Source organism: Lissotriton vulgaris, chromosome 10 (genome assembly GCF_964263255.1).
Source record: "Lissotriton vulgaris chromosome 10, aLisVul1.2, whole genome shotgun sequence".
NCBI lineage: Eukaryota > Metazoa > Chordata > Amphibia > Caudata > Salamandridae > Lissotriton > Lissotriton vulgaris.
In genome coordinates this window covers 414,192,107-414,480,464 of record NC_141698.1, presented here as the reverse complement: position 1 = coordinate 414,480,464, position 288,358 = coordinate 414,192,107, and the positions used below count along the sequence as shown (strand labels likewise).

Genomic DNA, 288,358 nt, shown 5'->3' with positions numbered 1-288,358 from the left:
GTGAAGCAAAGGTCCACAACCTCTCCGAATCACCCAATGGCACTTGAGACTAAACAAGGTGGCAAATGGTAATCTGGGGAAGAAGGGAAATGAAACAAGGAAAAAAGGGGAAATTTCCATGCAGTGACTCAGATAACCTCCGGACTTGTCAGGATAAGGAAAGAAACTGTAAACAGGAAAGAGTCAATACATAAGTACAAGAATAGAAACATATGTTAACTTGCTTTATCTTATTTTCCCTACCTTGGGATATCCCTTCTCCAGTACACTGGTTAGTAATACAATGGTGTTTGGGGCTTGTGTCTGGAGCTAGAAAAGACAATAAAGTGAGGTAAGTAAAGGACCTTATGTGTATGGGAAGGTACTATATGTAAGGGTCTGGATACGTGCCTACCTGCTCACCCCGTATAGTTCAAGAAAAGTAAATATTCCTTAAGCTCAGGTAAAATAAACTGGTATCGCTTTCTCACCTAGATCCTAAAGGGCGGAGCGGATCCCCACAGCGCCGAGAGCACAGGATCAGGTATGTGACAAACATGTACTTGGAAATAAAATGTTAGAGCAATGCGCTGGAATTACTTGGAACAATATTGCTTCTTTTTCTTTGTCTCCTTGTCGCACTCCGATATGCATATAGTCTCACTGCGTCTTTCAAATATTAGAGGGTGGCAAAAGTTCCTATAGAGGTGAGGGCACGAGATCAGGTAACAGAAAAATAGATTAAATAAAGAAATCCGTGCAGAGCGCTGTTACCGCTTAATTCAATACTGTGTTTGTCTTCTTTTATCTTCACTTTATGAATGCAGGCAACTGATGACCAGAACAAGATGCAAGGGACACCAGGGAAAGAAAACCCGCCACGAGAAACGCTGGACAAATGCAGAGTCCGACGCGAGGAGCGTGACGACCGAAAGAGCTTCAGGTAAGACGTCAGGAATCCAACAACTAGAACGCACAGCGCAGCTGATCGGGGAAGGCGGGGCTTTAGATTGCCTGACCTGTCCCTGCACATGCGTGTTCTAGAGCGGCGGCCATTTTAGTAGTTCTTGGTCGCCGCGCAATCCTGACCAACACACCTAGGCTAACGTAACAGACGTGTTGCAGGAAACAATGCTTAGTTGCAGACCAGCAAAGTCTGCAAGACTCACCCAGCCAGGGTAAGTCCGGGCCATCTCTCAGCAAACAAGAGAGCTAGGAGGAATAGATGGAGACCCCAGGAGGACCCTCTGGCATAGAGACACAGGACGGCCTCAGCAGCACACCGAAGATGGATGCCCACGTCGCTGAGGAAGCAGGGAGTACGTCACTCTTGGGGCTGTGTGATGCAAGAGGCTGGGGCTTCTTTGAGCTTGAAGATCTTTGGTGAGGAGAACCAAAAATCCTTGGTAACGGCAAATAAACGCAGTGCACAGGGATGTTGTTCCACTTGCTTGGAGAGGGATTGCAGTCTCCCAAGGCGCAGAGAAGACTAGGCAGGCCTCTGGAGAGACAACATACCACTACCTGTTTTGCAGAGCAGGAAGGTGTCCATGGGACATCTGCATGCCGGTCGGCCTCCTGGAGATGCTTGAGGATGCAGGGGAGTGACTCCTTCACTCCAAGGGAGATTCCTTCTTGCTATCTTGATGCAGGCAGAGTTGGGGGAAACTCAGGAGGATGCACAGCCACAGAAGTTGCAGAACCTGGAATAGCACAGAGACAAAGTTGCAGTAGGAGTCTTCCTACTAGAAGCAGTCTTTGTCATGGTTCCTGGCTCGGTCCAGCAGTAGAGTACAGTGCTGAATAGCAGAAGAGTCTTTAGATAAATCTTCTCAGTAAGTCAATTGGTTCTTGAATAAGAAGTCCAGATGAATCTAAGGATTCACCCTCAGGGGAGCCCTTAAGTAACCCAGAAAAGAGTTAGGACTACTTCTGCTGTAACCCATCTATCAGGAGGTGTAAGGGACGCTAATCTGTTGGCCCAACCAGTCAGATGCTTCCAGGGGCCTCTGCCCATCTAAGATTCAAAATGACAGAATCAAGTGGCCACCTTGGCGAGCTCTTGGCACCTCCCAGGGTAGGAGCTGGACAGGGGGGTTGTCACTACCCCTGTCCTTTGTGGTATTTTGTTCCAGAGCGGGAGCCAATGGACTCCTGATCAGGTCAAACTGGTTTATGGAAGGAGGGCACCAAATGTACCCTTCAAAGCAGTCTGGGGGCTTCACTGCACTTACAAAGCCAGAGAACGGACTCCAGTGATTGTAGGGGGTGTCTTTCGTGCAGGGGCATCCTCACACTTAGAACAGTGCACCCTCCCTGTGGGCTGTAAAGCCTTCCTAAGGGGTGACGTATATGTTTTAAGTGCAGTCACTGGGACTTAAGGGAAACCCTAGAGCTCAAATCTAAGGTGCACGCACAATTACTTGCATGCTGTAATGGCAGGCCTGCAGAAACAGTTTGCGTGGGCTCCCATGGCCGGCACAATAAATGCTGCAGCCCATGGGAGACCCCTGGTGTACCAGTGCCCTAAGTACTTTTTTGCAATGTACTAGGGAATTACAGGGTACACCAGTATGCCAATTGTGGGGTGTACAAAGTACTTACTAGTAAATTGAGGAGAGCCAGCACAGATACTTTCCCCCAGTCGGTGATTAAATTGTTTCAAGGAGTTATGCTCATGACATTTCTCACTGTTTTTCTGGCATTTGAAGATTGAAACAGCTACATTACACAGCCTGAATCCTATTCAGGCGTGGAACTCCAGAGGGGGCTAAATGTCACTGTTTAAACCTGCAATTCTTGTGGCCTCAAAGTCCTGTGCAGTTGACCTGCGTCTAGACTGCATTTACTGCTTACACCACCAGCTTGTGCCCCAGAATTGCAATACATTTTATGCCCTTCAGGAGGCAGATTAATCTGGAAAAGTGTTTTAGTGCTGCTCCGCCTGCCTGGCACATATTGGGCGAAGGTTTCCCCTCTGACTGGCCCACCTTTTGGAAATGATGCTTCTTTTTTGTTCCTAATTGACCACAAGGCCGCTGAATTCTCCTGTGCCACCTAAGTCTGCCCCTTGACACCTGGGAAACCTTAGCAATCCGCCATAACTCTGTGAATGGCCTTTCCATTAGTAGCTAACTTGTCACTACTCCTTTATTCGACCACATAATTTTCAACACTCGTATCTTTAACAAAGTTCTCTTCAAGGTCAGTGTACTCTGAATAAATACCTAGGTATCCGCCTCTTCTTTGATTAGAAGGTTATAGTGAACAAGATCTTCGTTCATAACAAAAAGCATTGACAAAGCCAATAAGTCCTGCCTATGCAAGAGCTGTTGGCTTTGCTAATGTGTGTGTCATGTTGTACACCAGTGTGGCTGCTGTTTAGCATGGCTAAAAGTTAGTGGCATAGAGTAGAGTGACGTGGAGTGTTGTGTAGTAGTGTGGCTTGTATTATTGTAGAGTAGAGTGGATGGGTGTAACTGGGCAGAGAGTCATGGAGTAGAGAATCATGAAGTGTAGTGGAGTAGAGTGGTTTGGCATAGAGTGTTGTGTAGTAGAGTGGAGTAGCAATGACAGGAGTGTAACACAGGCCCCTGCAGCCCCCGCGGTGCGGGGGGCCACGCGCTCCACCAGGGGCCCCCTCCACATCTGGCATGTGAGTTAGGTAACTGACGTTACCCTCGCCGTAGTTCCACCTCGCCGCAGCCTCATAGTAAATGGCGCACGGCCGCGTCTGCGAAGTCTTCACTGTTGGGGTGGGGCTGCTCATTCTCCTGCGCATGCCACTTTGCGCACTTAAAAGTGCGCATGAGCAGGCTGAGCGGGACCGTGCAGCCTTAATTTAATTATTGTCAGCCCCTGGCTAAGCTTGCCCGATCTTTTACCGCTCGCTGGAGCCTGCCACTGAAGCTGCAGGCCAGGCCTTGCCGACCCCCTCCTACAGCCAGGAAGCCACCGCCTACATTGGTGCTGATGTCTCCATGGCAGATAGTTCACACCATTTCTTCAACTTTGTGATCAACTTTGCAGCACCCTCTCCTGTATTCAATCTTCCTCATTAAAGTTCCCTTTCTCCGACATTGCATTCGTTATTCGGAACTCTTTTCTATTTTCTTCATTTGATCTCATGTCGTCCCCCCCCCCCCCACCCCTCGCTCCCTCTCCTGTCACGTTTCTTTCCCCTTTCCTTTATATCTGCCTCTCCTGGGCTTTTCTCCGACTTTTCTGTAACTCTCTCGCTGGACTACTTCCAACTCTCTCCTGCAGTTCTCGCCTGATTCCCCCAGTTTTTTAATGCATTTCTGCTTCCCTTCAATATCCGGCCTTCTCTCATCCATTCATTCCATGCCCAATCCTGCAATCCGGACCTTTCTTCCATTCCTTTATCTTTCGCACATTCCCATATAATTTCCGCATTTTTCGCTGTTCCCTGCGTCCCCAGTCTCTTGTCTTCACCCATCTTTCTTACATTCCTCCCTGCCTCGTGCAGCCCTTTCTTTCTCTCCCCTGCAGCCCCCTGTTCTCCTGCATTTCTGTCTCGTGTCTGCCCCGGCTTCCCCCAGGTCCAGGTGGCAAGACTCACATGTTTAAGACTGCACAGCTCTAGTTTGGCTTTAGCATCTCTGTTTGGATGTTGCTAATCCTGCCGCTTTATTTACACCTCTCAAAGTTCACAGACTTGAATGTGTATTTTCTTCATATATAGCTGCACAGACCTGATCTCACACAAGTTGATGCTCAGGGTCGGCTATAGTGCTGGTGGCAACCAGTGGGCCAATTATTTTTGATGCCCCCCCACAATGACCACCTTCTCCATGGATTCCTCACCCCCCAACCGTGCCCCCATCTCTCCATAGCCCCTCTCCCACATGCATTTTACTTGTTTTAAAGCTCTGCTTGGGGTTGGCTTTAGTAATAAGAATGTATATCCACCCAAACAAACCCTTTTTAACAACATTAGGAATAGAGAAGGAAAGACGAGGATAAAAAGAACATATAACATCCTAACATATACCATGCACTTTATTTGCAGCCTCTTTGATGACCGTTCATAAGTCGCTGTTCTATATTAGGATTGTTACTCATGAACATCTATGACATTAGGTTCTCTGTGACAAAAACAGTAAACCACCGAGCTATCTACATAAAATGCAGTTATGTGATCTTCTTTCTATCAGTGGCCTAAAATTAGCCCCAGAATGTGGGGCCCTGAACTCCAGGGACACTGTGCATGGGTGGCAGCCCCAGGCCTGAGAGCTCTTGACTAGTTTAGAGGCAAGGGGGCCTCTACATGTACTTTTGCAGGAGGGCCTCCTCGAGTTTCGTTACGCCACTGAGCAAAGAGTGTCTGAGTGGAGTGTCAGAGAGTGAAGTAAAGTGTCATGGAGTGTCAGTGAGTGGAGTTTCCTAGATTGTACTAGTGTAGAAAGAAGTAGAGTGGTCTAGAGTGAAGTGGCATGGAGTGTTGTGTTGTAGATTGGAGCATGGTTGGTGTGTTAGTGACTATTATTTCAGACAACACATTTTAAATTGAAATGACCATTACATTTGAACATATAGTTTTACTGATAAAACTATACAGTGCACAAATGATATGTGAAAATGGCATCACACAGTGTACTGATTTGTTTTGATCGTATTAAAATATTTGTTTACACCACACTTAAGAGTTATAGAAATATGTGCTTCATTCGTGCTTTCCTAATACTGATATATTCTGAAATACATTGTACAGTTCATTTACAGACATTTAAATTATTCCAGTATTGGAACTTTCAAAGATTCACATGCTTGAATCATTCCTTATCATCGAGATGCGAGTCCCCGGTACTTTATAATAGTAATGTGACAATAGACATTAAACATAGAGTTCTTAGGCCCTTTTGTTTAGTAACATATTTGAGTTATTATTTAAAAAAGGACTAAACTCAAGAAACAACCAATCAAGTGACAGCACCTAGTAAAACCTTCCTGAGTGAAGCTGCAGTTCTTCAGATTTTAAAAGCACCAGTGCGCACATGTAATACTGAACTGATAGGAAATAAGGGTACGCTTCACTGGGGAGGTGGGTGGGTCACATGTGAATCTATGAAAGATTCCAATACTGGAGAACTACAGTTATAGGTAAGTAACATATTTACTTACTCCAGTAGTGGAACTTGCATAGGTTCACATGCTTGAATCAGAGTAGATAGCAGTTAGAAGCACATTTTATATATGTACAATAGAACGTTAAGTGCAAATGATAAGATGTGTGTATATATATATATCGAATGGTATTTTTATTTGAATTTTGTGGGTTGATTTACTATTTGTGTATTCTTTATAGATTCTAAAGGAGAGTAGGAGAAGAAGAGGAAAATGAGATTTTGGGAGCCTTCATTATGAATCAGGTTGAATGAATAAGAAGGTGACAAAAAATGGACTAACGTTGAGAATCACTTTGGCATGAAGCCTTGGAGTTGAATTTACTGAAGTCTGAAATAACACGTTTGCATATTTAGCGCACTAGGGCGAGATACCTTTGAGTGAATAGCAAAGATAAATAGAGATTGGCATAAGAGAGAGATCGGCCGAATTTTATGTTATATAATTGCAAAATTGAAATCAATGGCAGCGGATGGCTGTTAAAGTTTTTGTTGTTGAAAAACACGAACGCTGTTAAAAAACGCTTAAGAATTTTACAAGCAGACGTTGAAATGCACCAATTTAATCGACCTAATAGCGCATTTACTATTATGATGTTTATGAAGCAAAACAAAGTCTTTAATTTATAAAATTCTCTGTCTTCCATTGAAGTCAATCACGTTATATTTTAGCAGTTTCAGTCTGCTTTTTATTTCTGTTGGTTTAGCAAATGTCACGTTTATTTAAAACCTATCAGTAATGACTCACCATTACTCATGAGCAAGGGAGGAGAGTTCCCGAAACGCGTCGAGTTTGGTTGCCTTTGAATTAAAATAAAGGTTTTTTTTCCATCAAGAAGTGTCCGTGTCTTTCTGGAAAGTGAAAGCGGCAGAAATTGGAGTTGATTTACGGGCTCGCAACCCACACATGGACCGCCTCCGTAAGTGGCTGTGAGCATAGCGGAGCTCGGCGGCTGCCGGGTCATTTTGGAATTGATATATATATGAATCTTTAACCCATCAGATGGCACTGCAACCCCTTCAGCTCCCTCCTGCGCGTTCTTTGCCCTCTAACTTCCTCCCTTTGCCACTGATTTCTGTCTTTCTTTGCCTCCTTCTCTCTCTCTCCCCCCCCCCTTTTGAGATTTCTCTTTTGTTTTGGATCCAAGTGTGATGAGGAAAGATTTGAGCAGAAGTGCTCCACCTGCAACTACTAGCTGAAATTAAGTCCAGAGAGAGAACGATCAGGACCACCTGCACCTATGTAGACCATTATTCATGGTAATTATTAAGCAGTCCAGGAACTAGGCTTACTGCTTCTTGATTTTTCAACTCGTTCCTTCAAACCTATCCTGGCTATGTAACTTTGTATATTTAACAGGTAAGTTCTAACTTCAATAGACCACATTTGGATTCAGAAGTTTAAAAATGTTGGAGACGTACTCCAAACAGTAAGCCCTTCATTGGTGATGGGCAATTGTACTGCTTAGTCAACTGCTATTACAGCAACATTTGGTAGTAAAACCAGCAGCTGTAACTACCACATTTGGCTGAGGTAAATGTTCTGAAATGTTATCTTCCTTGGAATAAATATGTAAAGGAATGGTAAAGTCAAGCTAAGAGCAACTATCAAAATTACTTCATTTGCATAAGACAAAATTGACCGTTTTGTGGAACCTGGACCTCTGTAACCAATGAAGATGCTTTACTGCAGATCAACAAAAACCTGGTGTACACCAATACTCCGGTTCAGTAGCTCTGTCTACTTATATGCTCAGGCACACCCAGCTTAAGATTTGTCTCTTCCCCAGGACTCTGAAGACAGACACATAGATTTCTTTGTGATATTAAAATCTTTGGGTAGTGATTGTTTTAACCTCAAATTTGCTCAGGCCATCAAAGAGGCATTCAACACCCTTCACTCACCTGCACTGGCATGAAGGACAGCAAGACTTTTAGAGCACTGCATATTTTGTCTTGAATGATTTTTCCAGAAAACACAGATTTTATCCCAGGCACAGGTCTGCTGCTCACTCCAGCAGCTTAAAAACATATCCACAAAATTTGACCATCATCCGTCTGAAAGTTTGTCTCTTTTCTATGTATACTTCATACCACAGTTACCTCAACATGTGAATACCCACAGGTGCCAGACTGGATCTCGAAGATTTACACAGCAACTCCCTCAGTTGTTGTAGGTGGTTTGTGCAGCTCGGTGCCAAGTCCATTCTGCCCCGAAAGTGTTGGGGACCTACATAGCTGCCACCTCTGCACACTGACATAAGTTCCTTTCGTTCGATGCCTTCAATGTGGGTCCGGAGCTCACTTCCTCTTCTGTTCGGTTTTTACACGTACTTTTCAAAATAATTTTTCCGGTGTGCAAGGAAAAAAGCCTCTAACGAAAACCCCAGAATTCAAACCGTGTGAGGATTGCAAAAACATAATGTCGGTGGCTGACTCCCATCAGGCCTGTCTCCGGTATTTTGGCTCCAAACACGATTCAACGTCCTGCAACAACTGCACATAGATGAATCCAATAGCCATTTGTGCCTGATCTTGAAATAGTGACAGAAGAAGACCTGGTCCTTAGTCAAGGGCACAGATGTGCTCTTGCTCCTGAGGCTGTTCTCACAAATGATTATCAGGTAAGTCAAAGAAATCAAATGAACACAGGAAGCTGAAGCACAGCTCCCCATCGCTCCCATTGTACAGTTGCGCGATGCACTGGGTACCTCCAGGCTGTGAACTCGGTCTCCCTCCTCGTAACCAAATCAGGCCCTTGTTCCTATGTGTCCTTCAGGCCCCAAATTTCGAGGTGGTCTCCAGTCAGTCTGGCAGAGAACCTGTTGTTGACGATTGTACCACTTAACCTTGCACTGAGGTCATCCCAGGCTTCATGTTTGGCTCCAACACCTCTTGTGGAGCCACAACCCTCCGCCCATCCCCAAGCATTGCAGTTGGCACTGACACCACTTACTCCAATGGGGAGCCGATTTATCCTTTCGGACTCCAAAGCGAATTCCGGAGCAACTTCCACCAATGTCGCGTCAAACTCATTTACACACATGTTCCGATACAGAGTTGCTTCCACAACAAAATGAAGATGCCGATGATGAGGATGACACCAACAATATCTATGATGATGAAGACTATTCCCAGACTTGCAAGACACAAGGGGATTGGACACATCACCCAACACTGGCATTAACTCACCCCTTCCACATGTGGCTACTGAAGAGTCTTCCCCTCTTGCAACTGTCATTAGGAAAACTACAGAAGCCTTGTACCTCACTTTACCCACCACTGAGTTGAAAACTAAAATGCTCAGGGCTCCTGTGCTGTTTAACGTCATCCAGGACAAAGAGCACAGGAGTCTCTTCTCTCATTTAATGAGGCCCTCGCAGACAAACTGTTGGCCTCCTGGAAAAAAACAGAACCTAGCCAGTAAATAGGCAGATTTCAAGGTTGCACAGGTCAGCTCGGGGGGACCCTGGGGCATATTACCAAGGGGGGCGATAGGCAATTATCGCCGATTTTGCGGCCGTTTTCGACCGCTAAGCGGCGATAATTCTATCGCCCTATTGGCAAGCTGTTGCTAACTGATGTTAGCGACAGCTTTTAGGCGATAGCGAGCGGTTTGGGGCCCGCTTTGCATGTCAGCGATGTTTATCGCTAATGACATGCAAAGTGGGCGTACCCAACCAGTTAGCGACTGAAAGCAGTCGCTAACGTCGCTATCGCCTATTAGCAAGGCAGGCGTAGCGTTGGAAATATTTGCGCTAAGCATGAATATCTCCAAGTACTAACACTTACCCAGACCAGTCCTTAGCCATGTTATCCACCTCCCATTGGATAACATGGCTAAGAGCATTTCGTCGCTAATGCGTAAATATGGCTGTATTCTCAGCGATATTCACGCATTTTGCCGCCATCGCTGGATATTTTAGCACAATGGAGAAAAACGTTGCTAATAGCATGTTTTCTCCGCTAACATATCCAGCGATAAAAAAAAATCGTCGCTAAGCCTATTTAGCGATAAATATCGCTACTTGTTGGTAATATGCCCCTCTGTCTTTCTACTACAGCATCCCTCCCCAGAAAGTCTGGTGGAACAGGCCTCTGCTAGTCATTTGAATCCCAAAGTTTTTCCTACCACCCCACCAGACAGAGAATCAAAATGCAAGCAGGCCTTTGCTAAGCTGCTAGCCTAACTCTTTGGTCAGTGAACACCAGCTGCCTCCTAGGGAGATGCTACCACACACTGTGGGTCACGGTGGCAGAGACCTTGCCAGCCTTCATAGGTGACATTCTGCCCAGCACCTTATCCAAGATTGCAAAGACTCAGCAAACTATTCCATTAGATCAGGTCTGGACACTACTGACTGGTTGGGTGGAGCAGCTAGGACAAATGTGGTGGTCCGGCATCATGCTCTGATTCATTCCACCAGATTTTCAAGTGACATCCAACAGTCGCTCATGGACATGTCACTTGATGGTACTCGTCTCTTCGGAGACAAGGCAGGCTCAGTCCTGGAACACTTGAAAGATAGTAAGGTGTAAGTGCTCTCTCTGTTTGGCTTAATCAGCACAGCAGTTCCACCCAGCCTTTTTGCCCATTTTAAGGCTTCGTAAGTGGTTACCAGCAGAGGCAGCACTAAACGTTTCTTCAGCAACAGGCCTTCCACGCCTTTCATGGCCATCAGCATCCAGGCCTCCTGAGGCAATGTACTATACAATCCCCAGCCACCGCACTGCAGCCGCAAAACTGGTTTAAGTTGCTCGATGTGCCACACAATCGCCCGGTAGGAGTCACATCACCTTTTATCTCTTTGGGTGGAGGAGCATCACAACCGATCCTTGAGTGCTCCAGACTGTGCAGAATGGTTCCTCCCTCCTCATTCTGTCACCCTATTAGAAAAACCTCTGTTTGCATGATCATCCCAAAGTTTTGGATTGAAGCTCTTGGTTTTTCGACTCTGAAGGTGCACAGAGGCCTGCTAACCAGACAGATATGCCAGTGCTTTGACCCTTAAAAGGAACATGTCTGATTGGGTCACCCATAATTGGCCTAAGTTAACTTACTTATAAGTCCCTAGAATATGGTACCAGTGGGACACAGGCCTGTAGGTTAAAGTGTCTCTCATGGACTGCAGCACTTATTGTGCCACCACAAGTGTGACAAAGTAAGACTCCCAACCTGCCATTGCGTGGCCGCAAGCTGTTATCCAACTGCTAATTCGCCCACTAAATCTGATGACAAAGTCCAGCTCTTCATTTTTGATATGTCACACCTAAGGCAGGTCTATAGAGTCCTGAGGCAGAGTGCTATTTATTAAAAAGGTGGAACGTGTGTTTTACATGTTCTTGCACTTGAAAACCCCATAACTGTACTCTATTAGCAAGTATCAGGTTACACGCTGACAGCTCAGCTATGCTCACTTCTGAATGGGACAACTAAAGTTGGTACTTAAAGGTATCAAAAGAATCCTTGAATTAAACTCGACTTGATGCCAACATCGAATTTAATACCACTTCTGGGTAAATTGCAACTTTAAAAAGTTGCCACTCGGATGCCTAAAAGTTTTCCAGTGACTGTTTATGGTTGCTGGCCACAAGTCAGCGTTTTGCCCTCCAGGGGTGTGGTGTGAGCTACTCTTAGGAAGGAACACAAAGAGCCTGCAGTTGGAAGAGGTGTTATATTTTCCTGGCAGGAAGGCACAACAGGTTTTGAGCCCAAAAGGCAAGCATCAAAGCAGAACCTGCCTTTGAAGAGCAAATTGTTTACGGACACGAGAGATGCTGCTGTTTTGTTCTGGTAAACAGGTTGGTGTCGGCAAACAGAGGGGGGAAACAGTTGGCAAATCAGTTTTCCTATGGGTGTGTAACCCTCAGGTAGCCACATTTCTAGGGTGGGCTACCAAGCTCCACACAAGAGAGGGGTTGTGTCATCTTGGGAGTGGGCAAAATATTGCATTCCGGGATAGCTAGGTGCCATACTTTGCAGGAAGTCATCATCAAGCGGGAGGGGACCTGGTAGCACATTGGTAGCACATAGTCAACGTATCCCCAGAGGGCAAACTCTGGGCATAAAATGTACACCCCTATCCCCCATACCTCATAAAATGTCTTACTGAATAGTGGACCGAAGAAGGACTAGCCTTGAACCAAACAAAGAGAGGCTCGACTGTACTGATTCCTCCTTGGGCTAGCAAGGAAAGACTGTGTTTGTGGTGCCCTGTGTGAGGAAAAATCATGCCGAGCCTCAGACAGAACAAGTGACTCCAGGAGTCAGGTGGCAAACTTCCTGTTAGAGCTACAGGGCCACAAAAGCTGAAGAAGCATCCCTTGGTGAGTTGGTAGCTAAGACTGTCTGACTGCGGCCGACTGCCAAAGCACAGCCTGGGAGATCAAGTCTCAATGCTCAAAAGTTGCACTTAGAGTGCTGGACCCAGGAGAGTAATCGCAGTGCAGTTTGGTGACACTAGTCTCAGTTTGATGGGTACCTCTGGTTTCACTGAAACCGAAGACTAGTGGCAACTGGTTTGTGAAAGGACTTCAACTGGACTTTGAGGGACATCAACCCTGTGGCTAAAGTCCCCCCACCATGTTCGTGAACCGAGGGGTGACCTAGGAAGGCCCTCATCACTGGATCAGCATCCTGTATCAATTGCATCAGGACCACTCCATTGATGTATATGGCAGTTCTTCCAAAACACCTGGAATTGGACTGGAGATTGCCTTGACTGCAAGGTAATTGTACTGTCAAGCCTTATTGGCCCATTGTGACTCACTCCATGCCGGAGTTGGTCACCCAGACCAGCCAGAGTAGTCGTCTTCAACTTGACAACCGTTTCACATTTTTCCAAATAACCGCTAACTGAGTAGTTGCCAATGCTTATTTGCAATATGAATGAACAACAGTGATTTATTATTTGCTTAATAATTTATATCTACGGAACCCTCCAGTGAATTTTATTCATTTTGGGGTCTAAATATTCATACAAATAAGAGCTATATTTTATAAATTGGTGTTGAATTTCTTTTGTGTTGTGTGTCTATCTTATTAAACTGCTTTGGCACTTCTAAATGCTTTGCACTTGTTCCTGTGACAACGCCTGACTGCTTAAAGCCACAGCTACCCAGGATTGAGCTAAGGTTTTGCAGGCAAGTCTGAATAGACCTAAGAGGGGTTTGCGAGTTTATTACCACACCATATAATAATCCCTTTTTTCTCACACTACCCCCTCAACATGTCTCCGACAAATCTATGCCTACTTGTCCATACTCCGAAGAGAAGTTCCAGCTATCTTTGCCAACAAGGCAATATAGAGCATGTCGGCATCGGAGATCAGTACTGGTTGTTACTCTCGGTACTTTCTGGTGCCGAATAAGAACGGAGGTTTCCAGTCTTGCCTCAATCTTCAGTCTCTGAACTTCTTTGGCAGGGCAAGTTCAAAACACTCACCCTGGCCCAAGTCCTGTCTGCCCTGGATCAATCAGACTGGATGGTTGTGTTGGATCTGAAAGATGCCAATTTCCACCCCTCCCCCCCCCCCCCGTCCTGCAGTCCCACAGATGCCACCTGCAGTCTCAGGTAGGCCAAGGGCACTTTCAGTTCTCTGTGCTTCCCTTTAGCCTTACAGGTGCCCCTTAGTGTTCACAAAAGTGATAGTGGCGGTCACTGCCCATCTGTGGAGGTTGGGAGTACCAGTCTTCCCATACCTAGTCAACTGGCTACTGAAGGCGGGCTTGCGGTGGTAAACCACAAGACTATGGCCGACCCATTGACATCGTTGGAGTCTTCCATCAAAGTACCAAAGAACCACAACGATTTTGTTAATTAGAGCAATACCAGACACAGTGCTTTTACGTGCCTTCCCTCCGACTCAACTTCTCCTGGACATTTGGGCTGTGATCCTGATGTGTCAACGTTTGTTAGGTGTCAGTGACAGCGGATCATAGCTTTTTGACCTCCTGTATTCTGCTTATGCGCCACGCCAGGTGCTACACGTGGGCTTTGCCGTGGGATTTGAACGCTCAAGGGGCTTACAGGCACATGCATCAAAGGATTTTGCGATCGCAAACGGTGCGAATCGCAGAAATCGGCTGTTTGCGATCGCAAAATCTGCTTTTGGAATGCATGAAGGCCCTCGCAATTTGAGAATTTGCAAATATTTGCGAATTCTCAAATTGCGATTGCATTTAAAGAATCGCATTTTGCGATTCCTTAAATACAATGCATGAAACTTTGCGATTTCGCTATTAGGGGGAGCAAATTACCATGAGGTTGAACCTCATGGTAATTTGCGAAAACTTTGAAAAATGCACTTTTGTGCATTTTTCAAAGTTTCATGTTGTGCACACACATGCCCTAAGGGCATGTGTGTGCACAACATATGTGCACAGATGGATTTCAGGGGTGCAACAGGGTATCCTTTGGACACCCCTGCACCCTTAAAATCGCATTCTCAATTTGCGATTCGCTAATTGCTAATCGCAAATTGAGAATGTCTTCCCATTCATTCCTATGGGCCTCTAGGCCCATAGGAATGAATGGGGAGGTATTCCTTAATTGCGATTCGCAATTTGCGAGTCGCAATTAAGGAATATTAAGAAATCGCAATTTATTTAGCGATTTCTTCATGCATTGCATTTTGCAATTCCTTAATTGCGATAACTTATTTTTCGCAAATAAGGAATCGCAAAAAGCAATATTGATGCATGTGCCTGTTAGCTCCAAAGGAACCTTAATGATTCAATCCAGGTGTTGGAGGAGACTGCGAAAGATCTGCAGTGGTGGCTGCAGTTGGACCGTTGCCAGACCCTCCTTCCTACCCCACCCTGAATTAATGGTTGTGACAGATGCATTGTTGTTGGGTTGGGGAGGCTATCTGGGAGAGTTGGAGATCAGAAGACTTTGATCTCTATCGCAAACTTGTCTCCACATCAACTTGTTGGAGTTGCAGGCAATTCGCTTGGCACTAAACATATTCCTCCCATCCATCAAGGAGGGGATGTGCGTGTGCTCGTACACAATACTACAAACATAGTTTCATATCAAACATGGCAGACCGGATTCATATGCCCAGTGCCAAGAGGCTCTGCGCCTCTGGAAGTGATTAATGAGGGCATCTCCCTGATTGTGCAACAACTTGCATGATCTTAAAACGTTAAGGCAAACTAACTCCGCTGATGTTTTCTAGCAGATCATAAATAGCGGCTGCACCCAGCAGTAGGAAGGACCCAGGCAAGATCTTTTTGTCCCCAAAGTGAAATCCCAGTTTCCACGTTTTGTGAGTAGGAGTCCTCAAGGTGGTTCTCACTCTGAGACTTCTTTTGCTTGGATAGGAGCTTGGGACTCCAAAATGCCTTCCCACCTCTTACTCTCCTGCCTTAGGTTCTGAAGAGGATCAGAAATGAGAGAGCCCAGGTCAAGTTGCTCCAGACTTTGCAAAAAAAAATTGGTGTAACCGGATTTCTTGCCCGAGCATCTGTCCTATGATTGGCTGCCACTTCGGGAGGACAGGCCCATGAGCCTGCACAACCTACATCTTCATGCGTGAAGATTGAGAGATCTACCTTGCGAAGTGGCTGGTCACATTGGCAACAAGGCATCCCTCCACCAAACCTGTTTATTCAAGACACTGGGAAAAAATTTTGTGTGGTGTTTCTTACACAACATCCAGCCTCTATAGACACAATTAGCTGACCTACTTTTATTTTCTCTTTCTTTATCCCAGCAAAGCCTTCCTGGTGAAACAGTTAAATGTTACTAATTAGCCCTCTCTGTCTTTTACCCTTGTTAATCAGCTGTCTTTGTTCAAATTACCACTTGTGATAGGTTTCTTGAAAAGGCTGATTCATATGTTCTCGCCAACACCTGTTGTGGGTCCTTAACTTAGTTATCACTTATCTCATGTGTGCCCCGTTTGAATCAACACACACCTGTTCTCTACGCTTTCTCATGCACTGTCTATCTAGTTGCTGTATACCACCTTTATCCGTGACAAGTACACAAAACAAAAGCAGCAGTCAGGCCAAGCTAAAGGGGCCTAGTTACTTTCATATCTGTTTCTTTGACTGATTGCATAGTATATGAGAAGGCCATTAGACCTTTTTACTATATCCTTCTGATCATCTCGCAGAAGCCATTTCATTTAGTCCTTGTAAATTTTTATTACAATATATTTGATCATGTGGAAACTAAAGTTGTGGACAGTATAAAGGATACCCTGTAAACAGTTTTAAAATCCACATAAAGGAGATGTCAATTATTTGGAATATCGTAATGTGTACTTTTGGAGTATCTACAATATGCAAAGTCAGTGATGAATTTAATTAGCCCCTCACACATTTGAAACACAACCATTATGGTGACTCACTTAACCGTGTGATCTTTGCAAATAATGTAATCTCTGCATCAGAATACTGTACATAGATCTTAACAAAGCTCCCGATATATATAGGGACGTGCACAGGCCACATCCGGGCCAACGGCTGGCCCGTCCACACTTGTCGGAGACCAACGGAGTCTAGGCTGGGCCTACTCTCTTGGCTTTGTGACAGGATTTGCCTCAGGAGGACTCTGAAATACAAACTGCATCAATCTGTTAAGAAACTCTTTCACGTCAGGCTCATTCTAGGGAAGGCTTGAATTCTCCTAATAGTCTTTCTCAAGATCTCAGGGAATTCAGAGTGGCTGCTGCTTCTGAGGATGGGAACAACGCTGTGACACTGATAGGATCTGGAGGCTTGATCAAGGGAATTCAGTTGCTGGACGCACGATTAAAACCTCTCAGGGGGACTAGTGGTATCCGCCGCCAACGTTACGCTGACCACGCCCGGAGGCGCGTTTTTCTCGGCACAGGGCTCCTGCTTAGCGGGACACCCTTTTCTTCTTTCCCTGCAGTTTCTGGAGGCAACACTACACCTCCCAGGGGGACTAGTGGCATCGCCACCAATGTTACGCTGACCGTGCCCGGGGCGTGTATTTCTTGGTACAGGGCTCCTGCTTCGCAGGACGTGCCCTTATGAAGAGTGGGCCTGTCTGCAGCTGACCATGGCTGGGCTGGGCCACCTCCCTTGGCTTTCCTGTCCTTTGACCACACAACCCGGTAAGTCTATCCTCATTATAAGTTTTTGGTTCAAGTTTTCTACCCTGTAGGACTGTGATTTTCAAAATGGCCAAACTGAAGATAATGGGAGATAAGGAGGGTAAATCCAAGAGCTTTCAGAACTCCACCCATGACTGTTTTTTGATATGGGCAGCTAGAGTAATAGACAAGGAAATCTCAGTAGTAGAACAACGCCTATCCTTGGATGGTGGAGCACCTATGGTTTTGAACTCTGACTCACCACCTGTAGGGTGTCTGGGGTCACTTAACTAGACAATCCCCTCAGGGCTAAAACAATAACGGAAATCCCATCTGCCACGCAATATGGCCCTCCCAACCGGCATCACCATCGAAGAAAAAAATGAAACATTTGGTGTCTTCGTTAGGAGCTAGTACTAGATAAAAAAAAAAAGCCCAGGATATACTGCAAGGTGGGATTTACAGCAGTTTACCGGCACCTACCACTGCATCCAGGACTACAACTATGCCATCTGACTGCACAGTATTATCTAATCGAGATTTAGAGACTATAATGGGCCGTATTGATAGTGTATTATTAAAAAATCTATCATCGATATTAGACAAACTCGATAAGCTTGAGGCAACTGTGGGAACCATCCAAAAGTCTATTTGCTTAATGGCTGGGGTAGGCAAGGATAGGCAAATAGCATTTGAAAGTTTCGATGGGGAGGGGTACAAGACCCTCTTAGGCCTAATACGTGGACAGGGAGACAATGCAGTACAGCCACACAACCTTCATTGGCAGCTTTCTCTCAAAAGAAGGATCATGATCCTGGGAAAGGTCTGACCAAAGATAGAATCTTGCAGCAAGTTGGCCATCCAATAGTGGGTAGGTGCACCAGCGGAAGCTTGAGGACAAGAGTGCACAGCCTCTCAAAGAGTGCAAATGATATTCTAACTACCGCGCAGTCACATACACCAACCGATGATACACACAATATGCACTATCCTTCAAACCAGGTGAATCTGGATCTTCCACCAGAGTGCTGTCCATATGTTGTAATTTTAACAAATGTCCCCTTGCTTTTGGGAAACAATGAAGAAACCACAAATCAATTGGAAAACAAACTGTGTCACTGGTTAACTCGCAATTCTGATTTCACAAACTCCAGCTATCATGACATTCTATTCATCAGAACAGTGAGTTTGGTTGGTCCCCTACGCAAATCTATTTGGGGGGACTGAATAGTGATTAACTGTAGATCCCCAGCCGAAAAACTGATATAAAGTGGGGGGTAATCATGTGGTTGGGGCCATGATTAGAGGATTGGCATTATGTCCCTGTTTTTTTTAGACACCTTACGTCCCCAGATCTAGCTACTATATGCCCGTGTAGCTCAGAATTTTCAAAGGAATAAGGAGCAATTCGCTTTAGTAACTAGCAATGGATATCAAGCACTTTGTGCTGGATAACCCAGACTGGCTAAAGTTTGGTAATGCTAAATCTACGATGGCTCAAGCTGTGGATCTAACCAGTCAATTCTGGGGGAGTATCACAAATAATAATATTGTGATAGATGATAAGCACCCAACATCAATCTCCCTATATGACCACCACGCACTTGCCCAGAGCTTAACAAGAAAAAACACAATAGCAGGCTATCCGCTCCAGGGAAGTATAAATGATGACCTGCAACTGAAAATTATTTAGTGGAATATTGCGGAGATAAGGTCCAAACTAAATGACCCTGAGTGGGATAAGTTGGTGGTCAGCAGTCATATATGTCTGTTCCAGGAAACCTGGGCAACCGAACAAATACATAGGGTGGGGTACACTAGGGGCCATATTATCAAGAAAGGGCGATACATTATCGCCGCTTTTATCGGCAGGAAACTGCAGCTGAAGCGGCGGATACTGGGCTTGATAATATGCCTTTGTGAATTCCCATAGAAGCCCAGGTTCTGGTGTTAACCTTAGCTTCTATAGGAATTTACAAGGGCAGATTATCAAGCCCATTATCGCCGCTTTAGCGGCGTTTTCCTGCCGATAAAAGCAGCAATAATGTTTCGCCCTTTCTTGATATTATGGCCCTACATTTAGTATTGAAGCCAGACCTTCACCATCAGGTAGACTTGCTGAAGGTTTGCTAATCTAGATTAATACCTCTTTAGTATGTAAAATGAAGAGACTAGAAATAGGCTCACTGGAGATCCTTAGATTAGATTTGCCATCCCTTAAAAGGAACTTTAATTTTAGGCTAATACATTTATACAATCGTTTTAGTAGCCAACACAAGGACTCGGACACTATAACAACGCTCCCAAATTTCCTTGACAGTTCAAGAAAAGAGCACTATTTTATAGTGTCTGGGGATTTTAAAACAACATACAAACATAGATTTTGTTCAGGAAATAGTGCAGGAGGAAGAGCTAGCTAGAGGAATCAAAAGGCTACAGTTACCTCCATTAAAGATGCACCAAGGTTGGTCAACAAGTCCTGTCCTTCACTTTCAATTATGGGGTAATGCACGTGTAATGGGTGGATACCATCAGATGCAGAAGGAAATATTACATTTCAAAGGGGGAATGTTAAGAGCAGAATTGCTTTTATTATGGTAGACTTTGACCTGTGGCCAAAAGTTAATGATATGTTTGTCTTAAATCGTTAGGAAAGTGACCATAAAGCACTGATCCTGAGCCTGTACAGTATTCCAATCCTGCACTCCCAGACTAACTTAGTGACGGCCCTGTTGTCACTACTAGTAATAATAAGAGAATTAAATAGCCCCAAGTAGTTGCTGATGAGACGTTGCTCCCTAACATTTATGTAGAGGTAGCCCAGACTGTATTAGAAAATCTTAACCTAAATGATGAAAGCATTATGCTTAGCTTCCGCCATTTATCAAATAGATTGAAGCCCTATTTTAGCAGACAGTGTAAAACTAATAGGATTAACCGAAATGCTGCTCCATGGCATGATGAGGAATGCAGGCAAGCCAGAATAGAGCTAACTGAGGCCGTAAAGAAGGTAATTAGGAGCGACATAATGAAAAGAAGAAGAGTCTAGAAGAAGACACAGGACAAAGCAAAAAGAAATTGGGAGGTAGAGAATTGGCACATTCTAGTAGAGGCATCCACACTGAAGAATTGCGAATTATTTTGGCACTTACTCTCAAAAGGGGTAACCCAGCTGGTTAAAGAAGATGATTTTCATATACGTCCACATGTCTGGGAAGACTATTTTCAGAAATGATACTCCGGAGAGGTCCAAGAGTCCGAATGTGAGACATTATTAACAGGGATGGACTGTACTAAAGAGCCAGTAGTGGGTGATATAGTCAGCTTCTCCCTGGAGGAAACTGTGACTGCAATTATTACACTTCAGTCTGGGAAAGCACCAGGGCTAGATAGATTACCTGGAGATCTCTATCGCTCCAATCCCTAAATATAGGGCCCATCGCTCCACGTAGTGTTTAATACCATTACATGAGGGGGGGGACATCCTCGAGGCCTGGATGGGTGCCGAAATAATCCCCATATTTAAAAAAGGGGATCCCTCTAATTACAGGCCCATTAGCCTTTGATGTTTCTCAGAAAGTTTTTAATAAAATGATTCTGTCACACCTTCAATGTTGGCTAGAGGAAAATAGAATACTCTCCCGTCTGCAGGGTGGTTTTAGGGCCTCTACAAGCACTTTAGATCAGGTATTCTGCTTCCTCATTGCTTATATGGAAGAAAGTAACGATTAAGAGGGGACACCTAGGCAATGTGTTGTGTTTGTTGATCTCAAAATGCATTTGACGTTATAGATCGGACCAAGTTATGGGTTGCCCTTAGGGATCTTGGGCTTCCTTTTGGCCTGCTTCAACTTCTGGCCCAATTACACAAAGGCAATTATGCCAAAGTTAGGTGGAACCCCAATGGCGGTCTAACTAATAACAATTTTTTCTCAAAGGGGGTGCAGCAGGGTTGCGTTTTGGCCCCAACTCTATTCACCCTGTATCAGTGGCGGCTGGTGCCTGGAAAAAATGGTGAGGCGGAAAGTAACAACCCAAGTAGAACATGCGAACGAGCAGGAACTGAAAGAAGAGGGTGTGGTGTGCAGAGTGGGGAAAGGTGCATTTCACAGCATACATTTCTAGAAAGCTTAATAGGAAATTAAACATAAGGAGTTCAAATCTGTTAAAATCATGAATTGTGAAGCCGGTGTTTTCACCCTAGTTATCTCCCCGAAACACCCAATAAATGGTTACCTGATCTATCGCCCTCCGGGCCCGGCGGCCACCTTTAGTGAAAGCCTGATAGACGTGGTCACCCAACCGGCAGTACGATACAAACATCTTCTCCTTTTGGGTGATTTAAACCTACACGTTGAGAATGCCAAATGTACAGAGGCGCAAGCTCTTATGGGTTCCTTGATGCTGGAACTGCAATCTAGAATACCCACACATCATCAGGGTCACCTGCTCGATCCTATATTCGCCAACTGGGAGGCTCTAACAGTGGCCCCCCCCATAAGAATCCCATGGTCTGACCATAAACTTATCTCCTTTGAAATAGCTCGCGACCCTAACACAGCGAAAATGACCAAATCCCTCTCCTATAAACGCAGGAACTGGAAGAAATTTTCACAAGAAGCATACAGACTGGCCCTATTGGACAAACCGCCCCTTCGGAGCGATAATCTGATAGACTGGGCTGCTTATGAGGAGTGGATGTCTAAGGCACTTGATAAGGTGGCACCTTGGACCACTAAAGCCCCAGTGAGACATATCAAAACAGCTCCCTGGTTTACTGAGGAACTTAAAATAGCCAAAGCTACTTGTGAAAAGTTGGAGCGCTGCTGGCGTAAAAATTATGACACAAGGAGTAAACAACTCTATAAAGTGGAGTTAAGCAAATATTCTAAAATGATTAGAGTAGCGAAGGGAAAGTTCTTTAGGGACAGAATCGCAAATGCGGAAAATCCAGCTAAAGAATTATTTGCTATTTATAAAGAAATCACTGTCCCGAATAGACTAACTGCCCAAGACACTTTCTCTGATGAACTGTGTAACTCCATCGCTGACCACTTCGTAAATAAAGTGGAATTAATACACGCCTCATTTACAAAAAAGATAGATGGGCCCTTGAGTCAGAATGAGAGAGATAGGAGCCTGGCTACATCTCTTTGCCTGAATTGTTTTAAAATCCCGGATAGGCATTTAATGCTTAGTATTATTAAAAGCGTTCAGTCAGGTTCTCCTAACGATGCCACCCCCCCAAAATGCTTTAGTGACATTCTTGACGAGGTGATAGATCACATCAGTCACCTGATTACTTTATCTTTTCGAGAATTTCTGGTACCAGAACCATGGAAAAGAGCGCAGGTCATCCCCCTGAAAAAGAAACCAAACTTGCATGTGTCTCAACTCCAGAATCTCCGCCCCATTTCTCTGCTGCCTTTTTGCATGAAGGTAGCAGAAAAAATTGTTAACCTGCAGCTTATGGACTACCTGAGCAAGGTCAGTTCCTACACTCGACTCAATCGGGCTTGAGAGCTCAATATTCGACAGAAACGACTATCCTCTATGCCACTGAACTATTGAGACAAATAGCAGACAAAGGTCAGACAGCAGCTTTGGTATTGTTAGATCTAAGTACGGCGTTTGACACCGTGTCGCACTCCACGCTGCTGTCACGGCTATCAGAGATAGGAGTGGAAGGAGCAGCTTTTAAGTGGCTAAAGTCATTTCTGGAGAATAGAAGCGTCCAAATCCACTGTCCACCATTTAAATCATCATCCAGACAGCTGAAGCATGGGGTTCCACAGGGCTCCAGCTTGAGCCCTACCTTATTCAACCTCTATATGGAACCCCTTGCCCGTATAGTGGAATCATTCGGTGTTGAAATCATCACTTACGCCGATGATACGCAACTGATGATCACACTTACCCAGGGACAGACATGTTCTCAGTGCCCCGCATCTTTAAAGCAAGAATGGGAGGCCGTTCATTTTGCTATCTGGCGGCCACTCACTGGAACAAACTCCTCTTAGAATTGCGTATGGAACCCTCCGAAAGGAGGTTTCGCCTAAGGCTAAAAACACCTCTCTTCCCCAGAAGTTAGGAGACAGCGCTTGGCTGTCCAGTTTAATTGTTCTTGTGGTGGGCTTGTTTTTAGAATGGAATGCATCCACAGCGCGGGGACACACGGTCTTGAGTGTAACCATGCGCTCTATAAATGGTTTTATTATTATTATTATTATTGTTATTCAAATGGTGCATTTTACAGCCAAAACATGCATTCGCCATAATCCCCAATCTCCGAAATGCCCTCCAAACCCAAAGTCAAGTTCAAACCTAGACATACAAGCACACGGTGTTTCCTACATGTAATGCCTGCCTTGCACATTCAGATTAGGTTGATCTACATTCAGTCACAGATTGTCACAGTGATCTTCTTTGAGGAACACAGTGTTCTAATGTCACACCAAAAGCTTTAGCTGCACCTTGACGCTAGACCACTTATTTTAGGAGGAGTACACAGCTACGCTATCAAACACTGCTGGCCTATTCGGACACAGGCGGCCAATATAATTCCTGGAGTTTAATTCCGCCCGCCATACTGTTGATAAATCACCTCAGAGCTTTATGTAATGCGCCCATGGGATCCCCCTTCTGTGGTGTGCTACTTGAAGGCTCCCACATTACACTATGAAGAATGCCATGGCAGAGTGCTGCTTTTGTTTTATATAGCAGGACGTGGCAGCATGCAGAAGTAAAACATAAAATTTTTCAGGACGTGATTGTCATCGGCACACGATCTGCTCTTTCCGGTGGGATATTCTTACCTGCTTCAGTGATTGTATTCCCTCTATTCTGCTACTTACCTTTCCAGATGATGCGCCCTGCTGCTACCTCCGGTTCAAAATATGGAGAACAGCGGTTGCACAGTGCTACAAGGTATGAGGCATGTAAGAGTCCCTAGTCATGTGCAAAAGAACAGAAATATGCATTTGGCCAAATCAGCATCCTGGTCTCCGAGCTTGCCAGAGCCGCACTGAGACCCCCTGCCACATATAAGGGTCCGAGGGAAGCAGATCTGATGGAATTATCTCGGGACTTTAACTGCGTATCTGAAAAGTTTTTTCCTTGCCCTCTTAGCTCTATTTTGAAAACTAGAGGTATTTGAGGTTAGAACCGCTATGCATGGAGCACTCCAACTCACAATGTCTCCGAACTCCTAACGCAGCCTCCCTCATTAAAGTGAATCTCTGTGCCCCCGTTTATGTTTATTAAAATTAAGTTGTGGATTTTGGCATCCAAAGTTATTTGAAGTATAAAGGTTTTCTTTTTGTTTGAGCAGTATAGTTCAGAAGCAAGAAATGACAATATCCTAATCCCATTGTAGGGGAGTGAGGGGTTACAGCACGCAAGGGCACACACGGGGATAAGATATTACAAACACACTCTTTGGTTAGTAACTTGGACCGGAAGCCCCGAGCGACCTCTGTCCTTTTATTTATAGCCTTCTGGCCACGCCTGGCCAGAAGGTGCAACAATGTGTGTGTGTGTTTCCGGGTCTCCCCAAGACCCGTGAAACACTAGAGCGTTACATCCCTTCCCAACTTGGTATTTTGTCCTGAACCTTTGACACAGTCAACACGCAAGTCTTTGGCTTGGCCTGGGATTCGGCCGGAGGTTGTGATAACCTTGACCCCGGGTTGTTGGGGGAGTCTGCGGTCCCATCCCTGGAGATTGTGGGGTGGTGACAGCGCCTCCAGGTGTATTGTGAACATCGGCATCCTCCGGCTGGCTAACTACTTCAGGGCTTAACCTCTCCTCAGGCACCACGGTTTCAGGAATAGATGGCATGCGTTTGAACCACAACAGATTTCTGGTTACCTCTTCCCCGTCTCTTTGTGCCGTCACTGCAGTGCCTTTCGTTGCTTTGATGGTCCACGGTTCTGCCTCATACGGGGTACGGAATTTCCCCCCAGGCATCTGCGTTCGTATTAACACAGCGTCTCCCGGGACTAGTTCTCTTTCTCTTGCCCGCCTTCTTCGGCTGGCTCGTTCATTGGGTTTCCTCCGCCGCTCTTGAGTGGCCGCCGGCACATACGGTTCGGGCAACCAGTCGTCAGCCATAGGCAGTAAGTCTCGCCTAGGTCCTGCGAACATTAGCGACCACGGGGACCCTTGTGTGGTGCTATGTGGGGTGCTCCGGTCTTCCCTCAGGAAGTGCTGGAGTGCTGTCTCCGGGTCTGTCCCTTCGACAACGGCTATTCTCAATGTCTTGTAAACAGTTCTCATAAATCTTTTGGCTTCGCCATTAGCCTGAGGCCATTGAGGCGTAACTCGATGGTATTTTACCCCAAGGTTCTGCAGAAAGTCCTTGAATTCACTACCTTGAAAAGGCGGCCCATTATCTGTTTTGACCACTTGGGGAATTCCAAACAATGCAAATATCTTGCTGAGTATCGGCTGTACGTTGGCAAAACTGGTAGACTGTGCCACCTCGACCACTGGGTACTTCGTGTAACTGTCTATCACTACTACTGTTACTCTGCCATCTGGAAAACTGCCGAAATCCATACTAATGCCATAAAAGGGGGGATTTACCTATGCCTCTGTGTACACAATTGTAACGACATTTAATGTTGAACAAAGAGAAAACCACATGAATTAGTTAACTCAGACAATTGATTTATGTCATTTACTTTTAAGGTTTGTCTGTTTTGATTTTTTAAGACAAGGAAAAATACATTATCAACTTCACATTGAGCAAACCATAATTTTTGCAAGGGAAAAGCAAGAAAAAATATGTACAATAAATATGTAGAAACAAATTAACATATCATAACAATGTGCATACAAAATATTATCAATAGTAAACAGTTATCTCAAAAACAGTAAAGAACACCACTGTCAACAAGTCATTTGAAGAGTTTCAGGGGTGAGTCTTATTCACTACCAACCCGACTTCCTGTCACAATGTTGTTACAAGATTTAATTTGATATAAACACAGGAGTTGAAACCCAAAAGTCAATTATGGACAAACAGAATGACTTAATGCTGACGCGTTTCGAATCACAATGTCCTAATTATCGGATTCTCATCAGGGCGTGGAATTTTATCCGCAATACTGTTTAGAGAAAAAAGAAGGGAATTAATTTTGGGGGATGAACCTCTCAAAGAGAGTAAAAATAGCTTTTTCCCAATTAATGCATCGAGAGATGCAGCCTACCTTGTGCGACCAATGGTTTATGGTCACCGGGTCTTTTTATGGAAAAGTCATCATACACCGTGGATGTCAACCTGCAGAGGAGCGACATGGCTGTGATCAGAAATTACACCCTACTTATGTGTTGGCACGAACTGTGTAGGTGTGGTTTAAGCTGTGAAATTTACCTTCGAATCTGATGCATCTGCTCAGAACTCGAGGACACTGGGTAGTGCGATTTCAATCCCAGTGTTCTGTCCCTTTAAGTAATCTACAAACAGAAATTGTTAAATAGTCTTAGCGCGAAAGTTTTTGGTGATTGTGAAAAGCCCATGGGAGAAAAAATAAAAAGCTTACTTTGTTCGTTAATTTGATGTAGGAGGAGGAATTGTTTCCATAAGGTGTCCGTAGGCTTGGACCCTCGGTGCGGTGTAATGAACGTCTAATCTGTGGGGGGGCTATTCTCATGTGCCGGATTGTATCCTGAAACAGACCAACATGTGAATTAATTACTTTTTGGTCCATCGTGCCGGTGGAGAGCACGTCTATGTGCACAATAGGGAGGGAGTCTTACCGTTAGTAACCCATTTTGCGCGGTATCTTCCAACAGTGAAGCAAAAAGCGGCAGACAGTTGCCGCGCGTGGAGTTCAACAAGTTACACCCAGCAACCACGTGGGACCAAGCGCCAATCAGAGTGTGTGTGGGCTAGTGACCCTATCGCTATGAATTGTGGGAATTGTAGTGTACATCAAGGGAACAATTTACTGGATAGAAATGGGATATTGAAGAGCTTTAACTGAACAGCTTATATTCTGTTTACTTCGCTTAACACATTTAGCCCATTATTCACGCTGTTGAATCTCATGATAAGGTACGCCTCTTTGCGTAAAAGTGCAGCCTCAATGTCTTGTAAATGATGTTTAGGATCCACCCATGTGAGGACTGTCCACTTGAAGTCATTTTCCCCATGGTTTTTACTCATAAAATGTTCAACCATGGGTGCAGAGATTACCTTTTTCTTTATTCTAGAGCGGTGTTGCGTGATTCGCACATTTACTGATTGACTGGTTTTGCCAATGTACACTCTGTCGCAGGGACATACCACGGCATAGATGACATTCTTGGTCCTGCAATTTGTGAACATCTCATGCTTCCATTTGACCCCGTCATGGTCAAATATGATGCCTTCCAACGTAGTAGAACACATTACACAATTGCAACACCTGTGGTGCCCGCTTATAGGTTTAAGGTTCCACTGTGATATCAAATCGCTCTTTTGTTTTGGAATGTGGCTGTCTGCTCTAATCAAATGTTGACCAATGCTCTTATTTTTGCGCATGGCGAAAATGGGTTTTCTTAAAGGATGTTCTAAATCTTCCAATAAATGCCAATTCTTCAGAATAATGCGTTTGAACTGATTTGTGTGTGATCCATAAGTAGTAACACACACCAATTCATTCAATTCATCTTTTTCTTTTTTCTGAAGGAGATTCTCCCTCGGGGTGAATCTGGCACTTTTTTTGAATGTTTGAGGAGTTTTTTCGGATAACCCCTTTTCGCCATCTCAGCGCAAAAATTTGTCGCATGTTGTTCAAAATCTGCCACCTCCGTGCAATTTCTCCTTATTCTTAACATTTGCCCGAAAGGAAGATTTTCTTTCAAGCACTGTGGGTGCGAGCTTTTAAAATGGAGGATGGTATTCCTATCCGTGGCTTTTTTGTGTAAGGTTGTTGTCAGGATATCGTCGCGGATGCCTACTGAGATGTCCAGGAAAGTCCTTTTACTTTTGCTGGACTCTATAGAGAAACTGATGTAGCTGTGCCTTGAGTTTAACCAATTGTAGAACTGGTCAAGTTCAGTCTGGCTCCCCTGCCACAGGAGCCAGACGTCGTCAATATATCTTAGCCATTGACTTATATGGCCAGCAAATGGATTATTGTTGTATATGAATCTCTGTTCATATTGTGCCATATAGAGTACCGCCTTCTCAGGTGCATATGGACAGCCCATAGCAATGCCTTTTATTTGGACAAAGAACGCATTTTCAAACTTGAAATAGTTACTGCGTAACGTGATCTCAGCTAGTGATAGGATGAATGAAGTGGGAACCCTGTGCGGTCTTTCCCGTTGGTCAAGATAAATTTCTAGGACCTGCAGTGCCTCATCTTGAGGGATTTGAGTGTAAAGTGAAGTGACGTCAAGGGTCACCATCATGTGGGTAGCTTCATTGAATGATTGTCCCTCTATCCTAGTAATGAAATCAGTTGTGTCCCTGAGATACGACTTAACTTGCGGTAAAAAAAGGTTTTAAGAAAAAATCAATGTATTTAGAGACCGGTTCAAGTGCAGAATCGCACCCCAACACAATTGGTCGGCCTGGTGGTGTTTTCTCGTTCTTATGAATTTTTGGTAAAAAATAAAGAACTGGCGTCCTTGGTGATTTTTTTATTCAAAAATTGGAATTCCTTAGGGCCTAAGAACCCTTCCTCAAGTCCTGCCTTTGTGATACTTGCGATTTTGTCTTGTATGGCATTGACAGGGTCTTCTTTTACTGGTCTGTACCAGTCCTGATTGCTGGGTGTAACTTGTTGAACTCCACGCGCGGCAACTGTCTGCCGCTTTTTGCTTCACTGTTGGAAGATACCGCGCAAAATGGGTTACTAACAGTAAGACTCCCTCCCTATTGTGCACATAGACGTGCTCTCCACCGGCACGATGGACCAAAAGGTAATTAATTCACATGTTGGTCTGTTTCAGGATACAATCCGGCACATGAGAATAGCCCCCCCACAGATTAGACGTTCATTACACCGCACCGAGGGTCCAAGCCTACGGACACCTTATGGAAACAATCCCTCCTCCTACATCAAATTAACGAACAAAGTAAGCTTTTTATTTTTTCTCCCATGGGCTTTTCACAATCACCAAAAACTTTCGCGCTAAGACTATTCAACAATTTCTGTTTGTAGATTACTTAAAGGGACAGAACACTGGGATTGAAATCGCACTACCCATTGTCCTCGAGTTCTAAGCGGATGCATCAGATTCGAAGGTAAATTTCACAGCTTAAACCACACCTACACAGTTCGTGTCAACACATAAGTAGGGTGTAATTTCTGATCACAGCCATACCGCTCCTCTGCAGGTTGACATCCACGGTGTATGATGACTTTTCCATAAAAAGACCCGGTGACCATAAACCATTGGTCGCACAAGGTAGGCTGCATCTCTCGATGCATTAATTGGGAAAAAGCTATTTTTACTCTCTTTGAGAGGTTCATCCCCCTAAATTAATTCCCTTCTTTTTTCTCTAAACAGTATTTGCGGATAAAATTCCACGCCCTGATGAGAATCCGATGATTAGGACATTGTGATTCGAAACGTGTCAGCATTAAGTCATTCTGTTTGTCCATAATTGACTTTTGGGTTTCCACTCCTGTGTTTATATAAAATGAAATCTTGTAATAACATTGTGACAGGAAGTCGGGTTGGTAGTGAATAAGACTCACCCCCTGACACTCTTCATATGACTTGTTGACAGTGGTGTTCTTTACTGTTTTTGAGATAACTGTTTACTATTGATAATATTTTGTATGCACATTGTTATATGTTCATTTGTTTTTACACATTTATTGTACATATTTTTTCTTGCTTTTCCCTTGCAAAAATTATGGTTTGCTCAATGTGAAGTTGATAATGTATTTTTCCTTGTCTTAAAAAATCAAAACAGACAAACCTTAAAAGTAAATGACATAAATCAATTGTCTGAGTTAACTAATTCATGTGGTTTTCTCTTTGTTCAACATTAAATGTTGTTACAATTGTGTACACAGAGGCATAGGTAAATCCCCCCTTTTTTGGCATTACAATAGGCCCTACCTACCCTCTTCCCCACAGGGCCAAACCCCTCCTTTCTCTTCAATTGAAATCCATACTAAGTCAGGCCCATGGTGCCGGAGCTGGTTCCTCCGTGACAACGGGTGCCGACGCATCCGGGGAGCTGGTGAGCTGGCATGCCCGGCAATTTCGTACGACACTTTCAACTTTTTCCTCCATGTTGGGAAACCACACTTTCTCCCTCATTCGGGCCTTCATCCTTCGTGTCCCTTGATGGCCTTCATGGGCTAGCACAGTCGCCTGGTCTTGTACGGTGGTGGGGATCACTACTCACGATCCTCGAAGTATGAGGCCATTACTTGCTCCACTGAGTTCATTGTGCACTTTCCAAAATTGTGATAGATGTGTGCGATCTGTCTCATTCCAACCACTAACATTGCGCAAAAAGTTCTCCCATGAGCTTGCTTCTATGGCTTCCTTGACTCTTGTACTGCGTCGCTGTCATACTGGGCCACGATTACCTCGGCCTCTAGCGCCTGAGGGCACGATAGTTGAGACACCATGTCCACAAATTCTTCAGTCAGCATTTCCTGGTCTATTGCCACTTTGGTATCCATGGGGGGTGTCTCGACAGGAAATCTGCAGGGTTCTTTGCCCCTGGTCTGTAGACTAAGTCCATTTGATAGTGTTGGACCTGAATGGCCCATCTCTCAATCCGAGGCGGTGGATGTGGGGCTGTCCTTTTGAACAACGGTACCAGCGGTTGATGATCGGTGATCATCCGAAATGGATGTCCTGTTATGTACAAGTGGAAATGATTGCAGGCCCATTTCACTGCCAGCGCCTCTCTCTCAGTTTGTGAATATCTGGCCTCCGTTGCTGTCAAAGCTTTGCTTGCGAATGCTAGTGGAACCCACACTCCTGGTTCTGCTTCCTGTGTCGGGAGCGTGCCCAAACCCACCGGGCTGGCATCCACTAGTATCTCTGTCTGTCTAGCTGTATCAAAATACGCCATTGTTGGTGACACCCATGGCGTTGGTACTGTTACCTTCTCTATTACGCCTTGCTCCTCCAACTTCCTCTGCTCCTGCTCAACTGCCGAGCAAAGATGGAACGGGATTCTCTGATGCCTCTACGCTATGGGCTGTATCGCCTTGTCGATGTGCAATTTGACTGGTGGCCTCTTGATAGTTCCTAGCCCTTGAAACAACGATGGAAACATCTGAAGGATTTCTTCTGTGTGTAGTGCTTTAACTGCATTAGCGAACGCAATTAGCTTGAGATCTTCCGCTGTGTGACTTCCTACCAACAAGTCCGCCTCCTTGTCAATCACGTGAAACGTGGTTGTCAGCTCTTGTTCCTCTGCTCTTACTCGCACAGTCATTTTTCCTCGCACCGGTAGCGGTGTCTTACTGCCATATGTTAGAATCCTAGCCTTTGACGGTACCAGCTATGGTCTCGGTTTCAGCGCCTCATAGTGCTGGGTACCAATCACATTAATCGTGGCTCCCGTGTCTATGACTACAGTGACTGTCGATCCGTCGATTTGAATCTGGCACTTCGGCTGTGGCCTTCTCCTTCTCTTGAGCTCATTCACAAACAAGACGTAGTAGCACTCCTCTTCGTCCTCTGTAGATGAGTCATCCAGCCGCTGCGGGTATCGGGGTTGTGTTCTGGTTCCTTTCGAGTGTTGTGCCTCCTCCAGGGCAAGTTGTCTGATAGCTTTGGTTGGTGTCTTCTTTCCTGTGTTTCCGTGTCCTCGGAAACTCCCTCTCGCACTACCCCTGCAGACACTGGCAAAATGGTTTAGTCCTCCGCACTTGGCGCACGCCTTGCCACGTGCTGGGCAGCCATCTTGGTTGTGTTCCTCATATCCGCAGGAACCACATGGCGTGCGTGCTGCGTCCTGGTCGGCCATCTTCCTCGTCCTCCTCGGCCGCTGTTCCTCACGGCATCCATCCTCTCTGTTTTTACAGTTACCTCTGTGCTCGCTGTGGGGTTTATTGCAGCCTCCATCGCTGTGGCTCGTGCATCGGAAAGTTCGTGAGACCTGGCCAACATCAATATTTCATCCAGTGTTATTCGGGGTTGTCTCAGTATCAGTGTCCTGAGATGCTTGTTCTTGCACCCTTGAATTAACTGCGCTGTCACCTCCTTAGTTTGGTCATCATCTGGACATGTGCTTATTAGTTCTCTCAATCGTGCATGGAAAGCATCCATTGTTTCTCCTTCGCGCTGCCTTGACTGTCTGAACTTGAAGCGCTCATAATGGGAATTCAATTGTGGGTCAAAGTGAGCGTTTAGTGATTGTACTGCGGCATCGTATTCCATCGCTACTCCAGTGTTTGGCAGATGTGTGAACAATTTATACAACTCATCCCCTCCAAAATGTAGAAGCAGAGATCTTTTCACCTCATTGTCCTTCTCCCTAGTTGCCGTGAAATAGTTGTTCAATCGACTCAGCCACACCGTCCATCTTGGTGCTGCTGTTCCAGGGTCAATCAACGCACTAAACGGCGGTATAGGGTGAATTTGTGAGTGTGGTGACTGCTGGACTACTGGTCCCACTGCCTGCTGTCCCCTCCTCTGCTGCCGGGGCTACTACCTGCTGTGCCCCTCCTTGTGCTGCATTGTCCACCATCATGTGTCTCGATGCTGGCGCTTCTTATTGATCACATGTGTCACTGTTTATTATTTTCTTCTTTCCTTTGCTTATGATAGAGGTAACTACAAATTATTCGTTTGCTGGTGCCAATGCTTGTTTATTACTGTGCCTCTTTTTTTCTCACGGCTTGCTGCCTGCTCTCCGTCCGGTGGGCACCTCCTTACTCCTTCGCGGGAGCTGTCAATGCACGCGGAGGCCTCTGCACGCGTCTCCGACGCTGGGGCTGGCCTCGCGCTCACTGCGCATGCGCCTACCACGTGGCTTTCCGGCCGGGTCTCTGCTACACTCGGTCCGCTCCTCGCCACGTCTCCCTCCGTCCTGGGCTCCGCTCACCGGTCCCTCATGCAGCTCTTCACACGCTGCTTACCGGGATGGCTGGCCCCGCGACGTCCTCGGGTGACGATCTCCTTCCGTTCCTGGCCCACGTGCAGACCGGTGGCCGCGCTTCACAGCGGCACCGGTAGGGCTCCTTTCCTCTTACTCTTCGGGTTCGTACGACAAACGAATCCCACCCTCGTCACCAGTGTAGGGGAGTGAGGGGTTACAGCACGCAAGGGCACGCACAGGGATAAGATATTACAAACGGACTCTTTGGTTAGTAACTTGGACCGGAAGCCCCGAGCGACCTACGTCCTTTTATTTATAGCCTTCTGGCCACGCCTGGCCAGAAGGTGCAACAATGTGTGTTTGTGTTTCCGGGTCTCCCCCAAGACCCGTGAAACACTAGAGCATTACACCCATCCTGTGGTCAAACGAAATCTGGCTATTCATTTTGTGCTCTTGAAAAGCAGACTGGGCCCGGGGCTTCTTTAGAATTCTCTGTTTCAAGAGCCCTGCCCCTTTAATAATCGGTCCCTTGGTGACGATGACTCGTGACTCTCTCTGACTCGGTGTGTGTTGTGTGGCACTGCCAGCACTGGCGTGGTGACGTGCCCACAACCTTTAACAAAAAAAAGTGCGGATGTAACTATCAAAAAAATTAATTTGAAATAATGAATGACAGAAAGTGTGCGTTTAATAGTAGTACGACAGCTGTACACAAACTAACACAAAGCGGGCACAGTCTTTTCAGTTGTGGTAGGCCGGCCTTGCCTTTATGTTATTATCTCTCTAAAACGTTCTCAATATGTAATCGATAACAGATGTGACAAGTGTACATTTGTAATAGCCGCATGTAGAACTGCGAATGCCCTAAGAAAACGAGAAGAGGCCCTGCTCGTCAGGAGGACATGATTTACGGTCGGTGACGGTGTGTGAAAAAACTAAACACCAGGAAATGACTTAAGACAAGTATGATCTTCATTAAACCAAAGCTATGAACTTTCTCCGCCACTCCGGTAATTACTCACTTCTTTCTTCTTGTAAATGGGCTCTCGGGGTCCGACGACTACTTGTGACTCTCTCTGACTCGTGTGTGTCGTGACTCGTGTGGCACTGCTGCCAGCACTGGCGCGGTGACGTGCCCACAGCGTAGCAAATGGCCACTCACTGCTGCATGGCTTCACAAAAGCCAGAGTGTGATTGGCCAATCATAATGCCATACAACTGGGCAGTTGCCACCAGCCACGCGCGGCACCATACTACAGGCTCAGGTTGGGTGTCTCAGCCAATCCTGGGGCTGCATTAGCAGCGCCACTGCACCAGGATTGGCTAAGAGCAGGGTTACTCCCTGCCCATCATGAGACCCGGGGGCTGCGAGGGACCCCCGGGTCCCTTGCCACTGTCTACGTCACTAGAGGAGGGAAGGTAACTAGTGCGTGTGCGCATGTTCAGGCCAGTCTTAAAAAGGACTAGCCCAAAAATTGATATGAGCACACTGCTGCTGCCTGCTGCGCTATTTCCGCGCTCAAGTCACTCAATGCCGCAGCCCTGCCCCCACACCCTTCAGCACCTTCCAGATTGAGTCTGGATTGTCCCGGTAGAGCGCTGCTGTGAGATTTGTTTTTCAAAGTCATTGAGAATGTTAGCATGACTGGGTCGTCCATGTGCTTAGTGGGGCATCGCCCCAACGGACGCACCGCCGTGAACGGGCTTATTAACGATTTATATGATTGTGGATGTGACTCACCTAAATTGGCAGGCAAATTAATTCCCTCTCTTTTATTTGCAGATGACACGCTGCTCATTTGAAAAACCCCAATGGGCATTCAGAAAGTCTTAACTAAGTTCACATCAGCGTGTGAGGAGCAGGGCCTTGAAATCAACTCTTTAAAAATAATGTTCATGGTTTTTAATCCCTATAAATCTTTAAAGGGTAAACTGTGCATATTTTCTAGACCATGTCAAGGTTTTTGATTACCTGGGTGTTAGAAGTACTGATAATATGGCATGGATCACACAAACCTAGATGAGCACACTCACTGTGCAATAGTAAGAAGAATCAAACGATCAGCCATCCGCCCAATTTCACCAGTAATAGAAATACATCGGGCCAGAGGGTTGGGCGCGGCCCTTCATGGTGCAGAATTAGGGGGGGGGGGGGGTGGAGCAACTGAATCAGTTAAAGGTCCCAGAAAATACATTTTTAGGATCCATTTTAAACCTACCAACGAACACTCCACTATTATCAGTACGCATTGATCTTGGCCTAAAGTCTAAAAAAGGTCAGACAGTGGTTTTTTTCATTGGGGTTGGATATTATGTGGGATGATGCACAGTCCATCACTAAAAAAAATCTTCCCCAGCTCAAAAAAAGGTACTGGGACTACATTAAGTGGTTATGCACTCATATCAAGGCACAAGGCACATTACCTATCAGATTTTAAAATTGTAAAAGTTATTTTAAGTTTGACAATTTTCTGGATGATGTTGAACCCCTCAGACACGAGCACTTTATATACAATTTAGGACTGGGGTTCTTCCATTGAATACTATGAAATGAAACTGGGCGAATGCCACTGTAACTTCATTGTGCCCGTCGTGTGGCTCTAGCCCTGAAACCATAGAACGCTTTATTTTCTTTTGTCTCCACTATGTTCGCATAAGAAAAACATGGATTATCCCAGTTTGTCAATTGTTATTGTTCACACGTCCTGCAGACGCACTACGTGTGTTCAGATCTGATACAACAAGGTGGTCTGTGTTTACATTATCTAGATACTTGCTTTATGCTTGGTGGCAAGATGTGAAATCAATATCTTTTTGCATGAGTTTGAAACATGTAGGAAAGGTGTGATCCTATGCTTAGACAGTGGGACTTTTTTTATGTAGTGATGTTTGTGTACCGTCTTGTTGATTGTTGGTGTATTTTAAATGACTATTTTAGACATTTTTAAAGGTCTCAAAGAATTTTACCTAAGCAAATAAATTCATAATACTACTTTTTAATGATGTTTAGAATCATGAAGTTATGATTTAATTCTTATTTTTTAATTTAATGATTAATGTATTTTGTGAGATATTTTCTGAATTTAAATGATCATGTTGTTGGTCAAAACAATTTTTATCTATCTATCAATATGGGCCCCAGTTCAAACTCCACAATTGATCATGTTCTAATTTCCAAAGAGCTGACATCAGTGCTCATGACATGTTAAGTTGTGGCCTCATGTATCAGTGATCACAACCCACTTATCCTGGAGCTTAAGATATCCCTAGATAAGGTCACATTGAAAATCCCTCAACCCCAAATAAAGCACAGCCAAAATACGCACTACGTAGGTAGTGCTCGCAACGGCCGTTGGCCGACGCGCGGAGCAATCGGGTTAAATGGGAGAAAATAGATAATGAAACATTCCGTAGAGATCTCCTTATGAACAACCAAGCAGTAATAGACAAGATCCTCCAAACAGATGGACACCTAACAGAAGTAATAACTGCATATACCAGGCTTAACAATTATATGGCAGACAGATTAACCAAAGGTGCGTCAAAATTTAGTCACAATCCAAAGTGGTTTGATGGAACCTGCTCTAAAGATCATGGACTCTTAAAGCTTGTAATAGACAAGATCCTCCAAAAAGATGCAACCCCAACAGAAATAATAACTGCTTATAACAGGCTGAACAATTATATGGCAGACAGATTAACCAAAGGCGCGTCAAAATTTAGTCACAATCCAAAGTAATTTGCTGGAATCTGCTCTAAAGCTCATGGACTCTGAAAGCTTGCTTTGAGTAAACATCAGCGAGACCAACAGTTGTATGGCGTTTTAGATTCCGAATGAATTTTTCCCCATTCATGCCCTTATATAGGTACAATCCACGTTGCCCTTATATAGGCATAGGAATCCAGCCCTTATTTAGGTATAGCCCATGCTACCCAAATACAGGCATGGCTACTTCCATCCGTTCATCAAACGTCACAACGATTTCTTGGAAAACCAGACTCTTAAGCAGAAGGGACTTCCCCTAGCCTGGGTATTGATTTCTCCAAGAAACTCATTATTATGCATGAACAACTATTCCTTAGGGTTCATCCATGATATTAATATGCCCGACTCTACGTCAAAGCTGGCATTCCTAAAAAACTTCAAGGTATAAATATACCTTCACTTGCTATAGCAAAGCACAGTGTTGTTCGGTGCAGTTCGGCGACCTACTTGCCCGACGCAGCTCACTACAGCAAGTGCCAAAGGAAGCAGACTCTCCAGCTGACACACTGACAAGAAGCTGTCGTCCTCTGCCGAGAATCCAGTACCAGTGTTTCTGACTCCCCTTGCGGGGTGTTGGAAAATAGAGTCCCGAGACAAAGATACCAACCTCCTTCATTCTAAGGTATGGAGCTGATTAGAACCTAGAGAAACCTTTGGCAGTTCTTGGCAAAAACTAAGGTATGGAGCTGAATAGAACCTAGAGAAACCTTTGGCAGTTCTTGGCAAAAACTAAACCTATGCTAAAGACCATACTTACTTCTTCCCTCGTACTAGACTTAGGCTAGTTACATTGGGGTAGGCGTATTTTAGAAGCATCAGTTGAGTATTTTAGCCTGTGTTATTTATGTATGTATTTTTATATGGCTTAGAAACCATACAATGCTATTACAGTATAATTTAATAATACTATTCTCACTGTACGCATTATACTTTGCATTCTGTCTAACGATTGTAGCAGTTCACCTCTCTTGCATGAGAAAGAAGACTGTTCAATAAACCTTTTATTGAAAACGCCTGTCTCACTATTTCTCCGCAACTCTGTAGAAACGAAGCATGCACGATTGACTGAGTAAAATAGTTATCTATTGTTTTTATGACTCTGAAGATATTTTCCAGTCCTAGGGAAACAAAGTTGTCATGTTTATGCGGTTGTCAGAAACTAATCCCTTCTTGTGTATTCGAGAAAGTTTCTAGTGACCTCTGAGCTAGCTGGCACTCACAATTAAGTTTAGTATATTCGATAGAGACCTACTGTCCTAAGTCCTACGTCATATCTATAGGATATATTATTCCAATGCGCAGAGCCTATTGGGAATATAGGAACTACACTACATGGCACCCAACGTTTGGTAAGGCACTATTTTAACGCTAGATACTAAAGTAACTCAGTCGTGCTTTTCTCAGAGACCCGTTTTTCCGTAATACTCCAAAAGACGTCTGGAGTGGGTAAAGAGATAATATGTGCCATAGCTGAGTAGGATGAAAAATCCTATGTATTAGCTTTTTGGTTTGTTCAACGTTGAAGGATACAGTGTTCCAAAATGTTGCGCACCTTATCTTTGTTTCCTTGAAACTTGCTCTGCAAACTTTCAGTCAACAAAAATGTCGAATAACGGCAACAACACCGAGAACAGTGGAGCTGCGGCTGATCCAGCAGCTTTCAACATCACAGGTTTTAATAAAACCGAAGAGGATGCAAGAAGCATTCCTATAAATTTAAGGGAAGCCATCACTATAAAACTGGTCTAACACCGAGAAGTGGTAGGGTAGTTTTTGTGATAGAGGCACATGAATATCACTAGACCGATGAATTCCATTCATGGATTGTCTTCCCTGAAGCAAATCCAGTAACACAGATGTTTCACTTCTACAAAGAAGATGAACCACCGGATGAGTATATTCCTTTCGAGGATATAGAAATTCCACTCACATACCAAGAGCATGAGCTCTAGTTTAAAGGCACCCTAAAACATTTAAATTACAATACCAGGCTCGCTCCACTAGGTAGACCAGGAGCAACATAGCTAGCTTTAGCCAACTACAGACCTGACCCTGACATTGAAGCAATGTTGGATGATGAATTGCTTAGTAATATGCAAAGATTAGTAGAATTATACAGTTAAACCCCAACAGTCTGAAAGTCCTGAAAAGGTCTTTTCTAAAAATACTCCTACTCCTTCTAAAAAGAAGTGGGAAAATAGCAAACAAACTTCTAAAGAGAAGCGTTCTCAATCCCGAGGTTGGTCTCCTCAAAAGGAGCCCTCTGAAAGGAGGTATAACCTCAGGAATAGGGATAATTTGAGAAAAATTGACAGATCCGAAAGAAGAGGACGGTCAGAAAATAAAGAAGAACGCATAAAGTCCAAAGACGATCAACACGTTCAGAAAAATTCACCAAAAAGAAAGTACCAGGTCTAAAAATCAGACATGCAGAGGATCTTGAGGTTACAACTCGAGAACAGGGAATGGGCAGCGCAGCAGAAGTCACCATAGCTTGCAAGAACTTGAAGGATCAATGGAGATAGTGGACTTGAATGAATTCATTCAAGTTGAAACTGCAGAGACCAGGGTTAGTTTTCCACATAAGTTATGTGAAGTAACACTCCGGATGGAGGGAGACATACCAAGAAAAGTGAGAGCACTCTTTTGGGAGCGACTCTCTAAAGGTTATGACATTCTTCCAGCTGAAAAAGACTGGCCACCAGAATTTGTCAGGGAGTGCCCACATGGCGAAGACATTATTATACCAGCCTTCTCCAACCACATTCCAATTCATTTAAAATATACCTATGCCAGGAAATGGGGAGTAGTCCAGGCTCCTGCATATATAAAAATCATGTAGGATGGGATGAGGATTCTCCTCACTATAAGATCCAGTTAATAAATCAACCACTGCACAAAGGCAGTACCCAGTTAAGCAAGAAGCTAATAAACAGGTCAGGGAGATATTAGATCAATTTGAATACCAGGGGGTGATTGAAACATGCACCTAGTCCATGAACAATCCTTTGTTTCCTGTCTCCAAACCAGACAATACATATAGTCTAGTAATGGATTACAGACATCTAATCTCTTGTTGTAAAACATTTGCAGCACAAAATGCACACAGTGCAGCATTAATGAATAACATTGTGCGTAAAAAATATAAAACCACATTAGATATTTCGAACGGTTTCTTCTGTCAAAACATTGCACCAGAAAGTAGGAATTTGGCCGCTTTCTCAATTATGTGGACACAGCGTCACTTCTGTCGTCTCCCACAGGGATTCAAGAATAGTCCTGGGTTATTCTCAGCGAGGGTAACAGAGTTACTACAAACTTATGATGAAGAAGCATTGTCATATGTCAATGACATCTATGTGACAGACAATGACTTGGTTAGGCACTTGAATAGGGTGAATATAATTATATTGGGATTCGCCTCTGAAGGGTACAAATTAAATTTAAAAAAATCTAGAATTGCCCATTTAAAAATCCTCTTTCTAAGATATGAACTTTCAAGTGAAGGCAAAAGCCTGGCAGCAAACTTTCTAGAGAAATGTGCGCTGCTCCAACCTCCAAAAATGCTGAAAAACTTAGTCGATTCTAGGTTTCCTAAATTTCGGAAGAACATACATTCTAAATTACGCAGAAAGGGTTAAACCTCTCTACGAACTAGTCAAACCTGATTTCAAAACAGATAATTGGACACAAAAACACACAAAAATTTTGCGTTCATTGCAAACAGATGTTAACAACTAAACATTTACAAACACGCGAAAACGTACGCAACTTAGTGATCCGAATCATTCCAGGACAATGCGGATTCATGTACTTAACTTTTAACGAAGGTGAAAAAGTACCAATAGCTTACAAATCACACTTGTACACACAAGCAGAAATGAAATTCACTTCAACAGAAAAAACTCTGACAGCGGTTCAAACTGCAGTAGCAAAAGAGAGAGCCCTCACACAGGGTAAGCACATTATGGTCATTACACCTGTACCTGCCTTAGAGGCAGTGATGAAAGCAAGCATTCCAAATGCTAAAGCTTTACATCCAAGATGCATACAATGGGTTAATTCTCTTGCTGCAACAGACGTTAAATACGTTTCTGACCCATATTTGAAGACACAAGCTTTTCTACAATACGAACAAGAATGTCCTCGGCCTACTGAAATTCTGCCTCTAGTACAGTATGAATGTATAATATACTGACAGATCGTCTCAACCCGCTACGGGGGGTAAACAAGCCTTTAGTGCGGCATGCACGATCGTTAAAGGTCATTGGCGCGATGGCAATTCCGACCAATGGTCACTAAAACTCAATCTCTGAGATTGTACAGCTCAGCGAGCTGAACTACAAGCCTTATTATTGTGTTCAATCTTACAATGAATACTTGCAAAACTGGATTCAAAACGGTTACAAAGATTTAAAAGGTGGCACAATCAAGCATAAAATGCTTTGGGAACAAGTAGTTTAGTTACGACAAGGACTACAAAACACGCACGTGATACATACGCTGAGTCATCAACGTGATGGCGTTCACATTGCAGGGAATTCATTGGCTAATGAAGCAACAAAGGCAGCTGTGCAAACGGCTTCCGTAGCTGCAATCACTCGTTCAAAAACTAAAATAGACGGCGAAATAATGCTAGCTGTCAATGCCACAAGCAAAAGCAGCGGTGCAGCGTTACCTAATAAGTTTCCACTCAAATACTCATATATAATTGATGCAAACTCCGTTCCTTTTGCTTGAGTCCCTGGAGTGGGGGACAGGGTAATTCCAAACAGGAAACGTAGAGTAGCTTTGATACACAAAGCACATTTGGGAGAGGGTCTGATACATCAGGGGCTCTCTAAGACTATACTAGAATTAAAAGAGATGTACTGGTGGCCAGGAATGAATACACACATTCACACATTTGTAATTAACTGCAATAGAGATCGCAGCACAGAACGCCACCAGATTCCTGACTATAGCATAGGCAGCCCAGTACAGACACCATTGTTAGACAACATTAGACTTTCTACAAGCAGACGACTCTGTGGACAAATGCAGTCCCACAAATATTAAGACACGGTTCATTTGGATGTTGCCTGAGCGCGGCTGACGCTCTAACTGTTCTAAAAGATTTGCTAGTCTTTATAGGCACATACGCAGTCGGCACACTACATTCTGACCAGGGTCCTGCGTTTAGCTCTCGAGCTTACAAGGAGGCCATGGCCAAATTGGGCGCTTCATTACGGTACTCTAGTCCATTCCATCCTGAGGGAAAATTGGTTGTGGAGAGAAAAAAACGTAACATAAAACCATCTATAACAGCTAGGGTATTAAGCTCGGGTGGGTCAAACATCTAATAAGTGTCCAACGTAGTCTTAACAATCTGCCAAGAAGTTCTCTAGGGGGTATCACTCCATATAAAGTCCTTTTTGGGACCAGAATGTTAGTATCGGAACTCGATTGTCAGACTTCAGTGGTAGACCAAAAACCCTTTGATATCAAAGACCGTTTGGCTGTTTTACAGGACTTAAATGAAATAAGAATGAAACAAAGTAACATGTTTGTGAAGCCAACCACCACTGAAGAAAAAATGACCGTCCCAGCAAGGCCTGTCTGGATTCGTACGCTTGGGGATCTAGTCATCGTGGACAAGAAGGAATTTGGGCCTTCCTACAGACAACCAGTACCTGTCCTAGCAATCCACGGATCAAGAACAGTATTACTGCCGCCCCTTGCTGGTAAAAAGGAGAACAGGTTTGTGTCAATCGACCTGGTCAAATCACATCATGTGGCCGATCATAAGCAGTAGGCCAATTGGACTCTGACCAAGTAGCAGACGCCCTAATCTGGCTACTATCCAAGAGGTTCAAACTGAGAGACTCATCACCTTTGAAGAATCTGCAGTGCGAAATGAAGGACTATGCAACAAAGCTATGGAACTTGTACCTCTTGAAACCCAAATAACAGTTCATCAAGAAACACCTGTCTACAATGAAGTAACAAGTGATCCTGTGGTTTCAGCGATTTCAACAGATCCGGATGCAATCCCTACCATTGACAGAACTGCCTCTGGCTATTTAATTAACTTTGATACGTTTTCCGAGGATCCAGGCGAACCTGAAACGACGGCAGCTAAAAGAACTTTAAAAGAACAAACAGACCTTTTTCATCACCTGGAAAAGACTTATCTGGTTTCACCATGGATTGAACTTTGGATTGTGTTGGGTGTGCTTTTTCTTCTACTTTGGTTGACTCTGGTAATAACTTTGGGAATGCTGATAAATGGGAGATATGTAAAAATGGACACAGCAAGTAAAATCATTAATTTACTACTCAAGCCACACAAATCATTCCATCGTGAACAAAGAGACTTGTCAACAGTGAACATCACAGCCGTTCCTATCCATGGTGGTATAGCTTGGGACAGAACTGACTATGACATTTTTGGCCCGTCAGAGCTGTTGAAGATTCCACACCAGTTCAAGATTTCCTTGAATGACTTTGTTTCATCAAGTACCTTTTCTGATGATTGGAACTTCGCGACTGTTAACAATATGATGTCAGACTTAAAAAGGTCTGCAAAATTTACAAATCATGAATACTTAGAAGGTTCATCAGATTATGAACAAATGTATTGTTATAATCATTATGGTCACCATTTCTTGCACAAATCTGCAAATCCTAGAAATGTATTAATGTATAACCAATGGGAACATTGTCCAACGTCACCAAAGGGTAGCTCAAAAAGATTTGCAAGAAGATTTACGTACTTTTCAGGGTTCAATGTATCCAATGCTGAATCATTTTACTCTAGAAATGTAAACAAAACTGGCATGAAAAGTATGTTGACAAATACCAAACAAATTTATTCTGCAGACTTTTATGCTCAATTGTCTAAACTAGGTTTTGACTTTTGGAAAGACAACATTGACACAAAAACTGTCTGGGGCACAAAAGATTGGCAAGTGCAGGGTGTAGAAGCTTTGTTTTGAGCCTATATCATCCCTGAGCAAATTATGTTTTTGAATGACACTGTCCAACAGACGTCTTGTCTTGGGTTAGCCCAGATAAAAAACCTGAACAATCCGTCCATACCTACACCTACATCTGATAGTAACACTTCAGAGGAGGATGTTGACGTACATACTATTTTGCATCACAACAGAACAAATCCAGATTGGAATAAATGGTTGATCTGGCCCACAGACACAAACACCTGTCAAGATAGATTCCTGAACAAAACAAAAGGTTTCACATTCACTAGGCTAGACCCAAGATATGTTCAAAGACAGCCTCCTGGAATAGTAACAACATACAGTGTGGGGAAACTATGCCTTGATTGGCTACAAAGATCTACACTTAAGGATGTAAAGCAACACTTATCTTTACTTAAAGATGGCGCTGATGTTAGGGAATTCTTGCTAGGACCAAGAACACCGCTTCATAAACGTTTCATATATGCCTGTATCTATGCTGCTTATAATGAAGCATGGAAGATTACGCAAGCAGAGACTGCAGAAACAATACGAGAAATTGATCGTATTCATTTATAGAAAACTCTCAGTGGTTGACAATGGGTTAATGACTCTGTCGTCCAGGATATATTCTTTAGACAGCATTGTATCTTCTGCCATAGACATCATGGAACAGGACTTGGTCATGTTGCAACGTGGTCAGTCGCAATTACTGACCATTGCTATTAGGCTGGACGTTACAAAACCTACGTTCAAGCTATGCGCCTTGGCATTTAATTAATACTACGTCACTGTTTTCCGAATTCAATCTCACTGATAAACATATCAAACTGGCACAGAGGGGAGAAGACTATACGGTGCTGAGCATTGAAAAACTGGAAAGATTGCGATTTACATTCACTGAAAAGCCAGCCACTGAATGGATTATACATGGAACAATCCCTGCCTGTTACAATTTTCCATTTTCAATATGGCCTAAAACATATACCATCAGGCACATATGAAATGTTGGGTAAAGAACACATCAATACATCCTGGGAATTACCATACACACACACAGATGTTGGAGTGGGGGACGGGAAGTGTATCTTAGTGGTAATAATTGTGAAAACGCACTAAGCGATTCTCTCCTTTGTCAGGGTATTAACTTACACGGGGCCTGCGATGGTTCTTCTACCAACTTATCCTGCCACCTGCAAGGTTCACCAGCTGCGGTGATTGATCCAATTTTTGGACAATTTTCCAATGGAAGTTGCCTCATGTTGAACGATCACAGCTGCTGTGGCATGTTGCCAGGTTTATCCTATCTAGTAACTGTCAGCCAGGGTCACTTGCTGTATGCAAGTATTGTTTCCAAAGACCAAGTCAGACAGGGAGTCGCCGTTATGGCCTTCACTGAACATCTCTTCTATACGAATTGATACTTTAAGCAGAATGAAAGCCATTATTTTGCAAAAAACTATGCCACTGACCTCAGCCAAAGAGACCTATGATCTGCAAGTCGCAAGGACTTCTGCAGAGATACATGACCTATTAACTGCCCTGTACATTTCTCAGAAATGTTAAGTCGTATCTTAAAGATGTCTGATACGAGCGGTATTGTACATGTATTTAAGACCGTATTTTCTGGACTGTTGGCACCTTTTGAAGCAGTCCTAGGAATATTTCCAAACTTCATGCACTCAGTGTTTGGCAGACTGCCTCTCATTTTGGGACTCGCTGCAGGGATACTTTTTTTGCTCCTCCTGCTAGGATATGGCAAGCCAATTCACCAGCGACACCCAGTTCTCCATGGAGACAACTCTACTGGCGTTGAAGTGTCATGAGCGCATCGTCCAAATTTTGGGATTAACTTGTTTCCGAGAATTAAATACCACATGGTTTCTGTCATTCAGACCAATCCCGAAAGATTGCATCTTACCTGTTCTACGCTGCCTGCTATGCGCAGAAGAATGCGTGTTAGACTCATGTCTCACACTCCCATCAGTCATGCCTCACACTCCCATCAGTCATGCCAACGGATGTTGATACTTTGCTTGAACCAGTAATGGCCCATGCACTGTGTTGTCCCCAGTGGCTACCAATTCTGATGACGGCATTCATTGAGATCTCACAGACGCAAAATTGCTGACGGTGAGGTACGAGAGGAAACAAGCGCACAGGTATCATCCACTGCGAACATTGCTAATGCGACCAATGCTGACGGCGATGCTTCACATCTATGTGCGATTAATCTTCTAAACGAGGTAATCCCACTTTCACCTACAATGGTAGACAACTTTTTTACAGACTTAGAAGATTTGATGTTTTCTCTAAACAATAACACTGACTTCTGATTTGGCACACAGAGTTCTGTGAGGCTTTGAATTCAACCTTCATTTTTTCAAAACAGAGTTTTAACTTTGGGACTCTCTTTCCTATGATTAACTTTTTTTCCAAATTTGTATTTTTACAGTTTTTGGCACAAGGTAATTTGCTTAAAGTAGAACTATTCATAGAGAACAAGAATTCTTTGAAAAAGTTCCCGAGACAATATTTGACCTTGTCCACATACACAAACAGTTTTATGTAATCTGACATGAAATGGTTTCGTCCTTTTTTTTAGGTGTTGCCTGGCGTCCGCTGCGCAGCAGCGTTCGCGCAGGCGAAATCTAATGTTAGAACAGTAATGGCTTTGGTCCCGCCTTCTCTTCCATTGGCTAGCTCCATAAATAGAGGCTAGCCATTGGAAGAGAGATCTGTCCGTCATTGCCGGAGCAGATTCGTGGGCATTCCGGCCATTTTTACTCATCCTGCCCTCTTACGATCGTCATGAGGCGGTGGTTATTATTATTTTTTTTTAACGCTTTGTTTTCGCCATTATTATTTTTTTTAACGCTTTGTTTTCGCCATTGTGGAAGTGTTGTTTGCAGGGGTAGGTTGCGCGATGTCCCGCTGTCCGTTCCCACCCCCCCTCACGCTGTCCATTTGCCTGTTCCCGCCCCCCTCCCGCTGTCCATGTGCTTGCTTCCCTGCCCCCTCGCTGTGCTTGCTCACCTGCCCCCTCGCTGTGCTTGCTTCCCTGCCCCCTCGCTGTGCTTGATTTCCTGCCCCCTCACTGTGCTTGCTCTCCTGAGTGTGTGCGTGGCTTTGGGTGGGTGTGTGTGGCTCTGGGTGGGTGTGTGTGGCTCTGGGTGGGTGTGTGTGGCTCTGGGTGGGTGTGTGTGGCTCTGGGTGTGTGTGTGGCTCTGGGTGGGTGTGTGTGGCTCTGGGTGGGTGTGTGTGGCTCTGGGTGGGTGTGTGTGGCTCTGGGTGGGTGTGTGTGGGTGTGTGTGTGGCTCTGGGGGGTGTGTGTGTGTGTGGCTCTGGGTGTGTGTGGGTCTGCGTGTGGCTCTCTCTGTGTGTGGGTTTGTGTGTGTGTGGGTCTGTGTGTGTGTGTGTGGCTCTGTGTGTGGGGCTCGGTGTGTGTGTGTGGCTCTCTGTGTGTGTGTGGCTCTCTGTGTGTGTGGCTCTGTGCGTGTGTGTGTGTGTGTGGGGGGGGGGGCTCTGTTGGTGTGTGTGGGTCTGTGTGTGTGGGTCTGTGTGTTTTTGTGTGGCATTTGCCAGAGATTAAACTATTGGCATTGTAAATGACAATGCCATTTATTTATCTGTTTTCAAAACCAACACATAAATACAAATTTTGTCATTTACAATGCCAATAGCTCAAACTTTTCAAAAGGCGAAACCATTGCATTGTAAATGCTTGTTTCTTCTGTATTAACGAGCCATTTCATAAATGTATATTTTCATGATTCATTCAGACAGCATTTACAAATGTCAACATATATGCTTAGAATGAAACACTGCTTTAAATGCGTACAGCATCAATGCGCTTTTGTGTACAACCAGTACCATTGCATTTTTATGTGTTTAGGGTGGGTTGTAACACATCATATTAAGATATGTTTAACGTGTTTAGAACTTACTAATGTCGTACATAAGAAAGTGGAGTGGATGTTGTATGGCGTTTTAGATTCCAAGTGAATTTTCCCCGATTCATGCCCTTCTATAGGTACAATCCACGTTGCCCTTATATAGGCATAGAAATCCAGCCCTTATTTAGGCATAGCCCATGCTACCCAAATACAGACATGGCTACTTCCATCCGTTCATCAAACTTCACAACGATTTCTTGGAAAATCAGACTCTTAAACAGACGGGACTTCCCATAGCCTGGATATTGATTTCTCCAAGAAACTCATTATTATGCATGAACAACTATTTCTTAGGGGTTTATCCATGACGTTCATATGCCTGACTTTACGTCAAAGCTGGCATTCCTAAACACCTTCAAGGTATACATATGCCTTCACTTGCTGTAGCAAAGGACGGTGTTGTTCGGTGCAGTTCGACGACCTACTTGCCCGACGCAGCTCGCTACAAGTGCCGAAGGAAGCAGACTCTCCAGCTGACGCACTGACTAGAAGGTGTCCTCCTCTGCTGAGAATCCAGCTCCAGTGTTTCTGACTCCGCTTGCGGGGTGTTGGGAAATCGAGTCCCGAGACAGAGATACCAACCTCCTTCATTCTAAGGTATGGAGCTGAATAGAACCTAGAGAAACCTTTGGCAGTTCTTGGCAAAAACTAAACCTATGCTAAAGACCATACTTACTTCTTCCCTCGTACTAGACTTAGGTTAGGTACATTGGGGTAGGCGTATTTTAGAAGCACCAGTTGAGTATTTTAGCCTGTGTTAATTATGTATGTATTTTTATATGGCTCAGAAACCATACAATGCTATTACAGTATTATTTTATAATACTAGTCTCGCTGTACGCTTTATACTTTGCATTCTGTCTAACGATTGTAGCAGTTCACCTCTCTTGCATGAGAAAGAAGACTGTTCAATAAACCTTTTATTGAAAACGCCCGTCTCACTATTTCTCTGCAACTCTGTATAAACGAGGCATGCATGATTGACTGAGTAAAATAGTTATCTATTGTTTCTACGACACTGAAGCTATTTTCCAGTCCGAGGGAAACAAAGTAGTCATGTTTATGCGGTTGTTAGAAACGAATCCCTTCTTGTGTATTCAAGAAAGTTTCTAGTGACCTCTGGGCTAGCTGGCACTCACAATTAAGTTTAGTATATTCAATAGAGACTTACTGACCTAAGTCCTACGTCATATCTATAGGATATATTATTTCAATGTGCAGAGCCTATTGGGAATATAGGAACTACACTACACAACCAAGAATGACCAAGAATAATCCTGACTATGAAAATCTACAAAGAAGCAACCCAAAAAAGAAAGAATGAGATAAAGGAAAACACCTGGGAGGATCTTATGATGGCAAGTGAGACGGAAGACTCCCAAGCTTCCTGACAGATAGTAAACTCCATGAACCCCTAGGTGGGGGCCCTCAAACAATGGATTGTCAACCACTGGGGTTAGACAAGGCTGTATATTGGCACCTTTACTATTTGTAAGTTATATTAATTCCCTGGGAGAGCACCTGATAACGGCCGGGAAGGACCTGCCAAAGATACATGATAGAAAAATCCTGTGCCGCTTTACACAGATGATGCTGTCCTAATCACACAAACTGCTAATGGTCTCCAGGTCTTACTAGATGCTTTTAATAGTTTTATGAGTAGTTTAGGACTAAAAACAAATCAAACAAAGTCCTTTGTAATGAAATGTGGCGCCCAAACTAGCCAAGACTAAAAGGTTTTTACTATTTGGGAAAGAAATTATGAAAACTTCACATTTTACATATCTGTGAATTCCGATAGACATAGATTTTAACTGGAAATTTATCTTGAAAGTAAGAGCCATGCAATTCCAAAGAGCAGTTGCTGCAGTTTTTAGGTTCTCTAAAAGACTGGGCCACAAACCACCTAGAGAAATTATTGGTATCTTTAAAAGTAAATGTGTGTCTGTGGTAACATTTGGCACAGGTTTATGGGGGTATATTAGTGGCAAATCTCTACAAATTGTGGAGAACAGGTTTATAAGAAGACTACAGGCAGTTCCATATTCATCATTGAAGGCCTTTTCCCACAAAGAGGTTGGGCTTGATTATTTAGAAGGTTATATCAAGTTGCAACCGTTTCTGTTATGGCACAGAATCTGGAAAAACTCAGAAGCCCATCTATGTAGGTCAATCTTACAAGACTGTCTGAAGCTGGACAACTGTCTGGATATCCCATGGCTTAAGTACATTACTAAGAGTTTTAAAAGACTTGGTGTCCCAAATTTTTATCTTAACCCATATAGTCTGTTGACCATTCCTCTAACCCAGACTAAAGTACTTTTTAATCAAAAATCACATGGGCAGAGACTGGAGCAGGATGGCTAGGAAACGGCTTAGGGTCTTACCTGCACTTCCAGAACTTTACTTACAGATGATTATAAATGAGGCACAAGTTTTCTCTGACAGTTTCAGTTAGCTTTCCCAGTTAAAGGTATGTGGTTTTGGTCGCTTCCTCGCTGTCACTGCGAATTCCCAGCGGAACAAAGCACTATGCACTTTTTGCTTTGCTTTTTTGCACATTTTACACTGCACAAAGAGTGCGCTTTCTTTTTTTTTTTTTTTGAAAACCTTTATTGTGCATCGAATCAGAACAAGTACGGGCCTACAACCTACCGGCCGGCCACGGAAACAGATAAGCACCAATGCAGCGTTACGGCGACACAGTAATACCCCTCATTTTGAGCAAGCATTAAAAAGTTACACTTTAATTACCATATTACCATGTCCCAGAATCAGTGAAGGTTAATTTTAAAAGGTTTTGTTGCAGCCATTAAGATCAGGTCATATTACTCCGTACTTATACAAATGAGAAAGAAGAAACGAGGTCCATGTAGGTGGGACACGACAAGATTCACCCTTACCGATCAGTACAATTCACAACATGCAGGTCCCAACCAGAGGATGGCCACAAATTATTCACACCACGGGAAAATAGGCGCAACATCCCATCTACAACCGCGCACCCACCCATCCCCCAGTATGCCTAACACGGGCCAAAAGAGGAAGAAGAAATTATAAAAGAGCAAAAAAAGGCGCCATAGAAAAAAACACAAACTAAAATTTACCCCCCCACCCTACACACATGCAGAGGCTACGGCCTACCCCCCCCCCCCCTAGCAGAGTGTTTGTCTCCCCATAAACCCGAAATACAGCAAGAGAAGAGAAAAAATGAGAAAGAGAACAAGAAAAGGAAAAGGAAGAAAGAATACAGTTCACATAAGACCGGAGGAGGGTCAGACAAGTATATCCAACACTATTAGCATATATTACTCTGGCCGCCCTTACCCCGACCCCAAAGACCAGTACAATACCAATATTCAATATCCCCGGCAGTCCGTCAGCAGCCCAGCAATACAAGAGAGACAGTCCTGATTCGGGAGGGGACACCCTCAACCCTGGCCCCTACAGTGCGGTGTAACGACACAGTCCAGCTGTACGATAGACATCTTGGAAGGAGGGATTGAACAAAAAGACCGCAGCTGAATGAGAGGACGGCCACCAAAGTCCTGCCAAGACGTAACCATGTGGCCTACAATCATAGAAGACGATCCATAGCACAACAGAGGTCCACTAAAGGCAGCTAGTCCACACGGTAATGGCCGCTTCAGGATGAGAAACGGAGGTCCGCCAGTAGTCCACGAAGAAGTCACCAGGCGTGGTGTCCCGCGGCGTCTCCCAAGCCAGATCGTCACCCCAGAAAGTCTGTGTCCCTTTGAGGGTGCTTCTGCCAGTACCTCAGCAATGACGGGGTCTCGCGACCTCAACGGTTCAATGGCGACCAGGGCGAATGAACCATAGGAATCAGCTACAGGGTGTGGCGCAGTGTCCCGCTCGCGGTCAGACTGGGGGGTAGCAAGCAGAGTAGCCTCCAGCCGAGCCCCCAATTCACCAGCAGCAGTACACATGGCAGACCTGAGGTCAGCTAGGGCGCTCAATATGTCACCAAGTTGCAATGGCGCCTCAGAGGACAAGACAGCTCCTTCCTGCACTTGGGTATGGCCGACGAGGGGCTGTCCCGGTATCCGATCGTTATCACCCTCAGCAATCCTTCGAGCACCCTGCCGAGTCGAGGCACGATGGAAACAGGCTGGGAGCACAAGGGCAGTGTTTTCCATCCCAGCGCAGTTGTGAAGTGGCTTGGGCAGATGCCCGCGTCCGCACCGGCAGCCCTGGGTCCACGCTGGTAGGAGCCGATGGCAGGCAAGAAGATGGCGCTCGCAGCGGCGCTAGAGGAAACAATGTTGCGTAGGAGCCGTCCCGGGGCTGGAGAGTGGATACAATGTGTCTCCGGTAGCGGCGGTGCCCAGAATCCAGAAGCTGCGGAGCCAAATGCTGCGATTTAATTGCAGCCGACGGAGTACAGCAGCCGGCTCTGTCCAACCTGTAATGGCCGCCGTCTTTGTATGCAGGGCCGGTCTCTTCCGCGGAACAAAGACTCGGGCTGAGCTGATCGGCGCCTGGAGAAGGTGAGGGCGTTCCGGGGCTTCCACTGCCGGGATCGAGGAAAGAAACACATCGGCATGACCGGGTTCGCCTCCCGGTTCCGCTGGTGTAGCGCAGTGCTAGGATAGAAAGCAGGATGATGCGGAAACCGGGAGAGTGGCAAAAGGGTCAGCGGAGCCGAGGAGTCAGGCGGCCATCGTGGTTGCGAGCCAGGCTCCTCCCCCAGAGTGCGCTTTCTTCACCTTATATTAAGAGCATTAAAAATAAAATCACATGTTGCGGCCTTTACTTATTTGCACTGTCTGGGAAACAAAACTGTTATACATGCTGTCTTAAATTACATGCTAAGTGCCATAAAGGTACGATCTTATTACTGAATGACTCCTTTATGGTATAGATGTCTTTTAATATCTGTTTTTAGTATATTTAACAAGAGTTTCCCTCATTCCTATGAATTTTAATACTGTATATGGTTTTCTTTTATTTGCTATGACTTTTATGGCTCAATGGAGCAGAATAAAGTATTTTGGCTGACTAGTTACAAGGTGAGGAATCTGCGGTAAGAAGTATCATTCCGAAGAAAAAGTTACTTATCTTTGGTAACACTATTTCTGGTGGATACGCTATCTAACAGCAGATTCCTCACTGATCCACCCATGTTCTGTGGAATGGACTCATTTGTCCATTTTAATAAAATTTCAATTCGAAACTCTGCACACTGGCACAATCTGATTTCTAAAAACCCAGCATCCTACAATGCGGACACAGTTCAGAAAAAAACTTACATCAGTGCACAGAGATGGCCGCCATGTAGGGGCCCCTGATGTCCTTTCTGGGGTGGGACAGTCTTGCCATGGAAGTGCACAATGCCACCTACAGATGCACAAGGAAGTTGGTATGAAAATATTCCAGATCCAGCCTGGCACTTGGGGGTATCCACAATGTGAGGAATCTGCAGTTAGAAGGACTATCCACCAGAATGAGTGTTACCGGAGGTAACTTTTTTAGGCAATGCAAGTAATCAAGGAACATGTCACTCTAGTAGTAGAGCACTGGTCTGGAGAGTGATGAACGCAATGGTGTGACAAATCATGAAGAGCTGTACTGAAAATGCATGACATTTCATTTGTGCTTCTATTTGTCTCTGGCGACAGAATCAGTCCAATAGATATTATAGAACAGCTGTTGTGCACCATGTCTATGTCTATGTAGGGATATTTGTAGAGCGCACTGTTACTCCCAAGAGTGTCCATGGGATGCGAAGTTGAATGCCATCTTGATACTACTAAATTTTTCAGCCCTTGACATTTTGAAATAACAGTTTGCCTCTTGAATGCCTGAAAGAAGGGACAGGAATTTTAATGAGGGGGTTCGGGGGGGGGACAACAAAAGTAGCCCATTTTCTGAAGAAAAGGCAGTGATTACGCCAGTGCTTCTACCAAATTCTACTTCAGTGTAGAGTCTGTTATAGTTATATGTCTTACCTCCTCTATTGGACTTTTATGAGCAACCACTGCTTATCAATATAGAGCATTTCTGAAATTGGAGGAAATCAACCATTCTGAGCTTAATTTGGACTAAAATGGGTATCCTGGTGTTCAAAGTAATATCCTCTTCTTCTCTACAGTTAAAGTAGCCTGTTATGCTTAGCCCACGCAAACATTCTTCATCAAGTATTATTAAAGTGGCCACTGGAAGTGATACTAAAAAAGGCTGGAAACATTGCTTTCTGCATGCTAAAAGCATATCCTTCCTTAACTGCCATCAACAATCTCACTCCTAAGACCCATAATTTTATGAAGGATCAAAAATCAAAAAGCATTTGCAAAGTGCACCACTGTCATCCCTAGGGGTATCTGGGCGCTGTGTCTCTGTAAAGTTCCAGTTGAAATAAAGGAGAAAATCCAAAATGTCAAGTAGGATTTTAATAGAGAAAGGCACAGTACTTCTACATCAAATTCTCCAGGCAGAATGCCAAGAGAACAGCAAGAGAAACAGATCTAAACAGAATGCACTAATTGAGCAGCATGGGTACAAGAAGAATAAATAAATGACAAGGGAAATGGTAAAAGGAGAATCTATTGAAATGACAATGCAACACATTTTCCCCCTAAGGAGAATTAAGTACAATTATTAACACATTGTATAACACGTCTGACGTTCCATACTTTACCATCCTGCGTAACAACACTATTGCGATTGACCTTAACGATTTTGATAGGTTTACCAAATTTATGTTCCCCTTTGAAAATATAACCAGGTTTCCGTATTCTTACCCATTCACCAACTGTAAATTAAGGCACTTTGTCTTTCGTACGAAGGTCATAATTGCACTTACTCTTGTTTTGTTTAACCTCCACTTTTTGGGCTACGTCATCAACAGAAACGTCCGACTGACAATATTTCATAGCTTTCTTGAACCACCATAGGCGTAATTTGGAAATGGGATTTCTACCTCTCAATTAACAAAAAGGTGAAACTTCAGTAGTGGCATGGGGTGATATACGATAAAACCAGAGTTTCTCTCTTAACTTCTCCTTCCATTGGACATTAAAATTACGCGCCCACAAAATGTCTTCTTTGAGCACTCTATTATATCTCTCCACATGACCATTCCCTTGAGTTTCATACAATGCTGTGGTCATGTGCCTAATATTGTAAAACTTAAGAAACTCTAACATTTCATGGGACCTAAATTATACCCCGTTGTCAGAAATAAGAACTTCTGGATAACCTTCTCGGGCAAAGACCTCTTTAAGAAACAGAATTACACTTTCAGTAGTAGGATGAGGTACCAACTTGACCTCTGGCCATTTGGAATGATAATCAACTGCCACTAAAGCAAACCTACAATCCTGCGGTTAAAAATTGAACAGACCTGCAATGTCTAGACCTAATTTTTGCCATGGTTGATTCGGCCATTTCACTGGAATTAGGGGAGCAGGATTGCATTTACACGTTTTATCACCTCTGATACAATCAGGACATTCTCTAACAACTTTGTCTACAAACCTATCTATCCCAGGCCACCAAAAAATGGACCTAATCAATCTCTTCATGGAAGACATCCCTAAGTGGCTTTTATGGCTCATAGACAAAATGTGATTACGAAGAGATGAAGGAGGAATACACTTTCCTTGCCTGAAGATCAAATCAGCTTCCGTGACAAGCTCACTCGAGACATTCCAGAAAGGAACAATATCAGCTGGAATATCACTCTTAGAAGGCCAACCTGTCCTGATGTAGTCAATAACTTTACCCAAAACTTCATCTTCACTCATGCCCTTCTTCCACATTTCCTCAGAAATGAAACCACACTTTTCAGAAACTATTTCAGGGATGTCAGCAACTATTTCCTCATCTTCACACTTATTATTAGTAGAACATGGAAGTCTCGACAGACAGTCTGCTGTCACATTAATTTTCCCTGGAACATATCAATATCAAAACTGTATTCTTGCAATCGTGACATGAGCCTGGCAATGCGTGCTGTAGCTCTAAGACCACCGCCAGGAGACAAAATAGATACCAACGGTTTATGATCCGTCCTCAAAACGAATCTGGCACCCCAAATATAATTTGGAAAATGTTAGACTCCCCAAACACATGCCAACAACTCCCTTTAAATGACTGCATTACGCCTCTCAGTGACACTAAGTGTACGGGAAGCAAATGCAACATTCCACTCTTCTTTTCCTGCATGTTGAGACAACACACAACCCAATCCATAAAGACTTGCATCAACAGTGAGTACACATAATTTGTTCATACAATGTGGCTTAAGTGTTGGTGCAGCTACCATTTCAGCTTTTATGTTGTCAAAAGCTTCTTGTTGCTTATTTCCCCAAGTACACTCCACATTTTTTCTAGAGAGTTCCCTCAACGGTTCCATTTTTGTAGCAAAATCTTTGATACATTTGCTGTAGTACTCACATAGTCCTGCTAAAGAAAGTAGTTTGTCCTTACTATCTGGAGCAGGTGCCTTTAACATAGCATCAACAAGCGATTTTTTAGGAAACACATCATCCTTGGACACAGTCCCAAATATTCCACAGAGTCCTGGTATAATTTGCATTTTTTACTTTTGAGAGTAAAGCCATATTCATTTAAAACACTACACACACTCTTGAGATGTTCTGTGGGGATCTCTTTGTTTTGGGAGAAAATTAGAATATCATCCTGAAAACACTTGACATAATGTTGCATGTCCTTAAAAATGTGGCACATGGACCTCTGAAAGACAGATGCCGCCGATGCTAGTCCAAACGGCATCCTCTTAAATTGGAAAAGACCTTGGAGTATAATGAATGCTGTCAAATGTCTTGACTCTTCTGCCAATTCTACTTGGTGATACGCTGATCTGAGATCGAGCGTAGAGAACACAGTAGCTCCTCCCAACATACTCACTACCTCATTTATATTCGGCAGTGGATGACAATCAATAAGGATATTGACATTTAGAGCCCTCAGGTCAATGCATAATCTCAAATATTTATCCGGTTTTTGTGCAAGAACCACCAGAGAAACCCATTCTGAGGATTCTATTTCCTCAATAACACCACTACTTAACATTTCCTTCAACACATCACCCAACTCTTCTCTGACGTTAATAGGAACATTCCTATATATCTGTTTGACCGGTGATGCGCCTTGTTTAACTTTGCTAGCATGAGTGAACCCTTTAAGTTTTCCTAGTTTTTCAGAAAAAACATTAAGAAATTAATTTCCTAAATCTTTGTTCTCCACATTTTCTTCAACTACCATTACTGGTTCTTTGTTGCGAGGATTTAAGATAATCCCCAACTTCCACTGGTCTTTCCAACCTAGTACAATAACTCCTTTTTTAGCAAAATATAATTTAATAAGAGCAGACCCTCCTTTAAACTGAACTAAAGAAGCAATACACCCAGTAAAATCCATGGCAGAACCATCAAACCCTTGAGCAACAATATCAGGAGAACACAAGTTTTGAATAGATTTCTTACCACAAAATTTTTCATTGAAATAGCTCTCTGTTACAATTGTCCAAGGAGAACCAGAATCTGCCATGAGGTCAAGATCTTCGTCCAAAAATCTAACTACACACTTAGGAGAACTTAAGGTCTCCCCCTCAACTACACTTATAATCACTAACGAAACAACAATTCCTCTGTCCTTTTGTGAATCATTACAAGATGAATGCTCACATTTGGTGCATGTACCCTTGCTAGCTTGATCATACCTTACACATGACACTTCACTGTTCTTATTATTATAATTCCCATTCTTATCAAACATTTTCCTCTTATCCTCCCTACAAGCTTTTGAGAAATGTCCTATCCTCCCACATTTGTTACATTCTTTTCCTATTGCAGGACATAATTTGAATGAAGCTACATGGTTATTCCTCCCGCACCTATAGCATATTACACTCCTGCTAGTAACTCTTGCTGACTGAGGATTTTTTACAGTTATTCATAGCACATACTTCATCACAAGCCTTATCACTTTTCTCACCTTTTGTACTGACATCGTGTATAGTTTTCATCCACTTGTCCGACTGCTCAAATGCTTTGGCAGTGGAAATAGTGTCATGCAAACTGGGATTACCTAATATCCATGACTGTTCTTGTGTCTTTTTACTCCTAACATGATTTTATCTCTAATCATCTCATCTGTTATGGCCCCAAAATTGCATGAAACAACGAGTGACCTTAGTGCAGTTAAGAAATCATCAAAGTATTCAGACTCTCTCTGCGCCCTAGTGTAAAACCTATATCTGTTAAGGGCTATACTGGTCGTAGGTTTAAACCTAGTCTCTATACGTAACATTGCCTCATCAAATACTCCCAAATCTTCTGGGATAATAGGATTCTAAACACTGCTTGTCCCTCTGACCCCAAACAGTGAAGAAATTCTTTTTTTCCTTTCGTTACCCATTCTTTCTCCATCAATGGCTTTTAAGTAAGTCAAAAACTCTTCTATATAGGTATAGGAGGGTCACCCTTACACTGAAGAAATTTAGTTGGTGGATCAAATTGCATATTGTTAACAGTAGTACTAAGCTAACCACAAATAAATAATAAAAAGATTTAAAATGTAGAATTAACACAAGTTGAACAACAGTATCACACAGGTGTGAAAAATAAAAGTATGCAAACAGTGCAAAAAATATAGTACTTCTTAGTATGCAAATAAATTCATTTCCAATGAGCTGTGCACATCAGCGTGATGTGCAAAATGAATATTAATTAAGGACATTGTGATCCAAAATGAGTTACTCTTAATGATGATAAAACACAAATACCTTGTCTTCATCGGATTTATGCTTTTAAATGGCAATGGCTTGGTGAAAATCCGATATGCAAAAGCAAACAACTGGACTTTTAAACTCTTTAAAATAATGCTGGTACACAAAAGCGAACAAACTCCTCTTTTACTGAGTCCAAAATGGCGGCAGATGACGTAATGACGTTACGCTCTGTTCTGATGTCTGTGCGATGACGTAGACGCGATGGAATGAAGAGCATGTACGTCCATCAAGTGGTGAGGCGAAGACGTGGAACACTTCACTGGACGAACGATGACGAGACACATTAGGTTGCTATGGAAGCAGCGTGGAATATCACGCGTTGGTCATGTGACGAAGACGTTTCAGGTTTCCGAGAATGCTGATCAAGTAGGCGATCGTGTCGAAGCCTGCACGTGTAGTTGAAAGGTAGCACAAAGTCAGAAACTGCAAAAAATGCACAAAAATCTGCAGAAAGTTCACCAAACTGCGTAGGTAATCCAAATTTTTTGTGGTTAACTCAGGCAATGTATTTCAAAGTAAAACGAAGTTTAAAACACTCCACAGATGAAGATAGATAAATACAAAATCATCCAAAAAGTGCATGTACCGCTCCTGTGCCCCAAAGAGTAGCAGGTACTTTGATCCTCGTCGCCAAAATTGTCAAGTTCCAGTTGAAATAAAGGAGAAAATCCAACATGTCAAGTAGAATTTTAATAAAGGCACAGTACTTCTACACCAAATTCTCCAAGCAGAATGCCAAGAGAACAGTCAGAGAAACAGTTCTAAACAGAATGCACTACCTGAGCAGCATGTGCCATAATTAAAAGTATACAGACTGTTAAAGGGGATAGGTACAAGAAGAATAAATACATTAAAAGGGAAATGGTAAAAGCAGAATATATTGAAATGACAATGCAACATTCTCCATTGAAGAACCAAGTCTTGAGTCTCTTTCTAAAGTCTGACAGCCAGGGGGCTGTACAGAGTTGGAGCGGAAGATCGTTCCAAGTTTTGGCAGCAATGTAAGAGAAGGAATGGCCACCTCTGTTTTGGATGTGGGGTGTAAGGGAGGGCAAGAGAAGAGGAGTGCAGGTGGCAAGAGGGTTGGTGGAAGTTCAGTTGATGAGTGATGTGGGCAGGTCCTAGGTCCTGGACAGCTTTGTAGGCGTTTGTGAGGACCTTGAACTGGCACCTCTTCTGGATGGGGAGCCAGTGGAGGTCTCTCAGGTAAGGTGTGATGTGGGTTAGTTTGGAATAGTCCAGGATGAGTCTGGCTGCGGCGTGCTTTATGGTCTGGAGTCTTCTGAGGAGCTGAGTGGAGATGCCGGTGTATAGTGCGTTGCCATAGTCGGGGCGGCTGGTGACAAGGGCCTGAGTGACGGTCTTTCTTGTGTTGGCTAGGATCCATCTGAAGATTCTGCGGAGCATGCAAAGTGTGTGGAAGCACAAGGAGGCGACTACATTAAGTTGTTGTTTCATGGTCAGTTGGCTGTCAAGAACGATGCAGAGGTTGCATGCATGGTTGGTCGTGTGGGTGTCGGTGCCCAGTTCTGCAGGCCACCAGCTGTGGTCCCATGCAGAGGTGTTCTTCCTGAAGATCAGTACTTCAGTTTTGTTGGAGTTGAGTTGGAAGCAGTTGTCTCTCATCCATTAAGGTATATTGATGCCGTTGCAGAAGTTGGTTTTAGCGTTGGAGGAGTCCTCGGTGAGCGAGAGGATCAGTTGAGTATTATCTGCGTCGAAGATTATGTTGAGTCTGTGGAATCTGACGACATCTGCGAGAGGGGTCATGTAGATGTTAAACAGGGTGGCGCTTAGGATGATCCTTGTGGTACGCCACATATGATGTCTTTAGGGGCGGAGATGAAGAGAGGCAGTAGGATGCTCTGTGTCTGTCCTGTAAGGAAGGAGGTGATCCACTTGAGGGCGTCTTGCTGTATGCCTAGTCAAGGAGTGTTCTGATGTCATCTGTGGCGGCAATCAGCGCGGTCTCAGTGATGTGTTTGGCAAGGAATCATGATTGTGAGGATTTACTAAGCTAATCTGTCATATGTTCTACCTATAGTTTATGCTATTACAAGATTTCACTGTGTTTTAAAGAGAGCATTCACTGTCCCACTTCTACATCTCCCCAGCTCTATTTTAGCTACACTAGCTCCCAGTGCAAAAGAGTATACATTTCAAGGTTTTCCCAAGACATTGGCCAGATTGTTCTCCCTAATTCACGAGTTCCCCCTTGATAGCAACCAAATTAAAACTGACTAAGTCAAGTAGCTCAATTTAGGCAACAGCAGGAAACAGGTTGCTGAATAGCCTCCAAGTGTCCTTTAAAAAATGAAAAACCCCAGACCTTATTGAAATCTTTAAAGATTGATACTGTTTAGCAGAGCCGGTTATAAAGTACTTACATTTTAGGAACTGCTTAAAACTATCCCGAAGACTTGGACGAAGCCCATCCCAGTGTTAAGGGCTCAGTGTGCTTAGAGATGCGCTCTATGTCTAAACATTCCAGAAATATACCTTGGAAGAGAGCCACTAAATGCCCTTGTACAATTGTCTTTAAAATCTAGCCAATGTTCATACCTCAGTGTCTTTAAAATGCACTATTCCCAAAAGTAGGTTGCTTTACCCATGAAGAATAATATGATGAATACAGTATCAATGTATTAAAGTGGAAGATTCCTGACTGCTAAAAAGTAGTTACAAAACTGAATAGTGGTTGTGAGAAATTGGCTGTTGGTTGACTGGGGTTTGAGCCCTGGTCAAGCAACAGCCACAATCTCTAGCAGAGTGAACCACAAAAAGTCACTAAATTAACCTGTGCTTAACCCTGGGTAGCTTGACACAAAAAGCAGTCAGGCTTAACTTAATATGTAAAGTATTATGCAACACACAAACAGTAATACAGTGAAAACACAATACGAGTAAAATATAATCAATTATTTGACACCAAAAAAACAAAAACCCAATCAATAGAACCAGAGAAATGCATTTTTAGAGTTTTTTGTAAAAACAAACATCTAAAAGATCAAAGCGCCAACCTCGGATATCCAGTCGCAAGAGAACAGGTCAAAGTGAAAAAATGTGGCCTACAGCAATGGAGAGTGGGTGGGATACAAACAGTGGATCGGGCCTTGTCTGCGCTTACCTTCGGACTTATAAGAAGTTGAAAAGAAAAATGTTGGAGGGAGCACCACCTCTGAGAATCTTGGGTTGAGGACGTGGTGAAGATTTCTACATTCAGACTTAGTCTCTTTTGTGGAAGTCCAAAGTCTCCAGAAGAATGAAGCAGTAGGCAGTAGCCTTAGACAGTTCCAGGAGCTCAGATACCCCTTTGACTAACGATTTCTGAACGGGATTTGCCGCTGCTGGAAAGAACGGAGCGGGAGTATCCATGAATTCAGGCCAATTGGCGATGCACCTTGGGCGGATCGACGAGCAGGTTGGTCCAAGTCTTCCCTTGGTTCTCAGAACAGTTGTAAGGCAAAAAGTTTCTAAGTCCCATGTTTTAGACTTTGACTATCTGGACACCTGTAGCACCACAATGAAGGGCCCATGAGTGGTAGGACACCACTTGGAGATTCAGGACTCACTCGTGCTGGGTCTAGGTACAGGTTCTAGGTGGTGGGAGCCTTTTGTATCCCCGGGGCTCTGAACAGGTGGCCAGCAAACTAGCTCTTGGAGTCCCTCTGGTGGTCTTGGGTTCAGGTGAAGATGCACGGCTCAAACAGTGAGGTTGGCCTCTGCAGGTTCAAGTCAGACTGCAGGCAGCAAAGCAGTCCTTCCAGTAAAAGCAAACAGTCTTGCAGAGTGCACAGCAGCAGGCAGTTGTCCGAGAGTCCTTCCGCAGGTCCAGGAGTGAACTGAAGAGTGGATCTGAGGGTCTTATTTATATACCTAGTGCCTCCCTTGAAGTTAGGGGACGTTTCTAGAGGTTTCTCTTTAAAAGTTTTGGAATTTCCAGTCTTCCCTGTCCTGGCTTCAAGCTGGCTGCAGTGAAAATGTGAAGATGGTAAGCCCTGTGTGTGAAGACAGAGCAAAGCCTATTAAGGTGCAAGTGGGGCTGTGCCCAGCTCCATCCTCACCATCCGGCCAGCAAATGAACCATTCAGGCACACCTTATCCCTCTATTGTGTGAGATCGAGGAGGAATTCAATAAGTCGAACTGTCGGCTATACCCAGTGATGTGATCCAGGTGGGGCTGCAGGCACCAAATGGCTATGGGCAGGATAATGGCAACTTTCTAAAAGTGGCATTCTTAAAATTGTAATTTAAAATCTGACTTTACCATTAAAGAGGATTTCTCATTATAATTTCACAGATGCCAAACATAAACTGTTTACTGTAACATCCTTCCCAGCCCGTAGCATGCAAATGAATTATGCTCCACACGGAGCTCAGATTTACGTGTCTTTATTTCTCTGAGTGTAACCGTTAACTGACTTGTACTGTGTCATGAATTTTTTCATCCACACCCAATCACTTACGTCACTAAACTACAGAGTTTGTTAGGAATCACAGGGGTCCCGCGCTCTATAATGCACAAGAAACTGTAGTCTCCCCGTTTGTTAAACAAAAAGTACAAACAAAAAACATATGTACATCATAGTTCCTCAATGAGTCATCGAGGGGCTCGAACCACTCTTCCAGATCTCGTGATATGAGGCGGAGTAGACAAAGGAGAAACAACTGCAGAAGGCACTGGTGAGCTAGACACTGATGCAGTCCCCGGGCTCTCCTGGCCCTCGGATGACAAAGTCTCACTCTGGATGTCTAGAGTCGACAGATTCTGAGGCAGGTGCTTGAAATGTGAGGAATCCTTTGCAATGGACTTTCCAGGGCAGTGAGCAAAAACCATGTGTCTCTTACTAGTCAAATCTTGCAATGGATCGCATCAAATTAAGCATCAGATTTGTGTTTTCGCCTCTGCGTGACAAGGACACAATCCCCTTTCTGAAACATAATGTCCCAAGCACATTAATGCTTGTCTGCATAAGTCTTCATTCTGGACTTATGAGTAGAATCAGTGAGTTTAATTTACTTGGCATCAATTGTTCTTTCCGTGGTCCATTGGAGCAGATAGGTATGGCTCTCCCAAACATCAGGGTGGTTGGGCTTTTGCTGGTTGAAGAATGGGGTAGATCTGTAGGCACGAAGAGTAGAATGAAGAACTGACGAGCTTAATTCCCTCTAGCGCAGCGAGCTAAATAGGCATTTTGAGAGTGCTCATAAAACGTTCAACGCCATTTGCCTGTGGCCATAGAGGTGTGCTTTTCTGATGCTTGAGATTCAAATGAGTAAGAAAGTCTTTGAATCCCTTCTTGTGTCACTGACAGTTCATCACTCACATTCTCGAATATCTTTTATTCTTTGTCATTATCAAGAGGTCGAGCATGTGTTCTCCAGAATTGATGCATAATAATGTTTTGAAGGACAAAAATATTTCTATCTGTATTGGTAGCAGCACTTATTTGCTCCACGGACCCAGCTGAAGGAGTGCTGAATACCACAATGAACTTATCTTGGTCCTCTGTTGTTTTAGAAAGGGTACCCTGGCACTGTATGGGCACTTGAGAAAAGCAGTCGGCAGGGGTTTGATCTTTCCCTGGCCGGTGTAGTCATACTCTTGTAGTTGCACCCCGCACCTCTCAATGTGAGAGGACATCTTGTCCTTTGGATTGCCAAAAATAGTGAGCAGTACTTGGAGATCGGTGACCAGCGTAAAATGTTTCCCACACAGAAACACATGAAGGTGTTTGCAAGCCCACACAGCAGACAGATCTGCAACAATCTTGCCATTCCAAACCCAAATTGGGTGAATTATTTTTTAAGTTTCACATAGATTTATCAAATGACGACAAAGTTACAAAGAAAACAAAAATGCTTTTCAATGCAAATTATGAAGTAACCATAACCACACAGGCTATCGTCAGTGTATAATATATATTTTGCATATATCTACTTCCTTTATGTCAAGGACTCAAGTGCAGTCAACTTTAAATGTCATACTATATTAAAATCTATATTGCATCAAAAATAAAAGTGTGGTTTATTGCTGAAAGAGGAAGGACGCAAATAATGTAATGCTCTTTAGACATTAGTTCCAAAAACATTAAAAAGGAAGGAAAAAGAAACAGTGTGCATCTCACAGGCTCATAGACATTCATCTTTTTCACATTAATCTACAATTTAATTATTTATTTTCACTTTGACCTGCACCAAAGGTCTTAAGCACTTATGGAATACGTTAGTCACATAGATGGAACAAAAAGATCTGAATATACCTGGTATGTATACAAAAGAACCGTGGATTGAGGTAATTGTAAACGGAACACAAATCCTCATCCAGTTCAAATCTGAATGAGGCCACCAGCTAAGTAGTCTTATCCTAGGTTACTTATGTTTCCCCAATATATGGTGATACTAATGGCATTAACAAGAAAAACAGTGCCCAAGAATGTTATACATTCAGTACATCAGTAAACCTTCCTAGCTCTTTGAAATCTCTTTGCTAGCATGAATACACCACCCGTCAGAAACACCTAAGTTGTTGTTAACTATGAAATATATATGTACTTTGTTCTTTACTGAATGCTATGGTCCTTAATGTTTTCTTATTATTTTCGACAGGCCCCTGATGAAGGGTTAGACTTTATTAACCCGAAATGCATTGGGCATAATATGAACATTTGAATATTCATGAATACAATGAATTTGTGACAATGATGTTGAACTAACGAACTCACTAATCGCAGTTTCATGATTCAATGGAATGTAAAGTAACTACAAATAATATATGAATAAGTGAGTTGAGAAACTCTTTTGTTTCATATAAAAGGAGCGCATTCTTCGTGGTTTGTTAACCACACTTTGCATCAATCTATCAAAAGGCACTGCAGACACAGTGCGACAAAAACAGCGCCAATAAGAACTAGTTTCAAACTATAATTTAAATCAGGTGTGCACGAACATAACATTGTTTTCAACATTAGTCAAAATGGCAGAGATGTTGATACTTAAGGGATGAAACTAGTCATCCTAGATGGAAGAGCTAATGCCCCAATCTACTCTTCAGAAAATACTCTAGAAATGTTCTAAATAATGTATGGATGTCTGCATTGTAGATAAAAAGGATATTCACACCACATTACAAAGAGTTGTATATCACTGATTCAGACACTGATAAGAGCGGCTTCATATGGCTGGTCACTATTTCAGGGAATATCATTTCAAATGTGAATAGTCTTGGTGTTTACTCATAAATACATACAGGAGTGCAAAAATTAATTATGATACATTTATGTGCCTAAATTTATTGACATACATGAACACATCTTACTGAAGAAGGAGAGCATGAAACTCAAGAAAGTTATACTACTGTGTGTTTTGGTCAAAAAGCATTTCAGATGTAAACATAAATATGGCTGCTTGTAAACTGAAAAGGACAAAGAACTTTCTGAGCGTTATACAATGCTGCGCTCTTCTCCAGGTGCAAAGCCCTAAGAACCAAGGTCCAGCACAAGGTCAGGATTAGTAGCAAACATGAAAATATAAATACGACGTGACAAGTCTGGTCCAAGACGGCGTGCTCGACCAATGTCTTCGGGAGTTGAAAGAGGGTCAAGTCCTTTGCAATCTGCAGACGTAAGTGACTCTGTTGTTATATTTTTGGTGCTCAGGGCATCCTTTCCCGGGAGTTCTGGGCATAGACTAGTCTCCCTCATCAGGTTGTTTGTGTCTTGTTTCTTGAGCTTCTCCATGCTTTTTGCACTCTGACCCTCTTCTTTCTTCACAGTGTCTGAGTTTTGACTTCCTTGCTTCTGTGGGGTGTCTGTGTCTTGACTCTCCTGATTGTCTAGGCTGCCTAAGGCTTCACTGTCCCCCATCCCCAAACTGACAGGGGCTTGGCTCTCCTGACCCACTCTGTCTGTAGCTTGGCTTTCCTCCTTCCCTAGGCTGTCAGAGAACTGACTCATTTCTTTCTCCAACCTGTTTGGATCCTGAGTCTCCTCATTCTTTTGGCTATTTTCCTCCCGTAGACTGTGTGCACCTGGGCCAGCCAGCTTCACCAGGCTGTCGTGGTCTTCCATCGCCTTGTTGCCTGCACTTTGGCTCTCCTTTACTTGGCTATTCAAGTCTTGATTGCACTCTTGGTGAGAGTTTTTTTCCTTCCTGACTGTAAGACCAGCTAACAAGTTGAGCTTCTCTTTCTCTGTACTGCAACCTTCATAACCCTGAAAGAAAACACAACATTGCTATCAATCACATATTTGTGGTAATGATCAGATTAGTGAATGGGAACTTCAAAGGTGATTTGTTTGTGGAACACTGGTATTGATAGCCTAACAATTACATGGGCTGGTCCAAAAACGGAGTGGTCACTTATAGCATGTGATTATAGAGCAAGACTACTTCCAGTTTCTGACAAATCCAGGGGCAAACCTGGTCATAAGGCCTACCATTAGATTAGGCAGTGTTTAACTATCCTTTGACTGTACACAAAACATGATAGTTTGAGGGAGCTAAGGATATCTGTCACCTTGCTTGTGTTATAATTGCACTGCAAGAATCTCTTTTTCTTCATCTTGGTATTGTTCCATAATCAAGTGAGTAGGGGTATACAAACGTGCCCTGGGACCTTCCCTTTACCACGTCAACCTCTACAGAACAAATAACAAGCAACAACAATAGCCTGTCTCGGGTCCACTTATGATAGCGAGGGTCACTCTCCTGAACATGATCACAGCTCTTCTATCTGTGAAAGATACTCCCTTGCATGAAATTGCTTCCAGGAAAACAGAGTCCTTCTGCGGGCCCACAATACCACTTGACAACTCATTCTTTGCAGGGTGTAATTACATCCAGGGGCATGATCACCCAACTTCTGCAGACTTCAAATTACACAAAATAGTATCAGCTCTATCCAGCACCATTCTTCAAGCAGTGTGTAAAAAGGCTGGCTAGGAGGAAGAGCTGCGCCAGCGACCAAGATGGCCGCTTAAGGACCGGCTCCGCCGACCCTTCGCTCCTGACTCACCATCCTGCCAGTTATCCTGTGCCTAAACCCCACTCTCGGGTGGGGGAACCGCTGCGGTGCCGGTAGGCGAAGTTTCGGAACTCCGCCAAGGTCGACAGCCCCCCGAGAGCCGCCCGCAAGACTGCGGCCTACCTGCCAGGTAAGCCGGGACCTCGAGTGACGACCTGCCCGCCCCGGAGTGCAACAACATCGGGCACTGGGGCCGGGAGGGGTCGGTCCGGTCTGAGGTCTGCCCGGAATTTAGCCGCGAGTTCCCTGGGGAGCTCGGCTGCTGCTGTGCGCTTCCGCTGCCTTGGGACACCAGCATACAGACGACCTGTGGGGAGGAGCGCCCTGCTGTCGCCCGGGGCTACAGTACGTCACGGCACTGAGACATCTGAGGAGCCCCATGAGAGGACTGTGCCCACAAGGTTGGCAGTGTGGCTGGGGCCCTTATATCAGTGCAGGCTCCAGGATAATATTGACACAGGGCAGCTGTGGGAAGCGGCGATACCAGGACTCATTGACTCTGCGCCCGGGTCTGCCGAGTGGAGGTGGAGTGGTGCCGCTGTTGCCTGGGGGCGAGCAGGCCCTGCAGCGCAGTTATTGGCAAGATTGTGGAGATGCGACGCTAGTGGCCCATGGCTCATCGGGACTGACTGGGAGCCACTTGCTGTGATACCTTGCACGCCCTATTGTCCATAGCATTGCTCCATGGGTGCATGAGTTGGGGATAGAAGCAAGGTGCCGCCATTCCAGTGGAGCGGACAGAGATGGTGGCTGCGTCACTGTGTTAAACACCTAATCAGGCACCTGGGGAGGTAGCGGCGGGGGTGTCGGCCCCTGGGCGTGGATGGAGCTTCTCTTTCCCGGAGGGAGCACGAGTGGAGGCCTGGAGTGATCTCCTGGTGTAGACCGAACAGAGCAGAGAGAGGTTAAAATGGGCGCATTCTGTTGCCGGCCACCGGGGTCGGCGGGGACACCGTAATTTCAGCGGCGGAAAAGGGACGGCCCACTGGTCATCGAGGGGCGAGATGGCGGCAAGAGCGAACTCGGATAAGCCAGTGACCAAATCCACGAGAGGGGCCAGACAAGTCCTATCTAATAAACTAGATCGCTATACCTTGCCTAAGGGGTCTCCGATCGAGATAAAAAGGGGGCCAACCGGGGGTTCGGATGACTATCCTGCGAGTGAAGAGCCCACAATGGCGGATCTCATGGCCGCAATCAAGGGAGTCCAGACGTCCCTGGGTCAGAAAATGGAGACTATGGACGGCAAACTGGACACCGTCAAAATTTAAATGGGGCTGCTACGGGCAGACCTTACGAAGACCAGCGAGAAAGTCAAATCGCTGGAGGTCAAGACAACAAGCCTCATTGATGATGTTAATTTGCTGCAGCAGGAGATGCGGGATCTTAAGAAGTCCAGGGATCTTACCGACCGGAAGCTTGATGATTATGAAGGGCGGGCACGGCGCTACAACATTCGCATTTTGGGAGTGCCAGTGAAATCGGAGGGTCCAACGCCGGATCTGTTTGTGGAAAATCTCATTCTCAAACATCTCAAACCCAAAGGCCTGAGTAACTTCTTTACGGTTGAGCGGGCACATAGGGTCCCGGGTGGTAGACCTAGGCCAGGGGCAAACCCCCGTCTTATGATAGCCAGAGTACTTAACTTCCGAAACAGGGATGTTATCCTTCAGGCGGCTCAAGCCTCTGCCCCGTTGGCATTTGAGAATGCTTCCCTCCTATTCTTTCCGGATTTAACCCAGCTGGTGCAGAAGCAACGGCAGGGGTTTTTGGCGGTCAAAAGGAGACTGAGGGACAAGGGTGTCAAATATGCAATGATGTTTCCGGCCCGCCTGCGTGTTGAGCTTGATGGCAAAGCCTGGTTTTTTGACAATCCTGAAGTAGCTGCGGACTGGCTGGACGGTGCCCAGGGGCCGGATTCTGGGGCATGTGACTAGGCGGAGGCAGATGAACATTAACTTCGTAAATATGAGACCGTAGGGGAACTATTATGAGTCCTGTGTTGCTGTAGGTTCGAATGGAGCAAGTATTTGATTCCCCTGCTTAGTAGAGTTTAATTAGTCCTTTCTTTTTGAGTTGAAATATAGGGGTGGCTGTGATGAGTCGGGAGGGGGAGGCGGACCTGTTAGTAGGTCTGTTTACTACTTTTAGTTATCTTTAGATTAGATTGGGGCGACAGGCACACTGCTAGTTGGGGATGGAGCGTAAGCTACGTGCAGGGGTGCAGGGGGGGGGAGGGGGGTTTCTCATTTCGAATTGTTTTCAGTTTCAGGTTTGGGGGGGTTGTTTGGGTTAATTTTGGCATTGGGTGTTGAGGCAATGATGTACCATTTACATGTCTTCTAATGTGTTAGGGGTGGCGATTGCCACGCTCAGCTGGAATGTTAATGGACTAGGGGACAAGGTTAAGAGGGGAATGGTCTCTCAATTGATTAGGAGGCACTCCCCAGATGATGTGTTGCTGCAGGAGACCCACCTGGTAGGTAACCGTTGTATGGCGCTGCATAAGGGTGGATACAAATTAGTTGCTCATTCGGGATTCACTGCGGGATCTAGAGGAGTAGGAATATTGGTCAGGAATTCTTCCCGTTGACTATACAGGCCACTTGGGAAGATACTAGGGGCAGATACATTGGTGTTTCGGGGACGTGGGAGGGGAGAACGGTCATCTTCGTGTCAATATATGTCCCCCAGGCCCTTCAGGCTGACACCTTTCGGGATTTGTGCAGAATCTTTTTGACGTTACCCATGGGGTTGTTGATAGTGGGAGGGGACTTTAATTCAGTGGTAGATGGCGAATTGGATAGGCATCCTGCTGGGACCCTCCCGTTTCTCGACGGTGGTTGTCTGATCTCATGGACACCACGGGGCTCGCGGACGGATGGCACCAGCGTCACCCGGGGGAAAGATACTACACTCACGCCTCAGCTGCCCATCATTCCTTATTAAGGTTAGATTATATCCTGGTGCCGATGTCGCAGCTAGCGAACATTCGGGAGGTGAGACACCTGGGCAGGGGGATATCGGATCATTCACCGCTTTGGCTTAGAATAGAGGTGGGGCGGAGAGACGTAGGTCGGATAGCTCCCATAGTGCCATGGCATTTGAGAGACCCCGCCACAAAAAAATAAATAGTGCAGATCACGGAACAGTATTTTCAAAACAATGTAGGAACGGTGGAGTCCGGTAGTTCCCTGTGGGAGGCGTATAAAACTGTGATCCGGGGAGAGATGCTATCATTAGTTGCCGAAAAGAGGAGGAGGGGCCGCGCGGAGGTGGACAGAATTGAGACAGAGTTGGCAACACTGGAAGGGGAGGAGTCGGGAGATAGTACCCCGGAGGAGAGGCACCGACTGAGTCTCCTGAAAGATGAGCACAGGAGACTGGCGCGTGGGAGGGCCCGGGAGCAGCATGCGGACACCCAAAGTAAGGTGCATGAACACGGAGATAGGGCAGGGAAGTTGATCGCGTGGTTGGAGAGGAGAGAGTGGGGGTCCAGATTGGTGCCAGAGTTGCAGACAGAGAGTTCAGGAAGTATTACGGAACCGCAGCAGATAGCGGAGGAGTTCGCGACATATTACGGTTCGGTGTACACGGCCATGGGTAACTACACTGAGGCGGATAACGAGGCTATGTTGTGAGACATACAGATGCCCGCACTCTCGGAGGACGACAGGAAGTACCTGGACTCTTCTCTTACTAATGATGAGGTAACCCAGGCTATTAGAGCGGTGCGTTCCGGGAAGGCCACGGGCCCTAACGGGATCCCTATAGAACTTTATAAACTAAATGCCAACAGACTGGCGCCGTTTCTCCGAGAGATGTTTGAAGAAAGTCGTGGGAAAGGCTGCCTCCCGTATGATCAACGAGTCGCCAATATAGTTGTCATACATAAGGATGGTAAGCCTCGGACTCTGTGCTCTTCCTATCGGCCGATCTCCTGTTGAATGCCGAGCCGAAGATACTGGCCAAATTGTTGGCTAAGCGGCTGGTCAAGATGATCACAACCTTTGTGCATCTGGCTCAATCGGGCTTTAAGCCTCGCCGCAATTAAGCCCTTAACATTCGGAGGTTACATGGAATTATTGCCGGAGCGGCCCAGATACATGAACAGGCAGTCTTGCTCTCGTTAGACGCCACCATGGCGTTTGACAGAGTGGAATGGCCCTATCTGTACGCGGTCTTGGGCATGATGGGTATAGGGCTGGAATTCATCGATTGGGTCCGCCTTCTGTACTCGGGCCCTCTTGCCAGAGTGGTGGTGAACAATCATAGATCGGAGGATTTCCCTTTGGGAAGAGGCACGCGTCAGGGATGTCCCCTCTCCCCGCTTCTGTTCGCATTGGCTCTTGAGCCTCTCGCGGCGTGGGTTCACTGGGATAGGACGATTCGTGGATTGAGATGGACCCCCAATTGGGAGGATAACATCTCTCTCTATGCAGATGATGTTTTACTCTACCTTACTTCTCCCAGGGAGTCCTTGATCAGTTTTCTTGATATACTGGCTATCTTTGGCAGGCATTCAGGCTTTGCCATTAATTGGGGGAAATCAGTTTTGTTTGTTCTTAGCGGAGAACCTCCAGTTGTCCCTGAATCCTGCCCATTGCAGATGAAGTTGGTGGGATTTCGGTATCGAGGCATTTATGTAACTAAGGACTTAAGGTTGCGATTTGACAACAACCGTGGGCCGCCGCTAGACAGGAACCGTAGAGATGTAGCAAGGTGGAGGGCGTTGCCGCTTTCCCTGCTCGGTCGTGCTGTATTGTTCAAGATGATGGCGCTTCCCCGCTTTCTATATGTTCTCCAGAATGCACTGGACCCCGTACTTCCTTCGTATTTTAGAGAAATAGAGTCCCTCCAGAGGCAGCTCCTTTGGGAAGGCAGACCGCGGATCGCATTCAACAAACTTACCCTGCCCTGGTATGACGGAGGGATTGGACTTCCGGACCTCAGGAAGTATTATTGGGCCTCCCAGCTAGAGGCGGTTAATCATGTGATTTACGGATCTCCGGGGGATCCTGGGTATGCTATGGACAGGGGCCAGTTACCCGGTGGAGATTATACAAGGGCCCTGTATGCTAGAAAGAAACGGCCCGCTTGGTGGGACCGGTAGCACATGCGGTTCAAGTGTGGCACTCAGCTAATCGACACCTCAAGTGGGATAATAAGATCAAGCTTGCCACCCCGCTATGGAGTTCGGAGGACCTCGGGAGTCTGTGGAAATCAAAGAGTTTTGATAGATGGGATCTTATCGGGATCTCTCAGGTGAAAGATATGTGGGGAAAGGATGGAATTCTCACGTTTGAAGTGTTGCAAGACAGGCACCAGTTAAGGGAGAGTGAAAGATTCTGTTATTTGCAGATTAGACATGTTTTAGTGGCGAAGATTTCCCTGGGGTACGAGCTTCCTGAGGCCTCCCCGTTGGAGGATCGAGTGTTGGACGGTCACCTCCCTATTAAGACTATCTCATTGATCTACAAAAAGCTGATTAACCACACGGAGGACCCATTGGTTCAACTTAGAGGTCAATGGAGGGAGGATGGAATGGTGTTGGAGGATGAGGATTGGAGAGAGGCTGTGTCTTCCCCCAGGGTGGTCGCGGCCCCAATGAGGCTAAGGCTAGTTCAATTGAAGATCCTATACCGCTCATATGTAACGGGTCCCCCGGCTTGTAAGGATGGGTTTGGCAACTGATGGGGGGTGTTGTAGAGGTTGTGGGGAGACGGGTACCTTTATACATATCCAATGGCATTGCACAAAAATACAGGATTATTAGGTCCAAATACATGGCAAGATACGTGAGGTGATGGGGGTGGACGTGCAGATAGAGGCCCGACGGTGTATCCTTAATGTATGGGAGCCGACCGACCTAACCACACATGGGAAACAATGGGTGACACTGGCATGCATGATAGCCAAGCGTAATATTGCACAATTATGGGGGGCTAACCAGGTCCCACAGATAGGGAAATGGATGGAAGATCTTGATTGGTGCATGTTTAGAGATAGGTCTGTATTTGTGGCTAAGGGTCGACCCCAAAAGTGGGGAAAAATCTGGGGTGCGTGGAATTCATACTGGGGGATATCTGTACGCCGCCGCATACTGTGGAAGAAGCTGTGCCGTTGGAGTCTCCCGACCCAGTGTAAATCCTTGATATTATGTTGGACATGGAACAGAATGTATTAATGTTATGCTTGAATGACCATCACCCAGTGCATTTTATGTTGTGTTAAATGTTAATAAAAGATTACAAAAAAAAAAAAAAGGCTGGCTAACTGGGACTTGGACTTGTCCTCAAGGCACCAGCTGCCTTTTTCGTCCAATAAAACATGTACAAATCAGCCCATAGCTTATCACCACCAATCATTCAGCCAAAAACGTTATTTCTTTTAAGTCGTTATAGCTTCTATAGTGGGCAAACATGTGGATTTCCATTCTTACTTTTGCATTAAGACTTATCCTTATAATTTAAGGTTTCATGTTTTGCTGGGACTTTCCCATCTATATTCCAGTCTTTGTCCTAAGGGCCAAAGGGAAGGATACTTTAAGAGTAGGGCACAACACTGCTGTACACTGTCCCTCGACCACCACCAGTCTAGACTGCATGGTGGAAACCAAATATCACAGAGCAGGCTGCAAACTGGTGAAGGGATATATTTCAACAAACAACACATGCATTACTATTTAACATACAAATACTTCAAAGGGTTCTCTCATTCAGGTCCCTAGCACTCTTGTTTTTTGACTACTAATGTAAAAAGAAGATTCACAACCCAACATGTGACTAACTGTCTGAGCCCAGCAACCTTTTCAGAGGCACAGGTCTTTCAAGAAGCCTCAATTTTTTCATATTATCCAGTCAATCCCTTTTGGGCCTTTCCAGTGCTCAATCACCCTCAATGATCTTATTGGCTCCAAGTCTTCCTAGAGGTGTATGTTTATTTGATATAGGTAATCCATTGTTGGAAAAGGTTCACTTGCCCTTTGTGCATATATTACTGGTTTTTCTTTAGCCCATTACTTAACCCTCATAACACTCTGGTTTCTTAGCCTTTTCACACTGTATCAGGGTTCTCATGAGTTCTCCCAATAAAAAGGATGTTTTGACCTTTGTTAATGACAGTCCTTTATGGTAATCTTTGAAGGTTTGCTAGTGCTTCCCTTCTGTACAGTATCCCTGCCATACCCCTTCATATAACAATGTCTACTCAATCACACACTCCTTTTGTCATCATGCATTTTCAAATTACCTGCTTGCCTGATTTGTCCTTACTCAGATGTCCCACTTTGGGACTCATTACCCAGTTCTTCAGTAAATTTAGAGCCAGCAGCCAATGCCCACTGAATGACCAGGCCCTATACCGATGGGCCAGCATTTCTCAATCAACACGTGAATTCAAACTCTCACTTGTTGAAACAGATTGCATCTCTGCCTCAGCCTGGTCCAGAAGCCTCTATGAGCCTACTAGAGAGTCTTAAAAGGGCTGGATCCTATCCTCTCCTCGTAGTCCAAAGAAACACATATGTGAGTAATTCCTAGGTGAATCCAGGTTCCTGTATCTAAAAGGTGCCTTCATTGTGACTAAGTACACAAAAAAACTACAGGTACAAACATTCTGTGTGTTTATAAGATGCTCAATCCGCTAGAACATGCTTTTCTGCAAGACTGGTACAGGCAACAGGATTACCTCAGCTGTAGTGGTAACATAAAGCCACTTCTTTGGATAGCAGTAAGGGCACACTTACTGGGGAGTAAGGATACATGAGACATATAATTCACAACCCTTCAACCTAGTGTCCAGCTGCAAAGCTCACCTGAAGTAGGAGATTTGGTGAGGGATATGCTCCTGTCACAGTTGCTGCCATTGAAGGGCTGACTCGATTGAACTGCTGGATCTGCCTCTTCCAGGCCTGCTGTAGCCCCTTCCCATCTTTCTCAACTCGCACACCACTGGTCCAACGGCCTTCTGTTGTGCAAAAGGAGAAGGCCTGGTTTTCAAAGCGCTTCCTAGTAGGATCCATAAAGAGATATCTTCTATCAGGTCACTGCTTTCTATGTTACATCAAAGTGTGGTCTTTTTGTTCAGGTAATGGCCTTCACAAGGAGGACTCTGGATTGCTATAGATTCACACAAAACAAATTTTCTTGAGTGACACTAACAGATGAGAAATAAATATAGATACATCACCACAGCAACCATAGCCAAATCGTCAATTCTAAACAACATTGTTTTTCCTTCATCATATTGCACCATAACTGCCATTATGAAGACACCCACTGTGTTTAATCCTCATTATCACCTCCAAACACACTACTGACCACCTATAACAGATTGACACTATCGCTGCATTCTCTAAATTTTCTTCATAGTCAACTTCCTCAAGGCTACAACATAATCCAAGCCGAACACCACCATAAAAAAATAAGATAGGCCCCTCCTCCTCTACAAAAGCATAGTAAGATGCACATACCTCGAGTTCTTATTGAAATTCATGATCAAACTCCTATCCATCGCCCTTCAACAACTGCTAATACCAATCCCTAAAACTGCATGTTATCTGCCTCTTTGTAGGCCATGACCTCTAATGACAATTCTACCTACTTATGGGCCACTAAAAGTATGTACTCAATCTATATCCTACTACTTGGAAAATTGAACGTGCATTGGCATAGCCAATATGTATCGCATTTGGGACCTTATAAGTGTTCAGCCATGCAACAGTTGGTATTGTTGCACCAAGGATATTCTGCTGCATAACTAAATACTTATAGGGTCCAAAAAGCGAGACCTATTGGCTATGCCATTGCTTGTTTGATTTTTGTTGCTGTTTTGTTTAAGTTGCTAGATCTACAATAGCTGGACATGGTTTTTGTTATCAGTTCTTTGCATCAAATGAACGTGTTTTCATTGCTCTGAATGTTGTTTCCATTCTGGTTGTCGGAAGCAGTCATTCCTGGGGGTGTGGGGGTTGCCTAGCTGTGTGCATGCACCAAATTTTGTAAATGAGAAAAAGCCTGGTGCAGGCGCAATTTACAAGTGTGGAGTGAGTGAGCCCCAGGCAGCATGACTCACTCACACAGGAGTTCCTGCACTGCACCTTCATACTCAGCATGGTTTAAGGAAACTCGACCCACTCCCTCCCAGGCATCGAACACATATTTACCAAGAAAATCGGAGAAGAGCCTGCCTGCTGCATTGACAGCTGGTGGTGTGTGTGTCTGGTGAAAGCCATGCACTGACGGCTGGGGGTTTTTGTGCCTGGTGAAAGCATGCACTAATAGCTGGTGGTGTGTGTGCCCTGTGAAAGTGTGCACTGACGGCTGGTGATGTGTGTGCCTGGTGGAAGTGTGCACTGACGGCTGGTGGTGTGTGTGCCCGGTGAAAGCGTGCACCGATGGCTGGTGGTGTGTGTGTGCCTGGTGAAAGAGTGCACTGACGGCTGGTGGTGTGTGCCTGGTGGAAGCATGCACCGACGGCTGGTGGTGTGTGTGCCCGGTGGAAGCACGCACTGACGGCTTGTTTTGCTTGTGCCCAGTTAAAGCGTCCACCGACGGCTGGTGGTGTGTGTGTGTGCCTTGTGAGAGAGTGCACCGACGGCTGGTGGGTGTGTCTGGTGGAAGCGTGCACCGACGGCTGGTAGTGTGTGTGCCTGGTGAAAGAGTGCACCGATGGCTGGTGGGTGTGTCTGGTGGAAGCGTGCACCGACGGCTGGTAGTGTGTGTGCCTGGTGAAAGTGTGCACTGACGGCTGGTGGTGTGTGTGCCTGGTGAAAATGAGCACTGACGGCTGGTGCTGTGTGTGCCTGGTGGAAGCGTGCACTGACGGCTGGTGGTGTATGTGCCTGGTGGAAGCGTGCACTGACGGCTGGTGGTGTGTGTGCCTGGTGGAAGCGTGCACTGACGGCTGGTGGTGTGTGTGCCCGGTGAAAGTGTGCACTGATGGCTGGTGGTGTGTGTGTCTGGTGGAAGCGTGCACTGACGGCTGGTGGTGTGTGTGCCCGGTGAAAGCGTGCACCGACGGCTGGTGGTGTGTGTGCCTGGTGAAAATGTGCACTGACGGCTGGTGGTGTGTGTGCCTGGTGGAAGTGTGCACTGACGGCTGGTGGTGTATGTGCCTGGTGGAAGCGTGCACTGACGGCTGGTGGTGTGTGTGCCTGGTGGAAGCGTGCACTGACGGCTGGTGGTGTGTGTGCCCGGTGAAGGTGTGCACTGACGGCTGGTGGTGTGTGTGCCTGGTGGAAGCGTGCACCGACGGCTGGTGGTGTGTGTGTGCCTGGTGAAAGAGTGCACTGACAGCTGGTGGTGTGTTGCTGGTGGAAGCATGCACCGACGGCTGGTAGTGTGTGACGGCTGGTAGTGTATGTGCCTGGTGAAAGTGTGCACTGACGGCTGGTGGTGTGTGCCTGGTGGAAGCGTGCACTGACGGCTGGTGGTGTGTGTGCCCGGTGGAAGCGCGCACTGACGGCTTGTTTTGCTTGTGCCCAGTGAAAGCGTCCACCGACGGCTGGTGGTGTGTGTGTGTGTGCCTTGTGAAAGAGTGCACCGACGGCTGGTGGGTGTGTCTGGTGGAAGCGTGCACCGACGGCTGGTAGTGTGTGTGCCTGGTGAGAGTGTGCACTGACGGCTGGTGCTGTAGGTGCCTGGTGGAAGCGTGCACTGACGGCTGGTGGTGTATGTGCCTGGTGGCAGCGTGCACTGACGGATGGTGGTGTGTGTGCCTGGTGGAAGAGTGCACTGACGGCTGGTGGTGTGTGTGCCTGGTGGAAGCAGGAGCATTCACAGTGACAGAAGACACAAATGAAACCGACGAGGGGGAGAAGGGAGGAGGAGTTCGAGCAGAAGAGCATGATTCACAGCTAGAAGACACAAATGAAGCTGACCAGGAGGGAGGGGTGTTAGGAATGGGATTTCTGGTTGGCTAAGGCTTACGCCAAAGCCAGGCAGAAACCACCATTCTAGTCAGGGCAAGGGAATTACAAGCCAAAGATAACCCCTACTCACCCCCTTGGTAGCTTGGCACGAGCAGACAGGCTTATCTCTGAGGCAATGTGTAAAGCATTTGCGCACGCACACAACAGCAACAACATCCTAGGCCCACCACAAAAGGAACTCCACACAAGGTTATGTAAAAATAACTTTTATATTGTCAAAACACATCAGATAGTAATCACACACAATATACATTGTGCCAACTGGCACGGCAATATTCACAAGGGATTATTTACACCAGGTCAGGGCCACATGGGCCACAGTTAGAATCAACTCTTAGCAGAAATAGCACTTCTAGAACATAGAATAAGTGTAGCACAAAATAACAATTATAGACCACAACCAGTAACCACTGGTAACAGGTAGGTACACACTACGCAATACTAATAACCATAGGCATAGATCATGCATGGACACATAGCCTCTCTAGTATAAACTATACTAGGCAAAACAACCTCCTAAAAATGAAAACACAGTTAGAGGTATCACAGGCATAATGGCATTGCACATTACCCATAAATCACATTTAGGCCTAACCAGTAAAAATACAGTAGGCAATCTCCTCACTAGTCTAAACACATTAGACCCTCCGCCTAAGCATGACTCACATTTAGGGGCGTAACTCACAGAGTGAAAACATCTCACTAGCATAAACCTACATAGGTAAACTTACCCCATAATCATAACCCACAGTTTAGAGGTCTAAAACACAGGGTGTGTAAAACATACTAAATACATTACATTTCCTAGCACCACATTTAAAGCACATATCACCTTCAGCACATAAATCACATTAGGCAATTATCCTCACAAACACAGTAAGTAATCACATTGTGCAAAAATCACATTAGGGCCTTGCGCCCCATCCACATACCAGCCCCCCGGCCAACTGGCCATCTCAAGAAGGGGCTCAAATGCCCTGTGTCCAGAATGTCAGGGTGCGCTGCCAACGCAGCGCCAGTCAGGGGTGCGCCATAGGCGCAAACCTAAACATTGCAGCTGTTCACTACTTGCTGGGCAGCTGAGGAAAACAACAGAGCCTAAACGTTGCAGCTGGCACTAAGTGCTGCGCAGCTGTACAAGGCCTGGCACCTCTGTGCCACTTCTGTCCCTCTCAGGGACTCTCTCTCAACTGTGCAAAAACAGTGCACCTGCCCACTACTTGCTGGGCAGCTGTAGATCAAATCTGTGGCATGGGCTCTCACTGGCCCCCAAGAATAAAACTGCGCCACATGCTAGAGCCATCTGGCTCTAGAGACAAATAGTGCATCCATTGGAGCCCTATAGGCTCTAATACAAATGTGCCCAGCACTGGGGCCACACAGGGCTCTTAAAATACACATGCCAATAACGAACTTGCCAAGAGCACTAAAGCAGGGGCCTCTCACTGGCCCTCTGGACCAAACCGCGCCACAAGTTGGAACAAAAACGGGCTTCACATTAAATGTGCCCCACAGAGCCATCTGACTTTAGAAAAGAAATGGGGGGGGGGCCCTCTAAAGCCCATCTTGCCACGTTGGGGCAGCCCACTGTGCAACAGGGGCCGCCCTAACCCATCGTTGGAGCCACGTAGGCTCGGAACCAGCGTTGGAGCCCTCTAGGCTTTCGAGGTCATGGGGCCACACGTTGGAGCGGCCCACTATCACGTGGGGCCGCTCGGCTCTGCCTCCCCCCTCGTGCACCACACTCACCACGCACTCGTCTCCATGTCCTCTCAACGCGGGGCTCTCTCCTCCTGACGAGAGCCCCGCCTGTAATCTGGGTCGGCGCGGGGGGCTCCCTTCTCACACTGGCCGCATCCTGTTCACCTCCATGGTGGGGGCCAGGCACCGGCAATGTGCCTCGGGCCCCCCGTCAGTGTCACCATAATTGCGGGCTCTCCTAGCTCACGGGAGCCCCACAATCCCCTCCGGCTGGCCGCACGTCACTTCCCGCCGGATAGGAGACCCCGCCCCTGTCCCGGGCAAAGGCGCCTGACTTGCGGTTGTTCGGCCCGGCCGCGGCTGGGATTTTCTTTGTGCAAAAGGAGGGGTGGGCACCCTCGAGGTTCAATAATAACAGCAGAACTGGGGTTGGCACCCATTAAGACATATATAAAATGGGGTGGCACCCTTCATATTTTATATCAATAAACAAAGCCGCAGGGTGGGCACCTGCGCACTCGGGGGGCATACCAAGGGCAGGAGCGCTTCCCTCTGAGGGAAAACGACAGCGCTCTGCCCAGGAGACCAAATAAAAACAGGTCATAAATCCCGGTCTCAGCTTCGTGCTGTCGAATAGCCAAGCTACTCTCTTGGGCCACAAGGAATAGCGCCTCCTGCAGCGCTAGAGGCAAGGAGCAAAGCTTAAAGTCCCCCAAGGTCCTTTAAATCAGGACAGACAGCAACCAGGGTTCTCCCAGATGAAGGGGGCAGCAGGGCCCCCAAAGAAACAAGGTCTCCCAGAAGTCTTTCAGCACCCAGGGCATCCAGGGCATCCAGGGGCTGAGCAGGGCCCAGGGAGGCAAGCCTTCCCATGGGCCCCAGCAGCAGCACGCCCCTGGCAGATTCAAGTAGCAAAACAAGAACATGTTTAGGGTGTCACAGCACCCTTTTTATACAGAAAAGTCCTTTGTCTACAAGGTGAAGGCAATGTGAGAACCAGCTACAACTGGTTATGGGGAACTCCCTTTCACTGGCCAGGCTAGGGACATCAGACGCACCACAGGGGGTGGAGCTAGCATTGTGGGGGGAAGGACCAGCCCTATTCAGGTCCCAGGTGTACCCCTCCCTGCCATCAACATGCGAATCTCAACACTCACCACCAGAGCAGACCCATTCTGACTCCTGGAGCCAGGCTCCCCAGCCCGCTCCAGCCAATCACACGCCAGACACAAATTACACAAACATGCCAACTTCTAGAAGTTGCACTTCCACACTAGACACAATCACGCCGCATACATCATTGCGCAGCATTTAATCACACGAGTTCGCACTCCCCACACATCAGGAACTACCATGGTCACACATATTCCCCATGCAAAAAGCAAAAAGTTTTGGGGTGAACCTGCAGAAAGGGCAAGTTCCAACAAGGGGGAAAAGGGGGGGGGGGGAGGGGGTAGTGCAAGCTGTGGAGCCTGATTACAGCAATAAAACACAGATGGCAGCTGTGCACGTAAGCTGTAGGTCAGCAAAAGCCTCTGATGGCACTTTTAAAAGCCACTTACTAAATGTCTCGAAGAGACAGCGCATGCGCTGTCTCGGGCGAGACCTAAAAATGACTATAAAACCCCTCACTCTCAAGCTGACTGTTAAACCTGCCAACTACAGTCAATGTGAAGGGAAAAGTAAACCTGCCAACTACAGTCAATGTGAAGGGAAAAGCAAAGCTGCCGACACCCCTACCAACAGCTGTTTCCATATTTTGATATTAACCTGATAAAAGTGTGAATAACTCAAAACGTGGCAAACACAAGGAGAGGATGGATGGAATGTTGAAACTTTTCAGACACTCACCCTCAGTCACAGATCTGGGTTGAATCCACCATCGTTCTTTAGCTCACTTCGCCACTCCATTTCAGACACAGCTATATGCAAAGCAGTGGGTAGAAAGGCTGGCTAACTGGGACTTGCCTCATGGGAAAAGTCCAACCCGAACTGCCAAGCCATGTCTTCCCTGGACCAGAAACAAGCATCCTGGGACCGGTTTGGGGCTAACAGCTAGCTTGAATCCAGTAGCAAAGTGAGCTAGGGACCCACATCTGGGCATACCCTGCCAACTTAGGAATCCATCATCATTCTTTAGCTCACTTCGACACCTCAGTTCAGACCCAGCAATATGCAAATCAGTCTTGACCCTGTGCCTCATGGGAACAGTCCAGCCCGATCTGCCAAGCCATATCTTCCCTGAACCGGAAACAAGCATCATGGGACCAGTGTCTGGGTAACACCCTTCATCAGCCAACATGGTTTTACCCAACACTTGTGACAGCAAAACTCTGTGGGAGAAATCACTGATATTACTGGAAGATGAGCAGTATTAGTGGGTGTTCTCCCAGTTTACCACTGTATCTTAGTAATGGCAGAGGTGTTTCTCAATGGTTTTTTCACTAACACGATTACAACTCACATCTAAATGATTTGATAAGAGTTTCTCTCCCTTCCTCCTCTAGGACCATCCACTCTATATCCGTTTCTCTACCTCTCCTTGAGAAAGGAAATGTACTGTAGCTGCTCATATACCAGACAGATTTCTAGACTTTGTATTCTTAACTATCTTGACCTAAAAGTGATAACCTATCCACAATTTACTAGCTCAATCACCTTCTGATTTCTCCACTTTCCGTCAACACTTAACCTCAAAAGCAAATAAAACACCCTTGTATCCGCCACTACAACTTATAAAGACTTACACCTCAAGGGTCTCTAAAACAAGTAATATCTGTAGAAATAATCTTCACTACAATTCACAAACTTCCTAAGCAAACATTACAATAAAACTCTTTTGTTAATGATAATTTGGCTCTGTTACCTTGAAGGAATTCAACATCAACAGAGATGTTCGGTCAAAAGTGTCATGTGACAACATTCTCTTTATTTTATAGTTCAAGCAGACCTCATATGTTTCCTTGTACAGGAGTTCCATGTCACAAGTTTCCAGCAAGTGCTCTATGTGATTATAGTGTTCTGCTCACCAACAAATTCCTAGACATTGTTGCCTGATATCTATGGTTCCAAGTAAAGTGAGGATCCAGTTTAAAATGGGTGGCTACCAACCCAGTGACCATGTTAAGACAATGCTAAATATTAGTGATATCAAACTATAGCAGCAGTCTACACGTGTGGAGGCTTTGTACTGGCTCTCCCTGATAAACCTATGTATTAAAGCAGAGTATCCAAATTGTGCACAAGAGCTTTTGGGTACATGTATGATAGAGATACCCAGAGGGGGTTGGCTTAATAGCAGAAGATGGCGGACACATGAGTCTGCAGCTTCGCGCCAGCCCTAAACTAATCCTGTGTAATCAAGCCTATGCCTTGGGTATTGCAATCCCGAGACGACCGGCATGAAGCAGTGGGCGCCGCCACACGGATAAATGGCCATCATGACTCCGGTTATACCACAGCAGGGAGTGGAGCTGAAAGGGGCCCGGCGGCAGCCATGATGGTGCAGTAAACTTGTAGGCCTGCAACCTCCCTAAATGGAAGGCAGCACAGAGTAAATTGCACAACGGACACGCATACTGCAAGATACGAAGGCGAGGGAGCCGGTGGACCCCACTCAGACGTCGGGAATGCGTCATGTTGGAAGAGCAGGGAGCCATATAAACTCACGTAAGCCCTGGGAGAAGAGGAAGCTGGGTATACACTGGCAGAAGCCTAGGATGTAAGACATAGGATGGAGCAGAGAGTGTCGTGGCAGAGCCCAGGCAAGGAGAAGACTCGAAACAGAGCTGAGAATGGAATCCAGCGCAAGATGGAGGTGAGGCCCAGCAGGTTACAACAAGCTGTAGGGCTGTAGGCCCGCAGCAGTCAGACCAAAAGAAACCTGGGTCGGCTCCCATGTACAAGAGCCAGGTAGAACATTGACTTTCCCAGGGCAGAGTAGGTGAGGTACCCCGTGGAATCATGAGGCAGCAGCCCCTGGAGATGAAAGTGACTCAAGATTCTGGGAAAGCCTAGCGCTCCAGCGGCGAGCTGCAACCACGGGGAGGGGAGTGAGTAGTTCTCCTAAAAATATTTTCAACTACAGGAACTACAGGGATTGCCGGCTTGGCCCTGGCAATCCCATGACACTGGATTTGATTTTTGGTTTTGTATAGCGCTCAAATGCCCGGAGGTGTCTTGGCGCTGCTGCTGTCTTGAGCAATGCTGAAGGGTACCTTGTTGCTGCCGAAAAAACACTAGTGTGAGAACATCCAGGTTGGAGACTGGGGATGAGAGACTGCACTGGGGGATAACAGCCACATCCGGAGCTATATTACATAAAAGAAGAGGGACAACAAGGGGGTACGTCACAGCCTCACCACAGGTAGGAGGGAGTGGCTTGTCAGTGGTGCACACATATAATTTGAGGGACACCACCCCAGGAGGGTAAAACCATTAGAACAAGCATCACAGCCGCTATGAGGTGGCCTTTGCGACCTATTGGGGTTCGGGCCAGGAACCCCTCAACCTGCCAGATGAACATCAGAGCTTCATCCCCTGGAAACTCACTGATTGACCACAATATATACCCTTACTGCCCACATAAGGATTTCGAGACAGAAGACATCCCATGACTCAGTCGGACAGTACTCATAGTGAGAACGTGCAAAACTAGAGCCAGGCCCACAGAAAACCTGATAGATACAGGAGAGACCTTGGCAGGGCACCGCTACGGGTCAGAAACCTAAGGAGACCCAGTGCAACAGCATTTAACTAAAATACTGGAAGCCATTGAAGATACCAAAGCCACACTACAACAGATATCAGCACAGTGTGGGGCTTGGGCTACTCAGGACGGAGCACCATAAATTTGCAGAGACGGTCCAGGTTGCAGAGGCGACTCTCGCAGACCTCGGCCCTGTACAAGCAACAACCTCTCGCCAGGAGGGTGCGCTGGGACTTAGTACGGAGAATGCTGAAGGATGAAACAGGCGCAATAACAATCGTGTAGTTGGGCTGCCGGAGGGAGTGGAGAACACAGACATGGTAGCCTATCTGGAAAACTGGCTTAAGACGGCTGTTGCAGCAAAGGGTCTCACTCCCTTCTAAACGCTTGAACGGGCACACAGAGTACCGGCCAGGTCACTAGCTCCTGGGCGCCCTTCACGCCCTATGGTGTTGGAAGAGCTCCTATATTACAAAGACAGGTACATTTTACTCCACGAATCCAGAACCACGGGTCCCTTCACAGTCAATAACAGCAGGGTTAGTATTCTCACACTACATGGTGGAGGTAAAGAAAAAGAGATCGTCCTTCCTTGAAGCCAAGAGAGCTCTAAGAGAAGAAGGCCTGCAATACTCCCTGATGTATCCCTCTAGGCTCCGTATTATGCTAGATGGCAAGACTAATTTTTGTGCAGATCCAGCATCAGCTTGGGACTGGATCGAAGCCTATAAGGCAAGGGTTCATTCACTAGGAGACACAACATGACCCAAGACTGGGGGGAAAGAAGAGGAGAAGACCCAGAAAACAAGATAGAAGAAGCCCTGCGAAAACCCCAGCCCCTCACAAATCGAGCAGGAAAGGGCGGCTGCCCTCGAAGCAGTGCAAGCAGTGGCAACAATCATGAAGGGGTCTGAGTACATCACAGAGCCCGGCTCCCCATCAGTAAGAGAAACCAAAACATCCAAGTCTGAGTCCTCTCCTAGTATCCAGATGCCGAACTTTACTCCTGGTATTTATCAAAGTGACAAGTGGTCCTTAGCATATATGAATAAGAGAAAACAAAGATATTGTATAGACCACAATGGGCTACTATATAGTTCACAATCCCTTGTCCAGCCGGGCAGGGAATTTGTATTGATTTGATAGGTTGTTTGATCTAAAGATACAACACATAACCCAAAACAATAGGGTTACAGTAGGGCACAGCCCTGTGCCGTACGTGGGGAGGAAGTGAAAGGAACAGTAGGTGAAAGAAATATCAGGCAAACAGGGTGAGCTTGCAGGTCACTGATATGGATTTACATTGGCAGTGTATCCTGGAGTTACTCATACATACAATAATACAGTAGGGTCACATGTATGAATTACTCAAAAACGAGTCGACGTTTCGATCCCAAGCTCGGTTATAAAGGGATCATCTTCAGGACTTGAAAATAATTTTGCCTGAATAAAGCTTTTTAAACGCCAAGTTTGCGTCCGTGATAGAGGTCTCTTCAATTGGAGTGGCCTCAACTGTTGGAACTGCAGAGCAATGCCCATCTCTGAGGTATCCCTCTGATATGGGGCAATATTTAAGACAATGCTTGTGAGTTCTGTGCAGGTACCGGGGTTTGGTATTCAGTCCTCGCGTCACCTTTGATTTGCTTTAAAATTTGTAAATGGTACACCAGAGTCGATGCTTGCGTGCACTGTGCCGGTGCCGCGATTTACTGCACGCGTTAATTGCGTCGCGTATGGTTAAAAAATGGTAACTTGGTAAGTTTGCGTCCTCGACAGAAGCACTAATTAAGAGGGATGACTGGTACCTTATAGTTGTGGGCTCTTGGGCTCCAAGATGCCAGATGGGATCGCGTGAGGTTTTGGATTCCGATTACAGCCGTGGTTAAAGGCGCCGTCTAGGTCGCGGTCTGCGAGGTGAATAATCTCGGATTGATTTCTTTTTTCTCAGGGGAAATCCAGTAGTCCGGCTTAATTAATGGCGCCGTGTAGGCGAGGCGGCCAGAATGGTGACTGGTCCGCGGGGAGTTTGAGGATACTCTGGATACGCTGGTCACACACTGTATCTGGCAGAATCCGCCGGTCACACGCTGTATCTGGCAGAATCGCGATTCTGCCAGATACAGCGTGGTGTATCCTGCTTGCCTTGTAAGATATCCTTGTGACATTCAAGGCATAGGAGCCTGCAGATAGAAATGGGTTTGGCGAGACACGTTCTAGAAGAGTTAGTCCACTTGAGGAGAAGCACGCGCCCTTATTGGAGGACTGACTTAAAACTGGGTCGGGTCTTCCAATTCGTTGAGATGGTTAATTTGTAGTTTGGGTGGTTGGCAGCTGCCAAACTTTTCTGGAGACTGGGAGTTACACTTGGGGGTAGTTATACATTTTATGTTCCATTTACTTGTTTTACATGCATGAGAGTCTGTGTTTTGGGTGTTTTGGAGGTGTGGGTGGGGTGGGGAGGCAACTCTTAATACCCGATTGGTAATGGCAGCACCGCATACCACCTTAAGGTTTATGACATGGAACATCCGGGGGCAGGTATCGGCGAACAAACAAAACAATGTCCATAGATATCTACGCAGGCGCGGAGTGCAGATAGCCATGCTGCAAGAAACACATCCAATACGCAGCAAAAGTTTGTAGACACCAGGGATCACACAAATCGAGTAACGTCATATTATTAGAGATTGATCTCCAAGATTTAGGTTTAAGCTGTTTTTTTGAGGACGTAGTAGAATCTAATTTAGTATTCATAAGAATATTAAAATCCCCACCGATGACGATATCCCCTCCCACAATTAACAAAGATTGAAACAAATCCTCATAAGGCTGGGGGTTATCGTCCACTGGAGCATAGAAACAAACAAAGGTAATCGGCCTATGTCTATTCTTCACTAGACATGTAGCCCAGCACCACCTGCCTTAGCCACCTTCTTCTGATTGTATAATTTCAGCCTCCAAATTCTTATTTATGAAGAGTGCAACCCCCTGTTGGGACAATGCAGAAGACGAAAGCCCCCGGAATGAGGCCCATATCTTAAACATTGAGAACTCATACATTTTAGATACAGAAATATGGGTTTCTTGTAACATACTTACCGCAGGATTTTCAGTTTTAATCCATGACTCAATTGCTCGCATTTCTTTCCTATTATTTAGGCCGTTAACATTGAAATAAATTATTTTAAGGCCCTTACTAAAAGACATTTAAATTATAATCATTAAAGACACACATTTCAACAATTATAGACAGATTCTGTCGGAACGGTTTTTCTCTTATTACTAACATATAATAACGAAAACCTTCAATTCCACAAGGAAAAACACCGCCTACAATGACTTCAATATTTTTTTCTTTTTTCACCCCAACCACCCGTGTTGCCCACCCCACCCTCCTACTCCTTACCCCATGGCCCTTCTCTACTCCTTTACCCCCCCCCCCCCCACACTGACCACAAGGTACTAACCCCTTTCATAGAGGTGCCTTGTTATTGCACCCCTTAACCCTCTGGGTCCCCCCCCCCCTTAACCCGGCCCCATCTCTTCCCACAACACCTGTAAAATCCATTAGTAGTTTCCTAGTAAGAAAAAAATATATAAGCCCAGGTTAGCCAAAAAGAAAAGGCAAAGAAAACGAAAATAAGATAGTTGCCAAATAAGACTTTCCGAACAGATATATAGTAGCCAGACAAAAATAGGTCAAATCATTAGGGTCTTCCCAGTCTTCCTAATTTTGTGAAATCCGATTAAGTAGATCCTGTGCTTCATTCACGTCTGACAGCATACAGAATTTGCCCTTGACCAAAACTTTAAGTTTAGATTGTTGGGCAATCATAGCTTGGGCCCCTTTAGCCTTGAATAGGTGCAAGATTTTGACGAACTCCTTTCTCCTCCGGGCTGCTGCAGCAGACATATCTGAAAAGATTCAACACTTCGTAGTGGCATTGGCAGGGAATTGTCTTTGTTTAAAGGCTTTAGACAAAATTGTCTCTTTAACTCGAACATCGGAAAAGTTAAGTAAAATAGTACGCGGACGTGTGGAGTTAGGGAACGGTTGAGCTGGAACCCTATGAGCTCAGGTGATCGTTAAGTCCCCTTTAAACTCAGGTATTACTTCATGCCGTAGAAAAGAAGTTACCCATTGATCATGTCAGACCCCTCAATTTTTTCCGGGACTCCTACAATTCTAAGATTCGATCTTCGATTATAGTTTTCCAAATCGGCCAGTTTAGTCTCTAGTTCTTTTGAAGATTTGGAAATGATTTGGACCTCTTTCTTGACTTCAACCATTTGGTCTTCCAGACCCGAAATTCTAGTCCACAGCTTTCCATACTTTTCATGTTGGTGACACGCCATTCTGGAAAATAAAATTTCGGGACACGGTAACACGAGCGAGCGAGCCCGAACCACCCAAGGCGCTTGCCAAGACCGAGCCTACTGAGTTTGTCAATGCTTGTTTCAATGGCATTCAATCAAGATAGATTGCTGTTGTTTGGCACAAAACCATTTATTTTTCAGCACATGAGTAGGAAGAAACTGAAAATACCCCCACTTCGCACCAAAACTTTTATGGCACCAAGCAAATGAAGCAAATCATCATGACCCTCCTTAGAATATATCTCTTGTCTCTTCCACAGATCTATCCATCCTATCATTTACCTGCTGATGTCCACCATTTAATCTTTACATTCTGTCGTCTATTCTGTCTTTCATCCATCATTCCGTTTTTCACCATTCCGTCTGTCTACTCTTTATATACAAACCAATCCATCCAACTCAAAACCTATCCATTTATCCTTTCACTCATCCATCTCTTTATCCACCCTTTCGCTCATTCATCAATCCTTTCGCTCATCTGTTCATCAACCCTTTCACTCCTTTATTCCATCCTCCCTTTCATTACATCACCCTTTCACTCAATCCCTCCTTTCACTCATTCATCCTCCATCCCTTTCATTCATCCTCCCTCCCTCCCTCTCATCCATCCATCCATCCAATCTTTCACTTATCTACCCATCATCCGCACTTTTATCCAATCATCCATCCTCTTTCACCCAGCAATCCATGCTTTCACCCATCCATCCATCTATACATCCACCCTTGCTCACTCATCCATCCACACACTCACCCACTGAAAATACCCCCACTTCGACCCAAAGCTCTTATGGCACAATGTAAATTAAGCAAATCATCATGACCCTACCCAGAAGATAGCTTGTCTCTTCCATAAATCTACCCATTCATTCTTTCATCCTACCATTTACCTGCTGATGGCCGCCATTTAACCTTTACATTGTGTCGTTTGCTCAGTCTTTCATCCATCATTCAGTTTTCACCATTCCGTCTGTCCACTCTTCATATCCAAACCTATCCATCCATCTCCAAACCAATCCATTCATCCTTTCACTCATCCATCTCTTTATCCACTCTTTCGCTCATCTATCCATCAACCCTTTCACTCCTTTATTCCATCCACCCTTTCATTCCATCCACCCTTTCACTCATCCATCATCCACCCTTTCATCCACCCTCCCTCCCTTTCATTCATCCATCCAATGTTTCACTTATCCACCCATCATCTGCCCTTTTATCCAATCATACACCCCCTTTCACCCAGCCATCCATGCTTTCACTCATCCATCCATCTATTCATTCATCCACCCATCCATACACCCTTGTTCACTCATCCATCCATAACATTTACACTATCAATACAACGTTTACTGCCTCATCAGGTTCTACATGAAAGTTGTGACTCGTATCATGCACTTTTTTGACTACTCCCTCGGAAACCTCCGTCATCTGACACTTGTTGGCACAAATGCGCAGGATAGTGTGACTGTGATTGACACCACAGGGCCTGGCTGGACCCTGCTCTGTCAAGCACAGCGTGGTTGTGAGCACCCGGCAATTATTCCAATGAGCCCGGCTGAATAGCTCAGCTGGGGCTCAGATCAGGGCTGCAGAAGCGGCGCCTTGTCTGCCAGACACACATTCCACTCCAGCTCACCAGCACAGCCAATGGGCTTGAGTTGCGATTAGGTCTGTGCAATCTCTTCTCGGGAGGTGAGCAATGCTTCCCTTATCTGTCAAATAAATCTTATTACGAATGCAACGGGGAGGGGGCAGAGGTGTCTGTTGGTGACTAGGAATGTGGGAGGCTGTCTGCAGTGCAAATATCACTCATTCTCCTCATAAATCTGCCCTCATAAATCTGATAGCGCGACACACTTACGCATGGGGCGCGACACAGTAACGTGTCGCGCCACACAGTTTGGAAAGCTGTGTTCTAGTCTCTGCCTCTCGTAAGCGAGCAGGAAAAGAGGACACAGAATCCTCAATTTTATCCAAACGTTGATGAATAGCTGCTGGCTCAGCTTTTTGAAATTGCTTCATTTCTCTTACCTCACCCAAAATCAGATTTAACATATCTTTAACAGATATCTGAAATTCCCCAGTCGTCTCAGTATCCATTGCTAAAATTGGACTATTTAGATCGATGATAGCTGAAGATCTGAGATCAACTTGTGAATCTTGAGGATTTACAGAAAGGTCTATTTCTTTCACAGCAGATATTGAGCTTTTTTCATGAGAAGGTAAAGGATTAGCTACAGTAATATCCATATCAACAGATTTTACGGCAGGGTCCAAATTTTCCAAAAGGGGCATAGCAGTAGCTGGTTTATCTGACATAGCATTAGATATTAATACCATGGCAGGCTCGGTTGGACTATTAAGCGCTGACATACCAGATTTCTTCTCAAATAGGGGAAATTGTTTAGGAGCTTTAAGGACCACCGCCGGGATCTTCTGGTCTTTAAGTGCCTTAGAATTGTCAATAGTCCCCTCAGATGCCACTTGCTCTTGCACAAAATTATTTTCCAAATTGGGGTGAATATTTCCTAAATTAGGCTGTATAAGCACAACAGGCAAGTCCCCGAGAGACTCTTCATCCTCCTCCACAGAGCTCCCAGAGATATTGTCGGGTGTCTCCTCCTTGCCCATCTCCATGCCTGCCCGTTTAGCTGCGTGTGCCTCCTCTTTAGCCTGCTGATGACGTATTCTCGACTTAGAACGCGCAGTTAGTAGTTTCCCCATCGCATAACTGTTGGAAACTAAGGACTTAAAGAGGCCCCAAAATAAACAATCCAAAAACTAATTATGGCAGTACTCGGCAGTTTCTAGCGGACGAAAAGAGAGGAAAAAAATAATGTATCCAATGCGAAACTCACCAAGGAGTATGATTTCGGACTTTTGAAGACAGACAATTGAGACCCCCAGCCGGGAAAGAAGTCCTCCGGCTGCAAAGCGCAAAACCCTCAGACGGTATCAACACCTGCAGAGGTTGCCGCAAGGAATCCTGGAGCTTGGAGTGCCTCCCGCACTGCGACCGCTGCCAGATGTCCAAAAGGCTGCGGCGGCGGGGAGGGACTCACACCAAAGCAGTACGCAGTAAGGACCCAGACCAACGATAAAGCGAAGCATGAAGCAACCAATTCAGATTTTAATCCAGGCCAGTCTCCAGTTCTCCGAATCGCACCTCCACCTGCAGCTGATCTGGCCGTGAGTCAGCTCCTCGCTCCGCTCCGACCGCTACACAGTCAATTCCATCCTCAAGATCCTAAGCCCTCGTGGTCCCCTGCAGCTCCCTACGCCGATGTATATGTCGCTTCAAACCGCACCAAAAAACTCAGCAACTTAGCGGCTACTCAGCAAAACGCCGACATCTCGATGCCGCCGCCATCTGCCTCGTGGGAGGGGAGGAGCAAGGGAGGGGGAAGCCCAGGTGCTACGTTGAGGCGTGGAACTCCACCGTAGTCGGGTAGGTTTAAGTCCTCCTCCTGAATTGATTTTTTTTAGCTTCAAGGCAGTTAGATTTTTCTTATCAGCAGGTTTTCCATAATGGTTTTTCGGATCATGATATGTTAGCCATTGAGTTCAAATTGGGAGGGGAGGTGAGAGTCCCTAAGAGATGGATATTTAATAAGATGCACTTGCAGAATGAAAACTGGGTCACTTTACTTAAACTTGATAGTTAAAGACCTTCCAACTGGCAAGGCTTGTGGCCCGGATGGGCTCCCAGCTGAATTTTTAAAGGTTTTTTTCAGTTCTTTTTCTGATTTATTTTTGCAATTGTTAAATTCTATGCTCGAAGGAGGGCAAGCTTCAGACTCTTTTCGTGATGGTACGGTGGTTAGCTTTCTGAAGAAGGGGAAAGAATCAAAAGACCCCAATTCATACAGACCCATAAGATTATTAAATTTGGATTATAAAATTACTACAAAATTACTATCAATTCGTTTTAATACTATTGCTGCTGATTTGATTCATCCGGATCAAAATGGTTTTATTGCGGGTCGTCAATTAATTACAAACACACATTATTTGACTGAGACGTTAGATTATTTTGCTACACGAGGTGTTTCTGCTTTAATTTTATTATTAGATGCAGAAAAAGCTTTTGATTTGGTGATTTGGGCAACACTTTTTACTATTTTAGCGCACTTTAAAATACAGCGAGAAATCATTAAATTAATTCAGAATTTATTCACCGGCGCTAAAGCCAATGTGATTATTTATTCTGTTGGGGTGGGATCAGTTCTATTTAAACGAGGCACACGGCAGGGATGCCCCCTGTCTCCTATTCTTGTTGCTTTTTTTATTGAGCCACTAGCCATTGCTATTCGGAATTGTGCGAATGTGGCTCCTCCGATTATTTCTATGGCTAAAATGAAATTATACGCGGACGGCATCATGTTATTAATTAAACCAGATCTACAATCTCAAACTAATGTTTTACAGATTTTTGAAGAATATGAGGCTTTAGGGGGATATCGCATTAATAAAAAAAAGACTGAAATTTTGGTCTGCAGGGCGGAGAGCCAGAATTACATCCAGATTTAAGCGGCTGTATTAATTCAAGGCCCAAACGAAACTTGGGGGTCCTGTTCTCTTCCTCAGTATTAGATTTATACACACTTAACTTTGTCCCTCTTCTTCAGAAACTTTGTTCTATGTTTGCTAGGTGGAACCATTTGCCATTATCCATCTTAGGCCGGGTCGCACAGATTAAAATGTCTGTACTTCCGCTTTTTAATTTTTAATTTTCCACCATTCCGTTTTTTGCCCTGCACCTTTTTCTCAAAAGTAGAATCGTTGTTTTCAGGTTTTGAGTGGCGTAATAAAACTCCTCGTATCTCAATAGGTACACTTTGTGCAGATACAGATCAGGGCGGTCTCTCGTTACCAAATCTTAAAGATTACTACAATGCATATTTTGCACAATATCTAGAAAGATTTAAAATTGGATCTAATAGGCAGGATATATATTTATTAATTTTTTTTGAACGAATCAGTCTTGAATTCCTTCCCCCCTCCAGGTACCTAAATCACCTAAACTTGTTCGATATAAGATTATGAACTGGTTGTTTAAAAGACGGGAAGCCAAAGCTCAAAAGATATTCTCTCCCCCAGATTAATTTAGCAACCCCTTTAATGAATGTTTTTTTCCTAACGAGGATTAAAATGAGATCAGAAATTATTCGAAATTGGGAACGTGCTGGGTTCAATATATTACTAGATTTTTTAAGGGATGGAACGTGGATATCTCAGGGTGAGATGGGACGATTAATCCCGGAAATATTTTTGTTAACAAGTTCTTACAGTTTGATCTATAAAACTTTGGCGCAATTGGGCCCAAGATACATGAGCCCTCCTACTCAGTTATGGAACGATCTCTTTCTGACTATAAGAGCTAGAAAACCCGGGGAATGGAAACGGTGCTTAGCACAGAGTAGGGAGAAAGATTTGAGCATAAAAGTAATAAAAAAATGGCAGGAACAAGAGAACCATCTATTATCTATCTAGACCTGGAAGACTATTAATAAATTCAACTTTAGTGTATTGAGAGGCGCAAATTGGCGTAGAATGTTATTTTTTAGCAAATGGTTATTATATCGTACTCCGGCTGTTATCACCAAAATGTATTTTAATACTTCAGCTAACTGCTTCAGATGTTTGCAAGCCGCTCCCGCCAATTGGTCCCATATAATTGTACATTGTTCTAAAATCAAGCCATTTTGGAATGAAGTTTTTTTCTTTCTTCAAAATTATTTCAGGATCACGATCGAATCCAATGTTAAATTAATTTTGTATGGCATTGACCCTGATCTTGGATTAGTAGACCATTTGGTAAAATTGATATATATAGCAATGGCAGTGGCAAGATCATTGATATTACAGAATTGGCGCTCAACACAGGTCCCCTTGTTCCAGGAATGGCTGCTAAAGATGAAGCGAGTTAGGAAGAGTGAATTACTATATGCACAACGAATTGGAGGGGTGAGAAAGTTTGATAAAACTTGGAGATTTTATTTTGATTAATTTAGGACAATACTTGTAATCTTACAAAGAATTTGTAAATCCTGTTATGTGTCTATATCCTGCAGTACATGTTGGTATGTTTTGCTTTAATGACCCCAAGAACTTCAATAAAAAAATATTTTAAAAATTAAAAAAAATAAAATAATACGCAGCGAAATAGAGGCATTGCGCAGGCAATGGAGAGGGCAGGAGCCCCAACGTACACATTGACAAAGAGGGCCGCTATGTTCTGGTAATAGGACAGCTAAGGGGACAAGAGTTAACACTTGGCAGTGTATATGCCCCTAATGAAAACCAGGTACCCTTCCTACACAAACTCGCGGCCTCTTTTGCGGACTTCTACTTGGAAGAGATTTCAATTGTGTATCAGATGCACTGTTGGATTGGTCGACCCCTCCCTTACAGGGAACCCAGGCTCAACGTAATGCTACTGGGTTAAGAGATTAGATGACGCACTAGGGACTGGAGGAAATATGGAGGACACAACATCCCTCTAGGAGAGACTACTCCTTTTACTTACGCTTATATGCTTTTGTGTGCTCCAATTGTTTGTGGAGTGCAGTCTCCTACACTGAATACCTAGGGCGCACAATATCAGACCATTGCTCCTTGTTATTGGAGTTTAACCACTGGGAACCAGCCCTCCAGTCCCCCTATGGCGACTCAACCCAAAGGCTTTTTTAAAATGTTTTTTTTTTACTGATTTTAACAGTATTACGCATAACAACAGAGTCATAACATTTTACACAATGCATTTCTTAGCAGTGTCACATAAAAAGGAAGGTTTACATGGGAGCAGGTCAGTGCAACGACAAATACAACATTTATAAGGAGTCATTCTTTGTTTGGTCCGTCTCCGGGGATAAAATGTCAGTATGTTCCAGAAGAAATGCTGTGAAGGGTGCCCAGAAATCCTTTGGGTGGGACCTGGTAGGCAGTTCCTCCTCAGAAGTCTTTAGGGTATCTCTGCATTACACTAGATCAGTTGCCCATTTTTTAGTTGTCGGACGCAACCCAAAGGCTTTAAAGGATGTATGTTACAGTGAAACGCTTCGCACAGCCATTGCCAATTATTTTGCAGATAATGCACAATCAGCGTCCACTAGGCCGGTAGAATGGCATGAATTTAAAACTGTAGTGCAAGGACACTGCATGGGTCAGTCGATAGAGGAGCAAAGGGAAATATATGCAGAACTATGGACACTAGAGGACAGACTGAACTTGCTGGAAAACTTGAGGGATATGGAGGCAAAGGACATGGAGGGCCTGAGAGAGGCGCAATCACAATATAATACAGCCCTAGAGCGGCTACGGTGCCATGCCCTCCGTGAATACGACACAGGAGTGCAGGAGGAGGAAGGGAGGACGGGTAGACTGCTAGCGTAGTTGATAAGGAAGAAATCCAATGAGTCAGCAATCACATGAGTGATGAGAGAAGAGGGGGGCATAGTCCATGAACCTGATGGAATAAAAGTTCTATTTTATTACAGAAACCTGTATGGGACGCTGCCATGATCCCTCAGACCGCACAGAGAGACTTCCTGAAGGACTTACAGATCCTGAGGCTGGACGCCCAAACCATTGAGGTGCTGGGAGGATGAGTAATGGAACACGAAATCAGAGCGGCTATTAAAAGAATGGCTACAGGGACGACCCCAGGGTCAGATGCCCTCCCAATAGTATTTCACTCCACATATGCCTCGGTGTTGGTCCCCTGATTAGTGGCATTGTATGAGGAAGCCTTAGAACTCTGGAGGCTTCCATACTCCTTACGAAATGCAATGGTGGTTCCCCTCCCTAAAACCAATTCCCCAGAAGCCTCCTCACCGGATTTTCCCCCTCTCTCCATGATCATCTAAAAATCCTTAGTAAAATGATGGTGCTCCGCCTGCTTCCGCATATGTCGGCATATGTCAGACCAGAACTGGATTATCCCCGCCTAGAATACATCCCTTAACCTGTGGAGATTGTACTCTGTATTATATCACCCAGATATACAGACATTCCCCCAGGCGGCGCTCTTAAGACGGCTGTTGCAGCAAAGGGTCTCACTCCCTTCTAAACGCTTGAACGGGCACACAGAGTACCGGCCAGGTCACTAGCTCCTGGGCGCCCTTCACGCCCTATGGTGTTGGAAGAGCTCCTATATTACAAAGACAGGTACATTTTACTCCACGAATCCTGAACCACGGGTCCCTTCACAGTCAATAACAGCAGGGTTAGTATTCTCACACTACATGGTGGAGGTAAAGAAAAAGAGATCGTCCTTCCTTGAAGCCAAGAGAGCTCTAAGAGAAGAAGGCCTGCAATACTCCCTGATGTATCCCTCTAGGCTCCGTATTATGCTAGATGGCAAGACTAATTTTTGTGCAGATCCAGCATCAGCTTGGGACTGGATCGAAGCCTATAAGGCAAGGGTTCATTCACTAGGAGACACAACATGACCCAAGACTGGGGGGAAAGAAGAGGAGAAGACCCAGAAAACAAGATAGAAGAAGCCCTGCGAAAACCCCAGCCCCTCACAAATCGAGCAGGAAAGGGCGGCTGCCCTCGAAGCAGTGCAAGCAGTGGCAACAATCATGAAGGGGTCTGAGTACATCACAGAGCCCGGCTCCCCATCAGTAAGAGAAACCAAAACATCCAAGTCTGAGTCCTCTCCTAGTATCCAGATGCCGAACTTTACTCCTGGTATTTATCAAAGTGACAAGTGGTCCTTAGCATATATGAATAAGAGAAAACAAAGATATTGTATAGACCACAATGGGCTACTATATAGTTCACAATCCCTTGTCCAGCCGGGCAGGGAATTTGTATTGATTTGATAGGTTGTTTGATCTAAAGATACAACACATAACCCAAAACAATAGGGTTACAGTAGGGCACAGCCCTGTGCCGTACGTGGGGAGGAAGTGAAAGGAACAGTAGGTGAAAGAAATATCAGGCAAACAGAGTGAGCTTGCAGGTCACTGATATGGATTTACATTGGCAGTGTATCCTGGAGTTACTCATACATACAATAATACAGTAGGGTCACATGTATGAATTACTCAAAAAGGAGTCGACGTTTCGATCCCAAGCTCGGTTATAAAGGGATCATCTTCAGGACTTGAAAATAATTTTGCCTGAATAAAGCTTTTTAAACGCCAAGTTTGCGTCCGTGATAGAGGTCTCTTCAATTGGAGTGGCCTCAACTGTTGGAACTGCAGAGCAATGCCCATCTCTGAGGTATCCCTCTGATATGGGGCAATATTTAAGACAATGCTTGTGAGTTCTGTGCAGGTACCGGGGTTTGGTATTCAGTCCTCGCGTCACCTTTGATTTGCTTTAAAATTTGTAAATGGTACACCAGAGTCGATGCTTGCGTGCACTGTGCCGGTGCCGCGATTTACTGCACGCGTTAATTGCGTCGCGTATGGTTAAAAAATGGTAACTTGGTAAGTTTGCGTCCTCGACAGAAGCACTAATTAAGAGGGATGACTGGTACCTTATAGTTGTGGGCTCTTGGGCTCCAAGATGCCAGATGGGATCGCGTGAGGTTTTGGATTCAGATTACAGCCGTGGTTAAAGGCGCCGTCTAGGTCGCGGTCTGCGAGGTGAATAATCTCGGATTGATTTCTTTTTTCTCAGGGGAAATCCAGTAGTCCGGCTTAATTAATGGCGCCGTGTAGGCGAGGCGGCCAGAATGGTGACTGGTCCGCGGGGAGTTTGAGGATACTCTGGATACGCTGGTCACACACTGTATCTGGCAGAATCCGCCGGTCACACGCTGTATCTGGCAGAATCGCGATTCTGCCAGATACAGCGTGGTGTATCCTGCTTGCCTTGTAAGATATCCTTGTGGCATTCAAGGCATAGGAGCCTGCAGATAGAAATGGGTTTGGCGAGACACGTTCTAGAAGAGTTAGTCCACTTGAGGAGAAGCACGCGCCCTTATTGGAGGACTGACTTAAAACTGGGTCGGGTCTTCCAATTCGTTGAGATGGTTAATTTGTAGTTTGGGTGGTTGGCAGCTGCCAAACTTTTCTGGAGACTGGGAGTTACACTTGGGGGTAGTTATACATTTTATGTTCCATTTACTTGTTTTACATGCATGAGAGTCTGTGTTTTGGGTGTTTTGGAGGTGTGGGTGGGGTGGGGAGGCAACTCTTAATACCCGATTGGTAATGGCAGCACCGCATACCACCTTAAGGTTTATGACATGGAACATCCGGGGGCAGGTATCGGCGAACAAACAACACAATGTCCATAGATATCTACGCAGGCGCGGAGTGCAGATAGCCATGCTGCAAGAAACACATCCAATACGCAGCAAAATTTTGTAGACGCCAGGGATCACACAAATCGAGTAACGTCATATTATTAGAGATTGATCTCCAAGATTTAGGTTTAAGCTGTTTTTTTGAGGACGTAGTAGAATCTAATTTAGTATTCATAAGAATATTAAAATCCCCACCGATGACGATATCCCCTCCCACAATTAACAAAGATTGAAACAAATCCTCATAAGGCTGGGGGTTATCGTCCACTGGAGCATAGAAACAAACAAAGGTAATCGGCCTATGTCTATTCTTCACTAGACATGTAGCCCAGCACCACCTGCCTAAGCCACCTTCTTCTGATTGTATAATTTCAGCCTCCAAATTCTTATTTATGAAGAGTGCAACCCCCTGTTGGGACAATGCAGAAGACGAAAGGCCCCGGAATGAGGCCCATATCTTAAACATTGAGAACTCATACATTTTAGATACAGAAATATGGGTTTCTTGTAACATACTTACCGCAGGATTTTCAGTTTTAATCCATGACTCAATTACTCGCATTTCTTTCCTATTATTTAGGCCGTTAACATTGAAATAAATTATTTTAAGGCCCTTACTAAAAGACATTTAAATTATAATCATTAAAGACACACATTTCAACAATTATAGACAAATTCTGTCGGAACGGTTTTTCTCTTATTACTAACATATAATAACGAAAACCTTCAATTCCACAAGGAAAAACACCGCCTACAATGACTTCAATATTTTTTTCTTTTTTCACCCCAACCACCCGTGTCGCCCACCCCACCCTCCTACTCCTTACCCCATGGCCCTTCTCTACTCCTTTACCCCCCCCCACACTGACCACAAGGTACTAACCCCTTTCATAGAGGTGCCTTGTTATTGCACCCCTTAACCCTCTGGGTCCCCCCCCCCCTTAACCCGGCCCCATCTCTTCCCACAACACCTGTAAAATCCATTAGTAGTTTCCTAGTAAGAAAAAAATATATAAGCCCAGGTTAGCCAAAAAGAAAAGGCAAAGACAAAGAAAACGAAAATAAGATAGTTGCCAAATAAGACTTTCCGAACAGAAATATAGTAGCCAGACAAAAATAGGTCAAATCATTAGGGTCTTCCCAGTCTTCCTAATTTTGTGAAATCCGATTAAGTAGATCCTGTGCTTCATTCACGTCTGACAGCATACAGAATTTGCCCTTGACCAAAACTTTAAGTTTAGATTGTTGGGCAATCATAGCTTGGGCCCCTTTAGCCTTGAATAGGTGCAAGATTTTAACGAACTCCTTTCTCCTCCGGGCTGCTGCAGCAGACATATCTGAAAAGATTCAGCACTTCGTAGTGGCATTGGCAGCGAATTGTCTTTGTTTAAAGGCTTTAGACAAAATTGTCTCTTTAACTCGAACATCGGAAAAGTTAAGTAAAATAGTACGCGGACGTGTGGAGTTAGGGAACGGTTGAGCTGGAACCCTATGAGCTCAGGTGATCGTTAAGTCCCCTTTAAACTCAGGTATTACTTCATGCCGTAGAAAAGAAGTTACCCACTGATCATGTCAGACCCCTCAATTTTTTCCAGGACTCCTACAATTCTAAGATTCGATCTTCGATTATAGTTTTCCAAATCGGCCAGTTTAGTCTCTAGTTCTTTTGAAGATTTGGAAATGATTTGGACCTCTTTCTTGACTTCAACCATTTGGTCTTCCAGACCCGAAATTCTAGTCCACAGCTTTCCATACTTTTCATGTTGGTGACACGCCATTCTGGAAAATAAAATTTCGGGACACGGTAACGCGAGCGAGCGAGCCCGAACCACCCAAGGCGCTTGCCAAGACCGAGCCTACTGAGTTTGTCAATGCTTGTTTCAATGGCATTCAATCAAGATAGATTGCTGTTGTTTGGCACAAAACCATTTATTTTTCAGCACATGAGTAGGAAGAAACTGAAAATACCCCCACGTCGCACCAAAACTTTTATGGCACCAAGCAAATGAAGCAAATCATCATGACCCTCCTTAGAATATATCTCTTGTCTCTTCCACAGATCTATCCATCCTATCATTTACCTGCTGATGTCCACCACTTAATCTTTACATTCTGTCGTCTATTCTGTCTTTCATCCATCATTCCGTTTTTCACCATTCCGTCTGTCTACTCTTTATATACAAACCTATCCATCCAACTCAAAACCTATCCATTTATCCTTTCACTCGTCCATCTCTTTATCCACCCTTTCGCTCATTCATCAATCCTTTCGCTCATCTGTTCATCAACCCTTTCACTCCTTTATTCCATCCTCCCTTTCATTACATCACCCTTTCACTCAATCCCTCCTTTCACTCATTCATCCTCCATCCCTTTCATTCATCCTCCCTCCCTCCCTCTCATCCATCCATCCATCCATCCAATCTTTCACTTATCTACCCATCATCCGCACTTTTATCCAATCATCCATCCTCTTTCACCCAGCAATCCATGCTTTCACCCATCCATCCATCTATACATCCACCCTTGCTCACTCATCCATCCACACACTCACCCACTGAAAATACCCCCACTTCGACCCAAAGCTCTTATGGCACAATGTAAATTAAGCAAATCATCATGACCCTACCCAGAAGATAGCTTGTCTCTTCCATAAATCTACCCATTCATTCTTTCATCCTACCATTTACCTGCTGATGGCCGCCATTTAACCTTTACATTGTGTCGTTTGCTCAGTCTTTCATCCATCATTCAGTTTTCACCATTCCGTCTGTCCACCCTTCATATCCAAGCCTATCCATCCATCTCCAAACCAATCCATTCATCCTTTCACTCATCCATCTCTTTATCCACTCTTTCGCTCATCTATCCATCAACCCTTTCACTCCTTTATTCCATCCACCCTTTCATTCCATCCACCCTTTCACTCATCCATCATCCACCCTTTCATCCACCCTCCCTCCCTTTCATTCATCCATCCAATGTTTCACTTATCCACCCATCATCTGCCCTTTTATCCAATCATACACCCCCTTTCACCCAGCCATCCATGCTTTCACTCATCCATCCATCTATTCATTCATCCACCCATCCATACACCCTTGTTCACTCATCCATCCATAACATTTACACTATCAATACAACGTTTACTGCCTCATCAGGTTCTACATGAAAGTTGTGACTCGTATCATGCACTTTTTTGACTACTCCCTCGGAAACCTCCGTCATCTGACACTTGTTGGCACAAATGCGCAGGATAGTGTGACTGTGATTGACACCACAGGGCCTGGCTGGACCCTGCTCTGTCAAGCACAGCGTGGTTGTGAGCACCCGGCAATTATTCCAATGAGCCCGGCTGAATAGCTCAGCTGGGGCTCAGATCAGGGCTGCAGAAGCGGCGCCTTGTCTGCCAGACACACATTCCACTCCAGCTCACCAGCACAGCCAATGGGCTTGAGTTGCGATTAGGTCTGTGCAATCTCTTCTCGGGAGGTGAGCAATGCTTCCCTTATCTGTCAAATAAATCTTATTACGAATGCAACGGGGAGGGGGCAGAGGTGTCTGTTGGTGACTAGGAATGTGGGAGGCTGTCTGCAGTGCAAATATCACTCATTCTCCTCATAAATCTGCCCTCATAAATCTGATAGCGCGACACACTTACGCATGGGGCGCGACACAGTAACGTGTCGCGCCACACAGTTTGGAAAGCTGTGTTCTAGTCTCTGCCTCTCGTAAGCGAGCAGGAAAAGAGGACACAGAATCCTCAATTTTATCCAAACGTTGATGAATAGCTGCTAGCTCAGCTTTTTGAAATTGCTTCATTTCTCTTACCTCACCCAAAATCAGATTTAACATATCTTTAACAGATATCTGAAATTCCCCAGTCGTCTCAGTATCCATTGCTAAAATTGGACTATTTAGATCGATGATAGCTGAAGATCTGAGATCAACTTGTGAATCTTGAGGATTTACAGAAAGGTCTATTTCTTTCACAGCAGATATTGAGCTTTTTTCATGAGAAGGTAAAGGATTAGCTACAGTAATATCCATATCAACAGATTTTACGGCAGGGTCCAAATTTTCCAAAAGGGGCATAGCAGTAGCTGGTTTATCTGACATAGCATTAGATATTAATACCATGGCAGGCTCGGTTGGACTATTAAGCGCTGACATACCAGATTTCTTCTCAAATAGGGGAAATTGTTTAGGAGCTTTAAGGACCACCGCCGGGATCTTCTGGTCTTTAAGTGCCTTAGAATTGTCAATAGTCCCCTCAGATGCCACTTGCTCTTGCACAAAATTATTTTCCAAATTGGGGTGAATATTTCCTAAATTAGGCTGTATAAGCACAACAGGCAAGTCCCCGAGAGACTCTTCATCCTCCTCCACAGAGCTCCCAGAGATATTGTCGGGTGTCTCCTCCTTGCCCATCTCCATGCCTGCCCGTTTAGCTGCGTGTGCCTCCTCTTTAGCCTGCTGATGACGTATTCTCGACTTAGAACGCGCAGTTAGTAGTTTCCCCATCGCATAACTGTTGGAAACTAAGGACTTAAAGAGGCCCCAAAAAAAACAATCCAAAAACTAATTATGGCAGTACTCAGCAGTTTCTAGCGGACGAAAAGAGAGGAAAAAAATAATGTATCCAATGCGAAACTCACCAAGGAGTATGATTTCGGACTTTTGGAGACAGACAATTGAGACCCCCAGCCGGGAAAGAAGTCCTCCGGCTGCAAAGCGCAAAACCCTCAGACGGTATCAACACCTGCAGAGGTTGCCGCAAGGAATCCTGGAGCTTGGAGTGCCTCCCGCACTGCGACCGCTGCCAGATGTCCAAAAGGCTGCGGCGGCGGGGAGGGACTCACACCAAAGCAGTACGCAGTAAGGACCCAGACCAACGATAAAGCGAAGCATGAAGCAACCAATTCAGATTTTAATCCAGGCCAGTCTCCAGTTCTCCGAATCGCACCTCCACCTGCAGCTGATCTGGCCGTGAGTCAGCTCCTCGCTCCGCTCCGACCGCTACACAGTCAATTCCATCCTCAGGATCCTATGCCCTCGTGGTCCCCTGCAGCTCCCCACGCCGATGTATATGTCGCTTCAAACCGCACCAAAAAACTCAGCAACTTAGCGGCTACTCAGCAAAACGCCGACATCTCGCTGCCGCCGCCATCTGCCTCGTGGGAGGGGAGGAGCAAGGGAGGGGGAAGCCCAGGTGCTACGTGGAGGCGTGGAACTCCACCGTAGTCGGGTAGGTTTAAGTCCTCCTCCTGAATTGATTTTTTTTAGCTTCAAGGCAGTTAGATTTTTCTTATCAGCAGGTTTTCCATAATGGTTTTTCGGATCATGATATGTTAGCCATTGAGTTCAAATTGGGAGGGGAGTTGAGAGTCCCTAAGAGATGGATATTTAATAAGATGCACTTGCAGAATGAAAACTGGGTCCCTTTACTTAAACTTGATAGTTAAAGACCTTCCAACTGGCAAGGCTTGTGGCCCGGATGGGCTCCCAGCTGAATTTTTAAAGGTTTTTTTCAGTTCTTTTTCTGATTTATTTTTGCAATTGTTAAATTCTATGCTCGAAGGAGGGCAAGCTTCAGACTCTTTTCGTGATGGTACGGTGGTTAGCTTTCTGAAGAAGGGGAAAGAATCAAAAGACCCCAATTCATACAGACCCATAAGATTATTAAATTTGGATTATAAAATTACTACAAAATGACTATCAATTCGTTTTAATACTATTGCTGCTGATTTGATTCATCCGGATCAAAATGGTTTTATTGCGGGTCGTCAATTAATTACAAACACACATTATTTGACTGAGACGTTAGATTATTTTGCTACACAAGGTGTTTCTGCTTTAATTTTATTATTAGATGCAGAAAAAGCTTTTGATTTGGTGATTTGGGCAACACTTTTTACTATTTTAGCGCACTTTAAAATACAGCGAGAAATCATTAAATTAATTCAGAATTTATTCACCGGCGCTAAAGCCAATGTGATTATTTATTCTGTTGGGGTGGGATCAGTTCTATTTAAACGAGGCACACGGCATGGATGCCCCCTGTCTCCTATTCTTGTTGCTTTTTTTATTGAGCCACTAGCCATTGCTATTCGGAATTGTGCGAATGTGGCTCCTCCGATTATTTCTATGGCTAAAATGAAATTATACGCGGACGGCATCATGTTATTAATTAAACCAGATCTACAATCTCAAACTAATGTTTTACAGATTTTTGAAGAATATGAGGCTTTAGGGGGATATCGCATTAATAAAAAAAAGACTGAAATTTTGGTCTGCAGGGCGGAGAGCCAGAATTACATCCAGATTTAAGCGGCTGTATTAATTCAAGGCCCAAACGAAACTTGGGGGTCCTGTTCTCTTCCTCAGTATTAGATTTATACACACTTAACTTTGTCCCTCTTCTTCAGAAACTTTGTTCTATGTTTGCTAGGTGGAACCATTTGCCATTATCCATCTTAGGCCGGGTCGCACAGATTAAAATGTCTGTACTTCCGCTTTTTAATTTTTAATTTTCCACCATTCCGTTTTTTGCCCTGCACCTTTTTCTCAAAAGTAGAATCGTTGTTTTCAGGTTTTGAGTGGCGTAATAAAACTCCTCGTATCTCAATAGGTACACTTTGTGCAGATACAGATCAGGGGCGGTCTCTCGTTACCAAATCTTAAAGATTACTACAATGCATATTTTGCACAATATCTAGAAAGATTTAAAATTGGATCTAATAGGCAGGATATATATTTATTAATTTTTTTTGAACGAATCAGTCTTGAATTCCTTCCCCCCTCCAGGTACCTAAATCACCTAAACTTGTTCGATATAAGATTATGAACTGGTTGTTTAAAAGACGGGAAGCCAAAGCTCAAAAGATATTCTCTCCCCCAGATTAATTTAACAACCCCTTTAATGAATGTTTTTTTCCTAACGAGGATTAAAATGAGATCAGAAATTATTCGAAATTGGGAACGTGCTGGGTTCAATATATTACTAGATTTTTTAAGGGATGGAACGTGGATATCTCAGGGTGAGATGGGACGATTAATCCCGGAAATATTTTTGTTAACAAGTTCTTACAGTTTGATCTATAAAACTTTGGCGCAATTGGGCCCAAGATACATGAGCCCTCCTACTTACATTGCATCCCAAATACAAGAGGCCGGAAACTCTCCAAGAGTTCTCTTTCAGATCTTACAGACTTTTGTCAAACCTCAAGCTTGCGAAGCCCCTGATATGACTTCTCAACAACTGTGTGAAGACACTTCATGTTTCTTCACTAATAAGATCAACACAATTTATGAAAAAATTATCTTGACCAACCAAGTCTCATTGACCACTACAGAATCTCCCCTTGATCCTGTAGAATGCACACCTGCTACACATTCCCTGAATGTCTTTCCCCCGATATCCTTGAAAGGAACATCGGATCTTTTAAAACAAATTAAAAGCGGTAGTCCTGAGGATACTATACCTGCCAAACTAATGCCCACACTTAATGAACTTCTATGTCCAACGATCTGTGAACTGGTAAATATTTCACTCATCTCAGGTGCTGTCCCCAAAAATTGGAAAAGGGCGCTTGTCAGACCCATAAGGAAGAATACTGCCCTATTGTGGTCTGACCTGACGAATCTTAGGCCCATTTCCCTGTTACCTTTTGTGGGAAAAATTATAGAGAAACATGTTAACCACCACCTATCAGCACATGTGGAACTGGTAAAAGCCCTGGATGAATCCCAATCGGGTTTCCGCCCCAAGTACAGTACAGAATCCACTCTCTTGTCTGTTACTGACGATCTCCATGCCTACCAGGACAAGGGCCTTCCAGTCATCCTGGTGCTATTAGATCTATCAGCAGCGTTCGACACCGTGTCTCATACCATCCTGACGCAACGGTTGTCGAACGCTGGCATCCAGAACAAGGCTCTTGACTGGCTAAAGAGTTTTCTGACCGGCCGCACCCAGAGAGTCACCATGGGTGCATACCGCTCAGTGGAAACAGAGATATCTAAAGGGGTGCCACAGGGCTCATGCTTGAGCCCTACTCTCTTTAATATCTATGTGGCACCCCTGGCAGGAGTTTTGCGTAGATATGGCTTTATTCCCATATCTTACGCTGATGACACACAGCTCTTGTTCCCCTTCAAAACTCTCACCACTGAGGTCAGAAACTCCTTTTTGACAGGCATGAAAGAGGTGGCAAAATGGATGGCTACAAATTACCTCCAATGCAATGTCACCAAGACTGAGATCATGTTATTTGGAGACGCGAAAATACTCTGGACTCCCGAATGGTGGCCGTCGGAGCTTGGAGCAGTCCCTGAACCTAAACAGGTTGTTAAGAATCTGGGAGTCAGACTCGATCATGACCTGTCATTTAAACAGCACACCAATTACATATCAGGGATCTGCTTCCACACCATTGGACTTCTCCGTAAGGTCTTCCCGCTTTTACCCGACGCAGTAAGGAAAACGCTTGTTCAAGCGTTGATCCTCAGTCGGATTGACTACTGTAACGGTTTACTTTTATCAGCCAATGAGGGTGTGTTGGATAAGCTGCAGGTGATCCAGAACACGGCGGCTCGCCTAGTTCTGAATGCCCCTCCGAGAACTGCTTCTAAACCTCTCCTGAACCGCCTACACTGGCTTCCAATACGACAGAGGGTCAAATTTAAAATATGTTGTTTGATCCACAAATGTCTAAACTCAGAGGGACCTATCTATCTGGAACGGAAATGTATTCCTTATGCTCCAGTACGGTCTCTTAGATCTAGTAGTAATCTCCTTCTGGTGGTCCCCCACATAAAAAAAGTAAGACATGGAGGCAGAGCCTTGTCTGTTACTGGCCCTAAGTTGTAGAACAAGTTACCTTTGGCATTAAGGCAATGTAAAGAACATCTGACTTTCCGCAAACTTTTAAAAACAGCTCTTTTTAAAAATGAAGTCTAACTCATCCCCTCACTGTTAATATGCTGCTGATCCCTGGTCAAAAGCGCAGAGATACTCCTGTAGGAGTGATTCTAGCGCTATATAAACTTATAAATAAATAAATAAATAAATAAATACTCAGTTATGGAACGATCTCTTTCTGACTATAAGAGCTAGAAAACCCGGGGAATGGAAACGGTGCTTAGCACAGAGTAGGGAGAAAGATTTGAGCATAAAAGTAATTAAAAAATGGCAGGAACAAGAGAACCATCTATTATCTATCTAGACCTGGAAGACTATTAATAAATTCAACTTTAGTGTATTGAGAGGCGCAAATTGGCGTAGAATGTTATTTTTTAGCAAATGGTTATTATATCGTACTCCGGCTGTTATCACCAAAATGTATATTAATACTTCAGCTAACTGCTTCAGATGTTTGCAAGCCGCTCCCGCCAATTGGTCCCATATAATTGTACATTGTTCTAAAATCAAGCCATTTTGGAATGAAGTTTTTTTCTTTCTTCAAAATTATTTCAGGATCACGATCGAATCCAATGTTAAATTAATTTTGTATGGCATTGACCCTGATCTTGGATTAGTAGACCATTTGGTAAAATTGATATATATAGCAATGGCAGTGGCAAGATCATTGATATTACAGAATTGGCGCTCAACACAGGTCCCCTTGTTCCAGGAATGGCTGCTAAAGATGAAGCGAGTTAGGAAGAGTGAATTACTATATGCACAACGAATTGGAGGGGTGAGAAAGTTTGATAAAACTTGGAGATTTTATTTTGATTAATTTAGGACAATACTTGTAATCTTACAAAGAATTTGTAAATCCTGTTATGTGTCTATATCCTGCAGTACGTGTTGGTATGTTTTGCTTTAATGACCCCAAGAACTTCAATAAAAAAATATTTTAAAAATTAAAAAAAAAATAATAATACGCAGCGAAATAGAGGCATTGCGCAGGCAATGGAGAGGGCAGGAGCCCCAACGTACACATTGACAAAGAGGGCCGCTATGTTCTGGTAATAGGACAGCTAAGGGGACAAGAGTTAACACTTGGCAGTGTATATGCCCCTAATGAAAACCAGGTACCCTTCCTACACAAACTCGCGGCCTCTTTTGCGGACTTCTACTTGGAAGAGATTTCAATTGTGTATCAGATGCACTGTTGGATTGGTCGACCCCTCCCTTACAGGGAACCCAGGCTCAACGTAATGCTACTGGGTTAAGAGATTAGATGACGCACTAGGGACTGGAGGAAATGTGGAGGACACAACATCCCTCTAGGAGAGACTACTCCTTTTACTTACGCTTATATGCTTTTGTGTGCTCCAATTGTTTGTGGAGTGCAGTCTCCTACACTGAATACCTAGGGCGCACAATATCAGACCATTGCTCCTTGTTATTGGAGTTTAACCACTGGGAACCAGCCCTCCAGTCCCCCTATGGCGACTCAACCCAAAGGCTTTTTTAAAATGTTTTTTTTTTACTGATTTTAACAGTATTACGCATAACAACAGAGTCATAACATTTTACACAATGCATTTCTTAGCAGTGTCACATAAAAAGGAAGGTTTACATGGGAGCAGGTCAGTGCAACGACAAATACAACATTTATAAGGAGTCATTCTTTGTTTGGTCCGTCTCCGGGGATAAAATGTCAGTATGTTCCAGAAGAAATGCTGTGAAGGGTGCCCAGAAATCCTTTGGGTGGGACCTGGTAGGCAGTTCCTCCTCAGAAGTCTTTAGGGTATCTCTGCATTACACTAGATCAGTTGCCCATTTTTTAGTTGTCGGACGCAACCCAAAGGTTTTAAAGGATGTATGTTACAGTGAAACGCTTCGCACAGCCATTGCCAATTATTTTGCAGATAATGCACAATCAGCGTCCACTAGGCCGGTAGAATGGCATGCATTTAAAACTGTAGTGCAAGGACACTGCATGGGTCAGTCGATAGAGGAGCAAAGGGAAATATATGCAGAACTATGGACACTAGAGGACAGACTGAACTTGCTGGAAAACTTGAGGGATATGGAGGCAAAGGACATGGAGGGCCTGAGAGAGGCGCAATCACAATATAATACAGCCCTAGAGCGGCTACGGTGCCATGCCCTCCGTGAATACGACACAGGAGTGCAGGAGGAGGAAGGGAGGACGGGTAGACTGCTAGCGTAGTTGATAAGGAAGAAATCCAATGAGTCAGCAATCACATGAGTGATGAGAGAAGAGGGGGGCATAGTCCATGAACCTGATGGAATAAAAGTTCTATTTTATTACAGAAACCTGTATGGGACGCTGCCATGATCCCTCAGACCGCACAGAGAGACTTCCTGAAGGACTTACAGATCCTGAGGCTGGACGCCCAAACCATTGAGGTGCTGGGAGGATGAGTAATGGAACACGAAATCAGAGCGGCTATTAAAAGAATGGCTACAGGGACGACCCCAGGGTCAGATGCCCTCCCAATAGTATTTCACTCCACATATGCCTCGGTGTTGGTCCCCTGATTAGTGGCATTGTATGAGGAAGCCTTAGAACTCTGGAGGCTTCCATACTCCTTACGAAATGCAATGGTGGTTCCCCTCCCTAAAACCAATTCCCCAGAAGCCTCCTCACCGGATTTTCCCCCTCTCTCCATGATCATCTAAAAATCCTTAGTAAAATGATGGTGCTCCGCCTGCTTCCGCATATGTCGGCATATGTCAGACCAGAACCGGATTATCCCCGCCTAGAATACATCCCTTAACCTGTGAAGATTGTACTCTGTATTATATCACCCAGATATACAGACATTCCCCCAGGCGGCGCTCCTGTCAATCGACCTGGAAAAGGCCTTTGATACAATGAGGTGGAATTACCGGTATGAGACAGTGCAACAGATGGGTATGGGGGATGACTGGTTAAAATGGATGTCATGTTATACATTGGACCTATGGCGCGGGTTCCGATAGGTAAGTACGTTTTCCATCAATATGCAATCCACCGGGGGACTATTTTTGGAAAAAGGGGGGCCCCTACACACTGTTCCGTTTGCTATTCGTAGGGAGTACGTAAACAAGTAGGATAGGAGACTGTATAGCAAACCAATTATTGTTGTACCGCCCTAATAATACATATACTCATAATATTGTGCGACCTTAAATGATTATTGGCTGAGACAGAATGATATATCAAAATTTAGAGACCATTTTATTTATAATTTTTTTCTCCTTCTATTTGTTATACATATTATTTATAATTTTTAGCTGGTTTTTTTCGATTATTTACATAAATTACATTCAAATACATACATTACATATATTCACATAACAACACAAGAAAGGGAAATGGAAAGTGCTATGCGATATATTCGGTCGGTGGAGAATTTGAAGAAGGCAATGCGGTGGAATAGAACTACGCGCGTTTCGGCCAGTGGCCTTCGTCAGGTAACCGGCATTCGCAAGTTAAAGACATGGCAATGTGCAACAAAGACCACAAGTGTGGAATTTGTAAGATCTGTCCACAAGCCATTGAGACTAAAGACCTACAGTTTAATGGCATCTCTATTTCCCTGACTTGTATGACAAACTGCAAGACCAAAAATATTGTATACTTGTTAATTTGTCCATGTAACAAAGGCTACGTTGGAGAATCCTCTCGCTCAGTGTACACAAGAGTCACTGAGCATAAATCAGCGATTCTTACAAGAAAAATGAATGCCCCGCTAGTAGCCCACTATGTGGAATGTGACCACAAGCCAGAAGAAATACGGTGGACAGTGTTAGAAAAAATTGTGGCGAAACCAGGAATCTGTGTAGAGAAAATTCGCCGAAAACGTGAAGTATATTGGATATTTACTCTGGATACAGTAAGATCAGGATTAAATTCTGAAATCCCTTGGGAACAAGCCATCATATAATGGTCTTCTTTGAGTTCCCTCGTTGATATATCACGATCATGGTAGAATTATGATATCCCTTGGAAGAAATCTACCATATGATGGTCTTATTTATGTTTCCTAACTGATATATTAACGATGAAATACCAATACATATTATGTCTTCAGATTGAATATTACTAATTGTCTGATTGACCATTTTAGTCAGTTCTATATAACACAGATGCGTCCGCTAGAATTTCATATATGTGGTGGCAATAGTCAACTTAACATTATCGACACGAGCTGTGCCACATTTAAATAAGTGTTTATACATGGTGGGAAATCACCAGTACAACCACCAAGTCTGTTGTTTATTTCCATAGGAGTGGAAAATGTAACCAAGCGATAACGGCTTAGTCCGTTATCTATGGTTTGACCAACAAGGAATCTCCTCTGATAGTTTTTATTATAATTTCTTATGTGCAGTGTCTAAGTCAATTAAGTGTTATCGACACGAGTGGTGCCACATTTAAATAAGTGTTTCAACATGGTGAGGAATCACCAGTAAAACCACTGAGTCTGTTGTCTATTTCCATAGGAGTGGAAAATGTGACCAAGCGACAACGGCTTAGTCCGTTTTCTATAGTTTGACCGACTAGGAATCACCTCTGACAGCAAACCCTACTATACGAGCACACGTCACTTAGACGCGCCAGTCAATAACAGAACAGCTGACAAGCATTAGCGAAAATGCGCTTGACTGTAGTTTTATAAAAATGTCCGTAACACAGAGACACTTGCTTAAAACATTTGGATGTGAAGACAAGCAGATGCCAGACGAGTAACCCCGTGTTACGTAAAGCCACACAAAAGTGAAGGTACTTTCCGAAATCGGCGGCAGTCTGGTTGCATTGAGATATATATAGCGTTGTCCACTGCAAAAGAAGTGCAGAGGCTTATTATCGTTTTTTTCGTATTATTTTTATCTTTTTAGACAATCCAACCGACAGATTACAGACAAAGATCATTCTATTATCAAACCCATACCAGGTAATATCTGTTATAGAAATTAGATGACATAGTGTAAGAACCCCTAAATGGGCTAATATGTAACTAAATGTTACTGGTGGTGGTTTTTCAGAGTGATAAACAATTAGACGGATGTCTTTGGCTTGGAATTCAAAATAAGAATGTTGACATAAACGAGCGAGTCCTCTGCAGCTAAATCAAGGCACTGTGAAAGGTATTACCTTTAATTTCTCGAAATTGTTACATTCGAAGCCAGTGTAAAAGTTGCATATAATTGCAATCAGTCTAGCCTCACCCGCGACTTCCCATTTAGGAATTTCCAGCCCGCACCTTCTATTTAAGAATTTATTAACATACTGTTGTTGTATCAAGGATACTTATACATTTAACACAATTGAGGTACAACAGAAATCTATTATCCCGCCTGTTTTATAAATTGAGGGTTTAAATAAATATACCCGTGATCACATCTATTCTATAATTAAACACGAGGGTTTGAATAAATATACCCGTGAATGCATATATATCTTAGGACACATAGAAAAATGGAGGCTATTTATGGGCCTTGAGTCTAAACTTGCATATAATCAACGGCAATATACAGGCGGTCACACCGCATACGGAACAATAGTGAAACTAGGCGATATTTATTTCAAGCAAATACAGATTAAACAAATTGGACTGTTTGGTACCTTTCCCAGCTATAAATGTCCATCTTTTTGCTCTTTATCTCAGGTCGACACACAGCAATTAAATTAGGAAACATCCTCGGTATTTCTTCTCGAAGGATAAAAAATCCTGTCCAGTACGCAGATGTCCACTAACTACAGGGACTTGTAAAAGATCCCCGCAAGGTATAATTTTGAGCACAGTCAGAAACCCCCATCATTTTTTGTAACATTAAAGGTTTACCATTCCTCAAATAAAACACTTCTTTTCTTTACAGTACAAATGAAACGTTGTCACCAGGAACAATAACTATTGGGAATACTAAAGTGAAGCACCACTAGATACCACGTCTGTGAGTAATAGTTAGTCAACTTAGTGCCATTCTCCTGTAAATCTATGCTGTATTCTTTTTCCTTCTCTCTGATCTATACTCTACCTATAAATAATAGGTTACAAACTAGAAGGTGAAGAAATTTGTGAAATGTGGGATATTGATCACATAGCTTACAATATCTGGTGTTGTATATTGATTTGAATATACACACAATAGAGACCGTTATCCACAAGGATATGAGTATGTTTACAAATTGACGTTGTAGATACTGGAAGTTTTTAATGTGAAAAACAAGTGAAACATTAAAGGACAATATAGTCTGACAAAATCATAATGTCCATTGCTGCTATATATATCATGAAATGTAATTACTGACCCTTTAGTTTTTTAAGATGTAAGAATTGTTGTACAATAGCGACTGATATATTTATATATGTATTTTATGTGTTTTTGATTTAGGTCTTTGTTGCACATTGCCATGACTTTAACTTGCGAATTACGGTCACCTGACGAAGGCCACTGGCCGAAACGCGCATAGTTCTATTCCGCCGCATTGCCTTCTTCAAATTCTCCACCGACCGAATATATCGTATAGCACTTTCCATTTCCCTTTCTTGTGTTGTTATGTGAATATATGTAATGTATGTATTTGAATGTTATTTATGTAAATAATTGAAAAAAACTGTTAAAAATGATAAATAATATGTATAACAAATAGAAGGAGAAAAAAAATTATAAATAAAATGGTCTCTAAATTTTGATATATCATTCTGTCTCAGCCAATAATCATTTAAGGTCGCACAATATTATGAGTATATAATTTCTGGAAAACAGTGTCAATAGCCAGAGGGAGCCTCTACCTGGCTTTTATTGACCTCAAAACGGCTTTTGATGTAATACCCCGTGTTAAACTTTGGAATGTCCTATTGGATATGGGTTTCCCATCTTACCTGCTAAATCTTATCATCAAACTCCATGAGGGCACATATGCAAAGATACGCTGGGGGGTGCAGGGGCAACTCACTAAGAGTATACCTGTCAACAGAGGGGTGCGGCAGGGGTGTGTGATGGCCCCTACTTTATTTTCCCTCTTTATAAATGGGGTTGTGAAGCATCTGCAAGACACACCGGCCGATGCCCCCATTGTGGCGGGGGAGAAAATACCATCCCTCCTCTTTGCCGACGACACCCTCCTCTTATCAAAAACCCCCACAGGTCTCCAAACTCTTCTTGATCAGTTTAGTGTTTTTTGTCAGGAACGGGGACTCACAATAAACACGACCAAAACTAAACTAATGGTCATGACCGCTAAGAGGAAATATAGTAATATCCACGTTACCCTGAATGGATCTCCTTTAGAGGTGGTCGATGAGTTTGACTATCTTGGTGTTAGGATCAATAACCACTTGAAATGGGAACCCCATATATGTAAAATGATTTTAAATCTTAAAAGGGTCTCCGGCACTATTTTAAAAAACCAACGCCTCTCTATAAGTAGGCCAGTTGCCCCTGCGCTATCAGTTTACGAGGGGAAAGCAATTGCCTCAGCTGTTTATGGCTCGGAACTGTGGGGCAATGAGAATACCAACGACCTTGTCCGATCAGAGAACAAGTTTATGAGGGACTTGGTGTCGCTTCCATCCTCTACCCCACTTAAACCTTTATTCTTAGACCTGGGAAGAAAGTCTATTCGGGATATCCTCCAACTCCGTCCCCTCTTATATTGGGTTCGTTTGAGGAGGACCCCCGAACTAGCTAATTATGCCCTTGTGCTAGATGAAATACTAAAATTAAACACCTCAGGCAAAATCAGATGGCTAAATGCATTAAAAAAGCTTGTAGCAAGTGTGGGTTTAAGCGACGCTTGGGTATCCCAATCACCTCCACCAAAACAAGTGGTGAAAAAGTTATATTGGGATTGGATAGAGACCAAGGCGCTACAGAACCCAAACTGGGGTCATCTGACCGAGACCTTTTTGACCCATAAATGCACCCTAAAACTGGAATTGTTTTTGGACTTCATTCAGGTTCCTCTGGAAAGGACTTTATACCTTAAACTTAGACATGGAACACTGCCCCTCAAAACTTTTACATCTAGATGGAACAACAGGAGGGAAGAGGATAAAATGTGTCCAGGGTGTACAAACCCCGAGGAATCATTGGGCCACTTTTTCTTTGCCTGTAAGGCATATATCTTACCTAGGAAGAAATGGTTAAAAACAGTACTAAAGATTCTTGGGGTTAGAGATTACAAATCAGCTTTGCGTATTCTTATCTCCGACACCTCTTCTATGGTTACTATTTGTGGGGTTGCAAAGTTCTTATCATGTGCCTGGATCATTAGGACTAAGATTTTAAAAAATGCTCATCAAGTCAATTTTTCCACATAACTCTTAGATGTCTTTTTTAAAATAATGAACTGTTTTGTAATTATATATGTAATGAACTGTTTTTATAATTATGTATGTATTTCATGTTTGTACTTTTTATGATACATGTGTCGAATAAAAGTATAATGACTTGATTAATAGGGCGGTACAAAAATAATTGGTTTGCTATACAGTCTCCTTTCCTACTTATCCACCGGGGGACTAGACAGGGCAGCCCCCATCACCGTTCTTGTTCGTGCTCGCAATCGAACCACTAGCTGTTCTGTTCTGAAGGGGTGGAAAGGGATTGGAAAAATCCAAACGAGGATGGGACCAAATTATCTCCTTATATGCGGATGATTTATTAATTTACCTGAAAGACGCAACGGTATGAACTACCACAGACTTTGACTTACTAGGACAATTCGACCTGATGTCCGGTTTAAAAGTTAATCAGAGTAAGTCATATATATTCCCGATCGACCTCTCACTTTCCAGACCCCAGAACCTTCAAGGAGAGCTTAATTGGGACCAAGCCACTTTTAGATAACTAGGGATTCATATATATCATTCCCTGGAGGATCTCCGAGAAGGCAAACTTGGAAGAGCGCTTCGAGCCCTTAGGTCCTGTGTGGCCTTCTGGCGCTCATTGCGCTTACATATTATGTCCCAGATGTCTTTATGCAAAATGGTCATGCTCCCACACCTGCTATATTATTTTATAACCCTCCTGCTTACAGTTCCAAGAAGCTGGTTTCGTCAATTAGAATCGCTGCTGAGAGATCTCATCTGGGACACGGGCAGGCGCAGAGTCCCTCTGACAACTCTGCAATGCCCTATGAGAGAAGGGGGACTGGGAGCCATGCATTTTGAGCATTATTTCTTGGCATCCCAGCTGCAGTGGATTGTTCAGTGGCTGGAAGGGATACTGCTAGAGGACCTAGACCCGGCTGGGAGTGAGGCAGGTTCGACATGGCTTATGGTCAAGTTGCTTAGCTCTAAAGTAGAAGCCCTAACCCAGACAGCGCTACTGGTGTCGGTCCTGCGATGTTGGAATAAAGGGGTGGTCAGAAAGGCAGACATGCCATTATATTCCCCAATACTGCCACTGATTGGACTCCTGCATAGAGGCCCGCTCTCCATATTCTTAGTTGACCAACTGAAGGCCTGGACTGATATGGGTAACAACCACTGTAGGAAATCTTTACCACTTGGGCACATTTTCTCCTTTAGATGACTTAATGACTAATGCTGACCTCCCGCCAAGTCTATTCCTCCGATATGAGGCACTGTTGCACACATTTTGGGGGTCTGAGGGGGAGATAGGGAAGAACCTAAGACACACCCAGTGTTACACTCCATTTTAACCTTGGGCACCTAGTAAAGTGGCTATACAGCTCCGTATCTGAGGCATCTCGACACCCTCTGACAAGTGCGTTGCCCCTGGACTGTGGGTGTGGAAACCTGGAGAGCGAAATTTGGGCAGGTAGCATTTGTGTGGCGAAGAGGACTATTTGTAGTTGTCCCCAACTCTGGAAGTTTTGGTGGAGGATTTGCGGATAGAGTTCCCACTTGTGGATTTTTGGGCGCATCCTCATGAGATCTACAAAGTCGTTGTCCACTCCCGGTATGTACTCCATTGACAGGTGAATGTTATGTCGAAGATCCCACCTCCAAATGGCCTGGTCTAAATGAGAAAGCTGAGGGGATTTGGCGCCTCCTTGCTTCTGGAGATAATACATGGCTGTCATGTTGTCCGTTTTGATGAGGCCTAATGATGTGAGAAAGGATGGCTTTTTGGTGCTAGGTGAACAGCTAGTAACTCCAGGTGATTTATGTGGAGGTGGTGCTAACTTGATGCCCAGTGTCCCTGGACAGTGAGATGTTGCCAATCCACTCCCCATCCCGTAAGGGAGGTCTCCATTGTTATGATCCTTTGCAGAACTAGGTCTTGGAAAGGCCGACCTTTTAAACGCTAGTTGGTGTTTCACCATTGCAAAGAATTTCAAGGTTGACGGCCTACCAAAGCTAGATCTGCCCATTGACCCTATGATTGAGACCACTGGTGTGCTAAGCACTCCTGCAACGGAGGCATGTGTAATCTGGCATGAGGTACCTTGCCTATACATGAAGTCATCATACCGAGGTGACTGTTTTCACCATTACCTGTTGACCTGGATGGAATTGGGGAATGAGTGCCTGGAATGACCATCCTGGTAATATTTTGATAAGCTTTTCCCAGTTGAGAGTTGAGAATCGCTTCTAGGGAAGGTTAGATCTGAAGGGGCTAGATTTTAAGGCGCTAATAGTAAAACCTAGTTCGTGCAGTAGGTTTATAGTGACTGGAGTATGTTGGTAACACTTTTGACAAGTTATGTTTTTGATCAGTCAGTCTTCCAGATATGAAAAGACATGTATGCTTTGTCTACGCTGGTGAGAAGCCACTACCACAAGACATTTGATGAAGACTGAGCACTGTAGTGACCGCAAAGGGGTGCACTTTGAAATGGAAATGCTGACCATTTATTAGAAACCCTAGATATCGGCAATGTGCTGGGTAAATATGAATATTAAAGTAGGCACCCTTAAGGTTGAGTGCAGCGATGAAGTCGCCTTGTAGTAACGGCGGGATATCTTGAAGAGTGACTATGTGAAAATGCTCTGAGAGAATGTACTGGTTTAGGGATCTGAGAATTGTAAAAAAAGAACAGATAACGGACGGAATGCTGAACAAATCAAATATTCACCCCCAAGACACAGATTTGGTTTAAATACATTGTTTTTTTGCATACCACGCCATTCCAGTTCAGAGCCAACCATATGCAAATCAGTCTTGCTCCTGCTCTCCAAGGGAACAGTCCAGCCCAAACTGCCAGGTCAGGTCCTCCCTGGACCAGAAACAAGCATCCTGGGACCGATTTTGGAGTATCACCCCTCATCAACTTGACTTGTTTGATTCTGGTGGCGTGGCAAGCACTGGACCCACGTCTGGGCATACCCTTACCACTTAGGGCGACAAATGCAAAAAGAGCATATGATGAGCGGAATGCTGAACAAATCAAACATTCACCCCAGTCAACTCCATTAACTGGGGTCAACTCCTTTTTATTTGCACGCCTTGCCATTCCAGTTTAGACCCTAGTCCAGGCCAAACATCCAGGACAGGTCCTGAGGGGTCTGAGAACCAAGATTGGTCTGAGGGACCTGTCCTTTTTGGGAATACAGAAGTATAGTGAATGGACCATGTGCTCCGTTGATGGAGAGGGACGGGTTCCACAGCTACTTTTTTTGAGGAGTGCTTGTACTTCTTCCCTTAGCAACTGCTGATGTTGTGAGGAAAGTGTGTGTTTGCGAGGTGGAATGCTGGAAGGTATGGATGTGAGCTCGAGATGATAAACATTTTGGATAATATCCAACACCCACTGGTTGGAAGTGGTGCTCCACCAGGCAGGAAAGAACCTTAGTAGTCGACCCCCGACAGGTGTGGGGTGATCAGGGGGAATGAGTGGCAAGTCAGAGTTTGGTGTTGGGGGCGTGGCTTGGCCACCAGCGAGTATGGCTCCATGAGCAAAGAACTCCACGCTCGCCTCGCTCAAAATCCTTGTAGGAAGGTGGCTACCTGACTATGGTTACCCCAGATTTTTTGCCTTGTGTTTAGCTGGTTTTCGACTTAGTTGGCCTTGTTCCCTGCTAATCAGGGCCCCAGGCTATCTGCTCTCTCTGTAAAATGGATTCCATGTACCCTAGGTGCATAACTAGATTGGCTTGGGTCACCTTATCAGCCCCTGTACAGAGCACTATAGGTGCCCAGGGCATAGGTGCATCCAAGGCCTATCAGGGGCTGCAGCATAACTTTTGCCACCCCTGGCTGGCTATCTAAAATTGACACAACTGGCTGATCACTCAGCTGGGGCAAGGTGGTGTAATCACCCCTTGCTTAGATATAGTATACCTATATCTAAACCTATCTGGACACATATATACCTATCAGTCACTCCTATGGCAGGCCTTAACAATCCTGGAGGCAGAGTGCTTGGTTTTATGTGAGATGGTGCTCTAGCATGAGCTGAGCCTGTCTGCAGCTGTCGGGACCAACTCCCTAAGCTGTTCCGGGATAATGCCATACCATATACTATTAAGGGCATTATAATCCTCGCGGTTATATGTCAACTTAGGTTTGGCTTTATCAAAACATGTCGTGTAAGGTGTCATACGATTTGGAATACTACCCCCCTCGCCAGTCCTGGCGACGGGGTAGCATTCCACCCCTCTAGAGGGAGACAACATGCTACTTTGCTAAAACGCGGTTGATTTTAAAAGAGCCTCAGATCCACAAAATGGATGCTTCTGCCACAGACACAAGTCTGACCTCCTGCTGCTGACCGAAACTCAGCAGAGGAGGCCTGGACAAAGGCTTTCCTGTCGCAGGGAGGTGTTACACCACCCCAGACAGGAGATAGTGGATTGTAGCAGGGAGGCTTGAAATAAACCAGACACTGCCTGGGGAGCACAAGGCTGCCCCTTGCATAATCCGGCCAAACCGGTTCTGGGGCACACCAGCCCCAGTCCCAGCGCGGCCTGGATCAAAGGGAAAGGGGTGTATCCACCCCCTTCCTGGGTCCCACCCATAGGAGGGGACCTAGCAGGTAATCCAGCCCCCTAGATTGGTATAAGAATGGGAGCAGTGCCAACGCACTCAGATTATCCTGATGAAACATTTGAAACAAAACTCTGGACCCTTCGACATCCTACTCGACGTAGAAGACTGAAGAATCTCCCTTGTGGTCAAGGAAGGACCACCCTGTGCAAACAGGCACCATCCAGCACCTCGACGTCTGCTTTGTTGCAGTTCCCGCCGGAACTCGAGCGACAGAGATCGACGAGATCAAGCTTGCCTGCCTTCTTACAGCCCGATCCACAGTCCCTGCAGAGCTGAGACCAGTGTAGGCGACCGGAAGCGTGGGGCACGCCATCTTGTAAAGACCATGAGACGCTGACTGTGCAGCCCACGAGTGACCCTCGAAGCTGTACACCGGGGTTTGAGAAGCCCCAACCCTGAGCCACTTTTGCACCGAAGCTCACCCCTCTACACTCGACGAGTGCTGCGTGGGGCCCTTCTGCTTTCTTTGGCTCAACGCGTTGGCCCGGTCACTTGCCAGCTGGCTTGTGGCCCCTGTGCCGAAGAAAACCTAAATACGACTTGTGATTCTGGTTGCTCCAGACTTGCACCCGCTCCTCTGAAAAGGAGCACCCACTCTGACCCTCCTGGACCGAGTGAGAAGCAATCTTCCAATCCTGCGTGGATTGCTCTTGCCAAGTGTTGTTTGCTCCGATCTTGAAGCCGACAGCGCCGACGGTGAGAGCCTGCGTGGGACAGCTCGTGACCCGCTCCTGGACGTCGCAGATGCCCCAGAGCCCACGTGGCAGGGAAGAGAAGCTCCTCGACAACCACCTGATTGCGCCCGACATTGCCTGGTTCCGTCCTGGTTCCACCCTGGTCACTGCTGAGTGACCCAGACTCTGTCCCCTCTGCTTTCAGGTACTTTACAACTCTGATCCACCCTTGGATCACACTGGACACTTCTCCTTCACATCGCCTGCAGCATCTTCAGCTTCAAGCACCAACAACCTGCGTGACGAAACCCGACGCCACTTCGACCCTATGCACCCGCTTCCTGTGGGTGAGGTAACTCAGCAACGCCGGTGTTCCCACACTGGTACACACCTCTAGGGTCTGTGTCTAAAGTTTTGTCCTTCTAGGTTCAGCGGAAGTATCCTTAAACTCTATTTGTCTAACTTTTACGCACCAATGACTTTGCATTGGTGCATGCGTGTGCTTTAAGTGCTGCACCCGAATCCCGCAGGCTTTTCCCGACTTCAGCATTGCTTGTCCCGACTGCTCCCAGCGATGCCCTAGGCCTAACCACTGTTCGATTGGTATCTCTTATACCACTTTCTTAATATATGTTTTGAGTGGCCACTCGCCCTCATCCATAATTGTGCAACTTTCATATGTTATACTGTGCTTTTGATTTAACGCTTGTGCCCCTTTGCTCATAAAGAGTACTGGGGATTATTTTAGTAATAAACACACATATTTTTATAATATATACTTGTGTGGTGTCCTTTCATTTGGTATTATAGGATTGTGATTGGTAAAACAGCTCGCTTTACACGACCTCTTGAGTTTAGCCTTTAAGGCTGCTTAGTCCATGCTACCACTAGGATAGCTTGTCTATAAGGTTGACTTACAACCAGACACCATAAGGGATTGTTTGGACTGATACAAGGTGGTTCCAGAATTGGAAACATCATATATCAGGCCAACTTCTCACAATCCTGATTTCCTGTTTGCCCTGGGGCTGCCTGTGACACCAGGGAGCCCCCTGGAACATCGCTGACTCCCGTGGGCGATTTGCGGGCTGCTCGGGGCAGCGCTGCCTGTCTGAGGGCGGACTCCGTTGCCGGTCTACGCAGACGGCGCCAGCCATTTTCACTGGGCCTAGAACGTACTGCGGAACCCCTGCCTCGAGTGGATGTGGCCCGCGTGAGGTGGACAGACCGGGGGCGGCCGCGCTGAGTGCCGGAGTGTTGCACTCGCAGCCTCCAGGCTGTAACCGGGCGTTGATACCTGCATATAGCTCCGGAACCCGGGGCGGGGCTACTGATGTAAAGACCCCCGGCTGTTGGAATGTAGCGGAGCGAGAGCTGGGGGAGCCGATTTTGTGCCGGCCGGAGCGGTAGCATTGCGGCCGAGGGACGGAGGTCTGCGGATTGGGAGCACCGGCGGAACTGTGGAGCTGATTTCCCCACCGGGGCATTATGCAGAGGTGCACTTGAGGAGGGGTTTAACCATTGTGACCTCCTTGGACCCATCGACAAGAGGAGACCGGGAGCCCCGATTGATATCAGTGTCACCCCCCCATCACCCCCATCCTGAGGGGTTGACAGTGACTGTGGAGAGCCGGGGTGTCTGCTGCTGGACGGAGAGGAATAGATAGACCATCAGAGTGGACTATTGGAGGCACAGGTACTGTAGATAACTGGAGGGCCGTCAGACTCATTCCCCGCAGCTGGAGGTGTTGCTGAAGGGGCTGGGAGAGAAGGGACGCAGAGCGGCATGACGCCGGGACCCCCAGCCATGCGGGTCATTCTCCCTATGGGGTGTGCTTGAGCAGCCGGCGCAGGGAGGAGTGGCTGTGGCTACAAGGTACAGGAGAACACTGCGGAGCCTCGGAGCTTGTCCACAGAGAGACTGCGGAGGCTACACCGGAGGTGGTCGATGTGGTAAAGGAGTAAATTGGCTGGCTAACGGGGGAGCCTGCCGGATCGGTAATTCCCAGCCTTTGAGGATGAGTGAGGTACGCTTTGGGGTGCTGGCTTAGGAAGAGACGGCTGGCTTATCTGGGGGTGCTCACCTGCAACAGAGCCTGTTGGTTGCATACTGAAGCGCCGTTGTGCCACTCGACTCGCTGTCGGTGTTCGACAATGGGAAAGCCAAGGGCAAAGCTGGGACCGACGTGGCGTCGACACCCGTTGAAGACCCTCCGGACAGCCCAGATCAGGACTCCGCGGGTGCGACGAATGCGGGGCTGCAGCAACAACAGATGGACCAAATTCTGAAGGCTATAGCAGACATGAAGGACGCGTCGCGCCAAGACATCGCTCAGGTGGCCACGAGTCTGGGGTTGCTGCGGGCAGACCATGGGAAATTATCAGACCGAGTCAAACAGGCCGAAATGACCCTGGAAGTCTTGGAGCCGGCCCAAAAGGCAACAGATACAGCCATAGGAGACTTACTACGGAGAGTGCAGCACTTGGAGAAAAGGGCGGAGGATGCCGAAGGGCGCAATCAGCTCAATAACATTCGGGTGGTTGGTCTACCCGAGAAAATTGAAGGGGACAATATGGTAACATATCTAGGGGCCTGGTTGCGGGATGTAGTCGCCCCGGATGGACTGTCGCAATTTTATACACTGGAGCGGGCTCACCGGGTGCCGGCGCGTCTGCCTGCTCTTGGTGCGCCTATTGCACTTTAAAGATCCTGACGCTATCTTGCAGAAAGCGCGGACAGCGGGCCCTTACCGGGTAGACAACGTCTTTGTCTCCATTTACCCTGATTATACCTACGAAGTTCAGCGCAGCCGATCGTCCTTTCTAGCAGTTAAGAAGGCCCTCCGAGATGAGGGCATATTTTATTATTTTATTTTATTTAAGTAGCTTATACAGCGCGCAGCTACCCCCGGAGGGGTGTCCCGGCGCTAAAACAGAAACTCAGGAATATAGGAGGGGAACAGGACAATTGTAGGACTAGATTCATGATCTGGAGAACAGCCACGTTTTTAGTTTACTACGGAAGAGGGATTCAGACGGGCAAAACCTGAGGTCAAGTGGGAGGCAGTTCCATAGTTTAGCAGTCATTACGCTAAACCCTCTGCCGCCCATTCTGGATCGTCGAAAGCGTGGTACAATCAAGAGACGTAAATTGTTAGATCTCAGAGATCTGACTGATTGAGATATTACCACTCGCTTTTTCAGGTATCCTGGCCCAAGGCCATTGATAGCACAAAAGGCGAGGGTGAGAATCTTGAATTGAATGCTGCTTGCAATGGGAAGCCAGTGTAGCTCTTTGCAATAAAAAGCAACCGACTGAGGGTAGGGGATATTTCCAATCAGTCTAGCTGCCGCATTCTGCACGATCTGAAGACGATCGATCAGATATTGAGGGGCACCGGCGTACAAGCTGTTGGCGTAGTCTAAATGAGATGTGATGAGGGCCTGAGTGACTGTTCTGCGGGCGTCTAAGGGGAGGTAAGGGAAGATCTTTTTAATCATGCGAAGTTTCGCAAAGCAAGCTGAGGTGACCTTGTTGATTTGCGTTTTACAAGAAAGTGATTCATCAAACTGAAAACCAAGGTTACGTGCTAATTAAACAGGAGTGGGCGAGGGGTTCAGCATTGTGGGCCACCACAGGCTGGGGGATATTGGAGTTTTCTGGTTAAAAAATAAGACCTCTGTCTTATCAGTATTAAGCCTAAGGTAGTTGATGGTCATCCAGGCACAGATGTTATCCAAACATTGGCGGAAGTTGGCAAAGGTGGAGTCAGAGTGATCTCTAAAAAAGAATATCAGCTGAGTATCATCAGCGTAAGAGACCACTCTGACCCCACAGGACACCACTGCAGCCAAGGGTGCGAGATAAATGTTAAAAAACAGAGGGCTCAGGGCAGAGCCCTGCGGAACACCACACAGCAGGGGTTTACCCTCTGATTTAAAAGGCCTGAGCGCCACCTTCTGAGTTCTGCCCGTAAGGAATGACTCAACCCAGGCTAATGCGGAGACACCAATTCCAACCTGCCTTAGACGATTTAGTAGGATTTTATGTGAAACCGTATCAAAAGCGGCGGATAGGTCGAGGAGGACCAACATGGCCTCCTCGCCCCTATCCACACACTCACGGATCGTCTCAGATACTTCCAAGAGAGCAGTCTCGGTACTGAAGCCCGCTCTAATGGCCGGATTGAGAATCGTGCAGTAAAGAATTGTTTTCCAGATATTCTGTCAGTTGTAGCTGCACGGCCTTTCCCAGAATTTTTGCGGGTTTGGGGAGGAGGGAGATGGGGCGATAATTGCTAAATTTTGTAGGATCGGCATCAGGCTTTTTCAGGATGGGGACCAACAAAGCCTCTTTCCAAGTAGTCGGAAATATGCCATGATAGAGGGAGGCATTCCAGATAGAAAGGGTCTAGACAGTGAGGGGGCCAGGTCACCCATGACCTTGGCAGGGATTGGGTCGGAGGGAGAGCCAGATTTGCACTGCGTGAATAGCCTGAGTGCGGTCTCAAGAGTCAACTCGTTAAAAGACTGTAAAGAAGCAGATTCCGGGGCCATGACAGGGGGGACCGGGGAGGGTACCTCAGTAGGAAACGAAGTTCTAATTTTATAAATTTTCTCTAAAAAATAATCAGACAGTCCATCGCATAATGCCTGGCTAGAGGGGTTCTGCGAGGCCCTGACGGGAGGGTTTACAAATTCCTTAACAATATTAAAAAGGGTTTTAGAGGAGTTTTTAGCGTTAGAGATTTGTAGAGAGAAATAGTCTCTCATGGTAACTCTTTTTAGTTTAAGGAATTTTTTCAAAGCGGTTTTGTAAATTGCTTTAGATTCAGGGTCATAATTCTGCCACCACTTGCGTTCTAGTATTTTGCAGCGGCTTTTTTCCTCAAGGAGGGTCGGAGAGAACCAAGGGGCAGAGGGGCGAGTTCTAGCAGAGGTAATAGGTTTGAGAGGGGCGATGGAATCAATGGCAAGGAGCAGCGCGGAATTAAGTTTGGACACATTTTCATCAATGTCACTAGACAAAGGGTCCGGCTGATAGTTGAGTAAGGGGTCTAAGGTCGTGCAGGTAACTTTATGCCACCTTCTTCCCAGCTCTTTACCAAGGACAGTGGGTCTAGGTCCAGAACTTAGCTCTAAGTCAAAAGGGACAAGGTGGTGATCTGACCAGGTAAGAGGGAGAGGAGGATGAACTATAATATTCGAGAAATTGGCAAAGATAAGGTCAAGTGTATGCCCAGCTGTATGTGTTGGACCCTTAACTAATTGGAGCAAGTTCAGACTCTGCATAGTTTCTAACAAGTAGTTGTCTTTCGTGCAGAGAGAATTATCCACGTGGAGGTTAAAATCTCCAAGTACCAGAAAATGCTGGTGCTTAAGGGAAAGATCAGCCATCAGGTGGGTTAATGCCGTTAAAGAGAGAGTCGAGGCAGTAGGAGGGTTGTAGACTAGCATACAGTTTTCTCTTCTATTCCCGGCCCGCCTGAAGGTGATGGTAGATGGTAAGGCATCTTTCTATGGTTCGCCTGACGAACCATGGAACTGCTGGAGCTGTACCGAGCTGGAACTGATGGTCATAGAGGAGAAGATGGGAAAGCGGAGGACCGACCGAAATCCCGGAGGGGTCGAAGAACCAGGAAACGCCCGACGGCTAGCCAGGTACCATCCACATCGCAGACAGATTTGGAGAGACAGGCGGCACTGCAAGCGGTCTCTGTCATATCGGGGGCGGCGGCTGCTGTCTCGGTGGCGGACTCGGGGTCTCAGCCGGGATCGGAGGCGTTGGTTTCTGATGGCTCGGCGGAGGGTACACAGAACTTGCCTCATGTTACGCCAGGGACGGCTGATGGACTATTGGACGAGTGAACACTCCTGATCCCAGTCTGCAAGTAATACGAGGGTACATTTACGATGGTGACGGATGTTGGGGGAGGGGGCGGTGGTGTTTTACTAATGCTGGCAGGTGGCTTGTTCCATTGTCTTATTTCTCCCGGGGGAGATGGGAGATGATGGCTTGGAGTGGGGGTTTGGCTGGGTCTGGGTGGCCCCAGGGGACACGACATGTGGGAGGCTGAGTGCGGGCAGGAAGGATAAGGATATCGTAGCCCAGCTCGAATTGGTGTAGTGTCGCCCCCTCGACCTCACGTTAATTGTGAGACTCTGGTAACTACCAGAGAAGCCCGTTAGACTGGATTGGGTTTGGATGGGTTATTATGGTTTAGCACCTGTTCTGGGGGAGGGAGGGATGGGGGTTCGTTGGGACTGTTTTGGTGTTCAGGGGACTGTCAGTATGCCTGTTAGACCATGGGGGACATTGTTTTGTTGCATGCTCCACTATGGGGACCCGACTTGAGTTAAAGTGTATTACCTGGAATGTGCGGGGGCTGAACTCCATGACAAAACGCTACAAGGTACATGCATATTTAATACGTAGGGGAGTACAAGTGGCCTTCCTGCAGGAAACTCATATTGATCAAGCCGAGGGGCGGCCGCTGCAGCGGAGATGGAGGGGCCAATTGTTTTACACCACCTATTCTGCATTTGCAAGGGGGACATTGATCTGGGTGCGGTCAGGTGTTCCCTTCCAACCTGTGACAACTCTGGTAGATCCAGGAGGGAGGTTTGTGGCTGTGATGGGTCGGTTAGATGGGAGGGATGTGGCATTGTGTAGCATGTACACCCCGAATATTGATCAATCAGCCTTTTTTTCGCGTGCCTCGGGGAAGTTGGCGCCCTTCCTGACCGGTACAGTGTTTTTAGGAGGCGATTTTAACTCAATCACTGATGTGGAACTGGACCGCTCTCACCCGCCACTGGCCCAATCTGCGGTCCATAGACTGGCAAAGGTACGGCGAGAATGGCAATCTGCCTGGCATTTAGTGGATGTGTGGCGAACTCACCACCCCACGGTTAGGGATTATTCCTTTTATTCAGTGCCGCATGATTTACATGTACGATTGGACAGTATATTGTGCTCTGGGAGCTCAGGAGCGAACGTCTCATAGTGAGTATTTGGCGAGAACTATTTCTGATCACAATCCCTGTCTGGTAACGGTGCGGTGGTCCAGACAGCGGCAGGTGATTTTTACGTGGCGCTTGAACCCAATGATTTTCGAGGACCCTGTTTTTAGAGTGGAAGTTGGAGAGGGTATTGGACACTACTTCTCGGAGAATGCGGGGTCGGCTTCCGGTAGAGCTCCGGATTGGGATGCCTTTAAGGCAGTGGTACGGGGAGTGTGTATCTCATCAACGGCGGGAACCCGTAAAACGTTGTTGCGTGACATAGAACAAGAGGAAGATCGCCTGCGTCAGGCAGAGAAGGATAGCCATGCGGAGGAGAAGGGGCAGGAAGCAGTTGTGGCAGCACGCGAAAGGGTGGCAGTACAGATCGAAAGGTTGCGCTGTTTTGATTATAGGGAGTATTCTGTGAGAGCCCATGCAGAGAGAGACAGGGTAGGATCATTATTGGCCTGGCTGGCTAACCCGGCGATCCGGGGCTCCCCGATCTTGTCGCTGACTGCGCAGGCCGGGGGTTTAGTATACCCGCAAGCCGAAATTAATAACCAGTTGCTAGCTTACTATACACAGCTTTATCAGAGTTCGATGTAGGACCTCCTTGTTGGCGCCTCAGACTTCTTGACCGCGGCGCGGCTCCCGAGGTTAGACCCGGAGCATGAAAAGGGGTTGGGGGAGGATATCTCGCTTGGGGAGATCCGTACAGCAATCAAACATATGGCTAGACGGAAAACACCGGGAGCTGATGGCCTCCCCGTAGAATTCTACGCTGCATATATAGATCTTCTTGCGCCGCATTTACAGGCAGTGTACAGAGAGGCATGGGAAATGGGAAGGCTGCCTTCGACCACCAGGGAGGCGATCATAGTCCCACTATTGAAGAGAGGTGGTGACCCCAGCTCCAGAGTGGCATATCGACCGCTTTCCATGCTCACAGTGGATTATAAATCCTGAGTAGAATTTTGGCAATGCGCCTGCTGGAGCACATGACCTCTCTGGTTCACCCGGACCAGGCGGGCTTTATTCCCACCAGGAGTACTGCGACGTGTATACGCCGGCTGATTAGAGTCATAGGAGGTGACAGGGACAGGACACTGGGAGCAGCAGTGTTATCGGTTGACATTGAGAAGGCCTTCAACAGCGTGGAATGGCCTTATTTGTTCCGAGTGTTGCAAGACTTTGGTTTGGGAGGTCAGTTTGTGCGGTGGACGAAACCTCTGTATAATGCTGCTACAGCTAGGGTTCGCACGAGGTGCACCGTTTCAACGGTGTATCAGGTTTGTAGAGGTACCCGCCAGGGTTGTTCCTATCGCTGCTATTATTCGCCTTACCGATTGAACCGCTGGCGGCACATGCCAGGCTAGGAAGGTCTTATGAAGGTCTATCACTGCGGGGGGAGATTCATTATATCTCCTTGTATGCAGATGACTTACTGATATACCTGGCGGACGTAGAGGAATCTTTGAGTGGAGCTAAGGACTTGCTTCAGGAATTTGGCCGCGTTTCTGGATTGAGGGTGAACTGGAGTAAGACCTGTTTATTTCCTATGGCTCGAGATGTCCAGATGCCTGCGATACTGGGGGACCAGCAGTGGGAGCCTCGATGTTTGCCCTACCTGGGGGTCCGTATATATCACACTCAACCCGACCTCCTAGAAGGAAATGTGGGCGGAGCGATGAGGGGCCTCCGAGGCAGTATGGAATTTTGGCGAACCCTCCCCTTGTCGGTAGCGGGGAGGGTAGGGCTGCTGAAAATGGTGGCGCTCCCGCGTTTGCTTTATTTTTTTCGAACGTTACTGGTGTGGATTCCGGCGTCCTTTTTTCAGAAGCTCAGGTCCCTGATTACAGGTTTTGTCTGGGGTTCGGGTAGACAGCGGGTAGCAATGAATACTTTGATGCGACCGCGTGCAGAGGGGGGACTGGCGGCCCCCGATTTTGAGTGGTACTACCTGGCGGCACAGCTGCAGTAGCTCACGCAGGCGGTAGCACAGGAGTTTAGAGGACCGGAGGGTCCACAAGGTAGGATAATTCCCAGGCATGTGCTATTGTTTATACTTCTCCAGCAGAAGTTAGGGCTTGATCAGCTTACACTTGAGGAGTGCACCCTTCGCTCGTGCTGGAACCGGAGTCAAAGGCGAGCGGGATTTCTTCGCCCCTATGCCCCGGAGATCCCCTTGGGCATGTGCACGGCCCTGCCGCATGGAGGGGACTGGTCGGCACTGGCTGTCTGGGAGGAGCTTGGGGTGACTTGTATAGGATGGGGGCCTGTTGTCCTTTCAGGATTTGCAAAGCAGTTTTGCATTGCCGCGGGGCGACTATTTATTACATGCTGCACTCGTGGCGGGTATTCAAAAGCAGTGGAAGATGGGGTTGCTAGAACCTCCGATTTCTTTGGGCTGGCAATATGTCGTCATGGCGGCTGGCGCGTTTAAAACTATCACGTGCCTCTACAGACGGCTGTCGACTGAGCGGATACCTCCCCTTGACACTCTAAAAGGCAAATGGGAGGCAGACATAGGTAAACCAATCCCGGAGTCGACGTGGCCACACTTATTGCCGCGTACCTGGAAAGGCACACACAACGGCAGGTTCCAATTGGTTCCATTTTTCACGCTACATAGGGCCTATCTGAACCCGGTGAAAATTTTACGGTATCAGGGGGGATCACACTCACCATGCCCGAGATGTAACACCGATGGGGCCGATTTTGAACATATGTTTTAGACTTGCACAGGGCTGGGGTCCTACTGGGAGGAGGTGATGGCGTGCCTGTCCTGGGTTACAGGACGGGAGATAGAGGCAGAGATGGGGACCTGCTTGCTGCTCTGGTTCCCGCATACCCCCCCGCACTAAAGTAACTAGCAAGTTTTGCGATTTGGGGCTGATAATGGCGAAGAGAGAACTCACCACGCATTGGAAGTCAAGAACAGGACCCAGTTATCTAAGATGGAGGGCAAGTTTCTTACAATGGGCGGATAGAGAGGGGACACTTCGCATGCAGCTTGCTAGGCGTACCACTAATGAGAAGGCGTTGGAGACAGCAAGGATGTGGGGTGCGCTGGTGGCAGAGCTCAAGGCTTCGGATAGAGAGGAAGAGGGGGAGGAAGAAGTTGTAGAGTTAGATCAGGGGGAGGGAACGAGGGAGAATGACCCATGAGGGATAAAAGGAGGGGTGGTAGGTCTCATTGGTTGAGGGAGAAGGACAGTTTTTTCCCATCCCAGGTATGAGATGCTAGAGGATCCCTGCGGAGACATAGGGAAGTAATGCTTGACTTTCGGATCTCCCAACCTGTTCTCTGTTATGTTTTGATGTGGAGTCGTTAACTATAGGAAGAGCTGGGAGATACTGGAGGGACCAATTGGGCTGAGGCACACTGACGGGGGTGGGGGCAGGAGAAGGGGGCCAGGAAAGTTAGGTTAGAAATTCATCTGTACAGATTTGAATGATATACGTAAGACTCAATAGGCCATCTGCGTAATGGCCGTACAAATGTGAAGATGAGGTAGTTTGTCTGTTATGGAAACCAATACAAAATTTTGGGGGGAAAAAAGTCAGAGTTTGGTGTTTGTGGTGGATGGTTTGGTAAATCTGCCTTTGCCTCTGGAGATGTTACACTTATATGAGCCTCAGTAGTATCCTCTAGGTGAGGTGGTTTGAGCTTGTGGCCGCTGGTATGAGATGGAGGTTTCAGAAGAGATAGTCCTAAACTCTCAACAGTAAGATTAATGGTGAAAGGAGCCACAGTGAGTAGATTCCTGCAATGCTCCCATGGCTTTGGCTGTCTCATTTTCTTTTTTGATTTTTGCTAGGTGGGCATCTACCCGAGGGCCAAAAAGATGTTCCCATTGAATGGGAGGGCCAGGACATTTAGCTGTACCTCAGGTTTAACCCTGAGACCCGAAGCCAGGCGCGTCTGCATAGTAATACGGTAGAGTTTATTCCTATTGCTGCAGTATCAGCAGCATCAAGAGCACAACGTATAGTTGTGTTAGATATTAACTTACCCTCAGAAGCTATATGATAGACGTGTTTTTGCGCTCCTCTGGGAGGTATTGAAGGAGCTTCTCCATCTTGTGGGTGCTATCATACCTAAAGAGGAGGCAGACAAGAGTTTGTGATACACCAGTGATTACCAGATTCTCTGTCCACCCTCTTTCCAGCTGCATCAATCTTTTTACTTTCCTTATCTGGTGGAAGGGCTTCACCAGATGATTAAAAAATTGCTCTTTTATGTGCAGTTGCCCCTACTAAAGAGTCTGGTGGAAGTTGACCTTTTATCTATGGGGCAATTAGGGGACACCTTATACTTTTTATCTACTGATGGCGTTACAACCCTAGATAGGACCAGAACATTAAATATGAGGTGTGACGGAGCATATCCTTAAGCATAGGCAAATATTCTGTAGAACGCTGAATGGAGAAGAGTGTTTCAAATAAGTAGCCATCCTCAAGGGGCTCTCTATGTAGGTGCACCTTATAAAAGGTGACAGCCCTACCAATTAAGTACAGTAAGCAGTAGTGTCATCTGGGAGAGATGTTATTTTAGGGTACAGATCCAGGTCTGTATTAGCTGGTGGATCAGAGTCATGCATGTCCCATGGATCATCCTGGGGTAGGATATTCATAGTGTTCCCATCAGTTTTGCCGTCTAAGTAAGACTGCATGGAACCTTCAGGGGAATATGATACAGAGGCAGATGCCAAAGTAGGTGGTGAGGCGGAATGGAGTGTAGCCAGAATAAGTGGTGGAATAATTTGCACTGGGCCTGTAGATTTGTCAATTATTTTCCTCTGTTTGGGTGGAGTGGGGATGCCCAAAGCTTCTTTAAAAGACAGCTGCCTGTTGGAAGGTTGTGAGAATCTCTGAGCGCTAATGAATCAATGATTTGTGAATGTTACAGCGTCCACTGTCCTTTATTTGAGCATCCGAACACTTTACATTGCTGTTGATCTGTTTAGTTCTTTGCCAATACGTTAAGTCTGTTATTTTAAATTTACCATCAGTCTTCATCAGGGCCTCAAAAGTATTCTCTGAAATGTACACAAGAAAATGCTTGGTACTGGGTCCGGACAACGAACCAGTAATCAAATATTCCAAAAGGATAAGGCAACAACTAAACAGATAAACTGCAATTTCAAGTTTTCAGATGCTCAAATAAAGGACAGTGGACACTGTAACAATCACAAATCATTGATTCATTGAGTGCTTGGAGATTTTTGTAACATTGAGGAGAAGTTTCTTTTCCAACAGAGGAAAACTAGGTGGCTCTCCCTTCTCCCAGAGCACCAACAAACAAGATATATGGACAATAATTTACTCACCTTTGAAAACATTTACCTTGGACCTATATTATGTTGTGTGCACCGATTCTCCCAGCCACCACCCTCTTGTAATAATTCTTGGATGGTTGTGCACCAGTGTTGGTGGGGTGGAGGGGGTGTCTTGCGATTATTTGGCCTGAGTCAGGATGGATCATAACATGCTTTAGCCGAAAGTCAAGTTCGTCTTGGAGTCTTTCAAACAATGGTCCCACAGACCCCGATCCATGGCCAGTTTTGCTGGATGCCGAAGTTCTCAGCTCCAATACCAATGTCTTTGGCTCCAAAGATTTCAGCTCCAATGTGGTAGGTTTTGGAGCCAACAGCATTCAGTGTTTTAATTCTGAAGTTTTTGGGTCTGAAGCTCAATTCGATTCAGAAGCTGGGGTGGGCGACTCTGAAACTTGCAGCTTTGATGGCTTTTTCAGCCTGAGCTAGGGTTGGGCGTGTCCAAAGACGGTGGTCGGAGCCGACCATGGCCCGAAGTACCCAGTGGCCTGACAATATGTTTAGGTCACTCTTAAACGGGAGGTCAACGCTATGTGGTGGTCTGCTGGGGTCAATGTTGAGGTGGTGGAGACACAGTACTCACGACTGGTAGGGCAGGAGGTAGAACTTGCATATCAACTTCGGAGCAGGAGCTACATTTGGGGGAGAAGGTCCCTTCGTCCATGACGTCCCTTGTATGTGATGTTCTACTTGAAAGTTCTTGGGTCCAAAAAGTCTGGTGTATCGTCTGCACTCCTACAAATCATTTTGAGGCGTCGGGCCCAATGGTTATGTAAAGTCTTTTTGGACCTGAAGGAGCGGCAAGCATTGCAGCTGACCTCGTCGTGTTCGGGGGAGAGGCATAGATTACACACCTGATGGAGAAGGGTGCGAGGATATTTTGTGACGCCGAGGACAAAAACGAAAGGGCGTCCGTTCTATTACCGAGTGGACATGGTGGGGGGGAGCGCCTAAGAATCGAAGTAAGGCCCAGACAAGCGAAGGCCCATGCGCAGCCGTGGTCAATGAGAGTCATTGACCCAAACAGAAGAGAGAGGGAGAGGACAGTGGTTGATAACAATACTAATGGAAAGCAGGTATGAACCGAGAAAAGTGCACCACAACAGTGTTGAACTGGAACTGAGGAACACACGTCCGAACCAGATGGCGGAAGATAAAATTCTAACAATGGAGTCGATTACTATGCACATTACCAGCAAGAGAAAGAGTCACACTACCTAGTGAGTCGAAAGACTTTCCTCGAAGAAAAACAACTTTCACTCATCCGAGCCCATACATGCCTCGAACATCCTTTTCCAAATGGATACTGGTTGTCTTAACATTCACTTGGTACTACTCACCAGAACAGCCACATAAAATCTCAAAGAGTCTGTATGCCAGAGGGCTCCTAATTACTAACCCTCTAAGCAAATTAAAAAGAGCTTGAGATGTACTCACTTGAAAGGCCGTTGGGCTATTGCCTTTGTCACCGCAACAATATGTTGTGCAAACTCTAGCCAGGTGTCCAAGAAGAGAACATCAGTGTGGGACCACAACTGCAAAACCACCAGTGCCTGAGAGACAAAGTCAAACAAATACGATTAACTTGATAGAGGATCTGTTGCTCCTAGACCATTGTCTATTTACTGACATGAATGCATAGGTACTTTGCCAACTAGCGGCGGTACCAGAAACTGTTGTTAAATTAGAACTTTCATGTCAGCGTTTTAGGGCTAAAATCACTGTTTTGAGCTCAAAGAAAGTTATGCAGAGGAATTAATCTAATGTTTCTCACAAGGGCCAAGTAGAGATATCTGCAGTCAGCCACAACCTCCCCTCACAGTCTAATGAGTCAGTCACGACTACTATCTCCAACTATGCAAGGCAGACTTGATACCCCACCAGAGGTCAGGAGCATGAACAAGTAGTGGAATGGGGCAGTCTTTAACTGACTGTCCAGCACCAGACCGCAATGCTTTAGCAGAGGAAACTGCATAAAAAGATGTATAGTGTGACATGAACGACTACTACAATGCAGGAAGACTACAGTCTCAAGTCCTCCTTAATGTAAGTAACTTTGAATGGTATTCCAATTGTTACTTTATTTAATATCCAATGGTGGTGTACTCTCTCGTGTATTTTCACCAAATCCAATTATTTTTAAATCATTTAATTTAAATTCTTTACACACTCCAAATAACCAGCACACGTTTCAAGGAACAACCTCTTTTTCAAGGCATCCAAGAATATATGTGTTACTCAATTTGTTGTGCCCTCCAGGTATGGTAAACTTATCTGATGGCCACTGTAAACCAATAACTATACACTCAGTATGATAAGCCCACCAGATAAGGTAAACGTATGTGGTGAGCACAAGTAACAAAATAACAAGTATACACTGTCATGCCTTGAAAAATAGGTTTTATCTCAAAACACGTTATGGCTGTTTTGGAATTTTAAAAGAATATGAATAAAATTGTTAAATAAAATAATTTGGAGAAAATACACTGGAGTACAGCATCTTTGAGTCTTGAACTATAAAGTAAAGATTGAAATACCGTTCAAAGTTACCTCCATTGAGGAAGACTTGATTGTATAATGCCCCATTGGGTTGGGTGCTGGAAGATTGGGGTGTCAGGCTGAACATCCCCATACCTTAGTCTATAAGATATAGTTAGGACTGCAGTCCGAAACTACCAGAAGACAAGTCACTGTTCTTCAAGATAAGATTCATTGTCTTTTTCAAGGCATAAGGACCCAATCAATTGCCCTTTATGGTACCTGTGTTTTTTGGGAATATTTCACTGAGAACGCAAGCATAAAAAGATTCTTGAAGACCGGGCCATACTGGATTCTGCTACACCCCTCATGAAGTTCTATCTATGCAGACATCCAAAGAAAAGGAAGTAGTCAACTTCTGTACCTGTACAAAGGTAACTGCTAGAGGCAATATATCAGTGAAAATGCTGAGTATTAGTGCAGGTCAAATAGCAATATTTTGTATAAGTGATTACTACAAAGTGAAATGCTCTGAAGGTCCACTGTTAATAGCTAGTTTTTGTTCAAAACAGCTGGAAGTGCCTAATTTAAAGTCAGCATCTTGAACTTTTGCAGTGGGAGAAATTTTGTTTGTTCAGGAATAATTCAATATAACATTTACACAACATCATCAATACCTATGAGAGAAGGTAATTAGGAAAACAAAGTATCTTCATATAGATTAAGTAGAATAAATGTGGTTGTATGATGGTAACACGCATGCGTTTATATCACATGTGTTAACAATGCAGTTTTTACTAGGACCGCGTCTTTATCATGCATATCTTTAACAAACATGACTTTACAACACATTTTTTGTAAAGGCATGATTGTTAAAGGCGTATGCGTGGTAAAGATTACACCCCAGCCTCCTGCTTAAAATCGACACCAATCCACCACCCTGACACCCCCACCCTGAGCCCTAAACCCTAGCCCCTAGCTCTAAAAATACCTCCGACTCAACCCTAAAAAATCCCAAGCCCCCCGCTTTGACCCCCAGCCCTAAAAACTATCCCGACCACCACCGACTTGAGCCTTAAAACCTGGCCCCTAGCCCTACTTGTTACAAACCAACAATGGGCCTGTCCATCCAGAGTTACACCCAAATCTGTGTTTCCAACACTTGAGGGGTCTTCTAAAAATGTTATAACTCCCTCACAGACTTATTTAAGTCACAGTGTTGTGGTGTATCTTAACCCCTTTGGTGCTCATGACGAGCTCAGCTCGTCATGAGGCACGGTGCTTGTGTGCTCATGACGAGCTGAGCTCGTCATGAGCACACCCATTATCATTATGGCCCAGCACAGGAGAGGAATATCCTGCGCAGCCAAGGTGTTAATTAAAATAATCTACCATCATAGACCCACCCATGTACAAGAGAAAAAGTGTGGAACAGAGAGAAAGCACCTCACGGTAGCAACACCAAGGGGACCGCTGGCTGGTACTCGCCAGCAGGTCCACTTATCATCATTGGACTTCTCTCTGAGGAAAAGAAATGTGTGTGTTATTATAAACAAAATCTCAACCCCATGAAAGCAACAAAAGATAGAAAAACCTTAATGTGAATGTGCTATCTATGCATGCTATTGCAGTGCATGCCCTTTGGACCCCGTGAGAATATAAACAGATATTTCTCTCTGTTCCACAATTTTTCTCTTGCACATGGGTGGGTCTATGATGGTAGATTATTTTAATTAAGATGCACCACAACACTGTGACTTAAATAAGTCTGTGAGGGAGTTATAAAAATTTTAGGAGACCCCTCAAGTGTTGGAAATGCAGATTTGGGTGTAACTCTGGATGGACAGGCCCATTGTTGGTTTGTAACGCAGTGAGTGGGGGGCGGCCTGTCCTCTTTATCTCCCTATAGCTCCTAGTGTGTGGTTGACCCTAGCCCTACCAAGTCGTGTACTGATCCTTCCTATGCAGACCTTCCTGTTCCTGTTCCCCACCCATCTGCTCTAAATCTAGAGTGCTGACTGCCTTTACCACGCATATGCGTGGTACAGGCAATCGTGGTTAAGCATGCGCGTTAACGGAATGCCATTTCCCAATAAATGTTGGCTTAGTCCAAGAAATCTAATATAAAACTGATATAAACATGTGTATTATTTATTTAGTAAAACTTTAATAAAAAAGGGCCACCTGTAATAGAGACTGTAGATGTATAAACTACATCTTGGCTACATTTGAATTTAGAAAGGAAGACAAAGTGGTTGATGATCTGGAAACCTGGGAGGCAGTACTGCAAAAAAAAAAAATCGAGACTGCAGGAGAGGGAGCACAAGAGATGGGCTTGTCCTGTATGTAACTAACTACATGGACTTTGTGGTCATGTCTGTAAGCCGAACTGGCAGAGTGAGCTGTGCACTCATTTGCCAGTGACTGGTTTTGTATGATAAGACCATGTGGGTACTAAGATCTAGGGCGTCTATCTCAAGTCTGTGCCTCTGGCTTCACTGATGTCCCTAACTTTAGGGGGCTCATTTTCAGCTTGTGTAACAATTGACACCAAAAGAATCATCTGTGGTGATCCAGTTGAGCTACAGGAATCTGTACTAGTAAATAAAATGTGTCAATGACCTATCTACAGGTCACAAGGATATGATGGATTCTCTTTTAGACTATGATTTCAACCATAGGGATACTTTCCAGTCTCACCACCACTCTGATCATAAGGTGAAGTAGGCATGAATGTATATTAAAGGAGGAGATCCCCCAACCTCTAGCTGAACAGCCAGAAATGCAAATTGATGATGCTATGTTTTGGACAGAGAAATATACGTATGCCATAGTAATGAAAAAGGTGATCCTCTAAACCCCTTATTTTAGCCTATTGCAGTAATGACTGCAAATTCAGACATGTATCACTACAGGACAAAGGTCAAATGTTATTACCACTGTCATTCTCTTGAACCTTAATGCTTAACCCTAGTGGTCTATAAAATGGGACTCTGTTCTGGTTCTACTTGAATACCTATGTTTATAACTTACACACATGAAAGAACAGCATGGCATGAACTATACATCAATTGCTGAGGAATTGGAGAAAATGTACGACCCACTTGCAGCTTTGCCTCTCATGAGGCACTGCTCCTCTGTTATTTGTGTGTCAGTAGTAGCAGCGGTGGTGCTTTAATTCTGTCTCTAGGTGTAATTTTGAATGATGTGAAAATTAGAAAGGCTGCCCACTTTGGTTGGCATGCTGGCAGCTGATACCACAGGAGCATTGAGTGCCATTAATTCAGAATTGACAGCAATGAGAGCTTAAATTAGTTTTCGACCTAATCTGCCACTTTACATTAGCATAGAGTATTTCCCTTAAGGGAATTGCATCTTCATGTAATCAACGTCTGCCATAAATAACTGAACTTTGTATAGCTTGTCTGACTTGTCTGCCTGATTTACAACTATGCTATAACCAGGTGATGATTGATTATAGATTGACTTTACTGATTTGAGATGGTGACTAGAATAATTTGCTAACAATCCTTCACGGTTTGCAAAATTACTCTTCGCTGTCATCTGCTTCACTGGCACTGACATTGTTGAACTGAGGGTTGTAAATCTCAGTTTGAGATCATGGTCAATCCAAGTAATTGCAGCGTGGACTGGCGTCTGTGCTTAGTTTGCACTGTGGAAATAGCTTTCTTATCTTCCTGCTCTATGAAAGACAATGATTTAACTGAACACTTGACTAGGGTGGACAATATAGTGAAGTTGCAAGCCCCGGATGGGTACAACAATCAACTTCAACTTCATTACGTATTTAAACGTGATTTTCCTCAAATACGAGTTACTCAGTAAGGATAAAGGTTTTGCACCTGACTTCCTGCAGAAGTGAGGTATTTTACAACCTCCAAGCACATTAAAAATATGACACGCCCGGAGGGCGTGGCCAAGCATCGGCTGAAGATGGCCGTGCAGTGTCCTAGCCAACATCTATCCTGAAAACTGATCCGCTATATCCCTCTACAGTCTTCACGACCGGAACGTCTACGGATCCCATCCAGCCGATTCCGGGGTTTGTGGTGTGCTCAGCTGCGTGGATATCGCACCCGGATGCTTCAGCCTGCGACAGGGCCCGAAGCCGGGACGTAAAGTTGTGTGCTTAGCCGGGTGAGTAGCTCCGATCGGCCCTTTGCTCCCAGCGGTGGCTCCGCGGCTCGGGGAGCCGAAGTAGAGAACCTGCAAACTCGAACCACCTGGGCAGAGCAGATCTCAGCGCATGGCGGAAACGGCCACAGAGCTTGGGGTGTCATGGGAGGGCTCCGGTGCAGCAGAAAGTCAGGCTGATTGGGGGGAGTCGGGACGAGCCGGCCACGAGAAGGAAGATGGCAGCGGCTCGTCCCTGAAAATGGACGCTTTCTGTTGCCCCCATATCGTGAGTAACTCTGACTCTCCATGGGAATACAGTGGCTCGCTCCGGAGCCTAAAGCTTGAACCCCCTTCCGGCTGTGACCCCCGGTGGGCTGCCCTCGGCAAGCCTTTGTTGTACGCGGTGCGGTTTAGCCCAGCGCGCCGCTGGGAGCTGCAGGCACGATCCCGTGAGCCGCAGGGGAGCTGAATAAAGCCGCTGGAGGTGATCGCTCCCCCCCCCCTGCTCCGCCCTGTAAGATCTCGAGCCAGCGGAGCGGGGAGAAACTGAAGGCTAGATCGGTCTGGTGCTGCCTGCAGTGCTTTGTTCCCACGCACCAGTTGAGACTGTAGTGCTGCCTGCACTGGGAATTTTAGTTGAAAGCTCTCTCACCTGGAGGGGAGACCGGCTGGGGATGCGGGCGTGTGTGGAGACCCACCTTACTCTGAAGATATCTGATGGGCCATTGCATATATCTCTTTATTGCTGGGGCCCGTGGCACCACCCAAGTCTGACATTGTGAAAGGGCCATAGCTGCGCAACCCTTCCAATAGGAGTACTTAAGCGACGACAGCCCACTGCACCCGGAGGGGATGTGTAGGGCCGGTGGCAGTGATGCGCCAGGGAGGCAGTGGGACGTATGGTGGTGTGCGAGGTGGAAGCACCGGAAGTGATGCAGTAAATGGCGGTGGCGCATCTAAAATAGTGAAGGTCACCCTCCGCAGACCCTGTTTCCGCCGTCCTCGCCCATCCATAGAAGAGACCTCAACATCCTGCCCGGTGAAGCCTTGCCGCTCCTGAAGATCTTCCAGCTGGAACAGTTCGGAACAGGCCAAGATGGACCGTACCAAGACTATGGGGGCCCGCGGATCTAAGTCTACGCAGTCCAACAGACTGGACAGGTATACCATCCCTAAGGATGCTCAACAGGCCAGAGCGCCCAGGGACTCCGGTTCTGGTGGACTGGGCGGGGAGGAGCAGAAAATCTGGCTTAAAGATGTCATGGCCGACATCATTGGAGTCAAGACCTCTCTGGACACTGTGGCTATCAAGGTCAACCTCATTAGGGCTGATATGGGCAAGCTCAACGAAAAGGTCAAACAAGTAGAACTCACGACGGCCAGCCTGGTAGATGATGTGTCACATCTCCAGGGAGCAGTTAGGGAACTCCAGGAGTTTCGCAAATTTACTGACCTCAAGTTGGACGAATACGAAGACCGTCTGCGTCGAAACAATCTACGCATCCTTGGGGTTCTGGAGAAGTTGAAGGGGCAAGCACCAGACCTTTTTTTGGAGGACCTCATCCTTAAACACTTGCAACCCAAAGGCCTCAGTAAGTTCTTAGTCATTGAGCGCGCCCACAGGATCCCGGGCGGCCGTCCCAAACCGGGCGCTCCCCTGCGGCCCATGTTGTTGCGGGTCCTGAATTTCCGCGACAGAGACGTTATCCTTTAAAACTACAGAGCTGGCGCCCCCCTGCGCTATGAGAACTCGGATATTTCCTTTTTCCGGATTTTACCGAACGGGTACAGAGACAGAGGCGGGTGGAGTACAAGGCTGGTGCCAGCGCCCTCCTTCATTTGCGGAGACCATTTCACATAACTGTTGCTTGACACGAGCGGAGAGCTCGCTGCGTATTTGCACATTATCCAATTGGAAAATCGTATTTTAAAACTGTTGTTTTAAATTGTTTGATGACATTTCAACCCACCTTTAAGTTGTGCAGGTTGCTTTCCGCCTCCTCTTGCCGCCTCCCGTGCAGTCTTCCCGGCCATCAGGGTCCGGAGTGGGGAGTGCGAGCCGCCATCTTGGGGGGGTGTCTCCCGGGAGCCTAGACGCAGTCAGCGGTCTAGTGCTTCCCGAGGGAGACTTTAAAAAGACCACAGTACCGGGTGCTCGGGGTGGAGTACAGGGCTGGTGGCAGCGCCCTGCTTCATTTGCGGAGACCATTTCACATAACTGTTGCTTGACACGAGCAGAGAGCTCGCTGCGTATTTGCACATTATCCAATTGGAAAATCGTATTTTAAAACTGTTGTTTTAAATTGTTTGCTGACATTTTAACCCACCTTTAAGTTGTGCAGGTTACTTTCCGCCTCCTCTTGCCGCCTCCCGTGCAGTCTTCCCGGCCATCAGGGTCCGGAGTGGGGAGTGCGAGCCGCCATCTTGGGGGGGTGTCTCCCGGGAGCCTAGACGCAGTCAGCGGTCTAGTGCTTCCCGAGGGAGACTTTAAAAAGCAATGTGTTTCCGGGAGCGCAGCGGGCGCGACGATGGCGCGCCGAAGGTGCGCCTAAGGTAAGCCCGTCTGTGCCCGTCCGTGACCGCACGGGACCAGGGGCCTGCCCCCCCTGGCCATTTGATCAAATACTCCGCCCTTGATTTATTAAAGTTGAAATCCCCTCCTAACCCTTACCGCCCCTTCCAATGACCACGCTCAAACGTATTCTATCACTGGGCGTCTCCACTCCTCTCACACAGGCGGCCCTGTTGAAGCATGATACTTCCTTGTCTCCTGAAGGCGGCCTTGCCCTTAACACTACACATGACCTACGTTGCATTTACCTAAACACTAGGTCATTGATTTTTGATTAAAAATCAAATTGATACTTTTCGGACATTCTTCTGCTGACTGAAACCTGGATCACCCCTAATTCTCTACCCGACATCTTGGTTTCTCTCCCTCAAGAGTACTACATCTTGTCAGCAGACCGCTCCCCGGGGAAGACAGGGGGCGGAGTCGCGGCCATTATCCTTAAGACCTTTAAGTTTCGCTCCTTGTCGCCTTTAGTTCTCCCAGGAACCGAGAACCTAGTCATCAAATTGGACTCTGAAAGCGGGGCTTTAATATTAGTACTAATATATCGCCCACCCCAATACATGGCCAACTTTCCGGCACTCTTAACTGAACAGCTGGCCTCACACGTAGTCAACTATTCCAAAATCATATTAATTGGGGACTTAAACTTTTGGTTCGACTGCGTGGAACAAGATCCCCAAGCTGCCGAGCTCAAAGTTCTACTGGAAGATTTGAACCTGACCCAGCATATTCACCTCCCCACTCATCAGAAAGGTCACAGTTTAGACCAAATTTGGTCACATAACCTGCCGGTTCACTCACTCTCTATTTCTCCCTGTATATGGTCAGACCATCATTTTATCTACTTCTCACTTAGCATAGGAGGTATGACTAAAGCAAGACCACCAACAGCCAAGGAGTTTCGCAAATGGAAATCCATGGATCTTCCGGGATTCTTAGAAACACTTACTACTACCCTCCCCTTAATGGCTGAGGATGTAGAACCTAACGAAACTTTGCTATCTAAGTGGCTACTTCAAGCCGCTGACCTCCATGCCCCTACAGTGAAGTTCCCTAATATACGAGGGAAAGACGCACACAAATGGTTCACTGCAGAACTAAAACTATTAAAACTAGGGATCAGACAGAAGGAAAGAAAGTGGAGGGCAAACTATTCGCCTCAAGACAGAGAAATATACTGTTCTGCGAGGAAGCTTTACCAAAAAACTCTGCTCCTACATAAGACCAATTACTTCTCTGCTAAGATCTTGAACTCTACGAATCAGTCCAAAGACATATTCAATATCGTAAATGAGCTCTGTGACGACAACCGGACTGCCCCTTCTATAGCACCCACGCAGGAACTATGTGACTCTATGAATGACTTCTTCCTTGAGAAAATAGCGACCATAAAACGGAGCATCACCATCCCTACTAATGCACCACCCATGGAAGATACATTCTATAATAAGTCTACTCTTGACGCCTTTCCTCCCATCGACACCAAAACACTGTCCGAATTGATGGTCAGGGTCAAATCAGGGTCTCCAGACGACATTTGTCCACCCTATATCATGAAGGCGGTAGCACAGGCTATTCCTCATAGCATCCTTCCGCTTTTAAATAAATCTCTGGAACAAGGGGCGGTGCCAAGCAACTTCAAGAAAGCGCTCCTAATCCCCTTGATCAAGAAACCCGGACTGGACCTCTTTGACCCCTCCAGCTACAGACCTATTTCTTTGCTGCCTTTTTTGTCAAAAATACTGGAGGCATATGTCTCGAGCTGCTTATCAAAGTTCATTGAGGGTACAGACTATCTAGAACCCAATCAGGCAGGGTTTCGTCCCTGCCACTCCAAAGAGACGGTGATTCTAGCAGTCCAGAACACCTTGTACTCCAACGCAGACAGGGACATTCACCAGGCACTCGTACTGCTGGACTTGTCGGCCGCGTTCGACACGGTGGACCATGTTATCTTGGTCAACCGTGTCGAGCAGGCCGGCCTCAGGGGGCCCGCCCTTGGCTGGTTGAGGTCGTTCATCTCAAACCGTACCCAAGCAGTAAGACTGGGAACTTACACAGCCCCCAAGAGAATCTCTTTGTGTGGTGTGCCTCAGGGCTCGTCCCTATCCCCGCTTCTCTTTAATTTGTATTTGCGCCCCCTGCTTTACTCTTTAAGAGATTACAAGGTCAAAATTTTTAACTACGCCGATGACCTGCAATTGGTGTTTCCTCTGAACTCCCCTGAGGCAGTATCAGAATTCCAACAGGTCATGTGCCATATCCAGAGATGGATGAACCTAAATCACTTGAAGCTTAACCCAGGAAAGACAGAGTTGGTCCTGCCTGGGAAAAGCGAAATCAGCTGGGGCCCACACTTCTGGCCTTCTGACCTGGGAGTCCCCCCGACCAAATCCAATACTGTTAAGAGCCTCGGGGTCACCCTCTGCAGCGATTTATCCCTCAAAGCTCAGATTGGAACGGTCGTATCTTCCAGCTTCTTCCAGCTACGGAAGATTAAGAAAATCTCCCATGTGCTGACTCATTCTGCCCTTATTCTAGCAGTGACTGCTCTAGTTTTATCTCGCCTCGACTATTCCAACAGTCTTTATCTGGGTCTTCCTGTGGGCCAATTGAAGAGGCTTCAATACGTTCAAAACCAGGCTGCTAGACTCATCCTTAATTTACCTAAATGGCACTCTATCAGATCTGGAATGGCCGAACTCCATTGGCTACCTATAGATCAAATATTTAAAACGGGCTGCATTGTATTTAAGGCTTTACAAGGGAAAGGCCCGAAATTCATCACCAACATGCTGTGTAAACACAATGTCAAGTCAAGTCAAGTCAATAGATTTATATAGCGCGCTACATACCCAGAGGGTCTCAAGGCGCTTGAAGAAGGGTGGGGAATTACTTGTCGAATATCCACGTTTTAAGTTGCTTTCTGAATGCTAGGTGGTTCTGAGTAAGGCGAAGGTGAGTGGGAAGTGAGTTCCAGGTTTTAGCTGCCAGATAGGAGAAGGATCTACCTCGCATGGTGGTTTTGTTGATGCGAGGTACGGTGGCAAGGGCTTGGTTGGAGGATCGTAGCTGGCGGGAGAGGGTGTAGAAGGACAGTCGTGTGTTGAGGCATTCGGGTCCGATTTCGTAGAGTGCTTTGTGTGCGTGGGTTAGGAGGCGGAAAGTAATCCTCTTATTGACGGGGAGCCAGTGGAGGTTTTTCAGGTGACCAGAGATGTGTTCTTTACGCGGGATGTCTAATATGAGCCTGGCTGAAGCGTTCTGGATGCGTTGGAGGTTTTTCTGGAGTTTTGCGGTGGTACCAGCGTAGAGGGTGTTTCCGTAGTCCAGGCGGCTCGTGACCAGTGCGTGGGTGACTGTTTTTCTAGTTTCGGTGGGGATCCAGCGAAATGTTTTTTTGAGCATGCGAAGAATATTGAAGCAAGATGAAGAAACGGCGTTGACTTGTCTGTTCATCGAGAGTGAGGAATCCAGGATGACGCCCAGGTTCCGTGCGTGGTCCGTCGGGGTGGGTGCTTTTCCAAGGGCCTCTGGCCACCAAGAGTCATCCCAGGCGGAGGGGGAGGTGCCTAGGATGAGGACTTCTGTTTTGTCTGAGTTCAGTTTCAGACGGCTGTGCTTCATCCACTCGGCTACTTCTTTCATTCCTTCATGCAGGTTGGTTTTGGCAGTGTTAGGGTCTCTAGTGAGTGATAGGATCAGTTGAGTGTCATCGGCGTAGGAGATGATGTTGAGGTTGTGTTGGTGTGCGATGACCGCAAGGGGGCTCATGTATACGTTGAAGAGGGTGGGGCTGAGTGAAGATCCTTGTGGTACGCCGCAGATGACTTCAGTGGCCTCTGACTTGAATGGTGGAAGGCGGACTCTCTGGGTTCTTCCGGTGAGGAACGAGGTGATCCATTCCAGTGCTTTTCCTTGGATTCCGACGTTTTTGAGGCGCTGTAAGAGGGTGCTATGACAGACTGTGTCGAAGGCTGCGGTGAGGTCGAGGAGGATGAGGGCGATTGTGTCTCCATTGTCCAGTAGAGTTCGAATGTCGTCTGTTGCTGCGATGAGGGCGGTTTCAGTGCTGTGTTTGGCTCTGAAGCCGGACTGTGAGGAGTCGAGGGATTTGTTGGTTTCGAGGAAGGCGGCGAGCTGGTTGTTGACCGCTTTCTCAATGACTTTGGCCGGGAATGGAAGGAGTGAGATAGGGCGGTAGTTTTTGAGTTCGGTGGGGTCAGCTGTGGGTTTCTTCAGGAGGGCGCTGAGTTCGGCATGTTTCCAGCTTTCCGGGAAGGTTGCGGAGTTGAAGGAGCAGTTGATGACGTCTCGGAGGTGCGGTGCTATGATGGAGTCTGCTTTGTTAAAGATGTGGTGAGGGCATGGGTCTGTGGGGGATCCTGAATGGATAGAGTTCATCAGACGGATGGTGTCCTTAGTGGAGATTGGGTTCCAGTCATTGAGGATGTTCAAGGGGGGTGGGGGTCCTGCAGAGGGTTGGGTGGGTTGGTCTTCGGGTCGGTTGTCGAAGCTGTTGTGGATGTCTGAAATTTTGTTGTGGAAGAACGAAGCTAGGGAGTCGCAGAGGGCTTGAGATGGGGTGATGTCGTTGGAGTTGGCTGAGGGGTTGGTAAATTCCTTGACGATGTTGAATATTTCCTTGCTGTTGTGGGCGTTGCTATCTAGTCGGTCCTTGAAAGCGGCTTTCTTGGCATTCCGGATCAGTTGGTGGTGTATGTGGGTGGCGTTTTTGAAGGCGTCCTTGGTGCTGGTATTTGGGTCTTTTTTTCCAGGCCATCTCAAGGGAGCGACAGAGTTTCTTGGATTTCTTAAGATCATCGTTGAACCAGGAGGCCTTCTTGCTGCCTAGTTTGATTTGTCGTTTTTTCAGTGGTGCTAGGATGTCGGCGCTGTTGGATAGCCATTGGGTGAGGTTAGTGGCTGCTTGGTCGGGGTTTGAGGAGTGGGCGGGGGGGTTTTGAAGAAGCGATGAGGAGATCTGGTCGATGGTGATTTTGTTCCAGTTTCTTCACGTAACCTCAGATCTGCACACAAAAATCTGCTGACTATCCCCTCAGTCAAGAGGAAACGCCAAGGGGGCAGCTCTTTCCAGTACTTGGCTGCATCCTTATGGAACTCCTTGCCTTCTTCTCTGAGACACAGTGACAATCTGCTTACATTCAGACATGCCTTTAAGACCCTGCTATTTAGACAGGCATACCCGTAGACTGGCTTCTCTCTGGTCATTCTGTGTTGTGTTATGGTTTCCAAAAGTTTTAGTAGCGCCAAGAAGCCCATGGGCGTACGTGCGCTGTATAAATAAAAATTTTACATAACAGAGGCGATAGTTTATGTCAATTAAGCGTGTCCTCAGAGATCAGGGTATGAAGTATTCTATGCTGTTCCCTGCCTGTCTCCGGATTGAAGCGGATGGGCGAGTGTGGTTTTTCGACCATCCCGAGGCAGCAGCGGACTGGATCGAAAGCAGGGGAGCGAGAAGTCCGGCCGATCAAGGTGGAGGTGGCAACTGTCAGAATCGGTCTCTTGTGGGCCGCTGTCCGCGCAATGCGTGGTGTTTGGGTGACCTCAGGGTTTGGAACTACAATTCCCATAGGGCCAAGGGTCACGCGACGCAGGATGGATGCCGCGCAGTCCCGGAACTTAAGCCTGGACACACGGGAGAACAGAGCCGATAATTCGCCGTGCGGAGCAGAGCTGAGGAGAAGTTCGTCAGTTCCTTGGGGAAACCGTGAGTAAGGAATTTCCGTGTGTTTACCGGCTAGGAACACACGGTGTAGAGACAAGTGAATCGTGATATTATTTTGGTCAGGAACAGGACGAGGCAACGTGCGTCCCTTCTTCTAATACCTGACTGAAGTGCCTGTGTTTGTTTTCCGGGGGTAAAAGAGACTTGCGGCTGCGTTCTCTTTCAGGAGTATACTTTGGAAAAAGCCCCATTTCGGATTGAATTGTTCATATAACTATTGTGTTTATCGGACTACGAACTGTGGGTGATATAAACAATTTCCCCCAATACACAAGGGCGGTATCGGACTGGTACCTACATAAGAGTGCCGTGATCACTCCAACCAAGGGGGTGCCAACTCTACTGAGTGTATTCATTTATTATTTTGTTGGCGGAGAGAAATGTGATTTAAAGGTGCAGTGAACCTTCAGCATAGCGTTTATGCTTTGTACTTTCGACAACCTCTTTGTGCTTTGTTTTATGGTACAGGAGAGGAACTTGGGGGTGCCTAGTTATATTGGGAAAGTGGAGCAAGGCAGAACAATGTCAGAAATTGGTAGGTGAGGTGTTGTAAGAAGTGCATGGTATTGGTGAGATTGCAGTATACCTCATGTGCATACTTTTGTTCTTTTATTATCAGATTACTGCCACTGATAGGACCCTACCAACCTCTCCTGTAGACAAGATTATGTATTTTCCTTTTCAGGTAGGATTGTGTTAAATTATGAACAAGAATCTACCATTTAAATAGAGTTAGAGTTCTAGAGTAGACAGGGAGGGTTGTGACGCTAAACACCTTTTCTTTGTCGTATCAGATTTCCCTCCCCGCTGTCCCCTTCCTTTCCCGCGCTCACGGAACCATCCTATTGGTCTGTGATATATACCGGGCCACGGGGTAGTTGCGCGGGTGTAGGTATAGGTCTCTCAACACAACCCCGAGGAGAAGTGTGACGGAGCCTGACAGAATTATCGGCCACAGAGACTGTCCTCCTCTTGGCTGTGTTGACAGAAAATGGCCACGCTTGACGACGTTCTGGCTGCCCTAGCCTTAGTTCAGACTGAACTAGCTGCCTCCAATAGAGAGGTCGCTGCGTCCAGAACTGAAAACGCTCAGTTAAAGGCTCGCATGGATAGCATGCAAGGAAATTCGTTTAACGCAGGGACTAGCACAACTACTCCTGCCCCCCTAGTAGTAGAAATACCCAAACAAATACCACTGGCTCCCCCCGAAAGATTTTATGGAGATAACAAAAAGGTACAGGTGTTTATGACGCAAGTACTCCTGCATTTTATGTGTAAGCCTAAGATGTTTACGACAAACCAGGCCCGAGTGGCCTTTTTGATTTCCTACCTAGGTGGGGAAGTGGCTCAGTGGGCTGTTCCAGTAGTTAGGAGAGATGATCCTCTACTCTATGATTGGGACGAATTCAGGGCAGAATTCGAAAAGACCTTCGACCGTAGAGCGGAAACCTTCTCAGCAGACCGTGAACTGTTGGTTCTTAAACAAGGCACTTCCGACCTTGTATCCTATCTGAACAACTTCCGTCGACTGGTTGCGGAAACAGACTGGCCTGAGGTCAAACAGTCCGCGTTATTCTACCAAGGATTAAATGACGAAATGAAGGATGTGTTGGCACACATAGACCCTCAACCACGCACATGTTCTGCGCTAATAGAGCTCGCTCTCTGCGTGTCGCATATCCGAACATAAAAGTACTATACGTAACAAGAATATCAAGAGCAGTTTGGCAGTACACTGGGATAAAAACAGACATACCATAGCCCAGTTGAAATTCCAGATCCTTGAAGAGGTTGTCCCATCACCTGGCAAAACCCTCACAAAAACTCTGTTACAGAGAGAGATTTTTTGGATAAAAAAACTACAGACACAAGATCCCAAAGGGATCAATGATCGAGTTGATCTAATGTGTTTTCTATGATAATTGCGCAAACCAATACGCTGGAGGACTGTGTTCATTGTTTATTTTACATTATTTATCATTCATTTCTTATTGTTCTGTAATACCACATGAAGCAATGTTTCTATTACGTACTGTTATTTGCACTCATAATGTTGCACTTGGTTCACGTAGAATTTCACGTCATTACAACACACTAACATGGCGTCCTCGAGTCGCGTCTTGTATGATCTAGTCAGTTCTTTAGTCCTTTTTCTATGACTACTCTTTTGATACATCTGCGCGTCATAAATACAGGCCGTCGCTTTTAGCCAGGCGCTGGTTTCCATCCAGATACCGGACCCAGTTATCACTCGAGAGGAAGAGAGGTTTTCGTGTATTGAAGCCATTGCCCAGAGCAACGTCAGGTATTAGCGTCCTACATGGTGGAGCTGTTCTTGTTTGGAGGATTGGATGTAGTGGGATTGATTGTCGATGTTTGCGTTTTTTTCAGCGTTTTTTACGGACTATCGTTAAGAACAGGTAGCATGAGGGAGCAGCGACCATTTCCGCATTCTGCTACATAAACGAGGTGTGTGCCATTAATTTGGGATACTATGTATCTGTGTAAGATAAACAATGAGGTGCTCGAGCCAGTTATTTTAAGCTCTGCCAGACTTGTATATCACCGTTCATTGAGGTTAGATTGTTACTTTTTTACTAGGATCGACGCAGGCGTATTTTTGAAGGCAAAGATAGATACGTGAGCGTGTTTGCATACCGTCAACTCAGCCAGTTCTTAGGGTCGTACCACGCCGTGGCTTCTAGCAGTAAGTGTTGTTTCTCGTTTGTGTTGTTCGCAACTTTCATATCTTTGACTCTACAACTTTCTAATGAGAATGCATGTTTTCCCCAGAACGACTGATCAAATTCTGACTATTTACTCAGCTCCACGAGGCTTCACTTTTTCCAACATACACCTCTCACGAACACAAGTGAGTGCGCAACTTAGTATTGTTCTGTTTACAATGTTGTATGTGATTACACTATGATTTTTTTAGAAAAACCAGATATTTGATTAATTCAGGAATAATAATTATGATAGTGACATTCTATGAACTTAGCAACCGGAGAACCTGATTTCATTTATGTGACCTAGTTTTGTATTTTTGTGTCATTTCAGGTACCGCCCCTGAGGAAGGGCCAAGTGGCCCGAAATGCATTGGGCAGGGCTAAAAACTTTGGGGAAAAAAACTTTATTGTTCATGATGTGAAATGAACATTCATGTGTATATACATTTTCTAAACCTGATGAATTCGTGGTATTTACTGATATTCAAGTGAATGTCATGTTTCTTAAAACTGAAATGTTAGTAAAAATCTAACACTTTAAAACAAAAAGGTTTATGTGTTTTCATGTAAAAAAATGTGGGTGAAATAAGCCAACCAGTTCAGGTTGGAATCGCAACAGTGCGTAGAGGGCAAGCGGTTTTCGCTTGATGATTTCCATGAAGCTACTGTACTCCCAACCTATGGCCCAAGTGGTGGTTAACAATAAGAAGTCAGCCGCCTTCAGACTGGGCAGAGGGACCCGTCAGGGCTGCCCCTTGTCCCCACTGCTGTTTGCCTCAGTGTTGGAGCCACTGGCAGCTTGGATATGCCAGGATTTGATGATCAGGGGCATGCGCTGGTCTCCAGACTGGGAAGACCAGATTTCCCTTTATGCGGATGATATCCTTTTGTATTTGACCTCCCCTAGAAGATCCTTGATTGTGATTTTGGACATCTTCACGATCTTTGGAAGGTATTCTGGTTACTCCATAAACTGGAGCAAATCCCTACTATTCGTAGTAGCGGGTGAGCCTCCGATCCCACTGCGTGGGTGCCCACTACAGACCCGTACCGAAGGGTTTACGTATTTGGGTATCTTCCTATCTTTAGATCCCTCTCTTCGCTATTCCCGCAACCTCCAGCCCCCGTTGATTCAGCTGCGCAAAGATATTGCCAGGTGGAAGTCGCTTCCCCTCTCCCTGTTAGGTAAGGCAAGAGACCCCCCAGGATATAGCGGCATGGATTCGCAAATTTAGCGGCACAAATATGGAAATTTAGCGGCACAAATATGGAAATTTAGCGGCATTTTAGCGGCACTTTATTTTACTCATAAGCATTCATTTTCAGCCTTAAATCAATGGAAACTGTTTTAGCAGAGTATTCCACTTTGATTAGGCAATATGGAATATGAAATAGAGGAAGCAGCCCACAGGTGAAGGCTGTTATCCCTTGGAATTGCAATTCTTCATCTGCCAGTTGGGCTAAACAGAAGTGTGAGGTCTAAAATTTTGTGTCACATTTTGTGATGTCAATTCCTGTGAGGTCATGGGTCTTGATGCCACTTCCTGTGATGCGACGTGCCATGTCGCGCTCAATGATGTCACTCAATGTGATGTCACGCGCTATGCTGCCTAACTTGGTTAGACCCCCCCCCCCCACACTTCTGTTTAGGACCTGTGCCCTCCTAAGAAGTGAAATAAAGACAAAACAAGACAACAGGCCTCCTCCATCCGTGTACCCAGAATCGGGGAGAACATCCCTGTCTCCATCAGGGCCGCCCCAGCGCGGATGCAATGCAGGGATTGAGTGACAGGCACTCACCCACACCTGACCCCCCCCCCTGCATGTCTGCTTTCTGCCCCCAAAGCTCTCATGCCTCTGAAGTCATGGCTCCTGCCTGGGATCCGAGGGGCAGGCGCAGAGTACAAATGATGTGGAAATGAGTCCTGTTCCTAGGGAGGGCAGTGGGCTAAAGAACATGATGGATTCAACCAAGATCTGTGGCTGGGAGTGAGTATCTGAAAAATGTCAGGGTCCTGTCCATCATCTCCTTATGTTTGCTTGATATGTAAAGGTTCCCAGATAGGAACAGATTATAAAAATGTAGCTTGCGTGAATTCAAAGTAATACTTATAGATCGCACTGTCACTCCCAGAGAAGCATCCTGGTGCTAAGCGACCATGAGTGTGGCTGTGTGAGCTGTCATTCTTGGTACAGCCTTAGAGAAAGAAAAAATGCATCTCAGAATGAGTGAATAACCGAGATCGTCAGGGATGCAGAAAAAGCTTAAGGAAACATGGAATGGTTCTCATGTCTAATTTAGAGCTAGAGTTAACATTGATTTTCTAGCTAAGAGCAGGAGCAACTGTGTCTCGGGGTAATGAAGATGAAATCTGAAAATGTTGACAAAAAAAGTCACTTAATATTACACGTAACAGCAAATCTATAAACATTTCGCTGAAAAGTTCCTTATCTTAAATGGCCTAATCTTGGGCGGTTATCTACGAGTTGTGGAAATTCCTTAGGAGCTGACATAAGAGACTTTGTAGTTACCTTTGCATCAGAGATGCTGTGCTTCTGGGTTGTGATTGCGGCATCAGTGCCATGCAACTCTTACTAAATCAGGCGCTGGGAATTTTTTTTTGCTCTAGGAGAAAGTTAGTAAATCGGGGCCTTAGGGCCTCTTGGTGACCTGCACCAAGGGGCAGATGGGAAAGAAAGGAGGGTTCCACTTTTAGTCTTGCGGAGAGAAAGGAAGAACAATTTCTCCCTTTATGTAACGCCCTTTTTTCTGCTAGATCAGTTTACTTACTCTGGAGTGCATGTATGAAGCATGTTCCATAGGATGTGGTAAATAGCAACTTTACACTTTGTTCACTACATTTGAGGCGATAATTCCTGCGTTTCCTTCATGCGGTGGCGAGAGCGCATTAAGAAATTAAATACCGCCAGCATTCAATTAATATTGCATTTGTTTAAGGGAGGGCCGTGCCAGGGCTTAGAAGCCCCGCTGCTAGTCTAGACAGCCCCTAATGGGAGAACCCAGGGGGTTGAGACCCCAAAACCACCGCAAGCCCCTGACATCTGCCAGAGCCGAGGATAACAGGCGGGGTCATTAACAAGTGAAAGGTCTTTTAATGACCTGTGAAGCACTCGGGTGCGGCTGCCAGCTCAAAAACTGACTGTCTGTCTGTGTGTGTCCCGGGAAGCTGCTGACACACACGATTGGGGGGAGCGGGGGCGCACAGCCATAAAAGGCATTGTTGCATTGTTTGTTTTGCTGTCTCCACTTTTTTACAAATATCGCGGCCAATATGTTTATTATCGCGGCCATCGCGGTAATCTGCCGATTTCGCGATTTTTTCGTGAATCGCGAAATCGCGATAAACTGGAGGGTCTGGCTCTTTTTAAGATGATGTACCTACCCCGGTTCCTGTACGCCCTCCAGAATTCCGTGGATCTGATCCCTGCGTCCTATTTCCGGGAGGTCGAGAACCTCCAACGGGACTTACTGTGGAGCGGTAAACCTCGCATTGCCCTTAGCAAACTCTCCCTGAATTGGTACGACGGAGGCATCGGCCTCCCAGATATAAAATTGTATTACTGGGCGTCTCATCTGTCCTCCATTAACCACTGCACCTATGCCCAGCCCTGTGACCCGGGATATAATATGGATAGGTGGCTCCTCCCTGGAGGGACCTTCAGTAGAGCCCTTTACTCTAGGCCCCGGCGCTATCCACTTACGGGCCTTGCCAAACATGCAGTACACGTTTGGCATACAGCTACCGCCCGTTTAGTTTGGAACCGAAAGCTAACTCTCACAACGCCACTATGGGATTCCGAGCACCTTGGTGACCTGTGGAAGAGTAAGGGTTTCGACAAATGGGAGCTCATAGGTATTGCACACATAGGGGATATGTGGGACAAATCTTATATCAAGTCCTTTGCAGCGCTGCAGCAACAATATAACATGGCCGAATCGGAGCGCTTCTGGTATACATAGGTTCGACACGCACTTAGCACACATCTACAGCCTGGGACTACATTGCCGGAATGATCCCCGCTGAAAGATAGAGTGCTAGATGGTCACCTCCCTGATAGCACCATTTCCATGAAACATAAAAAGCTGGTCAAGAACATCTCAGACCCTCTTACGGCCCTCCGAGAGAAGTTGACCAGGGATGGTATAGAAATGGATGATGAGGAATGGCAGGAAGCTGTCTCTTCCCCCAGAGTAGTGGCAATACCAGCTCGTCTTCGCCTTGTCCAGCTAAAACTTCTTCACCGTATTTACGTAACAGGCCCCAATTGGTGCGAATGGGAAGGGTAGATGAGGGCACTTTCAGGCGAGGGTGTGGCCAGCTGGGAACCTTTTTTCACATAGTGTGGGACAGTACACTGATCCAACTCTACTGGCGTGATATTCATGACATTATCAATACTGTTCTATCTGTGCAGCTCCGTGTGGAAGCCCGCAGGTGTCTCCTAAATATCGGAACCAACTGATTTAAATGTTTGCTTGACACAGTGGGTTACGCTGGGGCTAATGTTGGCCAAAAGGAATATCGTCCAGCGGTGGGGGTGTGGACCTCGCCCACGGCACACTATTGGGAGAGTGACTTGGACTGGGCAATGTTTAGAGAAAAGACTGTATATGTAGCACGTGGATGTCAGGAAAAGTGGTCTCGTGAGTGGGGCCCGTGGAACTTCTATCGTGGAGAAATATGTCAGCCTCCCTTGGCCCCGGCAATGGACGATTCCCCGTCACCCTAGACCTTCCATCATGTATGAATGTATTTTGTAAAACCACGTACTGTACCGTAGGTGCTTACTGAATGGCTTCCTCTGAACTGTTATGCTGTTGATGATGCTTGTTTTCTCTTTCTAAATAAAAAATGTTTTACAAAAAAAAAATAACAAGCCCTAGTGGTATTTCCTAACTTTGGGAAAGCTTACTTGCCATTACCATTGTGGGGAGAAAGTGAGGCCCTTATATGATTTGATTTCTCTCACATTTTCTGAAAAACATTGGACAGAAAAGTACACAGCCATCTTGCATGGACTGCAGGCAGACATGTTAGAGACTAAATATTTACAGATTAGGGATAACAAAACAAGCCTAGTGATTAGAATGTTTCCCTGTGCCCGAGGCTACACATATGAAGTTTACAATGAAGGACAGTGAACTCCCATAGCATACATATTACATGCGTACAACACAGTTGAATCAAGCTTCAATCCAATAGAAATAATTCGCACTGGGGTGCAGGCAGCCAAAATTGAAGGAGCACAATTTGGTACAGGAGAAATAAATAATTATAGCTTCTCCTATACCTACACTACAGTTGGCGACTAAAGCCGTGTACGCCCGGCTACCTGTGTATCAAGACCTCCGTTGTGTTAAGGCGCCCGGCTGCACCGGAGAGTGGCCCTCCTCCCACCCGCTCCAAGGCGCAGGCTGCCAGCTGCTGTGCCGGGACTGGCCGGGGAACGTCGGCGATCACCCCCTCCCGCCCGCATCACAGTACAGGAGGTTTGGAGGCGGAACCAGGAAGGACGCCGGTTGTGGAGTCGGCTCCCGAAGGCACCGGGAAACGGATGGAAAAGTGAAGCGGCGCCAAGTTACAAGGCATAAGCTACAAGGCAAGGCTAACTGTTGAGACACCCCCTCCCGCCCGCACCACAGCACAGGAGGCTGGATGCGGATCCAGGAAGGACGCCGGTTAGTGGAATCGGCTCCCGGAAGTACCGGGAAGTACAATCAGATATACCTGCGATCTAAGAATTACAACATCAAAAATTCTGCTGGCAAGATCAACACGCTTGGGAGACACAAGGTATTTATCTCACCCCACCCGCCTGCCCACATTTTTAGACTACCTCCTTGTACAAAATGGCGGGGGCCATAAAACTGCTTACTGCTTACACTCCTAAACTACCTCCTTGAGCAGCAACATGGGGCCATAAAACTGTAGAAATAAATCCTCGCTGGTACCTTTGATGTCCACGAGGCTCTAACCTCTAACTCCCCCACTTTCACTCCCAGCAAGCTATGAGCAGTGCCTGCCTTGAATAGAAAGGGAAATGGTCCTGCTCTGAGCCCAGAGCAACAACAACAGACAAAGGACCAATATTTCTATTTCTACCTCCCCCTATCAGTTCGGCCATCTTAGTTTGTCTATCCTGGGGAGACCATCATGGACTAGTCATTCCTACCATCGACCTAAAGACCTAAGGCCTCTTAGACTCTCAGACTACTTCTGTACAATTACACAGCTGGACGTTTCTTACGCCGGATTTAGATAGTCTGCTTTTTCACAGTGATATTTATTATTATATTCCTGATTGTAGCCAACACACCTCACTTTTGTATCCTGCACGCATCACTTTCTGCATCGATTGCTACCCATATACTATTGCCTCGTACAGTAGCACTATATTCTATATTCTATAACCCTAACTGTATCTTGCCCATCCCACTTTACTTTCACCGGTAATGCACCGCTTACTACCTCATATATTCTTTCTTTCCTTTGCTGCTCGCTAATGCCACTTGCTGTGTCAGTTAATCTCTGTCATTTTATCTGTGTGTGTATTTTCTCAGCTATATTTTTCATATTTTCATATGCTATGTCATTTAATCTCTGTCATTTTATCTGTGTGTGAATTTTTTTTTTTTCTCAGTTCTACTTTTCATATTTTCATATTTTATGCCTCATACATTTCTCGCTGCTGCGCACTAATGTCACTTGTTGGTTCTCATAATTATGTGTGCAATGGTATTCTGTCACTGACTCCTGTACCTTACATATTTTAGATTTAGACTACTCACTACTGTCACCTAGATTATATTTGTTATGGTTTGCACAGTGTTATATTCTAGTATTTTGTACCTTACATATTTTTGACTACTCACTAGTGACACCTAGATTATATATGTTATGGTTTGCACAGTGTTATATTCTAGTATTTTGTACCTTACATATTTTTGACTACTCACTAGTGTCACCTAGATTAGATACTTTTATGGTTTGCACAGTGTTAACTGCTAGTATTTTTGTCAGTATTATATTGATACTTGTTCTGCACTTGGTTAAAAATGTACTGTCGAATACCCCACACAGATTTGGCACCGATTACTACCTCAAATACCCTGGCAGTTCACTAATGTCAGTTAATCTTGTATGTACCGATTACTACCTCAAATACTGTGCCAGCTCACTAGTGTCACCTCCCACTATATCACTACTATTGTCTGCCTTTGTACACTTTGTATACTGCGTATAGCATTATTGTGCACTCACTAGTGTCACTTTAGGCCCACGCAGCTGTTTGGGACAGTGCACCCTTCCCCCCTACACTACACCATCCTAGTCTGTCCTCCCATCATGGAACCCGTCGGCAAACACACATATAGAATCAACTACCCACCCTCACTCACTAAAAAAGCCGCTAAACGCTTTAAACACAACTTCCTGAGGTCCCACCCTGAAACGCCTTGTGCAGACACCTACTTCTCACCAGTCAATGGTTCACTGAACATTGATATTATCTTCCACACCACTCGCAGAGCCCAATGGAGAAACACGTTCCGCACCTTACTCACCGTCTCCACCTCCAGGAATTTCGCGCATGGCCAAAAACTCACCATCACTCCATCCCAACTCTTCCCGGGCAGAACAACCATCACTATTTACAATAACGGGATTATCCTAATTCAATCCACAGACAAGAACCTGGAACTACTAGACAACCTGTTCCCCACGTTCAAACAATACCTCGCCAGTCATCAGCCCCCCACTCATAGCACCCGCAGGCACATCACCCCTGAATCCAGAGCCCCCAATCACAACCCTCCTAACCTAGCTCAACCCCAAAACGGCACGCACCTTCCCTCCACCCCCGGCACTCCAGACATTCACCCACCTAATGTAGCTACCTCTCACTCCACACTTACAGACATAGATCCCTCACCCACACATTCTAACGGCACACCCTCCCCCCCATATAACCTCACCTGGTCAGCCTCTCATACCTCACCCATTCCTGTCACCCCTGACACCACAGCCTCAAACCACATTCATTCTAACCTAGCCCAGCCCCAAAACGACTTGCACCTCTCCTTTACGCCTGACACCCAAGTCACTCATTCACCTACTGTAACTACCTCACTCCCGTCGAGCACAGACACAGTTCAATCCCCCTCATACACCAACCTCCCCACCCCTTCCCCTCACACACCAGCCCTCATCCCCTTCCCCACCCTTGACACCACAGCTCCCACCCAAAACGACATGCACCACCCATTTACTCACGGTACCTTTGTCACTCACCCACCTACCGTAGCTACCTCACATCCCTCAAGCACAGACATAAATCTCGCCCCCGCTTACAACAACTACCCCACCCCTTCCCCCCACACACCAGCCCCCATCCTCGTTCCTCTCATCCTCATTCCTCACACCCCTGATACCACAGCTCCCACCCGCAACCAGTCTAACCTCGATCAACATCGAACTGACACACACAAATGCAATCCCCACCCTTTATCCCCCCCCATTCTCAGCCCCCACCTCCACCCATTAACCAATCACACAGAACACACCACCTCCATCAACCCTACTCCGCCCTTTCAAAAAAGTACCATCTACAATCCCACTACGCCCCCCAGTCTCACCCCCCACTACCCAACCTCCACCCCCCTCACCACTAATAAACGCCCATCCTCCACCCTACACTCCACGCCTACCACCAATACTCTCATCCACACTACCAACCTCTCCCCTTTGTCACCCACGACCGAGCCTTCCATCCCCACCTCCAACACATTTCCCACAGGGGATCACATTACGGCCTCTCTCCTCCAGCTCAAAGAAGACATGGACATCATCAAACAACAACTACTCTGTCTATCACGCTCCAGTCACCCCTCACCCAACACCCTCCACCAGATCAAACAGGACGTCCACATCATCAAACAAATACTCAGCACACATCCCAGACACCACGCACGCGCCTCCTCCATCATCTCCGCTCCCAACTGGTCCTCCATCCGGGCGGCGAACTCTCGCACTCGACCACCACTGCACTGGACCTCAATCCCTGTTCACAATCGTGAAAACCGCCCCCATCGCTCCTGCAACCCTCTCTCGGACCTAGACACACTCACCCTCCTCCGCTCCTATGACCCAACCCCCCATAGCAACACACCGACACTCTCACTGCCATTCCCACGATTCAATCTAATCCCCTTAGACCCCCCACGTTGAACAACAGAATCGCTATCCATAGTAACCTGAGTAAAGTCCCCCTCGCTCTAGAACACCCTTCCACCCTCGACACACCCCGTCTCAAATGCACTCTCCTCAACTGCAGATCAGCCGTTAGACACTCCGCCGCTATCGCCGATCTCATCCTAAAATGGGATCTTGACTTAATCATCATGACTGAAACATGGTTAACAGAATCTTCTACACCTATAATGGACATTCTGGTCCCCCCCAACTACCACATCACTAGACTTGACAGGTCTGGCAATAAAAAAGGTGGCGGAATCGCATGTATATACAGGAGCAACCTCTCTGTCTTGAAAGTAACTTCCCCTTCCCTACCCTCCCCAACTTCCTGTGAATATATCTGCCTCGATATTCACAGTGAGGACAAACCGATCTGCACTCTGCACGGCATTTACCACCCACCCGGTGACAACCTTACCTTCTCCCAACAAATCATGGACATGATCTCAGCCAACTCCGGGCGACAACTCACACAAATATACCTTGGTGACTTCAACCTCCACTGGAACGATCATAATGATGCGGTGGTAAAAGGTCTGAAGAACTTCCTTAACGCCCTTGACCTCACTCAAATTTGCAACGTTCCAACACACAAGAAAGGCTCTATCCTCGACCTCATCATCTCCAAAGAGGCCACTATCAAACTCGAATCAATCCATCCCTGTGATTGGTCGGACCATCATACCATCACATTCTTCATCAATGAAAAAGTTAAATTTAATCCCGTTCAACCCGCCAGGCCCAAAGTCTGGAAAAGAGACATGAAAAAGCTAATCTCAAACTCTCTGCCCCCCAAAAGCTGCAACTTACTACTTCCTCCTGCTGGCGTTAAAGATGTCCAATCCTTGACTGATCACTATCTTAACACTATGACCTCAATAATTAATGAAGTCGCACCCCTGCAACTAAAAAAAGCCACCACAAAAATGTCCAATCCCTGGTACGACGGGAGTCTCAATGACGATAGACGCGCCATGCGAATGGCAGAGCGCACCTGGAGATCAGCTCCCTCCGCTCTGAACCTAAAAAACCTGAAGAAAAGGAGAAACGCCTACTTCAGGAAAATAAAACGATCAAAATCAGACTTCTTCAGCCGTCAGCTTGACCAATCCAAAAATCGTCCGAGAAAGCTGTTTGAGCTTATCCGAACACAATCCAAAGAACAACCCCAACATCTCAACACTGTGTGCGAAGCTCCCTCCTGTGAGGACTTCGCCTCCTTCTTTAACCAAAAAACTGACAACATAAAGAATGACCTCCTCATAGACGCAAGCCTCTATCCCAAACCCCACAGCATAGCACCCACGACACCAAAAAACAATGCCACCTGGTCAACCTTTCTCACCTACACGGAGGAAGAAATTGGCAAACTGCTCAGCACTCTGAAACCATCCAATCACCTCACGGACCCCCTTCCTCCCAACGCTGTCAAAGTCCTTACCCCGTCGCTCCTTCCACTCTGGACCAAAATCATTAACAGCTCACTTCAACAAGGGATCATTCCCGACTCCCTCAAAGTTGGTCAAGTCACACCTTTGCTAAAGAAACCTACAGCTGACCCCTCTGACCTAAACAACTACCGTCCCATTACCAACATTCCGACTCTTGCCAAACTACTGGAAAAATGCGCACAAACACAATTAACTAAACACATTACTCAGTTTGATCTCCTCAACTCTCATCAATCAGGCTTCCGAGCAAATCACAGTACTGAAACTGCTATGACTCACATAATCGACGACGCCCTCCAAATCCTAGATCATAACAATACTTGCCTCCTCATCCTCCTTGATCTCTCCTCTGCATTCGACACTGTCAAACATGAGAGCTTAATCGAACTACTAAACACGAGAATGGGCCTATCTGGAACTGTGCTCAAATGGTTCACGTCCTTTTTGCATAACAGGTCGCAGAAATTCAAGAGCAACAACTTGATGTCTGCACCAAGACCTGTATCGCTAGGCGTACCACAAGGATCCTCCCTATCCCCAACCTTGTTCAACCTAGTTATGGAACCTCTCACCACCTTGTTGCAAGAATCCAATGTACACTTCCACATGTATGCTGACGACACTCAACTCTATCTCAAACTACAATCACCCAAAGACATCACGCTCTTGAACTCAACGATCAGAAGCACCCAATCGTGGTTGGCCGCCAATCATCTGAAACTCAATGCCCTTAAAACAGAGTTCCTTCTGATCTCACCACCCGCGAAGAGCACTACCGCACAAATGTGGCTTAAAGACCTAACGGCACTCAATGTCCAACCCACCATCGTGGACTCAGCGAAATCTTTGGGCATAACACTTGACACCAATCTCAGCATGCAGGAACACATCAACAAAGCAACTAAGGGAGCGAACTACCAAATCAACACCCTTAGGAAACTTAAACCTTTCCTTCCAACCAAAGACTTCCAAACTGCGGTACAATCGCTAGTCATACCTCGAATAGAATACGGCAGCACCGCCCTCTGCGGTCTCCCCCGAGCCACTACGGCACCCATCAGAGCCTCTCTAAACGCCGCAGCGAGACTTATCACGGGATCAAAAAAAACACTCACACATTTCCCCTGACTTCAAATCCCTGAATTGGCTGCCGTTTGAAGCCAGAATACACCTGAAAATCGCTTGTCTGACGCACAAGGCTGTCCACCTGAGCTCACCTACATACCTTGCTCAGAAGCTGACGATTTCAGGAGGTTCCAGAAACACTAGAGGTACAAATAATCTTTTGCTAAAGCCTAAAAGATTCCGCAAGGAAAAAACCTATAAACGCTCCTTCTCAGGAATGGCTCCCAGGATTTGGAACTCGCTCCCCCCTGAAACCAGGCTCATCACCTCTACTATACTTTTCAAGAAAGAAGTAAAAGCGATCCTCATGGCTAAATACACTTGAACCACTACTGGAGATAAACTACAAAGACTTGATACTCATCTGTACTACTTGTCGAACACTTTGTATTGTTATTTCGTTTCTGAAATTACCTATTGATTGTTTTATGTTATCACCTCAATGTACCTTTAACATGACTGATGTATCTGCGTATACATGCTCCCCCCTCTGTAAAGCGCTCTGATATCTGCGAAGATCTTGTTCGCGCTATATAAAACTTTCAAAATAAATAAATAAAGCAAGTATACTAAAGCTCAACTGTACATCTGTGAAGGGTTAAGAGGCCCTCTTTTAAATGTTTTTGATGTAAAATTTTAATATGACCCTTTCTCAGAAGAGTCCCAGAGGATACAAGTGGACGGATAACCGGAAGTTAATAGGGCAAAGAGGATCCTATTCTCTAGACCTCGGTGAAATGTAAATTATGCCACCAGCATAATTAGAGTCATTTTGGGAATTTCGTGTTACAAGAAATTCACAGCATTACGCCCCTTCGCGTAATTATGCGCCATGCTCAGTAAAATGTTTTTACCAAGAATTACTCAATTTGCAGTAAGAATTAAAGCAAATGCACAAGAACAACATAAAAAGAGCGGCTGTTGTTCATGATGTTCTCGCTTAAATGCCTTCTCGTGCCGAAAATTGATACACGGATTCATTTTGGGATAAAATATAGCACGAAACGACATATTTACGTTTTGCGTAATCACGGGAAATTTCACATAGTTACCCGCATTTCACATTATTATGTGAAAACAAATTACGCTAAGATCGCACAGACCTACTACTCACCACTATCATCCCACAGTACAGCATTTGAGGGGCCCCTAACTGAGAAAGCAACACCAGAATGTCTCACATACTTTACTAACGCAATATGTTTTACCTTGCCCAATTCTCTTCAAAGCCTGGACATTGCAAAAGATGTATCTCACCTGGACTTTGGAGCAAGAACTGGTTAAGCAAGCTCTCTAGTGTATACATTGCAGATGTCCATTTGCATGTGCTCCTTTCTTCCCTGAACCTCCTCGAACTTTAAAGCATTCAAAATTATTAAAACGTTTGCTTCGCCATGAAAATACCATGACTTTCCACAATATACCAAATATTACCACCATTAAGCTAGGGTCACCATTTATACTAGGTTGCATACCATCATGCATGCATGCCTGCAATATGTAAAATTACCGCCAAAAAGCAGTGGCCACCATTATAGCAGGTGTGGGTGCCATGAATGCCCACAATATGCAAATTACCATCAGTGTCCAAAGAGTGCCTACAATATGGCAAGAATTAACAGACTGCCAGAATTATCACTGTGTCGTGGATGCACACAATGTGTCAGGACTTACCACCACACTGACTGAGCATTATGACAAAGCTGGGTACCTTTGTGCAACAGATTCCCACAAAGTCCACTTTTTGCAGAACCAGCATTTTACAAGAGGCAAGTATCATGCCATGGATGCCCACAAGTTGCCTGCATTATCCCTAGGGCAGAATTTGACTACGGTTGGCATCATGCCACGGATGCCCTAAAAGCTGCCAAGAAATCCTACTATTATGATCAGCAATTGATTAGAGGTGGGCAGTAGACATGATTACAAGGATGCCCACAAGTTGTCACCATTAATACATGTCTACAAAATACCAAATATAAATTGAGATGGGATTATTCTTTCTTTTCAGAAAACCCTCAATAAGAACCCATTGCTTTTCTCTACTTAGGCGGGTGCAGCAAAAAAATCTTTCTCTTTGGAGTAGAAATAGTTTCATGCAAATGATTCAAGTAGGGAGTTGTGTTACTTTATTTCATGTTTAATTCCATAGTAACCATAAAAAACATAGAAAACCTCTTTGTCTCTCTCCTAGGTTGCAGAGTGCTATCCAACGAGGGTTCAGGGATTTTGTCCTAATTTTTTTTAACAGATTGCACTGATTGAAAAATAAATTACCAGCATAGCAAAAACTAGAGGATGAAATAGAAAAAAGTTCAGAAGAAGTCTGCCAATTCTGTGAAATAGTTATTCCCTATAATAACGGACACACATTTGTCAGATGCCCAGTAGGGCTACACAATACATCAAGAAAACAGGATGAGAAAGCAGTGCGATGCAGAGAGCACTATAAAACATTCAATGGGAATAGAGAAATCTGTGACATTTTTGGATTGGAAGCACAGTTATTTCACTCTCAAGCACTGTTCCAACGTACACCAAATCTCACAGTGAAACTGATATTACATCTCTATATACATATAGTCACTGGATGAAGAATCGAACATGCTTAAATCTTTTGTGGAATATAGGACAATAAGAGCCTTTATGGGACACATACCCACCTTGTTTAAAAAAGAATCCCCTCTAACATCACAGCAATACTAGACAATGTGGTGGGGAGGACAAACTTTGCAAGTATGGTAAAATTAAGATTTTAAACAACGCCCGATGTACAAAGCATAAAGCATCTTTAAATGCATGTTAGAAGAGAAAGTTTGAACGTGCTGGAAAAGAGATAACAAAGGAAATGGAAGAACAAAAACAATTTGAGAAAAGGATCAGGCCATTTTTTTCTTCATTTTCGTTCTGCAGCTTCTTTAAGAGATTATGACACTATTTCCTGTGGTTCAGCACCTAGCTCACCTCCTGGATCTGCTGCCGTGTCACAGAATGCTCAGGGCTTCGTTGTGACCTACTGTCGCTTCTAGTGGTCCGGTCTCCAGTCCGCTGTAATTGCTTGATGTAGCTTCACAAAACCAAGAGAGGAGAAGTCAAAGCATTATCACACCATTTGTTACTAGTACAATTTTGCAATGTCTTGTTTCAAGATTCCCCTCTGAAAGCATTATTAATAGTGATAAATTGGAGGGCCCACAGTCCATTGAGTAGGATTCATATTTTGTCCAGAATTTCCGTCAATTGAAAGTAAGACCAGAAAAATGGTTATCTTTTTCTAGGTGGCTTTGACACTATCTGGGTTTTCTCAAGAATTTCAGGTTTCAGATGTTGTGCCTAGACCATGGAAATGCTTCAGCCCATAATTCCCTTTATTATGGACAGGACTGGAACAAAACATTAGAAATGAAAAATATGGCAGATACACAACAGTGCTTTGGTTGAATTAAAGAGTAAAAGGAAATAACCCCAGATTCAGAAGCAGCTAGCTACATGGGGTTTTGTTTGATATCATTGTTTGCAGTTAGGATGGGTTAGATGCCCCTACTATCATAAGAGGATTTGAAAACTGCAGGTGATCAGAAAGGACACAAAGAAAGGACAGACTTGGCAGCACTCCATTCAATTTATAAGGGAATTACATTGTAGTGAAGCACAAAGTGTGACTGACACTTTACACTGGATTAGTAGATTTACATTGTGGGTAAGCCGGGTTTTGGGAAGCCCAGTCTTTGTTGTTTAACTTTGAATATTTGTTTGAAAGATTTGGAGTTGAAAAGAAAGTATAATTCGGTGTATAATATTCCTGTAATATAATTTATTGTGTGGTTAACCAATGATTTTGGCAGATCCATAAATGAGTTTGTAGATTTTGTTTTAACATCATTTTTTTAAATTCTTGAGGTCAATAATTAAGAGTAACTATGAATCTGAGAATTGCATTACAACCTTGACTAATAAATAGATGACTCCCGTCCTACTGTCCATTGAAGATTATAGAAGCAAATGTTCTTATTAGAACTGCCTGTGTAGTTTATCAGCCCAAAATGCACTGTGCTCTCGGCTAGCACATGGCCTAGAGCAAATTCTTAATTGTACATAACCAGCACACCACTTGCATCTCCAGAACCAAGAGCAATACACCACCTTTAATACTTCAAATGCATTTGAAGTTTACTAAGCTGTAAAATTATCGTCCAGCGTTTGTATATTATTTTTGGTTTACAATAGTTTTTTACATCAGGTGGTAGATAAAGTAAGTCCTGAAGCACCTTGCATTCATTAGGAACAGGTTACTTATTAGCAGTGATTGTATTACTTGGCCCTACAGGACTCTGAAAACTCTATATCTCTGCACACCACTCCTCTCCAGGTAACCACAAAGACAGAAGAAAAGGAAGGCCATGTGTGATATAAAAGATAATACTAATCTCAAATAATTAGTATTATAGAAAATAGTGCTTTTTTACTTCAGAGTGGTGTGTCTTCTGCCTAACAAGATGTTCAGAGTGAATTCACAAGCAGTACATATCCCAAAAAATGAAGGAGCACATTTTTACCTAAAGAAAGGCTTAGCGAGTAGCGCAATTCACCCAAGTGGTTACTAGTATTTATAAGTTCACACAAATCTCACTTGAATATCTTATAAAGAATAATATTCAGCAAACGTACTGTAATAACAGCTTTGACTCATGTAGAATGAGCTGTGTGAAGAACTTGAAGGCAGTGACTTGATGAAGTATTTAAAGATGTGATTAATTACCTTAGGTGCCATGCATGGGAAACACACTGACCATATAAAAGAATCGCTTGATCTAGTGGCTGGTCTTCCGATTCTCCACAAAACGTCTATGAAAAGGAATGATGCTGAGTGATAGAACATAATCTCTCCCATTTACAGAAGGTTTGGTCTCTAAAAATATGTCATGAGCTGCTTTTGCTGCAAATCAGTCTTTTGCAAGATAATGCTGTGAACATCAAGTCTGCCAGTGGTAATTTCATTTACAGCCTTGTAGATTGTAGGTATAAGAGAGAACCTTTCCACATTGGCTTGGAACTCTCAAGGAGTCCCTGACAAGAAACCTAATTTTGCTATTGCTTAATGTTTCACATATGATGATGTCTCATGAAAGATTTTTCCATTGTTTACTAATGATATCTCGAACGTTGTGACTATGTTCTCACCGGTGGGCACCTTAAAATGTATTTTCTAAAGTTGTCTGTCAATTGTTCTTTTTAGAAAGAGCCACACAGGCTGTCATTAAGACTGGCCCATTAAAGGGACCAATAATTCAGTCCCCCAGAGTTTCTGTTAACTGCCTGTTAATGCAAAGCCGACGATCAAAAAACTGCACATTACAAATTCGACCCCGATGGTCATTAAGAAATGAGAAATGATCAGGTAATCAGATTTAGTGCATCCAGTTCTCAAGGTAACTCTCATTCTTGGCAGCATTTGTGCTCGGAGATTTCAGTTGCTCTGAGAGTTACAGAAATCCTCATAAACAACACATTTCATCACAAAAACGATTGGATGATCTAAAGGGCCCCAATAAATTGTTGAATAAATAAAATAATTGAACTGTGACTGAATAATTTCCAACAAAGTGAAAAACTGGGCAGAGCCAAATGTTCATAGATCCTGTCCCTGATGAGCAGAAACAGAGACTTGGAGGTCCAGTGCATTTTGTCTATTTATTTATGGGTGTTCTATCTACCTGCCCTTTTATTCGTTTATTCACTCTTAACAAGGAATCATCTGGAATTTACAGTCGGTGCCTCCATAATTCAATTTGCGAATTCAACTCACTCTCTTTAAAAATAAAAATAAAAATACAAAAGAAACAGAATAAAATAGTTTTTTGCTTAGTTCTCAAGAGTATTCCGAGATTCCACTTGCAGAAAGAGCTTTAAGGTGTTCATGAATAAGTGAACAACACACGATGGAGAACAGGAGGTGCCACATACAATGAAGTAGTAATATATAAATGAAAACAATATCTGAAAGAGCTTTCTGTGTTGGATCTTCCTATTATACACTAATCCCACAGTCAGATTGGAAACAAGAGAGAGGAGCTCTGACAGCTTAACTATAGAGTGTGGCATCAGGAAGGTTTGCCCACTCTCACCCTTGTTGCTTGCACTGGCGCTAGAACCATTAGCGATAGTATCCCTTAGGATGGGGAATTAGAGTAATTGAGCAGAACATATTGCATCAAGGTACGCTGACAATACGCTGATTTATGTTATTCAGCCAAACCGGGAAGTCCCACTGCTCCTGATAGAGCTTAATCAATTCAGTAAAGTATCAGGCCTGTGCACCAATTCGGGTAAATCTGAAGTTTTCTGGTTCAGGGGTCTGGTAGGCAGATCTGTAGCTGATCTTCCGTACTGGGTCTTAGATGGGAAACAGACAAATTTAGATATTCGGGTACCCAAGTGGCCCACATTATGGAGAAATTATACAAATAGAACATGGATAAGGTAAAAAGAAAGCCTTAATTTCCTTGGTCAGGTTCTGGAATACACTTTCTCTGTCAATTATGGGGTGTATTGCCCTCACTATAATGGTGCTCCTTCCAAGATCTGTATGTAATTAAAAATTCCATGTGCCCTATCTCCAGAGACACCTTCGGGGAGCTCAACAAATTACTGAAAACCCAGTTATGGGCTGGGAAACGGAGCAAAGTCAAGTTCGACACACTTCAGTTAGAATGGGTGAATCAAGGTCTAGCACTCTCAGACTTAGAATTATATTATTTGGCAAGTGAACTCTAACACGCTACAAAATGGTGCTCATGGGAAGACAACTAGGAAAAAAGACTATTCATGGATTAAATTAATGTTAATCCACTCCAAGTACTGTTGATAAGAGCAATACCCCATAAATACCCGTTTTCAATAAGACGGGCAGGAAAGGCATAGGGCACATCAGTTAAGAGAGGTTTACAGCCACGATTCTCAAGTTAGTTGGGCATTTGGTGGTTACAGCCATTTAAACAGAGATCACTAAACAGTGAGGTGACAGAGAGAGAGTGTGGGACCACCATATGAGTCTAATACCCTGCAGATACTCGTATTACATTAATAAAGGACCAGGAAGCCTTTGAGGTTTGCCCAACTCAGTTCCTCTAATACGCCAAACTATTTGGAATTGCCAGTTAAATCTGGACAGACTTTCCATTAGTTCCCAAACCGTCCAACATGCATTAAGCCATACTGACTACAGTATAGGGTCGCGGACAGGTCTCTCTGCCCCAGAAGTCACTAAAAGCAGATGGAAAAAGTAACTCAAAGAGTAAAACAATACTGAGATGTTCTAGTTCTATTTACAGATTCGGAGGCAGTAGGCCGGTCTCATGAGGTCACAGATAGGTCAGGAATGAGCAGCTACAGTGAAACAGAGTCTCCAGGCAGCTCATCTCATCTGCGGGTTGGCAAACTCACCACAAAACTGGTGCAGCACGTCAAAGAATTGAAACACACCCGAGAGACATTCGGTGGGTTGTCTTGGAGAAAGTACAGGGAGATCAGTTCAACATGGACTGAAGATTAAGTACCAGGGAAGCCAGATGGATTTACCAGGAGGGCGTAGATCAAGAAGGACTAAACGACCTGATTGATTGGGGCAAGGTTAACATCTAAGAATATGATGAATCTAAAATTAAGATTAAAGTAAGAACTGGATAATACGATAGCTGCATTGCATTTTAATCACTGACAAGCAGGTCACATTGGAACTTGTCTTGTCTAACATCTAAATATAGAGGCAACTATAATAGTCCAATGATCATGCAGGCACATACACATAGAACAACTATATGGGTCAGACATCAGCATCGATACTGTATGAACATTGAAATGACAAGATATCAACACTTGCTACGGGTATGAAAGTGCAGCGAACAAATCTGAATAAAGTTTTATTCAAAATGTTTTATTTTTAAAAACAGACAAACTGATATATAGTACCATCATTGAAAGTATAGGAGAAGAATACCCATTGAACATCTTAAGGAAACAACATACTACAGTTCGTGCTCGTAATGCTACTAATAAAGTTTTTTTTTTTTTTAGTGAACTAGATAAATTGACAGGAATGCTAGGAGGAAGGGCTTGCCGTCCAACAAACTATATACATGAGGCCAATATCAGAATAGAGGTTCAATAGCATGAAGGGAGATGTGCATTTAACATAACGAGAAATTGCAGGAAAATGTGTTAAACATCGCCTTAACCGCATCGCTGCGGCGGCTTTTCCCGCTGTGTGCGGCATTTTTAAATTTACCGCGTTACATGACGAGCTCAGCTCATCATCAGCACACGGCAGGTAAGACTGATGACGAGCTGAGCTCGTCATCAGCATCGAAGTGGTTAAAAAACAAAAATAAAAAATAAAAATAAAATCACAAACAATGTTTAAAATAAGCCGCCGCTGCATATACAAACAGCATATTCCCCAGGGACACACATAAAGGGTGTATCACTGAGATAGATGTATTTTGATCATGCACAGGTCATGTAAATAACAGGACCTCCAGACACTAAAAAATGGCGTCCGAAATTCCTTATTCTAAGCCTCAACTTGACTAACAAGAGTTGCGATCACGTGTATGACCGTGATCCCGCGAGTTACGCGATTTCGCGGAGAGGCCAATAGAATTTAAAAACAGAGCCGAACCGGGAAGAAGGAAGGGGCTGAGACAACGCTCGGCTACAGACGAAATCCCGGTAAGAGTATGCATGAGATCATGCCGTATGTGTGAGCAAGCTTGAACGGGGAACCGCTGATTGCTGTATAGAAATAGATAAACTGAAGCATGGGGGCATCCGCTAAGCCCGGTGTGTAATAGATCAAGTGCTCGCCAATTGCAGTCAGAAACATTGGTGAGCGACACACGTAACGGCTGGGGGACGCCAACCATTAAAGAGGCACTACCTTGACAAAGAGTTTAGCGCTAGAGCTAAGAATTACACTCCATGATGATAGACATACAGATCAGGAGCTAACTCCAAATGCTCTATGTTTTCACAGGCTGACGCTGGCAGCACAAGGGATCAAAAATAAAATAATAAGGAGTGACAAGAGCACACCCACACTCAAGGTATAGGTATACCTGCCGAGTATTAATAAATGGTAAATCATTTGTGATATACGAGGGGAGAGAACCATGTGTACATAACAATTTTAACAGATTGAATATAGAAGACAACTTGTGCCCACTGACATAATTGCGCTGTTTTCTCCTATGTTGTTCACAGGCACATATATGAGAGTTGGTGCAGGATGGAGTGACAGACCCACGCCCTGAAGAAGTTGCCGTACGTTTTTAAGGGGCAACGAAACATGTCGGCTTTTTTAAACTGAACTGTCACACAATACAGAATAAAGTACAGGAGGCCAGTGTGATAGAGTTCGGTTTTATTATCACAGGATCAGAATGTCACAGTAATTGAAACATCTTTTCCGCACGTTGGGTCCATACCTGCAGGCTTGGCATACAGGCAAACACAGGTACCCTAGCACTTTCACTCACTTTTATTTACAACTCCTTTACGCACATCTTCACTTTTTCTTTGGAATGGTGGCAGCTGATGATGAGAACCTAGGCAGCAGGCGAGTACCATCCTGCTAGCCTCCATGGTTTTGCTCCCGTGAGGCTCCATCATTCCCCTTTCACACTTTTTTCTGTTCTCTGTTTCCTCTCCTTTCACTTCCTAAGGGACGGGAGGGTTGAGAGACAGAGGAGTTAGAGTGAAAACAGCGCAATCTTTTAAATTTACGTTTTAAATGTGATAAGGTGATTTCTACCTAGTGAGGTAAGATGGCTGAAGTGAAAGCCACTGTTCCAACGAAATAATTTTATAAGTTGGCTAGGGCTAGGAGAAGGACACTCACCCACAGAACAGGTCTTGTATTGTATAAGCTCATCTCATCTGCCATGGGGCAATGCCAACAGTCCTTGGATGGAAATTTAAAAGGTTACCACTCACAGGACTCAAAGGAATTCTACAAAGAAGTTCTGTGTGAGTCCTGAGTGTACCATCATCCTTGAAGGTGCTGGTTTTAAAAGATGTATTGTATCCCATGCATACAAATTAACTGGTTTCTCTGTTGAGTTCAAACTGATCGTGAGAAGGACAAGTGACATTCAGTGGCAGATAATCTTTTAAGGTCTGGATATGAAATGGTAAATCTCATGGGCTTCTTAGATCAGAGACAAAAGAAATAGAAAAAAACTCACATTGCCCACCCCAAGTGCTCCAAGGCAAAACAAATTGTAAAGCGCAAAAAATCATCTCAGTTGCATATTTTGAGTCTGTAGTTATGGTAATGTACATCATGCATTACAGGTTCATGTAAATATACTCATCTTAGTGCTTTTTTCCTACAAATGCTCCTCTCTTGACTGTAAGGTATATTAGTCTTATTTACATCTGGAAAGTTGAAATAACCAGATATAGTCAAGTAATCAAGGCTCAATAGTTTCACCAAACCTAAGTCGATGAGCTGTAACTGTTACTCATCTATACCAAGCTTTTGTCTTGTTGACCGTGAAGTCACAAATTGCCTTCAGATTAACCCACTTGTGTCCATCTGATTGCAGGGGGCCCTCAGTTTAAGCCTCCTCTTAAATGCCACCATACTCTAGCAAGGCCTCTCTTTGCTATCATGAATCCTATGGAGGATAGAGTAAACCTGCTTCTGGTTAAGTTGAAGTCATCAAGAATACCTAATAGGGAGAACTTTTGCGTTACTTGTCTTGTGATGTCTGATATATGCGAGGGCTCAGTCTCTACCTCGTCCCAGATGACTTTGATAATTCTACATGTCCAAATAGGGTGTAGGAAAGATCCTTACTCTGGCCCACACTTAAAGAACCTGGCATTCTTTATCAAACCCATCATATGCAGTCTGTTCTTATGTTTACGTTCCCTATTTAGGATCTTCGATTGGTTCAATCTCATACAAGCTCAGATTGCACTTTTCTGGGGTACATTAATCAAGCTTCGAAGTCTATGTTCTCAAAGTCTTGAAGTCTTTTTCCCAAGAGGCTATGAAATGTTGCAAACAGACAGACTTGTCAGTAAGTAAACTTTCATAAATGGGCGGAACTGTCCCCTTGGTCTGCTGTTTGGTCCAAGACTTTGTATTCTAGAGCGTCACCTCCGGTATGCTGGACCATCTAAAGATTAGGTCTTCGAAGCATGAGTTATCACATAATGTTTTGGCGCATTTCCAGGCCGTTTTTTGTGTGTTGTTAGAAGCATCTGAGTGGAGTGAGCCTCCTTCCATGTCAGTCATGGCTCGATCCCTAAAGATCATGTGTTGAAAAGCCTTTTTCATACTTTCATCCTCCACAAATGACTGCCTCTTTCATCCTTCCACAAGTGACTGCCTCCCTGAACCATTTTGGTCTGGAATATGGCTTTGTGTTTCTATGCAAGATGCACTTCCCTACCGCAAGACATAACAGAACAAAATGGCAAATTGTGGTGAAAGAAGTTCATGAGGGGCATGAGAAAGAATTAACAAATGGGAGCGAAACAAGACTTAAAAAACTTGTGCCAGTGTTCGGATATCCTCCTGTAACAGTAGTGAATGAAATCTAAGATGACAATGAACAGCTTATGTACATCATCAGAACTAAGAACATATAATATCTCCTATAGAGGCTAAGCAACTATAAAAGCAAGACCTTGTCGAAATATTTTGGGATGCTCCACCAGACACTGTGAGGTTCTCTCAAATGCAGGTTAAGAAATAGCCTGTGTTGTATTTGGCATTAGACATGCACAGTACAAACAAACAATGTATACAATAATTCTATATACTAAATCTTGGTAAACACCCAAATGAGAAAAAAACAGCCACTTGTAATTCTGCAGTTTTACCAAAAACAGGAATTACCAACTTCACTATTAGACATAACACAGCACTCCAACTAGTCATATGCATGCAAAAACACACACAAACTCCACCAAATTCACACACACAAAACTCTAACTTCTTAATCACAACTAAAGGCATTTTATACGGATGCTCTGACAATAGAACAAAAAAGAAAGCACTTCTAGCAACTTCACACACACAAAACAAAAGCACACAGACAGCTCTTTCTTTATTTTAAACATTAAAGTCAGCTCTCTGACCGTATTGATTCAATCGTTTGATCTGTTCTCGTTCACCTATGCAGATAACACACAGAATGTCCTCAAATTCAATTTGGCACCATGTTTGGTCCCTGCTAAAAACTGGATGACTGCCAATCATCTCAAACTCAGGTTAGACAAAACGGAAATCCTCATATTGAAAACAGCCACCATGACAACAGAACCTAGACTTGCAGGCAGGCTTAAGACAAGTATCCACAAATTAAACAAAGCAAAAAGCCAAAGAATCACCGTTGATGCATATCGTACACTAAAACTACAATTAGATGGTGTAGGGAAACCAAAAACAATATGCCCAAAATGCTAATATGGATATTCCAATAAATAGGCTTCATCTCCAGAGTTCAAGCCTCAACCAAACCCCTGCTCTCTTGTCTGAATTACACCAATGCTTTATACCTAGGTACCCAGATATTCCTGCTCACCATTTACAACGGGTGTAAAATGCAGCAGCCAGGCTGCTCCTACATTTGAAACCCTGGAATCAAGTTACTATCTTCCGAATAACTCTGCAATGGTTTAAAGTGTTTTGATAAATAGAGTTCAACAAAATGCGCTTAATGTAGTGCTGCGTGGAATAGGAGAAGCATTCTTCAAAAATAATTGCAGATATACTGCCCTAGACAAAGCCTCCGATCCAACCAACACAAAATTTCATGGTTCAATAAATTGACAGAGAGGTCACTCACTCACAGAACAAGCCTGAAAACTTTGGAACTCTCTCCCCATCTAGATAAAGTTTGAGAGGGGGTTCTCTCTTATCCTTAATGTCAAAGCATGTTTTACAACCTTCCAGATAAGGATGCAGATAACTCCCTCTGTATTTTCATCCAGGTGTGGAGCGAATTTCAGGAACACAATAAAATACCTTAGTGCTAGGCACAGTGAGCAAAAGCCCAATACATGAGAGGCACGACTGCTAAAAACACCATAACCCTGCAGTTAGTTGAAAGATCTAAGAATAATCTCTAAAGTGATGGAGTGTGAGGGTAGAAATTGTGGTTGGTAAATAACACATTGTTTCTCTAGGTAACAGGGTCTTGTGAAGGACCGAGACTGGAAGGTGTCAAAGTAGAAGCGATGGAGACTGAAGGTATGTTAAGGGTACAGTTGAGAGAAGGTCTTATAAATTGGGAGGGGGAGCTAGGATTGGGATTATTTGAACTTTTTTGTAGGAAGGCTGGTTTGTGTAACTTGTGCCGGTAATCTAATACTCCAAAAGGACAGTTAAATATCTCTACTGTTTCTGATTGTACTTCTGCATCTCTTCGCATTCCCTTTTCTCCTACAGTCCTCTTCTTAAACCCCATTACCATAAGGAGCAAAGTGCTGTGTTTGATGTTCTGGGTCACTGAGGACCTAATCAGCTCGATACGTGGTTCTCCAGCGGTGGATAGGCATGTACTTTGTAAATAGGTCATACTACAACCGCATACTTCTCCAACGAAAAGTACAGGTCACTCCATACAGCTAGAGTGGCACAATGCTACACTAGAGGCACCTGTGTGCTACACATATGCTATATACAGTAACATGAAATAATTCACAATCAGACATATAATGACTCACCTTTCCAACTTCCTAGTAAAACGAGTATGTTGTCTGCTTTGTCTCACACATCTGTAGCATGTTTTCATGCATCTTTAGGAAACATACTACAGTTCACAAATACGCATCTGCGTTGCCCAAAAGGTGAATAAATAGGACTTACTATCGGTAGGGCTCTAGTCCGATCACAATCAGGCAGATCTTCTTCTCTGGATGTCTGTCTGCAACATCAAAAGCAAATGACTGAGTCACTGCTGGTGCTTCACTTGAGCCCTGAGCAGAAGAAAACCCAGAGAGGTACTGAGCACAGGAAAGTGCAAGGTTTCAGCCATCAATGCAATGCAAGAAGAGCATATGAACACATAATGAGAAATAAAGGAGTCCATAGAACACCGGCAAGGATTTCAACACATCAGAAACAGATATTCTCTTAAGGAATACTGCAACACTGAAGCCTCAATCCAAGCTTCAAGGTTTATGTATTCTCTTATACAGTGGTGACCATCTTGTGCCTCACCACAATTTTGAATTATTTTATAATTTCACCTCCACTCCTCAATCCTATTTGAGGGCGCGGTAAGGAAATCCCAGTTTGACTGTGACAATCTTTCCTGTGCTCCTGTCAGATTACATTAAAATCTGGTTTCAATAGTGTATAAGTAACCAAAGATTGCTAATAGCCAAAAGGAGTAAATGTCTGCATTGTAAGTGCTGAACCACAAACCTCTTCCTTTGCACCTTAACTTTTCAATTTTTGTGTCAAACACTTGCATTACATTATATTTACCTTTTGTGTTTATTTTCATACTTATTTTAGAATAACTATTAAATGAGCTCAGATTTCCTCAATTTATGTGGTGATTACCTCAACACAGCATACTTCAACAAAAGGAAGTAGTTAGGGTGACCAACTGGCATAGGTGCAAATTCAGGACAGTGAATGTAAACATTCAGGACAAAGTGTCAAAATTCTGCCCAAAAATTCAGGCGAGAATGTCAAAATTCAGGACAAAAGTTCCGGACAAAAGGTACGTATTACAGACACATCAGAGGAGGTCGCACAATAGTACATAAGTAAGTAAACAGACAACCAACATAAGTAGACTTCAAAATAAGTTTATATTAGGTTGAGACAATCGTGCACTTCACTTTCTGTCGCCAATTTTGGCTACTTTGGTACCCTTGAACCCCCTCCCCACAGTTACATCGCTGTGATTATTCTGCTGTGTTTATTCGTTATTCTGTCTAATGCCAACCTGAGAGCCGCAGATCAAAGTCAGAAAGGGCCAAGTAACACTTTTAGCTGACCCCCCACCACCCATTTAAGCAGATATAGCAGGTGCTTCACTATGCCTGTGGCCCATTGTCACTCCTTATGTGATAATCATCCACAGTCAGAATGACAATGGGCCGGTCCACAGACTGAACGATCGGGGGAGGCTGCTGCAGCCTCTAGAGTTCAAAAAGAAGTGCGAGCTGGCGCCGATTGTCACAGGGGAACAACATAGCTTGCTGCCATCCCCAAAATTACAGACCAAAGGCATCCGTGAAAGAAATCCTCACAGACAAGAGGCCCATCCAGTTTTCCTTTAAGGAAAACAGGCTGCATTTTTTTTAAAAAGCTGCTTTATTTAAAAGCAGTCCTAGACATGGTCGCCTGCAGAGCCCAGGAGGCCAACATCCCTGGGAGGGCCAGCCATTCTAAATGGGGTCGCAAAATGCGAGTGCCTCATGAATATTAATGAGCCTCGCATTTTGCGACCCCATTGAGAATCGCTAACAGTGTCTCTGACAATGTTGTACATTTGGATTTGGGACTGCAAAATTGCGACTCGCTATTTTTCGTAATTTGCAACTCGCAATTCCAAATGGTGGTACATCTGGTCCCTAGAGTCTACTGCTTGTATACCCTCTGGGGTGTTTATGCTTTATACATTGGCGTAACACTGAGCTTGAAAATAAACATGTTGCAGCATGAAAGAAAGCCTGTGCAGGACAGAGCACTAGCAGAAAAATTCGGAAGAAAAGTCCCTCAAAAAGACTTTCCTTTCTGACAACCAACCTCTAGCTAAAAGGTCTGTTCTGTAACGGAGCAACTCAGCACTTCTGACTGAGAGTCCTAATTAAAATGTCATCAGCTCTGGAATGGTGGAAGATATGCCTTGTTACCATCAGGCGAAGGGAGAAGAATGCTTTTTAACAAAGAATATGTTGAGACAATTTATTGGAGCGTTGCTTTAACCCAAGTACAGCACTGCAATAGTTGAGGCACTTTCGCTAAGCTGAGCCTAATTGTAAAAACCTGAACACGCCCCTATCGCTCACCCTATTTATTGATTTAGTTATTTATTTATTTTGGTGTTTTACTAAGTACTGGCTGTCATCAAGGGATAACTTTGAGCCACTGTTCATTATAGAAAAATGAGGACAGACATAAACAAAACTGTACGGATTACAGCTGGGCCACTAGAGTCCATCTGGGTAAGACATTAACACATTTTCAATGGCAGCTCAGACAGATTTAGGCCAAGACAATCTTGAAAAGAACTTTCGGACATTTCCTAGATTGAAAGTATGGAGCTTCACTTCTGAGTTTACAGATCAGATCGTTCCACACTTTTTGACACAGCACAGATAGGGTTTGTCCTCCATATTTCTGGCAATAGGAAGTGGATTCACATTTACGGAAAGTGAACACACTATCCTAGATGAAGGGGGACAATTTATTATGTTCCAGTAGGCCTTGGAGATGATGCACTAACCTTAATCCTTTATTCTAAACAAACAAGGGAACCCGAAGAGTAACTAAGGACCCCGGGTGTCAATTATTTTATAGAACAATGGTCCTTAGAAAACAAATACAGAAAACATAATAATGATATAGTCCTTGATGGTTACTATAAATTTTCAATGTCCAGCCGGACAAGGAATTTAATTTGCAATGAAAACAGAAATATTTTAACAATGGCAGCAAGAATGATACAACGGGACTCAATCCTGCACCCGATATGTAGGACAAAAACAAGCAAACATTAAACATAAAACACAAAGAATAACAGGCAAGAACTTGAGCATTGGAAGCTTGAGCTAATCATACAGTAAGGCAAGCAAACCAACATAGTGACCACATGAGAACTACACAATGGAAAGCAGTGGCACTGTTTAGTATGTCGACAACGTTTCGATCCCAAGCTCATTAATTATAGGGATCATCATCAGGACTACAGAAATTAAAATGCTTGGTAATAACCACAATGCCGTAGTTTGGACAGCGGTCAGCCCTCAGGAATTTGCTGGTTAGTATCCTGGACGTAAATATTGTAAGCGGGCTTAATTTTCAAACTATGTGGGCCGTAAGTGATGTTGCACCCAAGTTAAGTCTTTGGTGTCCTTCAATTAGGAGGATCCGAACGTCAGGAGCGAGCCGCATTCAGCGCGTTTCTCCGACGAGGCTATTTAGTCTCTGGAGGTGTTATGCCTGTAGTTCCAAAACACGATGGCAGGAACTAACCTTAATCCTAGCACCCATTGGGAGACAGTGGATTGTTTAGCATTAGCACATATTTGCACTTTAAGGCACACTTGGTGACTTGGTTTGCAGTTAGTCAATCAAGCTCTTTTTCAGGCCTGTAAACGGCACATTGTAAATCATACAGGAGAAGTCCATCCATCACAAGGCGAAGAGGCATTGTCAAAGTTCAATTTGTTAAGAGGTTTGCAGGAGAGAGAAGATTTTGCGGAGTAAGTATACTTATAGGTTTACCAACTTCACTACAACTTTGATTTGATTTAAGAAAGAAAGGCCCAAATCAAAAATTATCTCCATCTTTCTTGCTTCTATGGTCGTAGTGCATGCAAGCCTTATACTGGGTGGTACTGAAATGAAAAAGAGACAGTATCTTGTCTTCCAAAAGAGTTCCGTTTTATCTCATTTAGGCAAAGGAAGTTTTTTGTCATCCAAAATCGTAGTTGGTGTAAAAAATGTTGTATTACCTCAGGGTTTTTCTCCGGCTGTAGATTTGTGCATTTAGTATATATTTGGAAGTGGATTATGATGTGATTTGGTAGCTGACACAGTGGCTGTATAGAGAGATGAACAAGAGAAGGAAGAGCACGGACCCTTGGCAGACACCACATGGAGATCGCAGAAGGAAGGCTTCTAAACAGCCCATGCATACTTGTTGAGTACGACCAAAGAGGAATTAACTAATCTATGTACAGGGAATCTAAGATATCCTAGACTAGTTTCACAATGTCCACAACAGAATGTTGAGGTCAACAGTGCCATAAGATGTTGAGAGATCAAGGAGGATCAATGCTGCTTGCAGGGCTTCAACAAAGGTGAGGGGGCCCTCGTTTCTGATGTCAATCAGGGCTGGGCATTTTCCCCTTGAAGGAAAAACTAGCATTCACTGGTTTTGTTCGATGTAGTCTTACAGGTGGTTTGTTCCTATGGTTTATTAAAGTTTGCTTAGGAATGACAAATTGAACATCAGGAGAAGGTTGAGCACATCTTGTGGGTCTGCAGTGGGTTTCTACATGAATGGAGAGATAAACATATGTTGCAACTGGCTTGGGACATGCCAACAAAGAAGTGAACGTTTATCAGAGGAGCCATTAGAGATATCAAAATGCAAATGACATGTTACATGAAGGAGGTTGGGAAAAAATTCTCTGGCACATTAGATGTCTTGATCTTGGAAGACAATGTAGTTATCTCCTCCTCCAGGATTGGAGTAAATGTGGAAAAGTACCATTGCAGTGAGATAATTTGAAATGTAGGATATGTAGAGAATTAATCACTGTCTAGAATTAAGTCCTGGATCTTTGAACTCTTTGATTACAAAAATGAAGCAGGTATTCTCAATGATTTGTTTTGAGGATTGGATATTTTGTATGTTTTCAATGTTGATGCCTGAAGACTATTCAGGTTTTGAGTCTCTTTGCTGCATTTAGCAACATAAGCTTTCTTGCTCTCCAAATAATTTTGGATAACCTCTTCTACCTATCTTTGGTGCCTATCTATCAGCTTTTAATTGTAGTCTACTTCACTGCCGTTCCAGAGAGCAGTATAGCACGTCACACATTAGACATATAACACAGGTCAGAAAAGTAATTGGAGCGAGTGGCAACTCCCTAATCCCAAATAAATAGAATCCACTGATGACTACTCAAAAAGCATAATTTAACTCTGGAAAAAGGGATGTTTCCAACATTAATATGAAAAGCCCAAGTGGAACTGTGTGGCTAGCTAAGTGAATTAGGAACCCACTGTGGGTAGCTTCTACTAGGTCACCTGTTTGAATTCAGACCTAGAAGACTCTACAACAAAAGACTTTAGTCCTAGGATCACTGGTGTGCCTTAGACTATCTCCTGTGGCCCACTGCAGTCTCCAGCATGTACAGCGGGCAGAGACATCATCAAGTTGCCACCAACAATAGCGTTTCACTGACTACAAGCAACCGGGCTCTGGGCCCAAAGCAAATCCAGGTCTTACCTTCCTTAAGGAGTAGACACTCTTCAGGAAATCCTCAGGCCCCACCAACACCAGCATCTCCTCCTCTTCTCCATCCTTTACCTCTAGGCCACTCTGTGGAAGCAGACACATCCCGTGTTCATATACTTAAAAAAAGTATTGCGTATAATTAATCTACTATTTTATTCTTTCTGTAGTGTTCTCATACAATAACAAAGCGTATTCTCAGTATAAACATTATAACACAGTTTACCGTTTTTACAAACAATTAAAACACACCAGGCTGTTTAGTAGTTGTTACTGTAATGATTACTGTGCAAATAACATTTTAGGATTTAAAAGCATTCAGTGTGAGATCTGATATTTTCAGAGAACCAGGTTGGGCTCCTGAAAAATCCAGCAGTCAGCTTAGTAGGACATTATGTGGCAACGGTCACCTTATATGTGAGTAAATCTACACAAGCAAATTTATTCTTACACTTTTGAGTAACTTAACTACTTTAAGCCATCTACTATTTATGAGTGTAAAGTTACCTTAGTGGGTGGGTGACTTACAAGTCCACATCCTGTGAATTCAGGGAGGTGGGGCCTAATTTTTCAGTGAAAAAGTTACTTATCTGCAGAAACGGTCATTCTGGTGGATACCTGCAGACTCCTCAACTGTATCACAACCCCAGGCATCACACTGGATCAGTGAACTTGACAGCTTTAAGGTCTCACATAGAGGACACTGGACTTGATCAGAGCTGGAAGGGACGTTAGATGACGCCACTAAGCCCATATTGCACCATCCCTGGTGTACTGATGTCAGTTGCCCTCCATTTTATCCAAGCCTTCGAGGCGAAAGGGTAGAAAGACACCAGTGAAATCTTTTCGCAGGACCAAAAGAATGCATAAAAGGATCTTATTAATTGGTGTGTAAAGATCATTCATCAAACTGAGGGCTGGGCGGGTCAGTGAGGAATCAGCAGGGAGATACAGTATCCTCCAGAAAGATCTTTACTGAAGGTAAGTAACTTTTTTAGGTCTCGCCTTTTCCATTCCGAAGGAATGGGAAATGGCGAGAATTCAAGTGCTCAAAATACTCGTGAAACCACGGGTTTTTTCGTGCGGTTTTCTTCGAGTTCACGTGGCCACAGGCACGCGCTTTTGGGCCATAAACTTTCACAGCCATCTGTTCCCCAGCTCCAGCACCTCCCCTCTCTCTCCCTGCGCACACCCTTTACTTGCATTTCTCCTCCCCCTCCCCAGCCAGCTTCCCCCAGGCCGTGTTCCCTCCCACCTTTCCTCCTCTCTGTCCCTTCTTTCATTCACAACTTGTTTCCGAAACAATCAAACTGTGTCCTGCACCTTACCAGTAGTTATCTAATTGCTCCGATTTGATGTCCCAGTTGCACCGCATCTATAGTAGGGTGAAGTTGTGCACTCAAAGATTGCTACTTCCTAGTTTTCTTTTCTTCATTTTTACGCATCGAAGTCTTGCTTAATTTAGTTTACAACAGGGGTTTTTTCCATTAGTGAAACTCCGTCATCTTCACTCATTTGAAGTGATTCACACACTCGGGATAGGTCTTTTAATACAGACTCGAGTCCATTTGCGCGCACAGAGGTTACGGTTTGCTCTACTTGCTATTGTGAGAACAGAAGTGCGCTACGAGGCCCAGAAAGCTGTGAGACGGCGGCCTGGCCCTCCGCCTACAGAAGTTGGGAGATAACGTGTTCCTTTGAATGTGCACAACTGGTCGGGTCTGCAGATACTGTGTGGCCGGAGCACGGCTCTTCAAAGGCCGACATTATGTAACAGACAGATACCATCTATTTATATCTCATCCCCCCCGCCCATGTTCTGACCTCTCAATGACTTCCCTGCCTATCGGCCTCAGCCACGCGAGGACCATGGGGCGGGCGGCAGCCTCCGGACTAGGAGCAGTGCTAAAACACGGTGAACACCCCTCTGGCAGCAGACAGCATCACCGGCGGGCAGAGATATCCGCCGCAATTGGAACACAAATGCAGCCCTTTCTCTGCACTATCAGCCAGGGGAATGATATACAGACACAAAAGGTAGTGCACAGCTGCCACAAGACACTGCTGCCTCGTGGAAAATTACTGACAAGCCAAGATTCAGAGTGGAATGAGAACAGTGGAGGGCAAATCTTTGAAAACAAATTGTGTCCTCCAAAGAAAACATTCAACGAATGAGTTACAGTATTTTTTAATACTAATTATAAAATAACTTGTAAATAAAAAGCATTCAGTAATTCACTGAATTGTGTGCTATTTATAATATAAAGGAGAACACCTTAAAATTAGCATCACGTTTTCGACATCGAAAGAAAAGCTGAGTAGGCTAACTGGGGTTTGGACATATAAAAGACGGTCCATGAACAGATCTGTCACGGTCATGTTCCCGGCAAAGCTTTCAAGAGGCTCTGAAACAGCAGGAATAGACTATACACCGATTTGTAATTTACTGCTTTGTAAAATGATATGTCCCATCGGGTTTGTAGAGCAAATCACCTACCCCTGAACATCTATTAAGTGCAAAGAAGTAAGGAAAGGGTGTAACAAACGACAATGGAGAAAGGTGACTTAATAGGTCATGTTGGTTGCTTGTCTGGGCTTATGTTACACTAAGGTCCTTTCAAAGCTCGATGGAAAGGAGGGGATACTGGAGTGTATGAAGTGACCTAAAGGGTGAGGATGGGAGACTCCCAGTGCTTAATTTGTGCCGGTGCTTTCCGGTGCTTAGCACCGGCACATAATTATCAGGGCCGGGTCTATGCATCTGCTGCGCACGTGCGTCACACATAGATGAGCCCAAGAAACACGGCACTGTGAACTCAGGGCTGCGTCGCACGGCCGCCATGATCAACCTGTATATAATTTATGAATCTGACTTGGACTGTCTTGGGCCCAAATCCAAGTCAGATTTATAAATTATATATATATGTTGATCATGGCGGCCGCGCGCTGCAGCCCTTAGTTCACAGTGCAGTGTTGACTGTTGCAGTGTTGACAATTTCCGGTGGGCGGGCCACGGCACGCACACACTGATGTATTTGGGCGGGCTGGATTTTGGATCTGATGGGGGTAGGAGCTGTGCGCACAGCGCGCGCAGATTTTTTTCACAGTCACGCCCGCCCCAACATAACCACCACAGATAATTTGCTCACCAGTCACCACGAGTCATCGTCGCCGTTGAAGTCAGATGACCTCCGACCCCGTTGAGAGAAGGGGCTGTGCAGGCATCGTTCAGCCAGCAGTACAGTGTACTACTATCTGGCAAGCAGCCCCAGGGCGCCTAATCGCGCAATCAGTTATTCACTGAGCAAAGGCAGTGCGGCCAGTGTGTGTCTCTGCCAGCCGGCCGGCTCACTACGACTAACGGCGGTAAGAAGTTAACCTTTCCTAATCCTCTTTTGAAGGTGTATCAGGCCTAGAAATGATGTTCACCCTCCAAACATGCTAAATGCTTCCCTCGGAATTTGATGGGTCACCAGCTCTGCAAATCTTTCTTACTCTCCAAAAACTATTTTCGTTCTTTTGACATCCACGACCCACACCCACACCCACCAAAAGCCCCTTAATTCACATTCCTTTGAGACTCAGTAGCGTGAGGGGTAGGAAGAGTCCTGAGCCCTGGACACTGGCATTTTTTATATTTTCGAAGACAAATACTGCACATTTGCAGGACAGCTTTAAAAACCCCTACCAACACAAACCTGCTTTTAATTTCCTGGATGAATCGCTCCTCTCCACCTCTTTGGACGAAAAGCCCCATCCATTGATTTCCTGGGGGTGTCCAGACCGAGCACAGGAAGGGCCTCCCACCTCTGCCCCACACAACAGTGATTGCATGGATGTGCCCCGCCCATACCCTTCCAGAGCGAACATATGTTATATAAACATATTTGGTTCTCAATGGCCTCGCAGACTGTGGAAGAAAGAATATCTATTTTATACCAAGCTGAGAGACAGCAGCCTTGACCCCAGGATGTTTCTAGTGTTCTTGCTTCAGAGGATGCTCGCAGTACTTTCTCTTTCTACACTCTACTCCTTCCACCGGGCCTCTACCCCCTCCGACGTTTTTTTTTTCATATAGCGCGAATTTGACCCGAATCGGGTATCAGAGCGCTGTACATAGCACCAGTGAACCAGTTAACTTTTAACTTCCTTTTGCTTGTCTCTTTTCTCTCCTCTCTCCTGAATTTCTCAAAAAGGTCTACATTTTCTCTCCAAATAGTTTATGCAACACAGTTAATGGTCCGAACAGGCACTGTAGCTCATGTCACAAAGGTGTGTGCCAATTTCAGTCCCCTCTTTTGTAATTCTTTGTATGCCCACATAACTTATGTTACCACAAAAAACCACATGACAAGTTATGGGAAACCAGGTCCACCACATTTAGACTGCTCTGTAACTAGAGTCCTGGGAGCTCTGTTCCATTTTTATTTATTTTATGGGATGTATTTGTCGAGTGTCAACCTAGCTACAAAGGATAGCAGAGCGCTGTACAGCCGGAAAAGGAACTCATAAGGACAGTCTTGCAGACATCTAGGTGTGTTAATAAAGAGAACAATAAGCACATACATCTTCAAAAGACATTTGAAATGTAGCATCAGAATAGGGGTCGCCAGGTAACTACTAGTCTTGAAAACACGCATTTCCCCTCATTTCTCAACACCGTTCCTGCTGAGAGGCCGGCTGGCAGAAGCCGGTTTAGCAACTCAGCTGTGCTAGTAGCCGCTGTGGGTTGCAAGCACTACCACAGCCCTGGGGTAGTCAGCAGTGAGATAGATGCAGCAGCATGTCTGTGGCAGCAACCACAGACAGGCACAGAGCATCACCATGGCCCTGGGTACACTCAGCCGTGGAGTCGATATAACAGCATGTCTTTGGTAGCAGCTACAGGCAAGAACTGAGCATCACCACAGCCCTGGGAAAAAGTCAGCAGCATGTCAGTGGTAGCAGACAGAGGCAGGCACCGAGCATCACTGATTACAGCCCTGAGGTATAGTCTGCAATGAGGCCGATACAGCAGCATGTCTTTGGTAACAGCCACAGAGCATCACCACAGCCCTGGGGTACAGTCAGTAGTGAGATCGACGCACCAGACACTCTGTGCTACTAAGAAACGTTACCCTAGACCTGGGGACCCACCCAGCAATGGTAAGCAGCAACCCCTCTAGAGCATTCGTAGAGGAAATGGGAGGGATGATCAGCAATGGAGTGAAGGCACTGATGTCTTACAGCAGCTTTGAAGGCAACAAACATTACCATACTCCTGGGTGAATAGTCAGCAGTGGAATACTGCAGCCCATCTATGGCAGCACTGCAGCAAGTGTTGTGAATTACCAGAATCTTGTTCAGATTTTGCGACAATCACGCTGGTATATCCAGCCAGATACAAATAGGTGTGGCCTCAGACAAATATTTGAGCACCTGCACTTCATTTTTTACAAATTAAGCACTGGAGACTCCGCTACCATCGAGTTCGTAGGAGAACAAGATTACATTTGGACACTGATGAACAAAAACAAGTGAATTAGTACGGGACAGGTAACAGCACCCACAGTCAAAGGTCACACAACACCCATCTGTTGACTATTTCTTTGCCTTTGACCATGTACGCATCTACTCTGTTGTCTTTTTTCCCCTACCTTCACGCTGCATTAATACACAAGCTTTAAGACACGCAGACACTACCCAGCTGCCACAGCTCTCTCTCTGCCTCTCTCGCTACCTCTCTCTCTTTCTCTCTCACTCTCTCTACCTCTCTCTAGTCTCTACCTCTTTCTCTACCTCTCTCTCTACCTCACTCTCTAACTCTCTCTCTCTCTTTACCTCTCTCTCTACCTCTCTCTCTCTACCTCTCTCTCGCTACCTCTCTCTCTCTCTCTCTCTCTCTCTCTACCTCTCTACACCTACCTCTACACCTCTCTCTATCTACCTCTCTCTGACTCCACCTCTCTACCTCCACCTCTCTACCTCCACCTCTCTACCTCCCTACCTCTCTACACCTCTCTACCTCTCTCTCTCTACCTCTCTCTCTCTACCTCTCTCTCTCTCTCTCTCTCCACCTCTCTCTCCACCTCTCTACCTCCACCTCTCTCCCTCCATCTCTCTCCCTCCACCTCTCTCCCCCCACCTCTCTCCCTCCACCTCTCTCCCTCCACCTCTCTCCCTCCACCTCTCTACCTCCACCTCTCTACCACCACTTCTCTCTCTCTCTCTACCTCTCTACACCTACCTCTACACCTCCCTCTACCTCCACCTCTCTACCTCCACCTCTCCACCTCTCTACCTTCACCTCTCTACCTCCACCTCTCTACCTCCACCTCTCTCCCTCCACCTCTCTCCCTCCACCTCTCTCCCTCCACCTCTCCCTCGCTACCTCTCTCTCTACCTCTCCCCCTCTACCTCTCTCCCTCTCTCCCTCTACCTCTCTCCCTCTCTCCCTCTACCTCTCTCCCTCTCTCCCTCTACCTCTCTCCCTCTACCTCTCTCCCTCTGTCCCTCTCAAATATGGCTGCGTCTACGTGGGATGCGGTGGACTTAATGGCAGCTGGAGCTGACAGCACTGCTTGTTTTTTATTCCGCACTCCCCATTGCTCTGTTACTAATTGTGGACATTGCAGATTTTTTTGAGGTCTTGCTTGGCAGCTGTCATTTGCTACCATGTGCTCTGCCACAAGAAAAGTGCTTTCATTCTCTTAAGTTTTTATTTTTGGCATTATTGAAACTTACGATCTTAGTAATGCCCATCTTAGATTGGTCAATAAAAAAAAAACATAGGCAACAGCGCCATTCTGTAGGCGTGCGTAGTAACGCATGCGGGTATAAGTCATAACACATGCAGGCCATACAGCACAAGGTGACCAGCCGTCAGTGCACACTTCCACCAGGCACACACACCACCAGCCGGCAGTGCACAATTTCTACAGGCACACACACCACCAGCCATCAGTGCACACATCAATTGGTAACGCATCCACAATTAACTATTGTAGCAATCGCAGCATGGCACTCTTTACTTTTAAACATATTCATCTAAAGCGCAGCATGGCACAATTGCTACAAAAATAAATACAAATTTTTTTTGGCCTACAATTTATAGACTTTTGTTGCAATTGGTGTTGCAAAATTTAGCAATGCCAATTGCTCAAACTTAATTAATGCGAGACTTATTGGCAACGCCAGTGCTTGTCTTCTTTTGGATAGGTTTACCTGCAGATTCCTTACCAGTAGAACAGATTTCACAGCAATACCCCACCTAGGAGTAGGGATGATTATACCAGGAAGTCCTGCAGGATGGACCTAACGTGACCATCCCTTCTCATTTCAGAGTCGAGACGATAGTGTTTAGAAATTGTGGGCAGGAGGCCCAAGTTGTCGCAGGGCAAACATTCACAATCGGAACCCGCCATGCAAGAGCAGAAAAGGTAGATTTGTCTCTGGTGGAATGAGCATGGATCCCCTCAGCCAGTTCTGTCTTGGCCAAGGTGTAGCAAGTTTTAATTGTAGAGTATCTTCTGAACCACTTTCACTTTTTTTACACCACAGTAGCCAATGAAGAGCTCACAATGCAATCTGCGTTCCTTGGTGCGATCTAGTTAGTATTTGACTGATCACCTAGGATCTAACATATGCAACCATGCCACCTCCTTTGTGGGATGAGGGGGAGGGTAGAAAGTGGGATGGGTGATAGGCAAGATGGAAGGGGCTGACCACCTTGGGAAGAAAAGCAGCCCTAATTTGCAACACCAACCTGTCTGGGAAAAGTGTTGTGAAAGGAGGACGACAGCTAACTCAGTGACACTCCTAGCAGAAGTTATTGCAACCAAAAATAGTTTTGATAGTTAACATACGATGGGGAACAACTGTTTAGGGGCTCAAACGGAGTCCCCATCAACAATTTAAGAACCAGATTCAAGTCCTATTGAAGAACCACAAAGGGAGTGGGAGGAAAAAGTTTAGTCAGGCCCTTGAGAAAACATATGGCCACTGGGGACTTAAACAGGGATGGCTGATCCGGCAGACAGAGTCAATCAATCAATCAATCAATGCATTTGTAAAGCGCACTACTCACCCGGAGGGTCTCAAGGCGCTAGGGGAGGGGGGGGTCCGCTACTGCTCGAACAGCCAGGTCTTGAGCTGCTTCCTGAAGGCGAGGTGGTCCTGGGTCAGGCGGAGGTGGGTCGGGAGGGAGTTCCAAGTCTTGGCGGCGAGGTAGGAGAAGGACCTTCCCCCTGTGGTGGCTCTTCGGATGCGGGGGACGGCAGCGAGGGCGAGGCCGGTCGACCGGAGCTGGTGTTTGGGAGCGTAGAAGTTGAGGCGGCTGTTGAGGTATCCTGGGCCTTGGTTGTGTAGGGATTTGTGTGCGTGAGTGAGGAGACGGAAGGTGATTCTCTTGTTGACCGGTAGCCAGTGCAGGTCTCGCAGGTGTCCGGAGATGTGGTTGCGACAAGGGATGTCCAGGATAAGTCGTGCTGAGGCGTTCTGGATCCGCTGGAGTCTCTTCTGGATTTTGGCGGTGGTTCCGGCGTAGAGGGAGTTGCCGTAGTCCAGACGGCTGGTGACGAGGGCCTGGGTGACCGTCTTCCTGGTCTCATGCGCAGGATGTTGAAGCACGACGAGGAGACGGCGTTGACTTGTCTGGTCATGGAGAGGGAGGAGTCCAGGATGAAGCCCAGGTTGCGTGCGTGATCTGTCGGTTTGGGTGCGGTGCCCAGGGCGGGGGGCCACCAGGAGTCATCCCAGGCGGAGGGCGAGAAGCCCAGGATGAGGACTTCCGTCTTGTCTGAGTTCAGTTTCAGGTGGCTGTTCTTCATCCATTCGGCTACCTCTTTCATCCCATCGAGTAGGTTGGCTCTGGCGGTGGCTGGGTCGTTGGTGAGGGGGAGGATCAGCTGGGTGTCGTCGGCGTAGGAGATGATGTTGAGGTTGTGCTGGCGTGCGATGGCAGCGAGGGGGCTCATGTAGACGTTGAAGAGGGTAGGGCTGAGCGAGGAGCCTTGAGGAACGCCGCAGATGACTTCGGTGGCTTCTGATCTGAACGGGGGGAGGCGGACTCTGTGTTCTTCCGGCGAGGAAGGAGATGATCCACTCCAGTGCCTTCTCCTGGATTCCGACGTTGCTGAGTCGCTGCACTAGGGTACGGTGGCAGACAGTGTCGAAGGCCGCGGAGAGGTCCAGGAGGATGAGGGACGCTGTTTCTCCGTTGTCGAGCAGGGCTCGGATGTCATCGGTTGCTGCGATCAGGGCGGTCTCGGTGCTGTGGTTGGCCCTGAAGCCAGACTGCGAGAGGTCGAGGGATCCGTTCGTCTCGAGGAAGGCGGCCAGCTGTTTGTTGACGGTCTTTTCGATGACTTTTGCAGGAAACGAGAGTAGCGAGATGGGGCGGTAGTTCTTGAGGTCGGTGGGGTCGGCCGATGGCTTCTTAAGTAGAGCGCAGAGTTTGGCGTGCTTCCAGCTCTCCGGGAAGGTGGCGGTGTCGAAGGAGGCGTTGATGATGTCCCGTAGGTGGGGTGCGATGACCGCGTCGGCCTTGTTGAAGACGTGGTGAGGGCAGGGGTCGGTCGGAGATCCGGAGTGGATGGAGTTCATCGTGCGGACGGTGTCTTCGGTGCTGATCGGGGTCCAGGCGTGGAGGGTGGTGGGGGGGGGCGGTGGTACGGTCGTGGCGTGCGTCGGTTGAGTGCTGAAGCTGTTGTGTATATCCGCGATCTTGTTGTGGAAGTAGGAGGCGAGGGAGTTGCAGAGGTCTTGCGAGGGGGTGATGTCGTTGTTTCCGGCGTCGGGGTTGGAGAGCTCTTTGACGATGTTGAAGAGTTCCTTGCTGTTGTGTGCGTTGTTGTCCAGTCGATCCTTGAATGCAGTTTTCTTGGTGGCGTGGATCAGTTGGTGGTGTTTCCGGGTGGCGAGCTTGAGGGCAGTCATGTTGTCCGGTGTTGGGTCTCTGCGCCAGGCTTTCTTGAGGGCTCTGCAGTTCTTCTTGGAGCTCTTGAGTTCGTCGGTAAACCAAGGGGCTTTCTTGCTGCCGGGTCTGTTAGGCGGGGTCTTCAGAGGGGCGAGGTCGTCTGCGCAGTCGCTGATCCACTTCGTGAGGTTGGTGGCCGCTTGGCTGGGGTTCATTGCGCTGGTGGGTGGGTTCTTGCTCAGGAAAGTCGCGAGCTGGTCGGCTGTGATCTTGTACCAGCTTCTGCGTGCAACCTGTTGCTGGTGGTTGTGGATCGTGGTCCTCCTGAAGCTGAAGTGGACGCAGCTGTGGTCGGTCCAGTGGAGTCCGGTGGCGTGGCTGAAGGTGATGTCCTTGCTGGATGAGAACACGGGGTCGAGTGTGTGTCCGGCGTAGTGGGTGGGGGTGGTTACCAGTTGCTTGAGTCCGAGGTTAGCGAGGTTGTCCAGCAGGGTGGTGGTGTTGCGGACGTTGTTGTTCTCCAGGTGGAAGTTGAGGTCCCCGAGGAGGATGTAGTCGGCGGAGGGGAGGGCGTGCGGGCTGATGAAGTCGGCGATGTCTTCGCTGAATTGTGTGCGTGGTCCCGGGGGTCTGTAGATGAGGGTGCCTCTGAGGGTCGTCTTGGGGTTGATGTGGATCTGGAAGTGCAGGTGTTCGGCGGGTGCGAGGGTGTCGTCGGTGTTGGTCGTGATGCGGATGGAGTTCCTGTGGATGATGGCGATGCCTCCTCCTGTCTGGTTGACGCGGTCCCTCCGGATGATCTTGCAGCTGTCCGGGATGGCGATGGCGATGTCGGGTGCTGAGGAGGCGTTCATCCAGGTTTCCGTGAGGAAGGCGACGTCTGGGGCTGTGGTGTCGAGCAGGTTCCAGAGCTCCACGGCGTGTCTGTGGACGGAGCGGGTGTTGAGCAGGATGCACTTGAGGTGGTTGCTGCTGGAGTTCGGCTTGGTCGGTGCTGGTGTGGTGCAGGTCCGAATGCAGGTGAACTTGCAGGAGTGGCAGCAGAAGGGTCCGTGGGTGCGTCTCGGGGTGGCTCGATAGCAGCCCGGGATTCTTCCGGCGTTGAGTGCGTAGAGTTCGGTGGCGTCGTAGGTCCGGCGGGTGGGCTGGTGTCTGCGGGGGCCAGGGGTCATGGCACTGGGCGCGGTCCAGGCGCGGACGGGCGCAGACGGGCTTACCTTTGGCGCACCTCAGTCGGCGCTCCCGCTGCGCACGTCCGCTGCGCGGTCGCTCTGGGACCGTCATAAGTAAGGAGCCGGGAGGGCGGGTCAGCTGGGTGGCGGGAGCGGGGCGGCCAATGGGCAGGAGGGGGGCGGAGACGCCGGAGGGCAGTGGCGGGAAGGAGGGCCGAGGGCGGCTCAGCGGCGGCTGGGTCGTCCGGCGGCTGGAGGGAGCCCACAGGTGGGGGAGGGCAGCAGAAGGGGTACAGAAGGCAAAAGGGGAGACAAGTGAAAAATACAATTGGGAACAAGTGTGAAATACGTGGGGAAACAGGTGAAAAATACGAGGGGAGACAGGTGGGTACAGAAGGCAAAAGGGGAGACAAGTGAAAAATACAGGTGGAGACAAGTGAAAAACACGAGGGGGCACAGGTGAAAGATACGAGGGGAGGCAAGTGAACAATACAGCAGGCGAAAAAACAGGGGAAACCAGGCACGCAGCAGCAGGCAAACAGCGGCGAAAAACGGAGGTGGTAGCAGGAAGTGCACGGCAGTCAGCAGGGCAGAGTGCTGGCCACAGCGGGCAGGAGCAGCGGGGGCGACCTCGCCTGGTGCAGGTAACCCTTCACATTGCCAATGGTCATCCCCTCTGAGCAAAGGAAAGTACAACTGCAACACTTAGAATAACTTGGCCTGCAAGGGATCCACACCATTGTCCACGTACCATGCTAGTGAGTTGCCTCATAAGTTACAACAGACTGCCTTAGTGGAGGGGCAACGTGCAGATAGGATGACGTCTACCACCTTCAGTGGCAGCTGAAAGGAGATCAGTTGTTCCTCCTCAATCTCCAAGCTTGTAGGTGGAGGAGATTAGATGCACAACTATCCCCTCCCTCCGGAGAGGGGATCCAGCTTGAATGGCAGGTGGAGTGGAGGACATGTGAAGAAGGGTAGTAGGTCTACATATCACATCCTTTTCGGTCAATCTGGGGAATGGGAATGCTTTAAGCCAACTCTTGCCGAATCTTCCTCAGAACCTGAGGAATAAGAGGTATGGGGGGGAATACATTGTGCAGCTGAAAGTTTCACCTCAACTGAAGTGCATCTCCCAAGGCTCTCCTCAATGTATACTGGAAACAGCAGAACAGTGGAATTGTGCATTTTCAGAGGGTGCAAAGTCTACCTGAGGAGTGCCCCACTGGGTGAAGATGTTCTAGACTACCTCCAGCAGAAGACACCACTCGTGATCGGCACAATGACTCCAGCTCAGACAGTCGGCTCTGATAATCAGAGACCCACACTAGGTGATGGCTTTGTGAAGTACTGTATACACTGCTGTTTCTGACAGACAGCAAGAGCTGTGTTTAGCAATCTCACTAAATGGGCTGTATACAATTAGCTAGAATGAAGCTGCCATGTCCATCAGTCACCACATAGCCTGGGATAAGAAAGCAGTAGCCTCTCGCACTTAAAAGGGGATACGTTTGACATTTGGTGGGTCTCACCTATCCTTCCATCATCAGTTGCCAGTTCTGACATCAAAAACAAGCATTGGTAAAGCCAATAGGTCTCGCCTGAGAGAGAACCATTGGCTTTGGCAATGCAATATAGCCATAATGTACACTAGTCAGGCTTCTGTTCAGCATGGCTAAAACATAATGGTGTGGAGGGCCATAGAGTGGAGTGTCCCAGAGTGGAATAGAGCGGAATAGTGTGTCGTGGAGTGGATAGGAGTGTCATTGAATGGCATAAAGTGTCTTAGAGTGGAGTGGGGTAGAGTGGCGTAAAGTTGACTGACGTAGAGTGTAGTAGAGTGGTCTAGAGTGGATGGGATGAGTGGAGTGGAGTTGAGTAGAGTGGATTGTAGCGGATTGAAGTAGAGTGGATTACAGTGGAGTAGAGTGCAATGGAGTAGAGTGGATTAGTGTGGAGGGAATGGTTTTAAGCAGATTGCAGTGGGTTAACGTGGATTGAATGGATTTGAGTGGAGTTTGTTGGATTAGAGTGGAGTGGTGTGGATTAGAGTGGAGTGGACTAGAATGGAGTGGAGGGAAATACAGTGGATTTCAATGCATTGGATTGGATTAGAGTGGTGTGGATTAAAGTGGAGTGGATCAGAGTAGAGTGGATTAGAGAAGAATAGGTTAGAGTGGAGTGGATTAGAGAAGAGTGGATTTGTGTGGAGTGGATTAGAGTGGAGTAGAGTGGACCGAACTGGAGTGAATTTGAATGGAGTGGATTGACATGGAGTGGATTAGACTGGAGTGGATTTGAGTAGAGTGGGTTGGAGTGGAGTGGATTAGAGTGGAGTGGATTTGGTTGGAGTAGATTGGACTGGATTAGAGTGGACTGGATTAGAGTGGACTGGATAACAGTGGATTAGAGTGGAGTGGATTGTATTAGAGTGGAGTGGAGTAAATTGGAGTGGATTTATTGGAGTGTACTGGAGTGAAGTGGAGTGGACTAGAGTAGAGTGGATTGAAGTAGAGAGGAGAAGACAGGAGTGGATTAGCGTGGAGTGGCTTGGTGTGTATTAGAGCGGTGTGGATTGGTGTGCACTGGATTAGAGTGAGTAGATTTGAGTGGAGTGGACCAGAGTGCATTGGATTAGAGTGGATAGATTGGAGTGGACTGAATTAGAGGGGATTAGAGAGAATTTATTTAGCAAGGATTGGATTGGAATAGAGTGGATGAGAGAAGAGTGGGTTAGAGTGGAGTGGATTGGAATGGGTTAGAGTGGAGTGGATTAGACTGGCTGGAGTGAAATAGAGTCTACTGGATTGGAGTGGACTGGAGTAGAATAGAGTGGAGTGCAATGGAGTGGGTTTGAGTGGAGTGGATCAGCGTGTAAAAGAGTGCATGGAGTGAAGTTAATTGGAGTGGCATGGATTAGATTGGAGTGGATTATAGGGGTGTGGATTGGAGTGGATTAGAGTGGAGTGCCCAGGATCACAACAAGCAGGGAAGTCCAGGGTTCGGATTTTGCTAATGTCAGTCTGCACACCAGAGGAAAGTCAGTGGCAGACGGTGCATTACATCTCTGCACTTGATAAAGTTACTGCACTGTAGTGTGGTCACCCAAAGTTTCCCTAAATTCAGGTGAAGCCATAAGATTGTCTACCACACATACAGTATTAAACAATAAGATTTGAGAAAAAAGCACTATTCATGATAAAAATAGCACCTCAGTCACACCAGCAGTAGCGGACTGGCACGGATTAAGTGAAATCAATCTGTGCTTTTTCCCTGTTCCACAGTAAGAAATGGAAATGACGCTTGGCATCCAATGGCCAATTATGAGGCTACAAAGAACAGTGTCACGCAAGCCAACAGATGGTTAGCAATGGGAGGGCTCCATGCTCTTTTTGTAAGCAATAGTGTCTTGCTAGCGAGAGTGCACGGGCTAGCTCATGGCTCATGCAGACTTAATAAAAAAATATTATGAAAGCAAATCTCCTACAATGGACTTGCATACTTTTTTTCAAGCTCAATGGGGGAAACACAATGAGCTGTCAAAAAACATGAGGGAGCAAGAGGAAAGCTATTCAAAAACCTATGCCTGGGACTTTTATCCCAATATAGGGGACTGAAAGCACATTAGTATGGAGGGGTGGTAGGTACTGTCCCCACCAGGAGGTAAAACAAAAAGACTGTGGCATTGAATCTAGAATCAGTTGCCTTGAAATGTAATTTCCAGCTGGCATGTTTTGTTGGAAATAGCAAGGTCTTGGCGCTACATGGAGGATAAGGATGCCACTATCAGTCAGGCCATGGTAAAAAGCCAGGTCTTTAATGCCTTTCTGAAAAGGATCTTATTTGTTTCTAGGGGTAGCTCGGTGGGCAAGGTGTTCCATAGCTTTGCTGCCTGATGTGAGAAAGACTTGCCGCCCCATCTAGCTCTGTTTATTCTGGGAATGTGGATCAAACCCAGACTGCTGGATCTTAGTTTGGGATTTGGTACATAGCGAGGAAAGAGAGTTTTCATGTCCTCAGTCCCTCCTCCATTTATGGTTTTGTGAACTAGACAGAGGGCCTTGAACTGTACTCTACGACGAACAGGAAGCCAATGGAGTTGGCATTTGCCATTGGAAGTTGGGTGACGTTTTGTAAGATCCAACAGTACTCTTGCTGCGGCATTCTGCAATGAGTGGAGTTTGGAAAGCTGCCTTTCACCAGTTCCTAGGTACATTGCGTTGAAGTAGTCAATGCGAGATAGGATAAGGGCTCCTACTACTGTTTTCCTTAATGTAACTAGTATAAATGGTAGTATTTTCCTAAGGACCTTAATTGTGAAAAAACAGGCCGATGTGACTTGATTGACTTGTGAGGCGAGTGTAAGATCTTTGTCGATCATAAATCCTAAGTTCCTAACTTTTTGTGCCGGTACGGGACAGATGCCAGCTTCTGGAGGCCACCAAAGCTAACTCCAGATGGAGGGTTTATGTCCAAATTCAATTACCTCGTTTTTTTCAGTGTTTATCTTTAGGAAGTTCCTGTTCATCCAGCTCTTTACACTCAGGAGGCAGTTGCGGAACCACTCCGCTGTAGCTTCTACAGTCTGAGTGAGTGACACCACTAGCTGAGTGTCGTCTGCGTAAGATACCAATTGCTGGCCTGGGTGTCGTCTGTGTAAGATACCAATTGCAGGCCATGGGCTTTTATTAGTTTGGCCAGCGGGGTCACGTATAGGTTAAATAGGGTGGGGGAGAGCGCCGAACCCTGGGGAACTCCGCACGGGAGGAAAAACTCTCCTGACTGAATTCCATCCTAGTGGATTTGTTGTATTCTGGCGTCTAAAAAGGACCTGAGTAGAGTTAGGGCAGTGTCTCTGATACCTACAGATTTTAACCTTTCTAGTAGGACCCCATGGTTGACGGTATCGAACGCTGCCGTCAAATCCAGTAATATTAGGACAGCTCTGCCACCTTTGTCCATGGTCCTACGTGCTTCCTCTGTGACTATTACTAGGGCAGTTTCTGTGGAGTGACATGATCTGAAGCCATGTTGGGAGTCGTCCAAAATATTGTTGATGTCTATAAATTCCATTAACTCCCGATTTATGGCTTTTTCCAATATTTTAGATGGTAGGGGAAGACAGGATATGGGACGGTAATGTTTGGTTTCCTGTGGGTCAAGGGAGTCCTTCTTCAGGATGGATCTTATACAGGCCTTTTTCCATCTTTGAGGGAAGACTCCGGACCTTATTATCTCATTGAGAAGAGGAGTTAGGGTTGAACTAATTACTTCGGGGGCCAGGTGAAGTATGTAAGGGGGACATGGGTCCAAGGGTGATCCTGATTTAGTCTGAGTTATCAGATTGGTGATCTGATTTTCATTTAGAGACGAAAATTGAGATAGACAGTTAGAGAGGGATTCTATTTGTTCCCTATTGTCATCTCCTACTGTGATGGATAGGTCATGGACTTCCTTGGACTTTTTGTTGAAAGAACAGGGTCAGTATGTCTACAAAATTTTGGTCTGGGACAACAATTATGTCTCGGGACACTTAGTTAGGCACAATACTGTTTTGAATAGTTCCTTAGAGGAATTAGTGGCCTCTTGGATCTTTTTTAGTAACTAAACTAGCTTGTTTTATCTTAGTTTTATAGTCCTCTAAGGCTCTTGTGTATTCCTTCCTATGCTGTAGGCTGTAGTCAAAACTCCAGATCCGTTCCTGGGGCCGGCATTTAATTTTACAGAGTTTCACTTCAGCTGTGTACCATGGTGAGGGGGCTAGTTTGGTCCTAGGTTTCTTTACTTCTTCAGGGGCTAGCTCATTTATGGCCTGATTGATCCATAGGTCAAGATGGTCTGGTGCTCAGATGCGGAATAACAGCAAATAATCTAGAACCTCCATCTAGATTACTCTATTATCATCTAATGGCTGAATTTGAAAATATGAAACCAGATAACCTGGAATCAATACCAGCTTCACTGCTTATCCAAACCCTAGGCACATATTTTGGCTTCAGGGCCTGTTTTTTCCTTTATTATCACCTACGAGCACACTTTTAAATACTTAAGTTGAGGTTGTGCACTTTACAAGCACCGCTTATATTTGATTTAATAGGTTGGGATGTTGCTCCATCTATAATATGAATCTAGGTCAAGTTTACATGCCTACTGACTTACCTCTTAGTTCACTAATAGTATTGTTGTTGGAGGGCAAGTTATAAATGTTTCTAAAAACTAGCGCTTTTAATAAACGTCTGCCTATGCAGTGAACACATTTGATGTGATATTGATAAATGCTTCTGTTTGTTAAAGAAATTCTCTTTTCTGAATTTTGAAGTGATTGTATCATAATTTACATTAGGTTTTTAGTACGATATACATACCAAACGTTTTTAAGTCTTGGCTTGTGCACGCACTCTTCGAGTCAAGCCAAACTCATGGCTCAGCTCACCCTATTAAACGGCCTGTGTGCCCCCCTCTATTTACAACTTGGCTTAGTACATGGGCCTGCCAGACACATAATAAAACTATTTGTAAAAGGCAAGATCAAGAAACATGGAGATCTGCACACATGCACCAACTTTACAAATCTACCATCAAGCCTTCTTGTAGCAGAGATGACAATGAGGGCATGTGTGATCTTGATCAAGTTTTCTCCATGTTTTGTATTTATCGGGATTTCATGAGCCATGCAGCTGTACAAAGCCTGGCTTCTGCATATATGCCGGACCACTTTAAAAATGTGAGAACTGTTTGTCTTTGTTAAGCTTACCCTCTGTTTTCATGAACTGATCGAACAGGTAGATAAGAAAGGATGAGAACAGCAGATGTCAAAAACTGCCCGTCTTCACACTGTGTGAATGTATTCATGCTCTGCTAAGATTCCAGTTTCTGATTGTATAAGGCTTAACTTACGAAACACCACTGTCTGCACACGTCTGACTCAGCTATTTCAATGTATATCAAAGTAGTTCAAACAGTATATCAAGATTGAGACCGCTGTGTCTGGCAGAGCATACTTGGTAGCCAACTGCTTCGTACCACTCAAGCTTAAGCCTAAATAAATATATCGCCACAACTGCGTTTGATTGCTGTTGCTCATTTACAGACAAGTGTACCTATTTGTGGGTTCACACATGAAGTGAAAATATATTTAAAATAAGAGATCCCAGAGCAGGGACCCTAGGCCATTTTGTTGAACATGGCCACAGTCACGAGTTCCAGGGAAAACTGCAAGTTCCAGTTGGGACGGGCAGGGGCTTAGCTTCAGCAGGGGTGCGACACCTCTCAAATGCATTCTTGGTTTGGTAATTGGGTCTAGGGACCCTGAATTGGGCTGCCATGTGTCTGCCAGTTTTTATTGTTGTGCTTATTTCAATAAGATGTTTTAACTTGTTCATTTTTTGGAATGGAATCCTCCATCTCAAGATCTCTGTAATGCAATATCTGATTACTTTGATAATAAGATCCTGGCTATCAAGAAGACCTTTCCATCAGGAGCAATTGCGACTCTGGACGTTGAACAGATAGTGGAGACGACAACTTCCCCCTGCTTTGATGAATTCGCTCCAGTACCCCTTGAGGAAACTGCTAAGGCGATCCTGGCCAGCAAATCGGGATCTCCCTTCGATCCCTGTCCCCCTCCGGTGTTGCATCTTTTAGTAGAGATGGTTAATCCGATAATCAACAGGATTATTAATTCCTCTCTAACTACGGCAAGTATTCCTAATGATTGGAAACTTGCAGCTGTCAAGCCTCTCCAGAAAAAGGCTCTTGCCGATCCCTCCACCCTTTCCAATCTGCGCCCCATTTCCTTGCTACCTATCCTGTTTAAACTGACTGAAAAGTTTGTCAATAGTCAACTGACTAACTTTTTGGAAAAGAACAACATTCTCCATCCTAATCAGTCAGGATTCCGGTCAGAACATTCTACCGAGTCGGCACTGCTTTTCACCGCAGAGACCTTACGGGCAGCAATGGATCAAGGAAAGAAGGCTGTCCTTATCCTACTTGACCTGTCGGCAGCCTTCGATACGGTCTCACATAACATCTTAGTGGACCGGTTGGCTGCCACAGGGGTAGGGAGACAGGTCCTGGCATGGTGTAGGAATTTCCTTACCAATAGACGCCAAGTTACAGTGCTAGGTCCATACCAGTCTGAGGCTAAAGACGTCAGCTCAGGGGTCCCGCAGGGCTCTAGTTTGAGCCCTGTTCTTTTTAACCTTTATATGGTACCCCTTATGAAACTGATCGCGTCATTCCAGATCAGTTCCATTTCATACGCTGACGACACTCAACTCACACTGGTGTTGGATAGGGAGCGGCCAGGTGCCGAAGAAGATCTCAAGGAATGTCTTGCAGCAACCTTTAAGTGGATGACTAACAACCATTTAAAGTGCAACGCCGGAAAAACAGAAATTTTACCAATAGGGAATCACAACCTCTTTTCCCCAAAAATGTGCTGGCCAGTGGAAGCAGAAGCACCCCCTAATACAATCGCTTCTGCTCGCAATTTGGGCATTAAATTTGACAACCAACTATCTTTTAAGCCCCAGGCTGTAGCAGTAGCAGACATGTGCTTTCAGATCATAAAAGCACTGAGGAAGTTTTTCGATCTACTTCCGTTATCAGCGAGGAAAACAGTCGCAGTGGCCTTAATAAGTTCTAGGCTGGACTATTGTAACCGATTATATGTTGGAGCTAATAAAACTGTTCTCCACAGATTACAAATGGTCCAAAATGCGGCAGCCCGCCTTGTACTGCGTTGGCCTCGTACGTCGTCAGCCTCAGCAGCACTTAACACTCTTCATTGGCTGCCAATAGGTAAAAGAATTTTGTTTAAACTTCTTTTAATTACCTTCAGGGCATTTCACCAACGGGGCCCAATCTATATACGCAATGGGTTTAAAAGATATCACCCTACGCGCTGTCTGAGGTCTGCCAGCCAGAACCTACTCACCCTTCCCCGTTTCAAGCTGGCCACAAAAGGTGGCAAATCCCTTTTTGTACTGGGCACTAAGGCCTGGAATAAGCTTCCTCTCTTTTTACGCTCTTTCTCTCAAGAAGCCCCCTTCAGGAAGGCATTAAAAACTTGGATTTTCTCTTTGCCCGACGCTACGTGTAGGACTTTGGTGTAATTGTGGTGTAGAATGCAGGACTTCCCTTTTCCTTCCAACTCTTCCATCTGAGTTGTGTGAGCGCCAAGATACTCCTTGGAGTGAAAGTTGCACGATAGAAATGTCCCTTACATTACATATATAAACAGTGGCTGGCATACTAAATAAACGTAGTAAATCAGCACCCATAAAAGTACTCCTTCATTGGGTGCAAATGTACTACTTTTTGGAATTCACAAACATTGACAGAAGTAGGCTTGAAAAGCTGAGCCAATCCAAAGTTCCCAAGCATAATACTGGAAACCAAACACCTAAAGGTTGATGTGATTAAGGTTTGCAAATAGTCTAACCAGTGGCAAACACTTCGGGTAGCATTCCAACCCCGTTTTTTCGTCTACTGTGCCACTCTAGACAAAGGCCCACCAAGGAAACATTCTATCCCGAACCTTGGTCATCTCACCCATCCATCCTGTTGCCCACTGCTTTTTTAGTTGGAAAATGTGAGATTCACATCCCTCAAATCTTACCAATGAAGGTACGAGCCTGTATACAATGATCTAAAATCCTTGTACATGATAGGCTTAATGGTGAAATAACCGGTGGTTGTAGAGTTGATTTACATTTCCACAGCTGTACTGAAAGCGACACACATAAGCTGCACATGGTGCATAAATGGGAAAAATGCAAAGTGCAATGAACCAAAATAGCACCAATATTTGTTTGTCTTTTAAGTGTCTTTGGGTGGACCAGCATGAAAGATGCTACCAACAGCTTGTGAGGCGTTTTTTCTGTGTTACAAAGGTTGAACGTTCTCCCCAGCATGAATGCCCAGACCTCCCCTTCATTTCTATAAGTGGCACTGAACATGCACTATCCAGAAAGCAGAGATACATAGGTTCATTTGCAATACTAATGATGCTCAGGGGGTCAGATAACACAGTTGGCTATTTTTTTCTTTTCATATATCATATATCCTCACAAATTAAGCATTTCAAAAATAAGAGTGGACGGGGAAAAAGGAGTAGGAAGAATGGCTTTTATTCTTAATACTGTCCCTTGCTTGAAATATTTTCCAAATACAGCTTTACATATACATGTCATGCTGAAAACGGGCTCTTTTTCCAATCTCCTTTGCAAAAAATATATAGCTTTACAATACTACTGTTGGTTGATACAAAATAGGAAAGATAGCTCAAACAAACAATAGCTGAAGGGGTAGTGATCCAAATCACACTCTTTGTGTATTTGTATGTGTTTCTGACATGCGCTCTGGTAGGCAAGATCAAAAAGGAAACAATTTAGAGACATAAGCACAGAATAGTTAAAAATATAAATGAATGTGCAGAATAATAATATACTTTATTTGTTATTATTCATTCGCTATCCTTGTAATCAAAGGTCTCTTAACTGTGACCTTCATGGTAAAACACATGGAGTTAGCATTACGGGTGGAAGGCAGAAATAAGGTACCACACCCGAGCACAAGATTAACATATGTGTATTCTTTTTGGCAGGCTGTCAGGAAGCGGCAAGGGGATTTGTACCGTAGGAGTGACTAAGAAAGGGGGTCACCGTTTCTAGGTCTTTTGCCGCCCTAGGCGAGAATTGAGAAATGCCGCCCCCTCCCTTTTACTACCATCACTCTCTCCCCCTGTCATCCAGGCTAGAAGAAAAACACATCAAACATTAAATACAACTGAAATTCACAACAAATTAAACACTGCAAACTGGACCGGCTGTTGGATGGCTCAGCTTGTGCTCTGACTCTCAACCAGACTGCATTGGCATTGCCTATCCTCATTAATTTTTTGACCCCTCTCACCCAAGACTGAATTGAAAATGGCTGGAGTGGCTTAGTGGGTGAAAAAAAGGATGAATTTGGATGATGCACCATTTAGTTACCAGTGGCTGAATTTAATAGAAAGATCCCACCCGTGCCTTTTTTGTTTTTCCCTGTGAGATGTTCTGAGTATGATGGGTATTCCCAGACCTAGAACTCATGCTCAGGTTGCAGTATGACTTAAGCTGCTTCTCACTGAGGAAGGAGACCCTTTAAGGCCAACACCAGTGCGGGGTTACTTGTGTTCTCATATAGGTGGGATCTGACCTATTAGTTCAGACTGGACTGCTCCTATTAGAACATGACTATGGATGTTTTGAATACGTCTGGCCTCAATCTGAATGGGCATTTTGGGCTATTTGATCAATTGGTTTCAAACCCAGATTTGTTTCCAGCGGATGAGAATAATTCAAACATTTCATTCATAAACTTTTTCTTTAATGATGTCTTGGCTATGATTAAATAAATATACTCTTGAAAACTGGGTAATGTTTCTGCTGGAAGGAGAATTGCTTTGTTGGATTTCCTATTTTTAAAGGCACTATTAGTACCTGTGGAGAGTGAAAAATTGTTACCCGAGGAAATTGTCTTTATGAAGACTGTGCAGAAAACACGTTCCTTTTAGTACTTGCACCTCGAGGCCTGGGTGTTCACAAAGGTACAAGGATTCGGAATACAGATTGTCACTCCCACTCACGCCTTTCAGTCTACCTTAATGAGATTATAAGGGAAAGGTTTCAAATACATGTTTTTTCTCTTTCACTAGTTGAAAGGGAATCATTGACCCAGTTTGGTATTTAAGCGATTTGTGTTCACTTTTATCATACACTTATCAAATGCAATAACTTGTAAAAGCAAATTTGTACTCAGAATTATGCCCAAGTCTGAAATTCTTTCACAGGCGTGTGCATTTAATATACTCGCTGTTGTTTATTTTCGTTTTCATTTTTAGATTGATAATATATATTTTTTAGAATGTGAATTATGGAAGCATTTTCAACAGAAAATGCCACGTCTACCTTATCTAGATTCAACAAAAGACCAGGAGAACATCACACTCCCTGTGACCCCAATAGCATCACAGGGTTGATCTCTTGTACAACTCTTGACCTCTCAGCATCTTCCTATTGGCTACAGAGGAGCTAAGGTAAGTACAATGGCTGGAACCTATAGAAAGTAAACAAGATTTTTGGGGCAGTATTAGGAGTGTTCATTCGAAAGAAGCTTGCAATTCCTGTTACTGTCAAGTCCACTGGGAGGTCCTCTGTGCCTCAGGATTGGATGGCTACTAGCCAAGTCAGGGGTGCCTGAAGGTACCCCTGACTCGGCTAGCTATTAAAGCTCAGAGTTAGTACCAAGGGCCTGATACAAGGAAGGTGACAGGGAAAGGACAGGTGAAAGGAGACTTGAAATAATTAGTTTGAAAGTTACTACTATTTCCAGCCCATCTCCAGCTCCCAAGAACCTCTGTATATTACGTGCTAAATAGTCCATATTTTCCTCAGCAACTGGCATAAACTCATAAATAGCAAGTTCTGCATGTTCAAAAGGCACCTTCGCTTACGAAATAAACAGATATAAAAATACATTTAAGCTGTTTGTCCCTCACAGCAGTTTTTCAGACCTTTACTTTTTTGGAACTATATTGCTGCCCTTTTAACACCGTCATCATGAATTTTCATCTATATTTAACCTCATGCATATATCTGTATAATGAATAGCTGGCTATGTTTTTCTAGAAATATAACTGATATCACTGTATCCTATGTACATAAAACAGGCAATCAAAGTGCTCAGGAAGCAGACAAAACAAGAGAACTGCATCGATCAACTAAAGCCAGTTAGTTACGTACTTGAATGGCCAGTTTCTGCATATCATGATTTCAAGTAAAACAGTTGTGCAATCTGCCGGTTTGAGAGCAATTATCGCGTGCTGAAGGAGGGAAACGTTAATGCCTGCAGGAACACATAGGTGACAGGGTCATGTTTAATATGTGACGGTATTCTGTTGCCAGGGTATCTCGGTTAATTAACAAAGTAATTTTGACAAGATTGCGTGTTTTTTTCTTGAACTGTAGATTAAACCCACTTGCTGAATGTACTGGGGATTCCGAAACTCGTCTTTTTGCCGCCCTCCCCCTTTTGCCGCCCTAGGCAGCCGCCTAGTCCTGCCTAATGGGAGAAACGGCCCTGGGTATGCCACTGTCGGGCATTCAAACGGTAATTCAATGTGCAGGATTATATCAGTGTTGAAGGACTAATGACCAAGGTCTGGCTATTTTAGAATGGTTGCACTCAATGTGTGTTGTCTGTTTTTAAATTTCTTCCCTAGGTTACCTATAGATGAAATTCAAGCAATGTGGTGAATACTGACCCTCACCCTAACGAAATTGGCATAATTATAAAGACAATGAAACATGTTGGCCCTCTAAGGAGTTAGAAGGCAACACAGTGTCTTTTAAAGTGAGCAACCCCATGGCAAAGAATAAAGAGGTAAAGCCAGTGGTGGTGTAGCTCGCTTTTAATTCCATATAATGTGGTACTAAGTTATAGGCCCACCTTATTTTGGGTCAGTACGGAGTTGCATGGAGATATTTCTCCGTAGCACCAGCACATTTACCAGTGGTGCATATTTCTCTTTCACCATCACAACACTTCCTTTTCTTTCTTCTTTTTTATTTTGGATGGGGTAGTGCTAATGATGAGAACCTGAGTCTACTGGTGAGAACCAACCAGTGGACTCCCATGGTGTTACTTCCGTGAGGTACTCCACATCCTTTCTCACATTTTTTCACATCTTTGGTGATTTCTTTTATTATACACTACACTACTCATCAGGGTGTATGAAAAGGGAACAAAATATTAAAATTGAACAGCCCGGAAGCAAGCCAAAATATGACGCTACCATAGACATTGAAATACGTTCAGAACTGTTCTAATAACAGCGTCAGGCCACTCAGTTGTGTTGAATCAGTGAGTGGGGGCTTGACCTGGCTGCTATAGAACCCCTGTAGCTCCTTGTTGAAAATATCATCTTGGGGTTACTTGGAAAAATATCTTTAGACAATCAATGGTAGCCTGTCAATACAGTTCAGGACTTTATTAAGCAATCACACTGACGTGTGCATGTCATTCATCCAGAAAAGAGCAGAGGGACTTGGTTACACTCTAACAGTAAATGGTCACATTGAAATGAAGCAAGTATTAGCTATACAAAAACTACAGCAAACTACACGGTGATCTACTTAGACATTCTAATCACGGCCTAGTAACCATCTCATATGCTGAATTATGCTAATTCAAGACGTTTCTGAAGTGCTGGGCCTGATTATGTGCCTACTCGCATGTGCAGACACAGCCATGAATCCTGCAACATGCTACAAGTATAAAGCACAGACCGATGAAAGACAACATTTGTTTAAGATACTCACCATGCCAGACCAACCTGGTGGCATCTCTCTCCTCCAGGTAATGCTTTGCGGCACTTGCTGGGGCTCAATAAAATATCTACAGTCCAATGAACTCAGGGTCTCCAACAGTTCATCTGAGCCACCATCTTCCAGAATACCTAAGGATGAAGAAGATTGTTACTAAACTTATACGTAGAGCAAAAGCCTCATTGACTCAGAGTTGAAAAACTCAGTTTGATTCTTGCAATTCAACTGCTGCGCGAAGCTCATTTTTTTCTTTAATTTTACTTGGGATGGCTGTAATGTACAATGTAGTGACCCTATATTTGGAGGTTTGTAAGCAAAGGCATTCCCTCACATCAAACTATCTAAACATAATTTAGATAGATAATGTTCAAGGGATGCAATCGCTCACGCGTCTGTCAGCCTTTTAAGTTAAGGTCAACTGTTAAAGTTCATCCCTGAAGCTAATCAGTAGGGTTGAAAATCAGTGCAAATATTGTTTTCATTGGCGACTTGGTAGTACCATTTTAGATCCCAATGTGAATGTCACAATAGCACTAAAACCCTAAGAATATTTTCCACTTTAAAACCTGTGCTGAGCAGCCAGGAAGTGAGCAGCTATAGTCCTTGAATCCATCTTTCCTCCTAGAGGGGATTACAATAGAAATGAGGTTAGACATGCTGGTAGATAAGTATACGCTGAAATGCTATACATATATTTGTGGAGAAATGTAAAGAAGGTGCATTTGGGGCGGGTGAGAACACCTATATACTAATATGGGAGGCCACAGAAACTGACAGGTCATAAATTGGTGCGTGCCACACAAAATATAGTAAATGGTAGTAGGCATGTAAGATGGAGTGTGTATTTTCCAGGGACCTCTAAATTTCCAAGAAGAGCAGGATAACAATAATGTGAGGGTGCAGTTATAGTTGTGTTGTTTTCTAGCGCGGTAAAAAACAGATGTTATTTTTCAAAATTGACCGAGCAAAGATGAAAGGTAAAGTCATCCCTGGAGTCACATCAAACCACTGACCTGTTAAAAAGCCTGCTCGCCCACTGCAACCCAAAGACGTCCATATGCCAATCCATTTGTGACTCCACTTGTAGTTATCTCCTTCAAGTTTAAACTAAAATTGCATAGTTGCCATCTTTCTATGCTATAACATTGTCTGCAGAAGCCAGGCTAAGATGAATGAACTCAGACATTCATTGATGTGCAGAATTGTGACTGGACAAATGTGGAACTTAAAAATGCCATTCTGATAATTAATAGATGGGTGTGAAATTGAGAGAAAGCAATTTGTAAACCAAGAAACTCCATAATCTTTTAAGTTTGCTGAGAGAGTTTGGAGTCTGCGGCCAATAAATCACGGTTTTTCATTATTAAGTGGCCTTCATGACAATTAATTTAGATAGACCTTTATGGAAAGACCCTGTGAATTTCATGAATAAAACAGTTTCATTTCCTAAACAGAAAAAAGGAGTACGCGTCCTGATTAAATATTTGCCTTTTCATATGATTGGAGTTGAAAAACTGACTTTGTGATTGAGTTCACAAAATATATGTATATTGTGCCTTCTTACACTTACAACCAGTAGTTGAATCTGTTGCGGATATTTTATTTGGGGTAGGAGAAGCGGGGGAAGGTGGGGGATGTGTGTACGTCTGTGTAACCAGTTTTTTTAATATATGCATCCTCATAGCTGTTAAACTGAAAATGTAGAGACCTATTTAAATTTAAAACAAATGCTCATTCATGGATAAAATAAATCATTCCTTTACGATGCACCAATTGTGTTGAATTGATTTTACATTTGTACCTCACTTACTTACACAAATCTACAGAAAGTAATTTGGCTAACAGAAGTTAATTCATACATCTCTTTAAATGTTTACCTTAAGACTAGGTTGGAATAAGTTTGAATCAATTGTTTACATGAATACTCTAGAAAGTAGAGTATTTTTGAAGAGGACAATACGGAGGGATTGGGCAAACAGTTGTACCATTTAGTTATTGATCTAACACACATTTTAGTAGAGGGTGATCAATACCCTGAGACATCTTGCCACATAGGAAGTCATCGGTAGGAAATGAGGTGCCAGAAAGACAAGGGAGACTACATGTCAGTGTTGGAGGTAGGCCCTGCTTTGGAAGTTGTCATTATCGTGTTTGGACTAGCAATAGCCTAGAAAAATGGCCAGCGAATTAAGTCCACATGCTCAGCAACAGAGCTGAGAAGAGTTGCCAGTGGTACCTACTTAGTAATAATTTATTATTTTCAAAGTGTAAAGATGCTGTCTAATGGACACAGTTTGGAGTGCCTTTGCCCCCTTGGAGGAGTCAACAGATGTAAGCCCATTTGCATGGGATCAGACTTCCTACAGCAGAGGAGTACAGATAGGCAAGATTTCAGTTTCCCTTGATCTGTAACAGTACTTCCATTGAAAAAATGTACCCTTAAATCTATGGTTTTATGTTAATGATCTGTGTTATTTTGGACCTGCTTATGTGATGCCAGCAACATTAGAAGAACTTAGGTCAGTAGTTGGTCAAACTGTCTGTGGGGTGATTAAGAGAGTAACAAAATTCCACAATTTACATTGTATGTACAAATTTAAGCAGAAGGGCTATAAAAATGACAAATACAATTAAAGTACATGAAAATTCATGTATTTAATATCTGCATACAATTAAGATAGGGTGGTACAATATGTAGTGAAGTGTCGCTGCAGTACTCAGATGAATTTATTCATACAGTGCATAAAGTGAATTTTTCATTGCTGTGTAGATATTCAATATATAAATAGTTTGCATAAAGTGTGTCCACCCACTAGCCTTAAGTTCCTATTTCTTAAAAAGGATGACAGAGAGTAGCACTTTCCTCTTTAGGTTAGATGTATAACAGCACCTCCAATGACCATGGCTAACATAGTGTATTATTTACATAATTTAAGGAGCCATTGGCTTCTTTAGCTCAGAAACCTTGAGACATTGTCAATCACATCTTGGATCAGCATCAGCCCACAGGAGTATTTTTGCCTCAGCTTCTTTCTTTTAGCTCAGTTTTTGTATTTTATCCACCTACATTGGCATGCATGAGGGACTATATTATAGCTGTCATCACACATTTAATTATTTACCTCAATCATGTATCATATACACAAAGAAATTATTTTGTACTTGTCAGGGGGTTCCTACCTGCCACGACTCTGCTACTGATGTTTGTCCCTCTTCGTTTCCGCCTCGGCGCACACAGGATGCTCGTACACCTTCCACGGCCGCCTGGGCTTACCCGGAGGCGGGGCCTTCATCGGTGATGTCGTCCCCTGATGTCCAATCATCTTCCACGACGGCCCTGATAACGCGAGGTTTCGAACAGGAGGGCGCGAACGCCGGAGCAGCACAGGAAGCATCGGACGTCTTCGCCGCTGGTCGGAAGGAACCCGGAATCGGATTGCTGAAGGAGACCGAAGCAGGAGACGGCGAGAAGCCGACAGCAATACAGCCAGGAGGCCAACGGAACCACGCTCCGCCCAGCCACACTTCACCTGGAGAAGTGTGGCACCGCAAGGTACGGGCTCGTATACGGGCGCTCTTTCAGTCGGAGGGAGGAAACGGGTAAAGGGCGGTTGGGTGGATAAGGGACGGGAGTACACAAGGTGCCGCCTTAGTAAAGGAAACACAACTACCGGTGATGGTCCCTGGTGATCCCCCTCACGCCCTTACCCTACCCCTCACGTGTGTCAGATAAACAGCGCAGTCCAGTAATGTGGCGTTTTCTTTCTTTTTTTCCCTTTCCGCTCAACGACCCCTGAGAGTGAGAAGACCTTCCAACGGATGTACCACGCAGGAGTCCTGGCGTAACCAAAAAGCTACTTTACGTTGCTCTACAGTCCTTTTGTCGTTGTTGCTTTAATAAATTCCCCAGTACCACTATACTCTACTTTGTGGTTTTGCCTCATTGCTCGCTACCCCAGCAACCGCAACCCTTACAAGTGGTGCCGTGACTCGGATCCCCCTCGAACCGTCCTCTGATACAAGATGGAAGCCCTGATACAGCAAATGAAAGAGGCCCAGGACAAACTTGAGTGGGCAATAGGCCAAACCGCTACTCAGGCTGACACTGACCGCACAACATTTTCCAACGCCATACAGGCTCAAGTTGATAACCTGGTGAAATTGGCTGAGGGACAGAATCAACTTATGACTGTGTTGGGTCAAGGCAGAACGAACGCCCCTGGTACTGTTGTTCCGCTACAAAAGTTCACTCCGGGTGACGATCCTTTTGCTTTCTTCCTTAACTTTGAAAGGGCTGCCAGGGCCAGTGCTTGGCCGGGGGATAGGTGGCCATTCTATCTTGCTCCCTTGCAACAGGTGAGGCCCAATCCGCTTACCAAATGATCAATAGAGACGGCACTGCAGTGTATGCCGTCGTAAAGAAATATATCTTGGACCGGTTGGGCGTAGATGAAGAAACTCACAGACTCAAATTCCGACAGGAACGCAGTACTCCTGGGGATCTTCCTAAAACTCTGTTTTATAAACTAAAAGCAGCCGCAGACCTCTGGTTGAAACCACAGGAAGGTAACATAGACGATGTAATGAATAAAATATACCTCGAACAATTTCTAGAGGCACTCCCCTATGGCACACAACGCTGGTTGAAACAGCACGCAGGACTAACTCTAGAACATGCCATTGAAATGGCCACTTCTTATGCCCGTGCCCAGGGTCGTCCCCCGGTAAAAGAACCAGAAGAACCTCTGAAACTCTTACCAGCGAGAGTCGAGAAAAAGTATGTAAAACCGCTGTTTGAACCTCAGCGACCACGTTATCCCAAACCTGAGGTACAACCTACTCCTGGTCCTCAATGTTACGAGTGCGGAGAGTGGGGACACATAGCGAGGTTTTGCAGAAAAAAAACAAAAGAAAGGGATGAAGAACCCATGGATGTCAGTTACGCACCGTATTCCCTTCTCTTTGCAGAAGAAACTGGACCGGTATTTTACGTAAGTGTCACCATACACGGGAAAGTAGTAAGGGCACTACTAGACTCCGGGTGTAAACACTCGGTTGTACGAGAAGAACTGGTACCTCCCTCGTGTTTAATGGCTGAAAAAACAGTGCATATACGCTGTGTTCATGGGGACGTTAGGGAATATCCCCTAGCCACTGTTAGTCTGTGTACCGCTGCAGGAACTGTAACGGACGTAGTGGTGGGAGTTATGCCTTCTCTGCCGGAGCCCGTGATCATAGGCACTGATAACCCGGGGTTTTCTGCCCTGTTAAAGGATGCCTTGCAAACTGATCCACGAAATGCACTGCTTGTTCCTGAGCCCTGGGCTAGAGATACACACTTTAGAACAGCACAATTGAATGACGCTACACTTTCCAATGCTTGGCAAATCGCCCGCTCCGGTCAGGATCCTTCGCTGAGAATCTTCCCCACCTTTATTGAGAAAAACGGGTTGTTGTATAGGTTAGCCAAACCCGATGACACCCCACAACTCTTAGTTCCTGTCGACTTCAGAGACCAGATACTGTTTTTTGCACATGCACATTTATTGGCAGGCCATTCAGGGGCAGAAAAGACAGGACAGGCCATTCTAAAACATTTCTTTTGGCCTGGAGTATACGCACAGATACAACGTTATTGTCAGGAGTGTCAGATTTGCCAGAGTAGAAATCCTTACGTTCCCCCACCGGTTCCTCTGAACCCCCTACCCATCATCGGTAAGCCGTTTGACAGGGTAGGAATGGACCTTATTGGACCATTACCAAAGTCAACACGAGGTCATTTGTATGCTCTGGTCTTAGTGGACTATGCCACTCGGTACCCCGAGGCCTTCCCTCTCAGAGCAGCCACTTCTACAGCCATCGCTCAGAAATTGGTAGAAGTCTTTTCCCGAATGGGCTTTCCTCGCGAAATCATTACTGACCAAGGAACCCCATTTGTATCACGGCACATGGCCCAAGTGTGTAAACAACTAGGAGTCAAGCATATTAAAACCTCTGTATATCATCCCCAGACAGATGGCCTAGTCGAGAGATATAATGGTAGCCTAAAACTCATGCTGAAGAAGCTTCTGTCCGGGGATGGTAAGAATTGGGACCAGTTGTTGCCTTTGGCCCTTTTTGTCCTCCAGAGTCAAAAACAAGCTAGTCTGGGTACATCCCCGTTCGAGTTGCTGTTCGGTCGTGCTCCCAGGACATTACTGGAGATTACGAAGGACAGTTGGGAAAAAGAGGGAGCCCCAGAGGCCCTCTTGGACTATACACGTCAGCTCCAGACTAGGCTCCATAAACTAAGAACGCTGGCCCATGAGCAACTAGCTGTAGCCCAAAAGAAACAAAAGACCTTTTACGACAAAGGAAAAAAATGGAGGGAATTGGATGTGGGCGACTGGGCTTTGGTGTTGTTGCCATCCTCTACACACAAGCTCAAGAAAGAGTGGCAAGGACCTTTTGAGATTCTCCGGAAAATAGGAAAGACCACCTATGTGTTACGTGTAAAAGGGAATAAGACCCAAATGTACCACATTAACCTCCTAAAAAAAATGGCTGGGAAAACCTCCCCAATCGGTACAAACTATTGAGACCGTACCTCACACGGTACACAACACCCCTATCAACCCAGAAATAACGGAGACTCAAAGAAAAGAGATACTGACCCTACTTCTCCGTTATAAAGATGTCTTTTCTGACCAACCCGGGAAAACCAACATAGCAGTACACACAATTCCCACTCCACCGGGTACTGTAGTAAAACAAAAACCCTATAGAACCCCTGAGGCCAGAAGACAAACCTTTCAGGACGAAATCGACCAGATGTTGAGTTCTGGAGTGATTGTGCCTTCTAAAAGCAACTGGTGTTCTCCGGTTGTTCTTGTTCCCAAACCGGATGGCAGTATCCGTTTTTGCATTGACTTTCGAGCTGTCAATAGGGTCTCAAAACAGGATGCTTATCCACTGCCTCGCGTGGATGAACTGCTGGAGCGTCTTGGTGAGGCACAATATATTACAACTATTGATCTCACCAAGGGGTATTGGCAGATTCCCCTACATCCAGCAGATCAAGAGAAAACGGCCTTCTCCACCCCCTCAGGCCATTTTCACTTTACTGTTCTTCCTTTTGGCCTACATGGAGCACCGGCCACGTTCCAAAGAGCAATGGATACAGTCCTATCCTCCCACCAGCAGTATTCTTCCGCTTATTTGGACGACATTGTTGTCTTTAGTAAAACATGGGAAGAGCACAAAGAGCATCTCGAGAACATACTCTCTAGTCTACGTACTACGGGGTTCCACATTAATGCCAAGAAAACCAGAGTGGCCTTCAAAAAGGTTAAGTACCTGGGGTACGTGTTGGGCAATGGACTGATCGAACCCCAGGCAGAGAAAGTAAAGGCTATCCTGGACCTTCCCTATCCCAAAACCAAAAGGGAGTTGAGGGCTTTCTTGGGTTTAGTGGGCTACTACAGGCGCTTCATTCCACAGTTTGCTGAATTAGCCAGCCCTTCCAGATTGAAGTTCGACACCGCAAGGGTCTTGACCAGGGCAATGCTGACTTCTTGTCCCGGTTTCCTGTTTCCCCCGATCGGGGAAATCCTGGGGGGGGATGTGTCAGGGGGTTCCTACCTGCCACGACTCTGCTACTGATGTTTGTCCCTCTTCGTTTCCGCCTCGGCGCACACAGGATGTTCGTACACCTTCCACGGCCGCCTGGGCTTACCCGGAGGCGGGGCCTTCATCGGTGACGTCGTCCCTGATGTCCAATCATCTTCCACGACGGCCCTGATAACGCGAGGTTTCGAACACGAGGGCGCGAACGCCGGAGCAGCACAGGAAGCATCGGACGTCTTCGCCGCTGGTCGGAAGGAACCCGGAACCGGATTGCTGAAGGAGACCGAAGCAGGAGACGGCGAGAAGCCGACAGCAATATAGCCAGGAGGCCAACGGAACCACGCTCCGCCCAGCCACACTTCACCTGGAGAAGTGTGGCACCGCAAGGTACGGGCTCGTATACGGGGGCTCTTTCAGTCGGTGGGAAGAAACGGGTAAAGGGCGGTTGGGTGGATAAGGGACGGGAGTGCACAAGGTGCCGCCTTAGTAAAGGAAACACAACTACCGGTGATGGTCCCTGGTGATCCCCCTCACGCCCTTACCCTACCCCTCACTTGTGTCAGATAAACAGCGTAGTTCAGTAATGTGGCGTTTTCTTTCTTTCTTTCCCTTTCCGCTCAACGACCCCTGAGAGTGAGAAGACCTTCCAACGGATGTACCACGCAGGAGTCCTGGCGTAACCAAAAAGCTACTTTACGTCGCTCTACAGTCCTTTTGTCGTTGTTGCTTTAATCAATTCCCCAGTACCACTATACTCTACTTTGTGGTTTTGCCTCATTGCTCGCTACCCCAGCAACCGCAACCCTTACAGTACTGTAACAGGAATTTGTGTTGCTTTTGTCAGTATTTGAGCGCATGCATCAAAACTTTTGACTCTGCCATTGCTTGTTTGATTTATTATATCCCTGGTATCTACAAATAAAGGGAAACCACATCATGCATAATGTAATTTAATATTAGCCAAGAAAAGAATATACGATAATAGAAAAAACAAGAGAACAGCTCTGTTCCTCTAGAAGAAAAGGATGATGTATTGGAAAATCTGAATGAAAAAGAATGGGGGCCACCCCAAGCTCCTGTTAGACTTGAAGGAGAGTAAGATGTTAACAGTACAGTGATAGGACAGTTTAGGCGTCCTATGGTGGAAGACTATATTAAAAGCTGAAGTGAAGGAAAAGCAAGGACGATGAAGGACACTGAACTCGCAAAAGGTCATGGTTACATAGTAAATGCCAAACGTGTGAGCCAGATAATGCACTGACAGAGAAATAGCTAACATTTTCGAAATTGGTGTACCAGTTATGTATGGCCAGTTTCCTTTACAGGAGCTGTCGTTTATGTTCTAAATGAGTTATGAATAGACAACATTCTGTTCAGAACAGTGACAATGAGGCCCATGTGTGTCATGGTCAACACCACGGAATATTCAGCAGGTGCCCTCCAGTCACAGCAAATCCCAATTAGTTAAGTAGATCATTTATTAAATAGTTTATTTCGATTACGTTGATCCAGAAAAACACCAATTATTCATCACATGTACAAACCCATTGAGATAACTATTTAAATCTATTAGAATTCACAGTAGGGAAGAACGCAAAATCGAAACCACAGATAAAAAAATACATACTTATAATATTGAAGAGTGCCTAGGGTCGGCATCTTAATTAACAATATAAATACAGTACCCCTCCCATGCAGTTCTTACTAAAGAACACATAAAACAGATTTACCTGGAACAGCAGAAGTGCAATATTAAATTACGAAAGCTCTATCTGAACTGCCCTAAGGATTTGTGCAACTGCAAAGCTTAGGTGTCCTGTGACTTACAGGACAAATCTCCTGGAGTTAAGGTGAGTGGAGAGCAAGGTCCAAGGCAGCACCAATAGTATACCACCTTGGGCACGAGAGCGGACAGGTGCGGAGTGCAAAACAGCATCATGAGCCCAATTTTATTCTATGTAGATCGGCCTCTTCGGTAAGAGGCTGCAGGCTCTGGATAGGGGGCCAGTCGGGCTGAGACAACATCAATCAATTATTTGTAAAGCGCACTAATCACCCGTGAGGGTCTCAAGGCGCTGAGGGGGCGGGTGCATCTACTGCTCGAACAGCCAGGTCTTGAGGGGTCTCCTGAAGGTCAGCAGGTCTGTCGCAGATGGGTGGGGAGGTGTGTTCCATGTCTTGGTGGCGAGGTAGGAAAAAGATCTGCCGCCGGTGGTCGTCCTGTGAATGCGTGGCATAGTGGAGAGGGCGAGGTCAGCGGAGCGAAGCTGGCGGTTCGGGTGTAGAAGGTGAGTCGTTTGTTGAGGTATGCTGGTCCGGTGTTGTAGAGTGCTTTGTGGGCGTGAGTGAAGAGCTTGAAGGTGATCCTCTTGTTGACTGGGAGCCAGCGCAGATCTCTTAGGTGGGCTGTGATGTGGGAGTGGCGGGGGATGTCGAGGATGAGGCGTGCGGAGGCGTTCTGTATGCGTTGTAGCCTTTTCTGGAGTTTAGCCGTGGTTCTTGCGTACAGGGCGTTGTCGTAGTCCAGTCTGCTGCTGACGAGGGCCTGGGTGGCTGTCCTTCTGGTTCCAGTGGGGATCCATCTGTAGATCTTGCGAAGCATGCAAAGGGTGTTGAAGCAGGAGGAGGAGACGGCGTTAACTTGCTAGGTCATTGAGAGCTATGAGTCCAGGATGAATGCCAGGTTGTGTGCATGGTCTGTGGGTGTTGGTGCAGCTCCCAGCGCTGGAGGCCACCAGGAGTCGTCCCTGGTGGAGGGGGTGGTGCCGAGGATGAGGACCTTTGTCTAGTCTGAGTTTAGTTTCAGGCGGCTGTTCTGCATCCATTCGGCGACTGCCTTCATTTCTTCGTAGAGGCTGGATTTTGCGATGGCGTGGTCCATGGTGAGTGAGAGGATCAGCTGGGTGTCTTCGGCGTAGGAGATGATGTTGAGGTTGTGTGATCGGACGATGTTGGCGAGCGGTGCCATGTAGACATTGAAGAGGGTTGTGCTAAGGGATGATCCTTGGGGTACGCCGCAGGAGATCTTGGTGGCTTTAGATCGCAAAGGGGGGAGGCGGACCCTCTGGGTTCTGTCGGAGAGGAAGGAGGTGATCCAGTCCAGGGCATTGTTGCGGATCCCTGCGTCGTGGAGGTGTGTGCGTAGGGTGTGGTGGCAGACGGTTTCAAAGGCGACCGAGAGGTGTAGGAGGATGAGGGCAGCGGTTTCGTCGTACTCCAGTAGGGTCCTGATGTCGTCAGTGGCCGCGATGAGGGTGGCTTCGGTGCTGTGATTGCTGCGGAATCCGGATTGGGACCTCGAGGAAATGGGTCAGTTGCCTGTTGACGATCTTCTCGATTACTTTTGCCCGGAATGGTAGCAGGGAGATGGGCCGGAAGCTTGAGGTCTTTTAGATACGTTGTGGATTTCTTGAGTACAGCGTTGATCTTGGCGTGCTTCCAGCTTTCCTGGAAGGTGGCGGACTCGAAGGAGCTGTTGATGATCTTCCAGAGTTAGAGTGCGATGATGCGGTTTGCTTTGTTGAAGATGTGGCAAGGGCAGGGGTCGGATGGTGAGCCGGAGTGGATGGTGTCCATGGTTTTGATGGTGTTGTTGTCGTTGATGTGGGTCCAGGAGAGCCGGAGGTTGGTGAGGCTGGGGGGCGGTGAGTCTGTGGTGCCGGCAGCTGTATGGGTGTTGAAGCTGTTGTGGATGTCTACGATCTTGCAATGAAAGGTGGCTAGGGAGTTTCATTGGTCTTGCGATGGCGTGAAGTCATTGGAACTGGAGCTGGGTTGGAGAGCTCCATCACGATGTTGAAGAGCTCTTTGCGCTTGGATGCGTTGTTGTCGATGTGCTCCTTGAAGGAGGTCCCTTTGGTGGCTCAAATGAGTTGGTGATGCTTGCGACTGGCTTTCTTGAGGGCTGCGTGGCTGTCCGGTGTCTGTTTGTGGTGCCACTTTTTCTCGAGTCTTCTGCATGTCCGCTTGAACTCCTATAGTTCGGCGGTGAACCTGCTGGCTTCTGTCAGTGCGTCTGTTTGAGGGTTCTTTGATCGGGGCGAGAGTGTTGGCACAGTCGTCGATCCATTGCTTGAGGTTGCAAGCGACTGTGTCGGTGGATCTCGAGCGAGGGTGGTGAAGAGCTGGTCTTCGGTGACCTTGTTCGAGCTGCGGTGGGGGATTCGTTGCCGGTGGTTGCGTGTGATGGGTTTGTTGAAGGTGAGGTGGACGCAGCGAAAGTCGGTCCAGTGGTGTTCGGTGGTGTGGTTGAAGGTGATGTGGTCGCTGGCGGAAAAGATGGGGTTGAGCGTGTGTCCGGCGGAGTGGGTGGGAGTCGTAACAAGCTGTTTGAGTCTGAAGTTGGCATGGTTTTCGAGCAGGGCGATGGAGTTGGTGTCGTTGGCGTTCTCGAGGTGGAAGTTCAAGTCTCCGTGGAGGATGTAGTCTGTGAAAGCAAGGGCGTGTGTGCTGACGATGTCGGTGATGGAGTCGCTGAACTGTGGTTGGGGTCCCGGGTCAGTAAGCTTGGGTTCCTCTGAGGGCGGTGTTGGGGTCAATGTGGATCTGGAAGTGTAGGTGTTCGGTGGATCTGGAAGTGTAGGTGTTCGGCCGTGCGGGGGTGTCTTTGGTGCTGGTCGAAATTCTGAGGGTACTCCTGTGGACGATGGCGATTCCTCCTCCTGGTCTGTTGGTGCAGTCTCTTCAGGTGATCTTGTAGCTGTCCAGGGTTGCCATGGCTATGGCAATGTCGGACGCCGAGGAGGGTTCGTCCAGGTCTCCGTTAGGAAGGCGACGTCCGGGGAGGCAGAGTCGAGTAGGTCCCAGAGTTCGATGGCGTGCTTTTGGACGGAGCGGGTGTTGAGTAGTATGCATCTGAGATGGTTGCGTCCTGCCGAAGCGGTGGGGCATTACGTGCAGGTACTCAGCGACTGGTGTAGCTGTAGCTACGGCATGTGAAGGGTCCGTGGGTGAGCTTCGGGGAGGCCTGGCAGCAGTTGGATGATCGGCCTGCATTGAGTCCGTGGGGAGAAGTTGGCATTGTACCGGCGTCGGGTGTCGTGGCTCTCGCAGGGGCCAGGGGGTCTGGCGCTGGGCGCGGTCCAGGCACAGACGGACTTGCCTTAGGCAACACGAGGGCTTAGGCCTCACGATGCTCGGGACGAAGGGACAGCTTTGGTCATCTTCTCCACTGCCCAGGAGCATAAGGCGTAGAGGTGTCCTTAGGTTTTTCCTTGCTGGAGCAGTTATGGTAGAGGAGGCCTGCATGCAGAGGCTGCAGGCGATGTTGGATGGTCCATGAGGGGTGAAACCCCAAATGAACTTGGCTCTAGAGGATTGGGGGACGCTGACGGCACTTCTGGCCGCATTTGACTCGAGCTTGGAGCGAAGGGTGCAGAGGTGGCTTCAGATATTGGGTTTTAGTGGTTTAAGAGACCTCAGAGTCCTATCTTTTGGAGGTGCTGCAAGATGCAGAGAACAGGGCTGCTGTCCCACAGGCGATCTTTTTTATCACAGGCAGGCAGCTCCCCAAGTTTCTGGAGTCAACAGCTGCAGGACGAATCGACTTTGGCGCAGTTTTTGACAAGGGATGCAGATAGGTCAGTGGTGCTGGTACCAGGTTAGCTACGTCCTTCTCTCCTCTCTGCTTTTGCATATATGTGGTGTCCTTTCTCTTCTTAGGTCATCAGGATCTCCTTCTCTGGTGCCGGGGACTCCGCTAAATACTGAATTTAAGGGTGTTAGAGGAGTGTAGGTTAGTAGCCAATGGGCTACTGACCCTTGGGGTCACAATACCCCCTATTTGACTACTTCCTGTGGTAAGTGGGCATAACCTTGCCACAGAATTCATATGTATGCCATCAAAAAGATGGCTACTTCTGAAAAATCGTGTCCACCTCAGTGGAGCAGAAGTTTCTCATTGTGAGCGGCAGCGACCAGCCATTACTGCCCACATTGAGAATACTCCCCAGGAGATAGTCTGGAGTAAGATATTTCTCACTCTCCAACTTAACATTGGAAAGCTACTGGAGAGAAAAACTCTGCTCCTCACCGCTAAGTGGAGTTTTTCTGAACTCCGCGCTCTACGCAAGCGGAGCGGAATTTCACGCCCAGGCCTAACCAAGACATGCAGTCTGCAAAGACAGCCTTGCATGGGCTTGGTGAGGGGTCCCTTAGGGTGGCAAAAATGTGTGCTGCTGCCCTTTAGGGCCCTCTTTAGTACCTCCGGCCCTCGGTAAAAAGGGGTACCATTTACTAGGGACTTACAGTACCTCCGGCCCTAGGTAAAAAGGGGTACCATTTACTAGGGACTTACAGAGGGTGCTAAAGATTTTGTCAATTGGGGAAACAATTGTACAGTTTTGGGAAAGAGCTCTGGCACTGGGGACTTGGTTAGAAGGAACCCAGCGCACTTAGTCTAAATCACATCAGTTACCAGGCAAAAAGTGGGGGAAACCATGTCAAAAAAATAACAACCAAACCCTTTCAGGCCCAAACAGAAATACAATCTGAGTTCCGCAGGGGTCAAAGCTATCTCTGGCGCTATTCAATCTATACATAGAACCACTTACGGATATATTACAAAAAGCAAACATTTCTTTCAACATGTACGCAGATGACACTCAGCTGTACATCAAGGTCGCATTGACAGAAGAGATAAAGACCATGTACCAGGCACTAACGAGAAACCTCCAATGGCTAACCAAGAACCACCTGAAGCTAAACGCTCAGAAAACCGAATACCTACTGATTATACCCCAGAAAAGTAAATCAAAGATAGTAGAATGGACCAACCTTATCACTGCTCTAAAGTGTACTCCGAAGATTGTCGACTCTACTAAATCTCTGGGAATTACTCTGGACAAAAACCTGAACATGTTAGCACATATCAACACAATGGCAAAAAACGCCCATTTCCATTTAAGCTACTTGCGAAAACTAAAACCATTCCTAAATAAAACAGATCTTAAAACAGCAGTTCAGGCACTGGTCATATCAAGGATCGAGTATGGTTGCACTACCTTGGCAGGGCTCCCCAAGATCTCAACAGCCCCATTGAAAGCATGTCTTAATGCAGCCACAAGACTTATATCGGAATCTAAAAATTCGACCATATCTCCCCTCACTTGAAAGTACTCAACAGCCTGCCCTTCGAAGCAAGAATTCAATTCAAGTTGGCATGCATCACTCACAAAACATTACACCACAAAACACCAGTTTACCTAGCACATAAACTCATGCTATCAGGAGGGTGTCGGTTCTCCAGGAGCAAAGCAGACCTACTACTGAAACCGGCTCGTTTTTGCAAGAAAAGAACTTATGACCGAGCGTTCTCCGGGGCAGCTCCAAGAATATGGAATGCACTCCCCCCTAACATTAGAATAATTCCATCCATTGTAGCATTCAAAAAGGAAGTAAAATCGTTTTATATGAGGAAATTTCTCCAAAAAGTCCATATAGCAGAACTTCTGTCCATAAACCTCTCATGTCAGTTTCCATGCTTCCGCTAGCCGTTCAGTAACCATATATGGGCTTATATATATGTTTTAACATGTAGCTTAATGTTTTAAGCTTTTTATGGTAACTTAACTGTTGACTTATATATATGTTTTCCTGAAGTTTAATGTTGTAAATCACTAATGACTTGGTAAAGTATAAGGTTTTGTTTGTTGGAATGCTCCTGTAAAGCGCTCTGATACCCTACGCAGGGTCATGTTCACGCTATAGAAAACACTAAATAAATAAATAAAATTGCTGTCTAGATAAATAGGTTTAATCTACGTGTAAGCAATATGACCCCATTCTGTGTCAATGTTGGATTATGATTTCAGAGTAAACATTTTGAATAATCAAACGTTAAACATTTTAAATTACATTTACCTAAATAGTTATGAGTGTGGTAGGCAACAGTGCTATTGGAGGGAGCATTAAACCAGGAATATCTGGGGAGTTGGTAAAGAGGTTGAGATGAGCGTGGTAAGGATTCATAGTATGAAACCCTCATGCAAAGAGATATTCGGTGTTAGACAGAGGTCCAAGTCTCCAATGTAACTAAGATTCAAGTGATGTGAGACTCACCAAGCATCTACTAAAAACTTGACTCAAACCAATTTCAATTTTACCCCTACACCAGGTGCTCACTCTGAAGGCAATTTCTTTGAGTTTTGATTTAAATGTTTGATATCTATGCGTGGGGTTATTTCCTAAATCTAGGCATGGTGCTGGTGTTTCAGGCCCCCCTCTAAAATGTTTAGCTGGCACGTGGGACTTCTATACCTCCGTTTGCCAGTTCCATGGCATACTGAAAATTTAGAGTATGTGAAATTAATAAGTACTTTCTATTTGAAACCTAATGCACAAGATTATCAGTATTGCATATTTCAACTGATTTTCTAATAAATAGGTTTTAGCTGCACTTAACCAACAGGTTTATGTCCTTAATAGTGGGTGTAGGCAGAGTCAAGTCTACAATTCTATAGTCTAAAATTCAGAAAACTCTTATTCAGTAAGAATACACTCGAAGTGGTTTATAATGGAATAGGCACCTCATTTGGCAAGAACGTGCATACAGTAAAATCCCACTTTACCTTACTGTAAATAGGTATTTTGATTGAGAACATCCACTATATTCCCCCACCTTCCTGAAAGTGATAATGATCAAAATAATACTTTTAGCACATTATTAAGATTAGTCTTGATCAGGAATACCACTGTTATTCCAAAGTGTCCCCACCTGTGTCCACACAGATGCTCATGTGCTTCATGCACTGATCTGGTCGCAGGAACTTAATGGCGTCAGACATTTCCTTTCGGCTCTGTCTCTCTTGCAGCTCATGTTCTTTCTGCCGCTCCTTTTCCAATCTCTTGTTTTCCCGCTCGAGTCGCACTAACTCTTTTGCTCGCTCCTTCTCCAACCTTTTTGTTTCTTTCCCCAGTTTCCGTGCCTCTATCTGAACCATGCTGGACTCCAGCTCTTTTGGGCTCTGCTTCTTTCTTACTTTCTTTTTTACTGGGCTGCTGAGAGGTGGAATGGGAATAGGTTGAGCTACAACAGAAGCTTCACCTCCAATAAACGAGCAATGCTGACTACTAATTGAGGTGTTGAATGCACAAGACCTTAAAGCACAAGGGCTTGAATTTGATCCAGTTCCTCTGTCCTCGGTTATTGTCTCATTGTCACTTTCGGAATCAGAAAATTCCCAGGTGTGGGCCCTTCTGATGGGATTCTTCAAGGAGCTGCACATTGTTTTTGAATCAGCACTTGGAGGCACGTCATCTTCTTTATATTCCTGCTCCATGACCTATTTAAAAACGTCTTTAGATCTACCCTAATACACTACATATTAGTTTGAAAAAGTAAGCACAAATATTTCTGAAACATTCTGGGATGCTTATTAATGGAAAAACAGTTTTATTTTCTTGGCCTGAGCTCATATTAGAACAACATTCATCTATAGCTAAGCATCTATTTCCAGAAACGTTAGTAAGTTAAGTTAGTTTGCACTGATTTATTGTTCGAAATCTATCACTAATTTCATAGAACGTTGCTCTGAAAAAACAAACATTACTCTGTGATAAATATGTAAGGATACAAGGATATAAAAAGTGTTGTTTCAGGAACGTAGATTGGAATTAAGAGGCACTTACAAACAACTTTTATTTTGAAATACTAGAGGTTATGTTTTTACCATTAAATCATAGACAAGCCAAATCTACGGGGGGCACCCTCATTGTGAGAAAAGAACACTACATGGAAGGTAGCTCTTCCAGTCATGCCACCGAAAATGGGGTCAGAGTCTAAAAAATGTACATTTTGGTCCCAAAAAGGAGACAGGTTTTCATCACCGCCAAGCCCTGATAAGTTACAAACAGCAGTGACAGACTAAACGTAGGATCCCCTTATGTCGTGTGTAGCACATCCTTGCTCACATGAGCAGTGCAGCTCTGCCTTTTGAGGCAAATTATCAACAAATAATAATTTGCCATCTCTTGTCAGTGCCCGTAAACAATTTAAGCCAAAAACATATCTCCCCTTTTCTAAAGCATGGATGTTGTATTTTACGACCATAACAAAAATAAACAAGCTGATTTTAAGTATTGCATAATTAGATTGTTCAGACTGATGCTATCCGATATTGACGATAAATAAATGAAAGGTTTAATGTATGGCCTATTAGTCTATTTAAAGTAATTAATCTAAGTTTATGTTCTTTCGGGTGAACAAAACTATTTGATGTCTAGGTTCATGGCTCTAACCCGCATAAAATTGCATCCAACTACGGTTCCGTTGATCCGAGTTCCTGCTGCTCGCTTGTCTGCATCGAAGCCCAGTTTCTTCATTTCCCGTGCTGCCGAACGAAACGTGTTTAAAACTCCATAAAATCGCCGTGCGGAATTTTCTCATTGACTGTAATGTGGAACCGGTGAAGTGGGTCTGGGTGCTGAAGGGACACACTTACTGTCACACACATCAGGTACTCGGCGGCTAACTCAAATAAAGCGTACAGACATAAGACGAATATTGAAAATGTTGATGTTCTAACTGGGCGGTCTGTTGATTATCGAAAGCTCTAAGTTTTTATTAAGGTGTTTTAGTGGATTATAAAGCACTATAGTGATTACTTCTCTTTTAGTATGGGATACGATACGCTCAGTTCCCCATTCCAACATGGCTACTCAATTCGTCTTTTGAAGATGCTTTATTTCTTGAGAAATGCAAACCAAACTACACTAAGACAAATAACCCGCCTACTTCCGGCGCGAAATAAAATGCACCTATGAGTAAAGGCTAACTTATTTTCCATGATAGTCACCTGGGGGGAACCAATCCTTAGCGACCTTGAGCTTCCGTTTCACAGTCGGTCTGTTTAGGCGGATGCACAGTCCTTAATGACCTTACAATGGCTGCTTCCACCAACAGCATGTTCTTCAACCCATAGATGCGGGTACTCTGGTTTGCCATCCCTTCTGCAACAGATTCGGATGGAACTTTCCTACCGTCACATACGATGTTATTCTGTGTCCTATCATAGCGCAAGCCAGAAATCAGGTTATTTAGGGAAAGGTACAGCGGGACATTTCAAAGCTTGAGGCTTATCGTAGTGTTTTCTGATTGTGTGTCCATTTCGAGTTAGTGATGGCTCGGAAGAAGCGCTTGCGGCTGATTGCCGAGATGGCTCGCAAGATTCGCGAGTATCGTGCGCTAAAGAATCGCCCGCGTGATTCGCAGCGCTATGCCTTGGATTACCAAACCATGACCCGACCTTTCACTGGAAAGCGGCTACCCGTGCTGGCTTGGGAGGACGTTCGCAACGAAAGCCGTCTCTTCTCCCTGCTCAGCGGGCTGCGTCACTTCGGCATCGGGCGGATTGTGACCCGCAAGTCGTGGCTGCAGAACAGCGAAGACCCTTGCTACTGGACCATCACGAAAGTGAAGGTGGACTACACTGCCGAGGTGGGTAGTTCATTAGTTGCAGGGTGATCTGCCTTAATACGTACACCTTCGTTTATTTTTTTTACAGCACAACTTGCTCTTTGGCAGCTTCCCAAGGTCTGAAAATCTGTAGGAGTGGGAACTTAGTCATATATTTGATAACAGTTCAAAACGTGATGTGTCCTCAATGATAACACGAGAAGTGATGTTGGTAAAATAACGTTTACAAAAATCAAACCACAGTCCATTACTATCGGCCCATGGGATGGATATGAAAGTCTGAGAGGTCCACTCCTAGTATCACGGGGGCAGGCGTATGTAGAGTTACAAGTGTACAGAAGTCATTCAGTTTGGGGGTAGTTGCATTTGTCCTGCACTGACAAAAGTGATCCATCAGGCCAGCGGTGCCCCTGTATGTCAGCATCGTATATGGTGGTGTAACAATTGAGGTTGCTTCTCACCTTTACTGCCCCATTCCCTCTGAAACAAAGACAATTATGTTAATGTCATTGCTGTTCAAGGGAGCGTGTTAGTTCCTGTCCATGTATATATCTCTATGTTTGCATCCCATATTTGTTGACATTGTTCTATTGCCCTACGTGTGAACTTGGCCCCTGGATGCCATTTGTTGTGGGCAAATACTGATCCTGTGATGCTGTGACCTGGTTTGCACACGCAATCAGGGGTAGGGGCTTAGCCTTATAGTTATTACATTCAGGCGCAGAGTGAATGATATCTAAGATGCCCCAGACTAATATCCCCTTTTCCCACTTTGGACACTCGCTCTTGTTACCTGCTGTTTTCATTCTTTATATCTTGTGTCTCATCTACCTGTCTGGATCTGTAGTACTCCAGGGATGGTATCAAATCTACTTGTGTTAATTCATGCAGTACCAGGGCTAACGGGTTGGTTGCAGCTGTGCTTTTTATTCAACATAAAAGAGGTGCAAGAGACAGTGTGGAATGTTTTTGATATACTTCTTTTAGGGTTATACAATTTGTCTACTGCAGCGACATGGGGAATAAGGGAGCACACATAACGGCAGGTGTTGGATGTGTCTATACTATGCATGTGCTGGTACAACATTTTCTGAAAGTAGTTTGGAGAGGGTGATGGTCAGTATCATTATCAGCAATTCTGCACGAGTATTATAGTTGATGTAGGATAAAATAAATAGAAATACAGGAGGACAAACGGCCTTAGTACTACGAGGAGGAAAAACAAAAATGAAATGCAGAACTTGAAATATGTATTGTCTCTTGGAGGAGCGACAGACAGAGGCTTTATTCCACTTGCTTCTCCTGTTCTTCTCCCTCTTTCTCCTGCTCGGTGCCTGAATGGATGGATAGCACTTCTGTAGCCAGGCAGGTGTGTCTTCTAGTTGGTTCCTCAAGGTACAAAATAGAGAAGAGCACGGCGCAGGTACACGCACATGCACAAAGCACAACAGAGGTAAGTGGCAATAAGGGAGGCTCGCCTTTCTTCCCTTTTATTTCCTTTCGTTGTTATCCTAACTCCTTAACTGGCCACCCCTGTCCTGAGGACTGTGTTTAAATTAAGGGGTTGGCCTAGCGGGGGTATAGAGAGGTTGTGAAATGTTTAAGTTTAAAGAGTATAACAGATGGCTCCAAGGAAGAACAAAAGCACTTTGGGACATACAAAGGTGCTAAAAGACCCCCCCCCCCCCCCCCCCCCCCCCCAATGGACCAAAATGCATCGGGAGGTAGCCCAGTGTGCCCAGGGTCAAAAACTAAATCTAAACGTATACAGAAGAAAAAAGAGAAAATACCCAAGGTTCCACCGCAAACGGGAGAGAAGGGGGGTATGGCATCAAACGCCCTGAAAGACTTTGTGGGAAAGCACTTTAAAAGGGTCTTTTCACCAGTCCAGTCCCCAGTACCCGACCCTGAAATATCCGGGGAGGAACCTTGCAGGGGAGGCTCCTCCCTTATTTTCGATGAACAAATAATGGTTTATGCAAACTTAATTAATCAATCCATTCAGTCTTTAACAGCTTCAAAAGGCCCTGCAGTGACACCTCGACTATCCTTGTCACCAAGGCTGTCCTTACCTCATGGCCCTGTAGAAATAAATAGCGAAGACCTATGGCAAGAGGAGGAAGATGGTTATTCCTTGAATGGAAGTGTGAAGGGACACGAAGGGGAGGAGGACCATAGGACAGGGTCTAAGGGCACCAATGACAATATTAACAGTAATCAACCGTTGCAGCCTGACTTGGAATCTTCCACAACCCCGGCCTCCTCAATGTTGGAATTAATGTTATTGCTGCAAAAAGGTCTCCAGGGGATCCTGGAAGTTACAATGTTAAACCATGACATTTTAAAAACTCAGAATTCGTATCTTTCTAAAATCCAGGGGGAACTACAAGGAATATGGGGCCAAATGCCTTTAATGTTAAGACCTGTTCCAGACCCCAAACATATAACCCCAGCTGTTGGGGGGAGGGGACCGGGACCACTGAACCCCCATTGACCAACCACAACGTATACATTTCAAAATGGCCAATGTTAGTTAAAAGAAGGGGTGGTTAAATCAGATATGTTAGAAAAGGTGCGCAAAGAAAGGGAATAAGTAGAGTGGTAGGCAAAGGAAAAGAGATGGAGGAATTGCTAGTGGAACAAGTGCCGAAATTAAAGACCCCAAAAGTTATAAGAGAGAATGTGAATAGAATAAATATAGGAAACGCAGAGAAACAAGTAAAGTGTCAAGTTAAAAAAGGTACTTGTAGTGATGAACAAAATTATAAGGACAATTTGACTAGACACACAAAATATGCCCCATGCACTACCACCAGAAGATCTGCTACAACTGTTGCCTTTAAAGAGCGGCACCATTTGGGCAATATTTTAGAGGTTGGGGCTAATATACAACAGCCACAAAGGGGGCCAAAATCAATAGGAATGGAGGCTAAAGGAAACCAGTGGCTTTACTTCGAACAAGTGAAAATGGGAAGGGGCGGGAAAAAAACAAAGAGGGCTCGTATTTAAATAGATCACTTATTAATTCATTCGCCTATTGTCCTAACCTAAAAGGAATCGGCTCTAAAGATCTCCGACAGGTAGGCTTTAAAACAACCCTTGATAGAAAAGAGCTAACTAGGGTTCAAGTCTACTCAGATCTGGTAAAAATTGCCATAGAGAAAGCAGAAGGTGAGATACAAAATGCAGGGATTCGACCAGTACCCATTGAAGAAGTTAGGGAAGAATATAACCACCAGGAAGAAAAAACCTCCCTAAAGTACCACGCAGGCCTTGGAAAAAGGCAAGTGAGACTATTAGAAAAAGATGTGAGTCCTGGCCTGGGAAATCTTAATATAGTCATAAATAATTCTGCTCTTGAGGATTCTTGGAAGAATTGGAGCATTAGTACAGGTTTCCCAGGGCCTTCTCAGCGCAACTTTGAGTATTCCAACAGGTTTGGGCCCCTTAGCGACGTAGAATAGGTAACAGGGCAGCCACATGGCTTAACAAGCACTGGCGTTGCCAATAGGTCTTGCAGTAGGAAAGTTGGAGCTATTGGTTTTGTAAATGACAAAGCCCTTTATGTATTTAAAATGATAACCAAAGTGGAAGGCATTGTTATTTGCAATTGTAATGGCTCCAACTTTCGTACTGCGAGACCTATTGGCAACGTGAGTGGTTTTTCGTGTGTGAGTGGCGTTGTGTGTGTGAGTGGCGTTGTGTGTGTGAGTGGCGTTGTGTGTGAGTGGCGTTGTGTGTGAGTGGCGTTGTGTGTGAGTGGCGTTGCGTGTGTGAGTGGCGTTGCGTGTGTGAGTGGCGTTGCGTGTGTGAGTGGCGTTGTGTGTGTGTGTGAGTGGCGTTGCGTGTGTGAGTGGCGTTGCGTGTGTGAGTGGCGTTGCGTGTGTGAGTGGCGTTGCGTGTGTGAGTGGCGTTGCGTGTGTGAGTGGCGTTGCATGTGTGAGTGGCGTTGCGTGTGTGAGTGGCGTTGCATGTGTGAGTGGCGTTGCATGTGTGAGTGGCGTTGCGTGTGTGAGTGGCGTTGCGTGGTTGAGTGGCGTTGCGTGTCTGAGTGGCGTTGCGTGTCTGAGTGGCGTTGCGTGTCTGAGTGGCGTTGCGTGTCTGAGTGGCGTTGCGTGTCTGAGTGGCGTTGCGTGTCTGAGTGGCGTTGCGTGTCTGAGTGGCGTTGCGTGTCTGAGTGGCGTTGCGTGGCTGAGTGGCGTTGCGTGTGTGAGTGGCGTTGCGTGTGTGAGTGGCGCTGTTGTTTGAGTGGCGCTGTTGTTTGAGTGGCGTTGCATGTGTGAGTGGCGTTGCGTGGTTGAGTGGCCTTGCATGTGTGAGCGGCGTTGCCTGTGTGAGCGGCGTTGCATGTGTGAGTGGCGTTGCATGTGTGAGTGGCGTTGCATGGTTGAGTGGCGTTGCGTGTGTGAGTGGCGTTGCGTGTGTGAGTGGCGTTGCGTGTGTGAGTGGCGTTGCGTGTGTGAGTGGCGTTGCGTGTGTGAGTGGCGCTGCGTGTGTGAGTGGCGCTGTTTGAGTGGCGTTGCGTGGGTGAGTGGCGTTGCGTGGGTGAGTGGCGTTGCGTGGGTGAGTGGCGTTGCGTGGGTGAGTGGCGTTGCGTGGGTGAGTGGCGTTGCGTGTCTGAGTGGCGTTGCGTTTCTGAGTGGCGTTGCGTGTCTGAGTGGCGTTGCGTGTCTGAGTGGCGTTGCGTGTCTGAGTGGCGTTGCGTGTGTGAGTGGCGTTGCGTGTGTGAGTTGCGTGTGTGAGTTGCGTGTGTGAGTTGCGTGTGTGAGTTGCGTGTGTGAGTTGCGTGTGTGAGTGGCGTGTGTGAGTGGCGTTGCGTGGCTGAGTGGCGTTGCGTGGCTGAGTGGCGTTGCGTGGCTGAGTGGCGTTGCGTGGCTGAGTGGCGTTGCGTGGCTGAGTGGCGTTGCCTGTGTGAGTGGCGTTGCGTGGGTGAGTGGCGTTGCATGGGTGAGTGGCGTTGCATGGGTGAGTGGCGTTGCATGTGTGAGTGGCGTTGCATGTGTGAGTGGCGTTGCATATGTGAGTGGCGTTGCCTGTGTGAGTGGCGTTGCCTGTGTGAGTGGCGTTGCCTGTGTGAGTGGCGTTGCCTGTGTGAGTGGCTGAGTGGCGTTGCCTGTGTGAGTGGCTGAGTGGCGTTGCGTGTGTGAGTGGCGTTGCGTGGGTGAGTGGCGTTGCCTGTGTGAGTGACGTTGCCTGTGTGAGTGGCGTTGCCTGTGTGAGTGGCGTTGCGTGTGTGAGTGGCGTTGCGTGGGTGAGTGGCGTTGCATGTGTGAGTGGCGTTGCATGTGTGATTGGCATATGTGAGTGTTTTGCATGTGTTAATTTATATTTTTAATGTAATGTGTGTGTGTATTCGTGTATTTGTATTGGGATTATAAGTGTTTAGTGAATGTTTTTAAAGTGTGTTTTATTTTTATTATGTAAAAATGTCGTACGCTATGTATTCCCTTTACGTTTGTTACGTAAGGGAGATTAGCGTTCTAGTCTTTTTTTTATTTTGATGTAATGTTTAGTGTGACGTAATTTCTAGCCAATCGCAGCGCTACGTTTTGTGACGTAGCGTTGCGTTTGACGTGCGTCAACGGGGAAATTCCCAGATCTTCGAGAACAGTCACGTGTGAAAGGCGCGTTGTGCTTCTTGTGTTGTTGCTGCGTCGTTTGACAGGTAAGTTTGAATTTTAATATTATTAATGTTTTGTATTGTTTATGACGTTTGCGTATTCAGACTGTATTTGGTTTTGCGTATGTACTTAGTGTATAGTTATGTGACGTTTAAAAATGTTGATGTGCTATGTATAAATGTTGATTTTAATGAATATATTGCAAATGTCTTAATTTTATGGGACGTATTTCCGACATATTCCAACTGAATTTGACTTTTTGTATGCTGTTTGTGTACAGCTATTGAACGTTTGCAAATTTTGATCTGCTATGTATTAATGTTTTCTTCAATATTGGGATACAAACAAACTCAGGGCGCTCCTCTTAATATCAGGGAAATGTGTTACCTATATTCTTACTTAGATTTGGTGCATCTAGGGGAAGGGCGTGTATCCAACACCCCTGTCTTTCCGTAACAAACAGAAATAGAACAGTACCATATGCCCCTGAGCACACAATTATTAATAATCAGTAAGTCCAATTATCTTTGTGCTTCCAATCAATCAACAAACCACAAATAATATAGAGAATGTCCTTAGATTGTCCTTCAGAGTTTAATTCCAAATGTTCCAAGTTAGAATCCAATATATATTTCTTCAGTACATCAATTCAAATGGTGAAGGTCAAGTTGCCAACACGTGTTTCGTCGTGTGTACATTTCACACATAGACTTCCTCAGGGCTGAAACACAATATACAAAGGCCCTGTATTAAAATCATACATATTAATAACTTTTGGGAAAGAAAGATATAGTCCCCATCACCCCCGAAAAATCTTTATGTGCAACAGATGTGTAGGCTCCAGATCGGAGAAAAATAGGGAAGAAGAAATACACCAGCTAAGAATCACCAACATAAGGTGTGTACCCAATACGCCAATAACAGAAGAGAGAGATAAGAGTGAAGTCTCATATTCACCTTGAAGCTATATATTTGTAATCCTCTCTAAGCTTCTGTTCTCCAATCCAGCAAATTCCGACCAATGTCTGAACGGTGTAAGAAACAGACATTACTGAGATATACTAAAAATATATATTTTCAACTACTCCCTACGTTCCTAGCAGAAGCCTGCATGGTAGCTCCAGAAGTTTAAAGAACAAAATCGCGCGAAAGAAAAACTGAATCGTGCTATCATTAATCGACACTCGGGCATTACACACGCAGACTTAAGTCGGGTCCATTACTGGATATGACGCATTATGTCGATTAATGATAGCACGATTCAGTTTTTCTTTCGCGCATCATTAATCGACATAATGCGTCATATCCAGTAATGGACCCGACTTAAGTCTGCGTGTGTAATGCCCGAGTGTCGATTAATGATAGCACGATTCAGTTTTTCTTTCGCGCGATTTTGTTCTTTAAACTTCTGGAGCTACCATGCAGGCTTCTGCTAGGAACGTAGGGAGTAGTTGAAAATATATATTTTTAGTATATCTCAGTAATGTCTGTTTCTTACACCGTTCAGACATTGGTCGGAATTTGCTGGATTGGAGAACAGAAGCTTAGAGAGGATTACAAATATATAGCTTCAAGGTGAATATGAGACTTCACTCTTATCTCTCTCTTCTGTTATTGGCGTATTGGGTACACACCTTATGTTGGTGATTCTTAGCTGGTGTATTTCTTCTTTCCTATTTTTCTCCGATCTGGAGCCTACACATCTGTTGCACATAAAGATTTTTCGGGGGTGATGGGGACTATATCTTTCTTTCCCAAAAGTTATTAATATGTATGATTTTAATACAGGGCCTTTGTATATTGTGTTTCAGCCCTGAGGAAGTCTATGTGTGAAATGTACACACGACGAAACACGTGTTGGCAACTTGACCTTCACCATTTGAATTGATGTACTGAAGAAATATATATTGGATTCTAACTTGGAACATTTGGAATTAAACTCTGAAGGACAATCTAAGGACATTCTCTATATTATTTGTGGTTTGCTGATTGATTGGAAGCACAAAGATAATTGGACTTACTATGTATTAATGTTGTTTGTAATGAATATATGGCAATGTTGGAATTTTTTGTGATGTACGTACGACATAGTCCGACTGAATTTGACTTTTCTTTTGCACATCGTGTCTAGCTCTTGAACGTTTCAAAATTTTTATGTGCTATGTATAAATGTTGTTTTTAGTAAATATCTTGCGATGTAGTTATTTTATGTACTGTACTTCAGACATTTTTTGGGAAATATTTTTTTTGTTGACAATGTGCGATTGTGATTGTACTGTTGTATTGTAATCACAGTGTCTTCTCTTTTGCAGTATTATTCTTTTGTGTTGTGAATGATTTTGATTAATATTTAAGGCTGAGATGAATTTAGACATTATTGGTATGCAACAACCTTCAACGTTTAAACTAGTGTTACTTGGTGTTTGCAGTAAATATGTTTTTGTACTTGCAGTTTATTTTGACTTAGCCTGTGATCGTTTGTGAAGTGTTTTGGCTCAGTTTTTTTTTCAAATAGTCTGTTTTTTCCAATATGGCCGAAAATGTTTTCATGTGCATTGGTTTGATTTACAAAGGTGTTTTTAAGACTTATGCATTGCCAGATGAATCTTGAAAGTAATCGGCGGAAGAAACGCCGGAACGATATTTACGTGATCAGCTCGTGGATGATATGTTCACATGTGCTGTCAATGACGTCAATCATTACTTTCCATTTTATTTTATCACGTCGCAGCCCCACTTTTGATTTTCCCTATTAATAAAGCATATTCTTGTTTTAACCCTCCCTTGCTTCGTTAGTTTTGCTGTCATATATAGCGCTGTTCGTAAAAGGTGTGTCTGTTGATCACTCAGTGGTACTCCGTGTATCCACCTCAGAAGGATGAAGGTCGGATTCAGTCCTGACGGGGTTTACATTTATGGCCTGAAGGTTGTACATCGATGTCAGAGCTCAGTACTTATCTAAAGAATTCTAACTAGTGTGTCAGTTACGGACTTACGGTTTCTTTTCATCTGCAAAATAGTTTATAATTTAATGGCCATATAATTCCAATCCTCATTTTTAAGAATACATTTTCAATGGCCATGTTTATTGTAAATTCATTGTTCCTTGATGGCAAAACGAGACTAACTTTCTGGCCTGGTTTGAGCATGGTTTTATTGGCAGTATGCCTATTGGGTGGTTTTGTGCCAAGTATCTTTGTTTGTGTTAATGAAGATTTAATAGTTGGAGTCACTTGAGGTTTGCATGTGAGTGAACCCAAGGAGTCCAATTGTAGTATATATTTTTTTGCGAATAAAGTCCAATTTGTTTTCTATGTTGGAAAGCTGCATGCACATATTCGGCTTGTGTGTGAGTGGCGTTGCGTGTGTGAGTGGCGTTGCGTGTGTGAGTGGCGTTGCGTGTGTGAGTGGCGTTGCTTTGAGTGAGTGGCGTTGCATGTGTGAGTGGCGTTGCGTGGGTGAGTGGCGTTGCGTGGGTAATAGTGGGCTTGCGTGGGTGTGAGTGGCGTTGCGTGTTAGTGGATGCTCTGATATTGTTGGTGTGACCTTAGAGGAAATGGCATGACATCCAGTGCTTGATTTTGCCAATGGATGAATCGTACAATCAACAGCAGCAAAGACGATGGATCCATTGCACAAAGAAGTTGCTCTGACTTACTCTTGCCGTACTTCTGGCTTGTAAGTCAGGTGTAAGCTAGGAGTACTCCAAGAGTGAGTCTCACATACAGCAACAATGTTTGGAATTGGGTTGAATGTATCTGAATTTTGTAAATGTGACATGCGAAAGCCAAAATACATTGCATCACATACTGAATGATTTTGCAAGTACTGAAAGGACACTGATTTACCCAACCCATAAATGTACAGGGTAATGGTCAATGGAAGCAGGCACTTGGGTGGTGAAGAAGGGGCTCAACTGTCAAGTAATGAAAGGGGCATGGTACTCCAGTAGCAAAACTGCATTGCACAATGCTCTGGGTGACGCACAGTAACTATTCCTGCTAGGCAAAATAAAATAACACTGTAAGGAAATGTGAAGGTGCTGTGGTGGGTAAGGTGGAGCGGGCACAGCACTAGTTGTAACGGAGAGGGGGTATAGTACTGCAGTAGCAAACATTGAAGAGAATCCAGTACTCTGCTAGGAAGGTGAAACAGGCACTGAAGAGGGTAATGTGTGAGCCCATCCCTTTGCTAGCAAAGATGAGGAGGTACAGCAGTCTGGGAGAGAAGGTGAAGCTATTGGAGCAAAAGTGAAAATGGCAGACAACGTTGGTGGCAAAGATGGTACAATCGTGATTATCCACATCACTGTATAAGCACAGGTGGTGAGGCAAGGTCCACTGGGAGTAAAGGTGAATAAGGGACAATACTGTGTAAACAAGGTGATGGGCAGAAGATTCTAGAAGCAAAGACAGGGGTGTCACTGCCAGCGGTGAAGGTGACTGTTTTTGGAAGAAGTGATGAACAGGTCACAGCGCTATGGTATCTAGTTAAACGGGGTACAGTACTAGAGTAAAGAAGGGGGGTGATGCACAGTGCTTGCCTTCATTCAGAAGACATTACACAGTACCTGATGGAACATGCAAAAGCAGTTCAGCTTGACTGAGATGTGATTATATTAGCTCCTTTCCTTAAGTGCTTCAAAATTGGAAATCTTTGTTAATGGCTATAAATGCTGTTTTACTGTTAGGATTCCTAATTTTCGTGACCGTTCTAGAAGCAAGTAACTATAGTTTAGAATGGGGCCTTTCATGCACCTAACTCTAAACAGTTGGGGGTCCCTGTGACTCTCTTGTCAAACATTGGGATGAGATGATATATCCTGATTCTTCAGCACTCTGGTAAGCTGAACACTAAATACTCGACCTGTACACGTTGCAATATTCTGTTCTGAAGACTGCAGGGACTCCGTGCACTTTGACTAGGCCCCCCTCCCCCCGCTGATACCCAGCAGGGCAGGGGTGTAACTTGATCTGCGGAGGGGAAACAAAGACCAACCTTGCGACTTCATTTCCTTTGTGAGTTTCACTAGCTTGTCCCCTGCTGACGCCTGCTGCCTCTCCAGTCTGTGGATCGGTTTCTTGGGTCCGGTTTACAGCCCCCACATTCCTCTTTTGGCGACCCTCTCTTTGTCTCCTCCTGATCAGCTTGCCTTTAATTTCTCATCGAAACCTTTCTTCAACAAGTTTGTTTACAATTTAGCTAAAATGCCTGTGCTTTATGTATCCCCAATGACGCCTACGGCAAAAGGAGAAACAAAAGAACATTTGCATTGGCTTTTTGCAAGTATTAAGTTTTGTTGTTGTCTTGCATGGTGACCTGAAACAAAGTCGCTCCTCTCCCAGCCCAATCTCCTTTCCAGAAGGAAAAAACGTTGTCTGCATCTTTGTGATACTGCAGCAGCAACTGTATCAATGTGTGTAAAAACGCTACACGTATCAGTAAAAGGGACAGGAACACAGCTTTGGCGCAAAATGTAATATACATTTGTAGTCACTTAAAAAACAAGCACTTCCTGATGATTCACCACAGAAGTAAACAAACTAGCAAGAACATCGCTGAAGGAAGCTTTTAGGGGCGGGGAAGCCTGTTAATGAGGGGAAAGAGAAGGTCTGATGCTCCGATGCGAGGCACAGCAAATGGTGGTGTGTGACATGGCTGGTAAGCAATTAGGGGGGAGAAGTGAGACCAGCGCTGTGTGCAGCAGGGGGCGGAGCAGATCGCTTTGAAGCAGCTCACGGCCTGGCGACCGTGAAAAAAAAGCAATTAGGGGGGAGGAGAAGGGAGCTGGGGGAAGCTGTGGGAGGGAGGCTTACTGGGAGATGCTGGTGTGGGAGGAGTGCTGCTACGGCAAGGCTGTGGGAGGGGGGAGTTGTTGGTGTGGGAGGAGTGCTGCTACGGCAAGGCTGTGTTTGTTTGGAGAGAGAGGGGAGGTGCTGGTGTGGGAGGGGGGAGTTGCTGGTGTGGGAGGAGTGCTGCTACGGCAAGGCTGTGTTTGTTTGGAGAGAGAGGGGAGGTGCTGGTGTGGGAGGGGGGAGTTGCTGGTGTGGGAGGAGTGCTGCTACGGCAAGGCTGTGTTTGTTTGGAGAGAGAGGGGAGGTGCTGGTGTGGGAGGGGGGAGTTGCTGGTGTGGGAGGAGTGCTGCTACGGCAAGGCTGTATTTGTTTGGAGAGAGAGGGGAGGTGCTGGTGTGGGAGGGGGGAGTTGCTGGTGTGGGAGGAGTGCTGCTACGGCAAGGCTGTGTTTGTTTGGAGAGAGAGGGGAGGTGCTGGTGTGGGAGGGGGAGTTGCTGGTGTGGGAGGAGTGCTGCTAGGGGAGGAGAAGCCCTGGCCGTGAATGCTCGTGCATGTTTGCTCACGTGATTCACGTGAACTGCAAGAAAACCGCGGCTGAAAACCCTTAGTTTGAAGAGAAAATAGCCGACTTGAATTCTCCCCATTTCCCATTCGGGCCCCCCCAGACAGTACGGATGACTGCCAGGAGACACCGACGGACAGAGCGGTGCTCCTCATACCTGCGCTGCAGCCAGGTGGGGTGAAGCCTCTCAACCATCATATATGGTATACGGTTGAGTACGTACCTGAAGTTCAGGTGATATTGTTCTTAATTTTTCATTACTACAAGCAGCAGTGTTTTTTTATATAAGGTCCTGAAGAATGCATTTGAAACTATGTTCTATGTAATGCAGAAACATGTTGACCACTATTAAGTACGGTTATTATTTAAAACCCGCACTTACACTTGCTTTTTAAACTTTAGGGATTGGGAGACACTAATAAATTTTGTTTGTCCACCCGATTCACGGTTATTATTTAAAACCCGCACTTACACTTGCTTTTTAAACTTTAGGGATTGGGAGACACTAATAAATTTTGTTTGTCCACCCGATTCACCTAATTTTATTCTATTTCCCTCACTCTTTCACTCCTACCACCTTAACACTGCTTTTTGAGTAGCCACTTCAATCTTTGTACATAATACACCACCCACTTACCACTTCTATCGGTCACGGTAACATCTGACCGGCCGTTTTGTCTCCTGGGTAAGGAGAACCCAAATGATGAGAAAGAGGGCGGTACAGTGTGGCTTCTGATGGGAACTATTTCTCCATATGCTCCTGAGCCTTCACTTGGCCTGCATTCACTAATATGCATGACGTCCTCACTGGTGTTTTTTGCGTAGTATTGGTGTTGTATTATTAAAATACTCAGAAAAATAAAGCACTATCTGTCTCCTCAGGCGCGGAAGCAAGTGGTGGTAGCTCTTGTCGCTTCGCGACTTGACTACTGTAATGCGCTATACATAGGGATGAATAAGAACCTGCTACAGCGTCTTCAGACTGCCCAAAACGCAGCAGCCAAATTTGTTTTGGACGCCACCAGATCAGCGTCGGCAACAGCAGCCAGGAGGGCCCTACACTGGCTTCCAATAAAATCGAGGATTACTTTTAAAATTCTTTGCCTTGCCTACAATGCTCTCTCTGGTAAAGGTGCTGGGGGCGTTAACAAGTTGCTTTTACCATATGTCCTGGGGAGAGAGCTCCGCTCCTCTTCAAAGAATCTGCTTGTGGTTCCTCGTTTCCGCAGGATTAAGTGGGGTGGTAGGGCCTTTTCTACAATTGCTCCTAAGCTATGGAATACTCTCTCTGGCGAAATCAAATCAATGTCCTCCGCCTTGCTGTTTCGAAGAGCCTTGAAAACTTGGCTTTTCGCTAGGGCGTACCCGTAGTGTTTATACTTAGTTTATGGTTTTCTGTTGGGCGCCTTGATGCCTTCGGGCTTAGTTGCACAGTATAAGATTTATTTCATTTCATTTCATTTCAAAAGAGCTACACAGTGGGAATTGGACCCAGATAATCCGAGATGCCCAGGGCTCACTAACTCATAAGATAATTGTCGGGAATGGCCTAAGACAGGGGTGCGTTTTGGCACCCCTGTTATTTTCAATTTTCCTGGCAGATCTCCCCATGACATTAGAAGTCGAAAGAAGTGCAAGTCCAAGAATGAGCGGTCGCAAAGTGTCTTGTCTCCTTTGCGCAGCTGATTTAGTGATCCTGGATCAAACAGAAGTAGGACTCCAAAGGAAACTAAATGCTTTTAAACATTACTGCGATAGGAAACAATTGACTGTAAATATGGATAAAACTAAGGTCTTATGCTTTGGGAAGAGAAGAAAGAATTTCAATTGGTATCTAGGCCACAACAAACTAGAGGCAGTTAAAGAATATAAATACTTAGGCCTCTGGTTTGATAGTGCGCTAAAATGGCGCACCCACTTGGAGGCACAAAAAGCAAAAGCCTTTTCGTCAATAGGTGGGCTAAAAAAGTTTAATAAAGAATATGGCGATATGACACACAGACGCTAAAGGCATTTGAAGCAATGATCCCCCCGCAAGTATTGTATGGGGCAGAGGTATTATACTTGAGTGGTAAGCAGGGGTGGGATCGGGAAGAAGAAAACATTTTAAGGATATTAATGTCCCTACCTAGCTGCACAATGGTCCAAGCAATCAGAATGGAACTAGGGATAACTTCCTGGACAGTGCAGGCTCAAATGGCATTGCTACGGTTTTGGAAGCACCAGCACCCTGGTGCTGCACAGAAGGTCTCACAATGGTGCAGAGAGGAGATCCAATCAAGTCGTCTTGGTTGGGCAAAGGATGTGAGAAGAACCCTCCATAAAGTAGCAGGAAGCCTTAATGTGAGACTCTCCCAGCACTCCATGGTGGCCGATTTTACAAAAAGAATGCTTAGGGTACAAGGTCAGGCGTCCTCAAGGGCAAAGGACCTTGACTATATGTCATTGAAAAAATCGGTCCAGTGGTTAAAGAACTCATGGGAAAATGAATCCTGGTTTCCGTATTTGGATATATTGCCCAACCAAGGGCTAAGACATGAGATCTTAAGGACCCGAGTTGGGATCAATCCTTGGAAGATAGATGGAAAAATAAAGTCGGTATTGATTGGCCCAGATGGTATATGTAATTGTGGGCTAGGCTTAAGAAATGACATGTTGCACATATTGCTTGATTGCACATTTGTCCTTGCCATACGGAAACAGCTTTTACGACCAATATTTTTATCACATAAGATAAACTCACATGCCCAAGTGGCTTGCTTACTTACAGATATGCCCTCGCTGGAAACAGCAATAGGATTAGGAAAATTCCAGAAGGCTATAAAAGATTTTGTAAAGGGAAAAATTATATAAGGCGCCATGATTTTAATTGTTTATAGGACCCCTATAAGATGTGAATTTTTTCTTTATTTTGAAACTTAAAATGTTCCGTAAATTGTATTTATTGAACTGTAGCTCCTGAAGGTGTTACCTTCTTTTAATATGCATTGTTTTTAAATATTTATTATGTGGTAGAATTAGATTGCTTATACTATATGATCTTGATTGTGTTCTGAACTGTTTAAAAGGCTGTGGTCTAAATAAACAAAGTTTCTCTAAAAAAAAAAAGTGACACACAGTATACCTATTTAGTTTTTAGGTCTCGCGACCTATCGATGCGCGCAAGCGCATCGAGCGTAGCGAGAATTCATGTGGCGAAAACATCTTCAAACCAAAGGGCTTTCAGCCCCGCGGTTTTCATGCAGTGCCCGTGTACATGCACGCGCATTGCATCCAAGCCCAGCCCAGTCCTCCCCTAGCAGCACTCCTCCCACACCAGCACCTCCCCTCTCTCGCATTCGCGCCATCTGGCTTCTCCTCCCCTAGCAGCACTCCTCCCACACCAGCATCTCCCCCCTCCCACACCAGCACCTCCCCTCTCTCGCATTCACGCCCACCCACCAGGCTCTCCCGCCCCCATCAGGCTTCCCTCCCAATCCGCCTGCCTCCCCTCGCGCATTCACGCTCCCCCACCAGGCTCTCCCGCCCCCATCCGGCTTCCCTCGTAATCTGCCTGCCTCCCCTCGCTCGCATTCCCGACCCAGGCTCTCCCGCCATGGAAAATGCCTACACAGCCCACCGAGTTCCATGTCTCTTCTTGTTAGGGTTTGCTGCAAAGCATGGCTTTACATCGCTCTCCATCAGAGCCTCCTCTCCGCCCCCTTCCCTGCTGCTGCTCGCATCGCACTCTCTCCTCCCCCCTCCCTTTTCATCCGCTTTAATCAGGCTCATCTGCTGCTGCCATTCTCCCCTCCCTTCTCGTTGTATTTCCTTCTCGTATTTTCTTGAGAGCGAGGTCGCACTGCTTTCCACAGCTGTGTTTCTTCCTGCGTGCAGACTACGCTTCTATTCATACCTATCAACAGCGTGAGGACGCGCTGCAATCCTCATTGTAGCGTGTATAATGGAATTGCTTTACCATGGCAGGCAGCATGCTGCTGCAATTTTGGAACACCTAATACAGCGTGGTATTTTCATCTGCTACTTTTAAAAGCAGCACTTTGGCTCCGTGAGTAATAAACGACCAGATCTTTCAATTAGGGAAACAAGTAGCCGAGCGCAGCGGAACTGCAGGGTTCACAGAGCGCTGAACAGGAGTGTATGTTTATGTACTTTTTAACAGTAAAGCTGCTGCCCGCTTCGGGTTGCCAGACACATTTGTTTGTTTATGTACTTTTTAACAGTAAAGCTGCCGCCCGCTTCTGGTTGCTGAACGCATTTGTTTGTTTATTGTGTGCAAACATACTTTTACTTTAGTAAACTGCCCCCGTTTCTGCTTGCAGGATGCATTTGTTTGTTTATGTACTTTATAACAAATGTGGACATACTTACTTTCATGCGTTTCACGAGCACCACACTGATTTCGCTTTCACTGTTGTGTCTTTCCCGGTTCCTCTACACCCTCCCTCCCAATCAGTGAGCAGGCTCCTGCCTCGCAACAGAGCCAGCAGGCGGACCAGGGGGAGGGCTGTGCTACTTAACTCAGAGTAGAGGGCACTGGTCTGTGTTTGCTCCTCACAGCTGCCCCAGGCGTAGACTGGCTCTGGTGTCCGGTTAAAACTGGAGGTATGAGCTCTATCAGCACTGCGCTCTTTCATGTGCGCTGCACTGGTTATGCTTTAATTGTGTCTCTTTCCTCACTCCTCCACCCCACTCTCGCTGTAAAAATTACCTGACCATGGCTGCACTTAATTCACTTAACCAACCTCTAGCATGGCCAATAAATATATGCAGAACTGTGATAGCTTTTGTTAGCATTTATCACGGACAAATCGGGCTAAAGACGTGCTACATGCTCTTCCATCAGCGCGCCTTAATTTCAGGTGTCCATAAATGTATAATGGAATTGCTTTACCCTGGCAGGCAGCATGCTGCTGCAATTTTGGAACATCTAATACAGCGTGGTATTTTCATCTGCTACTTTTAAAAGCAGCACTTTGGCTCCGTGAGTAATAAACAACCAGATCTTTCAATTAGGGAAACAAGTAGCCGAGCGCAGCGGAACTGCAGGGTTCACAGAGCGCTGAACAGGAGGCACGGAACGTAAGGACAGCTTCTGCTTTGCCAATAAACTCACTCTTATAGCCGGGCACCACAAGGGCTAGAACCCTGTAAAAAGACTGTGATTCATTTAAATTCTCCATCAATCAAGGCACCAGAGACTGATTACTGATTATGGCAATCTTAATATTTCATTAGTATAAATGACTGGGAAGTGCCACAGAAACTGGGTGTATGTCAGTGTGTGTTTGTGAGATATTGGTATTGTTAATGACAATGCCTTTTATTATTGCAGGTTTTTTGATCACATAAATAAAAGGCATTGCCATTTACAATGCCAATAGCTCAAAATCTCGTTGTTAGTTTCTTGGGTTTTTAATGCCAGGAGAGCAGTATGTCTAACCCACGAAAGAAGAGACTGTGATCAGGGTAATCCTAAAAATACAGTAAACTTTGAGCAAGATTCCTAATACTCATAAATGGTTTAAAGTAGGTGTCTTAATTCTGTATGATCGAATGAGGCCCTGTCTGTGTGTGGTGTGAATCGTGTAGTGTTTGTAGCTTCATAAGCTCACAGGCTTTCTCTCCTTTTGTCATACCCCACAGCCATCTGTTGCTTTGCGATCGGCCTCAGGCCGGCATTTCTCCTCCCCTAATTATTCACTGCATGGCCGCCCGGCACATCAAAGGCTGCTGCTCCCCATGCGTCTCGTCACCCTTCCTCCCTTGTTGTTCTTTGCCTGCTGGTTTATTTTGTAGACCGTAGTTTTGAGTAAGTACTATGCAAGCAGCTTGAAACACCACGCACCATTCCCTCTTAGTTCCCAAGTTTGTACGGCAACACTTTGACTTAAAATGTAACTCCACTGAGCCGCTTTCAATACTAATGTAAAGGAGTAGCAGAGGTGAACGCCACTAACACAATTCATGACAGTGTGCCTTTATTTATTTATTAAAGGTGCAGCTTTCACTTTGAGCTTGCATTTCTTTGTTCAGAATCAGCGCCACTTTCATGCCCCCTGATTAGTTAATTAAATACTATTAGTTTTGTGTTTTCCTTTATTACAGAAAATTAAAAAAAAACCTGACTATAGTATGAATGCAGCTCATTACAAGGAGAGCCCGGGTGCTTAATTTGTGACACAGAGTTTATCATGATTATATTGTACACTACTCCGGTGTGGTGGGACTGGCTGACTCACTCCATTATGGTTATGAAGATGAGCATCCAGATGCCCTGTGCATAGGAACACCTTTTTTCAGGCATTGCTGGGCACAGGCGTCACCGTGAATACTGTTTCATTGTGTTTGGCTGGGAGTGGGCAGGTTTCGTTATTAAATTTTGTGTGTGCTTGAAGTGAGCATCCATGTTGTCCTCTCCTCTTTATGTTAATTGTAATATCAATACATCTAAGTCAAGTCAATACAAAACATGTGACATTACAAATACTAAAAGTGTCACATATGCTAAAGTTAAAAGTATTGGCATTGTAAATCACAAAACATAAATATAAAATGTAATTTACAAAACCAATAGCTCCAACTTTCCTACTGCGAGACCTATTGGCAACGCCAGTGCTTGTTTAGGAGGCCATTGAGGCACTCCACAATGTCAATACATTGGGGGTGGTAAGCTGACAGGTGTTTGTGTGTCATTCCTAACAAAGTGGTGAGGTGGCAGAAGAGATCATTGACAGAAGTTTATGTGCCGTTGTCTAATCTGATCCTCTCAGGATTGCCCCACTGGGGTTTTACTTCACAGACAACAAAATTAGCAGCAGACGTGGCATCAGTGAACACAGGTCTGACTTCAATACTGGTGGCGCCCGGTGCAACAGTGTTTGTTTGCGCGCCCCCCATTTACCACCTCTGCAACAGATCCCCCTCACTACCGCCCTTTAACAGTGCCCCTCAAATCCCCATTAACACTGTTTCTCAGATGCATTTAGTTAGTTCTGTAGCCCACTTGTTCCAGTGTAGGGTGTCAAAACACTTTATATCACACATACATTACATAGAAACAATCAACCGCACATGATTAAATCAATGTGTAAGAAATTTGACAAAAGACGGAGAACTACAAGGTGTAGGACTCACTTGTCACCTATACTGGTGGGCAGTATAATTTAAGAGTGCTTTATCTGGAGAAGCACAAACTCTGCGTTTAAACCATAACATCATGGTTGAGAGTTCTCTTTATTAATACAAATGTATTTCCCCTTTTTCAACCTTTATAGTAATGTAGGACTGGGTAAAAAAATATTGCTCTAATCTATACCTTGTAGTTTCTCCTCAGCTCTTTGATGATAGTTAATAATTCACTGCTCTATATTATGTTAACTTTTAAAACTGATCTTGCTGATTAAAAGTAATAACTCACAGATCGATTTACATCATATGCACTTTGTGTTTGCTGTGGGCAAGAAATGTGACGGCAAATGCTTTTAAAACCATACTATACTTGGTAACAGCCTCCCACACTCGAAGTCTGCGCCCAGTATGGTGGAACCAGTCGACCCACCCTAGACCCGGCCCTGGTTACAGTGGAGGGCCCTTTGGACGAGGTGTTGTGGAAACTATTACTTTAAAGGTGGGGGTTTGGTGAATACTGCTGGCACACAGTGTATGTGTTTATGTACATTGTAAGCCAATCTGGGCCTATTTGGAGGGACATGTCCCTGACAGTGTGTGAAAGAAGCGTAGCTGGTTTAGAGCTATCATTAATAAGACTTTGGGTTTGTCGGCTTTCCTGTGGATATCTGTATATTAAATCTAGTCCTGTCTGTGTGCATCCCCTTGCTTCCTACAACTATTTCTCATTCTCTGGATGTTTGTATTTCTCTTGGTTACAAGTGAGCCGTTTCTGTAAAGTGTCTAGAGGTTTCCTAGGAGCCTGAAGATGGCAATGCTTCGCTAGCTAACAAAACTGTGGTATGTGTTTTGTCAAGGGGGTATTTTGCACTGTCGTGGTGACATAGGTTAAATCAAAGTATACTGTTAATGCTTCCCCTTCACCTTGTATAAGGGCTGGCACTAAAGCTACTAGTTCAGCAGCTTGAGCTAAGTAATGAACTGGCAACATTATCTGGTCTGATATCTGCATTATATCTGTAGAGTCGTGCTACATGGCTTTGACCACTACTGCACCTGTGTGTCTCAATTTTGTGACCTAATCTATTGTGGAAAACCCATCTACAAAATAAAAACACTACCTAGAATGGTTTCTTCTCTTGTTTGGGTACACTCGTCTGGAGTATATGTGGCCCAGTCATGGGCATCTTTGTCTTTATCTGAAATGGGGTATGCAAAGAAGGCAGTTGTGTTGACTTCAACCAGGGTGTAACAAGGTGCTCGTCAAGTCAAGTCATGAAGCTTTATTCGGTGCATAAAAAATGACCATAAAAGCACAAAGTTCATACATTGCATAATAATTAGTTATTTACATTATAAGAAAGCTACCAGAATATAACAGACACAATAATTTAAAAACACATACTTTTCCTAACTTTTACAGACTGAATTAAAAACGTGGCAGTTAAAAAACAGACATCGACATGTTGCAAGTTAAAATGAGACTGATAGCCTGCATAACTGTACGTACGCCATACTTAAGAAATAGCGGTTTTAAATTGGTTGCACGAAAATTCATATACAGTTTTGACTGAGGAGTCAAGAAGAGAGATCTGGCGGTAATTTTTCACCTCAGACCTACTTCCCCTTTTGTGTATCGGAATAATAATTGATTCCCCCCATGTTTCCTGGGCCTCTGTACATACTGCTGCATTAAAAACAATAGCCAGAAGAGGACTCCACAACTCCGGCACTGCTTTATAGACATCGATGGGCACTCCATCGGGTACTTGGGCTTTCCCCCCCCCTTACTTGCCCGTATGCCAAGTTCTACCTTGCTAACTGTGATATCCAGGGGTAGGATTTCCCACCTTCTCTGGTCCGTATCCAAGCGACGATTAGAATAAAAAATCTCTGAAAAATGGACACTCCAATCATCACTCGGGACATTAGATGTTAACTCTGGCAGATTTTGGGGGGGGCGTGGCCAAGCAGCATGGCCGACAGGACGTGAGCTCTGCCAGCTCCCGTCCTGCGGACCCGAAAATCCTGTGGATAATCCTGCCCAGGCTCCGGTGTGCCATCCTGAGCGACCGGACGTACTACGGAAGGTGCGGGGACCAGTCTGGCCGAATCTCGGCTGGCAGAAATAACGGAGTGGCCGCGGAGCAGCCCCGGTAATTGGAGAGCGGCCGCCTCACCTACGCGAGCCCGTGGTCTGGGCCTGGTCGGCCGGGAGTGGCCATAGCCTGAAGTGCTTCGGTGGGCCGGCGGGGGACTTGAGGAGATTGTCCCGGGCCTGGACGCTGACCCGGGGGGCGGAGCCGTGAGCGGAGGAGCAGCGGACGGTGCCGGCCCGAGAGACGTCCCTGGAGAAAGCTCGGCCCAGGTGCAGATGACCACGAGCACCGGCTGGCGGACAAGGGGGTCGGAACCCGTGGGGACGCCTCGGCGTGCGCTTGCCTGACTGTGCGGCTGCCGGCCTGGACGAGGGTCTACCACCCCGGAGCGGGGGACCGACTGGAGAGCGGAGGACCGGAGCATGCCCCTCCCCCACCGGGCCGCCATCTTGGGGTCGGTCGTCGGACCGTGGACACCGGAGTGACCGGCGGCGCCTGCAGGCCCAGGTCCCAGAAGTAGCAGCTGCGTGGCCGTGAGGTGAGAGCGGGCTGGGGGCTCAGAGGAGCACAGACAGGCGGAGTGACCGGCGCAGTCACGAACGCTGAGCCCTTGACTGATCACACGAGGCCGGCACAGTTCTCCCGGGCCTTTCTGCATCCTGGAGCACAGGGGGGGAGGGGCGCAAGACCCCCCCACTGATTACCGGCGGGGGCCCTGGGCCGCTGAGGACTCCACTGGTCGAGGGGCGCAGATTGGACTCCAGATTGCGGAGCCGAGATGGGGCGCCTGGGGGACCCCCCCCCCCCCCCCCCCTTCCTAACTGATAGCGGGGAGATCAGGGCGCATAAACTGCTCAGCCCATACTAGCCGGGGGTGGAGAGTGGAGTGGCCTCCTCCCTGTGGAGCCCGGCTGGACGAGGGGACACAGCGCCGCACTCACTGGGGGCCACAGGGAACCTTGACGAGACCACGCCACCCAGCTGGCGTGGTGTGGTTCCCGGATTTCTCCTTGCTGGGGCACGACGCTTCCCGACGGTGCCTGCACTCTCTGGGCCTTGCCTGTAACAGGAGTGTTGGGGGAGTGTGGAAGCCGGACTGACCGTGCAAGGCTGGGTGCTTGAGCGCGACTCCGCACGGAACTCTTCACAGACTGGGTGGAGGCGAGATTGGGCTTGCTGCTGCTTTTAAAGCCATCCCTGCGTTGGGATCAACCCGAAGATGCGTAAGGACAGGGCGTCCCGATCGTCTCAGGCTAACACGATCACCCAGTATACCACGCAGAGACTGCAGCCCCAACGGATTACACGCCAATCAGGCCAGGATGAGGATCCTGGGGGCTCCGGTGAGCCCACCCGTGCGGAACTCCTAAAGGCTATCCAGGGCTCCCACACGGCGCTGGAGAGGCAAATAGAAACAGTCTCCATCGACGTCAATCTCCTGCGGACGGACCTCCGCAAGGTGGCGGACAAAGTCGCGGAGGCCAATATCCGGCAGCTACAGGGGGAGGTGGCCTCTCTCCGGAAGACGGTCACACACCTTACAGCGACAACTGGTGCCTTAGAACGGAGAGCTGAGGACGCGGAAGGGAGGGCGCGTCGCAGCAACATTAGAGTCTTAGGGGTGCCGGAGAGGATGGAGGCGGGAGATCCTGAACGTTTCCTGGAAACATGGATTAGAGCGAAGCTGTGCCCGCAGGGTCTCTCGGAAGTGTTTGTCATCGAAAGGGCTCACCGGGCCCTGGTTCCCCCGCCGCAGCCGGGGGCCCCGCCGCGAGCTCTGATCGCCAAGATATTGAATTATCGGGATCGGGACTGCATCCTGCGAGCGGCGAGGGAAAAACCGGACCTAACCATTGAAAATAGCCGGATTTCGATATACCCAGACTATACCCACCAGGTTCAGGAGATGAGGAAATCCTTTTTGGGGGTTAAACAGAAGCTCCGGGCGATGCAGTTGCAATACATGCTGCTGTACCCCGCCAAACTCAAGGTGCTGGCACAGGGCAAGGCACACTTCTTTGAATCCCCGGAGGAGGTGTGGGAATGGTTGGAGGTCAGGGGAGCCGGGGTTCCACCGGGAGCCCGTGGTGGATCCAAGGAGACATGGGGGAGCCGACCCCAGCGACAGCGGAGGCCCCGAGGCGGACGGAGACGACGCTCTACATCGGAACACGCTGAGGAACCTAGAATCACGGTTGGGGCTGACGGAGGAATGCTCCTGGAACCCTTGCTACAGGGGGCCGGGGCGGAGTCTCAAAACCCGCCGGAACCTACGGAAATCCTGGTCCCAGACACGATACCAGCTGCGGTGCAGGACATGACACCATCGGACCTGGTGATTCAGGAAACTGGGGGAGCTGGGGCCCTGGAGGTGAATGGCCCGCCCTGAGGTGATGTAGGAGCCGTATATACTTTATCTCTGGATGGCTGCTGTGGCTCCCGGGGTGGAGAGGAGTATGGGTGGACACTGGTTTGACATTGTTCCAGGAGCAACCAGACATTGCATTTAGGGGGGGGAGAGGGGGGCCGGTGGACTTACGGTGTGGGAATTGATTAATGTTCGGGAGTCGGGGGTACAACTGTTGGAATTGGTCCTGTATGGTCGACTACAGTTGGTCCGGAGCCGGGAGAATTCAATACATGCATCGGGTCATGCGGGGAGCTGGGGGGGGGGGGGGTGTATGCAGTTAATAGTTGTGTGAGTGTGTGATGGGTTGTGAGGGGTGTGTGGGGAGGCTGTGCACGTCCTGGCACCAGCGGGGGAAGGGCGGGTTGACAGGTTGGGTTGTTGTCGTTATCCTGCTCGTGGGCGGGGGAGGGGGGAGATGTTCTGCTGATGTTGCAATGTTGGGGGGGTGGGAGGAGGGGGGGAAACTGTTTAAAAATGTTGGTATAGGCATCATGTGTATCACTGTTCAGGCCCCTAGGAGGCGGTATTTTGGCAGCAGACTGCATGGCCCGGCTGGGCACTTACAGGAAACATGGGGTACAAACTTTTAACGTGGAATGTGCGTGGGTTGGGCACTTGTACCAAACGATATAGGGTCCTATCCTTCCTTCGGCGGCATGGCATATCGATTGCATGTTTGCAAGAGACGCATCTGGATGAGGAGGGGGCGCAAAAGCTTGCTAAAAAATGGAGGGGTCAGGTCTTCCATTCTTCCTCTTCGACGTATGCACGTGGGGTCTTGATCTGGGTAGCGCCCGGAGTCCCCCTCGCGGTACAGTATGCGGAGGCGGACACTGAGGGTCGGTACCTGCTGCTGAGGGTGCTGTTGAATGGCAGGGACCTTACGCTACTTAATACATATGCGCCTAACGTAGATGACGCGACCTTCTACCCACGAATGCAAGACGTCTTAGTGTCGGACGTGGACAGCCCTCTCCTGTGGTTCGGGGACTTCAACTGCGTCTTGGACCCGGTCCTGGATAGGCATCCTCCCCGAGCGGGGACGAAGCCTCGCATGACGGCGAGACTGCGCGAGGTCATGGCAAACTTGGGAGCGGTAGATGTGTGGCGTCAGTCACCCGTCACAGAAATTGTACACTTGTTACACCCCTACACACGATACCCATAGCAGGCTAGATAGGGTCCTCGCCGCAAATATGGATGCGTCGTACGCCCTACAGGTCACCCACCTGGCCCGCTTCCTGTCTGACCACTCCCCGGTGTTGTGCGCTACGCAGGACGTCGACCAGCCTTGCCACCCTCGTACATGGCGGATGCCCGCGGACCTCCTACAGGACCCGTTGGGCAGAGATCATGTGCAGACTGCACTCACTACTTACGTAGACCTGAATTGGGAGGGAGACGACGTGCCCCTGTCGATGTAATGGGAGGCTCTGAAGGCAGTGGTGCGGGGTGAATGCATGGCTCTCACCTACGGAGTCCGCCGACAGCTGACCCGCGAACTGCGAGAGGCCGAAGACTCCCTGCGGACTCGGCAGGCCTCACCGAACCCTGGGGACCCAGAACTAGCCCTGGAGCGGGAAGCCCAGGCGCAAGTGCATGATATACTTACGCGCCTCAACAGATACACGCTGGGTCAATTTAGACAGCGCCTCCACAGGGAGGGGGACAAATCCGGACGGTTATTGGCCTGGATTTTGAAGAAGGAAGCGACCCCGGTTCAGATAGCGGCCCTGAGGGGCCCTGATGGAGTCATGGTCCATTCGGAGTCAGGTATATTGCGGGTCCTCAAAACACACCTGCAGCAGGTGTATACGGCTGATCCGCTGGTCACGGAGGCATCCTATCAGTCTTACATCCGAGGAGTGACTCTCCCGGCCCTTCCGAGAGAGGCCGCGGAGGAATTAGATGGGGCCTTGACACTCCACGAGGTGCGGGTGGCGATGGCAGGCTTACCGACGGCGAAATCCCCGGGGGGAGACGGGTTTCCCTCCGAGTTTTACCACGCATTCGGGGATGTCCTTGGCCCCCTCCTCCTCCAGGTCTTTCATGCGGCGCTGGAGGAGGGCGCTCTTCCACCCACAATGTACCAGGGTGAGATCTGCATGCTTCTAAAGCCGGGAGGTGATGGATATGACCCTGCGGCGTACCGCCCTATCACAATGATTAACACGGATGTCAAGATCCTGACCAAACTCTTAGCCACTCGGTTGGCGCCGTACATGGTCCAATTGGTTCACCAGGACCAGTGTGGGTTCATCCCCGGACGCAACACCGCGATGAATCTACGGCGATTAACCCATATTATGCATGAGGTGCGCGGTAGGGAGGACCCCCAGGTCCTGGTTTCAATAGACTTGGCCAAGGCATTTGACACGGTTAGCTTTGGGTACCTATCGGAGGTGCTTCAACGGGTGGGACTGGGGCCCGTGTTTCGCAAGTGGATCCAGATACTGTATCGGGCGCCTCGAGCCAGAGTCAAACTTGGGGCCGCACGCTCGGAGGACTGGGCGTTGGGGAGAGGCACCCGCCAGGGATGCCCCCTCTCGCCACTCCTGTTCGCCCTGGCAATTGAGCCATTGGCGGTGGAAGTCCGCACCACGATGGCCCAATGGGGAATCAAGGTGGGGAGTAATGTCCATACCGTGTCCTTGTATGCGGACGATGCTCTATTTTATTTAACATCTCCGCAGGAAGCGCTACCGGTTTTGCTTCAGATACTGGACCGTTTTGGCGCGGCATCGGGCCTGCGTATCAATGCAGGGAAGTCCCTGGTCTTCCCCCTAGCGGGATGTGATGTGGACGCACGCGGGGACTTGCCACACCTGGGGCTGCGATGGGAACTGGAGGCCTTCCGCTATCTGGGGATACAGGTGGCGTCGTCGGACGAACAATTGCTGGCCCGCAATGCGGACAGGGTGGTGCGGTCCCTACAACAGTCGGTGGCATTCTGGAACACGTTGCCTCTCTCCCTGATGGGACGACTGGCAGTGGCGAAAATGGTGATGCTGCCGCGAGTGCTATATGTGTTGCAGAATTCACTGTGCCCACTTCCCCCGCGGTTGTTCCGCACTCTCAATACGCTCCTTACGTCCTTACTCTGGGCGGGCAGGCGTAGTAGGGTTGCTTTACACACGGTTGTCCGGAGCTGGGAGGAGGGGGTGTTGGAGGCGCCGAGATTCGACCTCTATTACTATGTGGCTCAGCTGTTGCCAGCGGCCAGGTGGTTCGCGGATGCGGACACCTGGGAACTACGGCTCCTCGCGGGGAGCGCGGATGAAAGAACAGTACAGATGGCCCTGATGCGAGGCAGGGGAGCGGACGCGACACTGCCGTATATAGTGCGCCACACCGCAGCCATTTGGCAACGTGTGGTGGAAAAAGTCCTACGGAGGGCCCCCTTCCACAGGGAATTGCCGATATGGATTATGGCCCCAGTGGTGGACATGGAGGTACACATGCCATTCCATGAATGGAGAGCGGGTGGGTGTGAGCTGCTGGCGGATCTCTACCCGGACGACACGTTTCTATCTATCGAACGGGCGACGGAGACGTTCGGTCTTGGTGAGGGCCAATTTCTACAGTACAGGGGCCTCCATGCGCTGGCTCGAGACACTTGGCCGCAGTTCCCGGATGCGCCCTCTGTGTCCCATACCCTCAATGTCATCCTTTCCTGTGGTAGGGGCAGGAAGCTGATAACCCTATTGTACTCGGCCATGCGGCTGGACTCCACCCCGCCGGTGCCCCCGGCGTGGGCGGCTTGGGAGGCTGACCTGGGAACTGTGCTGGACCCGGCACAGCGCAAGCGCATCGGTACCCTCACCCGGAAGGTGTCGTGCAATGCACGGTTCACACTGACACACTTTAACTTTTTACACCGAACTTATGTGACTCCGGTTACCTTGAAGCGTATTGCCCCGGACAAGCGCGATGACTGCCCTAGGTGTGGCGCGTCAGGTGCGTCATTCCTTCATCTGGCGTGGGAGTGTCCGCTGGTTCGCACCTTCTGGCAATCAGTAGTGGCACACATTCATAAGGTTACTGACCTCCGGATGGAGCTGACCCCCCTTCACTGCTTGTTAGCCTTAGTCCCCAAGCCCAGGAAGTGTAATTTGTCCTACAAGATGTTGCAACTGCTTTTAGTACTGGCAAGGAGGAGGGTGGCCATCACATGGATGGGACAGAGGGCCCCGGAGATGTCACAGTGGCTTAGAGATGTGGGGGAATGGACCCTGGCGGAGGAAACCTTTATGCAAACAGTGCGTAGGGATGAGAAGCTGCAGGACGACCTGCTTGCGTGGAGAATGATGCGAGAGGTGGGAGAGGCAGCCGAGGACTCGGATGGAACAAGTGCGGAGTTGTTCACCCCCGGGGACACAGGGTCTGAGGATGAGGGTGGTGGGGAGGGTGAGGATGGGCAGTGAGTCAGGGGAGTGTCTGACCGCACACGCACATGTAGGATACACCTGAGAGGAATTGTGTCTTGGTATCTGCAAGTTTCATGCCTAATATGCGTAATGATCGCTGCTTTTTCTGCCGATAGAAGTGCCATAATGAGGTGAACGACCTGTGTACACATGTTTTAGTCACGAATGCCAAAGTTTTGGGGGGAGGGCTCCATTGGGGAGTTGGGGGGTAATCTGTATAAAAGAAAAAATAAAAGCGGATCAGAATATCCTGCCGCGCAGTTACATGGCTAGGCCCAAGACCTGGCTTCCTTGTTACCACCTATCGCCGCCCGGCCTTCGGGTTGTGGGCTGAAGGGCCGTGTACACAGCAGTATGTTATTGGCCATAATGTCGTTGATTTTTTATAACTGTCGGCGCAACTGTTATATACTATCATTGTCTGCGACAAAAATAAAGTTTTTAAAATAAAAAAAATAAAAAAAAAACTCTGGCAGATTTTCACCCTTAAGGAAGGGAGAGTTCACAGTAGCCCAAAACAAAGTACCGTTGAAGCACTCGGCAGCCTGGTTAAGAGAATCTCACGCCATCTGCTGTAGCTCACTCTTCCTTTGCTTTAAGGCAAACTTATATTCTCGTCTTAATTTTATTACAGAGTCGGAGTCCCTGGGCTTTTTGGCAAGAGCATGTTTTAATTCAGTTAGTAGCCTGGTACATAAGTGATCAAACCAGGCCGGTTTATTTTTACGCTGGCCCCCTGTAAATTTGGTGAACCTGACCTCAATAGATTTATTAATGTCATTAAAAGCAGATAAAAACGTGTTTATGGTCAGTACATTTGTCAAGTATGAGAGAAATTTCACCCATGCAGTTCCTGACAATAGAGCCGGTTAATTTGGTAGCTTTTTTGCCTACCCATCTGAAACGGACTCCATTGGGTCTATGGGGTTCCAAATTGGAGACTATGGTACCCACATTGACAAAATGGTTACTCCATGAAGTAGTTTTCAAAATTATACAATTATGTTCACTTAGGGTAGATATTTCAATCCTAGGGGAGGCACAACAGGATGTAACATTAGAAGAGACGATCCCATGGTCAATAACTGAGCTGGAGCACCAATTCTTAAATGTAGGGATGATTTGGCCATTTTCATCTTTTAGGAACCCCAGGATTTCCAGGTTATAACATCCCCAAAAATTATTTAATGCCTCTCCACAGCGGTTATGACCAAAATGTAGATCATCCATGCCAGTATCATCTATAAATCCACATATTTTCCCAGTTGGCATTTCACATAGTGGGGTATTGAAGTCACCAACCCAGATAAAATCAAAAGAAACATTTACATCTGAAATTAAATTCTCAACAGTACTAGCCAATTCATCAACGACTACTACCCTGGAGCTATCGAAAATATTATTGCAATAATTTACCAGAAGAATGTTATGGTCACGACCCTCTAATAACCAAAGGATCTGGGCTTGTGCACCAACAGTGATATACTTTTTTCAATAATCGGGCGTTTAATAGAAACTATAATTAATAGGCCACCTTTGGCTCTACCTGGCCCATTCCCCTGTGCCAGCAAATGGTAAGAGACAAAACCTTCATAGTTTACTTCTTCCCGGCACCAAGTTTCCTGGAAACAATGAATATCGTAGCTATTAATAAAATTTAACCAGCCCATAACGTTCCCCTTTGATTTTAGTCCTGCAACGTTCCTGCTAGTAATAATTATCCCATTACCCCCTATACAGATCCTGCCGATGGGAGGGATACAATGGATCTAACCAGGTGCTCTTATAAAGCTCACTATTTATGACACTTCACTACCTTCGATGATGTGAGTCACCTGAAGAGGACATTGGTTTTCTCTTAATGTCCACTCTTTTACTTTATCACTTGGACCCTCTGGTTTTGGTCATTTTCACACCCTCACACCCTCAACCCCTCATCCCCCTCACCCTCATCTGTTGGACTTTGGAAAACCCAGATGGAGGTGGACTGTGGAGTGATCAGAGATGCCACAAGGAAGGATGTCTACCATGACAAATTGTAGCCCCTCTGGGGCAAGCAGTAGGAAAAGGTCAATAAGTAATAGTGCCCTGTGGGCTGCCGTAATGTGAGTGTATTCTCAGGTTTGTGAGTACCATGCCCTCCATACGTCCGAAAGCATTGATGCAGTTCTGTAGAATGTTGGTCATAGTTAGCCTGTTAGCCTGTAGGGCGATGGACCTTCTGTTGTCGATGTTAACGTCGGGTGCAACATTTATGTTGCCTGCCACAATTATGTGGCCCTGAGATAACCCCGCTAGCACCAGTCGACAAACCCCAAATGCGCTGCGTGTAGACACTGAGAAGGTTAAGCTTCCAGGGGCCCCTCCAGTCCAACATACCGATCAACGGGGTCCAGGTGTGTCTTTGGGGTTGTCCAAGGAAGGATTTTACCTAGGAGGATAGTCTCACCCCTGAGCCCTCTGGTGATACCTATGATATAACTCACTGTAGCGCTACTCCAACTTGGGATAGCAACACTTTCTCACTCGGTGCCAGGATACACCTAATACTGTCAGAGTTCACCGTAAAATACTGGGGTCCAAACAATTTTTGCACTAAATCTGTTACCAATACCGAATGAACCATCAGCAAGTTGTATTGTAATGTTGGGTCAAAGGAATATTTTATGTTATAATATATATACTGATACAAATGTGCATACAGGGATATAAGGTTATTCTAGTTTCATTGTTTCTGAATTGAAAGAAAATAAAAATGTGTATTTTTCCTCAACAGTGTGAAATTCCCCTGATAGGTGAATTGCCTGAAATGCATTGGGCCATGTTAAAAAGTGTTTGAAGACAATATCAAAACCAATGTGAAATCAACATTGAAATAATGCAATTGAGTTTGGAAATTAAATTTCAATAAAACTTTATTTTGAAAAACATCAAACAAACTAAGGAAGTTCTCTCTGTGTGTATTTGAGGACGCTATCCCGAGTAGGAGTAGCGCTACAGTGAATTATTTTCATCTTTCTTGACCCAGAAGGAAGTACTCAAATAGCACCAACATACACCCGATTACCAGATTACCCAGGATTAACTAGGAGTGCGATTGTTCTTTCCCTTTTTCAATTGATACCTATGATATAGCCATATTGTCCCAGAAATGAGCATTGGATACCCAGTAGGTGTGTTTCTTGTTGAATGAATACTGCTGGGGCCATATGTTTCATATAGCGAAGGACAGCTGTTTGCTTAATATGGTCTAGGGGCCATTTACATTTCACGAAAGGAACATAATGTCAGCCATATCAGTCTGTCAGGAAGTAAGCGCGAGGACATCGTTCCACAACCAGGACATGGCTGTTTTCAGTTGAGGGGTGGGGGAGGGTGTGAATAGGAAGACAAGAACAACTACGCAAACATGAACATATCTCTCATCCATTTCACAATTCAGAGCCTCAAAACATGACCCACATGCTCCACCACCACCCCTAAAAAAATACACCTTCCTCCCTAAACAGATGCAAACAAAATAAAGGACATGCCCCTCTTCATACCTTTGCATCCCCAACAAAGCTACTCTACAAAAATAAAACCGCTCACCAACTCACTGTCAACCACCATCTCCTCCACCTAATTGAACAGAAGGAACTCATCCCATTACTCAAGAATTTTCTGACAAATTGGCAAATGATCACAAAACCAAAGTAGACATTTTGGACTCCTATTTAAAACAGAGGAAACCCACTAGCAACAAACCATTTCCAACAAACCCTTCCAAGGTTAGGCTAACCCAGCGTCTGCATTCCTTCAAACAACTATCACAAAATGAACCTATGGGTGTTGTCTAAGCAAGCAGGCCAGCTGGTTGCCTTTCGGATCCTTTTCCACCACAAACCTCCAAGAACATACTTTTGACTACCTCTGCTGTCTCACCAGTAAGATGAATGATCAGTAACTCTTTAACTAGAGGAATCTTTCCAGAAGTCTTAAAAAAGTAGAACATTTGCCCATTATTAAAGAAATCAAACCTAGACCCACAAGACCCAAACAACTACAGACCGATTTACAAATTTACCTTTTCTGGTTAACCGGATAGGCCAGCATTCACCCAGATGTCTCAGTTTATTTAAGATAACGCCATACTTTCCGACTTCCAAACAGGATTTCTGTCCAGGAATAGACACAGAATCTGCCCTCATCGGCATCTGGGTTGACCCTAAAAACACTGTAGACCACAGCTGGGTCGCTGCATTACTTCTCTAGGACCTGTCCGTTTCCTTCGACACAGTTGACTGACACTCTAATCCAAAGACTCTACCTAGCTGTCATAGAGGGGAATGCTCTCGACTGATCTTACCCTACCTTCAAAATAGAACAATTGTCATCCATACTACTCCTTTCCTGTCCTTCCCCCCCCTCACCCCTGTTGATCAGCCTAAAAAAAGTAATATGACATAACCAGTGCTGGCTGCATTGTAGTTCTACTTTTTTTTATCAATTCTAACTATGCTGCTCTGCCACATGGATAAAAGACATCGGCAAAGCCAATAGCTCTCACATAGGCTAGACCTGATGTTTTTTCCAGTGGTTCTTTATTTTTACCGGTTTTCTTTAGTTGTTGCTTTGCTCTACAGCACCAAGAAACATTTACTCATAGAGAGCAATATAAATGAAATTAGCATAGAAAATGTAGAATAAAAAGAATATTTATCCCGGATCGGGGTCCTGGGTGCCATAGTTGGAAACAGTCGGCAACTGACTCTCCAACCATCATACCTCGGTAGATAACGTTCTGTGGAAGCGTCAACTTGATCATGGTATGATGACAACATGAACATCAGTGAAACATTCATACTGGTGTTGCGTGCGGTTCCATATCCGGGAGAGTAGCAGGGCCAGTAATTACTTTTAGTTCCAAAATGGGCTATAGAAAAAGGGTGACCAATACTTTGTCAAAAGCATTCATTGTAGGGGCAGCTTTTCCCGCCAAGTACTGTATAAATAAATAATGAACTTTCTATTGCTATCCTTCACCAACAGGAAGTAAAATGTCTGTACGGCAGAGCAGGAAATCTGTGGGATAGCGAGCAGAAGTCCACAAACAAGTCCCCAGTACAAATATTTTTATGTACGTAGATACCACTGCATTTAAAATTTACTATTCGGCCCACGACTAAATTAGATGCAAAATCATGTGGTCATTTGGCATTCTAAAAGTCTGCATGCTGTTTGTGCATTACGACCCAGTAATTCACATGGCAAGACTATGCCATACGCATGAAGCTGCGCTGAATAAGGATGCTTGTTAAACTACTGGATGGAAAGTACAAAGTGCAGAGGAACACAGTGCCTTAATTTGGCAATAAAAGAAGTGCTTGATGAGAGGTGCAAATATAGAATAGCAGCACGTGAAGATACCAAGTTTGGTTCAAACAAGTGAGATTACCTCAAACCAGATTGGGTGCTGCAGTTACCATCATAATATGTTAATGCACTTTGAGATCAAGATTGATAACAGTAAATAAGGGGCCTAATAAAAAGTGCAAGGTAGCATCAAAAGTGCAACAGAATAGCAGCAGACCAGAATGTTAAAACGCGATGGAGAAAGTGCAAGTGAACATGGTAAGAAAAGCAATACCACAAAACTGGACATTTTAGAAGAACTAGCCTGGACCCGCATATTTAAAACAGTTATCCGGTTACTACAAAACTTTACTTCTCCTGGGTTTGAGTTTCATAAAGTGCAGTAATAAGCCAGAAAGTTTGCTTCTAATTTTATATTTTTATTTGTGTTTATCAATATAGTATGGAATGCTTTTCTGCAGGAATTTAAAATATGAATTATTGTGTACAGTTAAGTTTTGGTAATACTTAACTGAATACTGTAGTTGATTGTTAGATAATGTTTGTGGATATTAAACTATTTCAATCTCAATAACTGTGCTAAGTTTGTGTGCTTTATGGATTTTTAATCCGAAATATAGATTTACTACTACTACTTTGTAAGTGTTTACAAGAAAATTGGGAGCCTTCCCTCTGGGCTTAAGTCAGGCTGGAAGTCTAGGGGTGTGTGCCTTCGCGTGTTCATCCCTTAACACAGCTCCATAGTCCTCACCCAATATTCGTTTTTCACTGGGTCCCAGTGGCTAGTTGGCCTGATGTGATCCATAACGAAGCTCTGCTTCGAGGACATCTGTTGACTTAAGAACACACGTAGTTTAATTAATAGGTTTTTAATGACCGCATATTGTCCATAGCTGCCTTTACTTTCAAATGCAACTCATGAATGCTTGCCATACCGCTCATGAGCTTCATGTGAAAGTTGGGGTGTCTTTAAAAAATGCATTGTGATTTACAATGTGATTACCTAAGTTTCAAGTGGCCCACACTTTACATGTATGCATAATAGGTAACCATGATAATATGCCTTCGAGTATAGTGACATTGCTGTAGTAGCCCATGATGGCCTCCCATAGCAAAGGTTGAATCTAGATTTCTTTCAGGGCTCGAAAAATCAAAAAAAATGGTACTAGTCCTGCAGGACTACTACCGTGAACAATCTTCTTGACCTAACTGCAACCTACTTGACCTCCGTCTCTGAAAGGGGAGGAAATGTGACAAGATGCTCATTAACTTTGTGAGCAATAAAAATGCCTTTAAATCTTATCTTGTCATATTTGCTCCGTTTTCACAGACAGAGGACAAAAGTTTGTTTGTTTTCCTACTCGCCAGAAAGGGCGAGTAGGACCTAAAAACAGCTCGCCCTCGTTAAATTTAGCTCGCAAATGCGAGCAGTCCAGTGGATTTTCCGAGCCCTACCTTTGCAGTAGTCTAAATCTTGTTCCCAACAGGTGACTACATATTGATGTATATCACAGTCATCTTAAATGTGCCATATACAGAGAACCCACATTTTTCCAAAGCAAACGGGGCATTTACCATTATTGACACAAGTTATACAGTGATTGTTTTCTTTCTTCTTTCAGTGCAGATGAGGAGAGGGTACTTCACAAGTAGGCCTCAATAAAAGGTCAGAACTGATGGGCGTATGTAGTCATCCGTGTGGGGTCCAGTACTGGAGTAGAAGAGCTTTACAGATCATGGTCCAGTGTGTTGACAGACTTGTGTGTACTTCAACTAGAGTAGTCACACACTGTGCTGTATCTAGAGCTTGCACAATGTATTCAGTACTACACTTGTCTTTATCCTGCGTTCCTAACCTTTTTTTCTTTCAGGAGATATAAGTTGGTAATCTCAAATATATTCACGTGTCAGATATTTCTTTTTTAAATAATACGGCTCTTTGTGTTTTTCTTCTTCATAGAATTTAGACCACGGAAAAGCCTGGGGGTTCCTGACAAAAAATGGTGAGTATGCCGGATGGTGCAGCACAAGACTCAAGCGCCCTGATCTTCATATGAAGACCAGGCAAGCATTTAAAAATGTCAAGTTTAAAAGTCTATTTTTTTACACCTCTTCTCAGTTGTATAAAGGCAGGCGAGCTCTCCCTAGCTGGAACAAAACGTGTCCCTTCTTGTAGAAAGCTGTAGTGTAGAATCAGAAGCAACAGGTGTTTTTTTTCTTTCTCTGGCAGTATTAAGTGGCTTTTGGGAAAAAGCTGCTGCCTATTAGAATGTTTTCCCTTTAAGATTTTTAAAGAAATATGTGACCACTCATGCTGCATGGCCAATCATCATCCTACTAGGCTATTTTCACCGTTACCTGCCTCCGTCCAATAGTGATTGCACAATTTTTCTTACTAGCCAAGCCTGAAAGCTTTACTACAACAGGGAGGTATTCACCAAAATCTTTCTTTTGGTTCATAAAATTATGGAACATTCTTGGCATGGAATGGATAGTTTAAAATGTCTGTGCAAAATATCAAATTCTCGCGTTCAACATGACTGCGTTTGGCGCAGATATTTCTTCAGATTCTTGAAGGATGTACCAATACAGTGTTATAAGCACAGTGAAAGCTTAGGTTTCTCCCTAGGCAGGATCTTTAACTACTCCTGTTATGGGTCAGTTGTAGGGGAGGGAACATATTACGCTTTCGACTTTGCTATGGATGTTCCAATGAGTCTAACTCCTGCATGAGGTTAATAGTTTTGCAGTTTGTAGTTTAAGACATTTAAATGCGTATTCCATAATATGCACTGTTGGTATTATTCAGGAAAAACATTAGTCATTGGAAAAAATATACAACTACCTACCCGACTCCCCCATTGGTCCGTGGACTTCTTTTATAGGCGAATTTTCTAGTACATGAAAAGTGATGGGAGGAATGTTTGTTAATAGACTAAACCACTAGTGAGCTCTCTGGATTGCATTCCAACTCATTTTTAGCCAACTGTTCTACCCTAGATTGACGACTGCATTATGCAAATCAGTATTGACTAGTAGCACTTCCTAGAGTACTGAGATTGAGGAATTACCTCTAGGAACAGAGACACAGCTGCAGCACTGACTAGAGGACTTAGAATGTAGAATTATCAATGGAACAGAATAGCAGCAAGCAGAACTCCTTAAGGGACTTACAATGAGGAGTTACCACTGGGACCAGAGAGGCAGCTAACTGCCTAGAGGACTTAGAATGGGAACTTTCAGACGGGACCAGAGTAGCAGCTGGCAGCACTGTCTAGTGGATTAAGAATAAGAAATTACCAATTTTAGATTAAAGGGGTACTCATGCTACTGTCTAAGGAAAAGTAAATACACAGTGGTTGCACTAAATATGTTACTACAGTAGTAACTGCATCTGGGGAACTCCTGGTCTAGTAAATGGAAATTGTAAAGTGAGTGGTGGCGGCAGTTGCTTGTTAAAGCTTTGGTATAGCATGGAGGTGTCATTGCAACAAGAAGGGAAAGAAGGGACGGGAGGGAAGATACAGTAAAATATGGACTGGAAAGAAATGGAGATTTGCATGCGTTGTTTTAAAAATTGAAAAAGGGGTGGCGCACAAACAGCAGTTTAATATTTGGTCAGGGAAAAAAGATGGTGACAAACGGGCGGCTGCTTCAAAACTGACTAACATTCTGGGTGAAAGAAAAATCCAGAAAAACTGATAACAAATGGCAGCTTACGAAAACTGTACTGGCCAGTGTTCCTCAGCCATAAACGGGAGTGAAGTATCGGCTGCACAAGTACGGAGGAAGCAGAGCTGAGCAACGCTGGAGTGAACCTATCCTAAGCTGCAGGCGGGACTACAGTAATTATATTAAATCCAACAGGTCTTGCAGACAGTGCACGCGCACTGCCTGAGCTCGACCTTTAAAATGCCTCCCAACGCACCCTGGGAGAAAACTTCCACCATGTCTGGGTCATTTATATTTTGTTTTATTAAAACAAACTCCCACTTTTGGAGTTTGAGTTAAACAAAATTTTTGCCGAGCAACTGTGAAATATTGCATTCACTCAGCACAATGCAGACCATTTTGCCTTTGGAAGAGCTGCTGTGGTAGTGGCCCTTTTGAAGAGACAGATATCCGCCAGGCCGCAGAGATCTTTAAATATTGCAGACGGTAGTCCACCAAAGCCTTGGAGGTAATGACCTTTACCACCATCGCCAAACGATGGGCTGCCTGCCAAACTCTAAATTAGAGCCATAGTGTGTGTATTGTGGAAACTGCCCTGCATATAGCAAAGGTGCAGTGCACAGCCCAGAAGCACTCAATAAGGACGATGACCAACTAGAAATACATGAAAAGGCATAGCTTCCTTTTGAGTCTGCTTTCGGAGAAAGCTGGAATGATCTGAAGAGCAGTCCGCACAAGGCTCCTCTGCTGCTGCAATTGCATGAAGATCATGTGGTTCGCATCAGCCGCAAAGCCAGTCCAATCCACCGTGTATGAGGCAGGATTAAGACTTGTGCAATACTACTTTCGTTTAGCTTGACCATCTAAGGAGCATCCAAAATAGGAATCTTATGCAGAGGTCACACTGGGGCCTTTATGGGTTGTGGGACATCACTTTTGAAAAGGGGGAAGTTGACTAGCTCAACCACCACTGATAACATGAGGCCAAATCCAATTATTAAAGAGGATAAGGCAGTAGGTAAGTTTCTGTAAGGAAGTCAGGCAGTAAAAACAATTTAAAATTTTAAAATGCCAGCTTTCAAAGGAGAATCAAGAGGTGGGGCGAATGCAGGGTAAAGGCCAAGGCCCTCATTTCGAGTTTCAGAGAATGACCATATGGTAAAATCACTCCTGGTTACTCAATTACCATAACATATAGCATTAAGCCAGGGCGATTGTTTCTCTCCATTCTAAGTCAGTGAGTTTAAATTGATGAAAAACGTGTGAAAGCAATGGAAATCCTCACAACGTTGCTATTATCTTCCTCCTTTTTTCCTCCCATAAATTCTTCCAACTAACACCTGAAGAAATTGGCTCTGGAATAATTTGCAGGAGTGCAGTAATACTGCACAGCTTAGAATACCGAATCAGGCTCATCATCCTGGTCTTTTTGAGCACTACATAGTAAGGAACTAAGTGCGGTCTACTGGTACTTCAACCGCTAAGGCAGTGGACCCTTTCTATTCATTTATACTTGAATAGTCAGGCCAACATATCCAAATGTTTTTTTTGTTTAAATCTTTTTATTAAGGTTTCTCATAACACGCCCCGAGGGGGTAAAAACATATCCAAAGGTTTTGACCTGAATGAGGATCCTTACTCTTTAGCTGAACTATTGAAAAGTGTTGTGTCCGTAGGTTGGGGGGGGGGGTTTCATTTAATGTCTCTAACTTCTATAACTCTTAAGAGTTGTCCTTCTGTTCAATAAACTGGGCACATGGGATTTCTATCAATTGTAGGCTTTTGGGCTATATAATGCCTAGGCTGCAGCTTCTTTAGGCAACATTTGCAGCAGATTAGTTGATAAATATTCTGTCTCGCAAAACAAAATTAATTCTGAATCGCATCTCGGTGCTCCGACTTTTGTTTGAAACCCCCTGAAGCTATAGGTACACTCTCCAGATAATTCATCATACATACACAGATGCCTACATATTTGTCTGATTCCACTTCTTCAGCTCAAGGCTATCCAGGTTTCTTTCAAGAAAATGATCTAAAGGTAATGATTTCCATAAAGACACTGTATGTGACCTATTTTTCAATAAGGATCTAACGTATAAGGAAGCAACTTTTATTGCTAAAGTCATGTCATTAGTCTTCATCATCTGAAAGGCAGATTTTATTTTCAATAAGGATCTAACGTATAAGGAAGCAACTTTTATTCCTAAAGTCATGTCATTAGTCTTCATCATCTGAAAGGCAGATTTTATTATTGGAACGGGATGAAATAATTAGTTTGGTCGAAGTTTGTTTATAGTACGGAAAAAGCTTATTCCTACGTTTTTTCTGCAATAATGAGACTGTCTAAACAAAACAAAAAGCAAAAGATTTAACCAGAAAAGCCTCGTCCAGGGGCGGCGCCTCTATTATGGCGGAGGAGTGTCACCCCACCTAATGGCAGCAGAGGTAAACACTTGAAAAATAAAATGAGAATAAACCAATTTTATTATCATAAACATTTTTTCTTCTTGCCTGCGACTGCCAGCGAGCGCATCATAGGGCAAGGCCACGCACTCTGTGCAAGAGCAGTGGGAAGAAGAGGTGATGGGCACTACTAAGTGCCCATGACTGTTTGACCCACCGTCTTAAGCTGGCCAAAACGTCATGCACACTTGGCCTTTCTCCACTGAGCTATGTTGTACAGCCAGGTGGAGAAAAAACACAGGCTCCAAGTCTCTGTTAGAGCGCCGGACTACTGTGCACAGACCAATCCCAGCACTGCTCTCATGTTGGAAGTAGCATTCCCGGCATGTGTCTTCTTAACATTGTGGGATGGACTGGCCAGTGATAAAGCATGCCACGAATAGTGGGTAATGCCTTTCTATCCAAATCTCTTTTGCTTTTTGTTTTTCTTTAGACACAGTCTTGTTATTCCAGAAAGAGAGGAGGAATAACCAATTTGCCACATGTTTTGTGGATTTGAGTGTCACTTTGTAGAGTGTACAACAAAAAAATCTCTAGCTCCCTTGATGTGTGAATTCTTAGTACATTAGTGAGCAGCCAACCAAGGTCTGGTTCCAGTTACCGGGCTGGATCCTATAGGATCTTTGTCGACATAGATCGATGGTAGCAGTGTAAAATACTAACTGGGAGCAATACCCTGATGACAAGAGAAACAAAGTGCCCAAGACAATACAAATACTTGACACTGCATCTTTACTGCACTGAGGTTTAAACTGTGTTTCTTAGGTTGTGTTTTTCCAACAGAAGTGAACATGTCCTTCCTTTGAAGGGGCAGAATTGTGTCTATGACAGTAAATCTTCTGTGAACGCCTGAGTGCGCTGTTTCCGCAGAGCAGGAGAAATGCCTTTTACAGCGCTCTACTGCACATTTGCCTTTACCAGTCACATTTTCTTTTTGTGGTATGTGTATAATTGTGATAATTTTTTTTTAAATTTTATTTATAGTTTTTACAATATAAAACAGAGGTTGGTAGCATGGAACGTAGTGGCAACACCCGTTACAGACAATCCTGACATTTCATGGCAATAAAGCGTTATCACATGTAGGAGGGATAGGTATTGAATTAAATACAATACATGGTAGTCCGAGAAAGTGTCCAATATCCACAGTAATAGTTTACAGGCAGCACAGGTCAACTTATTGCAAATATATACATGGATTGAAGGTCGGACTTCCACGTAGATGAAAAATAAACAATAGCAGAATGTATGAGATACTTGGCCATGCATCTGCATAGGTAAAAAGGAAAGAGAGGGGCTCTTAGTAACCCAAAGGAAAATAGAGCACCAATATACTTGAAAAGTAAAACAAAAGATTTCCCAGTGGGAGATATTATTTCCTGCTCATAAGTCAGGGCTCAACTCTCAAACACCATTCATACCATTCATTTTTGTGGAACGGGAAAACACTCGCCAGAAAGGAAAACCACCCAGTCTAATAGTACTGTAAAAAATATACACTTTATTCTAAAATATACAACACTAATCAATAAGTAAAAGTTAAAAAACATAAAAAACACAATGGAATGCACAGTTAAAAGCCACCTAATGTGGACATGGAGAAAATTAATCTAAAGAGACATTTATATCTGTCTTTAGTCTGTCATTTCGGACCATCATTTGTCAACACTACGAGGAAAAATATTCCTTTAGTTCAGTTAGAATGTTGACAATGCCGAATATGACTTTGAAGTTGGCGTCGACGCGTTACGGAAGCTTAAGAAATGATAATGGCTTCCTTTCTCAGGACAGTTTGTATACGTATTCTCCACAAGTTGATAGAAAACCTAATGCATAAATAACATAAAATGTAACTATTAGAACCCTTTTACATTTTACACATTTTCCTATTTTTGACAGGACTATTTTGGCTACACACCCAATGTTTATGCTCTATTTTGTAAATCATGGTAAAGGTGGTACAACAACAATTCATAATCTCTGTGGGTTTGTCAGTGGTGTTAAGGCCTTATTTTTTACTCAATTCCCAATTGAGATAATAAGCATTTCATACACAAAGTTGGTTATGCACCCAGTTACGATCATGATAGAAAAAAATATAAACACAGGACAACATATTATGCTGGCGAAAGATCTATGTATCTAAATCCAGAAGAGCTTTTTTACACTCCATCCATATTGTTTAACACTGCGAGATTAACATCTATCAAACGGGTTCCTTTTTTTTAAACAAAACAGAATGGCTACACATAAGTGTTCCCAGTTAAAAACCACATCTTTACACCCAAAGCGATATGCCCTTCATTTACCAAACCTAATTACATTAGAAGAGACCTTCACTCTTTCTAGTTTCTATAAAAAACATTTTGCCTTTTGGTTCATGTTCTCCTCGTTCTCTTGTCAAAAATACCACATTCATGCGTCACCCATGCACACTGGCAGCGGTAATTCACTGACCGTAATGATTGTAATTTTCGTAAAGAGGCCACAACATGTATAATGATCCTCAGCTTCGCTTCCGTGACAGTCACCTGGCTTTTCTTTCCTCTCCTACCTATGAATAGAACGGTGTCGAATTAGATGTTAGCTTGCACTTATGCACTTATCGCATAATGTGCTAAGTTTCGAGTTATATTCACCTTAATGTTTGGAAAGATGTTTTTATCACGACACTCGTCTGTTTCAATAAAAAGTATTTTTCATCGGTAGGAGGTTTTAAGCGGTCCTGTGTTGATAACAGAAATAAACCGTATTATGGTGCCCTTTATATTTGACAATTGTTGTTCTGATCTCTACAAGGTTAAAAACGGAAATACCTTATAACTCGCTTGGTGCGATGTTTGTTTGAAATTTTCGGTCTCACAGTTATTTTAGGTGCTGTTCTTTACTGCAAAAATGGAGAAAAGCGCATTGCGTCAGCTTGAACCCGGTGCGTAGTCTAACTTATCACCCCGGTGTCTTATGATCAAGATCAAGTGTTTCATCTTACCCGAGATACGTAGGTCTCGTACCCTGAATGGGGTTGTTGTCCGGCTACCGGGTAAAATAGTGCACGAGGCTGCATGCAAGAAAAATAAAAGTTTTTGCTAAGGATTCAGTTTAGTGATGGGGACTTGGCATGTTATAGTCTAAACACCCATTCCGCATCTAGTATTTAATCTTACCCGAGATACGTCGATCTCGTTCCTTAATTGGGGTTCTTGTCCAGCAACCGGGTAAAATAATGCACGTGGCTGCATACAAGAAACATAAAAGGGTTTTACTAAGAATTCCGCTTGGTAACGGAGACTTAGCCTGTTGTAGTCTAAACACCCGTTCCCCATTAGCTGTCCTTACCTAGTGTGTGCACACGGCTGGCTTTCCCGGTGCTAACTCTCGTGGCGTCTCTTCAATCACCGCTCTAGTGAGGAAATGTTTGCACGCCCCGTTAGACGTCGCATTTTGATCTCGTGTGGAGATCACGTGATTTAAAAGGGTGGATCTATATTCTTGAGTTAACCCGCTTTGGTCTGTTTTTTTTAAAAAGGAAAGCGGCTGCTCGTGAAAGAACTTTATTATTCGAAATAAACAAGGACATGTTTTATGGTTGAATTACTACAGCCCATAGTGTGCATTTTCTATTCTTTTTGGCTGTTGTTAAGCTGTAGTATTCTTTTATTGACTGTCACTCGCTTCAAATTTTGTACCTGTATTCGAGTCGGGTAATTACCCCCTCGTGAAAGGTCCGGGTTAAGATTGATCAAAAATAAACGGTCTTTTTAATGCGTTTCTTGGCTAAACACCACACGTTTTATCTCGATATTATTTTGATTGTGCATAGTATGTGGTGCCGCTCGGATTTTTTTCCCAAAAAGGAAGTTAAAAAGGGGGAATTAAATGCTGACACGGGGTCACAGATCTCTCTATACACTATTAAGAGAGTATTCTTTGGTTACGAGAGATACTAAGTTGTTCTGCTAGTCACATGATGGTCACGGCATACACTAGTTCTGTCTACTCAGATTTAAGTATGAGAGGCAGTTTCGTGAGTCATATCTCAAGGAGTGCTTATGACACTATTTTCATCCAGTCTTCTTTTGTATTGAGGCCTCTGTTGACAGTGTCTAGCGTGGAAATATACCACTGTTCTCTGTTTTTGCGTTTAATCTCAAGATTGCCTCCTCTTTTGGATGTCGTATTTTTTTCTATTACAAACCATCTGAAGTCTGTATGTTTATGCTGTAATTTGTTAAAGTGATCCACCATGGGGGCATTCTCTTTGTTTGTTTTAAGTGCAGACCTGTGTTCCAACAAGCGCAACCTTATCTCTCTTCCCGTCTCTCCTACATAAGCTAGTTTGCAGGGGCATAAGATTATATAAACTAGGTTGCTACTTCTGCAATTGTTCAAAGTTTTAGCAGTTATAGTGTAGTCGTTGTAGGTCAGTGTCTTGCCAATAATGCAATTTTCGCATATTGAACAGTTACTGCACTTGTGATTCCCTACTGCTTTACTACCTCCAATTGTTAGTTGGTTATTTTGGGTCTGTTCTCTGTATGTGTGGACCAGGTTCTGACGGATATTCTCATTCCAGTTGGCACATCTTAAATGATGGGAAAGAGACCAAAATAGCAAAACCTATTTTTGCATTCAGACGGAATGAGAATATCCGTCAGAACCTGGTCCACACATACAGAGAACAGACCCAAAATAACCAACTAACAATTGGAGGTAGTAAAGCAGTAGGGAATCACAAGTGCAGTAACTGTTCAATATGCGAAAATAGTTTCCAATAGGACGTTGTGCCAATACATAGTGCTAAGTAGTCGGCCAAGTAAGGTCTACACGTCTATCACCATCAGCCTGAGATTCTCTTTCAGAGGAGTTATCAGCCTCACCTCCAAGTGCAAGTAAATATGTAGTTAAGGGGCCCCAAATGTCCTTAGGCTTACTGGAGGTCGGGAGTGTTTCGGCGTAAATAATGGACTGTTCCTGACAATGAAACAGATCTGCAAGCCAATCCTTAAACTTAGGCGCCCTGCCACGGCCCCACCTACACGCGACTCTACGCTTTGCAAGGAGCAGTGCAATATCCAAGAGTTTCCTGTATGTCTTAAGGAGGTGTCTTAAGGAGGTGCGGTGTGTGTCCTAGAAGCATCAGCATGAATCAAAGCTGAGCGACCCTTTGGTCATGGATTCAAGGGCAGCATGCACCTGTTGCTAGTATATGTGGACCAAGGGGCATTCCCAGGACAGATGCAGGAATCCAGCGTGCTCCGCACGACAACGGTCACATCTATCAGTACCGGACAGGCGGAACTCGTGTTTTTTAACAGGTGTATAATACAGCCTATGGAGGAACTTATAGTGGATCATCCGAAGCCTGCAGCTGGCGGAGATCTGGGCCGTAAGGTCACAGCAGTAGAGCCACTGGTCTTCAGTGACCTTTGATGCCAGGTCAGCAGTCCAGTGCGACCGGGCCGAGCTCTCCTGCCCCGTTCTGGATGCTCTAACATGCCGATACATACCGATACCATTTGAGCACAGTAGGAAGTGTAAGGGAGCAAGGGTCTCCGGTTCTTTAGGAAAGTCAGGAAGAATCGCTTTCATCCCTTGGCGTAGTCGCATGTAATAAAATGTGTCGAGTGGGGTAGGAACATGAGATTTAAAAAACAGGTCAGCAGAACTGAACTGACCATTGGTGAAGAGGTCGCCCCAACAGGTGCCCTGCAGGCGCCGACAAAGCAACTGGAAACCGCGTTCCTGTAGGAGTGCCAGCTTAGGGTGATATGTCAATGGCATCCGAGGAGAATATGGCATAGCGCAGTCCAGCCTCTTGGTTATGCGACGCCAGGCATCTATAGTGCATGTAACCGTAGTAAATGACGTTTCTATTGACGTACTGGGCAATGTAGGAGCCCACTCAGAGGGAGAGGATTCGCGATCCAGTCCTCGACTGCCAGTTGAGGCATGTAAGGGGTGGGAGCCATCCAATGATAGGCGTAATGCGCAAACCTCAAAATCAGGTATATCGAATCCACCCTCATCATACGGCTGAGTCAGTATCGACCACCGAAGACGAGGGCGTTTACCCCCCCAGAACAGCCGGCAAAGCTCCGCTCTTAATGTTTTAAAGAAAAAAGCACCCTGTAATAAGGAATATTAAGAAAAAGATACAAAAAAACGGGGCAGCACCACCATATTAATAAGCGACGTCCTCCCTGCCATGGACAAAGGGAGAAAAACCCAGCGGTCAACTGTTGCAATGAGTTTTGTGATTGCAGTACCATAGTTAAGTCTCAGTGTTTCATCCTTATCACGTGTGATTTGGATACCCAGATATCGTAAGTCTGATCGACACCACTCTAAAGGATAATCCAGTGAGAAGTCGGTAACTGCGTTGGTGAGGGGATAGAATTGTGATTTAGTCCAATTGATATGCACCCCGGAAATTTTGCCGAAGACAATGAACTCCCTCAGCAGAGGGTTCAAATTGTTTGACGGATCCTTGACATAGAGGGCCATGTCGTCCGCATACAGCGACACATCAATCTGACGATGGAGGCAGTGGAATGCACCCTCTCGGTGCAGCTGACGGATCCGACACGCCAGGGGCTCTATGGCTATCGCAAAAAGGAGAGGGGACAGCGGGCACCCCTGTCTGGTGCCTCTTGATCAGTACTTTCGCTGAAGGTTGCGTATAAAGTAATTGGATCCAGGAGATGAATAATTTAGGGAAACCCATGCGGGCTAAGACGGTGAATAAATACGGCCATTCGACCGAATCGAAGGCCTTAGTGGCATCCAAGAAGACCGCTGCAATTGGGAGATCTGGATGCACCGTGCGGATCAGGGAGAACAACGTGCATAGGTTGTGGGAAGTGGAACGACCAGGGACAAATCCTGACTGGTCAGGCAGTATAATTTTGGTCATCAGGAAGGACAATCTGGTGGCAAAGACTTTGGCAAGTATTTTTACATCTCAATTTAGGAGCGAGAGTGGTCGGTAAGAGTCACAGGTGGTGGGATTCTTACCAGGCTTCAGGAGCGAAGTAATTACAACTTCCCGCATTGAGCGAGGGAGGGTCCCGTCAGCCAAAGACTCCTCAATAATCTTGTGAAGGACCGGAGCCATTATGTCTATGTACGTCTTATAGAATTCAGCAGGGAATCCATCTAGGCCGGGTGCTTTGCCATTTTGGAGTGAAATAATGGCATCTCTAATTTCATCCAGTTCAAGGGGGGCGGCGAGGAAGGCCCTGTGAGCATCACTGAGCCAACAGAGAGCTACTTCCCCGAGGAAGTCATTGTACCGTATATCACTGGTCGTGATCGTAGTATATAGCGAATAATAATGAGACACGAAAACAGACAATATCGTATCTGCATCCCTGACTGTGTGGCCCTGCTCATCTAACACTTCAAGAATCGTATTGCGAGTGGCTCGCGTCAGTACTTCCAGCGCCCTACCCGGACTGTCGCCTTCACAATATTTTCTCGCCTGCCAATATTTCCCTTTAAATTTAGCTTCCCTGGTCGCTTCCTCCTCGTATCTCGTCAATTTAGCCCTAAACTTCGCATGTGCTTCAGCATTGTCCGTCTCTATCATCCGAGCCTCAAGACCTTTCAGGTCCCTTTCAAGTGAGTCTATTGTTCGTCGTATATCACGCAGCACTCCGAAGCTCTTTGAAATGCAGTGCCCTCTGATCGTTACCTTGAACGCTTCCCAAATATGATCAACCGAGTCCCCAGGCCCCTTGTTTCGTGGAAAGAAAGCAGCGATCTCCTCTCCAATCTCCGCACAGAATACCATATCCAAGGGGGCCGCAGGTTGCAGTCTCCAATGCGGTCGGGGGCTGTCCCACCCGTGTATTTGCAGATGTATCTGGACCGGGCTATGGTCAGATTATGTTCTGGGTAAATGTACCACCCCGGACACAAAGTCATCTAGACAGCAAAATGTAATCCAACCGTGCCCATGTACCAGTAACATGCCACCGTGTAGTCCGCAGTAATATCTTTCCTCAGGCGAGGTGTACCACCTTACAGTCCATACAACAGGTCCTCCCCCTCTGTAAAGCAAAAAACCTTCAATAACAGAACTACACCCCCCTCCCACTACTGCATCCCAATCATGCCAGCAGCTGCCCGTACCCTCCCAGTCCCATCCCTCCACTCTCCGTATCAGCCCCAACTCGCTGAAGAGGAAACTCCTGCCCCCACCCGCATTCCCTCCCTCCCAGTCCGTCATTCCTCGATAAGCAAAAACCTATATGTGGGGTATAACCGTAGGGGGAACAGCACAGAAGGGCGCACAACCACGACTCCCTCCTCTAGCCTCTTAACTTGTACCGTCCTCGAGTGGGGCTGAGGAGGGGTAGTGGATCCTGGAGTACATTACCACTGGAAGTAGGTCACAGCCCCACGGCCAAGTATCAGTTCTCGTCCGATGTGCACAGGAAGTGTTGTCCCAACAATTCAGGGCCACAAGGGCCGTCATCCGAGTAGGGCGGCTTGTCTTTACGTGCTGCACCACGATCGCGCGTCCCCCTCTGCGCCACCACGATCGCGCGTCCCCCTCTGCGCCTTCTTAATTGCCTTTAAGTAGTCTTCCACTGCTTGCGGGTTAGTGAAGAAGCGTTGCTTCGCTTGGTGTGTGACCCTGAGTTTCGCTGGATAAAGAAAGGCATAGTCTATCTGTGCGGCTCGCAGTTTTTTCTTCACTTCGATAAACTTGCGTCTCTCATCTTGGACCATTGGAGTGAAATCAGGGTAAATGGAGAAGTTCACGCCATTATAAGAAAGGTTCTGCTGGGTGCGCGCAGCTCTCAGTGCCGTGTCGCGGTCACGATAATTCAATAACCGGGCTATTATAGGCCTTGGCGGCACTCCTGGCTTGGGAATCGGCCTCAGAGATCTCTGCGCCCGTTCAACAATGAATTGTGATAAAAAAGCACTTTGTCCAATGGACGTAAGTAGCAGCTTCTCCACATACAGTTCCATTCTACCCATGTCTGTGGATTCTGGTATGCCCGTGATGCGAATGTTGTTGCGTCTGCTGCGGGCTTCCAAATCCTCCTTCTTTGCCGCGATGAGCCGCAGCAATTTGTCCATCCGGGCAAGTTGGGTGGCATGAGACGCTGTGGCGTCGTCGCTGTCGGAGATACACTGCTCAGCAGCCGTGATACGCTCTTCATGTCGATCAACTTTGTGTACCAGGGCATCCATCCTGGACGCCATCCTGTCAACTTTGTCCACCACTGTGGCGAAGCCCTGCCGCACCTCCTGCAGGAGCTGTTGCAGATCCTGGCTGTCGGGGGGGGGGGGGGGGGGGCGCTACTGGCTGCCCCTGCATCACACATATTGGGCCTCTCAACCGTCGCTTTTTGCCCTCTCTTGGCGGCCTCGAATGAGAGTTTCGGTTGGCGGTTGTCCTGCCGAACCATCCTGCCTCCACACGATGACCAGTAAACAATCTCCCTGTCCGTGTGCCCACGTAATCCCACCAAAGGGGCACAAGGGAGGTACGGTCCACTGCTACACCCTACAGTATAGCAACGGTCCACAGCATCAGCGGTGTTAATAATTTGTTGGATCGGCTTGCGTTGCAGAAGGAGGCGACACCACACCTCCGTATGCTGTGTTACACGAGATTGGGAAGCCCACCAGTACCTTGAATCTGAAGCTGGGCAGCCACGGGGGTAGCCGCCGCAATAGCGTGGAGGGTTCTGCTCGAGCCGTGGGCACGCCGCAGGACACAGGCAGGGTGAAGGAGGTGTTTGTGCCAGGTCGCCAGATCCCCTCACCGTGCACTCCGCTCGGCACTACCAGCAATTCGAATTTCAAGGACTTAGCACTATGATCGGGCAATGCGAGGTCCGATGTCCCCAGATAATCGGTCCAGTTGCAAGTTCAATGTAACGCCACAGCGCCCCAGCACAGCCTCTCAATTATGTCCTAGAGCCAGTAGCACCAACCATGAAAGCAGGGCTCCGCAGTCACCAAAGCGAAGATGTGCGACCGGACACTCACAGTAATGGTGGCAGAGGTCCTCTATGGCACTGCGGAGACACCACCAACGACGTCGGCCGGCTCTGCGCAGAGCGGCGCCGCAGCACAATCTCTGGGGGCACCCTCCGGCAAAACAGACGCCGAATCACATCGCAGGTATCTCCCGGTTAGTCTCGCCGAAAGCACCAGTCCGTTTTCCGCAAGCAGGGGATCAAAGGCGCTCCGTAGACCACAGCAGCACCAAGCAGGTCCCCGGGACGGCAGAAGCAGCACCCGTCGCGATGGAAGGTAGGTGGGCACTAATACCAGCAAGCAGTCCAGAGCGGGGACCCACGCAACCACTTCGTGCCCAGGAAAGTCGTGTCGAGGACGGTCCTGACCCGGGTCAACCATCGAGGACCACCGCCTCGTGGCAATCCCCGGCTTCGCCTGATCGCAGCAACCCAGCCCTCCTCACAAGGCCGCTCCAGCGGCAGCACTGGGTGAAACAGTCGGGGCTCAGTGTGCAGGCGCCACTGCACGGATTCACTCCAAACTTGAACCGAGTCAGGAGGATCGGTTCAGCAATAGATACTGCAGGTCGTGGAACCGATCAGACTCCAGTAAATGAAGATTAATGCAGGATGTACGCTCCAGAGTACAGCAGCCTCGTCGTTAGGCGGCCATTCTGTGTGCACGCCCTCTAGCGCCTATAATTTTGATAATTAATCTTAAAGCACAATCTTCTTTGGTTGTTACCTGGAACGCTCTCCCCCGAGACCTTAGAACAGAACCAAACTACTTACGTTTCAGGAAACGGCTGAAAACTCACCTGTTCCCTTAACTTAACTATCTTCCCCCTGAACCTGTCTTCCCCCCTCCCCCCTTCTCTGCCCCCGGACCCGCAGACGTAGGGATCTTTAGCGCTGGGATACCTCAGGGTGACTACGCGCTCTATAAAATGTTTTAATAATCATAATAATAATAATATAGGAATTGACATGAATATTTTAATGATACTGCACAACAGTTTTTACATTAAAGTGTATCAAAGGATTTCTCAAATCCAGTTCAGCAGCACACCTGAACTCTTTAGCTCTGGCTGAGCAGTTGTTACATAACCCGGGAGCTGAGAGGCTTTTTTAGGTCTCCCCTGGCGTTGTGCATTTTGAAAAGGGCTTGAAGCCCCACCCCTTATTCCCATTGGCTTGCGCCACCATTTGTGTTAAACGGTGCGCTGCCATTGGAAATAAGGTTTCCAGGGTGCCTCCTTTTCGTTTTTTTGCCCGGCCCATCCGGACTGGATCACCTACATTAAGGCTGTTGTGACGAAGTTTATCAGAAGCTTTGTCACGCTGCCTTGCACGCGCCAGTCCGGCTCTCTGATTGGGCCGGACAAAAAAGTAGACATGGCGCCGCATGTTTATTTTTGCATCTCGCTTTCACTTTGAAGTGAAAGCGCGATGCAAAAATAAACCGCAGCGAGCGCTTGTTGTTGACATTGCCACAGAATGCGCAAGAAAATTATTCTGGTGATCCCCCTTGCCTGCGGGTAGGCTGCGGAATGATACCAAGTAAAGTCTGACGGTCTGAAGCTAACGAAGGGGGCTCACTGTCTCACACTTTGTGTGCATCTGGAGGCTGCACAGTCTATGTTCGTTTTATTGTTACAATTGGCCATTCTGACACAGGAGAGGCATCCGTGTTTGACCCCGGGGAGGCAGACACATTGTTTTTGTCTATTTTTTTTTCCTCTATGTGAGAGGGTGGTGAGGAACTCTGGTTCAACAAATGTACTGATGCAGCTCCCCTGTTCTAACCGGTTGGAGGTTTAGTGCACCTCCACCCTAACTTTTCTTTGGAGGGGGGGTGTCTATGAGAATGCAGTGCGACTGTAGCTTCGGCACGTAGCAGAAAGGATGGGGATAAACTAGTCCGCTCTTGTGGGAGACTCTGAGCACTTTCACCCGCCCCTGATCGCCACCAACCCCATCCACTCCTCCCTCCCCTTTCCTCCATGCAAAGCTTGCGCAGGCTTGCATCAGTCAGTGCTGCTATGACAAATGCTACTGATCGCGGTCACCCCGCGTAATGTGCTGCCTAATTTAATCAGACTGGAAAGCAAACCGGATAGGTTCGGACTCGCGTCTGTGACACTGCTTACGGCCCATATCACGAGTGGATTATGCGTTAAAACACGTAGCGCAATACAACACCACATTATGTGCGTGACATCTCTGCAAAGAATGGACGTGCAGGTGATGCCGCTGGCTTAAGTATAACAATCGCATAAATTAAGTGGATGCATGAACTTGTTTTCTACTGCACTATGGGCCTAGTAGAAAGAAATGTAGTTACCCCTGATGGTACTGTATATAAATGTTGCGCTTAGGGCCCCTTTGTGCATCTTTGTCTGTTTTTTATGTTCATGCTCACCACCAGTTACATTATTCTGTGCACCTTGGTTCTATTAAAAAATGCAGTGCTGCTTCTGTGTTTATGTAATGTTCCAGTTTTTAAACTCATGTAGCCCTAAGCAATGTGCACAGACCAGAAGTTGTGAAAAGTACAGTCTCCAGCGAAAAAAAAATATGTATGGGGGCACAGGGTGGAGTGCAAAGGTGAGGGTTTGCAGGGGTGGACGCAGAGAACACACATGGTGCTGTGTGCCAGGGCAGCACACGGTGATGCACACCTAACAAAAGCTTTGGGTGATGTGGCTCATTTGAGCGCTGTGTGTTGTGTATGGGTAGAGCACTGAGTGTTGGGCATCAGGGGAATAATGGGGTCAACCCAGCTTCCTTTTCATTGGCTAAAGCAGGCATGTTGCAGGACTTGCAAAGGAAGGTCTGACTTAGTTCATGAAGGCAATTTATAATTGCTTCTACTACAGTAAATCACATTACCAAGCATTCTCCCATAGTAAGGAAGTACACATTTATTGTGCAGTTAATTAAAACCATTTTTCAAACAATCTTCAATTTACACAATTTGATGCTAAAACAAGCATTTGCAATGCAATAGGTCTTGCATTTACGCGAGTTTGAGCTATTGACATTGCAAATAATGTCTTTTTTTTTGTTTGTTTTAAAAACATAAATAAAAGGCATTGTTATTTACAATGCCAATAGCTGAAACTCGTAACTGCGAGACCTGTTGCATTGCGAATGCTTGTTTATTCGGGGTTTGTGGCACCCATTAACAGTGCAGTTAGTCGGAGGACACCATAATGCATGTTTTCACTAGAATTCACCATTATGGTTTGATGTATATACTAGAGAAGCCATTGTGGTGATGAATGCTACAGGGGTTTCTAGTCCTACCCTCCAATATCCGGTGAGAGGTGGATAGAAAAGAGGAGCCCTCCCTTCTTTCAGTACAGCTCTACATCAGATCATTGCAAAAATTTGGTTCTGGTTGTTCAGCTCGTGCCCTGAAAGACGCACTAATGAGCTGGTGATATAGAAGCAGAGCAGTATCCTGCACTGAATAACCGGGACAAGAAGTGACCGCACAGAGGCTTTTATGGCTACCGCTCTTTAGGCTTGAGGGATGGGTCTCCTCAACCCTGAAGTTCGAAGCTGCGATAAGAGAGCTGCATAGTCTTTGCTGAAGCTTGTGACATCAAGCTGGTGTCAGATAACTAGTATGAGCCAGGCTGCAAGGGAAGGTGTGGATGCCTTGGGAGAAATGCCCTACTGTGTGTGTGTGGGGGGGGGGGGGGGCTGGAATAGTGGGGACGTAGTGCTGGCAGCAATCCCTAAAACAAGCATTTACAATGCAATGGTTTTGCCTTTGTTAAAGTTAGAGCTATTGGCATTGCTCTTGACATTATTTTTATGTTTTTTTTAACATAAATAAATGGCATTGTCATTTACAATGCCAATAGCTTAATCTCTCGCAAATGCCACACACAAACACCCACAGAGAGCCCCCCCACACACACACACAGCGCCCCCCCACACAACCACACAGCGCCCTCCACACATACACCCACACAGAGCCCCCCCCCCACACAGAGCAGAAGTATGCTACATTTAATGCGAGTCACAGGGCTTTAGATCTCATCCACAGAGGATACCAGACCCTTCTGGTGTGCATTAGTTATCATTCTGCGCAGTCTGTATTCGATCCATCAATCTCGGCGTCACTGGAGAGCGCGAGATACCCGGAAAAATAAACTGCGCGCGCATGACGCAGCCCCCACCTCCCAATCCTGACAGGAGCCGTTCAACACCCCCTTCGTACGCTGCGCTAGCCTCCAATTTTAAAGAGCAGTTTAGCTAAGAAATGGCACTTAAGTGAGGCACACTGATATATCCGCGGTAAACACAAGTACAATAACCGAGAATATGAAAATATTTTTTTTTTAAACCCAGCAATAGAAGCTAAAGAATTGAAGCACTGAACATACAAAGTAAACTGTCGTAGTAGGTGAATGCACAACAATACACAGTGGGCAAAACTGGACTGCAAACCACAGGAAGACTGTCACAGATTGGGACGTCCTCCAGGATGTGAACAGGAGATACCACGCCACCAACAGAGATAAGAACACCACTTGGCCGAGGACACAAAGCAAAACGCACTTTAATAAAAAGCTGCCAACAACAACATTACTGTTTAAGCCGGATTTGTTTATTTTTATCTGTGTGCCTGCCAAAAAAGCTGCATTTCTAGCGCGACTACCACGCCCCGGGTAAAATTATTCCCTATTCTGCTTAAAATAACGTTTCCCATTCAGTGAAGTAATTTTCGGGGGGGGGGGGGGGGGGGGCGGTGGCCCCTCCACGCTGAATGTGTCCTTTGATCCATTTCAAAATTCAGATAAATGTACTAATAAACACGGTGACTCAAAGTGGAGCATTTCCAGAATAACAGTGAAAAACGCAGGCAACGCCTGATGACAGATCTCAAGTGGTCACGTCAGGTGTGTCAGTGGTATGAAGTATTGTAGAAATACAACTACTATACAATACTTAGTGTCCTAATGCATGTAGTCACTTGGTATCCATACTCTACATGACATTCATTTTGGAGCACATAACAGTCACGTAATCAATGCAATACAACGTTCAGCATCTCTCTACAGTTAGTACTACACAATCTGAGCTTCATAACCAGAGGTATGGTCAGGTATTAAAACTTAAAACTGACTCTTAAAATTGTCAGAAAGGAAACTGGGTCAGCTAACTTGTTTTAATACTCAGTTTAATATTGCATGCGACATCAAAAAGTGTGTCTTAGAAAGGACAGGCTGCAGAAACAGAAATACTACTTAACGTGTAAGGTAGGTGCTCGAAAAAGCGGGTTCTATTATTATTCCATGTGTTTCTAGTTTCGTTAACAGCAAATCGGTTCACGCCCAGGAGAGCTGATCATATCTCTTAAAACACTGGACTGAGTTACTGGAAAAAGGATCAATCCATTGCGGAACACAACAGGTGTAACACAGACTCATAAAGTGCATCGACTTTACACGGGGAGAGAGGGCCGTCACATGTCATGCTTCTTCAGTCGTTGGCCCTGCTGCAAACAGTGGCAGGCAGAGTGCCAATTATAACGAGTTTTACTTAAGTGGACGCCGGCATACTGTGTAATTGCGTGAGATCACCACCTCAATTCACAAAGGCCTCGGTGTGGGCTGGCATACGAAAGGACTTTCAGTGCCCGTCAATTAGCAATAACCCAATGGCCTAGAAAGGCGGAGACTCCTAAACGCTGGTCAAAAACGGGTGAACCATTCATCCATCACGCATACAATTCAAAAAAAGCACCTGCCTAAATAGCTCTTTTGAACTACAATTCTACACATGACAAATCGAAAGCTTCCCGAGGCAGACAAATTGTGTTGTCTTTTTTTATAATACTTAGATTAATCCAATCTGTTTTGAAAACACAACATATTGATGCAATTTGAAGAACAGTAATTTCGAGCACATTGGTGCAAAAGTGCGGCGAAATACAGTTGATTCATTCTGGGTAGTGGTAAAGCTTTCGCGGTTAAAGGGTGTCTCAAATCTGTGCCACCGTGTTATTATGCCCCTGGCGGCAACCAAAATCATGGGTTTGCAAAAAAAAAACAAAAAAAAATCAGTAGGAGGCACGGGTTTAACAAAAAAAATATATATATACCCAGTCGGCTGATCTGCGGTCTGAAAGACAAAAGAACCGAAGGGGTGTTCTGAGCCACAGCACCTTTGCCTACTGATCAAACACTGCACCATACAGCAATCCTGGGCTGGCACCGCAGACACAGCCAGTGCCAAACAAAGTCGCCTGCCTGCCTGCCTGCCTGCCTGCATGCAAGCAGCAGTCTCTTTCTTCCCTCCCAGGGCAAAGAAACCAATGCTCCCCAAACCCCTGCAACCCGGGTTAACACGTCCCCGTCATCTTTGTTTCCTGAAGGTGCTTTATTCAAAAACATAACCCAGAAAGAGGGTCGGGCCCCATGGTAAACCCCGTCTCTATTTGGATAGGGGTGCTATGTCTGGTCTGGGTCATAAAGCATTTCCCAGACAGCACAGGCTATGCTTAAAAACAAGAGACTGCAGTGTTAACAAGACGCGGCAGCAGACAACAGCATAGGGAGAGAGGCACAGCGGAGTGAAGGTAGGAGACAGGGGGAGAGAGGTTGGGGCAGGAAGGCAGGGGAAGAGAGGAGGGGAAAAAAAAAAAAACAAATCGACTCACCTGCACCTTGCGACGGCGGCACTTCTCCGGTCTCCCTCTTCGGCATGGGAGACCGGCAACGTCGACGGCGGCGGTTCCCTCCAGGCCACGGGAGCCCCGCGGGCGCCGCCATACTGCTTGCCGTCTTCCTTCTTCCCCCGGGCTGCGGGGGGCGGGCACTTCTGGCCGGCCGCGCTAGGATTGGCCGGCCGGCCAGTCACGGGGCGGGAAACGGGGGAGAAGAGACGCAGTAGTGCCGGCAATGCCGGACCAGACACGGGGGCGTTCCCGGCGTCCCGTGACGTCGGCAAAAGCCAAAGAATGTCGGGAACGCCCCCGTGTCTGGTCCGGCATTGACGGACAGGCCCCTCGTCCAATGGCAAGGCTCCGTTTACGGAGCCAGCCAATCAATGACGAGGGCCGAACCAAAAGCCACACTACTGTTCTCATCAGGTTTTCGCCTGCGCGAAAAAGCTGCGCAGAAAGCGCAGCTTTCGCCAGGCAAAACCTAAAAAGGACTGGAGGAGGGGGGGGGGGCAATGGACGAGTGGGAAAGATAATCAACTGATGGTTAGGGGGGTAAAATGTAAAAAATAATTCAGTTGGTGGGGAAGAGAGAGCAACACAGAGGAGAGATGGGTATTCACCGATTGTGGAGACGTATACAAGGGAGAGTGCAACACAGGGTGTAGGAGAAGCAGGTGAGGGAGAGAGCAACATGGGAAGTGGGTGAGAAACTGGGGAGAGCGAAGCACACGAGAATGAATAGAACACGAGGGAGAGTGCAGCACAGAGTGTTGGGTAGGTATTTGGTGGGGGGGAAGAACAACATCAGGGAGAGAACTAGAAGGCACGTGCCCTCTTAGTGGTGTACTTCACCAAAAAGAAAACAGTTGTTCCTTAAATGTGAGCAGTATTCAAGTCAGCCAGTCAAAAGGATGATAATGAGCCTGTGCTCCTGGGGACGGACAGACGTATTTAGAGGGAAGAAATCTAACGAATAAGAAGCAAACAAATGAGTGACAATAAATACAACCAATGGTGAGCAATTGGAGGACTGCACTGTATGTTTTTGGTAAGCTTGCGAAAGGTTTTTCGCAGCCTGACCGCTTGTCAGGAAGTCAATGGTGATGCCGTCATTAAAAGTAGCGGACCCAAAGCGTTATTTCCTGAGCATTCAAAATCTGTAGCCCGATGGCCATTAGGAAAAACACAGCAAACTAAATAAAAGTGATCAAAATTAAAAGCAATATAATCATTTGCGATAGTAGCTTAAAGTGGCATCTCCTGAGCAGCGATGAGAGGCTTTTAACTAATGATTCTAGATGAGGGCAGCTACAATTAATATGCTTGTATTCATTTGCATGATACACAATGAAGTTTAAATAATCTAGGAGTATTTTGGGTGTGGATTTTGATGTTACTAAAAGGTGAGAAATTGCAAGTATAGGGACTTGCATCCTTCCACACCAGTGCTGGTTTCTCACATTCTCCATTTAGTACCAAAAACAAACAGAGTAATTTCCTTGCCCCTAAGTCAACATCATCTCTGGAAATATTGCAAGTTTGAAGGGACAATTTTGGTACCAGTTGTTAACAGGTTTTGTGAGAAATACACCATGAGCAGAGGTGTATAGTGAGCAAGAGATGGACAATAAAGGCAGAGAAAGTCAGATTTAGGTTAGCTAATTTTATGATTTGATGCAAAACCCGCATGGAGTGCAATTGGTTTGAAGCAGTAGAAAATACCACAGCCATGACACTGAAGCATTATATATTTTTGCAGCCTCTCATATTTATGCTCACTTTAAGATGTCTGTAGCAGCTGGTAGATAAAACGGTAGGCATCTGCCCAAGAAATCTACCCGGGAGAATCACTGTATTGATGCAACCAGGTTAGCAATGACTTTCGGACTGACTGTCTTTCTATTTCCCGCAGGCAAGACTGAGCCTGAAGCCAAAGAGATTGACCGTGTTATGTACCATGACTGGCGAGTGGTGCCTAAACACTACGGGGAGGTTTTTAAGATCTACACGCCGAAGCCTGAGCCTGAGCCCATCCGCTATGTTCCGTATCCACCGCTGTTGCGGGCCATGATCTTGGCGCAGTGGCAGAAGGAAGGACGTCCAACAGCGAGGGAGCCTGTGATTGATCTTCAGAGACCGAGGTCCTTTCCTCCAGACTACTTCAAAAAACAAGAAGAGCAGAGAGAAGACGAGGGAACGCCAGTGTAACATAGTACAAGCCTGCAGGTCCAGCATGCCATTGTCTGTGCTAAATGGTGATGGATAACCCTTCCTGTTGGAAGAGAGTGGGACAGGGAAGCAAGTGGAAGGGCCTTGATTATAAAGAAACTAGACTCCTGAAGTAAGGAGAGAAACCACCAACCATTCAATGATGTAGAACAGCCCATTGTACTTGGCAGGTGCTCTAGTGGTGCATGCACAATAGTCCGCTTCCTTGTTGCAGCATGACACCAGAGAGTGTCTAATGCAACTGAAAGCAAACTGCTTGTGTTTTGAGCACTATACAATAAATTCAGTCCTACGAAACATGAGCTATTTCCATACCTTTTAGCTACTGCTGCAGATGGTGCAAGCTCTGGTATTTATCCATGTCTGATTGTTTTTGTAACAATTTATGTATCATGTTGGTAATTTCTGGAGCATGCATGCACGCATGTTTCTATTTTGAAACTTGTTTGTTTAAAATTCACAGCTACTGTTGTGTGACCACTGTTCCACTTGTGGTATTTCTTTTGTGTGGAATTAGACTCTAAACAGCCAGAGTCTGACTTCATTGATTGATGAAACCAAAAGCAAACAAAATCTTTGTGACAAACGTGTTGGGAAGTTCCAAACCAATCATCATAGCAACTGAAACAGTCTCACACCCCATAAGCAGAAGGCAATGCCACTTCAAATGAGACTCGGACAAAGAAAGACAGACTGTGGAAGTGTTTGCCTTCAGATAATGAAATCATTCAAAGTTTTTACTTGAGAGCACAGAAGCCGAAAAGGAATGGTGCGTTCTATGAAAAGTGCATACTGATAACTTCTGCTTCTGCCTTGATTCTGCTCAATCCTTGCATATCAGATTAAGGGGAATCTATATTTTTCACAGGACTTTTAAGAACAGATTGTGCCCAATTAAAAGTTCTGCTGTGATTTGTAGTGATAACTATAAAATAAAATATGTGGGAGAGGTTGCGTGTTTACTCTCATTGCTTTTTAGAGTTGCTCCCTTCCCATCAGCCTGTCACTTTCAGCTGGCAAGAAATCGACAAAAGAAAAGATAACTAAAAAAATACAGTAGAAAGTCCCCCCGCTTTGGATCGCAGTGTTTCCATGTCAAAGAATTAAACCAATAAAATATTACCAAGATCGTGGCTGGTTGTACACTAAGCTTGCTGTACCTAACATTAGGATTTTCAGATTTGTGTCCTCCATTTTGCAGGTCGAGGGATCCTCTGTAGCCATGAAGGTAGTGAGCTGATGACCACAGATACACTGTCTGTCTTCTAGATAGATGTTAAGTAGAGCCGAATCCAAATGACTCTAGAACATCAAGAAAGTAGAACTGAGGTCCGTGCCAATAATAAATAATAACAACATTACATTACCACATCACACATCTTCCCCCTTACACAAAATAAAAAAATTAAAAACGTTAAAAAAAAAATCAGGAGTACAACTTATTTTGAATCAAAGTTATAAAGTCCGATAACCAAGCAGGCTTTTTACGTGAACGTTTAGAATCTAAACGGCTTTCATTTTCATGAGTAATATGAGAATTGCAAGAATTAGACGGTACATCAGCCATTTCATGACGTTCAGTATTGATGTTACAGTCATTACAATTAGTGCTCCCAGTTTTCTGTTTTTACAGATAAATACAGACAGAAAACTATTTTTTTCCTGTCTGTATTTATTTTAAAATACTGGAAAATATGTCTTCTTTGGATGTTTTTTCTACTGTCAATCAATGAGTGCCAGGTCAGTAGAAGTACAGATTGAGAGGTAGATGGGATGAAAAAAGACAATAGATTTCCTAATTAAGCTTAATTAAGTGCAGATCTACAGTTCTTGATTCTATTCTACAATGCAAGTGTTTTCAGATAACGCTATTGCACTGTATACTGCTGAAACTTTTGGAAATTCAAATGTGAGTATACATTTATCAGTCAAATAAATGGCATCTTCATTTATATAGAAAACAAATTAGAAATGGATAAATACAGACAAAATATGCAAAAAATAAATAATATGGATAAATACAGACGGAAATATCGATAAAAAAAAATACCATAAAACTGGGAGCCCTAATTACAATCATTGTCAACGTCAATAAGATTACCACCTGTGATATCAGTAAGATCACAATCTTTTTTTTAGTAACATGTT

At 45.5% G+C, this 288,358-nt stretch overlaps 2 protein-coding genes across 2 annotated transcripts; one reads left to right on the top strand and one right to left on the bottom strand.

The window, feature by feature from the left end:
• Nucleotides 1-64,677: 64,677 nt before the first annotated feature.
• EME2 (essential meiotic structure-specific endonuclease subunit 2) lies at nt 64,678-227,004 on the bottom strand. Its single transcript, XM_086941244.1, has 9 exons — nt 225,079-227,004; nt 208,755-208,891; nt 183,313-183,405; nt 177,978-178,087; nt 167,060-167,162; nt 136,011-136,126; nt 75,515-75,707; nt 65,640-66,886; nt 64,678-65,137 (listed from the first exon to the last, which is right to left on the bottom strand). Exons 1-8 carry the CDS (start codon nt 225,641-225,643, stop codon nt 66,152-66,154), a joined length of 2,052 nt encoding a protein of 683 aa, XP_086797370.1. The 5' UTR covers nt 225,644-227,004; the 3' UTR covers nt 64,678-65,137; nt 65,640-66,151.
• Nucleotides 227,005-227,160: 156 nt separating this feature from the next.
• On the top strand, nt 227,161-287,162 carry MRPS34 (mitochondrial ribosomal protein S34). Its single transcript, XM_086941243.1, has 3 exons — nt 227,161-227,799; nt 263,139-263,181; nt 285,894-287,162. The coding sequence occupies exons 1-3, from the start codon at nt 227,482-227,484 to the stop codon at nt 286,187-286,189; spliced, it is 657 nt and encodes a 218-aa protein (XP_086797369.1). The 5' UTR covers nt 227,161-227,481; the 3' UTR covers nt 286,190-287,162.
• The last annotated feature ends 1,196 nt before the right edge of the window (nt 287,163-288,358 follow it).

Coding starts and splice junctions, on each gene's coding strand:
- EME2 (XM_086941244.1), bottom strand. CDS start 225,643: ATGGAGCAGGAATATAAAGAAGATGACGTGCCTCCAAGTGCTGATTCA. Junction 208,892..225,078: donor GAGCATCTGTGTGGACACAG/GTGGGGACACTT, acceptor CTTCATCCTTAG/GTATTCTGGAAGATGGTGGC. Junction 66,887..75,514: donor CACCAAATCTCCTACTTCAG/GTGAGCTTTGCA, acceptor GTTTTCTTTCAG/GGTTATGAAGGTTGCAGTAC.
- MRPS34 (XM_086941243.1), top strand. CDS start 227,482: ATGGCTCGGAAGAAGCGCTTGCGGCTGATTGCCGAGATGGCTCGCAAG. Junction 227,800..263,138: donor AGGTGGACTACACTGCCGAG/GTGGGTAGTTCA, acceptor TCTTCTTCATAG/AATTTAGACCACGGAAAAGC. Junction 263,182..285,893: donor GGGGTTCCTGACAAAAAATG/GTGAGTATGCCG, acceptor TATTTCCCGCAG/GCAAGACTGAGCCTGAAGCC.